General features: G+C 54.8%; 2 protein-coding genes across 3 annotated transcripts; both read right to left on the bottom strand.

Annotated features, from left to right (window-relative positions):
• Nucleotides 1–36,447: 36,447 nt before the first annotated feature.
• Nucleotides 36,448–112,841, bottom strand: LINGO1 (leucine rich repeat and Ig domain containing 1). 2 transcript variants are annotated; one of them, XM_039238247.1, is made up of 3 exons: nucleotides 112,739–112,841; nucleotides 99,579–99,664; nucleotides 36,448–39,347 (listed from the first exon to the last, which is right to left on the bottom strand). In XM_039238247.1, exon 3 carries the CDS (start codon nucleotides 39,333–39,335, stop codon nucleotides 37,491–37,493), a length of 1,845 nt encoding a protein of 614 aa, XP_039094178.1. In that variant the 5' UTR covers nucleotides 39,336–39,347; nucleotides 99,579–99,664; nucleotides 112,739–112,841; the 3' UTR covers nucleotides 36,448–37,490. The 2 variants fall into 2 exon arrangements, with proteins under 2 accessions (XP_039094178.1, XP_039094177.1); XM_039238246.1 differs by lacking the exons at nucleotides 99,579–99,664; nucleotides 112,739–112,841 and adding an exon at nucleotides 54,010–54,474.
• A 4-nt stretch (nucleotides 112,842–112,845) lies between these two features.
• On the bottom strand, nucleotides 112,846–238,119 carry LOC120235733 (collagen alpha-1(III) chain-like). Its single transcript, XM_039238169.1, has 6 exons — nucleotides 238,114–238,119; nucleotides 230,573–230,685; nucleotides 230,334–230,472; nucleotides 229,518–230,037; nucleotides 208,058–208,172; nucleotides 112,846–112,913 (listed from the first exon to the last, which is right to left on the bottom strand). The coding sequence occupies exons 1-5, from the start codon at nucleotides 238,117–238,119 to the stop codon at nucleotides 208,150–208,152; spliced, it is 801 nt and encodes a 266-aa protein (XP_039094100.1). The 3' UTR covers nucleotides 112,846–112,913; nucleotides 208,058–208,149.
• Nucleotides 238,120–261,140: the final 23,021 nt, after the last annotated feature.

Below are 261,140 nucleotides of genomic sequence, written 5' to 3' on the forward strand. Positions count from 1 at the left end.
ATAGGATCCTACTCGATACATCTTGTTCTGGAATTTACTTTTTCCCCCATAAGCTTTGGGGGTCTTTCCATGTTATTATATGTGGATCTGCCTTCCTCCTTCCAGCTGCTTCTAGATATTTCTTATAAAGGATGGGCCTTAGTTCTGTTAACATTCCTCTTCTGCTGTGTATTCAGGCTATTTCTGGGTTTTATTATCACGAACAGCGGTGCTGGGAATGCCCTTGATGATCCTGTTCTTTTGGCCTCACCCAGACCTCCCCTTGGGTCTAGGTGTGGAGGGCCCCCCTGCTGAGAGGAAGTGTCTGATCCACAGCCCCCTGGGTAGGAAGGGCAGAGGGCTTGCTGCCTTCCTTGGAAGAAGACAAATGCTGAGCCCGAGGGCAGATACACATATGGTGGCATTTCGGGCCATGGGGTGACTGTGGGTCCGAGGCCATGTTTAGGATCACAGAGGAGCAAGCAGAGTGGCCAGGGCCCTGTGAGCTGGATGTGAAGAGCCAGGCCCTGCCTTACTTGTCCCTTCATCCCTTTGTGTTAGGACAAGGTTTGGGATTATCTTCAGATTCTCAAAAGCACCTGTGATCCCCAAAGAAGTACCAACTCTGGACTAAAGCACAATCTTCAGAGGGATCCTGGTACAGGGGAAGAAAGGCGGGGGTCCCAGTTAGAATCACACCTCTACCCAGACTCAGTATCCCCATCTGCACTATCGGGGGCTGGACTTGAGCATCCCTAAGGGCTTGCCAGCACCTCCAGCTGGACTCCCCTTCCCATCCTGGGGGAAAGCAAAGCATCTTGGGAGGCCTAGGTAGGGGTGCTCTTTGAGGGTCCCTGGGCTCCAGGAAGCAGAGAACAGAGGACCAACCCTTGCCTTGGGGAGCACGAAGGGCTGAAAGAAGTGGAGGGTGGAACAAGGAAAAGTCTCTCTCTTTTTCTTTCCTCCAACAGAACTTGGCCAGGAGGGAAGATGCAACGTGGAAAACGGGGGCTCCATGTTTTGGGTGCTGGAGAAATTGTTCAGCAGCTCCTCTGCTGCCCAGGTGATATGGTGCCCAGCTCTGTGCTGGTCCCCAGTGGGGATGCGTTTTGGTGGGGGAGAAATGAAGGCCCCCCCTCTCCCCCCCAGAGAGCTCTTGCCAGGCCTGGTGGACAAATTCCAAACCAAGCCACAGCATTTGGACTCTGGGGCTGCAGGAGTTCAGGGAAGGGAGCAGCTCAAGGCCTAGATCCATCAATAAATGAGGCCCTGACATTGGCAGATGGCTTTAGCAGCACACAGGCAGGCAAGACAGGCTTCCTGGAGGAGGAGGAGGGAGCCTGCACTGAGTGGACCTCTTACACATGTGCCCTGGGGCCAGACACACCTGGTAACCCTCCCACTTCATCTTTATTGGATGTGCAGCCAGCAACAGCTGGCTTTGCCTCTCTGCGCCCCAGCCCCCTTGTCCATGAGATAGGAATAATAATAGATTCTAACCCAGAGGGCTGTTGTGAGGATCCCGATTGTTTATAATGGTGCCTGGCATAAAGCAACTGCTCAACAAAGATGAGTCATTTCTGTGATTCTTTTCATCGATGTGATTAGAGGATGGAAAGAGTATGAAAAAATGAAGGAGCAGCGTGCAGTCCACGTGGCTGGCGACATGGGGCCAAGAGCCCCCATGGCTGGAATAATCGCAGAGGCTTCACCTCTGCAGGAACAAGGGAGCCCAGCACAGATTTGCAAGCAGCTAGATGGTCCAGTCCCCACTCTGGCACCCCCACCCTGGGGACCAAACTTTGCCAGCTTTTACCCCCAAGCTGCATGACGGCTGACTCCATCCTAAAAATCCAGTGCGTGAACGGTGACTCTAGGTACAGTGATGGCTAGGAGAGATATTTGGGGCCTGCAGTGTGGCAGGAAGTAAGTGGATGGCCACCTACTTTGACCATGCACAAGGTCAGCCCTTCTGGGAGGGAGCGGGTAGGTGGATCAATCAACAACTCTCAAGGGACAAGCATGTGCCTTTCCTGGTCTGGGGCTCGTTTCCTCATCTGTACAATGGGAAGGTGGTGGCGGGACCAGGTGACCAGAAGGGCCCAGCTGTCAGTGGCTGTCTCTGAGCTAGCAGTCCATGACAGAAGAAAGATGCGGAAGGTGGAGTAGAAGGTCCGACCTTGGAGAACGCCCCAGGGGAAAGGCTGGCAGGAAGCTGAGATAGGGCAGACCTGACTCTCCCTTCTTCCTGCCCCACAGGTGCCGGCTCCTCCACTCCCTGAATGAGGCTGAGGCTGACTGACAAGAAGGCTCCAGAGCCGGGCTGTCAGCAAATGCCCCCTGCCACCTTTGTGTGGCTAATTTGCATAACATTTGCACAAATCTGCATAATTTAGGAAGCAGCCAGTGTTCATCTCAGGCAGTCCAATTCACTGTGATTTTATAAGCTTTGAAGTAGCCCTTTCTTTTCCTGCCCACCCCCCACCCCCACCCCTTGCTTCTTTTTCCCTGAGTCTGGCCTGTCAGACCCTACTGCCCCTGCTCACCTTTCCCAGGCTGGAGGCTGGCCCTCCCAGGCTTGCTGCGGTCCCCAAAGAGACCCCTCTGAAGCTGCTGAGTGTAGTTACCTATGAGCTTGACATAGGTCCCGGACCCTCCAAGGAGGCCTTCACAAAGGAGATTTGGAGATCCTGAGAAAGCTCTAGGTGGTTCACCAGGAATGAGTCAGGTCAAAGTGACCAACTCCTTTTTTCCGACAAGGCACAGAAGTGCAGAGTGTGGGTTCCTTCGAGGACTTTGCGCCTCATGTTGGTGAGGCCAGGAGGGTACCCCGAGGCTCAGTGACAGGCCAAGGACGATGACTGACTTATCAAACAGCAGTCCCCAAGGGAACTGATTCGTTGATTACCGGCACTCCAGTTGGATGTCCCTACAGCTATGCCACGGGCCTCTGTCCCTGCCCTTTCAACATGTTTATTCTTGGATTAGTCAAGATTCCTTTGGGTACAAGTGATACCAATTCAACTCCACTTGGCTTGAGCCAAAGAAAAAAAAAGAGAAGGAGTAGTTATTGGCTGTTATAACTGAGAAATCCAGGGATATATGGACTTCAGGCACAGCTGGATCTAGAGGCTCAGTTGCTATCATGAAAACATTGCCTCTGTGCTCTGCTTTCCTTGGTGTTGATGAAAACTGACTCCTTCACTGTCATTTGTGCCGGAAGCTCCAGTGTTATATCCTGTCAGCTCCAATCCCAGCAGAATCAGAGCTGCTTCCCACCAGTTCCAGTAAAGTCCAGAACACAGTCTTACTGGGTTACCTTGGTTTGCATACCCAAAGCTGAAGCCATCATGGTACCAGAAGTGTGTGGCCCTCTCTTTGGCCAGGCACAGAATACACAGCCACCTGGGGGTGGGGAAGAGTTAGCCCTACGGCAAGGACTGAGAGTAGGAAGGGGAAGCTTCCTCGAGGGAAAATTCGGGGACCCTTCCCTGTAGACAGGGGGATGAGGTGTCGTGCAGGTTGCCTCTAGCTGGGCACACAGTGCTTTCTGTGAATGAATATACAGAGCCAAACTGAAGTGCAGAAAGCCAGAGGGAAAGGGGAGGCCTGGAGGAAGCGTGCATGGTGGGGGCCTGGTGAATTGACTTCCCCTTCTTCTGTGAGCTAAGACAGGACCTGGACAGGATTTGAACCCAGTCCCTCTGGTACCTGGGCACTTGGCGGGGAAGCCTTGATACCCACTGACTGCAGAGCCCTGCACCACCTGGCCTCCTCAAAACAAAGACAATAGCGTCCAGCAGCCATCTGGAGAAGGAACGGGAGGCACTGTCATTTAGCTCTGACAGAGGGGAGGCAGGGAAGACCCTGCATTTCTTTCCAAAAAATGCTGACTGAGCTCTGGCCCTTTAAAGCTAGACAGGCAGAGAGAAGGAGTAATTACAGACGCGAGAAGCCTCCGTTTTAACACACTCCTTTATCAATTGCAGGTCCTCCGCCCCGTCGGAGGCCAGAATTGCTGAGTCTGCCCTCCTGCCTCAGACAAGCTCAGCACTTGTCCTCCACACTCAGGTCCCCGGGCTGCCCAATCCGGGACGGAAGCTGGAGCTTAGGCCTGGGGCTCCCGGGCCCGCACACCCCCTGCCAGTGCAGGGGGGCAGACCCTGCTAGCTCAGCCCAGGGGCTGGCACAGCTCAGACCCTTCCTCATGCAGACGCTGCCCCCGAGAAAGGCTTACACTTGCCAGCACTTCTGACGAGCCGGGCACTGGGCTAAGTGCCGTTACTCACCAGATCCTCCACAACCCACGAGAAAGACACGGCTATCACTACCAACTTTCTCCCCGCTTTATGAATGCGGAGCCATGAGACCCAGAGAAATTAAGCAACTTATTTAAGGTGGCACAGCAAATAGCAGTGAGGTTGGCACCTTGAAGTTCTTTATATTGGACTGTGTCCCTTTCTCTCCCTGTGCCTCAGTCTCACCACCTACACAATGGGCAGAATACGTCTGGGTGCCCTGCTGCCAGATCACACAGGACTGTAAAAGACAGAGCTTGAGCAAGTGTCCTGTGACCCAGAGCCCTTGTCCTCACTGCTAGGGAGCAGCAAGGGGAGGCAGGAGGCCACAGCCCCAGGAGACTTGGGCGGACAGGATGTGTGGAGGAAGATGGTCAGCCATGTCTCCCACAGCAGACAAGAGGAGGAGGAGGAGGGGAGAAAAGGGAGGAGGAGGGGAGTAGGAGGGGAGGAGGGGGAGAGGAGGGGGAGAGTGGCCTTTAGGAGTAGAGACTGGGGCCTTAGCTGAGCAGTAAAGGTGGGTGGAGGGCATCTGTTCAGGTCTGAGGGTGGAGGATTTTAGCTGGAAGGGGAGGAGGGAAGAATCCGGGAGGGTGGGAAGAGACCCAGGAGAGGGCTTTCTGATGCTGAGGAAATGGGGCGTGCTTGGGGCAGAGCAAGGGCTGTCTGCAGGGGGAAGGACACAAACACTTCATCTCCTGGTTCCAGAGCCCCTGCCAGGGGCAGTATGGCCATTACCCATCGCCTCTTCACCACAGTCCCCTGCAATGTTGGGGTCACACCCATTTTACAGGGGAGGAAATAGAGACTCAGAGAAGCAAAGTTGTGGATGGGTCTCCCAGCTGGGGTGTGCGGGGGCTGGAGTTCCCATAGGGCAGGGCTAGACTCCCCTCCCTGCCTGCCCACCTGCCGTCTGTGGTTTGGAATATACTGACAGATCCTTACTTCTGTGCGCTGTCAGACTGTTCTACTGCCTGAGCACTCAGCCCTGCTTTGGAGTCCTCAGAATTCCCAGGGCCAGAGGGAAGCCCATCTGGGGTGATCACAGCCTTACATGCGACCAGTGGTCTCTCCCTTAGCCCCTGCCTTCCCCCAGAGGAAGGCTCAGGAAGGTTCAGAGGAAGGGGTTCAGCATCAGGAACTTTCTACTAGTCACTGCGCTCACCAAGATGACAAACTGCTTCCTGAGACAGTGAGCCTCCCATTCCTCAGGATATGCAAGCAGAGGCTAGAGTCAGTCCGGTCTGGGCCGCTGCCCTGCATGTAAGTCATCCCGTCTGCCTCTGATGTCCCTCCAGATTCTTAGGGAAGCTTCATACTTGATGGTGGAATTTCTGGCATTCCCAAGAGTTGGGGAGGGCCTTCCCGGAGCCCTTCCAAGCTCACTTACACGTAGGGGCTGCCTTCTCTACTTCTGTGTATGCCTGTCCCTGTCTCAGGATGTCCCGTGACACAGGCCGGGCGGACTCTCCGGGAGATAGCATACCCCCCTTGTGTGTGCCTGCGACAGCTGTCCAGAGCCAGAGGGCAGAGAGAGGATAGGGCCTGTGGGCCCAGAGCAGTGAGCAGGCCGGAGTCGCAAGAGCTCATCTGTGAGCTTCCTCAGGCTGCACGGGTATCCCTGGGAAGCCACGAATGCCATCTCAAGCCTCCAGTTCTCCTGGGGGCTGGGGGGCCGCTTCCGGGGATCAGCACGCCCCACGCAGGAGACCGACTGTTTCTGATTCCAAGCCCTGAGCGGCTGTGTGAATTTCCTTCCAAGTCCTCAGCTCCACAGATGCCAGCTTTTTAGGGCCGACTGGTGGTTACCCGGCAACGCAGGAAATATTTGGGCCGGCCAGGCTGCTCTGTGCCCCCCAGCCCGGGTTTAGTGAGACCCTAGAAGGCATGCAACCCCGTGGGCTCTGCCTTTTTTTCAAAATATCTGAGCACTAAGTAAAAATAACTCCATTTGCAAACACCTTCCTGCTGACCCCTTCTCCAGGGCTTTCTATTTAGGGATTTGGCTGGATAACGGGGTTGGGGGGGGGACTGGCAGAGATAAGGAGGGGGTGGGGTGAGAAGGTAGCATGCAGCTGTGGAAAGGGGAAGCACAGGCTTGGGGGTTGAAGCCTGGCTCCCCAACCTTTGGCAGGTGGGAAGGCATGGGCCCCTCCCCTTGAGATCTGCTCTGCCCCCAGAGCTCCCCCCTCAGTCCCTGGCCTGCTGCATCCCCACCTGCTCAACCCCCTAAATGTGGCTCCTTCTCGTGACTCTCACCCTGTGCCCCCATTCCCACCCCATTCAGACACCCCCTCTGTTTCCTGGTCCTCCAGGGAGTCAGAGACAGGGCACTGATATGCACATCAGATTCCCCCTTTAGATCCCGATTAGCCCCTTAGCTCTTACCTTGCCCTGCCCAGTCTCTCTGCCTCCTCTCAGCACTCTTCTGCAAACTTCCCTCTGCTCTGCCACTTGCTATTATCAAAACCATGCTTTCTCCGCGCCCTCGCAGGGGGCTGTTCCCCAGGTACCACCCTCCCATACCCTTCCCCACCTTCCCAGTGTCCACCTGGCTACTCCCGGCACCTGCCTGAGGATGCTCGGATTGGGCATTCCCGGCCTGATGCCTGTCAGTGCACCTGGAGCAGTGAGTTCTTCTTTACTGACCTGTCTGACACCATGCCCCTGCCCCCCCTGTCCTCCTCTGGTCCGTCCCTGCCGCATTTGGAGCACCGTGAGGTGCTAACCCACACAGTCTCTTTGAGCGAATTAGTAAGAGATGTCCTCTGCCTCCCCCGCCCGGGTGGATCCAGCTCGACACCAGCCCAGTGCACAGGGCTTGATGCACAGGCTGGACTCCAGCCCCTCCTCCGCTCCCAGCCAAGCACTGCGACCCTGAACTTGGCTTGTCTTAGCTGCCCCCCTCCAGGGCTGGTGCTCCACCTCCACAGCGTGGGGACTCAGAGGAAGTCTGTGTGTCCCTCACAGGGGCCTCATGTTTCCAGCCTTTTGTCCTGAAGCGGTCACATCTCCTGCAGGGGGGTTAAGTTTCCTGCTTGGCTGTGGGGGCTTTCTGCTGTGTCTGCTGCAGCGGGTGGGGGTGGGGTGGGTGGCCTCCGCACTCGGGTATTCAGCCAGCATCTGTCTGGCACTCTGTCCATCTTTGTAGATGTTTGTTCTCATCAATTGAATTGATTTCATTCCTGTTCTTGTTGAGATTGTACAAACAAAACCATGGTTGGAATTGACAGGCTGGGTGTCCAGGGTGTGGAGGGCACTGGGAACGTGAGGCAGGAGGGGTAGCTGGAACCCACGGCGGGAGAGGCAGAGCCCAGGACCCAGCCACCGTGGCACAGGGACGTCCCGAGGCAAAGGGGCCTGCAGAGGGGCCTGCAGAGGTGCTGAGCCCGGTGTCTGCAGGGGCCGCTGAGCCTCCCGCACCCCCATCCTTTCCTGTTACAGGCTGCCTCTGGAAGATTTTCTGAGAAGAGTCAAGGACTCTGGCCTATCTATTCTGCCTTTGGGGAGCAGGCACAGAAAGGGATGACAAGCCCCTCAATCACTCCTCAAGCATCTGATGGGGAGGATAACCCTGCAATGGCTCCTGTCACACTCAGAATAAAGCCAAGGCCCTCAGAGTGGCCTACAAGGTCTTATTGATTTAGCCCTGTCTCCTCTCCGCCCTCCCATTTTCTAGTCTCCTCCTCCCTACTCACTCTGCTTCCACCCTGCTGGCCTCTTTGATGATCCACCTACACAGCAGACACACCCCTACCTCAGGGCCTTTGAATTTACTGTTCTCTCGATCTCAGATTCTGTTAACTCAGACCCACAGGAGTCATTGGCTCACCCCCTTTGCACCTGTTCTCAAAGGCCACCTTCTCAGTGAGGCTTTCCTGGACCATTTGTTTAAACTGGGGGCTTCCCAGAGCCCCCAAGTTCCTGCTGATTTTTTTTCCACAGCACCAACCACCATCAAAAATAAAATTTATTCTACTTTCCCACTTTGTTTGGTGTTGGTCTCCTCTCTAGAATGCAAGCCCCACGAGGTCAGGCGCTTTTCACCGCTCTATCCCAGTGCCTGGCAGGGGGCAGGCAGACGAATGAAAGTTTGTAGAACGAATGAAAGAATGAATAAATTACCATAGTGATAAAACAAAATAGCAGCCCCCAGCCATGCCAGCCCATTGCACCTCTCATCTCCTCAAATCCTCCCAACACCTGCTGCCTCATACAGTGAGAAAACTGAGGCTCAAGTGACTTCCTCAAGGCCACTCAGCCAGTGGGTGACTGAGCCAGGTTAGTTGGCACCCAGGTCTCCGCATGTACCCACAGTGTGGCCACTACAGCAGAAGGGGCCTGGGCCTGCCCTTGGCTATTGCCACCTGGAGGCTCCCTTGGCTCTGGCCTTGGCGTCCCAATGGGTCTTCAGACCCTGACATTCCCAACCCAGCAATGGGCCAGAGACTTGGGCTGGGGAGGGCGGGGAGAGGGGATATGCAGGCATCTGTCCTCTGTTCCTGTACCTGTGGAACCCTCCTCTCTGTCCCCTGCAAGGCCCCTTCATGGTCCCAGGCCTCCGACATCCTCCCGCAGCTGGCCTCCATCAGTGTTCTAGTTGCAGCTTCCCCAGAGCAGGACTTAAAAGGCACAGCTTTTAACCTCCCTTCTGCTGGGCCAGCCCCCCGCCGGCCATTTCAGCAGCCCATGAAATATTCTCCCACTCAACCTTTCTAAATCTACTTGTCGCTCCCTCTTCTCATATCAGCCCTCCTAGTCCCCATTCCCCGCCATCCTCTGCCATCGCCTCCTCCAGCAGGGCCCCCAGGGAATGTTGTATATGAAATTATTTTGTGAAATCCAATAAAAATTTTAATCAGGTCGACATCATTACAGGAAAAGGAAATGATGGATCTTCCCAGTGCAGAAAAAATGTGAAGAAGAAAATCGCCCCTGGTGCCTGTGGTTACATACACTTGTGCCTATGTGTGCACATACCCGTGTTGGTGCCCATGGTACCCTGCATCTGCACACACGTGTGCATGCTCCCAGGGTTTGTCTACATCAGTGGCAAGGCTCTGGAACCCTCTAGGCCTCAGTTTTGCCATCTGTATGATGGGGAGTTTAATGGCTGAATTCAAATCCCTACCAGCTGGGAGACTTCCTAGTGCTTGCTCACAGATGCCCGTGGTCACCTTACCTGGTGGAGGAAACTGCCTTGTCCCACACTGCTGACAGTTACCATCTCAGAGCATAGATAATTGAGTCTAATGCCCCAGCCCCCCTCTCCAGGCTTAGTCCTAACATTTGTGGGGTCTGGGGCAATGGTACGAATGAAGGTCTATATGCCCTATGTCTAGATATTTAAATTACAAATCAAGCTACCTAATTGTTAAACATGTTACAGGCCCCTCCTTTGATAAATATACCTCCGTAACAGCATGAAAGGCCAGGTTCAAATATAGAATTCTTGGGAAGAGCCAGCCCCCAGACTCCAGCCCTGGGCCCTGGCCAGCCCCTTCTCCTTTCCATCTACCCCTGGCTCCGTCCAACCCTGAAAAAGCCTCACATACATGGGGACAGACACACTAGCCTGCAAGGCCAGGCTCTGCACACAGCACATGCACACAGCCCCTTGGATGCCCCTCAGGCCTTGAGTGCCGACATCAGAGGCATGGCGCCCTCTTAGAAGGCGGTGCTCAGGGACAACGTCCCTTATGGCAGAGTTCTAGGTCCAGAGCAGGGAGTCTGAAGTACATGGAACAGGAGCCTCTCTTATGAGGACTTAGGGTGATGCTGATGGCTCTCCCCACCATAGGGAAGAATGGAAGGAGCAGCAGGGGTCACTCCCTGGCTCTGACAAGCCTTATGGTGTTGGCTCAGCAGTCTGCCCCTAAGCCCCTCTTTTTCCACACTTCTCTCCAGAGGCTCCCTCCATGGCTGGAACACAGCATTTAAGGGGTGCATGCCAGGAACACCCTGGGCACACGGATATGCCCCAAAGTGGTGAGGAAGCTTTTCTGCATGGGCCCGGTGTGGCGGGTATCCTCACTCAGGGATGTGGGTGGAAGCTGGCCCTGGGGATCCATACAGAGAGGGACCCCCGGCCATGCTCTCATGTGGGGAGAGGTTGGGTTTTCTAAGAGGCTCAGGGCAGATGTGCATGTGGGAGGAGCTGTCATGCCCGGTGGGTGCTTTGTGGGTACCCCGGGCTGCCAGAAACACTCGGTGTCTGCGATTCTGGAAGATGAACCCATTAACCCGTTGGTGCCCACTGCCCCCCTGCAGGGAGGAGAGTCTCTAATGTAACCAAGGGGAGACAGAGCTTCCCTCTGACCCATTTCCCCAGGGACAGTGGCCACTCTGGGGTCCCTGGGACAGTTATAGGGGGTACATCTCTGATGTGAGTAGAGTAGGGACAGAGGAGATCCCCCCTTCCTTCCTTCCTTCACTCCTGCCTCCACTCCTCCTGACATGTACAGGAGCCTGTCTCTCATCTCCTTCCGATGACATGTGAGCCTCCATCTGGGCCAGCAGGGCAGTCTTGAGGGCAGGGCTGGGAAGCTGCTTAGCTTGACTCGGTCCTGGGGCAGGGAGGGCAGGGACAAGCGTCCAGAGCCCCGGGTTGATGGAGAGTGGAGGGATGGGTGAGGGGAAGTAAAATAGAGCCAGAAGGACCAGGAGGAGGCCCTCACTGCAGACACAGGGCCTCTCTTCTCACTTGTCACCTTCTCCCAGGACTCCTCCATCGCCCTCCAGGATGGAGAGGCCTTGACCCCCAGGGTGATGTCCTCAGGACACCAGATGTTCATTCTGTAACTGGGACCTGAGATTGCTCAGTGTCCTGCGCAGCCCATCTCCTTCCTCCTTGGCCTTCCTGGGCCTGGCCCGGTGGCCTCCCCGACATTTAGGGTCTGGGATGAAGAGGGGGCAGGGCTTGCTCTGTGTGGGTCCCCAGGCCCCTGCACAGTGCCCTGCAGGCCTCCCTGCCCCAGAATGTCCAGTGGCACCAGGCTAATCGCACCCCTGGTGCACAGAGGCATAGGCGGGGCCACACCTCCGGAGGCTGTCAGCCCTAGTGGCTTTGACCACTTGAAGAATAATCAATTACTCATGCTTCTGTTTATGGGCCTGGGGCTCTACTAGGGACTATGCTCTGGGCAGTCATGAAGGACCCCGCAGCTCAAAAAAAAGGCCTTAGGATAGTCAACAATGTTGCCAAAGAAGGAAGTAAATATTGAGTGTCTACTATGTGATAAGCACTGAGCTACTATTATCTCATTTAAAGTTCAAAAAACCCTTGTAGGGGAGTTGGTACTATCCCCATTTTATAGATGAGCAGATTAAGGCTCAGAAGTGACATGACTTTCCAAAACGCTCTGTGTGGCGGATGCCATTAGGCCCTGCCCGTGGCCCCTTCATCCCATGCCCACTGACGACCCCATAGCTTCCCCTGCAAACATCCGCGAGTCTTTGCCAAGAGGTTTCTCTGGCCTAGGAGCTAGCCCAGCCCATGGGAGGGACCCCAGCAACGTCAGGTGCTCTCTCCTGGGAATGCCTCAACCAAGGGACAGGGTGGGGTGGGAGGCAGATACCTATGCCAGCTCCTCATCCCACATTAAAACAGTTCTGAGGGTGCGGTCCACCCGGGCAGACTGGACCCCAGTTGCCCACAGCAGCGCCCTTTATTGGCTTCCTTCCTTTCCCTGCCCTTCCCTTCTCCGCTCGTAGTGCTTCCTGGGCTCACTTCCCAATTCAACTACTGCATCCAAATCCTCGTTTCAGTGTCTGCTTCTGGGGAATCCAGCCTGAGGCCGTCATGCGTGGTGAGCACCAGCCCCTGCGGGATAGTGAACACTGGCAATCCCACAAAAGCCAAGCCAGAGTTCTGATCTCACCCCTTCCCGAAGGGCTCCCCATTTCCCTCAGGACTCAGTCTACTCAGTCTGTATCCCTGGGTGGGGCCTCCTTGGGCTCCCACACCCTCCCCGGCTGTTGGTTCCCTCCTCTGTCCCCGGACTGCTAGAGCATTGGCACCACTGCCCTTTGCAATTTCAGGGAAATTTCTGCCAGAAGGAAGCGATCTGGTCTTGGGCTCCCCCTCCAGGTGGCAGGGGCCTTGGCCTTGGGGAGGGGGTCCAGCCAGGTGTGCAGGATGTCAGGAGCAGGCTGGGAGAGAGAGTGGGGTCTGCCTGAAGAAGGGGCTGAGGGGAACGGGGAAGAGCGGTAAGGGGAGCCCCCGTGAGTGCTGAGCAGTGGGGGACTAGGCTATCCCCCATGAGGCGGTACCATGTGGAGTCTGCGAATTCTCCCAGGTGGAGAACTGGAAGTTCAAGTCCCTCCTCCAAGCCTGTCCTATCATTAAGTCTGGTGTGACTCTGGGCGGGGGACTTGCTCACTCTCAGTACCACAGGAGGGGCCTGAACAAAATGCCGTTTTGGAAAGCGCAGTTAGAAGTCTGTCTTCAAATCCTGACTCTGCTACTTGCTGACTTGTGACCTCAGTTTTCTTACCTGCAAAATGGAGGAGATGGGGCGCCTGCGTGGCTCAGTCGGTTGAACGTCCGACTTGGACTCAGGTCATGATCTCATGGTTTGTGAGTTGGAGCCCTGCATTGGGCTCGCTGCTGTCAGCACGGAGCCTGCCTCAGATTCTCTGTCCCCTTTTTCTCGCTGCCCCTCCCTCTCTCACGCTTTCTCTCCAAAATAAATAAACAAGCATAAATAAAATAAAATAAAATAAAATAAAATAAAATAAAATAAAATAATAAAATAAAATAAAATAAATAAGTAAAAATGTAAGTTGGCTTAATGAGTATTAGGAAAAGAATGCAGGTAGTAAAGGCTCACTGAAGGCTGTGTGGTGGGACCTGAAAGCTGCAGCTTGGGAGTCTCCGAGCTGAGGTGGAAAGCCTGTTTTCAGCTGTGCACCACCCCAGACATAGAATAGACACGGATGTGCCAAGGCCCTGTGGCCCTGAGCAATGCTTTGTGCTTCCTGGTGTCTCTCTGACTCTGCTGGCCCCCAGATCTGGACAGCGCCTCCCCTGACCCACCCTGCTCTCTCTGGCCCTTCCCTCTCCTGCTCTGGAAAGGGCAGGTGGGCCAAGGCTACGTGGTTAAGAGCTGGAAGATAGGGTGCCACACAGGGTAGGGCTGGCACGGGAAACGGAGACCCACTCCTCTAGCTGCCCCTTGGCAGCAGGAGACAATAGCCTTTGCCACCCCCTCAAGGGAGTGTCCTGAGAGTGGGGGGAGAAGGCATTGGTGTGAGGCTCCCTGGGCCAGGGGCAAACGCTGGGGATGACCTTAATCACCATGAGTATCACGACCTTGTGCCAGCCTCCCGTGCTCACCCGTCCCTTGGGAGCTGAACCACCGTCACATTTTCTTAGCCTTCTCTTCAATCTCAACTAGCCCTTTCTCCACACGCGGCCTGTACATCATCCTTGAAGTTTGGCACAAACCAGAAGGGAGGGAGGCAAGGAGGGGAGAGGCCTGTGGCTATGTCCCCAGGAAAGATGTTTGCTTTGGTCCCGGTGCAGCTGCCTTGAGGCTCTATTCAAGAAGGATGGGCCTGGACATTTTGATAAGTGTCATTGCGACAGCTTCTGACCCCATGCATGGTCCCACCCTTCCATTCTGCACACAGTGCTGCTGGGCTCCCATTCTGGCCACTCTCCTGCTCATGCATTGGCTTCCAAAGGCCTACAGAGTTGGATGCTATGCTCCAAGCAAGAATCTGGGTGCTTCCATAGATATCACCCCTTTTGAAAAACTGCCAGGATTCCAAGGCTGTTTGGGCATCTCCTTTGAAGTTTTGGCTGGAGATCCAAGTGGCCTGGTCAGACCTCTGCTGTCTGCCTACCCTTGCTATTCTGGCTGTTGTCCCTGGGCCCAGTCCCTAGCCTCTCTCATGGTCAAAGTCCCAGTGCAGAGTTCAGGTTCTGGTCATGCATTCCCTGACTTTTCCCACCTGGGTTGCCCATATCCAAGAATGACCATGAAGACAGAGGACCTCCAGCCTTATGCCCAGATTCATCCCCTTCGGCTCTTCTTCAACCTTTCTCTCCAGCCAGGACCCATTCTAGCCTGGCTCTGCCACTGACTCACTGCTACATTAACTGGGGACATAGGGAGTGCGGATGGCCACTGAACAGACAGGCCAACTTTAAACCCCAGGGTTGGCTGGCATGGCCTTGCCTGCCTTGTTCTTTTTTCTGGACTCTCCCCTGGCCTCAGTAGCCCCAGCCTCTCCAAACCCTCCTCCGATGCCTCCTAGAGTCTTTAGCACCTGTTACACAGGGGCTGGGGCCATCTCTGCTGCTTATTGAGGCCAGATGTTTCCCTGGAGGGCTTTTTATCCAGATTTTGTCAGATAGGTTGGGAGGAGGGCACTAGTCCTTCATGGACCCAGAACTTGACCTAGCAGCCTGGGTTAGTGAGGAGCAAAGAGGCAGACATGCTGTCCTGACAGCTATGCCCCTTCTCTTTTGGAAAGCGAGGTGCCTGGGTTGCCAGTTTCTTCTGGGGTCCGGCTGAAAAGCCCCACTGATCTCAAGCCTTCCTTCTCTGAGATAGCTAGGAGATAGTCTGTCACATTCCTAGGGTGTTCTGGAGCAGCCATGCCTAGGTATCAGGAATCACAAGGAGAATTCCCAAAAGCCTTGCTGCCCTAAAGAATGCCCAAGGATCCAAGACCCCAGGTCAAGAAGATAGGCAGTAGGGTTATGGGATAGTGGTGGGGAGACATCACAGCAAGCCTGAGAAGAGGAAAGCATGGGGGTGAGGGTATGAGCAACAGCAGAGTTTTATTACCAGAACATTCCAAATCACCAGGGTCAAGTATTTAGAAATTCATAGATGTGTATGTCCAGGTCATGCAAAGGAAACAGGTCTCAACTAGAGTGCGTCTGGGAGGAAACTCCTGGGATGAACTTAGGTCAAGGCAAATCAGTTCAGACTGTGTTCTACCCACGGCAGGAGCAGGGGAGAGGGGGTAGGCAAGGCAGTTAAAAAGTCTTCATATGAGACATTTCTAAGAGACCGATGTTCTTCTACACTTCCGTTGCATCTTTGCAACATCTGCACTGGAAGAATCTAAGATGTGACAAAGCTCTAAGGAGTGAAAGGTTCCAAGGATCCATGAGGTGGGCATGAACCTTCCTAACTCTTGAAGCCCCAGTATACCTACCTTGCTGGCATGTGTCTGGGGACCCATTCTTCCTGAGCTTGAGAGAGAGAATGAGGAGTCACCATAAGGTGTCTATAGTGTTGGTTCTGATCTTCCAATGTTTCTGAAGGCCAAGCACTGATTTGTTTGGACAATACAGCCTCTGCCCTTTCAAGGGACAGGGCTAATTTCCCTCTTGGCTGCTGCGCCAGCCTTGTGGGCAGTTGTCTCCAAGGGAGACTATGGCATCATGGCAGCAGCATGCTTGCCAGGAGGAATGGGGAACAGCTCTGCTCATCAATCCAGGGAAAGGGAAGGGGCTGCCTCTGGGGAACCACTACTCGCTGCCCACCTGGGCCTAGGGTTCTCCATTCTTCTAGGGAGACAGGGTGGCCTCTGGTTTGACTCTCTCTTTTCCGTCCCCCAGAAGGCCCCCAAGTTCAGAGCAGCAGCTGCTAGGGGTGGGGGGAGAGGACTTAGCAAAGGATAGGTTTGGAGCTGGAGTCTGGCTTCTCCTGTCTAGCAGTGCTCCCCCACTCCTCTTACCTGTCTAGACCCCGAAGATCCAGTTTCCCAGAGTCTGGCTCCTCTCCTCCCCACTCCCCAGAGAACACTTAGAGTGGGGGGTGCACCTGTTACTTTATTTTTTTTTAATATTTTATTTATTCTTGAGAGAGAGATAGAGACAGCATGAGCAGGGGAGAATCAGAGAGAGAGGGAGACACAGAATCTGAAACAGGCTCCAGGCTCTGAGCTGTCAGCACAGAGCCTGATGTGGGGCTCGAACCCACAAACCCTGAGATCATGACCTGAGCCAAAGTCGGACGCTCAACCAACTGAGCCACCCAGGTGCCCCGCACCTGTTACTTTATATTCCTCCCTGTGATTTTCCTCTGCAGGTCCCCTTGCTTGAGTGAGCTCAGAGCAACCTTGAAGCAGGAGTCTCATCTTCCTCTTTCTCATGGCATTTTAACAGGACACAGGGTGTGGCTGTCCAAAACTGCACCACCCAACACGGAGCCACCGGCCATGTGTGGTCACTGAGCACCTGAGATGTGGCTCATCTGGAATGAGATGTGCTGTAAGTGGAAAATACACACCAGATTTGAGAGACTGTAGAATGCAAAGCAGCACAATAATTTTTAATACTGACTATATGTAGAAATGATCATATGTTAGACACATGGTGTTAAATATAGATTTAAATTCATTACACCTGTTTCTTTTTTTGTAAGTGGCTACCAGAAGTTTTACTTTGCATGTGTGCTTTGCAGTTGGGCTTCATGTTATATCTCATCTGGCCAATGTTGGTTTAAGAGCAGGGTTTCAGACCTCCCTGAACACAGAGCTGTCCATGCAGGAAAGCTCGGGACTTGGAGGTGTTGACGGTGTGAGCCCTGGAGGAGTTTTAGCCTCTCACCTGAAAGCCAGTTCTGGGTTTGTGAGGAGGTATGTGAGGAGCTGTTGTGGCAGGTGTGGGTCCTACCAGGACGAGGACTGAGGTCTCCGGTGGCTCCTGGTGATGGAGGTCACAGAGTCTTTGCCCTCCCAGGCAGCCCTTAGCAGCAGGGTCCCAATGCCAGGGCTCTTAGTGCTTAAGGACTCTGGAACAAGCACTGCCGGGTTTAAATCCTAGCTCCATCATCACCTATCTGAGGACACTAGGGGCTCTGTGCCTCAGTTTCTTCCTCTTAAAATGGAGTGAATGTTAATACCTCCCTCACGGTCTGTTTTGAAGATTCCGTGGGTTAATGTATGTAAAGGAGTCAGAATAGTGTATGGAGCACGGTGAGTTCTCAGCACGCAGCAGCTGCCAGTGGTGCCAGAGCCCCGGTCTGGGTCACTCAGAGGAGAGAGGAGACGGGAGGTGGGCGGATGGGGCAGGACAGCTTGAGTCCCATTTCTGCCATGGCCTCCCTCTCCTCAGTTTCCTCCCTGTCACATGAGGGCAACCAGACCCCTGATGGCCCAGGGTGGTAATGGTGGCCCAGGGAGCACGCACTTTCCTTCTGCTCCTCTTGGCTCTCTGATGCCCCACCATCTCCCCCAGAAAGCCTGTGTGGAAGACTAGAGTCCCACTCTGGCCTGGCTGGCTGGAGAAGGTGACCTTGAAGCCTGGTTGGGTGGGGGCAGACCAGGCTGGAGAGGGGCTAATAGCTAGAGGACCCAGGAGCCTCACCTCCGCCAGCCCCTTGGAAAGCCTGGTCTTAACACCGCTGGAAATTCTTAAGCTGGGATTTCAGTTTAATTACATATTGATTAAATGGAACAAAGGCACAGGGGCTCTAGGGAGCAGGCTCAGTGAGTGCCTGATGGAATTTCAATCCTGCTTTTTTCCTGCCTCCTACTCTCTTTGAGGTTTAGAGCTCTCCCCGCTGAGGAGGCCTGGCTCTACATGAACTCTGCAGGCATCACAGACCCTGCCTTGAACAGAGGAGCAGCACATGGCCCTTGGCCACACAGCACTGGGCTAACATCCCTGCCCCAGCTCCCAGCTTTCCCATCTACCCACCATCCCCAAACCCTGGTCGGGCCAGGGAAGTCCTGCTCAAGGTTACACCCAAAGTCAGAGGGAGAACTAGCACTTGAACTTGGGTCTCCTGATCTGGCTTTTCCCTGTGTAGGGCACTCCTCTCTAGAAGGCCTGGTGGCATGGGGGCCTGCTCTGTCTGCCAGGCTCATCACAACTCTGCATTGAGAAGTACTCAAAGATGGTCCTATTCAACAAGTATTTACTGAACATCTACTCCGTGTAGGTTCTGTGCTAGGCACTGGGAAGTGCATCTGCTGTGGTCTCTGTCCTTTGTGGAACTTTCAATGTGATCTGAGGGACAAGGTGTGGTCTTCCTGTGAAGATGGCGTCTGGTCTGAAGCTTAGAGGACAAGATGTGACAATAGAGGCAAAGAATGGGAAAAACATTCCAAGGAGAAGGAACTGCATGTATGAAGTCTTAGAGGCAAAGGGGGGGAGGTACCTTGGTGGGCTAGAGGAGGCTAGATCATAGAGTGTGAGGCAGGGTGTGGTAGGGATAAGCTGGAGGTATGAGCTGAACCCATCACAAGTGAGCTGTGGTGGACCGTGAAGCATTACAACATCCTCCTCACCCTTCCCCAATGCAGTAGAGAAACTGACCTCAGCTCAAGGTAATGGAGTGGCCATACTCTATCTTTACCAGTACATGATTGGCTCAGGGATGGGCATGTGACCCAGCTGTGGCCAATGGGAAGTGAGAGGAGGCCCACCTTCTTTATGGTTTAAGCCAGTACTAGTTTGACATTTTGTTATTTGCAGCAAAAAGCATCTTGACATATATCCATGTAGACCACGATAAGGACTTTGGACTTCACTTTAAGAGCAATGGGAAGCCACTGAAGAATCCTAACATGAAAATATTATGGATATATTGGCTTAAATAAACTATGTTATTAAAATGAATTTCACCTGTTTTGTTATACTTTTTTTTAAATAAAGCTACTAAAAGTTTCAAATAACCCGTGTGACTTACATTATTTTTCTATTAGATAGGTTGCACTAGACCAGGGATTGAGAAACTATGGCCCATGGGCCAAATTCAGCCAGCAATCTATTTTTTGTGCAGCCCATGAACTAAGAATCACTAGTGCATTCTTAAAGGGTTGTAAGAAAACAAATAAAGACGAGTATGCAACAAAGGCTGTAGGTGGCCCATGAAGCATAAAATATTTACTTCCAGCCTTTACAGAAAATGTTTACACTAGACTATAAGACTGACAAAGGCAGGGACTTTTCTCAGTTGTGTTCTTCACTGTGTCCCCAGTGTCTGCAACAGTAGGGGCACCGCCTGGCACAGCTGAACAGAAGGCCCATGGGTTGGGCTGGGGGTGGTGCAGGAACAATACACGCAGGGCAGTGTGCTGCCTCCTCCCACCCTCTCAGAGGCCAAAGTCACCACTATCATTCCTGCTGCCCAAAACCCTGGGGGCAGGGGGAGTGGACAGAATTCACCCATCCCTTCAATCAGAGAAACCCAGATCCTTATAAGGGACAAATCTCTTGACAGAAAGAGGGAATCAGCCTTGGCCTGGGAAGCAGGGTCTGGATTATTTCTTCCTCAGGGTTAGTTCTTCTCTGAGGAGTCTGTCGGTGGAAGGCAAGGTGGCCCAGAGGCACAGAACCAGGCCCAGCAGACACAAGGCTCTGTCTGCCGAGCACAAGACACTGTGGTCTTGACTGATTAGAAACTAGGGCTTGGCCATCGTGTTTTTGTGCTCAAAGAAAAAAAAAAGTGTGTCTTGGTGGTTTGTTTGGCTCCTTTGGGCTTCGCTTTTACATTCCTTGCAACGAAATTGCTTCTGACTATCTCCACCCATCCAGTATGTGCAGTGAGAAAGCACAATGGATTTTGGTGGCTTTCCATGTCCACGCCCAGCCCGGAGGGAAAGAGAGAGAGAGAGAGCTGTGGCCCCGGCTGGGATGGCAGAGACAATGGTGTGACAGTGCCAGGGATGCTCTGAGCGCCCCTCAGAGGGGGTAGGCTTGCTCACATGAGGGGCAGCATGGTTTCATGAAAAGTGCAGACTTTGAAATCAGATCCATTTCCTTGTGGGGAGTCCCTTTATCTTTCTGGGCCTCAGTTTCCCCCTCTCTAGAATGGCTTATGGTAAGTGTGGCTATCATGATCAGAGCAGTGGTTGAGCCAAGTGCCTGGCACACCGAAGGCCCTCAATAAATGGCAGTTGTAATTGATTATCTTCATTTAATGAGACAGTTCCCTCACCAGGGGCCAGAGAGGAAGGGTCTAGAGCACTCCTACCTGCTTGGTGTAGCCAAGAAGGTCTCTGGCCCGGAGAGGCCCCAGTACAGCTCATCTTGGAGCCAGAGATGAGGAGGAGGTCACTGAATGCCACTGCAAGAACCATTCTGCGGTCTGAAAGCCTCCCTTTTACCGCCTTTGTCCTGGCTCAGAGCTCACAGGATGTGGCCGCAAGAGATTGGCAGCTTCTTTGTTTTTCTTCTTTCTCCCCCCCACCCCTGGTTTATTTGTTATTTGTTACATGGGCTGTAATTAAGGAGAAAAAATCTGTAAAAATTAAGTGATTCTGAAGGTGCTGAGCAGGGACCAGGGAGGGAGTGGGAAAGGGATGGGAGGGAGGCTATGTTCTTCCTTCTTGCCAAGGACCCTTTGGAGATATGTGCTGGAGGAAGCTCCTAGAACTATTCCCTTCTTGCTTCTTCTAGAAATCCAACTGAGGAGCACGCCTACTATGTGCCAAGCCCTGCATGAGACAGACCTGGACTCTGGTCTCTCAAGTAGATGTAGTTGGTAGGGGAAACAAACCCCTAAATAGACAGCAGCCACACTGTAGATGAGAGGGGAGCTGGGCCCCTGTCCAGACCTCTCCTTTCTTCCTGCTTAAAAACAAGCCTTTCAGGGCAATTCCCCCTGGGGAGACTGGGATTTCTTTTAAATTCATTCAACACATAACCTTCCTTTGGGGTGGTTCCCTTAGGTGGCCCCAGAGAGAGAGATCACACAACCCAGCTTGGGGTGGGGGGTGGTTAGGGAAGCCTTCCCAGAGGAGGTAACATTGGCACAAGGTTTTGAAGGCTGCTCAGGAGCCTTTGCAAGCTGGGGCATGGCTAGGCTTAAAGCAGAGTTGAGTTTCTAGACTGAGGAAATAGTATATGCAAAGCATGAATCTGTATGGTACAGGAGGAGGGGGGTGGAGGAGTAACTAGAGAGGTGGAAAGAGCTAGGCTAGGAGGCCTTGAATGCCAACCTTAGTCACTTAGAAATCTTGGCCTGTAGGAGATGGAAACTATGGTGCTATGCTGTTTGTGTGTGTTGCAGGGAGGGGGACATTCATGCCCCAATTTATAAGTGAGAGCCCTGAGATGTGAAGGCCTTGCCCAAGTTCCCCAGACTGTGGGCTAGGCCTAGAGGGCAGGCGCCAGCCTCTGCCTGCCTCTGATAACAGTATTAATGACTCTAATTCACTTAAGTCCATTAACGAGTCTTTATTGAGCAGAAGCAGGCGCCAGTAGTGAGTGGGTGTGAGTTGCCATGTGGTGCTCCAGAGCTCTGCCCCCAGAGAAGGTGGCTGCATTGTACATTGTTTCTGGACAGCATTCTGGGAGGTCAAGAGATCTTCTCCTGCTCCCTGTCACCACCCCTGGGCTGCAGTGCCCCACATGTCCCTCCATGCGAGTGAAGACCTTATTTAGGAAGTAGATGGCAGACAAGGACGTGGGCTTTCACTGTAGCCCACCTAGCCTCAGCCTGGTCCCTCTTGGGGTCCAACCCGGGCCTTGGGGAAGAGGTAGGATGTGTGGCAGAACTGGCCCAGCTGATGCAAGTGTTCCTTCCCACCAGGTGGAAGGGTGCAGAAGGGGCTGTGGCAGCAGCTGAAGGAAAAAGGGAGGCATCCCAGCACACCTAGAAGGATCTCTCTGCCCAGCTTCCCCTCTTCAGCTCCCAGCGTGTATTGGTGTGGAGTAAGATGGGTCTATCGGTGGGCTCCCTGAAAGAGACCTAGAACTACGGCTGACAGAGTGTCCTAAAGCATAGGAGGACGCTAGCCGGAAAGTAACACCTCAGCTTAGCTTCTAATAAGAATAATTATACATATGCCATGAGACTTCATAACTATGCATGTCAGGAAGAAGCCTAAATGCTCCAAGGGGCTGGCTCAGCTGGGCTTGGGACAAGGCAGGGGTCTGTGGCCCCACCTTCCCTGTGGCCCCAGGACTCTGGCTTATGTGGCTGACAGCTGTCAAAGCAGCTGGATCTGGGAGCCAGAGCCCCAGTCCCTGCCTTGGTTCTACTCCTGTCTCCTGCTTCGGCACAGAGAAAACTACTGCCCTGCATAGGCCTTGGCCACCCCATCTGCAAAACTGGGATAAGTTTCTGCTCAAATACTTCCGGGGATTGTGCTGAAGGTCAAAGCTAGACAATAGCCATCATTTGCATTGGATTCCCCTGGGAAGTTCGAGAAGAGTTTTAGAGTCAGGGGTTGTCCAGGACTCTCAGTCAAGGTCCCAAAGAAGCAATGCTACAAAATTATTTCTCCACAGAAAGGTAGAGAGACTTGACCAAGGTTACACTAGTGGATTCTAAGCCCTGTGGCCCGGTCCGTGCCCTGGTCAACTTCAGGACCGTGGACAGGGCCGCGTCTCCCCAGTCTAGGCACCCACGCTGTTCACTGTCATTTCACCAGGGCTTTCTGAGCCATTTGTTTTTATGTCTGTATGTCGGGCAGCCCGCGAGCAGGGCTGGCGTCCGCCTGTGAGTATAAAACTGACAAGAGGCGCTGGCGGAGTGTGGAAACTGTCAGCAGAGCAGCCGCCTGTGAAATTAACATGATATCGAAAGCGTCAATGTTTATTTACTGGAAATATCTGGACAGGATGCAAAGCAGGCCTGCAGCTGCTGCCTCAGGGGTGAGGGTGAGGGTCACCCCTGCCCGTCCCTCCTTGGCAGCTACTAGGCCCTGCTAGCAGAATCAGCCGACCCCCTTGTTAAGACTTCCTCTTTCTTCTTGACTTGCTGAGGAACAAGCTCTCATGGAAAGTGTGTGGCATCATTTAAGTTTCTCCAAAAGTAATCACCCTCATGTTGCAGGAGTTCCAAGGATGGTGTCCAGGAGCTGGTGAACAATGGTGGAACCTTATCCTCCATGGCAGCCTTCCCCCAGGCCCAGCTGATTGGACCAGGCTGAGGTCACCTGACTAAAACTCAGCCAATCAGAGTGTGTCTCATGGGAATTTGAAACCAGGGCCAATGATTAGGTTAGCTGCGGGGAACTGAGATTTCAGGTTGTGGTGGCTCCTAGCAGGGGCTGCTGTCTTGGGGTGGTCAAGCTCAGCTAAGTGTGCGTTCATAAGTAAACGAAAAGCTTGATTTCAGAGATGAGGAGAATGGAGCAGATATGCAGAGATGAGAGAACTTCTAGTTCTTGATACAGACACAGATAGTTTTCAGTTTGGGGCAGGAAAACCTGGTGGTTTCATTGTACACTGTGTTTCTTTCAGTTCCTCTGTAACCTTACATTTAAAGGGCATTTTTCTGGAAAAGAAAAAAAGTCCATTGAAACCGCCCCTAAGAGAGGGACTGGCACAGGACTCAGATGACAAGAAACAGACCCTCAGATAAAATGTAGATTTAGCCGGGAAGGGGGCAGTCAGTGGCAGTCAGTACATGGTAGCAAAGCGGCTTTACTATGCTGTGCCCACAGGTGTTGGGACTCAGACCTGGGGCCACCAGGAGAAGAATCGGGGACACTCCTCACAGCTTGCCTCTGCTTCTACCTACAGCCTCTGTGAACTGGAAACTTGGCTCTTGGTAGCTCCCAGGTTCACTTTCCCAGACTGAACTTCAGAGAAAACCCAATATTGGTATTCTCTGGTTCCAAGTTCAAATATCCTAAGGAAGGTTTCTGATTAGCTACACTTGGGATCGGTGCCTTTTTTTTTTTTTTCATGTCTACTCTCACACCAACAATGAGATGTGGGTATGGGTTGGCCCTGCTGAGGTTGGCTACTCTCTCCTAGAATGGAGCCATGCCTGGTAGGGGTGAGGGGGAGCGGCGTCCATAAGAAGACAGCAGCTCTTAGTCTCACCACCCGGTTGGAGGGCAGGCACTTCACACAAGGCAGACAGAACAATGGGTGTCCACCCTGTTCTTTGAGCAGGGAGATCTGCGGGGTGTCAGCCCTGCTCCCATCACTGACGGGATGGCCCCTACTGATGACAACTGTGCAGTGCCGGTCTGAAAGCTTTTTTCTACTCCCCACCTTGCTACATGGAAGTGTTCATTGCACTTTCCCCCATGACCACATATCAGTGGGTAATGTTATCATTTAGCCCAGTATCCCCAACTTGTTTGGTGATAAGAATCAGTAGAGCTCCTCTCCAGACATTTGGATTCAGTCAGGCTGGACCAGACCAGGGAATCAGGATTCTGACCTTATCTTATTTGGGGGATGTCTTGGGAATCACTGACTTAAACCACAGAGGGTAGGGGCGCCTGGGTGGCTTAGTCGGTTAAGTGTCTGACTTTCGCTTAGGTCATGATCTCGCGGTTCGTGGGTTCGAGCCCCGCATCGGGCTCTGTGCTGACTGCCGGCTCAGAGCCTGGAGCCTGTTTCAGTCTGTGACTCCCTCTCTCTCTGACCCTCCCCTGCTCACGCTGTCTCTCTCTGTCTCCTAGAAATAAATAAACATTAAAAAAATTTAAAAAAAAAAAACCACAGAGGGTAAACCTCTCATCCCGCCTGAAGTGAGACCAAACCAGGGGGATGGATGACACCAGCAGTGTGGACTCAGCCAGCAGGAAGTCTTTAAAGTAGTGGTCTGTACCTTGGCTGTGCTTTAGAATCACCTGGGGAAGTCTTGAAAATTTTATTACCTGGGCATCACCCCAGGCCAATGAAATCAGAATCTCTGGAAGTGGGAGTTAGGTAGCAGTATTTTTTAAAGCTCCCCTGGTGATTTCGATGTGCAGCCAGCATTACGAACCACTGGTCTGGAGAAAGCCACCATTTTCACTCCACTCACACTCCTACTTAAAGACCCCACCCCTGGGGAGTCTGGGTGGCTCAGTCGGTTGAGCGTCCGACTTCAGCTCAGGTCATGATCTCATGCTTGTGCTGACAGCTCAGAGCCTGGAGTCTGCTTCAGATTCTGTCTCCTTCTCTCTCTGCCCCTCCACTGTTCTTGCTCTGTCTCTCTCTCTCTGTCTCAAAAATAAATAAACATTAAAAATTAAAAAAAAATAAAAAGACCCCACTCTTCCCCAAACCTGGAAGAGGTAACCTTCTCTACCATCTGTCCTGCTTTAGCTGATTGGACAAAGGGTAGACACCTGACCCACCACGGTTTCTCTTGGGAATTTTTTTTAATATTTATTTATTTCTAGGAAAGAGAGAGAGACGGCGTGAGCAGGGGAGGGTCATAGAGAGAGGGAGACACAGACTCTGAAATAGGCTCCAGACTCTGAGCCGGCAGTCAGCACAGAGCCCGACGCGGGGCTCGAACCCACGAACCGTGAGATCATGACCTAAGCGAAAGTCGGACGCTCAACCGACTAAGCCACCCAGGCGCCCCTCTCTTGGGAATTTAGAATTGAACACAGAGGCCATAGGGACCTGGGGCTGCCCTCCTAGGATAGCTGTGCTCAGTCAGACACCCCTTGATGGTCTCTGCAGAGACAGACAGGTAACCTGAGCCTCTGTGCGGCCAGAAGCTAAGCCCCCAAGAAAGAGGGCTTCTCTGAGACTACCTGCTTATAGAAAAATCCCTGTTAGAGTACATCTTTAAGTGGATTTCTCTTCCTTGTAGTCTAATCCTTTTGGAGACAGACAGCACTGAAATCTAAAATGCACCCCAGCCTGGAGCCCCACAGCCCTGGAGGGCCCAGCAAAGGACTTTGGCTGGCACCTACTGGCCACATCCCACAAGCCAGACGCTTTCCATGGACATTGTGGCCAAGGTTCCCAACCAACTATAAGGTGGGAATGATTATCCCTGTTTTTAGGGGGAAGTGCAGTATTACACCCCAGGGCGCCTGGCTGCTGATCAGCGTAGAGCAAAGACATAAACCAGGATGTGCCAAATCACTTCCAGTGGATCTCACAGGAAGCCAATTATGCAAAGCAGGGCAGAGTGGAGGTCCTGCTGCAGTAGGGGAGTGGGGGGCTGCTGCTTACCCACCCCCCCAGAGTGGGGACAGGTTATGAGAGGGTGAGGGCTGTCCATCTGAAAACAGCCCCACCTGGTGCAGGCCCTGAGAGAGCCGGCAGGAGAACTGGAGACTGGGGCCGCACACAGGGCATGCTCACAAGTGGGGCACTGCGCTTACTCTCTCAATTACTATGGCTGTTGTGCCGGAGGGCTTTGTGATCCTCTCCTCAGCTACCTCCACTCTGTGTGAGTTCCCACGGTGTGCACTACTCACGTCTCTGATTATAATTTTTATTTTATTTTAATTCCAGTATAGTTCTCTGATTGCAATTTTTAAAAATTTGTATTATATGAGGGATTGGCAGGTTGGAATTCATCCCCTTCCCCCCTAGACTCTAAGCTCTCCAGGAGCAGAAGCTTTGCCAGTCTTGCCCCTCATGATATCCCCAGTGCCTAGCCCAGTGTCTGGTGAGAGTAGATGCTCAATTGAATACGTGGGAAGGAGGGAGGGAGGGGCAAGGAGGGTGCTCAAAAGTGAGAATGATCACTCCATCTAGTAGAAGGGGGAAGTGAAACCCAGGGAGGGGAAACCAATTGGCCAGGGCCAGACATAACAGGTGCTCTGAGCTGGAACCTGACCCAGAGGAAGGAGGGAGGCCCAAGAAGTCAATGCAACAGTGAGATCGCAGGCATAAGTAATCCTGGGGAAAGGTATAACTACACATTGAGTGTGCAAAGCCCCTTCCTGTGACTGAGACTCTTCTCAGGTGGGGAATAACCTCCCTTCCACCAGGAGCAGGTGACATGAACAGCGGCAGCTCTCTCCAAGGCTGAGAACCACAGGCCAACCCTGAATGAGCAGTAGTCTCCTATGAGCTGGAGAATGTGAAAAGCCTACAGAATCTCCTTAGGGCCTATTCAAAATCATGTTTGCTTCTAATGTTGGGGAGAGAAGGGGGAGAGAGGATCAAGGATCGACTTGTCCATTCAATAGGATAAAAGACAATGAAAATTGCTTGTTGCCACGGGCTCTTAATTTCTGCCCACAGTCTCCCTCTTGGACCTGGTGTCAGAACAAGTGTGTCTGTGTATCAGGGGCAAACCCTCCATTGCTCACCACCTTTGAGCCTTCCGGTCCAGAGCCCCATGTTCTGAATGAGGCCGGGTTCTGGAAGCTGCGTGGGGAAGGTGGCATTATTTATAACGAGGAGTCCATAAGAATAATAATAGGAGAAGCAAACGTTTACTGGCCAGTTGCTCTGTACCAGACACTGTTCTAAGTGCTTTGCGGGCGTGATCTAATTTAATCCTCACAAGTCCCATGGGCAACTTGCCCGAAGTTGCACAGCTGGTACGTGGTGGAGCCAGGATTTAGACCCAGGTTGTCTGACTCCAGATTCTATATGACCCTACCCTTGGCCCCTTTGACCAGCCTACACCTCTTGGCATCCCTTGTGTTTCTATGTGATTCAAACGCTCAAGGTGTGTTCTTGTCTCGGTGATGGCAGCCCTAACCCAGGGGATTGACTTAGAATGGGAGGCAGAGATGGTGGTGGCAAGGAAGGGGCTGCTTGGGGAAGGGGCCTATACCATGAGCAGAAGGTTGCCAGAATAAAAGAAAGGAGCGTGTGAAGTGGTAATGGGGCAGGTAGAGGTGAGTAAGGGACATCCCAGGCAGAGGGAAGAACATGTGGGGAAGCCCTGAGGGAATAGAGCTTGGGTATGGAGGAAAAGCAAGGAGGCAAGTGCAAGCTGTTCAGATTCCTCTGGAGAGGGGAGACGAGGAAGGGTCACAGAGTCCCTCTGGAGCCTTTGAGCAAGGCCCTCTCATAGACCTCATGGGATTGGCCACACAAGGCATCTTTGGCCGGGGTGCTCACCTACCCGGGGCCTATCCAGCGGGACCAGCGGCACTGGGATTCACTTTGGGCTCTACATCTGGGAGCCTCTGAGGTGCCCTCAGCCTAGCTCCGGCCTTCAAACCTTCCAAGCCCTAGGGCGGCAAGCACAGGGGTGGGGAGTGAGGGGCGTCCCCATGGCCACGCCCTTTCCCCCCCCCACAGCCGAACAGCTGAGCTGCTCGCCTAGGAGACAGCATCCAGCGAGCTCTAATTGGCCAGCCGCAGCCCCGAGGGCGGAGTGAGGGTCGAGCAGCCAGCAGCAGGGGCAGGAGCGGCGGCAGCCTGTGCACGTGTGTGCGCAGGCTCACGTGTGCATTGCTGGGTGTGTGAGCACTGAGCAGGGGCCGGCCTGGCCGCTCTATGATCCCAGGAAGAAGGGAGGTGGCAGCTGGGAGGCAGGGCGTGGACCTCTGAGAGGGTGCACCGGGTACGCTTGTGGCGTGCTCTTGTGTGCTCCGCAAAGGGGGCTGTGCTGTGGGTCTGTGCTTTGGTGTGAATGCATCCAGGAATGTCCAGCATGGTGTACCCGTGTACGCAGGTACCAGTGTGTATACTGAGAATATTTGCTTGCGTGTGTGAAAGGTTTGTGTGTGAACACATAAATTGCTATGTGTGTGGGAGAATGTGTGAGGCTCTATAAATCCATTTACACGTGTGCTGCTGCAGTAGGTGTGTGCGGGCCTGAGTGTGCGTGAGCAAAGAGGTGTGTACACTCATGTGTGCATTCTCTGCCTCTGCTTCCTCTGCTCCCACACCTCATATCTTTCCTCCTTAGACTCTGAGATGGGTCCCTCTCATGTTCAAGCGCCCACCATAGCTCCCCATGGCCAAGATTTGGTTCTCTACAGAACACCGGGCCTCAGCTTCTGCAGTCCCCCGTACCCCTCCCCCCACATCTGCCCTCTCTTTCACAGCAGCACTGACAGCTCAGAAGAAGGATTCGGGGGGCCTGGGTGGCTCAGTCAGTTAAGCATCAGAGTCTTGATCTCAGCTCATGATCTCACTGGTTTGTGACTTGGAGTCCCACATCGGGCTCGGCATTGTTAGCGTGGAACCTGCATGGAATTCTCTCTCTCCCTCTCTGCTCCTCCCCTGCTTGCGTGTGTGTGTGTGTGTGTGCTTTCTCTCTCATAAACAAACAAACAAACAAATAAATAAACTTTTAAAAAGAGAGGGGAGGCTTCAAGGGCAGAAATGAAGCGTTCAAAGCATTTTCTCTCATCCTAAGCTGGGGGAATTGGCACTGAAGGCCTGTGGACCATTGAAAAGCTCGTGCCTGCATTTGCTCTCCCCTGTCTGCAGTCTCTACAGGAATATGGTGACCTTCCCTGAGCCCCCCACTGCCTGTGGGACACTGTATTCCACCACTATGGGGTGTTTACCAGATGTTACCCCCTTATCTACCTCCCCGCCCCATCCTCCCCTTCCTACACCTGTGTTTGGAAAGCCTTCTCTTGTTAATTTTTTGATGGGGAAGGGCACTTGCTGGGATGAGCACTGGGTGTTACATGTAAACCAACTTGACAATAAACTATTTAAGAAAAAAATGAGCAACTGTAAAATAAATAAATAAATGTTAAAAATTAAGGGGAAAAAAAAGGAGAGCCTTCTCTTGCGGGGAAGGGCTGGAGGTCGGCTGGGAGGTGCTGGGACCTAGAAACCATCATGGGCGTCTCCAGCTCTCTGCCTTCTCATGAAACAACCCTCCCACATACCCACACTTCCAGCAGTCCCTTCTGCCTATGGGCAGCTGCAGGGGCCATCAACCTTGCCGTGTCCCTTTCCCCTCCAGCTGCCCCACAGGAGAAAGAGACAGCTGGCCCCCTGGCTCTGGGCTGGCCAGCCGCCAGCCAGCGGTCAGGCAGTCTTGCTCGGCACATCCGGCTGCAGGGCCACCCGCCAGTCTTACTTCCCCGCTGGTGGCCCCACCTGGACTCGCCCTGGAGTGGAGGAGTTTTTCCCACTCTCCATAGTCATCTTCCCTGGCTGAGCTCTTGAGGCCCATCTGCTCCGACTTCAGCTGTAAGAGAGAATGTAAGGCAGAGGGGGCAGGGATTCACCCCAAGTGGCAGAAGATAGGCAGCTCCCTGGGGTTACAGGAAGACTCCAGAAAGGTGATATCCAGGGTGCACTTGCAGAGACGGGGCTGCTTGGATGGCTATGCCTCTGGAGACTTTGTCTGTCTTGGTTCCAGACTGAGAGGCACCTGAGGAAGGCCAGCGAGAATGGGTGCGAGACGACCTGAGGGGGCCAAGGCCAGGTGGATGGGCTGGCAGACCCCTTGGGGCTCCGTTCCAGGTGACCGCATGGTCGGTAGCCAGCACAGTGAGGGCGATTTATGGGCTCAGGCACAGGGCCGGGCAGTAAATGTCGTTTTACTAGAGAGGCTATAATTCCTGTTTGGCTTCAGCGGTGTGGGGGCAGGGACGTGGGATGAGGGACACCACTGAGGTCTGGGGTGAACCCTGAAACCAGAAGGGACTGGGGAGTCCCCGTTGGTACAACCTTCCCTCAGGCCCTTGGGAAGGGTCAGCCTAGAAGTGCTCAGGGATTGGAGCAAGGTCACACAGTGAAGTGCCTCACCTCACAGCACCCAGCTCAGGACAGAGCCCAGGAGAGACAGACACCCCATTCCAGCTCTGGGGGCTGCCAAAGGGCAACCACATGCCCCCCTCCCACCCAGATCTGCATCCTGTGCCCTTGGAGTGTCCTGTAAGAGGCTCGGGCTGGCAGGAGACTGGAGATGGGCTTTACCGTGCCCGCGTCTCTCCTCTTTACGATGCCATATTTTTTAACGAGGTATGTAAATGCCTGCTAGTCAGACAGCAAAGTCAGGGCCTCCAGCTGCTCTCCTCCTCCAGGGCTGGGTGCCCCTCCCCCCCCCCCCCCCCCCCCCCCCCCCCCCCCACCGCCGGGGCCAGCCTAACCTTGTGTTTCCTATGGGAGAGCTTTCTGGATGCCACAGCTATTGCCTCCCTGTCTCCACCCCCCTTTCACTGAGTCAGAACTGGTGCTACTAGTGACTCGTTCATTTTGTGACCTTGGGCCTATCAATTCCCCTCTCTGAATCTCAGTTACCTCATCTGCAAAATGGGAGCACAACAAACATGTGTGTGTGTGTGTGTGTGTGTGTGTGTGTGTGTGCGTGCGCGCGCGCGCGCTTTCCAAGTTGCTACTGCTCAGCTGCGCAATCTTGGGTAGTGGCTCAGCCTCTCTGAGAGGCAGGTTTCTCATCATCAAAACGGAGACAGGCATGCTAGTCACTGCCTTTGGGCTGAGCTCTGGATGCTGGGCACCGGGTGTGGTGGCCATTCCGCCCACCCTCTCTCCTGCCTGGCTTTTTCTTGCCTCTGCCTTCAGCTTCCTCCTCCTCTGTTCCTCTGGAACTCCTTGCTGCTCCCTCCCCAGGACTAGCCTTCTGCAGGGCGCTGTGTCACAGCCCAGCCAAGAGTGAAGGGATGGGGGGATCTAGCTGGAGGAGCAGAGAAGAGCCAGGCCCTGGTCCCTGCAGGGTCCCCTCCAGGACAGGGGTTGGCATGGGGGCCGGGGTGTGACAGAACTGGGAGAAGAGGGAGGACTTGGGCCGAAGCACTGGGGCATGCTTGGTCTCCACGGAGGGACCACCCTAGCCTTCCCGGACACCAGCAGTCCCCTGGCACAATGACAGGGCCTGGGACAGGGACACAGGATGAGCCATAATAGGTTTACAGGGAGGTTGTAAATCCCTTTACAGGCTGAGCAATCTACTCCCTCAGGCAGAGTGCCCAGGGGAAGGCCCGCCCGCCACTACTCTCAGACCCCTGCCCAGCAGTGTCCAGTCACCGGCGGGTACCAGGGCCAGACCGCGGGTCTTCAGAACAGGCTGCCCGGCCTCGTGTTGTGCTCTGATCTCAGAGCCCTAGAGAGATGCCAGGTGGACTCAGGGCTGGGAGGGGAAACTGACTGGTAGCAGCCTTGATTGTGACCCCCATGCCTGCACACACCCACCTGTACCACAGCAGAGTGTCTACCATCCCGGCCCCCAAAGGAAGGAGGCCACAGGAAGAGATATGGCTGTGCCCAGCTCCACAGATGAGAAACCCGAGTCGGGGGTGGTTTAATGGACTGATCTGGTGCTTTTTCTGCCGTGAAGTACCGTCGCCCTAAGTGTGAATCCTGGCTTTGTCACCTATCTGGTGGCGGGCCCCTCCCTGGCAGTCCCTTCTCCTCCCTGAGCCTGTGTTCTCATCTGAAAGGGAGCATATCAGAGCCTCCTGATGGTAGGACCAAATAAGACAACGTGGGTAAAGTGTCCGGCCTGGGGCCTGGCCAAACAGTGGCTATTATTATTACCATTGCTATTACCCCTGCGACCCCCTGCCTCCTGCTTCTCCCCAAAAGGACACTGGACCAGGGGTGGCAAACTTGGTTCAAGTCCTGACTCTTTACTTACCAGCCAGAGATCCATCTGTAGGCCAGTCACCATTGCTCTCTAATTCCCCTTACTCCTGGGTACACCGTGGAGGCCTGTGCACTGATGAATGGTTCCTAGAGGACAGAGGCACCTCCGAGGTCCCTGTGGAGGTCCCCAGGGGTGGCTGCAACAACCCTTGCCTCCGGCATGCCCTTGTGTTATGTGACTTTGCAGCTCTTCCCACCAAGAGCTGGGGTCTGTCCTTCCTCCCTGTGAATCTAGGCAGACCTGTGACTCGCCTTGATCCCTGGCGAAGGCCTCAGGAGACTGGGCGGTTTCCCTTTTGCCATCTCGGGAGTGCTAAGCCACCATAAAAAGGTCCAGCTAGGCTGCTGGCCAGACCACGTGGAAATAAAGAAGCAGGCTGGCCTCCCACCCTTCCAGCCTCCCCAGCTGACACAGACATGGCCGGAAGCCACCTCGGATCTTTCGGCCCCAGGCAAGTCTCCCTGATCAACACCACGCAGAACGGACATGAGCTGTCCTTACCAAGCCCTGCCCAGGTTGCAAATTGGAGCAAATAAATGGCTGTCGTTTTGAACCACTAAGATTTGGGGTGGCTGTCATGCAGGAATAAATAATTAATATGTCCCTTAGTTCTTTCTGCATCGTCTTTACCCAACTTGGCTTAGATCAGGTTGAGCTGATTGGACAAGGGGACAAGCATCTGACTTAGAGGCAGCCAGTCCATTGGTTGGCAGATGGCCAATAAGATTTTTTTCTCTGGAGCATATGAATGAGGAGATCAGAGATCCTAGCAAGTCAGACTCCGAAGGAGGCTGGAGTTGGGGTTTGGGAATGGGAGCTGAGGTGACTTTTAACCCTGTATTATCAGAGGACATCAAATTGGGGAGAGAAGCAGGAAAGCTGACAGACCACGGAACCAAGTTCTGTGAGGTTCCCAACTTAACTCCAGATGATCTGCGCTGCCTCTGCTCCTTGTACCTCATGAACTTTGCCCTCAGGTCCCAAAAGGCTCAAGGTAACCCAGGGCTCCTAATACCCGCTAGGGTCTACACTGCTCCTCTGACCCCTTCTCCCCTGCCCCCTGTGACCTCTGTCCCTGCAAATGCATGCAGGTGGTGGCCTTGTCCCCCAGGGCCCCAGGGCATGGCCGTTCTCTCTGTCCTTGTCAAATGGCCGTGGTGGCCCGAGGTCTGCCTCCATCCTCCCACACAGCCCTGAGCCTTCAGTGGCAAATTGGAGCGCATCACCAGGCTTGGCTTCTACCCCAGTCTCATTTGAAGGTTCAGCTCCTTTTGTTACTCACTGTCCCCCATACAGTCCCTTTCCTCCCCAGTTCCTGAGTTCAACTACCACTCCCCTGCTTGTCCACAAGGATGCCATGCTAATAAGGTGGTAATTATGGCACAGCAAACAGCTGTCACACCTGAGATGGGATTTAAACCAAGGTCTGCCTGACTCTAAAGCTCACGCCCAGCCGTCACTCTGCTGTGTGACTCTGAGCGGGTTACTTCCCCTCTCTGAGCCCGAGATTCTCACTTGTGAAGGGTAAAGCAGGGGTGGAGCAGGGGTGGTGGTGATCCGGGTGCTTGCCACTAAGACTCACCCTGCTGGGTGCCATCTTTGTCCGCATTCACGCGCCTGCCCAGGGTAGGCTCCCAGTCTTACCTCCCTTTTCTTTAAGGCATACCTGCCTCATGGAGGAGCAGACCTGGAGGCTGCCTCGAGTCTTGGTCTCCTGGCCAGCAGGCTGGACTCACAGGATTCAGGATCTTGCCTTCTCCCCAGTTGCTTGGACCCAGAGCAGCCAGCTTCCTGTCAGGCAGGACGTGCAGACCCCACAACCCCATCGGGTCTGAGGCAGGCCTGCCTAGCTAGGACTGTGTGCGAACAGGGGCCACCCAGACCACCTCCGGCTTCAGGCTCCCAGTGGGTGGGGTGCCCCACACACAGGTGGAGCTGAGGATATCTGCTCCTCCTCTTTCCCCACCAGAGGCTCGCAGGCCATGGACAAAGTAACCTCTTCAGCCTGACTTTCCAGCCTATTCCCCCCTTAAATCTGGCCAGGGCTCTTAGCAGGTGAGCCCATTCTTCTTTGCTATGGATGGAGGTTCCACAGCTAAGAAGGGGCTGTACTAAAGCCCAGGCTGCCTTTGCTTGGGCCAACCCAGCCTCCTGCTCTGGGCATTCACATTCCCCCAAAATGACTCCCTCCCTGATCTGAAAACAGCCCCACAATTTTCTTGGGTCCTTGAGCTTCCTCAGAGGTCTGGCTGCCTCACAAGTAGCCAGGAGTAAACTGGTTGATCTTTTGCTTTTCCCACACATTATGAAGCCCCAGGCATCCCATTGTTACTCACTGGCTCATTGGCTCCTGAGGGAGAACAGTGCCCACCAAGGTATCCAGAGCTGGGGCCATGGAGAGTCGTGCTCTGGTCTCTCTGAAGGTGAGCAGGCCTATCAGAGTCTTGGGGCCTCTTGTGGTGTACAAGCCAGCCCCTTGCTCAAGGACTCCCCTCACTGCTCCTGTACCCCCAGGGGTCTCCTGCCAGATGGGGGTCCCCAGGCCTGGCTCTGAGAAGTCCCAAGCCAGGCTGAGAAGGCTATGGCTCTGGGAGTCTGGAACTGCCAGGCTCTGGTCCTGTCACCTAGAAGCTGTGTGGCTTTCACTAAGCTACCACTCTCTCTGATCCTCAGTCTCTATATCTGTACCAGAGCTGTCCTTGATAGTAATCACCACCAGCACTGGGAGAGGGCTCACAGTGCCAGGCACCACATCGATTCAACATACCTATGCTTCTTCATTTAACGTCCTAACAACCAAAAGTAGTAAGATCATCTTTATGTTTTGGATAAGCAGACTGAGGTTCGGAGGAGTTAAGTAACAATCCCCAACAGCTGTGACAGGATCATAACCCAGATTGGACTTCAAACCTCAGAGCCTGTAATCACTAGTCTAGGCTGCTCCGCAGGACCTTCAACCTTTTCCACACCAACCTTCCTGAAGCCTATGGAGAGAGGCTCCTGTTTCTTCCAAGGGGGGAAACGATCGTTCTGAGGGCTTGAGGTTTCCCCAGAATCAGGGACAGTCCTGGGGTTGTTGCTGGGAGAGGGGAGCTGGGGAAGTCTGGCCCAGCTGTTGGCTGTAAGTTGCATCAGCTAGGAACTGAGAGCAGAGCATGTTCTCAGGTCCATCTGTAGATCGAATGAATGAATGAATGAATGCATGCGTGAATGAATGAATGAATGTGAGTGCCAACTCCCTGCAAGACTCTGCTCCCCCCTGCAAGACTCTGCTCCCCGGGCCACTCCACCGGAGGCTTGGTTTAGAAGGTGCTAGGCACGCAGGTACCTAGCCCATGCCAGGTTGGGTTGTGGGTGTGAGCCCCAGGAAGAGCCCTGATCAGAGGGGCTACATTCTGAAGTCGTGTTGCCAAGTGCTGACCTCCCCATCGCTTCCCCTTCCCATTCGGCTAAGCCTGTGCCCGTCGGTTCCTGCAGCGCCGGATTCCCCCACAACCTGAGGACCAACAGGGAGCAGATCATCCTGGGCTCGCCATGGGGCGGAATGGAGTAGTCCCCGAAGAGAAAGAGGAGACGGAGGGGAGAAGCCAGGCCTCCCTAACCCTGGGGCCCTCCCTGCCTGACGGAGGTTGGGGTGAGCACATGGGCTGCTGGCCCAGCTTCTTGAGCCAGGGCCCACGGAGTCAGGGGAAGTTACAAGGTGACCTGACTGGCTCTTCGTACTTCCGCCACCCGGGACATGCCTTTCCAGGGCGGAGTCTGGTGTGGCTAGGTTTGGTGTGAGTTGGCGGGGCCGCTTCTGACCCTCCAGGGGAGCTTGAAAGCATAGACCCCCAACCCCATGGCTCTTCAGAGCCCAGGCTAGGCTCAGAGTATGGCGGTGGCCTGGACCGCTGTCCTGGGAGGAGCTTTTGAAAGCCCCTGGAGCGGCCCTCCCCAGGTACGCCCCCAACCCTGACCCGACGGAGACCCCATCCCCGACAGTGAGATAATAAGGACCATAATGAGAACAGTCACCCACACATGTGCACAGCGCTTTACAGGTTACAAAGTGTTTCACATACATCATCTCATCAATTCCTCACAACAGCCCTGTGAGGTAGGCAGGGCGGGGAGTAACGTTTCCATTTGTACAGATGTGGAGACTGAGGCCCAGAAAGGGTCAACGACCTGTTGGAAGCCACATGATAAGTCAGCAGCAGAGCTGGAACCAGAAGCTAGGCCTCGGTCCCGCCCCCCAGCCCCTGGCTCTCTCCACTGACCGTGCCGTCCTCCGGAGGACCCCAGCCCCTGTCCAGAGTCTCGGCCACACCCGAGCCAGGCCTCCCCCCCAGCCCCTGGCAGTAGCGCTTCCTGGCAGCTTGGCAGACAGCCCCCACCCCCATCAGGCAGCCCTGTCTCCTCCACCTGCTCCCTGCAAACATCAGCCCAGAGCTGGGCCCACACCTGCCCCGCTGCCCGCTCATGTCGGCCGCCCAGGCAGGCGGGGCTCAAACCTCCTTTCCTGTTTTCCTGAGTGATCCCTCCCCATAGGGGAAGAGAAGAGAAAGGAGGAAGAGAAGGAGGAGGAGGAAGAGAAAAACAAGAAACTGAGTTGGAAGAGGGCCCTGGAGCAATCAGGACGTCAAAAGTTTGCATTCCGACTAGCTATAGGAAATAGCGTTTTTTTTCTCTTTTTATTATTTCAAGTTTTCATAAAAATCCATAATTATTGAAACCCAAGTTACAGAGGAAGTTCGTAACTTTTTTTTTTATTGAATTATTGACTGTGCTGCATGTCGGTCTGTCAGCTTCCGACTCCAGTCTGTCAACGAGTGCCCCTGTGCAGGTGGGGTCCCCAGGACTGGGCTGTTGAGGTCCTGCTAGGAAGGGGGCAGGTGGTGAGGGCCGGTGGAGGGGGGTTGGGGGGCAGCAGGGAGCGGGGCTGGGAGGAAGAAAAAGAGTGTGTGTGGAGGGGCAGGGAGGAGGCGGGAAGACTGAGGAGCGAGCGTATGGCGGCCAGGCCCCTTCCCCTGCCCAGCTCGCCCCGGGGGTCCCTGCCCCCCCCGCCCCGCCCTCATATCATCTTCATATTGAACTTGCGGGGCGCGTCGGCAGAGCTGATGCCTGCGTCCGACTTGCGGGGCACGTACTCGATCTCGATGTTGTGCTTCGTGTTGCCCTTGCCCCGGCTCCAGAGAAAGAGGAGCACCAGGCAGAAGAGGACGACGCCCAGGAAAGAGATGAAGCCCATGGTGGTGGCAATGATGAGGGTCTTGATGTCGAAGGGGAAAGGCACGGTGGCTCGGGTGCTGTTGGCCTCTCCCTCGCCCGGCTGGTTGGAGATGAAGGCGAAGGTCTTGTTGGGCTGATGGGGCCAGTCGGGCGAGTAGCTGCGCACATGCAGGTGGGCTGGCATGGAGTCGTTGCCGCCCGCGTTGGCCGCGATGCACAGGTATGTGCCATTGTCCTGGACCTGGGCGTAGCGCACCTCCAGCGTGCCGTCGGGGAAGACCGTGAGCCGCCCGTTGCTCTTGGCCGAGACCAGGTGCTTGCGGGGCGAGAGCCAGAGGATGGCGGGCGGCGGGTCGCCGTCGGCCCGGCACACAAATTGCACCGTGTGGCCCTCGTCCACAAACACCTGCTGGGCTTTGCGGTCCCGGATGCGGGCGCGGCGGCAGGTGAAGTAGTTGGGCAGGAGCACGTCGGGGAAGTCCTTGAACTCCTTGCCCTGGACGAATTCGGGGGTGGCGCACGTGGGCTGCTGCCGGTTGAAGTTAAGCCGCCAGCGGCGCCGGAACACCCACAGGAGCCGGCAGTCGCAGGCCAGCGGGTTGGAGTCCAGGATGAGCGTCTCCAGGTTGCCCACCGAGTGGAAGGCCGACTCCTCCAGGGTGGTCAGCTGGTTGCCCGAGACGTTGAGCACACGCAGGTAGTTGAGGCCGCGGAAGGCGTAGGGCTCCACCACAGCCAGCTGCCCGCCTACCAGCTGAATCTCCTGCAGCCGCAGCAGCTCATGCAGCATGGCACCCTCGATGGTGCTGATGGGGTTGTAGGAGAGGTTGAGGAAGCGGAGATAGACCAGGTGGCGCACGGCCAGGTAGGGCACGGCGGTCAGATTGCAGTGCGTGATGGACAGGGATGTCAGGTTGAGGCCATAGAGGCAGTTGGGTGTCATGGTGTCCAAGTAGGGCCAGTGGGAGATCTCCAAGACCTTGAGCCGGTACAACCTCTTGAAGGAATAGTCCCGGATGGCGTTGATGTTGAGGTGCCGGAGCCGCAGGACAATGAGACTGTGCAGGTGGGACAGCGCCTCGGTGGGGATGGAGGTCAGGTTGCATTTCTCGAGCGTCAGCTGCTCCAGGCTGTTGAGGCCGCTGAAGGCGCGGTGGGAGATGTAGACGAGGTCGTTGTCGCCGACCTCCAGCGACTTGAGGTTGTACAGGTCCTGGAACATGTAGTCCAGCAGGATGACGATCTTGTTCTCGCTGATGTCCAGCTTGGTCAGGTTGCTGAGGCCGGTGAAGACGCCCAGGGGGATGAGCTTCAGGCGGTTGCTGCGCAGCCCCAGCGTCCGGAGGCTGAAGAGGTTGTTGAAGGCGCCGGGCTCCACGGCGCTCACGATGTTCTCGTTGAGCTCCAGCTCTTCCAGGTGTGGGAAGCTGGCGAACTCGTCCTGGTTGAGCGTTTTGATGCGGTTCTTGCCCAGGTCCAGCAGGCGGGTCTCGGTGGGGATGCCCTCGGGGACCGCCACGAAGCGCCTGCGGTGGCAGAGCACGGCGCGGTCCTGGGCGGAGCACTCACAGCGGGGCGGGCAGCCGGTGGCCGAGCCTGACAGCACCGAGCCCAGCACCAGCAGGAGGATGGGCTGCCAGCAGGCCAGGAGGGGGCTGGGCATGCTCCTCGCGCCCCCCGCCAGCATCCTCTCGCTCACCTGCAGCCAGGAGCAAGCACAGGACAGAGGGGGCAATTAGAGGAAAGCGTCTGGCTGGACCCCAGTCTGTGCCCTCCTGCCCATCAGGATGTCCCTGACACAGAGAGCTGGGGGTCTGCAGTGGCATATGCTCCTGGGACCTCAGAATGAGGTCCCGGTGCCCAGGCCAGAGAGCCTCCTGCCACCTGCTGCTTCCTTCTTGCTCCCTATCCTGCCCAGAGCCCTCCCAAAGGAATTGCCCAGCATCCCTAGGATTGAGGGAGTTCACCAAAAGGACAGGGTCACCTCTGAGGAGACTGGTATTGGCATCCCAGCATCCACCTCCTTTACATCTCAAGTTTTACAGGCAATGTGATCCAGGCACGCACATCGTACCCCACCCCATCCCCTGAGCCTCAGCTTCCCCTGGGCTCATCAGGGAGAAAGCCGGACCTGCTGAGTGGCCCTTGGGGCTCATGGAGGGAATCAAAGGGGCTCAAAGGCTGCAGCCTCTGAAAACAGCCTGCAGAGGAGCCTGTCTGCTCCCCAGTCTGTCAGGCAAGGGCTTCCAAGGCTGCTGGGGGCCACCCTCACGGCCTTTAGCCTGAACTCCCTCAGGCACAGACAGCACAGCGCCCTCCTCGCTGGCCACTGCAGCTGAGCCCCCAGCCCGCGTCCTGGGACATCAGCAAACACAGTGGCACCTGTCAGTGGCCATGAATCTGCTCCCCAACGGGGTTTCTGGATCAGTGGAGGGCACCCCAGCCAGAAGGCCAGGACCCTACCCTGATGCCTCCTGCCTGTCTTTCGGGGTTCTGATCACGCTCCTCCTCGAGCCGGGGTTCTGTGAGGCTGTGAGTCTGAGGTGGAGATGTTCAGATTCCCACAGCCCAGGACGGCACCGGCAGCTGGAGGTGCCTGTCCAAACCGCAGCACTGAGGACACGAGGCTCGTCACAGCTGGGCACTGGGGAACATGGTGGGCTTGGGTGGCAGTGACAGGAGTAGTGGCACTAGGAGGGGGGCCCGGCTTGAGTACAGGCTGCAGGCGGGGTAAGCAAGGGCTACGTGGGAGTGAGTCTCCCCCCCACCCCCGTCACTCTCTACCAGCCGTGTTGAGAGGCTACCTGCTCCCACCTGTGCCCAGACTGCCTCCCCACCTCCTCCTTCCCTCCTCTGTTCCATCCCATGGAATAGCAGGGTCAGGAGGGAGCTAGGAGGGCTAGTCTGGACTTCTCCAAACCCCAGGGGGTGGGCCAAGGGGGGCCAAACCGTAGCCCAGTTGCTACTGGTGGGGTGAAATCCATCCCGCCCCAGCCTGCCACCCTTAGGCCTCTGCTGTCTGTTCCCACACCCCACACCCATGATGCCAAGGGGGGTTCCCTGCAGGAAGGGGAAGTCCAGGCTGGGCGGGCCCCACAGCTCTGCCCCTGATCAGGCCCTTCTCCCACCTCTTCCAGCACCCCCCCCAAACCTGTACCGAGCCTCTGCTTTCAAGGCCACAGATCTTTTCACCTGCACGTCTACCATTCAGGCAAGGGGGCTCAAAGAACTTGTGGCTGCCTAAGGAAACACAGCCTGTAGAAGGGGGTGGATCCGGGACCAGAGCTCTAGTCTGCGAAACATGCCACACACCTTCCGGTGCTCCAGCAGTCTCCCGGGACTGACAGTGCTCCCTGGTTGTTGATCGACCAAGTGACTGATTAACCAGAGAGGGCTCTGGGTGTCATGGACATGTTATGGAATCCGCGAGGTTTTGTTATCCCCGATGGCTTTGCCTGCCCCCCTCCCCTCGGCCCCTCTCATCCTCTCTCCAGACTCCTGTGGTTCAGCCTCCCCCCTCCCCGCCCCCACTGGGCCATTTTCCACAGTCACACACACTCCAGTCACCCACCAGAAAAGCAAACATCCTGACAGGCGATCAATAAGTAATTGGGCCTGCAGCTGGGGCCGGCGCGGGTGTGGGGCTGGGGACCTGGACAGGTAAACAGGACTTTTAGCACCCAGCTCAGGGCTAGGCTGATGGGCGAAGTGGGGGCAGCTGGAGAGGGTGCTGAGGACTGACAGGGGGGACAGCAAGGACACAGATGCTGGTAAGTCCTTCACATACACGAGAATAAGGCGTTCAAAGCCACCACCACCCTGCCTCAACCTACCCAGGTACTCCTCTCCCAGCAGTCTGCCCTGTGAAGCCACCCGGGTGTCCCAACCTGGTCCTGGCTCTCAACTATCTCCTTTTGGAGGACCCTCCCAGCCTCCTGCCCTAGCAGCCTTTGTGACCTCCCTTCCCAAAGGCCACCTCCTCCACGAAGCCATCCAGAACCTATGCAGTCAGAAATCATCTCTTTCCCACAACACTGAGGCACCTTATGCTTATTCGTAGTGACGTTATGTAACCGCTGTATAGCACACCTCATTCTAAAAATAACTTGAGCCAACTGACAGAAAACATTATGCAACGAGATGATAAAAAGATAACACCAGCCAGTGAGGAAAGAATACCACGAAGTCACGCCTAACGATGAAAGGTGAGAGCTTCCTGGGAACCTGAACAAAGAGAGGAATATGTTCCAGATCCTCCACACCCGGCTCTGCGCCCATGATATATGCTTAATCCGTGGTCAAACAGTCACGGGCGCATCTGTCTCACGGAGCAGCACCCAGGAGTGTCCTCTGAAAGGGTATATGCAAGACTTTGTGCAGGGGTTGAGAGCCTGATGAGTGGCTGTCCTGAAAGGTGGGGAAACTGAGGCCTGGAGAGGTTAAGATGCCTGCCCGCGCTGACACGGCAGGAGCACAGCACACGGGGCCTCGCCTCCCAGCCTGACACCCCCAGGGGGCCCATGTCATCTAGGGGTGCTGCCAGAGCTGTGTCGGAGGGGGTCGCCAGAACTGCTGAGCGGGCAATGTGTTGCTCCTGCCTTCCTGGCACTGCGGATCCCGCTAGTTACTCCTGCCATTGCAGAGAAGTGTTTTATGCATTTTAATCAGCGTTTTATTTTGGATCCCTGGCCCCTGAAGGGCTTCCCACAAGGGCAAGAGTTTAAAAATTGGACCAATAAATACAAAGGGGATAAACATGGAAAGCAGGCAGGTGGGCAGGCTAAGGGAGAGCAATACCCAGCCTACGGCAGCCTGAGCCCTCGCGATCCCAGAGCGGTGGGGGAAGCTGATCAGACCCGCAAAGGGTGGCCTCCACCATCACACTTTCACTCCTAGCCCTGGGCGTATATGCCTCGCTCAGTGGCTCCCCACACCAGCCCCATATGGTTCCTCAGCCACTCCGCTGTGTGACCTTGGGCAAGGCCTGCCCTCTCTGGTCTATTTCCTCCACTGTACAGTGAGAGGCTGGATTCCCGGCTCCCTGAGGGAGCCCACAACAGAAAATGACCTGCACCAGCTAGAAAGTCACACTGTCAAACCTGGTTCGGGGTGAAGAGGAGTGGGGGCTCAGGTTCCAAACTGCAGCACCACCAGGGCCGGAAGGATCTATCTGAAAGGCCTCCCAGTGGGGCTGTCCCCTGTGGTGCTCAGGATGGGAAAGGAGACTGGTGGGGACAGAAGGGCATGGTGGGATCACCCGTGAGTAGACTTGGGGAGAGAGAGCAAGGGTCATTCCATCTCTTAAGGTAGCATTCAAAAGAGGTTATTTTGGGGGCGCCTGGGTGGCTCAGTTGGTTAAGTGTCCGACTTTGCCTCAGGTTGTGATCTCACAGTAAGTGGGTTCGAGCCCCACGTCGGGCTCTGTACTGACAGCTCAGAGCATGGAGCCTGCTTCGGATTCTCTGTCTCCCTCTCTCTCTGCCCCTCCCCCGTTCTCTCTCTCTCTCTCTCTCTCTCTCTCTCTCTCAAAACTAAACAAAAACATTAAGAGATTTTTTTAAAAAGAGGTTATTTTGTAGCCATTTTACAGATGGAGACTGAGGCTTCTGGAAGGGAATTCATGTGCCCTCAGGCCTAGGCACAAAGTTAGGGGGCAGCAGAGCTCTGTTCCCCCTGGTCACTTTGCCTGGTATGAAGCAGGAATTCTTCTGGAAACACAGCCAGAGCAGGAGGGGCAGGCCTGTCAGGGGGAGGCCCCAGGGCACAAAGGGGGCTCGGCCCTTAGAGAGCTCAGGCAGGCGCTCTGTCCCCCAGACCCAACATCAGCCGTTCCCCGACTGTGTACGTTGAACACACTGAACTTCTCCTCCTGTGCCTGCTGCCATTGTCTGTGCTAGAAACTCACCTCATTTGGGGGCGGGGTGGGGGAGAGGCGGGGCTGCAGCACAGAATGGAAGGCTTCGCTATTTTAGGCTTATGGTATCAATATTTCATGGTGTTCCCACTCACCATTCCCCAGGGAGCGTGGGGCTCCCCTCCACATACAGGCATGGGGTCCTGGGCATGGACGTGCCCGCTGCCATTGCTGGGGGCTTGGCACCTCTGCCTGGCCGTGTGACCTGAGCAATCTCAGCAGGCTGTTGCCCATGTGCAAAACGAGGCGGGCGTGCCCCTTCACGTCCTGTCCTGACACCCTACAGTCTACATTTCTACCGCCGGCTCTGCAGCAGGAGGGAGTGAGGAGGGACGTGGCGGGCCTGGGAAGGGGGCTGAGGGTCAGCAGAACGTCTGCTGACGGCTCCGTCCAGCTCTGCCACCAAGAGGTGCGCGGAAGAGCAGCAGAGGAAGGGTGAGGGCAACAGAGAAGACACACAGGGGGCGAAACAGGAAAAAAAGGGAGGAGGAGAGAGGGGCAGAGAGCACGCAGGAGAAAGACGGGCTCCCCGGACAGCGGGCGGGAGCATTGGCACGGGTCGGGGGGAGGCGGAACGAGAGTTGTCCCACAGGCTCAGCTCCTGTTTCCTTCACTCCTGGGCGCCCACTGCAGGTCACAAGCCCCTGGCCTGTCACACACCCTGTCCTCACCATCACCTGGTGAGGTAGCTTGGATTACTCTGAAAAGTGAAGGCACGCACGCAGGGTGACCAAAGAACAGAGGCAGATTCCCGGTGACCTGCCCTGTCCCCAGACCCACTTCATGAAAGGATAACGTGTGTTAGCGGGAAGTGTATCTGTCCAGAGGCAGCCATGGCTGTGTGGCCGGCAGAGGGGTGGGGGGGGGGTAGGGGTGAGGCCTGGCTACAAAGCCCTCAACGGTCACCCTAGGTCAGGGTCTCTCTCCCCCAGCAATGGCTGGCTGTCCACCACATGCCCAGAGCTCTCACACTCAGCTTTCAGAATCCAGCTGGAGAAGGGCTCACCCTGCCGGGAACCCCTCTGGGTCCCGGGTCTGAGGAGCGCCTGCCACTGCTGTTTGCGCTCTCCCTTCCTCCCTGTCGGAGCTTCTGCAGCCCCCCAGAGATTGAGAGCCCCCAGGGCAGGGCCAGGGCTGACAGAACCTCACCCCTCCCCTCAAAGGGGCAGAGAGAGCAGGAGAACAGCCCCTCCTCGGGCCTCCCTGGAGGAGGAGGTGTCAGGAGAGCTCAGGCTGGAACGCAAATACATTTCCACAGGCCAAGAAGGGAGCAGGGGGAAGGCACTTCCCAGGGAGGGAATAGTGAGAGCAAAGGTGTGCAGGGGTGGAGAGCACCTGGGGACTCCTAATTGCTTCTCTCCTACCCCAAATCCAGATGGGGTCCCCCAGGCTCCCTCTAAAGCCACTCCATTCTGGCTTGCTACAGCTAATCCCTGCTGAGGTGTGAACGGCTGATAATGCTTTAAGGTGTGAGCTGCTAATGGGGGAAACTCAGTCCCTGGCCAGCCTAAATGGGCAGGGGCTGCCCCCTGGCACAGGGAGTATGTGCGGACCGGGAGCCCTGAGGGGAAGGCTCTGGTGGTGCCCGGGCTGGCCTCCGGCAGGAGAAACCCAGTCTATGCGGTCAGCGGGCGGGTAGCATGGCGGCCTCTGTCTGTCTCCTCTGGGGCGCCCGTCCTCTCCCTCTCCCTTCTCCTCCTGCAGCCACCCCCCACAGGGAGAGAAAAATCAACCTGGAAGAAAATTGAGGTCATGTCCTTTGTCATGTATAATTCTTTATTTTCCTCTTGCTCTTGGTTTTGGCAGAGTCGCTGGGCCCCTGAGGCGTGTGTGTGTGTGTGTGTGTGTGTGTGTGTGTGTGTGTGTACAGGGTGGCCTGCCTGCTGTCCCTCCTCCTGCCACTCCACACCTTCTCTGGCCCAGTGCCGCCAGCCCCATCTCTTCGGTGCATTTGGAAACTCCAGCCGCTCCCAAAGGCGCTCACCTGCACCAGCAGCCAGGCTGGAGGGTGCTGACTGGGCACAGTGGGCCCGCCTGCCTGTTTGCGAGGGCAGCCGCCCCTGTGTGTGGCCCCGGGCGAGCACCTGCCCCCCTGCATCTGAGAGAGGGGTGCCCCTGCCCACCCCACCAGAGCACAGCTGATCATAGGAGCTGCTAGCCTTCCGGCCAGCCCACAGCTCCAGGCCGTTTTCAGGATAAATTATGAATTTTAATTGTCAAAGCATCTTAGTGTTTAAAGGTTTCTATATATAGGCTCTGCCGTCCAGGAGTGGCCGGCTTGGTGGGGAGGAGCAGGGGTGGGCCAAGGTCTAGAAGAGCCCACTTCTGGGTGAGCAAGGGGCCTGGGGCTCATGGGTCCCAGGTCTGGGCTCCAGTCAGCCCCGCCGTATGACCTTGGGTGAGCCCTGGACCACTCTGGGCCCTGCCTGCCTCTTCATAGGCTTGTTGTTAGGTGAGAGTCTGGGGGCAGTGGGAGGGGGCCATTCGTTCTAGGAGGCTTCCTTGTGGTCTGTGCTGAGCCCACCTGAATGGACGGCACCCCTGCTTGGATTGGAGCTGTCCCAGAATTGAGGAGGCGCTGGCAGGCACCCATGTGGTGACCTGAGGGGGCTCAAGGAAAACCCAGGTCCCCGTACCCCTACATCCCCTACATCTCCCTTCCCACCTCCTCTCTGGGTCTAAGATACCAACATAGGCTCCAAGGGGCAAGAAGCTGCCCCTGAAGGCCTCTGGCTCCTCCCTCCACCCAGGTTCATCTTGGAGGTGCCCGGCAGACCCCCTCATGCATACAGGTTTCCCCAGTCCTCAGGGCTCCTCTTCCTTGGGAACAGCTCAGATTGGCCCGTCTCAGGCTTTGGAAGCCTGGATGCCAGCCAATCCCTACCTGGGAGGGCATCAGCCTTGAGCTTGAAGAGGAGGAGCTCACAGCCTCAGAGGCCCAGGGCAGGAAGCAGCTTGCTGAGGGCAATCCGCAGGGCAATGAAGGCCAGAGACGTAAAACGTATAATGATGATAATGAGGGCCTTCGTGTGCCCGGAATTATTCTAAGCACTTTCTGTATAAAAATTCATTTCTCAGGGCGCCTGGATGGCTCAGTTGGTTGCGTGTCTGACTCTTGGTTTCATCTCAGGTCATGATCTCGTGGTTTGTGAGATCGAGCCCTGTGTCGGCCTCTATGATGTCAGTGTGAAACTTCCTTGGGATTCTCTCTCTCCCTTTCTCCCTCTCTGACCCTCCCTCTCTCATGCTCACTTTCTCTCTCTCTCAAAATAAATAAACTTAAAAAAAAAACATGTCTACCACCACAACTTGTTGAAGTAGGCCATGGTATTATCCCCATTTTACAGATGGGAAAAACAGAAGCAGAAACAGGTTCTGTAACTTGCTCAAAGGCGAACAGCTAGCATGATATGAACTCAAATATGAACTTGTTCAATCTTCATGGCAATCTTATTAGGTTGGTATTGTTATCCCGAATTTACAGATTAGAGAACCAAGGCACAGAGAAGTGACGCAGTTTGCCACAAATCACACAGCAATAAACGGTGGAGCTGGGATCAGGCCTGAGGCAGTTGGACCCAAGGCTGCCCTGACCATGCTTGCATACTGCCCTTCCTGGATGTAGGTTCAAGGGCCTGCTGAGCTGTATGATTGTGGCCAAGTGGCTTTATATCTCAGGGCTCTAAACTCCTCATTCAGAAGAGGGGACAGCAGACCTTGCACTGTTCTCTCAGGGCCGGGGACACAGAATTCAAAGAAGGAGAAGGAAAGAGACATTTATATCGAACATATACACTGAGTGCTTTGCGAACGACCCCACCAACCCTCACCACATACCCGGTGAGGGAGGAACCATTAACCCCACTTCGCTGATGAGGAAACCGAGGTTCCAAGACACCTGCCCAAGGTTACTGAACTTGTCTGACTCCAGAGGCATGGTGACCCTTGAGGCACCCATGGGTGAGGGAAATGAGGGGTCTGTCCTAGGTCCCACAGCACCTCTCCCCAGCACCGTGCCAGGACACCACAGCGGGGCTAGATCAAGACGAGTGAAGGTCTGAGTTACTTCTGCCTCAAAAAGGGTAAAAGACTTAAAAACAACCCTCAAGACATCTAAACCAAGGCCCAGTGAGGTTTTGTTTTTATACATAACACGGTTTTGTAAATAAAAACACTTGCCCTTCTATCACCGCTGACTGCTCAAAGCCCCCTCTGCTCAAGCGAGTCTTGTCCAACCGCTTGCCAAAACCCATTCTTCCAATCCGGTACACTGAGCTCCAAATGGAGAGGCAGCGTGCCCTCTGGTCAGGCGCATGTGGGTTCCATGTTCTGCTCAGGCACGAGTGATGCCATCACGCAGCTGCCTGTTCGTGAGGAGCCCAGGCTTGCGGGGAGGAGTCTGCACATCTCTAAGGGGAAGGTAGAGGGTGCAAAGAGTCCAATGCAAGCCAAGGGGAGGGAGTCAAAATCCATGGGCAGAGTCCTAGGGGAGGCCCATTCAGCTCAGTGTGAGGAATCAACTGAAAGACCAGCTGGCTCAGGACAGAAGATGTGCCTTAGTAGTAGTGAGTGAGTAGCCTGCCATCAGGGCTATGCAAGCAGAGCATTACGGATCACGGACGTGGGAGGGAAACCCCTCTGCAGCAGCCCCTCTTTGCTCTGAGCTATACTCCCATCGTGCACCTAAGTAAAGGGATGTGAGATGGCCAGTCCCTCCCAACTGCATCTCCAGCCCTGTGCTGGGTTGGGCAGAGGACGCATGCTGGCCAGGGCCCCACCCCCTCTCAGCAACACGAGCAGGTTCTCCAGAGAGGGAAGCAGAGGAGGTGGCAGAAAGAGATTAATTCCCTGAAATGGGAAAAAATAGAAAAACACACACACACCACACACCCTAATAACATGTAATAAGAGGTTGGAGACAAGGAACAATGCCCTGGTAATGTCACCCTGGCGGCAATCAATTTGGGTGTCACATGAAATAGGCATAATTATTCTGCCAGCCCCGTCGCTCGTCTCTAACCAGCTCCAGGGGCCCAGGTCCGGGCGGGGAAAGCGGCCTGGAATCAATCGTTGGTGCACCAGGCTGGCAGAGGGAGCAGCCTCAAATTACCTTGCCAGCACCAAGCTTCTCAGCCTTTGTGGGTATGCAGAGGGCTTCCTGGGGTGACCTCGCTAACACCCAGGAGCCACCGTACTCAGACACCCCTCATTCACACAACGGGCAAGAGCAATCGGGGAGGACTCCCCAAGGAGGTGAGAATGAAGGAAGAACAACTATACGTTTGTTCCATCCAGTATTCGTTCCCCAGGTCGCCGATGCCAAGCCCCATGCCAGGTGCCAGGGTGTGGAGATGAGTTTTTCAGGGGGCTGTGTGTTATTAAAATAACGAAGCATAGGCTCTCTCCCTCTCAAAGCTAGGATCACCCTGTGCCCATCCTAGGGGTGAACACAAACCACTGGGGTTCCTTTGGCTCTAACTGCGCAGGACTTATCTCTCCTTGCTGCCTCCTCTGTCATCCTCACTTCCCTGGGGGGTCCTCCTGACTGCTCCTGCCCATCCCTGAGCTCAGGGCTTGTACAGACAGCACCCCATGACTGGAGGTGCTGAGGTACGAAAGGGACAATCACTTCCTAAGCATCTGTTACACACTGGCTGCTGCCCATCTCAACCCCCATGTCATACACCACAAACCTTGAATTCTGGAAATGCAAATCAAAGCTGTAACGTAACACCATTTTACACCCAATCATTTGGTAAAAACCAAGACAGCCAGCCATACGGAGTGTTGGCAAGGGTGCAGGGCAATGTGGACACTCCTCTCCTGCTGGGGGGAAGCATAAATGGTCCAACCAATTTGGAAAACACTTTGGCACATTTTCGAGTAAAGCTGAATAAGAACATGCCCTTCGGCCCAGCAATTCCGCTCCTAGCTGTGTGCCCCAAACACTCTGCATGTTGCCTCAGGAGACAGGACAAGAAGGTTCACAGCAGCATTGTTTGTAAGAACAAAAAGGGAAACAACCCACATGCCCATCAATAAAAGATAAACACACTGTGTTATGTTCGCATCACAGAACATTACGCATCAATGGAAATAAATGAACCACGTTTACCATTATCTGCAACAATATAGAAGAAGCTTTACAAATATGATGTTGAAGAAAAAAAGCAAATTCTAAAGGGCTGCATACAGTTTCAGGTTCTTTTTACAAAGTTCAAAAGTAACACAAATGGAACCATTTCTATCCATTAAAATGCATGACTTTAAAAAGGCAAGGGAATGCGAAACAGACAATTAGGACAGTGGCTGCCTCAGAGAGTGGCCAGGAATAAAGCGAGGAGGAGCATATGGAAAATGTACATCGTTATTAAAATGCTACTGTCCAGGTTGGGGAATGGGGCTGCCATGTTGTTATATTATTGTTATCACTAATGCTAAATCCATTCATTAATCACCAGGCCATGCCCAGACCAGTGAGCCCTGAGCATTTCCTCTAGAATGAGGAAAGCATTCTAGACTGAGCTTGTGGGCTGGGGACTTTGGGCAAGTCATTCCACCTCTCTGGCTCTCGGTTTCCTCAGATATAAAATCAAATCTTTGCACCAGTTACAAGAAAAAGATTGCGAACACATCACTGATATAAACTATGAGTAGTGAGCACTTCTTGAGAGCTTACTGTATACTAGGCATTGTTCTATTTTTTTTTTTAATGCTTATTTATTTTTGAAGGAGAGAGAGAGAGAGAGAGAGAGAGAGACAGAGCATGAGCTGGAGAGGGCCAGAGAGAGAGGAAGACACAGAATCTGAAGCAGGCTCTGGGCTCTGAGCTGTCAGCAGAGAGCCTGACATGGGGCTTGAACACACGAGCTGTGAGATCACGATCTGAGCTGATGTCAGATGCTTAACCACTTAACTGACTGAGCCCCCCAGGCGCCCCTACCAGGCCTTGTTCTAAAAGCTCGGTGTCAGAGCTCCTGGGTGGCTCAGTCCGGCTAAGCATCTAACTTCGGCTCAGGTCATGATCTCATGGCTTGTGGGTTCGAGCCCCACGTCGGGCTCTGTGCTGACAGCTAGTTCAGAGCCCGGAGACTGCTTCTGATTCTGTGTCTCCCTCTCTCCCTGACCCCTCCCCTGCTCACACTGCCTCTCTCTCTCTCTCTCTCTCTCTCTCTCTCTCTCAGAAATAAATAAAACATTAAAAATGTTTTAAATAAAAATAAAAATAAATGCACAGTGTGCTAGCATACTTAATCCTCCTGCCACTCCTAGAGGTAAATGCCTTTGTTACCCTCGCTTTGTGGATAAGGAGACTGAAGCCCATGAGATGAAGTAACTAGGCAGAGGTGGGGCTGAGATCTGGCCCCAGGGTCCACACTCCACAAGTTCACCATAAAGTGACATCAAAGGAACCAAGCACACATGAGGATGAGATTGTTGGCAGCACAGCTCTACTGGCTCCACAGCACCCAAGGATATTCATTCATTCATTCATTCATTCATTCACCCAAGGATATTCATCCATCCATCTATTCATCCATTCATTCAATGCATAAACAGAGGTGAGTATCAAGAATGCCTCAAATGCACTTGGAAATGAGCCTGCCTTACCACACTCTTTCTACAAAGAACCGTCCCCAGTCTGGAATCCTCTGGTTTTTATGTCTCTGCAAAGTCTGCTGCCACCTCAGCCTCTCTCTTTCTGGTGGACCCCTGACTACCTCAGCCCCCACAAGCAAATCCCATCCTTCTCTGAGTGCCTGTGTGTGCTACTAAGTACCCCACCTGGGGCACCCTTGATGTCACCTAGCTCTGTGCATCCATACAGGCTGAAGACACCGTGTCCCCTCCAGGTAGTCCTTGCCACCAGCCATAGCTGCTCCCTGGTGCCTCCCAGTGTCTTCCCCATCCCAGGGGCCAATCAGGGGAGCCCAGGGGACGGGGACAGGATTGCCCAGGGTGTTCAAGGCAATCCATGGGAGCCATAAGAGGGCCTACTCCAGAACCAAAGAGCTCAGCCAGGATGTGTAAAATAAACACAGGAACTAATTTGGCTGGTACAGTATTGAGTGCAAACCAGCGTGGTTCTTCACTGTGGGTGCCTGGAGGAGGAGGATCAGTAACTTAGAGCCTCAAGGAGGCTCCCTCGAGGAGGGGCCAGGAGAAGAAGAGAGGAGGGCCTTGGGTAGGGATGCTGGACCAAGACAGGTCATGGGGGATGTGTAGAGGAACTGGTGGGAAAAGAACAGAGAGCCATCAACGGGTAACCACTGGGAAGGTGGGGGGGTGGGGGTGGGGGGCGGCCTTGGGGCTGGAAGCTACCATCTTTCCATAGGTGCCACACAGAACAGCTAGACCAGGAGACCCTGGCCAGCAAGCAGCAAGGCAAGGCTCTGACTGAAGTCACTGTCATCTACCGCCTCCCCTCCCTGGCCTTTCACTAGCCCCACAGGACACGATGCCTCCAGGGGACCCTGTGTAAATCACTGCACAGGTTCACTTCTCCCCAGGAACGTGCCCTCAGCCCCGGCCGTGACCCCCCAGCCATCTGCTTTGGTGGGCACCCGGGGGGCAGCGCCAGCTGAGCATCACTGGTTCTAGGGGTCCCACCTGGCTTTATGAGAACAGCAACCCCCCACACAGGAGGTTTGGGTCATTTGAGATTTGGGGTTTTTTGGTGTCCCTCTGGAATTCCGAGTTTTACAAAACAATATCTAGTAAAGGAAAACCCGGGTGCTCAGAGGCAGGGATGGAGCACCTGACTACTAGGATCAAAAAGGACTCCTGCAAGGGGCAGGGCAGTCTCTCCTTGGTCAACACGGGGGCCCTCAGCCCACAAGCCAAGATTCCTGGGCTTTGAGCATACACCCAGCCCAGCCCCCCCCCAAATCTGGCCCCTGGGATGACCAAGGCCCTGGGGAGCACTGCAGACTTGACCAAGGCACATCTCACACTTCACTGGCAGGGGATGGGGGAGGAGACAGAGACAAAGAGCACATCACAGGGGGGCTACCCTCACCTTTGCTAAGCCCCCCTCCAGTAGGGGCATAGGGGTGCTGCCAGGAGTCCCTATCTGGGTTCTGGGGAGTTCTTGGCCTCTCCCTTCTGGCGCCTCATTGCCTCTCTCCTGCCTCAGGCAGTGGAGAGAAAGCAGGCAAGCTGTCCTGGCAGACCAGGTCCCACATAAGGACAAAGGGGCTGGGAACCGCTGACCCTCTCTTCCCTCATCGGCACTCCTCGCTGGATGTGAGTAAGCCCCAGGCGCTTTGCCGCCTGGGTGCCCGGCTCACTGCTCCCTAGGCACGGGAGGCGCCAGTGCCCGAGCTGTTGCCGGGATGACCGGCAGGGCTGAGCCCGGAGCAGCGGGCCAGGCTGGGCTCGAACTCTCTGGCTGCCCAAACCACGAAGACGTAGGACCGATGGTGGGCTGGGCTGGCAGGGAAGGGGCTGGCCCAGATGGCACTGCCCCCCACCTCAGGGCCTCCTGCACCCCCCCAGTACCTCCCTCACGCCCCTTCTCCCCCCCCCCGAACCCCCAGAGCCCAGGACCTCGGAGAACAAAGGGGATGCCTCCAGCACAAGGAGGGATGGAGGGCACTGGGGCTGGGCTGCGGCCCGGCCAGGAGCAGGCAGGGCACTGTCCACTGGACCTCGCCCCACCCCTCCTCCAAGCGGAAGCCACCCGGAGGGACACATCTTCTGGGGGCGCCTTGGCCACCTCATCGAGAGTGGGGAGGCAGAACAGGACACTCCCTCCTCACCTCCCTTTTCTCAGCTGGTTCCCACCTCCCACTGGCTGCCTCAGAATGAAAAGTGGGGCAGGAGGAGGTGAGAAGCTGGGGCTGAAGACAGACAAAGGGAGGCCCCTAAAGGGTTCCTGGGTCCTCCACAATCCCAACTGCCTCTCCTGCACTCTCCCCACGCCCGATTTCCCCTTTCCTCCCCCTCTTTGGGCTCGAGCTGGAAGGGGGTTGCTCCTGGTCGGGGACGGAGCTGGTGCCCAGGCTGGAGCCCGTGGAGAAAACTGGTCCCTCGCCTGCACCCTCCAGCTAGCCAGTGCCCAGCGCTGGCCAGGGCTGCCAGGGGTATCTGGGATCTAAGGAGAGGGGTAGCCGCCCCGCTGAGCAAGGGACTTACCCTCCAGGATGAATGGTGCTCAGAAGGGGAGGAGGACGGTGGACAAGCCCGACTAGGAGCCCGCGGGGGCCCCTCCACAGCTCTGGGGTTCCAGCTAGCCAACAAGGAATTTGTTGGGCTGGGAGGAAAGGGAAAGGACTCTCCATTTCTGAGGCTCCAGGAGGGTCAGATCTGTGACCCCAAAGAAGAATCTGGGTGGTGCTGGGGTGTCCCGCGGCCCCAGGAGGGCGCAACCGGGCCAACGGCGGCCCGCACGGGAGCTCGCCGCGGGGCTGCCCGCTCGGGGCTGGGCCGCGGCCGCCGGGCTCACCTGCATCTCGGGCGCACCGTCCGTCCGCTCGGCTCGGTCGCCAATCGCATGTCTCCCCCGCCGGGCTTCAGCCCCTGCCCAGCCCCCTCCTCCGTCTCCTCCTCCTCCTCGTCCGACACCTCCGCCCGGCCGTCCACGCGGGGCTGTCTGTGCGTCTGTCTGTCCCACGCGGGCGGGAGCCGAGCCGGAGCCGGGGCCGGGGCAAGGGCGCGGGAGTGGGGAGGCGGGAGACCGCGGCCCCGGCGGGCGGAGGGGCGGGCGCGCTCAGGATGCGCGACGCGGACTCGGCGAGTCTGGTTCCGCGCCCCGGGCCGGCCTGGAGCCGCCGCCGCCGCCGCCGCCGCCTCTGCCGCTGGGGCCGGGGTCGAGGCCGGGCGCGCTCCGCAGCGGGGCCGGGGCCAGGGCTGAGGCCGGCAGGCAGCGGCCGCGCATGCTGCTCGGAGCCCCGCGGCGGGAGAGGGGCCGGAGCCGCGCGGGTGGGGACTCCGCGCGCTCCGGGGCCGGGGGCCGGGACCCGCCGCCGCTGCCGCCTGCGCTGTCGCCGGCCGCCCGCTCCGGCTCCCGCACCGGCTCCCGCCCGGGCTCCGCGCTCTGCCGCGGCGCGGGGAGGGAGCGCGAGGAGCGAGGAGCGAGCCGGGGAGGGAGGAGGGACCGAGGGAGGGAGGGAGGGAGCAAGCGAGCGGCGGGAGCCGGGCGGGGGAGGAGAAGGCGCGGCCGCAAAACCAAGGAGGGGGGAGGCGGGGTGGGGGGCTAGTGTTCTTTCGGCAGAGGGGGCGGAGAGCGAGGAGCGCCCCAACCGCTGCCCTGCGCGGATGGGGCAACGAAACTGGCAGGGGGGACGCAGGCGAGGGGCGCGCCAGGCTCGCGCCTCAGCCGGCGCCCGGGAGCGCCAGCCCCGCACCGGCCGCGCCCCTCCGAGTCCCGGGCCTGCCGGACTCAGGGAAGTCTGGGCTACGCTCCTCCCTGAGTGTGTGCACGTACCCTCTTGTGTGGCCACATACGTGTGCACGTGAGCACGTGAGTGTGTTCACACGTGTTAACCAGGGTCACTGCACACTGCCGTGTGGACGGACACATGCACGTGAACGGGCACGGCTCCCCACCCAGCCAGGGTTGTTTGGAGGACGGCGTGGGAAGGGCCAGGCCCCGAGCCTCTGTCCTGCCCCTCTTCTCCAAATGTCCTCGAATCTCTAAAGGGTCCACATCCTGGCGGCCTGGGGGCCAGGCAGGTAGAGAGCGGAGCTCCGGGGGAACGCGAGGGAGGCGCGCCAGCTCCCCGGCTTTACCCCAAGAGGGGTCTTGCCCCGCCCTTTGCAGCCCGGGTCCCCGCCCAACCTGGCTTCTCTTCCAGCAGAGGGCAGCAGGCGGCTTCGGCCGGCTCTGGCCACCGGCACTGCATCCAGAGACCAGCAGAGGGCAGCGCAGAGCCTCAGTCTGGGCACGGTTGTCTCTCTGATCCCAAAGATCCCGGGGATTCTGGGCTGGGGCCACAGACTTAGATAGGCCCAAAGAACCGGGCCTCTCCTCAGAGATCCAGATCCTTCTTGATCAGTGGATGCGGAGAATCAACTGGAGGCCGTGTCTTAGCAGCCTGCAGAGTAAACTAAGGCAACTCACCTCCTTCCATGTCCCTGCCACCTCCTTGAAAGCCATTTGCCCTTTCACACCAAGCTAGTTTGCTTAGACTAAGCATCAGTGCTGACACCACCGGGCACATCTGACCCTTCTCCCCTGTTAGTGCAGCCCATTAGCACATTAGTGCCGCTGACACTGCGGACCCCGCAGGAGTAAGGGTTTTGGCAGGCCTAGAAGGAAACTGGGTCTGGGGAAGAGGAGCCTGACCCGAGGCCTCTAAGTCTCTGACACAAACCCCAGGATCCTGCTCCCAGAATCCCCTCCCCCAACAGAGCCTGCCCAACATTCATTACCGATATCTGCCCGGCGCGGGGCTGGCAGTCTCCCCTTACCCCCGACACCATCTTGCGTCTCCACTGTCCAGCCTCACACACACAGCCCAAAGAGTTGCGCAAACCTTCCGTTCCAGCTAAACATCTCTGGGTACTTCTAGGCTCACTGCCACACCACGGGTCTGGACAGTCCCGCCTGGAAAACCATCCCCCGTCTTCTGTGCTGTGTCCATCCTCATCCTCGGTCTGGCGGGAGCCCGTCCTACCAAGTGCGGATGCGGTGGTGTGCACTCTACATTCACCCTCCAACAGCCCTCCAGGAGGCGCTCTTGTTCCCCCGGTGACGGAGAGAAGGAGCCCCAGGCTCAGAGCGATTACAGGACCCGCCCGAGGTCACACAGCTTGTAAAGCCTAGAATGGGAATTTGAATCGCCTTCCAGAGCTGAGTAAACCAGTAGGGGGCAGGCTTGGCAGAAGGACTTACAGGTGGGCGGGGAAGAGGGGAGGCGGCACAGGTGTCCTGTCCCTTCAAGAGCCCAGCGCAGGCGGTTCCCTGCCCCTCAACTCTCAGCTGCCTGGACCCCCTTCCCAGGCTCCCCGGCTCCCCCACCCCGGCTGCTGGTGAGTTACCCGTGAGCTCCCGCCCTCCCGCGCCGCCTCCTCCCACCAGCCCGACAGGAATAGACGCTCTCTAGCTCCTGCGTAAAGGCTCCGCCAGGCGCCCGGCGGGCGCGCAGACCCGCTGGGGGGCGGGGGCGGGGGCGGGGGCTATTCCTGGTGCGGCGACTGACGCAGGCACAGCGCGGCCACGGCATCTCCGCCCCCGACTCACCTGCTCTCTGCCTCAGTGATCTCGGGGGAGGAATGGGGGAGAGCCCACTGCCCCCACCCCCAAACCCCAGATGCTGGCTAAGGAAGTCAGCGTCTGGGGTGGGGTCCTCTGGGGCCCACACGTATCCCTTTGCGACTTGAGGCAGCAGGAGTGACCAAGAGCTTCGTCTGGGAAGAACTGACCCGGGGCCTTAGTTCTCCACGATGCACAGTACCCAGGCCATTCCCCCTTCCCTTCTTTCCAAGAGAAATGACCCCTTGCGGCCCTCCTTGCCTTATTTCACCACTGGAAACAATGGGGTGGGGGAGGGTTTAGGGGAAGAACTTGGAGAAAAGGCCTTTTTGACGGTCCAGCCTGGGCCTGGGGAGAGTGCAGGCCCCTGGCCTTGTCACTCAAAGACCCCATAAAAGGGTGAGGAGGTCTGTCCCTGGGTCCTCCCCCAATCAGAGGTCTCTTGGCATGAGCTGTTGGAATAGGCATCTCTCCGCTCCTACTGAGATCCCTCTCAGGGACCCCAGGACCATGGAAAACGTGACACACTGCAGTGGCCCGGTCCAAGGCTTAATGACACAACCAGGGGGTTAGACCCTGGAGCTACAGTGAAAGGATGTTCACCCACCCTTTCAGGCCTTTGTCCTTGCTGGTCCACCTGCTTGGCATGCCCTCTGCCTGGTTTCCACCTGTGCTTCAAGACCCAACTGAGCCCATTCTCTTCTGTCCTGTCTCCTCTCCCCAAACTGAAATGGCCTTAGAAGCAAGGCCCTAGTCCCCTCCCTCTCTGTCCCCACCAACAGGAGCTCCCAGGAGCAGGCCTGAAACTACCTGCCTCACGGGTGGGGATAGGTGCAGAGCAAATCCTAGCTCCAGGGTGAAAACTCAGCAGGTCACAAAAAAGCAGGAGCTGCTGGCTGGGAGGAGCAGTCAACCTGCAGTGGCCAGAGTGATCAGAGCAAAGTAGAGAAACTAGAATGGGTTCCCCAGGGGACTCAGGCAGAGGGGACAGGGCCCTCTAACGTTCACTCAGCTCCTACGGTAAGCCAGGCTCTGAGCTATACTTTACATGCTTCTCCCTTCAAGATTAGTATTGCTATTCCTATTGTACAGATGAAAAACTGAGGCTCTGGGAGGGCTGGTATCTTGCCCAAGCTCACTCTTCAAGAGGTAGAGCTGGGCTTCAAAGCCCAGCGTGTGTCTGATGTCACAGCCCAAAATCTGCTCTCCCCCCCACCCCTCCCCAGGAAGCTGAGGATGCAGGAGGAAGGGCCAGCTCCCCGAGGCACAGGAAGGAACAGGAAGGAACGGGTGGCACACACAGGCCTGCCTGTATGCCCGCTTGTATCTCGGCAGCTCGCGGGGTTTTACGATGATGATTATTTCTGAAGCCACTTGAAATTAATGACAGCTCTAAAATGGCTGGGACAGTGGAGTCATTGCTGAGACCTCTAATTAGCAAGAAAAATGGAGACCAGGAACGGGGGAGGCGGGTGGGGGCTGGGCATGCAGCACAGGGCATGGAGCAGGGCTGGGGAGTGGGATGGAGCCGGGACCCAGCAGGAGGTCCCTGTGGAGCTGCTGGACCCCATGTCCCGCTTAACGCCACAGATTTGATTCTGAGTGCCTTTAGTAACTTGCTGTGTGACCTTGAGGGGCCACTGCCCCTCCTTGGGTGATAACTTTCCCAGCTGGGCAATGAGGGGTTGGCAGGGGTGGGGTGGTGGTGTCCCTGAGCTCAGGGCTCTGTGGCCCCACCTAGATAGGGGGTGAACGGGATGTGACCTCAAGAGAGAGCTCCTTGAAGAACTCAGAGTTTCTCCAAGGCTGAATCCCAGGAGCTGGGGGCATTGTAGCCCTCCGGGAGCCACAGCGGAAGCCCCATGCTCCCCTCTGGCGATGGCAGTCCTCTCTGCTGGGGTTGCCGAGGCCACAGGTGTAATGAAGTCCTAAAGACTCAGGCTGCAGTGAAGTGGATCAGGAAGTGGCAGAAAATCCATAGGTCAGAGCCCTGCGCTGGTGCAGCCGCAGAGGGGGCAGGAGATGGGGGCCTGTAGGGTCAGCTGGCAAGAAAGTCCCCCTAGAATGTGGGCCTGGAGCTGCGTCCAGGGCTAGGACTTTCTTGCCCCCTCTTGTGCCCCTCCCCGAGCCAGAAGGGACTCAGGGATGCCAGGGTCCCACTTAGGCATGTTACAGAGGGTCAGGCCCGGGAACTTCCAAGGGAAAGGACACTCATCTGGATGCACCCCAGCTCCTGTCCTCTGTGTCCTCCATGGGGTACCTGGCTACAGGGAAGGGCACTGGGGCCCAGCTGAAGGGGACTCTACACAGTGATCAACGCGGAGGGATACCCACTGTGGCCAAGGCTGAGGCCAAGACTCCAAGGGCAGAGGTATGGAAAGCCCTCCATCACTTCCTTAGGGTGTCGTCTTCCATGGCAGTCCCCACCTCAGGCAGCCCTATCACTGACAGCCTTCTCAGACTCCCAGCCCATTTCCTCCAACCTCTCCCCTCTTCCCTTTCAACTCAGGGCTCGGTGTGGCCCCTTCCTTCCAGAAGCCTACTCTGAGCACCTCAGTCTCCTGCTCTGGATCCTTGGGCCTCAGTGTCCTCCTCTGGAAGATATCAGTAAAACTCATCTCATGGGGGGTGGTATGAAGATCTCATGACTTAATATATATCCAGTACTTGATGCTGGGACACAGTAGGTGCTTGATAAATGGTTATTGTGCTGTTATGGCTGCTCTCTGCTCCCTGACCCTGCAGGCCCCACTCTGTAAAGACAGGGGTCCACCATAAGGTTCCTTTCAGCATTCTCACTAAGAGAGGCCTCAACCAAGTTCTTTGTCCTTGGAGAATCAGGAACACCCTGAAGGCACGGATTGATCTTGTGTCTCCTCCAATTTCGGCAAAGAGCCGAGAGTCCTGATTCCAGAGGGGCTGATGTGTGCAAATTAAAGTCCATTAAAATCCACCCATCAGGAAGGACCAATGGGTTCTCCTGGAGGAGGCCAGGGCATGAGGGCAGGGGCATGCAAGTCCCCAATTCTCACTTCCCCTCATCTTGGGGCCTTGGTCACCCAGGCCTCCACTGGAAATGTCCCAGCACCTGTGACATTCACTTCTCTAGCAGCATGTAGGCACCAGCCTCCACTGGCTGGAATTGCCCTGCGAACTGGTGGAACCCAAAAGGCTTCTGGGAGACCCAAGGCAGAAGCCCAGCAAGGGGCTAAGGTCCGGGGACCGGCCCTCACTTAGTCTGGCCACACGGCCCTGCTGGGCTGGGTGCCTGCTTGCTGCACCCATAATAGCTGAGAAGCAGGAAATTTTTCCGGGGCCAGTGAAGGGGCTCATCCACCCTGGTGACTACCTGGTGTTCCCGACCTTGCAGTTAGGTCTCCTTAAAACCCAGGGAAATATGCACTCCACTAAAAACAAAACAAAACAAAACAAAACCCCAAACCACAAAGTCACCCAAATGATTAAATTGAGAGCAAAAACAAAAAAGCAAATACACAAGGCAGTTTATAAAAAGGGACTACTCCCTGGCTCATTGGGAATCAGGGCTCCAGGCCTGGCAGTGCAGCCTCTCCTGAGAGCCTGGGCTTGGCTGTCCCCACAGATCATGTCAGGGGGCACTTGAGCTAATGTGTGCAAACAGGTAGCACTATTAGCAAATCCATTCATTAAGCGCTTGTCTTGAGTTCGGTTGTGCAGCAGACTTGTTTATTAACTTAAGTCGGAACCTGTTATTAACTTAAGTCAAAGGCAGTGGGTGGTGGCTCGGATGTCTGGCCTTAGAGCCTTGAGTTCCAGTTCTGGCTTTATCTCTAACCTCTGTGTGACCCTGGGAAAGTCACTGTGCTTCTCTGCACCTCGGTCGCCCTGTGATAGGCAGCTCCCTAAGATGACTCCCAGTGACCCCTACCTTCTGGTATTTCCCCCACCTTATGCAATCCCCTCCCCTTGAGTGTGGGCTGGACTAATTGAGTTACTTCTTCTAATGAAGAGAATAAGATGGCATATCACTTCTGAGATTTGGTTATCAAAAGACCGGCTTTCATCTTGGGTACTTTCTTTCCATCACCTGCTTGTTTGCTATGACAGATCCCAGGTGCCATATTATTAGCTGCCCTGTTGAGAGACCCACATGGAAGAGAACTGAGGTCTCTAACCAGCACCCCATGATGCCCTGAGACCCACCAATACCCCCAACAAGGAAGCCTGGAAGCAGACCCCGCCCAAGTCGAGTCTTGAGATGATTGACACTCTAGCTAACAGCTGGACTGCAGCCTTGGGAGAGCCCTTGAACCAGAGGCCCTCCACTAAGCCTCACCTGGATCCCTGATCCACAGAAACTGTAAAATAATACAGGTTTGTTGTTTAAAGCCACTAAGTTTTGCGGTGATATGTTATGAGGCAATAGATAACTAACTAATACATACTTCATCCGTGAGATGGACAAAAAATTTCTTTCTTCCAATGTGGCTGGGGGCATTGAGATAATGCAGGGAAAGCATGTGCTGGTCAGGGTGAGAAATGGCACAGCTACCTGGTGGTTATCAAGAGAAACTGAAAAGATGCACGCTATATGGTATATACTATGGAAAAACATTCACAAGACGAGTGCAGGAATGTTCACTAGTTTGTACTAGTGAGGAACTAGAAGCACCCTAAGTGTCCACCGCTAGTGCCCATGAACAAAATGGTGTTTAACCCCACACTGGGATACTACACAGCACCAAAAACGGACAAGCTGGAGCTACACTCATCAGCGTGGGGATCTCACAAACACAATGTTAAGAAAAAACCCTCAAGATATGTACAAGATCGTACCATTGTTTAAAAACAAGCCCCAACCCCTATAAACTGTGTATGGATACTACATATATAGGCGAAGTCTAAGAACATGCATACATTCAATACTAATTCCAAGGGAGTGCACCTTCTGGAGAGAGAGGAAGGGAAGCGGTAGAGACATGCCAATCCCGAACCCCACACTCTGAGGCACTCAACTTGAGCAGACATGGTGGTTCTAAGCAACACATTTAACCCCCTTAACAGTGCCATAGGTCTATTCCATTATTGTCCCTTCTTACAGTGGAGGGTCTCCAGGGACACATTCTCGGGCTTTCAAGTCCAGTGGGAGGCCAGGGCGTGGCTCCTCACTCTGCCATCAACTTGGGGGAGGCCACATTACCTCCCTGGCCTCAGCTATTCCTCTCTGCCATGGGAGAGATTCGTAGGCACTGACTGAGGTGCTGGGAGTCTTGGTTGATCAATCTGGCATATTTGCAGGGCTCCCATGAGCCAAGCTTGGAGCCTGCTACCTGGCAGAGGAGACTAAAACAAACCAGGTGTGGACAAGAGAAGGTGTGACCAAGAGGATTCAATTCAACACAATTCAGTTTGAATCACAGACTCACTTTGCAGACAACAGCTAATTTTGAGGAATATTGCTTGAGTACCTACAGCATGGTTGGCCTTGTATTAGGTGCTTTTATAAATTATCTCATGTCAGCCTCAACCACAACCCAGCAAGGCAGGAACTGGTATTATCTCCATAAGCCCCCTTCCACGTACAATATGGCCAATGAGGAAATAGGACCAGCAACTTCCCCTGGGTCAGCAGCAGAGCTGTGACTGTGGGGATTTGCCCTCCCTCCATCCTCACCTGCCCTCTGTTTGGTGCTGGGGACAAGACAGAGGGCCCAGGCTTTGCTGTCCCTTGGGGGATTCCAACCCAGCCCAGGAAGATCTGGAGGAGACTCAAGGACAGGGAGATGTGTGGCGGGAGCAGCCAAGGCAGGTTTCCTGGAGGGGAGAGGATAGGTTTTCAGTGGGCCCACTGGTGGTGACGGAGGTGGGGGGTCCATCCATCCCTTTACCCATCCACTCACTCCTAAACTCAATAAACATTCGATACAGCATTCTCTGTGTCCCCAAGAGCCCACGGTCTAGTGTGCAAGACTTAATGTAGCATGATCCAGGTGGAGATGAGGAGAGTGCGAGGAGATACACACACACAGGGGAGGCAAGACAGATAACTGGCAGGTGATGATGGCTGAGCTGAAATCCAAAGGCTAAGTCAGAGTCAACCAGCTCTACGGAGGGTGGGGGGCAGTGTCTGAGCCAAGAGAACGGCAGGTGCAAAGGCCTGACCCTGGAATGGTGGGGAGAGACAGCTGGCCCTTGGGAAGGCCAGCACTGGCCAAGGCGGGTCCAGTTCAGCTGAGAGGGGGTGCAGAGCTGAGCTGCCAGTCTCTCTCCCAGGTGTGGTGTCTTTCTGCTGCATTCTCCAACCAGCTGGGTCCCTCTGCCAGCTCAGCCCCGTTGGGCAGGCTGGGCCCTTCTCCAGAGGGACTAAGAGCAGGGGAGTTCGAACCATCATGGTGCATGTAATTATGTGCAAAAATGAAGGCGAGCTCCTTAATAATTGATGGTGGGAGAGAGTAAATATCAGCAGAGGCACCCAGCTGCATCGCCCTGTCCCGTCTGGCTGGGACCCAGGGCAGCCGCCTGGCCACTAATATGCCCATAAATTATTGAAGTTATAAAAAAGAGAGCAGGTGTCATGTCGCACCCATAAACAGCTTGTTAGCTAAGATGAGCAAAGAGGCGGCTGGCCACCAGGCGTTGCAGGGCTCCCCAGCACCCCTTCCGATTGTAGAGGGAGGTGGATGAGGGTGGGTATGGAGAGAGCCCGAGAGGCCGGCTGGCCCCACTCCCCACCCCTAACCTCATCCTGGCCCACTGGGGAGTCAGGCGGGGCTGAGGAGGTCCACAGCCACAAAGAGCCAGAAACGGGTTGTGAGCTCTCCGTCACCACAGCGTGCAAGCAGGGGCTGGACGAACCTTCCGTGGAGGACATTACAGGAGGCTGAAGAGCCCTGAGGGCCTGCCCAGCCTGACGGGCTGAGGCCAGTGCTGGGAAGAACTGGATGCTGGGGCCAGATACACACGGCGCACACCCCAGGGAAGACACTTGCTGGTCTGTGACCTTGGGCAAGCCCCCTATCCTCTCTGAGCCACCCTCCATTCGTGCCACCTGGGGAGAGCCATGCCCACCTTGGAGGATGAGGACCAGGGTCCTAGGAGGATTGGTACATGATTTTCTGGGTGCAGAGGGCACTCCCTCATCTCACAGCCTCGCAGGAGCTCCTAATTAGATCAGGCTGAAGGAGGCTTCCCTGTGCTAGGCTCTCTGCATCCAGGACATTAGGAGAAGAAGGGGGTGTCCAGCCACCGGCACTTGGCCCACCCTAGGCCCTACCACACACGGGGCATCTGCACCCCCAAGGAGAAGAGGAGGAAGATGGAGGCAGAGCTCCGGACACAGAGGTGCCAACAGAGAGAGGCCTCACCTGGGGTCGGGGCAGGGGGGACGGAGGGATGGATGGGAATGCTGGTACTATGGCTCCTCAGTGATGACAGGCTTGGCACCCACTGTCTCTCAGGCCAGGGGTCTTCAGTCTCTGGGATACTTCCTTTAGGGAAATGGAACCACACAGCTTGGGTGCCCATGGTGTGCTCAGCTCTGCTGAGAGCCACACAGGACAAGGGGAGGCAGGCCAGGCTCAGGAAGGCGCCTCTCTCCCCAGCCTGGTCCTAATGAGGCAGCCAGGTCACCCATAATCTGTTGGAGACCATATAGGGAGCAGGGCTGAGCCCATCGCCCTGGCTTTGGGCAGCAGACAGGCTGCTCTCCCCAGTCCTGAACCATCCCCCAGGAGTACGGGACTAGTTCTGTGAGTGGGTTCCTTCTCCCAGAGGGAAGAAGGGATTCCCCAAAGTTCTTGTCAGCTATGCTTTGGGTGGGCCTCTCCTCTGGGGGCCCTTTCTGCGCCCCTTGCCTTATTTCGTGCAGCCTTGATCTGTCCCACAGCAGCCCGTTTTGCACATGGACAGAGAGGCATCAGAGCAGCCAAAGGGCACACAGCAAGTCACCGCAGAGGATGGCGCCTTGGCCTCCACCCTCTCCCCGGCCTCCTGCCTCTCCCCAGCCCCCTGCCTGCCTCTCCCCGGCCTCCTGCCTCTCCCCGGCCTCCAGCCTCTTCCCAGCCTCCTGCCTGCCTCTCCCCGGCCTCCTGCCTCTCCCCGGCCTCCTGCCTGCCTCTCCCCGGCCTCCTGCCTCTCCCCGGCCTCCTGCCTCTCCCCGGCCTCCTGCCTCTCCCCAGCCTCCAGCCTCTTCCCAGCCTCCTGCCTGCCTGTCCCCAGCCCTCTGCCTCTCCCCGGCCTCCTGCCTCTCCCCAGCCCCCTGCCTGCCTCTCCCCAGCCTCCTGCCTCTTCCCAGCCTCCTGCCTGCCTCTCCCCGGCCTCCTGCCTCTCCCCAGCATCCTGCCTCTCCTCAGCCTCCAGCCTCTTCCCAGCCTCCTGCCTGCCTCTCCCCGGCCTCCTGCCTCCTGCCTCTCCCCAGCCTCCAGCCTCTCCCCAGCATCCTGCCTCCTGCCTGCCTCTCCCCGGCCTCCTATCCCTGTATCAGCTGGACTCAGTCCCGGGAGGAGGTGGGGAGACACTCACACTCAGCGTCATGTTGTGACAAGTGGGACAAGCGCTCTGACAGCGCTGCGGTGTGGCATTCCCAGGAGCTCTCTTCCTGCCCAAGAATTCCCGGTCCTTGGCACCTGCCCGCCCCTCACCTGCCCCGTGGAGTAGAGGCAGACGGGGTGGAGGCCTGCAGTGCAGCAATGGTCTGGGCAGAGAGGGGCAGCTCTCGGGACTGGGCGCTCACTCTGAGCCTTGAGGGCACCTCCCTCCTCTGAGAGGGACACCGTGTGCCCAGGATTACACACACAGGTCATATGTGGGGAGCCGGAACTTGTCTTTCCGACTTCAGAGCCTGCACTGAATGGGTGGGGAGCGGGGAGCACACAGAAAGAGCAGGGATGAGTCCAGCAGCTGCTACAAACCACTGAGCAGGGGGTGTACGTTTGGGGATGGGCTGGTCAGGTCAGGCCACAGCCCCTCAGGGCCCCCAGAATTCAGCATCAGCCCTTCTCTGAGCTGTCAAGGATCCATCCCTTTTGGTCTCTCTCTCTCCCTCCATCTCTCTTGCTTACCTTCCTTCACTCAGAGGGCCAGCGGAGAGAAGGCAGGCTGGACCCCAGGGCAGGTAACAGGTGGTCCTGCTCAGGCCCCCTGGATGGTGCTGGAAGCTGAGAAGGAATGGGAAGCAAGAAGGCTTGTGTACTGGACCCAGTGGGAGGGCAAGGCTGGCCAGGGCTTCAGGGGAGAACCGAGGCCCTGGGGGGAGGACAACCTCAAAGGCACGAAGGGCCCTCGGTCCTCCCGTATCTGGGTCAGACCTTGATAAGAACTGCTGGAACTCTCCACAGTGGTCAGGTCACCCTGAAGGGTGAGAGGCTCTGGGGGCATGTGGAAGGTGGGCACACGGGGAGGAAGCCCCAGGAGCCTCAGGTCCCCGGGCTTCTGCAGGGCCGCTTCTGGAATATGGACCCCTCTGGGGAGAGCACTTAGGCAAGTCCCTTCACCTGCTCCAAAGGGTCATAGGATTATGGAGATAATGCATTCAGAGCCCTGGGAATTGGGCCCAGCATACATTCAGCCCTCAGGAACGCAAGCCATTATGACAGTGAGTCTCGTGCATACAGTGGGGTCTGCTTTGTGCGTGGATCCGATTCTTGTTGTGGTTTAAGTACCACTGTGTTGTGGGGTAGCTCCGTGCTGTGTGTGCCGCTGGTACACGCGACACGTCGCACGGCCGCATGCGTCAGGCAGGCTTCCGGGTCCTGAGTGGGACTCTTCTGCATCTCCCTCTGTTCCCCAAGGCTCAGCAGCCCAGGCGGAAAATCCAGGGCCTCATTCAGGGCTTCCCAGCTGTGCCGTGGCAGCAGCCTGGGTCTGTATGGAGGCAGTGCCCTCCCTCCCTGCCCCTTTGCTGCCCATGTTGTCCCAGGAGCCCAGGAGGCCAGGTTAGTGAGGAGGTACCCTGGTTCCTGGGGTCCCAAGGGCACATCTGAGCATATACTGTTCCTTCTAGGCCCACCTGTTTGTGGCATTTCTGTTACCTGGGAAATGAGGTTTGACACTGGTGAAAGTATGAGTAACACCAGGAGGGTGAGAGAAGCCAGCACACGCACCCCTGAGATGACAGGAAACGGGCCCCAGAGCAGGGCTGAGCCAGGGGCAGGCTGAGCCCTGGCCAACTTCTCACTGGCCATTCCTGAAGCTTATGGACACGGCGCTGGCTTGCTCAATCCCTCCAGCAACACACGCAGAAGGGGCTGCTGTGCCCATCTCACAGATGAGAAAACTGAGGCTCATATAGGTGAGGTGACTCCCCTTGTTGAAGCTAAAACCCACGGCCAGGTCTGACACTGGTGACACTCATAGAGGTTTGGGGTCAGATGAGGGGGACCCTCGGGTGAATCCTCTCCATGGGGTAAGTGACGTGAGGCTCAGGCTGGCAGCCCTAGGTGGATAGATCTGGAAGGCAGACAATGGGAGAGCCCCCACACTCTCAAACCAAAGCACATACATTCAGGCAGTGTGTTCACACCACCTGCTCGGGCGTGAAAACCAGCCATAAATACCTGTGCTGTGGTGGTGGCTCATCAGACAAGTAGGGAGAGAGGCCTGGTGTGCCCTCGGGAAACTTCCCAGTGACTCACAGCCTCGTGGACCTCTCTGTGCACACCCAGACACTCCTCCCCCATGCACGCACCCCTGGAACTCACTTGTTTGGGAGCCTCTGTCCTCCCCCCCAAAGAGAAGAGGGTGGAGAAGACCACCCACCCATTCTCCAAATCAGGGGGCTGAGGGGTCTGGAAGGAAGGAGCCCTGGCCAGGCACTTTGCAAAGACTTCCTGTAACAGCCTGGGGAGCAGGGACCAGGGAGAGTCCCCAGGGAGCACGATGGGGTGGGCAGGATGGGGTGGGATGCAGGGCTGACCCTGAGGCTGGTTGCTTCTCACCGCGTCCTTCTGTAGTCTGCCCCAGCAGTAGGCGGAAGGGCGGACCTCACGGCCACCGGTGCCCAGCACTCTCCCCACTCAAACTTGGCAGGAACATCGTCACATTTAGTTAACATGCTGGAGGCTGCGGGGTGGGAATGTTGTGTCCCTGCACATGTCATGGCTAAGGATAAATGCCAGCTAATGTCTGAGGTGCAGGAAGCATCATGAGCAAATGCAGGCCTCCGGGTGGCCCTTCCAACCCCAGGCGGTTAAACTGGCCCCCCACGCTTGCAGAGCTGCTGTCTTCACAAGCCCGCAGCCTATGCCTGCCCTCACTCTCTACCTGCACGTGTCGCCCTGGTCCCACTGGAGAGCTGGCTCCAGACCTACTTCAGAGAGGCTGGTGGCCTTTCTGTAAGCACGGAGTTAGCTCTCAGAACTAAAGAATAAAGAGAAGCAAAGTTTAACACCTTGCTGATAAGTCTCCCCTTGTGGTGGACATTCGCCAGCCTTACTCAGGTGTGGAAGCAGAGACAGCCCAGGAAAATAAGATCCCAAATAAGATCTCAGATACCTCTCCGGCCTAGGGGCACCAGTGAATGAGCTAATGCATGAGCAGGCCTCCATCTCCCTGTCTCTAAAGTGAGACAGCTCTGCCCAGCCTGCCTGCTTCCACAGGGGCCAGTGACGAGGATGACGAAGGGACTTCTGCATGAGCTTGGTGGCAGTGCGACAGGGCAGACACCTAGTTCCAGAGGGGAACACACCTCTGGCCCCCAGAGTCAGTAAAGGCACTGAGAGCTCCTGCCCGCACTCTGGCTGCATGTCCGGGAAGTGCGTGTGGACTGGGCCACCGCCCTGAAGGGACCCCACCCATATGCACAGCCCCCAGCCCACCCCACCATACACCCGCTCGCAGGAGGGCCCGGGAATGCACACAGAGGCACCACCCACCCTGGGCACACATGCTGGCATACTCCGGTTGGGTCCCCATAAGGAGTCTGTCCCCAGTGCCCTGCTGTCATGGCAACCAAGAGAGCTGACTCGGGGGTGGGGACAGGGAAGGAGGAGAGGGGTGAGGGAAATGGGCTGTGGCTCACAAATCGTGAAGAGGGTAAGCTCTCCTTCCCTCTTCTTCACGCTCCCAGTTTAGGTCACAAATCTATGAGCAGGGGGCGCGGGGCAGGAACCACTTCCAAGAGAGGCAGAGCAGATGTGGCAGAGTATAAACCGGACTGTCCCTCCCCCCCCCAAAGGAAGGGTGTGGACTTTGACGGCCTTAAGTGCCTGGCCTGGGATCAGCTGACCAGCCAGGGAGGGTCTGTTCCTCTGAAGTGGGCCCTGAAGGGAGCCACAGACCCTGGGGGAAAATTTAAATGCCTCACACAGAAGCAATTACTCTACACCAGGCACCAGGGCCCTTCAATATTTGAGGCATTAACATATTTCATACTCTCAATAGCAAAATGGGGAAAGCTCTGGAAGTGTTCCCATTTTACAGATGAGGCCTCTCTCCCAGAGAGGCCCAGTAACTCACCCAAGGTCATAGGGAAGGAGGCGGCAAAGCTGGGACGGGCACTCTGGGCACACTTGAGCTGAAGAGTGCGGAGCTGCGGGGAGGGCCTTTGGCTGGCTGCATGGATGGCAGGGGACTTCAAGCCCATACAGTCTCGCGGTCTATTTTCCAGGCACTGATGCTGAAGCCAGGGGGCAGTTTCCCTGGTGACCTCCCTAGAGGGAGTCTAGGGATGGGCAAGGCCCTGTTATGGTCCCCAGGCTGTCTTGCCCCTGGTAGAAGGCACTAGAAAGCCAGAGCTGAAAGGGTTCTGGTCCACGTGCCAGAGCACAGGCCAGAGGAGAGGCAGGCCCAGCTCACAAGCAGGGCTGACACAAGGTGAGTGGTGATCAGAACAGGAAGGGACAAGAGATGAACCCTGGGAAGCGGGAATCCCAGGGGTCTCCCTGGAGCAGCCAGTCTTGCAGGAAAGTCCTGACATGCAGAGAGGGGAATAGACGTTCTAGGAGGAAGAAATAGAAGGTGCAAGGTACAGAGGTTGCACAGAGTGGGGTCCGTACAAGGCCCACAGAGTCCCTACCATTGCCCAGCATGGGGTCAGAGTCAGTATATCTCAAAGGCCTAGCTGGAGTCTGGAAATTCCTCTCCAGAGTCTCCCTCCCCAGTCCTGAGGCCAGTGTTTAACTCATTGCTGAGATGCCTCCATTTCTAAAAGGCCCAGGGGCCTAAGGGTCTCCCTCATGTTGAGCCGGGAAGATGCAGAAACACACCCATTGTTAAGACCACAGATGGCTTCTTTCATTAGCACTGCCTTTGAACCCAGGTTCTGGTGGACATGCAGTGGCTGGTGGCTCAGAGCTGGCGCTGGGTCAATGGCGGTCTTGCTGAATATTGTCCCAGGCAGCCCAAGAAAGGCCCTGGTAAAACCTGGCAATCCTCCCTGCTGCCATGCCCCATGCCCTTCTCTTTCCTGTCTGTTTTGCCCTTCCCTCCCTGCATCCCACCCTTCTTTCCTTGTGTCTTTCTATCATTCTTCCTTTATTTTATTCTCAGACCTCAGCAGTTTTCCTGAAAGGGAACAGCTGGGCTGCTGGAGTCAGGGAGGAAATAGTTTTTTGACTACTTTGCAGAATCCCCTTCTCTATGAAAACTGACACCACCATTGCTAACTGATGGACGGACAGCGAGAGATTTATCTCTTTGCTTCCTTCTTCCCTCCCTCTCTCTGTTCTAGGATATCTAGGAAAGACAGGACCGGTGGACAGCGAGGGGAGAGGGGACAGTAAGTTGTGAGGACTTTGGTATCAGATGGCAGCTTGGGCCCCCACTAGCATCATCAACCCCATTTTACAGATGAGGAGACTGAGCCCCAAGATCACCTAGACACAATAATAATTACAATATAAACATTAGCCATAGAGCTAGCATCTGAGGAGCACTTGCTGTGTGCCAGGCACTGTGCTGGACACTTCAGGTACAACGAGCCTTATGAGGCAGGTATGTTACTGGCCCTGTTTTAGAGGGGGGACAACCCAGGCACACAGAAGGGAAGTCACTAGCCCAAGGCACCACAGCTGGGCCAGTAGAGCTGGAATCCCATGCATCCAACTATGCATGTGGCCATTCTGCCAGTTGTACCCCTCCCCCCACTGCCCCTGGCTAGAAAGTGGGAGAACCAAGACCTAAACTCACATTTGTCTACACTGTCGTTCCAAGGCTGGGTTCTACTCCCATGTTGACTGCTATTTCCGAGAGAACATTAAATAACAGTTCTAATCTTAGGAGGACCTGGCCTGATCCTGCCCCTGACATTGATTCCTCAGGCCAAGGGGTACAGAGCTCCTGGCCCCTAGGGCTCTGCCGTCAAGTGCAATAACCAGGAGGCCAATTTGATGTCTACACGGTGTGTAAGCGTGGGCACAGCGCGTGCACGTATGTGACATAAGACCCGAGGCTCTCAGGGACTCTGCCGCGAGGGCAGATGTGAGGTGGAAGAGGAGGAAGTGAGATTTCAGGATAATCTTAAAAGTGAAAAAAAAATTAGTATGTGTCAAAAGGAACCTGGAGTCTTAAATGGCTCCCAGGTGGGACACAGAATAAAACAGTCTTCCCCATTATTTTCATTTTTTCATTATATTCCGATGGTCTTCACTCAGGGAAGCCGGGCAGAGGGTCGCCATAGCAACCTGGGGCATCCGGCAGGGGGCTGCCCGGGCCGCAGCTCTGTCTGGTTCCAGCAGGCGAGTCAGCCCAGCAGGCTCCAGGGGCTCTTGTCCTGGGCAAGCAGTTCCTCCCCCTCAAAAGCCATCACAAGGGCGGGGAGGACAGACCGGAGTTGCCCAGCGGCGGGGCAGGCCAGCTTGGGAGCCGCACCTGGAGACTGACGTCTTCAGGACAGGATTGGGGTGAAGTGAAGGGCTGAAGGGTTGTTGGAGGCAGTAAGGGAGTCCCGCAGGGTGGGCGCAGAGGTGAGAAGCCATGCATGGTCCCACAGATGGGGGGGGGGTAGGGGGTCCAGGGGCTGGAGTGGACAAGGCACGACACAGAAGCTGGTGGCTCTCTCAGGCGGCCCTGAGTCCGTGTTAATGGAGGGCAAGTAGACATTTTATTTTTTTTTTATTTTTTATTTTTTTTTATTTTTTATTTTTTTTTAATTTATTTATTTCTAGGAGAGAGAGAGAGAGAGAGAGAGAGCGTGAGCAGGGGAGAGTCAGAGAGAGAGAGGGAGTCACAGACTGAAACAGGCTCCAGGCTCCGAGCTGGCAGTCAGCACAGAGCCCGACGCGGGGCTCGAACCCGCGAACCGTGAGATCATGACCTAAGCGAAAGTCGGACGCTTAACCGACTAAGCCACCCAGGCGCCCCAACAAGTAGACATTTTAGAGGCTGAATGTAGAGTGAATCTGGCCTCACTGGTGGGCCTCAAAGACAGGGGTCAGGCAGGAGAGTTATGTGGAAAAGGTAAATACCACCTGTCAAAAAGTACCTACCGCAGACTCGTGCATCTGGGTACATGCACAGAGGCCGCTTTTGATGGAAAGCTGAGCTGGGAGGGAAGAGAGAGTCCTCCACTTGTGCAAAGGTGGTTGGAAGCTCACTGCCTCTTTCCCTGTGTAACCCTGGCGCCTGACACTCAAGACAGTCTTTTTGAATAAATGAATGAATGACGGGAGACAGAATGAATCGTGTTTAGAAAGCTACACAGAAGCTCTAAGGAGACACCATCTCTCTGATCATTTGCCGGCTGGTGTTGAAACAGCGAGGCAGCTAAAGAAACCGAACCGAATGGAGTGCCTGGCTGGCTCAGTCAGAAGAGCGTGTCACTCTTGATCTTCGGGTCGTGGGTTCAAGCCCCACGTTGGGTGTAGAGATTACTATAAAAAAAAAAAGAGAGAGAGAGAGAAAAAGAAACTAAACTAACCTAAAAGTGGAGATGAGGAAGTGACAGGCCCAGGAAGTCACAGCAACCTTAATACCACGGGGCCCAAGGCACTCGCAGAGTTTTTGCAACCCAAATCTGGAAAATATGCAAATCTGGAAAATGTTCCTTCTTAAGGCCAAATGACAAAAGCCCAAATTTGTATCAAGTAGTAACCAATGACAGTCAATTTCTACTAGGAAAGCACCACACTGCACCTAGGTGTTTAGATTTAAGTTGTGCTCCAACTTAATAAGCAAGGATTCCGAAGCACATGCTAGCCTCCCAGCTTGAAGCTATGCTTTCTAAACAGCTTCAGAGGGAGAATAAGCACAGACAAACTCAGGAGGCCCTAATGGAGGAGTAACTCCAGGAAGCGGATCTAGAGACTGTGGGGCAGGGCCGGGCTGACCCCCTGATCCGGCGAACTGCCCAGTCTTACTGGGGGAAAGAGGCCCCGCCATAATTTGGGCTTAAGGTCTGTGGGCCTCTGGGTTTGTCCAGGACCTTGGGGAGTCTGCATAGAAGGCTGAGCAAGAGTGGGCTCGGGAAACCTCTCAAACGTGAGAAGTCAAGGAAAGCCACAGGGCAGGATGTTTAGAATCTGCTCCCCCTTCATGCTAGAGCCCTGGCCCATCTCTCCGCCGAGGAGATGTCTCTTTAAGGAAGGTCCCTGTGATTCCTGAAAAGCGGCACGAATATACCATGGAGTCAAACGGCATGAGCGCACATCATGGATCCACCAGCTTTGGGCAAATCTCGCCTTCTCGGTGAATCAGGGAGTCAGTGGCACAGGGCAGCCCTCACAGGGCCGTGGTGAGGATCCAGTAAGATGACAGATACCAAAGTGTTTCATTAATGGTAAAGTGCCAGAAAGAGTTACGACTGTTCTTGTTGCCACTATTGATTCATCGGGGAGAGGGGTCCCTCTGCACAGTCCCTGAGGGCCTCAGAAGCCTCTCTGGGCCTTCCAGAAGCATCCCTTCCCTGCACTATGAAATCCTGGCTGACAGCTCTTGTGTCCTGAACAACCCCAACATCTCTTGCCTGTGGCTGCCGCCGTACAAAGAGAGAGATAGTGTGTGTGTGTGTGTGTGTGTGTGTGTGTGTGTGTGTGTGTTGCTAGAACACAGAAATCACATTTCCCCATGTCAGTATATGCCCCCAATAATGTCACTCATACCCACTCCAGACACACTCCACCTCCAAGCCGCTGCTTCTGGCATTCTCTACCTGGAAACTGCTCCCCTTCCTTCTTCACCAGGGAGTCCTCCTGGATTTCTCCAGCTCAGCGGTGGTCAATGGTGGGACCAAAGTGGGAAATTGGCCTCAACCTACAGCCTCTCTGGTTTGTGTCAATGACTGCTAACCAATGAGCCTCCCTGGAGGGAGTGTGCCTCTGTCACATCATCTGGTCTTTGCCTGTTTACTTGTCTGTCTCCTCTGACTAGGAGCTAGGGGAGGCTGGGGTCTAACAGGCCCACTGAGTGCAGAGCAAAGGATGGGGTGGATGGGTAAGGCTTGCCCCCCCACACCAGCCACCTAGCTTTGGGGAGGAGGAAAGGCTGGTTGGTAAAGAAGCTCTCAGAACCCTACATTAGATTTAGGGATGAGGACCTAGGCCACTCTCTTAGTTGGGGGAGCCTGAAAGCTAAAGAGGGAAAGGGACTTGCCCAAGGACACACAGCCTTAGGTTGCTCAAGTGGCCCAAGGCCCAAGTCACTGTCCCTGCCCACTGTCTCCTCTCCCCCTGCCGCCCACCTCCCCTGGCCTCCGTTACCCATCTTGGGTTTATCTTAGACTCCAGGACAGACTCAAAGTTCCAGCCAGAGAGGATGGCATCTTCCTGAGGGATGAGAGAAGGTGCTGAGGGAGAGGCGGGGTCAAAGCCTGGTGGGCTGCCCAGACCACCCCGGGCCCTCTCAGTGTAGAACAGAACATTTGTTGAACAGAATTGAATTTGCTGTTCGATTGTAGGAGATGTAATTTGATCTGGACCTTATGAAGCCCTTAATAAAGTCAAGGTATTACTGGTATCTGCTGCTTTTTTTCATTTGTTAAAAGAGGCCCTGGGAGGGGGGAGCCCAGCTGGGAGTGAGGGAGTCTGTCTGCCCATTCTTGGCTCTGCTGCCACCAAGCCACATACCCCTGGGAAAGGCACCAACCTCTCTGTCACAGAAGCAAAGGTCTTCACCCGCAAGGTAGGGGCTGTCCATCAACTTTGATGGCCCATTCGGGAAGACAGCCAGGAAAGAGAACAGGGTGTAGATCTCCTAGGAGCTGGGAGTGAAGGCTAAAAAAGAGCAGAGCATTTATTTGATGGCTTTCTGTGCGCCAGGGTCCCCATTCCCCTCAGCACACCGTATGCCCTGGGCGGCCCTGTGGGGCAGGCGCCTGTCGTCATCAGGAAGGGATGTCTGCTAAGATCCCAGTCTTCCTCCTTTAAGCAGGTGGGAAGGAACGTGCTTCCCTAGCCCCCCTGAGGCTGGCCATGGCCACGTGACTCACTTCGGCCGATGTGGTGAAAGTTACCTGCATCACTTAGAAGAGGGAGTTTAAGAGCCAGCGTGGCCTGGGCCAGGCCTCTTCCTGCTGTCTGGAATTTTGGGTGCTCATGCTGAGACGGGGCAGCTCATTTGGCCTAGGGTCTGATAGATGTCCCCCCCCTTCCCCCTATTGCAATCAGGGCAAAACAATGCACTTTAGCTGTTTTAAATCTCTGAGATTTTAAAAAATGTTTTATTTATTTCTGAGAGGGAGAGAGAGAGAGAGAGAGAGAGAGAGAGAGATTGACAGCCTGAGCAGGGAGGGTCAGAGAGAGAGGGAGACACAGAATCTGAAACAGGCTCCTGGCTCTGAGCTAGCTGTCAGCATAGAGCCTGACGCGGGGCTGGAACCCACGAACTGCAAGATCATGACCTGAGCCAAAGTCGGAACCTTAACCTACTGAGCCACCTAGGTGCCCCAAATCTCTGAGATTTTTAAGACTGATACAGTGCCGCTCTATTCCCCATTTCCTGGATGAGGAAAAGGAGGCTGAGAGAGGTTCAATTAATTTGCTGGGGAGGCAGAGTGAATTCAGAGCAAGACTGTGCTCTTCCTAAATCGGGGTCCTGGGATCACCCCAGGCGGGATAGGTGAGGTCAGACTCCAGCCAGTGGGGACTTGGGCTCAGCATCCATTTGTCCTCATCTCCCTGTCTTTGCTGTGTGCAGTGTCCCTGCAACCCCTCCTGGTGGCCCACTGGAGAGGCCAGAAGGGGTCATAGATAGGGTTCCAGAGCTAGGCAGGCCTGGGTTCTAATCCCTAGCTGGATGACTTAGGGCTAGTTACTCTCCTCTGAGCCTGGGTCTTCTCTGGAATCACCAACTTCCCTAGTTATTGGAAGGATGAAACAAGATGTAAAGACTTGGCACCTAGGACTGGATGCTTGGGCTCCACAAAGGCCAGGGGCAGCTCCCAGAGCCAAGGAGGCCCCCCACTGTCCCCGCTGCCCCTCCCCCACCCCCTGCTCAACGGGGATAAGCCAGACTCCCCTCCTCTGTCTTCTCTAGACACATCCTAAAGGAAGCTTGCTCGCTTGCCCTACTCAGCCCCTGGAGGAGGGAAGGAGAGCAGTCTGTAACCCCATTTATAGTCGGGAAAGGATGGCCCAGGGATCTGGAAGGGGCCTCCCCAGAAGGAAGGCTGGTGCCCCAGATGTGACAGGCAAGGCCTCCAGCAGAAGGAGCTGGGGGACAGCCAGAGACTCTGCACATGTGGCAGTTCTGCTGTAGAGTGGCCCACGTGGCCTGGGCCTGCCTGGGGCCTGGTTCTGCCCCTAGGCCCCAAGGCCCTGAGTTGTCACCCACAGCCATCTTCCTGCCATCCCACTCTTCTTCCCTGTCTGGACAGCTCCTCTCTACAAGGCCGCCTCCCCAGAACATGGCCATGGCCACACCTTTGCTCAGGGCGAGCACCCCTCCAGGCCCGGGACCACATTAACTCATCCCTGTGCCCCCAGCCAATGCCAGGGACCATGTCCTGAGTGATAAGGCCGGTGGCAGCTGCCACCTAACGAGGTCTGCTCTAGTCCCTCCACTGTGGTGAGCACCGCAGGAAACCTACGAGGCAGGGGCTAGCACCCCCATTGTAAAGAAGGAGGAAATAGAGGCTTGAGGAAGCTCATTTGCCAGAGATGCCACAGGTATGAAGAGATGGGGCCAGATTCACACCCAGATCTGTCTGCCCCCAAAGCCTGTATTCTTAGCATATCCACCCCCCCAATCCCTTACCAGATGGATGGGTGGAAACAGCCCTCTCTTTTCAGCTCTCTGCACCCTCCGAGCCCCACCCCTGCACGATTCCCTGCTCTCCACGCAGCCTTCCACGTCTGTCCACCCAGACATGTGGAATCCCATTGCCAAGCTACTCAAGCCTGAGGAGTCTGTGACACACTCGGGTTAGAACAGATGCCTGCTCTCTGGGTCTCCTGCCTCCTCTGCCCAGTGTCACTATCCACAGAGTGGGCACTCAGAGGATGAAGATAGGGAACCTATCTTCATAGGGGCCACGTAGTTGCCTTGAAACCAGGCAGGGCGTGGGGTTGCGTGTTGAAAGGAGAAGGTTTACCGAAGGCCTGGACAAGGGGTCAGAGGGGACACCAGCCCCCACTTTGGCCTTGGGCTCAGTTCTGGGGAACACGAGCCCCTGATCAACCCCTAAGAGCTCCAGAGAGCCCCCATTGTTCCCTCTGCCTCCCTCCATCTCCCTCCCTCCTTGTCTTTCCACCCCCTTCCCCTGCCCTTTTTCCCTTCCTAAAAAACACAGAGAAATGGGATTCATAAGCCTACACTGCCTGCAAAATACGGTTCAGCTTCCCCAAAAGAGGAAATGCCAGCGTGCGTGTTCTCATGGCAACCCCGGCTCCTCCCCCTGCACCCACCCCGCGCCCATATGGTGAGATTCAAATGGCACTGACTCAGCTGGGCCCTGGGGTCTGGGCCCTGGGCCGCAAAGGGGTGATGCTGGTTTACTTGGTCGCCATTTGCCCTGGCCTGAGCCCATGCCCCTGAGCTGCTGGGCCCATCTCCTGCAGGGACTCTCACGGGGGGGTTTTGGGGGGGGAGCTGGCCATCCAGCTGTCCCAGGCCCTACCCAAGGAGCAGACAGGTAGGGGCAACATTCAGGAGCTGCCTCAGCCCTGACTGTGGGGGACCTCTGTGGTCAGCAGTGATCTAGTGCAGTCTCGGATGGGGGGAGGAGGAACAGGGTCCACGGGACAGGTGATGACAACCCGCTCTGCCTTCTGTTCGCTCCCGCCCTTGCTCCCTGATACATGTGCTGGACTTGGGGAGTGCTGTGTTAGGTGTGCAGGGGTGTGGGTTACGGGATGGCGCGGGGCTGGTTTCTGTGCCCCTGGCGGCTACCTGAGCCGCGCCACCCCAGGCCACGGCACAGGCACCCAGCAGCCCCGGTCTCTGAGCTGCAGAAGGAGGACGTGAGGCTTGGGCCCTTGCCATGACCGTGCTGCCCCGGGCGCCACTCCTTCATGCTCCTGACAGTTCCCAGTGCCCAGGGCAGCCCCCACCAGCCTGTTGTGTGGACTCCTGGTTTTCCAGGCCAGTTGGCATGTCCGTGACTAATGAAATGGAAGCTAGTGCCAGGCAGGCTTGGGGACAGCAGGGCTGGCGGCTGAGAAGCAAATCTTCTAGGACCTGGCACTCACCCCGTTTCCTTTCCCGAGCCCTGCAGGACCCACCAGCACAGCAGGGCAGCAGAGAGGCGTCTGGGTTCCGGATACTCCTACCTGGCTCCTTCCCCCTCCCCAGCTCCGACCTGGGCAGCCCTGGATCCCCTTCGAAGAACCACCCCGAGTGGGCTAGGTGGGGGAGGGACTGAGGTTGTGAGGAACCCAAGCCTCCAACCGGATGGGAGTGAAGATTGGGATCTACTCAGTCTGGCTTCATGAATGTGTTCCCTCGGCCACCTTGGGCCCATCAGCTCTGGCTGCTCTGAACCCCAAATCTTCCCTGCCTTGATTCCTCCAGTATTCTCCCCATTTCTAATCCCTCTCCCCAGATGTTTCTAGGAGTGTCAGAGTCATGGAGCCCCAAAGGCAATGGGCCTGACCCTTTAGGAGCACATAGACAGGGCCTAGAGAGGGTCCAGAACTACACAAGATCACACAGCAAGTCTGGGGTCAAGCTTAAGGCCTGAAACAGGTCCCCTGCCTTCCTGCCGAGGGTCCTCTTGGGAGTATCAAGCTGCTTCCTGATTCTCTCTTCCCCTCAGCTGACAGGAAGGAAGGAAGGAAGGATGGAGGGATGGATGGAGAGATGGATGGAGGGATGGATGGGTGGATGGATGGATGGATGGATGGATGGATGGATGGATGGATGGATAGATGGATGGATGTGGGTGGGGGGAGCAGGGATTCAGGAACAGATGGGCTTTGAGGCTCCGCCGCGGGGGCCCAGGGGAGGGGGAGGAGGCCCAGAGAAACTGGAGCTGATACAAAGTTGCAAGTTAAAACATTCTCACACTCCCGCCTCCTTTACTGTTCTGATGCACCAAGACGTGACAAAAATGTGTCAGATTTTTAAAAAACCACACACATACACAAATGCCAGTCCCCGTCTTTGCCGCCCGCCCAAGCTTGGGCCATCTGTTCCCGGGGGTGGGAGGGGAGTGGGGCTTGGCAGTCGGAGCCATCACTCTGGACACCCCCAACCCCGGGTCTGGCCCAACAGCCTGGTCCAGAAATGGCCCTCAGGTGATGGTGGCACATCTAGGAAGGTGAGGGCTGGGACGCTTGGCCCTCTCTCAGCTGCACTGCCCCACCTTGCCACCCTTGCCCACCCGCGGGCCCTCACTGAGCTGGGTTCTGCCCTTCTTCTCCTACTTGCTGCTTGTGGGGGGCTCGGGGCCCGGAGCCCTTCCCGAGACACCCAGAGCCCACCTCCCTGGTGAGGACACTCAGGCCAGAGAGGAAAAGACATTTGTACACGTCCAAGTCCATGCCCCTCACTCATTCACCGAACAAACTAACTGAGCAGGGTCTGGTGGGGGCATACTTCTGGGTACACGGGCTTTAGTGCTGGACAGACATGCGAGCGCCCTTCTGCTCTCCAGCAGCTCAAGGCCAGCGGTGGGGACGGTGGCTGATCCATGGGAGGAAAAGCACATGGAAAGGCTGGTCTTCCAGAGGGAAAGTGGTAAGGAAATTCGAACTCAGGCAGCCCAGAAGGCAGGGGCTAGGGGTCAGTTAGCATGACTGACCACCCTGGGTGCCTGGCACTGTCCTGGTTTCAACAGTGAGTTTTCTGGAAGAGCCCTAGGCCTGGGCAAAGCGGGATACCTGTTACCCGGTGGGACTTCAGCTGTACTACTTTCAAGTAGTACTGTAAGCTAGGCATATTTGAGCTGAGCCCCAAACAGGAGGACTCGACTTGAGGGGCTGGGACCCTGAGAGAGGGGGCAGGCTGGGGGGGGCGGGAATGCATATCACATAATGCCTGGTGGCCCTGGAAGGGAGTGGGATGTTGTTTGATCAAAGAGTCCAATCAGGCGGCAGCTTGTACATCTATAGAGAAGGAAAAAGAAATTCACCAGGGCTGGAGGCTTGGGGCAAGGGCAGTGGCCTGCATGCCTGAAGCTGGCAGTGACTAGCTATTGCCAGGTCCCTGAGGCTTCCTGAGGGAGCATGGGTTTTAGCCCAAGGGCCTCAGGGAGCCACTGAAGGGTAGAAGCAGGGGCTTGATATGTTCAAGCAAGTAAGAAATGCCACTTAGGAACCCTAAGGCCCCAGGCTGGTCATGCCTCCTTGGGGGCCCCTCCTTGTCACCCCCAGTACACCATCCACCACTGTCCTCATCCCCAAATGTGGGGAGTCTGGTCATCTTTTCAGGGCCAAACCAAATGCCACTTCCTCTGAGAAGTCCTCCCTGACTTGATGAGAAGCAGGTACAATCATGCCCTATTCTGGGCTCCTCCACCCCGGGGATTCCCAAGGATGGGTCCCATGGGAACCTTCACCACAGAGCCAGCTCCCACACATTGTCACACTGGATCCTCAAGGCCACCTGACCTTGATCCATGTCCTGGGTGTGGACACAGAGGCTCAGAGAAGGGAAGTGGTTTGCTTGACACCACACAGCAGATGGTGGTTGAGTTCAGTTCACAACTATATTACTTTTGTCTGAGTTCAGAGTCCCCGGGGCCCTGCCCTCAGGAGTGTGGGGTGGGGAGAAGCAGAGGGGCCAGCCACCTTCCCACAGAGCATAGGTGACTGGTTACCATTAGGGTAGGCTGTGAGAAATGCGCCATGGGATGTGGCAGCCAGCTGCACTGGAAAAGCAGGCCATGCTGGGAGATTTACAGTAGAAGTCTCCCAAATCAGTTGCGGAATTCCAGGCAGCCTGACCTTGAAAGCTGGCAGGTGGGAGAGGCTGGGGTGAGGTGGGAGGGGTGGTCTAGGAGCAGTTACTCAGCCTCCTCCAACAGGGGGTGCCCAAAGGATCAAGGGAACAGCGTGGTGAAGACGCAATGGGACAGGGCTTAAAACGCCACCATTACCTCACATTCATTTGTTTGAAGTGGTGAGCGTCCCTGTTTAGGGTACAAGAGACTCTCCTCACCCCTCACTTCAGAAACAGTTTATTAGATCATCCTTCTGGATAGGAAGATTCAGCACAGTTACTTCTCTTCTCTGAGCCTTGGTCTTTCCACCTGCACAATGCGGACCCTCATCCCAGCTCCACTCACCCTGCAGGGTTTATTTGAGGCTCACATTAAACCAAACTTAGAGCTGGGCTCTAGGGCATGCCTAGCCTGGAGCAGAGTCGAGGGTACGGTCAGAAGGCCAGGCAGCTGCTCAGCCACATGAGGGCTGAAGGGGTTCAGAGACCACAGAGGATGCTGCCTTTGACTCCTCAGCGGCCTGTGTGATGACTCTTAGCACCAAGGGACTTTCTAAAGGGTGCTCAGAGATCGGTGGGAGCGGGGCAGGCTGCCTAGCCTGGGGTACCACCCTCCCAGCCATCTGATGGGAGAGCTGTGAGCCCCAGGGAGAAGCAGAGGCTCCCTTGCCCTGTCAAGGTGACCTCAAGCAAATGCCTTTCACGGTTTGCAGTGCAAGCAACTAGAATCTTCTCTACACTAAGTGGGAGCTGGGAGGGAGGTTGAGAGGAGATAGAGGTCTGCCTCCTGCTTCCTTATTCTCCTCCTGCCCCTCAATATTCTTTCCTTATCTTCTAACCAGTTTAGAAATGCATCTAGGCTAGTGGATCAATTAAATGACTTAATACATGTACAGTGTTAACAACACTGCCTGACACAAAGTAAAAACTACAGGTTAGTGGTTATTTTTGTTATTAACATTACTGCTAGAATGCTCCTCTGTTCAAATCCAAATACCATAGGTAGGATAAATTGCTATCAGTCACTCCCACCTTAGTATGCATTAGTTTAAAAAGCCACCTCGATGGGGCACAGTTGGTGGCTCAGTTGGTGAAATGTTCAACTTCGGCTCTGGTCACGATCTCATGGTTCATGGGTTCAAGCTCCGCTTTGGGGTCTGTGCTGACAGAGCTCTGCTTTGGATTCTGTGTCTCCTCTCTCTTTCTGCCCCTCCCCCATTTGTGCTCTGTATGTGTGTCTCTCTCAAAAATAAATAAACTTTAAAGAAAAAAAAGTAAAAAGCCACCTGCTTCCCTGCTCACCTTGATCAAAGGTCAGCTTCTTTTGGGATGAGGACAAAGTTAGAGCCTGGTGTGTGTGTGTGGTGGGGGGGGTGCATAAGAAGCAAGATCTGGGCCTCTGAGCATCACATTTCAGGGTGAACCCAGGTCTTCCTAGTCTGAGTGGATATGGTGGAGGGATGGGGGTGGGGAGAGCCTTAAAGGGCTTGAGAGTCTGCCCCTAGTTCTCAACCAAACCCCATGTTTGGTTTGGGAGCAGGGAAATCCACAGAGACAGGGATGTGGCACCTACCCCTTCCCAAGACAGGGGGGAGGGAGGGAGGAGAGGCCCTGAGCTGTACCTGAACCTGGCTGCCTGCTCACTGTGGTGCTGGGCACTGCAGGGAGAGACTGGGGAGATAAGGACAGGTTTAGGGGGGTGATTATGGGCAAAGAGAGTGGAAAAAGAGGCCCTTCAGATGCCAAAGAAGTTTAGTAGAAATGAGCCGGGCAGGGGCTGTGATGAAAACAGCAATGCTGGGCACAGGTGGACACTGGCAAATAGGCCTAGGGGGGCAGGCTGGGGTGGGCCGGTCTACCCGGCCCTCAGGAGCTGGCCAGGCTGCAGGGCCCGGTGCCCGAACCCCGAGACCTCCCCAGAACCAAGAAGAGAAGAGAACCCCAGTGGGGCCTCTGGATTGACAAGATCACACGAGAGTGGTGGAGTCTCAAAGCATGAGGGACTGTGGTCAGACTTACAGAAGACATTCTCGGCTAGCACAGGGAACAAACCAGGAAGTCTGGAGTCCAACAGACAAGTGTCCCGCCCTCCCCCAGGAGCTGGTCTCAGCTCTGCCTTCTGGTGGTGAGGAAAGCCTTGCCGAGAGTGTGCCCTTGTGGGAGACGCCCTCACCGGGAGCAGGTGTGCGTCCCCTTGGGGCAGGCGCTGTCCCTACCTATCCATATGCCCAGGAAGGCCTACCTTTGGGCCCCGGTTTGTGTATCTATGAAGTGGGGATAATAGCACCCATCTTGCCAGGCCCTGTGAGGATCCAAATGAGACACAGTGCAGGTCACAGTCCATTCTCAGTGAGGCCACCACTGCTGAGGGCAAGGCTGACACATGGCCTCTCTGGCCAATGGCTTAGACAACATTTGCTGGGTAAGCAGTGTCACATGCCTCACTACCCCAGATCCTGCCTCCCGTTTTCCTGACCTCCCCACCTCTGCTCTTTTCTCCTCTGCCCTTCCTAGAGGGCTGAGCAAGCTGCGACACAGAAGGAGAGGACCTCTCTATCCATGGGGCCTCGACTTCCCTGTCTGCACAATAGCTTAGCTGAACCAGAGGGCCTCAGAGACCCTCCAAGGGCCAATGTTGGGGAGAGATGACCTTGGGTCTGCCCCAAGCTTCGTGGGCCGTCCCTGCCAGGAACACTGCCCTCACCACACCCTGCCCTGCTCTCTTTCCAGTTCAGGACCCTGCATGGCCCTCCAAGTGGAGCCAAGAGGAGGTTAGGGCCGAGGCTGGAGCCCCCTCAAGCGCAATAACTAGTAACCAGGCTGGCAGTTTGAATCACACCTGTTCCAGTTCCTTACCCTACTGATCAGGGAGGACGCACGTGTGAGTGCGTAGCGCCCCTGGTCTGCGGCGTCCAGGGTCTCCGTGCAGGCCCTGGGTCCGTCAGGTCAGCAGAGGGACACCGTGCTGACAGCTCAGGTGCTCTGGTAGGAGCTGGACTTGCCTGAGACCCTGGAGCACAGGGCTGCAGCCTGGCCTGGCTGGGGCAAGGGGGCGGGGAGCTCCTTGCCCTGGGTTCTCAAGGAGGGGGACAGACAGTGCCAGAGCCTAGCTAGTGCCACAGGGACCCCAGACTGAGGCGGTAGACCCAGGTCTGCCCCGGGGCCCCATCTGTGGAGGCCATGACCCTGCCATCGCTCTATCTCTCAAACTCCAACACTCTCCACCCTCTCCTCCAGGCACCCCCCTTCCCCGACCCTCCTCAACTCCTCACCCCCAGGTCTCAAGGTCAGGGACTAGCACCCCTCTCCAGCGGTTCCCTGAACGCCTTGGCCTGGGAGTCGCCACTCCACAAGGGGCTAGTGAAGAAGGGGAGGTGAGCCGCCCTCTCCACGGCCTAAAAGGCAATCTCTTTAGCCCCTTCTAAAGCCGATGGCCTCTGGCTCCATACTCTAGAAGAGTTCTTAAGTCCCTGAAGTGACTCCCGAGCCATACTGTGCACATGTGCCCTCGCCTATCACACACGCGTACATACATGCAGGTGTTCTACATTTCAACAGCCAGCCTTCACACGGGCACATACCTCCTATACCTGAAAATAAAATGGGCGTCCCAGCTGGGGTGCACTGGAGCCCTGCGGGCAGGCAGGAACTGGCTTCTGGAGGAAGCTGGGAGGCCTGGGGTCCTCTCCCTCCACCTGTCGGCCCTTCTGAGGATCTGTCTCACCTCCATTAGCATCCAGCTGTCAGCTCAGCCTGCCCCAGGGGCATCAAGAAGTCCTTCCTTGTATCTAGCTTAAATCAAATCAGTTCTCTATCCCTTCACAGACATTCATAGGCAGGCACTGAGGACCCTGCAGCCACCCTGTAGAAGCATGAAGGGGTCTGCTGGGTCACCTGAGAACTGTGTGCCAGGGCCAGGAAGAAGGAACGGCTTCGGTCACTCCCAGGGGTGGGGGTGGGGAGGCTGCCTGGGTCCCTGGGTGACTTAAAGCATGGCGATTCCCCACATTCCAGTGTCCCCGGAGAAATGGGAGAGCCCACCACCTCTCTCTCCCATCGGGTCCAGTGAATGTCTCTCTTAAGTCACTGGGTGTGGCGGGGCCCGTCTCAGGCACTGACTTAACCCCTTGGGCTCTCATTTCGTCTCTACTCTAAGCTCCATCCTGAAATGGCAGTGATATCCTTAGCTGTTTCTCGGTCCACCTTCTCTCAGAAACTGCTTCCCTGAGGCATCCTATCCAGACCAGGGCCCTTGCCACCTGCTTGAAACTCCACCACTAGGGGGTCTCCCCTCCGGCTCGGGCACTCTGTGCACAGTGTTGCTATTACTCCAGAGAGAGGCTTCTTAAGACGAGTCCTTCCCCCCATCCCCCAGACCACAGAGGCTGAGGGCCCAGCAGGTTGAGAAACCTCGTCACCCTCCTTGTGATCAGCCGAGTGTGGCAAACAGCCCTATGAGTCCTGGTGCCTGGCGGAGGAAGACACTGAGGCTGCAGTGTGAGGGCACCTAGACAGGGAGGCCCAGGGAGGGCCCAGGAGGGGCAGGCCCGGGGACCTCCTGCAGGGCATCTCTGACAGGCTGGTGCAGGGCAGAGGCAGGCCTTGGCCGTCCGGTCACAGCCCAAGTGTGCAACACTGAGCATTTGCTGGGGAAGGTGGGGAGGTGCCACGGAGCCTTCCCTGGGAGACTGACCCAGATTTCTCTCCCTCTCACAGCCACACAGGAACACTGAGCGTGTGTGTGTGCCTGTGTGTGACTGTGTGTGTGTGTGTGTGTGTGTGTGTGTGTATTCTCAGCCCTGGCAGGCAGAAGGGTGGGAAGGGAGGAGGCTTGCTCAAACCTCTGGGAAATGAGAGAGAAATCCTCCCCAAATCCCTTGCTGTTGTCACTAATAGCTGGAATACGCTCTTGACAACAAGGTGAAAGGCCCTGAATCCTGGGGCCTGACCTTGCTGCCAGGAGCTGCAGCCCCAGGCCTGGCTGTTGGAGGAGAGTCCCAGGTCCTGAGCAGTCAGGGCTGAGCCACTACCCCACCCTCTGGCCTTCCTGACCTCTCCTTTCTGGGCTATATCCCATAGGTTCCCCTGGTCCTGCTCTGGGAGGCAGTGGACCTTCCATCACGAGGGCTATGCAAGTGATAGTAGTGGGGAACCTACCTGTCAGGATCCCATGGCAGGCACTTAGGGATGGGTGGGGGACACGATAAAGAGGTGGACAGCCTGAGCTGCCTCCTTGATGCCCACCTCCACCCACAGTGCCTGTCCCCAGAGGCAGATCTCAGGACCGAGGGGCAGGACTTATGAGTAAGGGGCAGGGCAGAGGTGGGCCCAGGCCTGGCAGCCATGGGTTCGGGAGCTTTCCAGTTCCAGTGGGAGGAAAAGGGTGTGTCCCTGGCCAAGGCCAGGGGCCCTCATGCACACGTACAGATGCAGGATTGTACTCCCAGGGACACCCTCCTTCACCCGTGTGGACACACAGCTATACGTGTATATAGAGTGTGTGGACACACGCATGACATGCACATAGAGACCTGCACGTACAAACAGAAGCGTGCCTGGACACGTGTACATGTGAGCTGTACACACAGGTGGACACGTGCCTGTGCACAGGTAAACCTGGGCTAGGCGGTGCTTGGCTCCCTACGGCCTACTCAGGGCCCAGGAGGCACAGGAGAGAAATTTCCCCCAGAACCTGGCCACTGGGTGCTCAAGTCAAATCCTGGAAAACCTTCTAGGGGTAAGTGTCCAGAGGGAAGCCTCGGCCTCTGCCAGCATTCCCGGCTCTGTGTCGGCCCTCTGCCCTTGGTGGGCCCGCCCCCACCTCCTCACCAGGCAGACCTTCTCTGTACCATGCACGGTAGCACCTGGCTCTGGCCTGGACCCCGAGAGCTGAGGGGCTTGTCCTTGCCGGGGACCCCAATGTCCCACCGAAGGGCAGGAGGTACCCCATCTCACCCACTGCTTGTGTGTGAGCCTGTGTGGGGCTCCGGCACTGTGGGGCCTCAGTCTCCCTCCTCCCACCTAGGCTGACCCCATTAAGGGGGCTGCATGGAGGGCTGGGAGCTCTGAGCACTGGGATGTGGGGCACAGGTGAATGCAGTCATGGTCCAGGTATGTCTTGTTCCTGAGCCCACGGCAGCCTGCCAGTATTCTGGTCAAGGCACCCTTGGTCCTCACCCTCTCCCTGGTCGGCTCAGTCACCATGCTGGGCAACACCACCCACTCACGGACACTGGCCTATCACACATCACCCTACACTGGGCACGAAAGGAGAAGCGCTGAGCTTCTCCGCAACAAGCCCTCGACGTTAGGGATTGTCCTCATGGGCCCCTCCAGGGGTCCCAACCATCTGCAGGAGGTGGGGGTGCCCCTATCTTTCCAATGGCTGCCACAGCCACCCCTGTCCCCTCTCTACAAGCAGGCCTACCCACCTGGGTATTTTGTAATTGAACTTGCCTCTTCCTGAGCCCCATCTTTGCAGAGGCTGCTCCCTTTGCCTGTGGTGCCCTTTCCTCTCCATCAGCCTGAAATAACCTCCTCCTCCGTGCTGCCTTCCTCCCCCGCCCTGCCCATCCCCACCTCATGCTCTGCTACTGCCTCCACTGGGCAAGCTTTATCCTGCACTGGTCAGGTGAGGTTTTGTTCTAGTCCTAAGAAGGCCACAAGCCCCCAGGGCAGGGCCAGGACCAGACCATCTCAGCTTAAGACCCTTCACAGGCCCGGCACCAGGCACGCAGCAGCCAGCAAGTGTTCGTTGGACAAATGAATAAATGATATGAATGCATGGACATCCTTGCCAAGACCCAGAATGAGCTGAGACACAGCTCTGAACGTCTGTTTCGAGGGTGAGCAGCTAAGCAGGCAGGGCTGCCTCACTGCATCGGGGAGCCCTGCAGTCTGATACGAGGCCCTCATCCAGAAACCACCACCAGCAGGGCACTCAACATGTGGGACCCCTGTCCTCTGAGAGTACACGGTGCTGCTGGGGCAGCACACACGCTCCAGACAGCCACGGAAAGGAAACTGTGGGCGCAGTTCAGTGCTCAGAGGAGCGTGTTGTTGCCAGTAATACCTTCACTTGCCGATTATGCCACCCACTGTGGGTGTGGGGGTTGGGGGGCCGAGGAAGATATGATGACCCCTGCCCGCCCTGGGGCGCTCAGGGAAGACTGATACAAGCAGAGGGAATGACTTGACGAGCTACAGCTGGAGGCAGAGGAGGGGCGGCTCAGCAGGAGGGCTTGGGTATGCTCAATTTCCTTGTATCTCAGTTTTCCTCATCCATAAAATGGGGGTGAAAAGTATACTTATCCCATAGCGTTTATGAGGATCAAATTCTTGTAAGATTTTTTTTAATGTTTATTTATTGAGACGGGGGGGGTCATGAACAGGGGAGGGGCAGACAGAGAAGGGGACAGAGGATCCGAAGCGGGTTCCACACTGACAGCAGAGAGCCCGAGGTGAGGCTCAGACTCACAAACTGCTGAGATCACAACCTGAGCCAGAGTCAGACGCTTAACTCACTGAGCCACCCAGGCGCCCCTCTTGTAAAAGGTTTTTAACAGAACCTACCATAGAATAAACACTCAAGAAACAGGAGTGGCTGCTGCTGCTTATTTTATCATTAGTTCAGAGCAGCCCTCCGCTAGGCGTGCAGCAAGCAGGCAAGCGTGCAGCAAGGGAGCTGAGAGATGTCAAGGGCCGAGTAACTTCTCCCTCGATAAGGACAGGCTTGGCTTCCTCTGCTCAAGGGCCAAAGGATCTAGGGGCGCCTGGGTGGAGGGACACTGAGGGGAGAAGTCCCTGGAGGGGGCGGGGAAGAGGGGAAGCCTGAAGTGGTGGGCAAGAGACTCCCAGGGATCTGAGTGCTCATTTTAGCCCTTGTGGAAACAGTGCACGGATGAGGGGGGCGTGCGCAGTGGCCTGCAGGAGGGGGCTGTGCTTGCCTTGCTGTGGAGCCGGGCACCTGGGGGGCTATGCGGAGCTGGATGCAGAAGGGCTGGGGATTCTCCAAGCTGGAGGAGGGCAGAGGGCTGAGGACCTGCTCTCCTACCTCTGGCCACCTGGGGGTGGGGGGAGGGTGGGGGGAGGCTTGCACAAAGTCTTCCGGGGCGGTGGGAGGTCCCAGGCTGATGCCTGCGGGCCTTACCCAGGGCTGTGGAGGCCACTCTTTAAAGGATGCCATCCTAACAGAACAGAGAGAGTGAGGGGCCATGGAGCAAAGGAGACAACCTGGGAAGTGAGCTCCCAGGGGAAGAACGGGGTGAAGGGTGCTCTCGAGGGTCTGTGCTCAAGGACAGCAAAGCTCCCAGGGAAAGACAGGGACTGCTGCCGACCTTCTGCTCGGCCCTCTGCTTCTCCTTCTCCCTACCGAAGGCCAGCCCCCCATCAGCCTTGTCAGTGTGACATTACCGGGTTGACATTAGTAAACCAGGGCTCCTCCACTTGTCTGCCAGATCGGGCCTCGGCCGTGGAGGAATTGCTAATTACAGCCACAATAAGGAAATATTGATGATGGACATCAATATTATTACCTCCTGTGTCCCTGCCTGTTGATTCAAAGATGAATGGAGTCCCAGGGCCATCTCTCCCTGTGGAGAAGGGGGCACCCTCCAGCTGGAGTCATTCATGGAGTAGGGCCTGTTTCCTCTGGGCAGGGTCCCCTCCACCAACAGCCCCAGTGCTGGGGCTGAGGGCAAAGGGTCCATGTTCAGGGAGGAGGGGCTGGTGCTCCCACTCAAAGCCCTGGCTCACCGAGTGACTTCAAGCATGCCTCTTTGCCTCTCTGGACCTCAGTTTCCTCATCTGCCAAATGGGTATGATAATTCCAGTCCTGCCTATCTCATGCAAAGTGGAGGAGAGAGTGAACTGCAAAAACAAGACTTAGCAGACCCTCAGTGCAAACGCAAGGCTTTTATGGGCTGGAGGAGACAGCTGGGAGAGCTAAGGGGCTGGGGGCACTGACAAAGGGACGGACACGTCCCCGCTCAATGAACTCTCAGAAGCACATGTCCCTCCCACCCTCCCAGCCCCACATCAAATGCTCATCAAAACTTGGTAGAAACCAAACACTAAAGTCAGAAGAGAAGCAAAGCCTGACTCAAATGTCCACACAGCAGGCTAGCTGCCACCTGGTGTCCCTCAGCCCTGAGCCTGTGGGGACTTCTGGGTTTTCAACCCACACCAAAACCCTGCATGCCAGGCTAGGCACAGGCAGAACTCACACACAGGGCAGCCCTTCCCCCATCGAGAGGGTGTCGTACCGTCTATTGTCCTGAGATTCAGAGAAATAGGATAAGCACCTTCAGAGGCAACCCGGGCAGCTGTATGAACTGCCCCGTAGTGTCACAGTCACAGGCACATATAAACATGCCCACTCGGAACACACACATGTGGCCAAGTTCACGAACCAATGTGCACAAGCCAGAAACAGGAAGCACGCACAGGTACGCGCAAGCGCGCAGGGTCTCGGCCTGGAGCCAATGCTCTTCCTAGCCCGTGGAAACCTCTCCCTGTGGAGAAGGAAATCAAAAGCCCCATGTGGCCTTCCAGGCACGTGTGGCCTCACACGCTGTGGCCAAGCCAAGCAGCAGCGATTAGGCGGCTGGGAAGTGAAGCCCAGCGTGGCCTGAATATTTCACGGGAGATTTTGCTTTACAGAAAATCCCTTCTTTGCCTCCGTGCATGTCAGGGTATAATTATCATTAGGTAGCGGAGCAGAAACTTGGGGGATGTGCATGCAGCTCCAGGTCGGGGCCCCTCGCTCTGCCTCTGCTGTCCACCTGATCCAGCCCAGTGGGGCCCATCCAGCCTCTCACCTGCCTCCAAGGGAGGGGCAAACAGATGGCATTTGGGGACACGAGGAGTCCTGGCCCAGGGTCACCTCTGCCCTAGCTCCTCAGACTCTGCTCCCAGCTAAGGAAGTGCCACAGCCTCTCACCCGTTTGCCCCCCTGCTTCTCAGGACCTGTCCGCAGGGGTGGCTGGTTTCTCTCACTCCCTCATCTTCCCCTTCTCTCAATGGCTGGCAGTTTCCTGAAAAAATGGCAGAGAAGAGCAAGACAGGGACAGAGAGAAGGGAGAGGATCTCTGGAGCCCCCTTTATCTCCCGGCCTTTGCCCACCAGGGTGGGGAAAGAGGGGAAGCCTCACCCCTCCCTGCTTTTGCCTCCCTGCAGGAGGACTCTCCCTCACGCTTTCTGCCCTAGAAAACATCCACTGGGCCCAAGTAAACATAGGTGGTATCTCCTCCTGGAAGCCCTCCAGGACCCCTCTCCAGTTCAGGAGCCTTCTCTGGCTCCTACAGCCCCCCTCTCCCCCATGTTTCCCTCCATCACTGTTCTGCAATCAAGGGCTCAAACCTTGGATGCTCACAGGGGCCAGAGAGGAGGTGACAGGGTGTGAATGGGCACCATGATGCTATCAGGAGTGGCAGGACCTGAGGAAGACGGCACAAGCCCTGACAGAGGCAGTGACGGCAAGTCACGTCACGGCCCGGCGATCCCCCTCCCCGGTAGAGACACAAGAGAACAGAAAACACATCCCCACAAAGACAGTTACACCAATGTTCACAGCGGCATTATTCATCACTGCCCAAAAGAGGGAATGATCCACATGTCCATGAATGAACGCATAAACAGCATGCGGCATATCCATAAAACGGAACATCACTGGGCCATGAAAAAGGGATACGGATACACATTACAACGTGGAAGAATTCTGAAAACATTATCGTCAGTGAAAGAAGCCAGGACTGACAGGCTACGTGGCGAATGATTCCATTTTATTTGAAACGTCCAAACTAGGCAAATCCAAAGAGAGGAAAGTAGATCAGTGGTTGCCAGGGCCTGAGGGATGGAGAGAGGAATAACCACTAATTGGTACAGGGTTTCCTTTTAGGGTGATGGGAGTGCTCTGAAATGGGAGCAATGACTTTTGTACACCCTTGTGAATATACCGAAGACTGAACTGTACACTTTCAAATGGTGAGTTTCATGGCATGTGAATTGTGTCTCAATTTAAAAACACCAAGTTGTTTGAAATGGAACAAGACAAATCCACAAGCCCCATCCAGTTCTTGTCCACTAGCGTACACACGTATCTCTCCCACAAGGATGGAGAGCCGGCCCTACTCCTCTGTGGTCCCCAGAGCTCGCACCTGCGAGCAGGCACTGGAGCCACAGCAGTGGCCAAAGCAGCACGTGAACCTAGGCCACACTTCATGCTTTGCAAAACCTTCCTCGTGGCCCCGGCCCAGAGTCACAGCCGTGTCTCAGGCAGGGCCCCTCAGGCCCAGAGTCAGGGTTGACGTCCTGAAGCCAGACAACAAGCTGGAGGCAGAAGTGGGCAGAGGAGCCCAGCCCCCACAGGGCAGCCAGCGGCAGCCCCGAGTGGGCACGGGAAGAGGGGCACAGCCGTGCAGGCAGCTCTGTTTGCTGTTTCCCGCCTCAAGGCCCCCCAGACTCCGCAGGCCTCAGAACTGAGTCTACCTGCTGGATCTGTTCCTAGTCTGCTTTGGGGCCCTGAAGGCAGCTCAGCCACAGCAGTGAGGCCCCTGCCGTCACTCCTTCGTCAGCACCCCCGGCCAGCCCTTCCCATGATCCCCAGGCACAGCCCACACCACCACCTAGATTCCCAGTTTCTCAGAGGCCCAGCAGACTGGACCAGACTGAACCAACCCTGGGTTGGCCGGGGGCAGAGGCCGAGCTTCTGGTGTAGAGTGGCCTTCCAGTGGGGTGATCAACCATCTTGGGATTGATATATATGCTAAAAGGGGGACAGTCCTGGGCAAAACAGGACAGCTGGCCACCGTACCTGGAAGGGCCTCATCCCCTTTCTCTGCCCTAGGGGGTGAGCCACGGGGGGGGGGAGGGGTCTCCTCTCCTGAGAGGTCCCTCTCTTTCTTCCTCTCCTGCTCACCTCCTCTGCTACTCTGCCTTCCTCCCTCCCAGAACCTTCCATCAGCAGAAAGGAATTGTCCCCGGCAGCATCTCCTTCAGGTCCCTTAAGGGCAGCAGGTTTCCAGAACCAGCCCTGGGATCCTAGGTGTTTGCGGAGATGCCGCAGGGAGGGGGCAGTAGAGGTAGGCCCTTCACCCCTCCTTCGGCCGCAGCTGCCCTGAGGCAGAACTGTTTTCCACTTGGTTCACAGCTGTGTCTCCAGAAGCCCAGGTACCCAGTAAACGTTTGCAGAATGAACAACTGAGTCTACTGTCCACTCCAAGCTTCCCTATGATAGGTCTGAAGTGCTAAAGAATAAAAGAGGGGAAACTCCCAGACGTGGGAGTAAATTCTGAAGTCTTTGCGTGGCCACGGAGGCCTCCTCCATCTGACCCCTCACACCTCTCAGCCACCCCCAATTCACAACAGGCCCCAGCCCAGGACCTGCAGAGACCCCCAGCCTCTGCTCCAGCAGGTGACCTTCCTGGAGGTGCTCTCAAACCTGCTCCCAGATACCGAGCTCAGCTCCTCTCCTCCTGGGAGTCTTCCTTCATTGCTACGTGCATTCCTCCCAAGGGGCTCCCTGCCCAGCTGAGCCCTTGCTGAACCCCCGGGTACAGGAGAGAGTGAGGGAAGAGCTAGGTGGGTGCCTGACTCAGGTTACCTGCGACCTGGGTGGGTCTCCAGCTGGAAGGGGGTCTGGGAGTCTCAGGGTCTGAGTGCCAGCAACTGATGCAAGGCCAGGGGAAGACTTGCAGAGGGGAGGAGGGGAGGGAAAAGACAGAGGGGAAGGGGGAAGATGAGGGAGGAGTTGCTCTCAGCCCTAGAATCCCAAGAAGGCTGTCCACATGGTGATTGAAGTTGGGTGGCCAGTCACCATTAGACACATGATATCCCCCAATGACATAGATCAGTGCCCTTGTGCAGAGTGAAGTTCAAGGGGGGAAGGAAGCCCTTATGGGAGAGAAAGGCCAGTCTTACACAGTCATATCTTTCTTTACCCCCTGCCCTCATGCTCCAGTGGGAGGGGAGGCTGTTGGTTACCTATCTGGGGCCTCACACTAAGTCCTGACCCTGCTCACACCAAGCCCTAATCCTGGTCACACACTGAGTCGTGACCCTGGTCACACGCCAAGCCTGGATCCTGGCAGGGCAGACTGGTTCTCAAAACACTAGAAGAGGTTCCAGACACCTCAGCCGAGACTACTACTATTCCTCAGGGCTTCGTGACAGATCCAGTCTATGGACGTCACAGACAAGTCCCAGCTCTGAGTGACTGCTGGCAGCTGGTGCCCAAGGTAGCTAATGGGTGTCTGATTTCCTGAGGTTCTCAAGACCAAGGCTGAGAATGTGACAACCCTCCTCTGATACCAGGACCCAGCAAGTATCTAATAGATGTCAGCCCCAGCCCCAGGTTTCCACACAATGGCTGCCACTCCCCTGCCCACCCCCCCAAGTCCCGCTTGGACCCAGCACCACCTCCCTCTCTTGCCCAAGGGCCCAGAAGAAAGCTGTGAATTGCTGGGTACTGGCCTCCCCCACCACCCCTCCCCTCTTCCCGGCCTTTCCCAGCCCAGATACACATCACACCCGGCCCCCATTCAGTGTCCTCAGCTGGCTGTCAGCTAATCCCTGCAGAGGTGTTAACTGATAATTAAGATGTTAGCTGTAAACTTAACGTGTGATTCCCTGCCAGGAGTATTCTGGTTTTAACAGGTTCCTCTTCAAAATGGGAAAACCTTCAAGACCTAGGCAAACAGCAGGCAGGGAAGCAGAGTTGGGCAGGGAGAGGGCGATATTTTGTGCAGGATCCCTTCTAGCCTTCCTGAAAACTGCTCCCCTTGGCCTCTCCCTTCACCTGGGTGGACGGAACACAGGCATGGGAGCAGAGAGGTGCCTCCCAGTCTCAGCCCCGCCTCCTATGTGATGAAAACCTGCCGGAGCCTCGGTTTCCTCATCTGCAAACGGGTGTGCAGAACACCAACCCGCAGAACTGTGCAGGCACGCAGGAGGCCCTCAATACTGAGAGCTCCCGTCCTCCCTAACTTCGCTTCGCTTTTTTCCTCACTGAAGGCAACTGTGTCAGCTCGCATTCCTGTCCCCGCACACTCCACCCTCGTCGATCACCAAGCCTCGACTTTCTCACAAAGATCAGTGGGATCAAGTGATGGCAACGGGGCTACAGAGCAGGGAGGAAAGCGTACTCAGTGAAGTCAAAGCTAACTGGCCAGTCACTTGGGGAAAACATGTCTATCCCTACCTCAAACCACACACCTAAAAACATTCCTGGTGAACTACAGACTTAAATATTTTCAACTAGCAAGAACAACTAGAAAACAATGTAAGACATGATTTTCAAAGCTTTGCAGTGGCCAAGGCCAGAAACTCTAACGGAAAAGAGTGGCAGACCCCTTACTACAGGACAGCTTTTGACATTTAAGGGGTTAAGAAAAGCTCTATACACTTAAATGACACACACACACCCCAAACTGTAAAAAGCATTTGCAACATACTACAGATAAGGGGTTAAATCCCTTAACCCGTTACAAAGCAATCTGCTCTTGGAAGTCAATAAGGTGCATTTCACACAACCACCACCACCCCCATCACTGAAACCAAGGTCATCTGTGATCTCCCACAGCTAATGCATGGTGGATGCTCCCCCTGCACCTTACTCAAACTTGGGCTTGAAATCTTGGCTTCCAGGACCTCATACCTGCCCGGTTCTCCTCCACATCACTGGCTGTTCCTTCTCACTTGCGTTTTCGGTTTCTCCTCAGCTCCCCAACTTTTAACTGAAGGAAGCCCCCTGGGCCAGGTCTTTGATCTTTCTTCTCTTTTCTCTTTATATTCACTCCCTTGATGCTCTTGACCAATGTCAAGGCTTGAAATACTACCTTTATGCTGATAATCCCAGATTGTGTCTCCAGCCCAGAACTCTCACCTGGACTCCAGCCTCACAACTCCAACTGTCAACTCCATACTTCTTGGACGTCTACTTCGAGTGTCCTCAGCCACGCCTCACAGGCGTGCAACCTGGGCAGTCACACATTGTCCCTGAGTGTGGTTTAATGCTCTATACTGTTAACCACTTTGCAATTCTTAATCATTTTTTTAAAACCAAGGACCACCTATTTTCATTTTGCTGCAGGCCCCACACATGACGTAGCCAGTCTGGTCCACAGGTGAGCTCTTCTCCTCCCCTACACCAAACTCACTCCTCCGCCTTACGGTCCAGCCTCTGTTGACAGCAGCCTCGCCCTTCTAGCTACTTGGGCCCAAATGCTTGGAGTCACTGCTATGGACTAAATGTGCCCCTCAAAATCCTGAATTCCTAATGGGATGGTACTTGGAGGTGGGGCCTTTAGGAGGAAATTAGGATTCGATGAGGTCATGAGGGTGGGGCCCTGGTGACGGGATTAGTGTCCTTATAAGGGAAGGAAGAGTGCACCAGGGCTCTCTATCTCTCTGCTGTGAACAAAGAAGAGGTCGTGTGAGCACACAGTGGGATGGCAGCTGTCCATAAGCCAAGCAGACTGTCCGCACCAAGAACTGAGTCTGCCAGCACCTTGATCATGGACTTCCAAGTCTCCAGAAGTGTGGGAAATAAATGTTGTTGTTGTTCAAGCCACCCTAGCCTATGGTATTTGGTTATGGCAGCCTGCGGTGAATAAGACAGTAATCCTTGGCTCTCTCTGTCTCACACACCACCTCCTCCAATGTGTCAGCAAATCCTCTTGGCTCTAGCTTTAACATGCAAGAACCTCTTCACTGCTTCCCACCTCAGCCAAGCCCCCACTGCTCTAAGCCCCCCTGTTTCTTCCCTGGATCACTACCACAGCCTACTGACTGATCTCTGCTTTCCTGGCCCCCTTCACAGCAGCCAGAGGGGATCTGGTTGAAATGAAATTCAGGTCACATCATGTCACTATTCAGAACGTCCCATGACTCCCTGCTTCATCCTGAGTAAAAGCCAAGTCCTCAGGGTGGCCCATGTGGCCCTGTGTGATGTGCTCTTGATCCTTCTCTGGCCATACCTCCTACTCCCCCTCACTCTCCATGTTCCAGCCACTCTGGCCTTCTCACTGAGCCCTGAACAGACCAGGCCTGCCTGGCACTGAGGAGCCCAAGCTGTCCACCTCATTCAGCCTCTCGCTTCCTGCCGGTGTCCGGAAGCGCCACCTCCCAGCAAAGTCTGACTACTGGATGCAGGCTCCCCAACACTCCCCACCCCTGCCCTGCTTTATTTTTTTCTCTTTCACACTTAACACTACCATGCACACACACTATATTTCACTCCTTTATCTGTTATAAGTTCCATGGAGCAGGTCTGTTTCGTCAGTTTTGTTCACTGTTAGGTCCCCAACCTAAACAGTGCCCAGCACATAGTAGGTGTTCAATAAACGCCTACTGAATGAACAGAGAAATAGAAAATAAGCTGAGAGCATGACATGAACAGGCAATCCACACATGAAGAAATTAAAATGGTCAATAAACATATACAAACATGCTCAACCTCATCAGTAATAGAAGAAATGTAAAATAAAAGCAGTTATTACCTAGCAGATCAGCAGAGATTTAAGTGGTTGCTAATTCCCATGGTTGGCAAGGATGAGGGGACATGGTAAGCTGGCACAACCTTCTGGAGGTTGACCTGGCTGTACAGATCAACTCCTGAAATGTGCGTGCCCTCTGACCCAAGCGGTCGCCTTTCTTCAGAGACACCCCTGAAGGGCCCATAACCCAAGCGCATGCACATGTACCAACTGGGAGGTTCCCCAAGGGAGATTTATAAACAGTCAAACACTGGAAATAGTCCAAATGGCCACTGACAGGATCAACAATTGATATATAATGTAAAGACCTCCCAAACAGTTGGGCATAAAAGGATTGGAAAGAACACTGGAATGTCCATACAGTATGTTGTTAGGTGAAAACTCAAATGACAGAGCAGTATAATTAGGATGATACTATGCTTTTGCTTTTAAAATATGTTTATAAGTGCACAGACAAAAAGTTTGGAGAGGTAAATATTGAACTAGTTAGCAGCAGTGTTTAGTCGTGGTGAGGAAGAGATTACAGAAAGGGCTTGAACTGCATGCTTTACATACTGCTGGATTGTTAGATGGATACATAGATAGATAGAAACATGGATGGACGGACGGATGGATGGATGGATGGATGGATGGATGGATGGATGGAGGACGGATGGATGGATGCATACATAGATGGGTAGGTGGATGGATGGATGGATGGATGGATGGATGGATGGACGGATGGATGGATGGATAGATGTATTCATAGATGGATGGATGGATGGATGGATACACAGATACATACATAGATACATAGATAACATATAGAGAACATACTATATTACTAATCAGAAAAATGACTCCACTTGTCAAGAAAAAACTTCTGTCGCCCCAGTGTTGAAGGATGCAGAAATAGGACATTCCAAGCCCTCCATTATTTAGTCCTGCCTCTTCCCAGTTACCCCACACCTCCAGCCCCACACCCCATGCACTCTGGGTTCCAAGCTCATGAGAAAATTTTCTATTCTTAGTTCTTTTCACAGCTCCAGGCCCTTCTAACAGCTCTGTTCACGGGTACAGAGGCCCAGCTGGCCCCACCTCATGGCCTCCTCAGCCTGGACTCTGCTATCAGAGAGCCAGAGAGGGGAAGATGGACACCCTGGGAGCCTGCTCAACAGCCTCCAGCAGGACCCCCCAGGGCTCTGTCCCAGGTCGCCTATGGGAACCCGGGGGATCAGGAGGTACCCACTGATAGTGACCTGATCAGGCTTGGCCACCCCTGGGTCCAGGACATCCATCACAGGCACTGCAGGCACCTGATCCGAGGGGGCCAAGGTGGGCCCAGCAGGGAGGATTCCACAGAAGAAGAGGGGGGCTGGGGCTTCAGCCCATTCAGCTGAAACCCCAACTCCCCACCTCCCAGGTTGTCAGATTTAGCAAAACGTGTCTGTCCAATGCGGTACTGGGGATATACTTATGCTAAAAACTGATTTGTTATTTGTCTGAAGCTCAAATTTAACCAGACGCCCTGTAAAGTTTTCTGGAAAGCCCAGCCCCAAACCCATCCCACCTTTGGGGCACTTGTGCCTGAGCAGAAAGCCTGCATCTGGGGCGCCCAGGAGCAGGAGAGGAATGCCCAGTGGCTTAAAAGCCAACTGGGCTGTTCCTGGTGCCTGGGGGGAGCACCTCTGCCCTGCATGGAGCTGGGACCTGTCAGAGTAAGAGCCGTCACTCATGGAAGCACACGCACAAGGCCAGCATGGCAACTGTGACAGAGAAAAGTCACAGCGACAGCAAAGGGAGCCCCACAGAGGCAGAAGCTACCACAGCCAAAGTGCTTAGCAAGTGTGAGCAGTGAAACAGCACTGAACAAACCGCTGAGAGTGAGCATGTCGGAAAAACCTGGGGCTGGTGGAATGAGATGTCCTAGAGCTTCTCCACGTCCCCAAGTCCCCCAGGAGGCCCTGCTATCGCCAGGGCCTTCAAACCACACCCGTGCCCCACACCACTGCCCCTGGCAGGGCTCATACCCGAGGACTGTCCAGCTCTTCACTCCCCGAGCCCTCCCACCCGAAGCAGAGGCGGGAGGCGATGTGAGCCCGCTTGCTCTTCCCCTACCTGGGTCAGACGGCGCCGGGAGGCAAACAGATCAGCTCCTGGGGGCCCACGGAGCAGCAGCCTATGGGTGGCGGTCCCAGCATGCACTGTAGTGGGAGAGCAGGAAGGTTAGTGCAGCTAAGATGGACGTCTGCTGCTCAACTCGGGATGCCTGGCCTCTGCCTCACCACCCCCCACAGCACCCCCAGCAAGGTCCCGAAGGCCCTCCACACCCCCTCTGCCCCTCCGTGCTGTTCCCCGGGCCCAGCCTCCCGGTCTCTCTGGCTGGCAGACCATGCCTCCCTGCAGGAGGCTCCCTGACCCCCCTCCTCATCAGGGCACCCCTGCATCACGTGGTCCTCCTCCTGCAGGTGGTCACAAGCTGCTGTTTCCTGCCACCTCCCCCCCCAGGCTGCCTGACCCACATCAGAGTCTCCATCACCCTCTATACGCCCCACAGTGGTGCCATCACACCCAGAGAGAGTGGAAGCCCTGCCCCTACCTCCTCCCTGGCACAGCGCCAGCCTCCCTCTGCCTGGTCCCCCCCTCCTCCTGATCTTCACTGGCCTGGCTCCTTCTCCCCTTCCAGGTGCCCAGGTTCAGCTCAAGGCACCTCCTCAGAAAGGCCCCCTGACCTCCGTATGATGGCGGCCCTCCTCACCCGGGTCACACTACTCTGATCTGTCACTCCGGTTTCCCTGTCTCAACAACCTCACAGCAAGCCTTTTTTCCAGGCAGGTTAATTGAGCTATAATTTACCTAGCGTAAAATCTACCCTTTCCAGTGCAGTTTTGTGAGCTCTGACAGCTGCATACAGCCACGTAACCACTACCACAATCAAGGTCTAGAACAATTCTACCACCCTAAAAGTCTCCACATGCTGTCTTTTTGTAGCCAACTCTTCCCCAAGCCCAGCCCTCAACAACCACAGATCTATTTTCTGTCTCCATAGTTTTGTCTTTTCCAGAATGTCACACCAATGGTTTCATCTCTATGTACCCTTTGGAGTATGGCTTTATTCATTTAGCATATAATGCATTGGACATTTACCTTCGTTGTTTCTCTGTTGTTCCAAAGTTCATTCTTTTTTATTGCTGAATAGTATTCAATTGTTTATCCATTCACTAGCTGAAAGACATTTGGGCTGTTTCCAGCTTTTGGTGACTATGAATAAAGCCACTATAAATATTCACATACAGGTTTTTATGTGAACATAAGTTGTTACTTCTCTTGGGTAAATCGCTAGCAGTAGGATTGCCGGGTTATATGGTAAACATATTTTTAACTTTATAAGAAACTGTCAAATGGTTTTCTTCTCTTCTCTTTTCTTTTCTTTCTTTCTTTATTTTTTTTGCCAAACTGTTTTCTAAAGTGGCTGTGCCCCATTCTGCATTCTTGCCAGCAACATATGAGAGTTCTGGAGGCTCAGTATCGTCACCAGCACTTGGGATTGTCAACTTCGTAAATGTCAGTGTAATAGACACGCGGTGGTATCTCATCATGGTTTCAATTTTTCACATGCCTGATTTATTGTTTCCGTACCATCTCTGTTTGAAATTAGCATCTAGTTTAATTATTTATCTGTTTATTTTCCATTCCTCCCACCCTATGTGACAGCAGGGAGCCTGATATCTACTCCCCCAACGCCTGGCACAGTATCCCATACTGGATGGTGATGATGGCGATGGTGCTGAACACTGACGGTGTCCTTATCATGTGCCCAGCTCTGTCCTGAGTACTTCACAAGTACTAACTCTTTAATGCTCACCGTTACCCTAAGTGACAGCTACACGTGCTATCCCAAGCCTCACTTTAAGAGGAGAGAGCTGAGGCTGAGGGAAGTACCCAGCCCGAGGTCACATCACTGATTAAGGAGCCAGGCCAACCTTCAATCCCAGGTGTCCTGGAACCCAGACCCCACAGTTGGAATCAGTACATTCCAAGGCCCCATAGCAGTCACATCTGTTGAAGGAATGAAATACTGGAAGAAAGGCAACACCTTCCAGCTCTCTCTCTCATGGTGAGGGTGTCCTCCATGGCTTGAGGCCATCAGAGCCTATGTGCCACCAATTGTTTGTGTCCCCCCCCCAACCCCCAAATTCCTATGTTGAAACTGAATCCCAATGTAATGGTATTTGGAGAGGCTTTGGGGAGGGGATTAAGTCATGATGGTCTCCTGAATTTGATGAATGGGGTTAACACCCTTCTAGAAGAGACCCCAGAGAGATCCGTCATTCTTTGCACCATATGAGGACACCATGAAAAGATGGCTGTCTATAAACCAGGAAGTGAGCCCTTACTAGACACCAAACCTTCCAGCACCTTGATCTTGGACTTCCCAGCCTCCAGAATTGTGAAAATAAACTTCTGTTGTTTAGAAGCCACCCGGTCTGTGGGTAGAACAGCCCAAAGGGATAAGACACAGTGACTTCTGGAGGTCTCCTCTTGGATTTTCTCACTCCAAAGCTGAACTCATCCTCACTCTCAATCCTGCTTCTCCTCTTGAGAAATTCATTTTATGGGATGATGTTGGTATTAAAAACAGTCAGTGGAGTAGGAGGGGAGAGGCTGAGTCAAAGCCAGAGCCTGATGGGTAGAGTTCATTTATCTGGAGGGACTCACAGGGCTCATTTATCTGGAGGGACTATTCCTCGAAGCTTTTCTCATCAGGCCCTCCCATGCGCTCTGGGCTTCCCTGGCCTCAGCCACCCCAAGTGGAAAGAATGAACCAAAGTCATGGCCTTGGCTCTTTTGGAGCCCTTGCTCTTAGTGGTCCCATTACACTGCTTGTACAGAGAATTTTACTGGTCGCTAATGTCTGGGTGCGTTTCCTCCATGCCAGCATAGTGTCCCCTACACTTCCTCAGCCCCCCTACAGTGAGTTAAGGCTATATGAGAAGTTTTGGCCAACGGGCTGTGATTAAAAGCGGTGTGTGTCACTGCTGGGCCAAAGCATTTAAGAGCAGAGCATGACTCGACCATTTTCTCTTCTTTGCTACAGTGACTGGAAGAGACCATGTTCCAGATGGGACAGCTAGAAGACAGTGGAGCTACGATCCGCCTGGGTCCCTGCGGGACGTATGGACCAGAGTCTGCCACCCTCCCCACTTGAACATATAATGGGAATAAAGGATATACTGTAGATAAAGGAAGAAAGAACATGGGAATCCTTGTTGCACTAAATCACCAAGAGTTGCCAAAGAACCTGTTGGTGTAGCACAGTCTTGCCTTTCTGACTACGTCACCACTGGCCACCTGGGGCACGACATTGCCGTGTCTGGTTTGAGGGCATGTTTGATGCCTTTCTGCATGGGAGAACTCAGCTATGTTGGGGAGCCCCTAAATAACTAGGATTTCAGTGGGGGGACAGAAATATGTCAATCCGCAGTTTGAAGGGTTCCCTATCCACAGGAAAAGGGGGACGTTTCAGGGCCTATGGCGGGACCCACCAGCAGGATAAGTCCCATCCGGAGAAGGGAGGTGAGAACAGAAGCAATTGGTAGCATCTCCAAGACAGTCTGGGCCTTGGCCTACCTCCAAGGGCTTGAAATGCACTTCACAACAAAGTCTGGGGCCTCCTCAGAGCTCTACCCCTGACTCAGGTCTGGGATCAGCTCTAGAAAGGCCCTGGGGCCCCCTACAGGTCTGCCCTGGATCGACAACGGGGGGTGGGGGGTGGGGTGGTTCCGACAGGGCCCTGGAGCCACGAAGGAATGACAGCAAGCTGCAAGCTGCAAGCGTAATTATACATTTATATTTTGAACTTATTGGCACTTTACTTTGGCAATTATCACCTTAAATGTTGTGCGCTCCTGTGGGACCACATGGGGAACAGGGAGAAGAGACAGCCCCTCAGGATAAAAACACCCTCTGGCAAGCGACCTGAGGGGAAAGCCCCTAATGTCCACAAATGCCCCTGTGACTTCCTCAATTTTTCCAAGAAGTAAGATCTGGCTGTGGTGGAATATACTCCCTCCCGTCCACCCCTCCTGAAAAAAAAAAAATGTACACAACACGGCTTCCTTGATGCCATTAGAAAGACCCTTCTATTGTAAGGGCAAACTTGAGAAGTTTCTTATGTATGAGCCCTGATGCTGGTGTCAATGTGTATCCAAAGGCTCCTCTGGCTTTGAACTTTGGCCAGGCTAGCTGGAAATCACAGCGCAACGCAGCACCTGGTAGAGGTGCTGGGGGAGGGGGGTTTGGGTTGGAGGTGGGGGGGAGGTGTTGAAGAAGCCCTTGGGACAATGCCAGGCTTGGTGGAACCTGGGGACAGGCTTGGTGGGATCCCGGGGACATGGGGACCAGGCTTCCCCAAAGCAGTCAAAAAGAATCCTCTGTCAGAGGCTTTGGGGTATTGGGGACATCTGCAGTCAGGTGTAACTGTCCCCTGGGAAGGACTGGAGTGAGTTCTGCCATCCTTTGAGTCAAAAATAAATAGATGTGGCAGATACCATGCCACTGAAAACAAAATCCTACAAGGAACAGACAATAACTGCTCCATTCTTAACCACAAGGATTTCTTTAGCTGGGAGTTTATTTTGATGATGAGAAAGCCATAATGGTGAATTTGGTGATTTCAGTGAGAAATTCTTAATTTGGTGCAGACCTGAGGTTTTACCCTGCTTTGAACACCTTGCATGCACCTTTCCCAGCCACAGGATTTGCTTACATATGCTCGTGGCTTCTGTCTCCTATGGGCAAGTTTCCTGGCCAACGTTTCTGAGAATGAGTCATCCTGGGGTCAGGGATCCATTGAAAGCTCGTGGCTAGCATGGAGAGTTGGCTGGCCTGGGGTCAGCTCAGACCCCCATCTTGAAAGTACACCTGAGCATCTCTACTCAGGGAGGATGGAGTTTTAGATCTGGATGTTATGGTCTGGTTCTCAGAGACCGGATAATGTTGGGATGAACGCATGGGCTTGCAGAAAATGCCTGACTAGGATTGCTTGGGGGGAATTCCCTGAATGCAACGTGAATCGTTTGCCCCTGAATAGTTTTTGCTGACTGATTGGGCTTTAATTCACTGTCTGCAGAGGGCTTAGGGGCTGAAAACAGAGGACAGGGCTTCAAAGGCAAATGTTGAAGGAAATTCCCATGGGGAAGAGCAGGCACAGGAGAGAGGTAGCAGGTGGAGGGAAGATGGAGGAGGAAGAAGATTGAAAAGAGGGACAGATGCAGGTGAAGGCGAACACCTTGCTATCGTCATCATCAGAGTGATTGCAGGGAGCGTGCAATGAGCCCCCAGGGGGCTGGGCACTTCATAGGCGCTAACACATCTAATCTCCACCAACACCCTGCAAGGTGGGTACTGTGCTCGTCTACATTTTCAGAATGGGGAAAACAAGGCCTGTAGAGGCAAAGTAACTTGCCTTGTAAGAAGTGGGGCTGCATTTCCCACCTAGGTAGTCTGGTTCCAGCACTCATCCTAAGAGTCCCAATAAAACTGGGTTGGTCAGGTTGGAAATGAATGAAAGGCTCCTCAGTGCTATTGGTGGGAATTCTGCCTGGGTGGTCAGATCTAAGTTGTTGAGAAAACCCCTTTCTGTCACTTACTAGCTCCGTGGCCTTGAGCAAGTTACTTAACCTCTCTGGGTCTGGTTCTTCATCTGTAAAACATACTTCACAGGGTAGCTGAGCTTACAGAGGACACGTGTGGTACTGCGTACAGTGCCTGGCAGAAAACAGATAATCCACAGAGTAGGGCCCACACTGCACCTCCTCCACAGAGCCACAGTCCAGATGGCCAGTCTCCAGAACTTGAAGCACGTACATGCGTGTGCATATATGTATTCATGTGTGTCGTGCCCCGGCCAAGATGAGCACTCATGTGCACCTGCATGCATTTCTCTCCCTAATCCTGTCCCCGATTCAGCCACACACCCAGGCATCACCCCAAAGTCCTTTCTCTCTCTCTCTCTCTCTCTCTCTCATCCTCACATCCTACCAGCATGGGCAGTTGATCCCTGAATATTTTTCAAACTCACCTCCTTCCCCGCTTCCCCTCCCCAACCCCAACACAAAGGTCTCAGCTGCTTCCAATCCTCTTGCTGTCTCCCCTCTGCCCACGCTCCTCACAGTGACCTTACCAGTCACCCATCTGACCTCCACTTAAAGCCCTTCCAGGAAGGCTGGCCAAGCAGGATGTGAGACTCAGAAGCCCTGAGGAGAAGTCTGACAGATTTGACTAAATAAAGATCGAAAGCTTCTATATGGCCAAAGAGACCATAAACAAAGTTAAAAAGACAAACAGCAGACTAGGGAAAATATTTCCCACACACACAATAGACAAGAAGTTTTAAAATTCCTAATATACTAAAAGCTCCTTTATATCAATAAGAAAAAGGAAAAAAAAAGAAAGAAAAATGGGCAAAGGATATGAACAGTCAATTCACAGAGGGGGAAATACAAATGGTCCCTAACCGCATGAAAAGATCGCTGGGGAAAAGGAAAGTGAGTGTTGAAACCACAGCAAGGCGATTTCCTGGATTAGCAACAATTAAAAAGCTTGATAATGTTCAGTGCAGAGGACGGCATGGGGACATGGCCACCCACAGAGACCAAGGGCGGAAGCGTAAGCTGGCCCGACCTTTTGGAAGAACACATGGCAGTCCTAGCAAAATTTAATAAACATACCCTTAGCCCGGGCAATTCCATGCCCAGAAATCAATCCTACACAAATGCTGACACATGTCAGCAGGATAGATATACAGGATTGAAGCACCATTCGCAAGACTGACAAACTGAAGACAACCTAAATATCCATCAACCCAGGACTAGTTACATAAATTACACTGTGTCCAAACAAGGGAATATTAGGCAACCATTAAAAAGAATACCACAGACGCGTATGCCGTGATGCTGACAGATGCCCACAACACACTGGAAAGTGGAAAATGGAAGTTATGGAATATGTGCATAATATTATTCCATTTCTTTTTTTAAAAAAGTAATATACAGGGGCGCCAGGCTGGCTCAGTCGGTGGAGCATGCAACTTTTGATCTTGGGGTTGAGTTTGAGCCCCGCATTGCATGTAGGGATTACTTAAAAATAAAATCTTTAAAAAAATTAACATACAATAAATAGGTTTATAAGGCACAGAAAAAGTTCTGGAAGGAGGTACACCAGACCTTGGCAGAATAAGATTTAAGGGCAAAGAGGAAACTTCCATATTTAACAGGACACACTTCTATACTGTTTCGATGTTTTTGCATGAGCCAATATTAAAAAAGAAAACAAGGCGGGAAACAAGGGCCTTCCGTGGCCCTTCACAGGCTGCAGGACTAAACTCCTCAGCGTGGCACCCAGGGTCCCTCAGGACACAGCCCTTGTGTACCACCAGCCTGAGATCGCCCCTGATCCATTCTACCCTCAAGTCTACACACAGCCAGGTCCCTCGTACGTCCCCCAAACTGCCTCTGGGTCTTCATCTGTGTGGTGCCCTCGCCTGGGTATGTCCTTCCCTGCCCCCGAGCCTCATCTTTCAAGTTGGTGCTCCTGTGTCACCATCTACCGGAAACCCTCCCTGCATGCTGGGCCCTCCTCAGCCTGCAGCCCCCTCCCGTGGTGATGGTGACAGCCAACAGCCAGGAAGCACACGCGGGTGTCTGCGTTGGGGCTGTGCTATGTGCTTTACACTCTATTGACTCATTTAATCCTCATAGCAACCTTAGGTAGGTTTGTCATCACCTCATTTGACAGATGAGGAAACTGAGGCACAGGGCAACTATACGACTTGTTGCCAAGTCGCCCAGCCAGTTGTCAGCAGAGCCAGTGAGTAGAGCCAGGCAGAGTGCCCGGGCAGCCGTTCACCCGCACTGGATGACCCTGGTATCTGTACGTGGTGGCCCCAAGCCTCTCCTGTGAGCCCCACGGTGGGGCTTGCCTTGTTCTTGCCCCCCAGGACCTGGGCACAGGGAGATCTGCTAGGGCCAGAAGCCTCATCCTCATCCTCACTAGCTGGGGCTACAGTGAGCAGGCCACGGGGCTGGTCTCCTCGGGGGGCTGGGCCCAGTGCTGTGAGGGGCCGGCTGACCCAGGACTGCCGAGGAAAGGGCTGAGTTTGTAGAGGTGCAGCCCCTCCCAAGACAAGGACCCTGCTACCTCCTGTGCAGCTTCTGTCTGCCAGGTCCCGAGGGTAACTGGCCTGGGAAGCCAGGGCGCTGCCTTCCACACAGGTGCAAAGCCGGACACAGGAAAGCCAAGAGCCTAAGATGGGCGGGGGCGGAGGGGGGCAGGAAAGAGCTGTAAGATGGTGCTGGGCGGGGGGGTGACTTCCGAATGGAGTGAGAGCAGACAGGGTGTCTCCATGAAAGAAGTAGCATCATTTGGGCCCAGCCTAGGAAGATGAAGGGGGTTGGGGCAGATGGAGCTGGCAGGGGTGTGGGGTGGGGGACTCCAGGGGGCTGGAACAGCTTGGAGGGCCTGGGTGAGGGAGTGTTGGGGAAGGAAGAGTCCTTGGTTCTGGCTGGAAGATGCAGCAAGGATGCAGAGGGGTTGGAGGGAGGGCTGGGGACAGAGGGAGGGAGGGGAACTGCCCAGAGGCGAGGTGGGGGTAATCTGGAGGGGTGGCTTGACCTAGGATCTGAGCGTGTTAGACAAGCGTCACCTATGCCCTTAGCCGTGTGACTGGGGCCTAGTTCCTGACCTCGCCTGGTCCCCTCACCTGTATAAATAACTTCGCGGACTGTTGAGAGGACTAAATGAGACCAGAATGCAGGGAGGCAAGATGAACACGTCTGGGGGAGTACGGTACCTGGGACAGAGGGGTGGCTCCCCGGGGAGCTCTGCCTGTGCAGCATAAACTTTCCTGTGCAGCATGGACTTCCTGGGGCCAGGAAAAGTAAGCAAATGCAATCCTTGCGTTTACATTCACGACAATGTGATTTCAGACCCTTTACCTTAAAGACCTATGAGAGGCAGAGCCCCACGGTCTTGAGCAGTCCTTCCCCCGCATGGGAGCTGCGGGCAGCTGGCCTACGCCTGGCTTTTCAGAAAGGAAAGAAGAAGAGAATTGGAAGAGGAATCTAGAGGGAGACATTAGCAGAGGAGGGAGTCGGGGTGAAGAAAGCAGAAGACCCTCCTCCCTGGGGCTAATCCCCTACCAGATGGGACCCTCATCTCTTCCCGCACTCCCTCCTCCTGCGCCAGCATATGCTGGTCTGACCAAACCCCCAGCCCCCACCAGTGCCGGGGCTGTATTTGCCCAGGGGCGAAGTCAGAAGATGACTCCTGCCCCCCAGGGCAAGTTCATTCCCCTGCAGACCCACAGAAAGGCCTGTGCAGGGCTGGGAGGAGGCGAGGGCTGGGAGCACACCCCACCCCGCTGCTACAGGCCAGTCCCTGCACACCTTGTTTCCTCTTCCATGCAAGAGATAAAAATGCTTTCCTTATAAGGTAATGTTATCAGCCCAGTGCCGGGCACCCCATCAACCCCCCCCAACACACACACATGAGTCCCTTGATCCACCCAGAGCTAAGGATGGCCTGGGGGCATCACAGCCAGTTCTCATGGGGAGAATCGCTCACCCTAGCACCCCTGCCGGCCCCCACTGACACCATCCTCTTCACCTCCTTTGGACCAGTGTCAGCCTCCCCACTGCGGGCCTCCAGCACCTCCCCCTCCCACCTGCCTTCAGAGGAAGCTCTTAGTGCAGATCCGAGGCCCCCAGCCCTCTGGGCCTCCCCCACCTCAGCTCTGATCACTCAGTGCCTGTTTGCCTGTCACCTCCCCCACCGGCCCTGTGGGCAGGGACCACGTCTGACTCATCTTGGCCATTGCAGAGACTAGTGAGGGGCCTGGCACAGGACTCCTGCCCACAGGCAGGGGGGCTGGCAGTGAGGATGGACAAATACGGCCCCTCACCCCTCCCATCCCAGCACCTGTTACTCAGCTGGTGTATCCATGGCGACGCTGGGCTAAGTGTGGGGCTGGGGTCAGGGTTCAGTCTAGGACTGGGATCAAGGTTCAATGTAGATGTAGGGTCAGGGCTCAATAAAGGAAGTTCTCTGCCTCCCCACCATGAAGGGCTCAGGACTCCCTCCAGCCTCACTGCTTGGAAACAAAATATTCTGCCCCTGGGGTGCTGGTGCTGTCTCCTCGGTCCTCATTATGCCCACCCTCTACCCTGGTGAGGCCCCTCCTGTGCTCCACCCCAGACAGCTATGCTGGGATTCCCATATTCCCGTTACCCCAGCCACCACCTGACCCCCCCTCCCCCGCAGAAGCTGCCCGGGGCGGGGGTGGGGGGAATACTTCCTTACATCCCTAACTGGCCTTCAGAAACACACCAAGGATGGTCAGCCTTCTTCTGGCATCGCTGCATTCCTGAGTCAAGGAGAAGAGGTTTGTGGGTTATCTCAGATTTCTCGATTATCCACCCCACTGCCCTCACTCCATTAGCCCTGATAAAGCCAACAGAGGTCAACCCAGGTCTGACAACACGCAGGTGAAGCTGTCCACTGGCCCATGCATTGAAATGTGATCCCAAAATGCCATCTGTCACAGTCTCTGAAATCCCTCTATGCTCCTTGCTTTGAGCCGCCCTTGCCGATCCCCCTCTGAAACCTCCGTTCTGGGTCCACTTTCAGCTGCCTGAGCACGCAGACTGTTGGATCCCTTGGCCCTGGGAGACTCGGGCCTGGCCCAGTCCTGGCGGTCGCAGGGCTCGGGGATGGGAGCTGGGTCCGAGACTGGCCTGGGTGGGAATCCAAGCCAGGCTCCCCTCTGAGAGCAACAGTGCCGGGGCAGGGGGCTGCACCAGCCTGCAGCCCCTGGCCACGCCGCCAAGCCCCATTCCTGGCTGCGACTCTTCCAGCACAGGGTCAAGTTGGTTTGCTGGCAAGACACATGGTTCTCATTTTAATTAATTAAAGAAAAATCTAATCACTGCATTAAACTTCTCATTACTCCACTTGAATACCCGTTAAGTAAATTTAATTACCAGAGGATTGGGTTTCCCAGCCTCTTTCATTAGCTTCTGATAAGATGAAAGGGGGAGGGAAAAGGGTAGGAAGCAGAACAATGTCATTCCCGATGCACGGAGGGCAGGGTGGGCACCATGCCGGGGCTGCCGTGGTCAGGCTTCGGTGTCTCCCTGGGGACAGGCTCAGCCCTAGGCCTGGGGAGACCCTCCCACCCAAGCTGCCCTTACGAAGAGGAAAGTCTAGTATTTGGATGAATGCTTTAACCAAGGCTGCTCTTGTTTTTCTTATACCCCACCACCTTCTAGAAGAATTTGAGGCTGCTGAGAAAGCGCAAGCTGAAAAATAAGAAATCAGAAAAAGGAAAAAAATGAGAAGTCAGAGGGAAGGCGACTGAGCAACTGTATGTATTCCAACATTGTCAGCACTTATCAGAAATGGCCAACAAACCAGCTGTGAGCTTCCTAGCAGCCAAGGCAAAGAGAGCAACACACTCGGGCACTGCCACAGGAGCCCACAGTGTATTCATGAGGAAGTGTGCGCTGAGCCTTGGCCTTTCCATCCATAAAAAGGGTGGAGCTGGAGGAAGGACTAAAGGAGATAAACACTGGCTGGAGCAGCGAGCAGGGGCTTTCTGGAGGGGAAGGGACTCACACAGGCCCTGAAAAAGAAGATGGAGTAGAGAGCAAGGAAGGGCATAGTAGGTAGGGGAACTGTGTGACTGAAATTGAAGGGAGGAAAGAAGAATGATTAGAGAAGAGGAAGGGGGCACAGAGAGGACACGGAGGCCTGGAGTAGAAAAAGTGTCTCGAAAGAAGATGACGAAGGGCCACCCTATCACCAGGCCCCAGGCTGGGCAGCCCAGCTCCCCAGGCTGGAAGGGACTGGCATTGCTGTCTGGGGCCAGAGGAGCAAAAGCCAGAGGAGGCAGCAGAGCAGGGCACCTGGACTGGCCAGGCCAAGGACACGGGTCCTGCCTTCCTGTACTAAGTGGTGCCTGCCCAGAGCCCCTCCCCAGCTCACTGCGCCCCCTTCTCCAGAGAACTGCCCTCTGCAAATGAGGGCCAGCCACAGACACCGCAGGCATGGCCCACAGGGGTACAAAAGCCTGGCCACCTTGTCTAGGGGACAATTCTGTTGTGTCAACTCTACACCAGGGCCCCCTGGACCAGCCCAAGGCGAGACTTGCCCTGAGACCAAGACCTCGCTCACAGGGCTCTCGTTCCTGCCCCACCTTCTTCTCTTCTTCCCGAGAGCCCGCCCTCAATGAGTCTCACATTCACAAATCCCAGTCTCAGACTTTGCTTCTAGGGATCCTGACTTACAATACTCCCTCTGTAGCTCCTTCCAAGTTTGAAGGGAAGCAGGGTGTTCTAAACTCCCCAGGAGGGAAAAGGAAGGGGAAGAGGAAAGGATTTCCTGAGCACCTGCTAGACGCCAGTGCTTCCCACACATCATTTCAGGCAGTTCTCATAGCATGCCTGCCAGGTGAGGCTCAACATCAGATACGGAAACTGAGCTCAGAGAGGCATAGGGATCTGCCCAAGGACACACAGCATATCTGTATCTATCTGCAGCTGGCTTTAAGCTGTCCAAGCTGGGGAGACCCCACCCATCACTTGTTATTTGCCTCCCGCAGCCGGGGGTGACTCCTTCCACCAGCAGGACCCCCAAGCTTCCTTTGGGAAACACCCTCCCCTCATTCATGGTCACATGGCTGGGGAAGGACAGACCCTCATCCCCAGTCCCTTTATGTTTCCAAGACGTGTGGACCCAGCTAAAGGGGTCAGGATGTTCCAAATCCTGCCAGTAGAGCCCAAGAGATCAACCCCAGGGCTTTTATTTGTTTTATCAAGAAAACAAAGTTTGTCTCCACCCCTGACACCAGATTGAAAGCTGGAAGCACACTGCCCCAGAAACCATGGGCAGGCATGTTGTGACGTCACGGGAAATGCTCGTAAAGCTGGCGCCACCACCAAGGACGAGGAGCAGGGAAATGCAGGCAGACAAAAGGTCCTGGTCACATTGCTTGAACTGCTGGATTAGGCCCTGCCTGCAGTCCCATCTACCTCTGGATACTTCAGTCACATAAGCTGATAATTTTATTTTATTGAAATAAGTTTTTTTGCTACTTGCAACCGAAGGGATTCTGACAGATTCGGTGTTCAGAAAGGTATCCTTCCTATTCCAGAGACCAAGAAGGCTGAGCTAAGTATCCCCAGGAGTCCAGGAGTGAGCAGAGTGGGGTCGCCACCTACCGTGACTGCCACTGTGCCCCACTGAGTCCTGAAGCTTGAGGCGTCCCTGGGCAGGGGTGAGGAGTAGGCTCAGAAGCTGGTCGGGAGGCTGGACAGGGACAGAGCCCCGGAGATGCAGGTGGGAGGCTGTGTGGCCTCACAGACTCAAAACAGCCAGGACATGGCCATGGGATCCCTGGAAAACAGAAGAAACAAGAGTGAGCAGTAGGGTTCGTATGGGGACACAGGGGCATTGGGCACGGGGGTAGCACAGAAGGCAGCCACACGTCGGCAAAGGCGAGACCAAAGCCAGCCAGGTTTCTCGTCACTCATTTCCCCTATTTACTGTCCCCTGCACTGGCACCTCTCCCTCCCCCTGTGCTACCTCCAGGGGTAGCTGAAGGTGTTCCCTCTGGCAGGAGGGGGAGACGTGGGGGCAGGTGTGGCTGGAGCGTGTGTGCCCTGTGTGCCCGGTGGAGGTGGGGAGGGAAGTAGCTTCTTCTGGTGCTGTGGGTTCACTTCTCACAGCTCCTCTCCCAGTGAGTGCCCAGAACCCGGCTTAGGGCCCGAGGCAGCCAGCGCGGGGCAAGATGGGTGAGGCGGCCATCTTTGCTCTCTAGTCTAGACTTCTGTAAGAATCCAGAGAGGACAGTGCTTCACCCCAGGGAACCGGAGAGCAGTGCCACCTGTCTACCCACTGCCCTCCCGGCTGAGGAATCAGGAGACCACCTACTCTGTCTTCATGCCGGCCTCCCTGGGGCACTGTCCCTGGCTGGGGCCACCCTCTCGGGGCCCACACTCTCACCCAGCTTCTCTCTTGGAAAGAAAGACAGGACATGGATATTTCAGACTCTAGTCACTACCGGGTCCCGGACTGTGGAAAGTCACTAAGTCTTGTTAGGCCCTTAATGAGTCCTCTGAGCTAAGGGCTGTTTGCCCTCTTCTTGGTTCCAGAAGAAGGTATGATGACCGGCACCATCCCACAGAGCTTTCCGCAACAATGGGCACATTCTATACCTGTGCTGCCCAATACGGTAGCCACCAGCCACAAATGGATGGTGAAACATGGAGAGTATGACTAAGAAATTGATTTTTAAGTTGTATTTAATTAATGTCTATATATGTGTGTTTGTGTGTATGTATATTTATATTTAAAGTTTATTTTTTATTTATTTTGAGAGAGAGAAAGGGAGAGAGAGCTCGAGCACGTGTGAGCCGGGGAGGAACAGAGAGAGAGGGAGAGAGAGAGGATTCCAAGCAGGCTCCGTGCTGACAGCATGGAGCCTGTCACGGCGCCTAAACTCAGGAACTGTGAGATCATGACCTGAGCCAAAATCAAGAGCCGACACCCAAATGACTAAGCCCCCCAGGCTCCCCTTAATTACTTTATATTTAAATAAAAATAGCCACAGATGACTAGCGGTCACCACCAGGGACGGCACAGCTCTGGGGCAAGCCTTTTTCAGCCCCTGGCCACCGCACATGATGAAAATTAAGGTCCAGAGAAAGGAAGGGACTGGCTCAAGGTCCTACAGAGAGAGTGCGTGAGAGTGACAGGGAGACAAAGGAAAAACCAGAAGCTCCTAGTCCCACTGTCAGCCCCATGGCGGCCTCCTGTTCTGCCGTCATGCTCATCGCTGCCACACTGAGTGTCTCGCTGCCCTGATACCCTTGCTGCCACTCCTGGAGCAGGAGATCTGGCTTTGAGGGGACCTACCTCTCCAAGCACCACCACCCCATCCCTCAGTCCTCCTGATGAAGCAGCCTCAGTGAATGTCACTGGAGTTGCCTGGGGACATCATCCATCAGAGGGGAAGTGCTCCAGGCACAGCGATGTTCACGGAAAGGTTATTTATAGCAGCAGGATGCTGGAAGCTGCCTAAACACCCCAAAATAGAGATGACAAAGTGCATCACGACACCTCTGCTCAATGGAATATCACATAGCCATTAAAAATGATAAACATAGAGGCTGGTAGCAACACGGAGCTATAACAATATTGAGCAAGAAAACTGAGAAGATGGATGAGGGTGGGGGCTGGGTTGCAGCAGCCTGCGGGGCCCCATGCTCACTGAGCCCACATGCATCCGTTACTCCCCACCCCGGGTCGCAGCATCATAGGGTGCAGATTATATACCCATTTTACAGATGGAGGAGCTGAGTCTTAAAGAAGCCATAGGTGCTCCTGCTTACATGGGGAGTAAGGGCAGAGTCTGGGCTTGAGCTCTTGACTTCGGACCCTAAGGACAGACGTCCACAGCTGCTCTTCATGCCGTGACAGCAGCATTATGGGAGTCCCTTTCTTTCCATTTATTTACTCCTCTTATTTAACAAACACATGCCAAGTGCCAGGCACCTTTCTAAGTGCTTTATAAATGTTGACTCATGTAATCTGCATAAGAACTGTAAGGGGGAGCAACAATGGTGCCCTTACCTTTTCTACACAAGGAACTAAGGCACAGAGAGATGAAGTACCTTGTCTAAGGTCAAAAGCCCCTTCTACTCTCCACAGGTTCTGCAAGGTTCCAGTGTGGGCAAGAAGGAGGGGAGGGAGAGCCATTGTCTTGGGTTGGTGAAAATACAGATGCGTGTGTGTGTGTGTGTGTGTGTGTGTGTGTGTTCCCTTTTAAATTTCACAAAAATTCTTTCTGTGGCAATTGAAAGAAAAAAATTTCAAGAAACAAAATAAATATATTGAAATATTTTTTTAAAAGCAAGCACGCACATGAAAATGAAAACGTATCAAAGTCAAGCTACCGGTCCATCCAAGAGACCCGGCCTGTGCACGTAACCTAACCTCCCGGCAGCAGAGCTCGTGGCCCCGGGCCTCTCCTGCCTACTGCCCCGCCCCCCCCCCCCAGCCAGCCGCTCCCTCCTGCTTGGCCGAGGTCCTCACCTCAGGGGTGAGCGGGAAGCAGCCCCGTGCGGAGGCAGCCTCACTCATCCCTCCCGGCACAGCGTGGCAGGCCAGCGGGCACACTGCCCATGGCGGCCCTCTACAGGCAAGGGCTGGCCTCCAGAGGCCACGGCGCACGGGTCTCCGCCTCCAGCCCCAGGCAGCCCCGTTCCACAGGTGCAGTGACTGAGGCCTAAGAGGTGAAATACTGCACCAGAGGTTATGCTGCTGCTCAGCAGGGAAACACATATGTGTGCACGTGCATGCATGTGTGTGTCTGTGTGTCTGCGTGACAAGTATGTACATGCATGTAGTGCTTCAGGCTCAGGCCCAGCCTCTCATTAAAAGAGTAGATGATTCCAAGCCTACACACACACACACACACACACACACACACACACACACACACATTATTAACTGCTCCTATAACCCAACTGTATCTATTTCTCCTTTAGGTGTTTCTGTTATTTTTCTTTTTTTTTTTCACCAAATACTAGTGAGCACTTACTATCTTCTAGGTGTACAGGAGGCAGGACAGGAGGGGGAGGGGTGCTGGTCCTGAGGATTGAGTGGGGTACAAAACAGGCAAGTCTGGGGGCACCTGGGTGACTCAGTCGGTTAAGCATCTGGCTTTGGCTCAGGTCATGATCTCATGGTTCGTGGGTTCGAGCCCCGTGTCGGGCTCTGTGCTGACAGCTAGTTCAAAGCCTGGAGCCTGCTTCTGATTCTGTATCTCCCTCTCTCTCTGACCCTCCCCTGCTCACACTCTCTGTCTCTCTCTCTCTGTCTCTCAGAAATAAATTTTTAAAAAAAATTTTAAAAAACCAGGCAAGTCTGATACTCTCATGGGGATGGAGGTACAGATGATGAGCAAATAAATAAGCAAGATCTTTCCAAAGAGCAACAAGGAAAATAAGATAATCAAACCAAGTTACGTGAGAGAGGCCCTGGGGTGGGGCTAGGGGTTATTCCAGCTGGTGGGTCAGGGATGGTCAGACCTGAATTCATATATTCATATCCTACAGGGGAAGAAATCAGTTTCACCTTGAACAGGAGGAGGAGGAGAGCAGAGGCGGGCAGGGGTCTGGTGTTTCTGAGGAGAAGCAGGCAGGCCAGGGGCCTGGCGTGAGGCAGGCAGAGGTGTGGGAAACTGTGAGAAGTGAGGCGGAGAAGGCTGGGTCCTTGGCGCGGGGGTAAGGGCTTTAGGCTTCCTCTCCAGCATGATGAAAAGCAATGTGACGTTTCCCTCATTGTGAAAAGGTCCTGGGGCTGCTGAGTGGGCACTGAGTGGTGATGGGCATGGAGGAGAGCGCTTGTTGGGATGAGCACTGGGCCAATTTGACAATAAAGTATATTTAAAAAAAATAATGGAGCAGGAGGGGGAGCGAGGGCCCAGTGGGCTGGCTGTGGCAGCTGCCGGACAGGTGGTGCCTGGGCCGGGTGAGGGCGGGCTGGCCAGATTCAGGGAGCGTGCGGTAGCAGAGCCAGCCCCGCCACAGATAGCTGCTGAGCTGGATGTGAGGGAGTGGGCAAGGGAAGGAAGCAAGGATGACTCCTATCTTCCACCACACATGTCCTGCTTTTACAGCCGCCTCCCTGTAACACTTCAACCATTAGAAACTGACACAGCAGATGAGCAAGGGCCATGCAAACTGGCCCCCCCCCCCATACTGAGCCTCACGTTTCTCTGCAGTTTCCAGCGAGAGCCCCTGCTCTGTTCCCTGGTCCTGTGTGTGCTACGCGGGGAGGAGCAGAGATTGGGTCCCGCCCTCAGGCTGACAAGACTGTCCAAGAAAGAAGACGGGAGCAGGCAGGATAGAGGGGGGACAACAGAGCAGACTCCCAGCTGGCTGGGCCTGTGAGCACGGAGGCTGGGGGAAACCAGGCTTTGGAGCCCTAGCTCTGCCTCTCTCTAGCTGCGGGACCCTGGGTAAGTTCTGCCTCTTCCCAAGGCTCAGCTCCCTCTTCTTCCGAGTGGCGTGAAATGATATATGTCAAGAACTGGCATTTATAAATATTACCATCCTAATTTAAAACAAAAGGGGGCTAAAAAAGCCAATTTGGGCTCAGTCCAGTCGGTCTCACATCCATTCTAATAGAAACTCTAGAAGTGCTGCACAGAACCCAAGAAAGACAATGGCAAGTTGGAGTTCACTTATCCACAGAATCTCGCGGGATAACCGCATGTCCCCTCTTGGCTGTTCAAAAGGATGGCAGGCGTTCCAGCCAGCCATGAGCAAGGCTCTCGTGACATCCTTGTGGAGGAGGCTGAAAGCTGCGGGCTGGGTCACTCCATGGTTAGCTAAATAACCATGTCCAGGAGTGTGGGAGTCGGGGTCACACGGGCTCCTGGGGAGGCTTCTCACCGGCACTTGGTGGGGCTGGTCCTTGGCCAGAGACTAGGATGGAACCTTGAAGGTAGGTCCGGCCTGAGAGGGGCCAATTAGGGAGGCGGGGTCTCCTATCCAAAGCCTTCCATGTGCCCTAGGAATAGACAACAGTATGTAAGAGAGAGTGACCAGAACCTGGGTAAGCTCCGTGACGAGCTCCAGGAACCAGTGCTACACAGAGCCTCGTGTACACAGAGGCTGGGTAAGTGCACAGTGCAGCTACTTCCGGAAAGCCATGCCCAGGCATCTATGTACCTGTCTAGAAGGTCTTTGATAATGTGAAGTCTGCTCACAGGAAGAGGCAGAGCTGGAACCCATGCTTCCTGGGGAAGCCTCAAGGGCCTGGTCAGGACTTTAAGTCTCTGACAAAGATACTTAGCATTTATGTGCCCGAGAGCAGAACTAAGCCCAGGGGAAAAAAAGATTCTAGGGAGACAGATTTCTGCCCATCATGAAGGTAGTGAGCTCCCTGTCCCTGGGGGCATGCAAGTGCAGGTCTGGGGACCATTGTATGTTGGGTGGAGGTTTTGCACTAAATGGGGAGGTTGTTTTCAGCCATATGTTTCTTTAATTCTACCAGCATATGAATCAGGGCTACTGCATGGATCAAAGTGGGTGTCACACAGAGTGAAAGGAAAGCAAGGTAATGACCGGAATGATAGTTATTATTAGTACTACATTATAGATCACTGAACATTCCCATATATTCTCTAACTGGATCTGGCCATCCCCTGAGGCACACAGGGCAGGATGATCAACCCCATTTATAGGATGAGGAAACTGAGGCCCAGAGAAGAAACAGGGCCAACCCAAGTTCCCACAGCACACCAGCCCCAGATTGCCTCTGTGGCCAAACACCTGAGAGGGACTTCCTCTCCCGCACCCCCAGTGCTCATCCTGCCACCCCTGCTCCAGAAGGAGCAGAAATCTCTCCTCCACCTGGGGTTTCATCCAGCTGCCAACACTCTTCATCCCTGGTGGCCAGAGGTTCTTTCTGCCCACCCCTGGGCCACCTGGGAGGGCGAGTCCCAGCCCAGACGGCTTCCCCCCAGGCTACACAGGCCCTGCTCCTACATCGCCCCCGTCTTCCCCTGGTAGTCCAGCCACAGCCCCTTAAGTTGATTCTGTCAAATCAGACCTGTGCCCAGACACTAGGCTTTGCCCAGGAAATGAACTCAAGAAGGATCCCTCCAAGCCGGCCTCATTCTTCCCTTCATACCTACACAGGCAGCTTGTGAGTGGGAGAACCAGAGCCCATCTTGCCAGGCCCCCCTCCTGACCACCTTCCCTTTTTCTAGCCAAGACGGACCGAGAGAGGGACAGAGGGCATCTGGGCAGGAGAGGTGGGAGCGCCTGGGGGGCTGCCGGACCTGAGCCCTCAGGGTACTCCTACTTTACAGGTGAGGGAATGAAGCCTCAAATAGATTAAGGAACTTGTCCGAATTCAAAATATTAAATGGAACAGAAACAGCTTGTATATCCTGGAGTCCGGGTCTGAACCCAGGACCAGCTTGAATCTAGATACCTGGTGCTTTCACATGCCCCCTGCTGCCTGTACTGAAGCACAAGGGAGCTCAAAAAGGCAGCCTGGTGAGCAGATGACAGGGGGCAAGGGCAGCGGAGGGAGGGATGACAAGGTAAGACAAAGGAAAGACAGGGGGCAGCAGGGATGGATGAATTGACAAGTGGGTCCCACGGCGGCCAGACGAGACAGCTCCAGAAGCCACCCTCTTGATCAATGAGAGGCTGACAGGCACCACTTCTGCTGCCATCTGCCCCTCAAATCCAGCCACTAATGCTCCCTGGATCCTTCCCCAGATGTACAGGCCCAAGGATCGGATGAAACCTCCTGCCCTAAGAATTTCCCATTCATTGAAGGTACTGGGCCAGGCCCCCGGGAGCCAGCCCAGGGCAGGGGCTGGGGGTGGGCAGAAGGGGGAGGGGAGCAGTTCCAGTCCAGGGAAGACCATCTGCCCGGCTTCCACAGGCCCACGCCCAGCTATAGGGTCGAGCATCCACTGCCCACCAGGCCCAGCACACCCGCTGGCCCCAGGTAGCTGAGCGAGTGTTCTGGGCCAGCCAGGTGTTCCCGCGCCCTGCTGGCAGCCAGGCACAATCTGCCTGTCCCCAGAGCATGCAGGGTTTAAGCAACAGCCTCTCAACTGAATATTTAAGAAGGAAAATACCTTTTTTTTTTTTCCCAAGAAGACGAGAAAAGGGAGGGAGGAGGAAGCCAGCGAAGAAGGAGGAGGGAAGAGGGAGGGAGAAACCTACCCCATCACTGCAGTCAAGGTCACAGGCATCGTTGTGGGGCGGCGGGCAAGGAGCCTTTAATCTGAGAGTTCAGGCCGAGGAAACTAAACGCTTGAAGCCGGAGTACATTACTGCCCTGAATGATCTGTCGGCTTCTATTAGGCTAAATATCTCTGTATAATGGGGAATTATCCTCTGAAAAGGCAAACTGCCGGCCTCTCCAGGGAGGGGGCGCGGCGGGAACCTCTCATCGTGAGGGTTCTCCCACGGGAGGGGGAGGGAGGGAGGAACAGGACCAACTCAGAAAGCCACCCCCCATCCACACCCCCTCCCCGGAAAGTCACAGTCAGCAGCTGTTTGATGCTTGTGGCGGGCGCCAGCCTCTCTTCCTCAGACTCTCCCTCACTCCCTCCACTTAGGAGCCTGAAAAGACGCCAGACCTGGCGTAGAGGCCTGACAATGCCTTGGTGACAGCAGGTCACCCTGGGGGAGCCCCTGAGCCTCTTTGAACCTGTTTCCCCGTCTTGTCGATGGAGCTAATCATAGTCACCCGAAGGCTGTACAGGGCAGGGTACAAAGCTGGCACAGAGCCCAGCAGAGTAGGCACCCAGGACAACTTCACTCATGCTGTTCTACCCACTGGTGAGGACCGCCCCCTCCAAGTCGCCTCCTCCACATCCTCACTGGCCCCCACTGGGCACCAGCACCTCCTCCAGGAAACACTCCCTCCAGGAACCCCACTCATGGGTATCTCCAAGAGCCAGAAGCCCACCTTCTGGGCTCTCCTAGTTTCCGGTGGTGGTGTGCATGTGGACACTCTGGTCTTAGGGGTTCCCTCTGAACAGGACAACATTTCCTCCTTCCCATCTCCCCCAGGCCCCCTTCTAGGATAGGGCACCTAGGACTCTGGCTAGATTTGCAGTCTGGGAAGCCAGGGCTGGATCCACTGAAAGGTGACACTCCTGGGAAGGCAGGCTCACAAGGGAAGCCAAGCCAGCAAACCAGAAACCCCAGGACATGAGTCTGCGGGAGCAAAGTGGTGGCCAGACCACATGCAGGACTGTCGGGACATAAGGCAGGGCTAGGACCAGGTCAGAGCAGCACAGAAGTAGGACCCAGTGCTAGGTTCCCTGCACAGTGCTCACATGCTGGAGACTCAGGCCAGCAAGAGTTTGAGGGATCAAGCGGGACAGGGCTGATGGGGGGGGCGGGCAAGGGTCCAATGGCTCTAGCTGGGTAGGGACCAGGGAACAGGGAGGACAGCCAGGTGGGGAGAGTCTGCAGACCCCAGCTCCTCAGGATCCCGATGCCAACCAGTCTGTAGTAAACCCCTGGGGCAGTTCAGGACCCCTCCCTACAGATACAGCTACTGCTGTTGTGAGGCACAAGGTTGGGCCGGGAAGGCCATCCTGAGGGCGATTCCTGGACAAGAGACTCCAGCCCAGTGAGACCTCAGAAAGGAAGGCCACCCTTAGGGCAGGTAGAGGCTGCTGGACGGCCCACCTCTTACCGCAGACCCAAAGGTCCAGCCCAGAGTCTCCACAGCAAGGCGGGGCAACTTATTCATTGACTGATAGATTCACTGATTCATTCATTGATTCATTCATTCAGCAAATGCTCTCTAATGCTTTCTGTGAACTCAAGTACAAAAATTCTCAAGATCTTGCATCAAACAGCTCACAGGCTAATGGGACAGGTGGGTAGGGGGAGCCCGCAGGGAGATAAGAGACAATGACTCAGGGACTATGGGAGAGTAAGAGCCCAAGTTGCTGGGGGAACAGGCTAGGGGAGCCTCCAATCCAGGGCTGGGGTTCAAGGAAGGCTTCCAGGGGAAGGGTCTTTGAGAAGGCCTTGAGGGAAAAGGAATTGGGTTTGGAAGCAGTGGGGAAGAGTCCTGAAGGCAGAGGCATGGCCTGCGCCAATGCCCAGGGGCATGAATGATGTGTGGAGAGGGAAACCGCTCTTCTCCCCCAGGGAGGGCTTCGTACGTATAACAGAGTGGGTTAGCTCTTATCCCGAGAGCCAAGGGCAGCTTGAAGGGTTTTAAGTGGGGGGTGACAGGGCCCAATTTTTGCTTCAGAAACCTCACTCCACCTGCGTACAGGATGGATTACAAAGGGGAAGAGAGGAAGCAGAGAAAAGTTAGGGTTGAGGCAGTGACCAAGGAGAGAAGGTGGGGCCCTGAGGCAGGCACAGGGATGGAGCGGGGTGGGGGTGGGGTGGGGGGGAGGAGGCAAGAGGTGTCTGGGAGGCCGAATCTGCAGAGCGGAGGCAGTGGTTATAACACTGTGTAAGACGGCAGCAATATCCCACTGAGCACGACGGACGCTCATGCCCAAATAACACTGTCAAACTTTGCAAAGCCCTTTTAAATCTAGTAGTTGCTTTGATCACACAACATTCAGGTGAGTCAGATGAGCCAGGGATTAGTTACTTAGTTCACTAATTCAACAAGAATTTGTCGAGCACCCACTATGTTCCAGGCATTGTTCTGACCTACGCAAGAGAATGGAAACCTGAGACCCAGGGGTGCTGCCCAGGTGGCTGCACAGCCACAGGGGGTGGGCACAAGTCCAGGGTCTCTGCCAGTCTCCAGGAGTGAGAGGTGGTGCAGGGCTTCTGCTGCAGCCCAAGAGACTGTGGGGCCGACTGAGAATGACCACTGGCTTGGGGGACCCAGGTATCCACCAGAGCTGGGGAATACATGGGAGCAAAGCCAGATAGGAGCTATGGAACAGAAAGGCTGGGTTGTGGGCTGGGGCAGGAACGAGGCTCGGTCTGGAGCAGAAGCTTCTCTTCTTCCAAGACGTGGTGGGAAGCCAGAGAGAAAGTGTTAGTGAAAAGAGGCAAGTTCATGGTGGAAGGGACTGATCTTCTCTTTGGGCAGGAGGCTGGAAAGGGCAGGAGGGGCACAAATAGGGAATGGCACCTGAGTGGGAGGGTAAGGGGGTAAGAAGGGTCAGGGTGGGAACATCAGGAGGACCCAGAGCTGAGTTGGGCCCCCTGAGGTAGCCTCAGGGAGAGGGGAGCGGCAAGGCCGAGCTTCAAGAGGGCAGGGAGCTCCACCAGCAAGGAGCAGGCCCCATGACTGCCCTAGCAGGTGTCCCATGCAGCGGCCTCAGGCTGCCCTGAGAATCTCCTCGGAGCCTGGGCTCCCAAGGGCCCAGCCAGGTGCCTGGAAAAGCCAAAATCAGCCTAACTAAGTGCCTCCAGATTCCTGGGAGCCACCTGGGTCAGTGCAGGAGCGGCTCCTCCCCCTGGTTCCTCCTACTGCGGGCCTCGAGGTCAAGCATTTGCCAACAGGCTCCTCAATTCCCTGGGCCCTACTCTCCTCCACAGTGAACCCTGGGCAGCCCCCACCTCTCAGGCAGTCAGGTAGGGAAAGCACTGTCCAGTGCCCGGGGTTGCACACAGACAATTGTCCCCTGTCCCTTCCTGGTGGAGGGGTCTCTTACAGTCTAGTCCTCACAGCATCCCTGGTGCCTTAGACACACTTTTGCTCAATTAACTTTTACCCAGTTGAACCGCTGCCCAGCTGGTAGTAATGTGAGGTGATCACAATTCTGGCCACAGGGGAAGGGGCTGAGAGGAAGACAGACATTGAAGGAGGACCCAGCAGATGCCCCCGGGAGCGGGCATGTGGATGTAGCAGAGGCACTGCTCTCACCGCACACAGTAGGACTCCCCAACAATTAGACAAGCCAGCACGGAAGCCAGTGGGGGGGAATTAGAGCTGGGGGCAGGGTGCACATCCCCGGGCAGCTGGGCCTCCTGGCTGCAGGCCCCCCGACAGCACCCACAGCCTTGCTGGCTGCTCCTCCACCCGACCCCTTCCCCACCTCGGAATCCACCCCACTGTGTGCCTGGCCCTGCCCAAGCAAGAGCACTGGAAAGCAACTGAAATAAGTCAAAAAGAAGAAGAAGCCACTTCTGGGAGAAGGGGCAGAGCCTGGAAGGCTTCACAGAGGTGGTGGCTTTTCAACTGTTCTGGGCCTCACCTTGCTCTTCTATGAAATGGGACTGTTAACCTCCTCCTCTTACTACTAGTACTACTACTACTAACAATAATAATAGCTAAAGCATTTGGGGCACTAATTCTGTGCTGGGCTCTGTGTAAGCACTTGGTTCCCAGAGAGACTGAGTAGAGATGAGGCTGAGCCTACCTCTCCCCCCCACCCCACCCCCAAGACTCCCTTTTGCTGGACTGGCTTGTGGAGGATTGGCTGTGGTCTAGGTACTGGGTGGCAGGCAAGGTGGGTGTTGCTGGTGGCCAAGGTCTGCGAGTTGCCTAATGTCTTCAGCATCACTCTATGTGGCTCTCCTGAGCCTGAGTAAGTGGAATGGGAGAGGAAACTTCCAGAGCCAGGTCAGAGGCAGCAAGGTCAGGGACTAACTAGTGTCTGCGGTGGCAGCTCAGTTTGGCCCTCGCAGTGTTTAGAATGTTGGTGCTGAGTGTAGTCGATACCTGCAGCTTCCCCCTTCCTGTCTTCCCAGGACCAACCTCACCCATGTACCAGGTTCCAGAAGCTCTCGGTCTCTAAGCAGACAGGGGTGGAGGAAGAGGGAAGAGAAGAACAGCAGCAGTGGTCGTCATCATGTGTCCATGCTGGACGCTCACAACAACACTGGGTGTAGGTATTATTATTCCCAATGGATAAGGAAACGGGCTCCAGGAGGTAATGCCCCTTGCCCAAGGTCACAGATGAGGATGGCTGAGCTAGAACTCACACCTAGGACTGTCTGTTTCTAATGGACCAGAGACACCAAAGGCCAAAAGGGCTCACAGAGCTGAAGGTGGAGGACATGTGAAGCATAATCAGCAGGCCCGGGGCGGGGGGGTCTTTAGGGGCAAACTCTTCCTGATACCCTTCCTGGTGACTGCAAAGTGTCCCCCACCCAGGGCTGGTGGGGCAGTTCGAGAAGATGAGGCAGGAGGTGAGAGAGGTCTCTCCTTTCAATTCCAGTGGCTCTCTGCCCCACTCACCCCTGCCTGAAAGTATCCCATCTCCCTAGTGAGACAAGGCAGCCAGGAGGCCATAAGCTGCCAAAGGGCTTGGGAAGGACCTTTGCATGGGGCCGGGGGGCAAGGGGGCGGGTGAGGATGTGGTTAAAGGGAGATGAAAGCTCAGCCCAGAGCTATGACACGGCCACCTGTGGGCTGAGGCTACTTGCAGGGAGGGGGTCAGGAAGGCCCAAGAGAACAGATGTCACAGCGCCTGGACTCCCACTGTTAGGGCATTATCCCTGTGAGTCCTCAAGCGTGTTCAGTTTCCACAAGGCATCTAAGCCTGGGAGAGACACCATCTAGGAATATGGCAGTGGGAGATAGGACCCCAAGTGCGGCCCCTTCCTCACTAACACACTATGTTTCTTGCCATAAGTGCCTTCCTCTCTCTGGTCCCCAGCTGCCCCACCTGCAACATGAGGTACCCAGGCCTAAAGGCTGGCAAGACACCTAAGGGGTGTGGCAAGGCCCCCAAACAAGCCACTCCGCCCTATGCCTGTATCAGCAACAGGCTGCAAGCTCAGCATGATCTTCCTTTATCCTCTCAACAAGGCTATGATGCAGACGTCAGCACCCAATTTGCTGGGAGAGCAAACTGAGGCACGGGCATGAGAAGGGACACTCCAAAGTGTCCAGGAAGAATGGACAGATTTGTACAGCACCGCGGATAGCTCCTGGGGGCAGCCTTCCTGACCGGACCCCACACAGAGCCTTAACGATCTTGCTTTCTGGATCCCTCTTCCTTCCACAGCTCACCCAGCCTTTCCTACTGCTCCAGCTACACCGATCTCTCCCGTGCTCCCGGCACGGGCTGTGATCTGGGCACACAGCACTAATGTAGTTCTTGCTCCTTTCTTCAGCTTCTTGAGTGCAGGGAACTGTCTCCCTCTCTCCTTTCTGTGCCACAGTCTGGGAACATAGAGGGCACTGGTGCAAACCCACTGGCTTTGGATCACGCAGATGTGGGTTGGAAAACCCTAGGCCCACCACTTTACTTCGCTGAGCTTCGGATTCCCCAGCTGGGAAACAAGATGGCCCTGTCCGTCTCACAGACCTGTGTGGGTTTATATGACAGAGTGCGCATAAGCCATACGAGGTGCTGCTGAGGACCCTCCCCCTCCCTCTCCCTCCTGGTACTTCACTCAAATTCTGGACCACTTCTCCCCATGAAATTTTCTGCATGGCTTACAAATGGGCAGACTCTTACCACTGAGAAGTGTCTGAGGCTAACGGAAGGGTCAGGAAGCCCCAGAGAACAGTGAGTACGATGGGCAGAATCCCACTATTAGAAGATGGTTCCTTTGTGTGCTCATAGGCGTTCAGTTTCCACAATGGTCTTTTTAAAATGTTTATTTATTTTTGAGAGAGAGAGCGTGTGCAAGTGGGGAGAGGGGCAGAGAAAGAGGGAGACACAGAAGCCGAAGCTTAGGCTCCAGGCACTAAGCTGTCGGCACAGAGCGTGATGAGGGGCTCGAACCCATGCACTGTTAGATCATGACCTGAGCTGAAGTTGGATGCTTAACCAACTGAGCCACCCAGGTGCCCCCCCCACCACCACCACGATGGTTTTGGGCCTGGGAGAGGGAACATCTAAGAAGAGTGGCAGTGAGGGAGGGGGCCCTGGTATTATGGTCCCTCTTCTCTACTGACATACTGTGTGTCTTGGCACAAGTGTCTTCGCCTCTCTAGCCCTTAGTCATGGCCTCTGTAGTATGAGGTGTCCAGGCCTACAGGAGGCAAGGGAGCCCTCTTCACACTGCTTCCTGGAAGCAAAAAAGGGAAATGCCTGCAGGGGTGATGTCAGGGGTGTGGGGAAGGACCCCCAAAGCTCTCAAATCCAGGACCATGATAGCCAAATGCCTCCACTCAGACTGCATCTTCCCTTACCCTCTAAGGGCAAATTCAAACTCCTGGGATTTATGGGCCTATGGACAAGCCCTACCCATTCCCAGCCCCTGTGAGGACAGGACCTGCCTGTATGACTTTGACCTTGGAGCGGGGTCTCCTAGTCCATCTTTGGGCCCAGTTGGTCTACCCAGGGAGATTCAGCCTGAGGAAGGATGAAGTGACAGCCCCCAGCATATATGGAAAAAGGAGTAAGATTCCATGGGGGAAGGGGGCCTGGGCAGGAAGAGCTCTGCTGAGAGCCCCTCTCTGTCCCAGGGAGGCACACTGAGGGAGATTGCAAAGGGGGAAAGGGGCAGAGAGCTTTATCCCAGGTCCACCATGTAACTAGCTGGCTGACTTCAGAATGTCACTACCTCTTTGAATTCCAGTTCCCTAATCTATAAAATGGAGAGAGTAAAACACACACACAGTGTCTGGTACATGGCAAGTTCTGGAGAAGCTACAGATATTATTACCAGATTCTTGGCCAGGAAATAGCTGATGGCCTTTTCACATCAAGGCCCAGAGTAAGTGATGCTAGCCTTGGGCACTTAAATAATAAGCCCCATGGGGGAGATGAACGCCAAGAGCTCAGAGGGAGTGTGGATGAGGAGGGTACTCACTGGACCTGCCCCAATGGGACTCCACCTAGAGAGCCAGGCTGAGCCCTGATCCTACACACATATCGAGCCTCAACCCTGCTCACATACTGACCCCTGATCCTGGTCACACACTTGAGCCCTGACCCAGGCACCAGCTACCATGGCCAGTCCATACCAGAGGCCAATGCCATAGTTGGTCCTAAGGGGGGCAGCTGGGCTCCCATCTGCTTGTAGAAAACCTGCTGTGTTAATCTTCCAACATGTGAACTGGCTCATTCCTATGTGCCCCTAGTCCCTTGTCCCTCCTGTCCACACCCTCTCTATTCCTTCCCCACACCAGTGGCTTCTGCCTTGAAGGTGCCCTACCTCTACCCCACTTCCACTTCCATCACCCTGGCCATGTTTTCTGAGTCCCCTGACCAGTTCTGTCCCCTGACCACAACTCCACAGCCCAAGCCTTTGGTGTATTTTTTCCTCTCTGACCTCAGAAGGTGGAAATCCTGGAATGCCTGAGGGGAAAAGCCACGGGCCTCACTCATTCACTGGGCTCGCTGTCAGGGTGGGGACACTGTGGTCATCAGGGGTGAATGGCAGCCCAAGGACTCTCATCCTGCTCCAGTGCTTTTTCTGCCTAGCCCTCTGACTGCCCCAGCCAGCTGGCGGGGGGGGGGGGGCCCAGAAGAGGGGATCTGGCAATCCCTCAGCCCCCTCCCACGTTCAGGAAGGGAGTGGGAGGTGGTAGACCCCCAGGGAGCCATCCTGTCCTGGGATCCTCTCCCCCATCTCAGGGCTAATTTTAGACCTCTTCTCAGGCTGAACAACTGAAAGACTTCTAGATCCTCCTTGGCATAATGGGGCCACAGTGCTGAGCTGCCCCCACTCTCCCCAGGGCAGCTGAGGCCTCCTGGCGAAGGGCACCATAGTGTGATACTAGAGGGAGAGTCTGAAACAGAACCCAGATGTGGCCCTGGCTGAAGGCCAAGGTGGTAACACTGGCGTTGCCCGCCCACCCACTGCTGAAATCCCATCACTCACAACCCATCCTTCCGGGTAAAGCACTGCTCTCCACAAACATAAGACTAGATGAGGGTGGTGTCACCTGAAAGATGACAACTCTGGGTTCATATCCTAACTCAGCAACACCAGCTGTGCAGCCTTTCTGAGCTTCAGAGCCATCATCCGTAAAGTGGCAATGAGAGTACATCAGTCACCTGGTTGTCAGCACGAAGATCCTGACACCCCTGTCGTCTCCCCCGGGATATCCCACAAACACCTCATCCAGCTTCATCTCCCTCCGCCCACGTTCCTGTCTCTGTAAATGTCTCCGCCATCGGCCCAGCTGTGTGCAAGAAACCTGGAGCCCTTAGGACTCCTTCCCAACTCCCTCCCCCCAACCCAACCTCCTCTCTGCACCCCAATCCTGGGCAGGGTGCACTGCCACCCTCTGGATACACCCTTTGTCCTGTGCCTTTCCACTCTGTTCCCCACATGGCAGCCCAGTGTCACTGAGCCCTGAATCAGAGGAGGCCCCTTCCCTGCTTAAAACCCTCCATCAAGTTCCTCTTAGAACAAAATGCACCCACCCTCCCCGCGATGGTCCACAGATTGTGCCCGACCCAGCCCTGCCACCGGCCTGACCCCACCTCCTCTGGCCCTTTTCCTCCCACTGCATGAGTTTTCTACCAGCTCTTCAACACACCAAGGTTCCTCCAGACGTCAAATGCTCTTCCCCCTCCTCCCGCACCACTTCCTCTTCCTCATCCATCCGATTCTGGGATGAAACACTGCCTCTGAGAAGCCCTCCCAGACTGTGCTGTTTCAGCAGGCCACCCCCACCTCTGCATTCTCTATCATTCCCTTGCACCACTTGCACTATACATCTATTTGTTTGTGTATTTGCTTATTATCTGTCTCCACCTCCACCCCAACAAAATCTGTGAACTTTGCCAGAGAAGGGGCCACAGCTACCTCGCCCCAGTGCCTGGAACATGGTAGGTGCTCGATGAACAGGAATCCCCCCTGCAGTTCATCACTCAGGAGCAGACCGGAGAGTCTTCCCTCCCTGCTTCCCTAGCCGGTCCCAGAAGCCACATATGGAGTCCCAGAAGAGGGTGTTGGCAGGCGCAGACACTCAAATGGGCATGGCTTTGCCTCCTTGGCTGTGGCTGTGCCAGGATGCCACACAGATCCCCGCAGGAGATGGTGCGGCTAGGGGCTGAGCACAGCAGGACCTACATACAGCAAACCACGGAGGGGGGTGTTGTGAGAGCCCGGCATCTCCCGCTCCATCCCTGGGCAGGCCTGAGGGACAGACTTCCAGGGGAGGCGGGGAGGTGACACCTGCCTGCAGATGAGCCTCGGTGTCAGAGGCAATGCAGGGGCCTCCCCTAGGTTTCACTGGTCTGGCCAAGGAGACTTAGCCAAGAGGTCCATCCCCCCTATCACACAATCACTGAATAAATCTGTACCAGGCACCAGGCACTGCCCGGGCACTGGGGATGCCAGAGTGAATAAACCTGAGTGACTACTGGGAGACACGACCACACAAATGTAACTCCTTCTGGCCCGCCCACGCAGGGCCTCCAAGCTCCTGAATGGTGACTAGGAGAGGGGACATACACTCTGTGGTGGCAGTCGAGGGCTGAGGGGCCACAGCAGGGGCACCTAGTCCAGACTGGGAGGGGGTGTGGGGATCCTGGAGACAGATGTCTCCCCAGGAAGGTGTCTACACTGACATGCAGTGCGTTGACAGAGGCTGGGGAGGGGGGTGGTGACAGGGAGGGTCTGGGACAGACTGGTACTAAACCCCAAGTGCCCCATCCTCCCTCCCAGGACCCCCCCCCCCACAGCCCCCTCCAACTCTGGACCACCAGGCCTGTGGTATGGGGAACTAGGTCTCTCTCCAGAGCTGTCCTGTCACACGCATAGCAGCCCCCCACCCCCAAGGGAGCCACTTTGCCAGGCTCCGCAAACGTCACTGACATTTCCACATGCCATCATCCCCTCGCCATGGCCCACCTAACTAGTCAGCGGGGACCAAAGTAGTCCCGGCAGCCTATCAGAATGCCAAAAACTGAAAAGGTCAGGACAGCACAAAAGCCCCATAGGAGGGTGTCTCGCGTGATGGGCACCCTGAGGCCCTCCCTTTTCCCTCAGCGGTTCCCCTGATACATGCTGGCAACATCAGGGGAGGATGAGGCTTGAGAGGTGGCCCCAGCTGTACCCACAGCTCTGGCCTGGGCACAGTGGCATGGGGATCAAGGAAAAGGGAGCAGTCATCCTGGTAGCCACCCCCTAAAACACACACACATAACACCCTAGGTAGGGGAGGGGGGCAGGCTACAGGAGAGGAGAGCCGCAACTGCCCAGGGCCCCTGAGGGCCCCAGAGCCATTCTCAGCCTCTCCTGGGGACAGGGAAGCAGCAGAGATTCACTTCACACTCCGTGCCCAACACCAGGCATTCCACACTCGCGGCCCAAACTCACCACAACCCTTGAAGCAGAAACAATCTCGATCATTGTGAAACAGCTCAGAAAGATGATTGGACTTGCCCAAGATCACACAGTCAGGAAGAGAGGGGCCTACAGCGAAGTCAGCAATGGGGCAGCAGGAGTTTTAGGCAGAGCCAAAGGGAAATTCCGCAAACAGGTCAGTCAGAAACCTTTGTTCCAGGAAGATGACCCCCGGAAGATGGACTGGGGTTCCTTCTCAGGGGGCTGCTGGGGAGGAGGACTGGGCAAGGGGCTGAGGGCAGGGGCTGGACCTATTGACCTCTGGGGTCTCACCCAGCTGCAGATTCCTGGGACCACCGGGCAAGCTCCACCAGGCTCCAGGAGAGCTGGCTTGGGAAGAGGCTGGACAGTCCCTAAGAACAGCTGAGGGAGGCTGAGCGAGGCTCTGACCATCATGACATGAGCACCAATCCAAGGCTGCCGCCCCCAGCCCAGGCCCTCTGCAGCTCTGTGGGAGGCTCTGACTTCCTGGAGCCACCAAAAGAGATGAGAATGCCTGGGTCCCAGGAGACAAGGGCCAGAGAGGATTAAATGGGGGAGAGGAGGAGCTCAGTCTGGTGGCCAAACCAGCCAGTAACGAACGAACCCTGTCATGCAGTTTTGACAGCGCTAGGCACCAGCTCGTCTAGAACCGCCATCTTGAGCAAGGTAATTACAGTTCTTCTTGTGTAATGAGATGGTTGTTAAAGGCCATTCAAAAGAAATTTCCCATAATGAAGTGAAGGGGTTTATAGTATTACACATCAAGGCAGCTGGTAATTGGTGGGACCGGGGCTCAGTCCCGGAGAGCAGCCATGGGAGTTCTGTGTCTAAAAGGTGAGAAGAACAGGAGAGACTCCAAACCCTGGGAGGTAAGACAGACCAGATGAGCCAGATGAGCATCTCCAACACCAGCAAGTTGGTGTGCCCTGAAGAGCAGACAAGGGCACGGGGGAGACTGGGAGCCCGTTGGGGCAGGGGAGGCCGACTGAGCTGGAGCTGGGCAGAAGCAGGGCAGAACCTGCAGCGGGGTTTTTGAGAGGGGCAGAGAGAGAAGGAGACACAGAATCTGAAGCAGGCTCCAGGCTCTGAGCTGTCAGCACAGAGCCCGACGCGGGGCTTGAACCCACGAACCACGAGATCATGACCTGGGCCAAAGTCGGACACTTAACCGACTGAGTCACCCAGGCGCCCATGGATTAGGGTGGATTCTAATCCAACAACTTTATAAAAAGCGGTAAATTTGGACACACACACACGGAAGAATGTCATGTGAAGATGAAGGCAGAGATTGGCATGATGCACTTATGAGCCAAGGAACACCAAAGATTGCTGGCAACCATTGGAAGCTGGAAAAGGCAGGAAGGTTCCTCTTCTGGAGGCTTCAGAGGGAGCATGACCTGCCAAAACCTGGACTTCAGATGTTCAGCCTCCAGAGCCACGAGAGAGTATATTCCTGTTGTTTCAGGGTAGCAAGTCTGCAGTGATGTGCGGCAGCAGCCCCAGGAAGTTAGCACAATGACCGTTCCAGCGAGTGCAACTATCCATCAATGGAAGAGGCAGCCTTCAAAAGTGGTGATCGCCCCACCTCCAGGGGTGTGCAAGCACAGCCAGGAGTGCCTCCAGCCCACCCACTCCCACCCCAGTATGCTCTGAACAGCTGCTGGGGTAGGTTCACACTTAGTCCTCCATTTGACCTCACTGTAAGAAGTCCAAGAAACTGGACAAGACAGAGCTGCCATTCCCATCCCACAGATTTGGAAACTGAGGCCCACAGAAGACAGATAACCTGCATGAGGTGGCCAATCAATGGTAACAACAGCAGGCCAAGAATCCTGGAATCTCGACTGCCCATGGGGGCTCTTTCAGGCTCACCGCCCTGAGCCTTCTGTACCCTCCCTGTCTCTGGCCTCAACTGTAGTTAGTTTGCCGTCCTGGAAGGCAGAGAAAAATCCAGTCTCCCTGTCCCCAGCTGTTCCAGACTGAAAGCGCCGTCAATGCTAAAAGCTTTGCCCAACTCCAACTGGACACTTCCAAGGGGCACTATTGGCCTACTGCCTCTGATGTGGGTGTTGGGACACAGTCATCAGATGAGACAGATGCTACGCTGGCTGACAGGCCCTTCCTTAGCACCTGTTGTGGGCAAGGCCCCGGGTACAGTGGGGAATGGGGGCAAAAATGAGGGGAAGACAGCACCCTGTATCTCCTTGGGACCCAGAGTCCATGCAGATCAGACCACCCAGCGAGACCCCACAGGCCGTCCCAAGCCCAAATGTGACGTCTGGCTGGGCATCCAAGGCCTCCTTCTAGGGCTTTCTCGGGATGAGCCGACCTGGAAGGAGAAGGAAGGGAGGAGAGTGTGGCCAAGAGAGAACAATGGCTCTTGAGCCCTGTCTGGCTCCTTCCAGGCCTTTGGGCCCCGTGAGGCAGGGCTGTCCCTCACCCCCACCTGTGCCTGGCACTCCTGTCTGCCCCGGGAGCTGGAGAACTGAGCGGAGGCGCCCAGCTCTGGCACCAAATGAGCATGAACACAGCCAAGCTCGCCAGCCAGGGCAGCCCAGCTCTAAATGCTGGTTAATTGGTGCTATGCGACAGAGGGACGCAGAGAGGCGGGCTTTGAAGTCACCTAGTGTGACTTGTCCAGGGGGAACAATGGGCCACCCAGCCGGTGGAGAGTCACGGCTCCTTCTAATTAGGTGCCGCTTTGAACACGGAGGCATCAGATTAATGAGGCTGACAGCGCTCAGTTTCACTGTGTGGCGGGCTGCCTCTGTTCTCTTGTCGCAGTTTGATGCCAAAACCTTGTTCCCTAAATCAAAGCTTCTCCTGAAACTCTGCTTTCCGACGCACCTTGCATTTCTGCCGTTTCTGCCGGGCGTCTCTGCCAGGGAGCTGAAAGCCTTCACCTCCATTCCACAGCTCCCAGAGCCAGCTTTTGTTACGCTGAAGAAGACTTCACAGGGCTGTGACACCCCACCAGCCCCCCTGGGAGGGAGAGAGGGGCACTGAGATAGCCCCAGTGCAGAGCTGCTGGCTCAAGGTCACACAGCAGCTGGCCGGTGGCACCCTGGGGCCCACACCCCTCTGCCTGCAGGCCCCCTGTTGCACCTCCTGGCGGCGGCAGCCATGCTGGGCCACGGAGGATCCACTGGCCACTTGCCCACTGTTGGCATCTGTTCGCAAGCCTCCGGGGCATCTGGTTCACCCGACTCCGGAGATTGAGATGTCTCAGGAGCCAGCCCGCACAGCCTTGTCTTCCCTCCCATTCTGCTCTAGCGGGACACCCTGGCTCTGCAAAGCCGTTGCTCACGTAGCTCCCCTCCCCCGGCCCGACAAGTGAGTTTGCTAAGCTCACACCCCTGCCCTTTAAACCCCAGCTCCTTCACCGCTACAGGCAGACTTTTCTTTCCTTCTCGGAGACGCTGTAGTCCTCAAATCTGTCTCCTTGAGCAACTGTTTCTTGACCTGTATTCCATTTGTTTAATGTTACTACCTTTGCTCTCATTATTTTGTCCTGCCTCCCCTGTGAGGCTGTGGCACAAGGACGGGAAGAGCCTCTGTGTCATTTCTGTGTGCCCCACACTGAGGACTGGCTGATAATAAGGATGCTACCACCCTCAGCACTCTGGGAGACACGGGGTGAGAAGACGCCATCCTGCCTTGGTTTACCCATCTGCCAAGTGGGAACGAGGCTCTCATCCTGCTTCTTCCACGGGGCTGCTGGGGCATCCAGGATGACGATGCACAGAAACATGCATTCCGGGGAGCGATGGCAGTGTGGTGGGTGGGGTACCCCTGGACAGGGAGACGGGCCCTGGCATGGAGGACCACTGGGGCTTGAACCAGTCACTTCCTCTCTCTGAGCCTCGATTTCCCTATATGTAAAACGGCTGGCCCCACGAGTCACAAGATGCCTCCACATTGTCGGCCGCGGTGGCATCATTGGCGTCTCCATCTTGCCCAGCCTCACGGCATCACCGAGCACAGCTGACTTCCCCTTTCCTTCTGGAACCCCTTTTGGCCTCGGAGATGTCACACCGCCCTGGCTTTCCTCGCTCTCCCTGGGCTTGCCCCGTCAGCCTCTTGTGCTCCTCCTCTCCCTCCAGGCTCTCCACGCTGGCGGGGCCAGGGGCCAGGCCTTGGCCCTCTCCCTCCACCACCCGCACCTCTTCCTAAGCTCTCTGCACTACATCTATATACACCACCTGTAGCTGCTGACTCCCACATCTCTGTCCCCCCAACCCTCTCCCGGAGCTCCAGGCTTATGAATCCAACTGCCAGTGGGCATCTCGGCTTCAGGAAGTTGTCACAAATGAGCTCCTGCCTGATTCCCAATCCCAAACCTCCACTGGTCCTCCCCTTCTCAGAAAATGGCCATGGTGGCTCAAGTCAGGAACCAAGGGGGCCTTCTTACCTCCCTCCTGACCCTACCCCTCCCTGCAGGTCTGCCTCCAACATGGGTCTAGAATCCTCTGCCTCTGTCACTATGGCTACCATACTGGCCCCAGCCTCTATCACTTCTGCCTTACCCCATTACCCCTCTTGGCCCCTCCAGCAGCCAGAGGCAGCTTTTGTTTTTTTTTAGTGTTTATTTATTCATATTGAGAGAGAGAAAAAAGAGCATAAGCAGAGGAGGGGCAGAGAGAGAGGGAGAGAGAGAATCCCAAGCAGGCTCCACACTGTCAGCACAGAGCCCAATGTGGGGCTTGATCCCATGCATCATGAGATCAAGACCTGGGCTGACATCAAGAGTCAGATGTTGAGGCAACGGAGCCATCCAGGCACCCCTAGAGAGAGCTTTTAGGAGCATAAATCAGATCCATCGCCCTGGGTGACCACCTGCTTAACCCATCACTAGTTGATCACTGGCCTTTGGAAAGCATCTCTGCTTCTCTTCCAAGGCCCCAGAGTCCCATGCAAACACCCTCATTCGGGGCCCCTCCCCCACCACACAACCTCCTCTTCCCCACTTAGCGCCCTTGCTCAGGTGCCTCCTCACCTGCCAGAGGGCTGGGCCTCATCTCACAGGTGTCCCATTCATCCCATCACTGCACCACCAGCCAACTTTGAATTCCCTGTTTGCCTTCATTGTCTTGGAGTCGGCCTTGCCCCCCTAGCCTGAAGGAGCCTGCGCAGTCAGCGCCGGGCACACAGTAGGTGTTCAATAATGCTTGCCGAGCGGATGGATGGGAGCTCCCCAGTCTCTCCCACCCCCCTCCCCAGCAGCACCCTCTCTCCCCACCGCCGAGGCTGGCTCGCCTGTGCACGGGGGAGGGTGTGCGTGTCTATAAATACCCACACACTCCACTCTCCCCCAAACAGTAACTGATACCCAGATGACTCGACGACATGAGAGTTTCCCACGTCTCGCTGGGAGCTGCTTCCAGTGATAAAAGTTTGCTGTTTTATGGACTCAAGAAGGCATCAGACATAATGTGCTAAAATTATAACCTAGCGGAGTCATCCGCTTCAATACTCTGGAAATCAAATACTCGGCGCTGAGCTCTTTTCTGGATTGCCCTGGATACCTCCGGCGGGCCTGGCTGCCTGAGACACTGAAGTCCCAGGGCTGGGCACTGAGCCGGGCTCAGCCCACTCGCAGGGTGACTGTGTCACGTGTGGGACGTGGCAACACCGTGCATCGTGTCCAGCGTGCTGGGGGCGCTCCATACGGGGCACCTTCCATTCCTGTCGCACATCCGTGGGGCATTGGGAGGAACTGATGCAGCCCACTCCGCGTGGGCCGTCGGGCAGCATCGGGACCGGGCAGGGAGTGGAGGAGCGGCGTGAGGGTGGGAGAGGGCTGTGTTTTGGTGACCAGATTTTGGCTTAGCCTGAATATCACTGTCAGAAGGAGTGGGACTTTGTAAGGGGTTTGGACTGACTGCCCGTCTCCAGGCTCACAGGGCTGGGACTTGGGTGACAGTCGAGTACAACTTCAGGGCCACACAGACACGAGTTCAAACCTCATCTCTGCCACTGACAGCTTGGATGACCCTGGGCAAGTCATGTAGTAGTGCTCAGATACAGTTTCTTCATCTCCACAGAGTTAACATATACAAAGTGTCTGCATACAGTAGGTGCCTACTCAGTGTCACTCTGTGCCCTCCCTGCTTCCCTCTGAATCAATGTAAACACCTCCATCTGGGCCTTGGCATTCTTCAGATATCCTTCCTGCGCTTCCCCAACTGGTGCCCAGGTCTACCCTCCTATTTATCTGAGGCCTAGTGCTGGTGCAATCTCCTCCAGGAAGCCACCCAGGCTGCTCTGATAGACACTGGCCTACTCTCACTTGCAGGCTGTGCACACACCAGGTGCTGGAGGCTGGTGGGTCTCAGCATGTGCTACTACAGTACCTCTGGTGTCTTATGGTCAGTAGGTTTGGGGAGGGGAGGATGCTGTGTGTGTGTGTGCACACGTGTGTGTTACAATAACAACAGCTCTTACATTGCACTTACAATGTACCAAGCACCTTACAGGCAACTAACTCATTTAATCTGCACAAGAAAGTTATGAAGGAAGCACTGTTCTTATCTCTGTTTTACAGATGGAGAAACTGAGGCCCAGATAGGTTAAGTGACTTATCCAAGGACACACGGCAATAAATGGCAAAGCCAGATTTGCACCCAGGCAGTGCGGTCCCAGAGTCCGTGCTCCTAACCTGGACCTGTAGCACTCAGCCTGTCACTTCAGACTCGGCTCTCCGCTTCCGGCCCCTTAGCAAGCCCTGCAGAGGTCAGGAGTCATCCTAGGTGGACAGCGGTGGCAGCTCCCTGACCCTGGAGATCAAAACACACACACACACACACACACACACACACACACACGCATGCTCAAGCAAACATTAGCAGACACAGGCAGACTCACGCGCATGAAAGGAATGAAGAGCCATCCCTCCCAGTCCTGTTGCCTGAGAGCCTGTTACCTCTCCTCTCCTCTCCTCTCCTCAGGCCACCACGGGCAGGGCAGTAAAAGGCACCGCAGGCGCTGCTCACCCCCGCTGGTGTGCCCGTGTGGTAGGCTCCCTTTGCGTAGATGGTGACCTGATGGCACAGGAACGGCTGGACCCTCCTTGGGTCACATAGCAAGTCCAGGCCTGGGAAGTTCCCAACAAATGCCTTCTCACACCATCCCAGGGTCCCCTCCCCCATAATCCCCAACTCCAGACATCTCCTTTATTCCAGTTTGCTCTGAGCAGGACCGGAATACACAGAGGAGAGAAAGAGGGGAGAGAGGGCAAGGAGGAAAGAGACCCAGGAGAAGTGGCAGAGGGGGAAGCGGCTGGGGCATGTGGTGGCACTCAGCACCCCCTCTCCTGCTCACCAGCCCCCCCCCCCACCTGCCAACCCCCCTTGCTGCCACAGAAGCAGCCTCAGGAGGACTGCAGCGAGGCGGGGGTTAACTCTCTGCCGTGGAGCAGAAAATGAGGTTCCAGTTATTAGTTGATTTATTGCTCTGTCCTCAATCTACGCTCAGGTCCTGGAAGGAAATGTTCCACTCGAAAGCATTAAGCGTCTTCAAAGAGCAGAGGCATTAAAAATTGAAATCATAAAACAGACACGTAAATACGGTGGAGGTGAAAGGGGGGCAGCCCCCCAGCCAGGCTGAGGTGGGAGTGGCAGGTCCGGATCCCAGCTGGCCTGGGGGGCCTATGCCCACAAGCAGGGGCCAACCCTGTCTACTGAGGTGAGGGGGTGTTCCCGCCCAGAAGTGGCACCCCAGGTCCGTGTGAGCCCCCCTCTTAGCACACCATGTCTTAGGGGTCGAAATTGCTCTGTCTTTGAAATCACTTTCCTCCTGGCAGAGGGTCCCAAGCTCAGCCCCCCAAGCTGGTCAGATAATGGGGGCAGAGAGGTGGGGAAGGGAGGCAGGCGGGCCAGAGAGCTCAGCTGACTTCTACCTTGGCCTGTGTGTGTTGGCCAGAAGGGGGAGTGGCAGCCCTGGGGCCCTGGCATGGGGGCAGCTCCTTCTGCGCCAGGGCCCAGGGTGCTCTGCAGAGGAGGGGGCCCCAGGTCCCCACTGCACACCTGGGCTTGGTTCAGCCATAGGGGCAAGAGCCTGCCCCACCCCACAACAGCCCAGAGGGTCCCCACTCTGTCCTCAGCACATCTGGGTGGCAGAGTCACGGAACAAGTCACACAGCCCATGATCTCTCCATACAAGGGCTTGGGGCCTGGTGAACTGGGAGTGGGATCCGGGGCCCACCCAGAAGCCAACCCTCAAGGGGACACTCACAGGCACCTAGAGAGCTGGGGCCATCTTTCCTAAGTGGGCCAGCTCCCAGCACGAACCAGAGCTCACACCTCCGACTTGTCACCACCTGCCTAGGGAGCCACCCTCTTTCAGGGCCCAAGTTGGGGGTGGGGGGCTGGCTACATCCCTCAACTGCCCACACAGACCGACATGGAAGACAATGCGTGTAAAGGTGTAGGGGCAGAACCGCAAGGGCGCTGCACCCCAGACACACACACGATAAACAGCCACACGGACACACGCTCGTGAGCCTGGGTGCGTGTACAGGAACGCTACACATGCGCATGTGCAACCACACGCCCACATGTGCTGGTGTGTGCACACAGGCAAATGTCGACACGTGCACACACGCAGACACGGGCGCACACCTGTGTGAGTGCGCACACCCACGTATACAGGCCTCTGCACCCCGGTATTAGGTCTCCAAGATGCTAGCCAGGAGCCAGTCAGCAGGGTTCTCATGAGAAAGGCCTAGGGTCTAGGGAGCCATCAGCATCACTTCCTCTGGCAGTGGGGACACCTCAGCCGCAGCCCCTTGGCCTTGGCCACCTTTATAACCCCCTGGGGTGAGGGTTCTGGACCTTCCCCAGTCCCTGGCCCCAGGCTGTGTGACCTTGGACAAGCCCCCGCCCCTCTTAGCCCACATCCTCTGTGGGCTACAGGGCCCCCCTGACTGCAATCAGGCCACATATTCGAGGAGAAGCCCCTTGGCCTACTTCCTCATTAGCGGCAGCAAGAGAGGCGAAGACTGAGCTGGGCATGGAGGGGAGAGGGGAGAGGGACAAGGCCCCAGCCTGTCTGGGATGTGACCTGGGTTGGCATGAGTGGACCAGGAGCCAAAACCCTCAGTAAGGAGCATGGCCAAGAGGGGGGCAGTGACAAAGGCCTGGGGAGAGGAGTCCGGCAGAGAGCTGGGGCCCCGGGGTGGGGACAGGCTGCCCCCGTAACCCCTCCTCACTGCCTCCCTGAGACAGCTGGCCCCCAGCTTTGTCTGAGCCCCTCGGGGCTGGCACTCCAGACTGAGCAGCAACTAGGCTGGGTGGTTGGATGTGGGACCATAGTGGGAAGCCCACACTGTCTCCGTCCAGCACCTAGGCCGCCCCCACTCAGGGCCTTTGTGACCCCACCTGCACGCAGTCCTTCTGGGAGAAGGGGACGGTGGGCAGCTGAGACGTCCCCTGCCCTCTCTGGGGCCACACAAGACCATCCCACCAGTCCTCATGGGCCTTGGCAGGCCACAGAGTCAAAGCACACGTCTCTGAGACGGGGGTTGGAAACTCAGATGCCCCCAGGTGAGGCTACAAGGAAAATGGGGAGGGGGTCGGGGGTAAGATCCATGGGAGCAGCCACTGCTCTATCCCACCCAGAGCTCCGTGTGGGGCACACGGTCTGGGCTTCTGACTTTTCCAGAGTCACCAAAAGTCTGGTGTTCATGGGAAACCGCCCAGTCTTTCCAAAATCTGGACAGTGGATTTCAACACAGTCTGCGGCTGGAATACACCCTTTCTCACACACAGGTGTCCAGACGTTCACACTTGTACACAGACATACTTAGACACCTAAACAGACACTCCCATATCCTCACACTTACACAGTCACAGATACACACTTATACACATACATGTGCACACACATGCTCTCATGCATACACACATTCTCACACACACCCCATGTGCCCGCATCTCTGAGCCAGCATTCGGGACCTCTGACCTGGGCAGAGACGAGGAATCAAGGCTGAGAGGCAGGGAGGCTCAGAGTCGGTGGAGAAGTCAGGCCCAGAACTCAAATTTCTGCCTTCAAGGCCCCAGCTCTCATCCCGTAGCTCGGCTTTCCGAGGTGTCATCCCTTCCTCCCCCTTCCTAACTGCCCTCCCTCCCTCCCTCGGCCCCTCCTACCCTGCTCGTCCACAGCCACCCCCATGTCAGTAAGGACTCCCCTCCTGCTTACCCCAGCGGCCCGCCTCCTCCCCCACTGTCCCGACCCTCCACTCCCCTCCACCCCCCAAGCCCAGGGCCCTGGCTGGTGGGTGGTGAGCATCCCCCCAGCTCACCCTCAACTCTAGAATCACTTCCGGCCTGGGCACCCTCTTTACCTCAGGTAATTTTTCCTAATTGGGAGCTCATTAATTATCCCCGTGCTTTCCAGAGCAAATAAACAGCAATTAGAGAAATAAGTGATATTTTTATTCTCCAGCAGACTCGGCAGTGCGGTGCCCCATCCCCTCCCCGCCCGCGCCGGCCAGTCCAGCCGCCTGCCCCCTCTCCCCGCATCCATCCCCACGTATGTGTGAGCGAATTGCCTGCCACCAGGCCACCCCGGCAGCAGGTCGCCTCTTGGAATCTGCATGAAGAGCCATAAATTGCTGAGAAAGGACCTCCTTCCCGGTGCAACAGAAGGTTAGAGTGTTTAAAGAGAGCAGTGGAACTGTTTTTATTAATCAGAACTGCTATAAAGAAAGCATTTTAATTAACATAATTATCCCGATTGAGAAAAGCAGTCCTTACCCCATAGATACTTTTCAGACTAAAGATGCAAGCTGTCACAATCAGTCATAATTAAGTAGAGCGAGCCTTTTTTTTTTTTTTTCCTCTCGCTCCCTTCCCCTCTCGGGCACCCGCTCCTCCCCGGGTTAGATCTCCGAATGGAGACAAGGCAGATGTTACACCCTCAGCAGCTCCTGCTCTCACACTCCAGCTGCTTCCGGAGCTGCACTTCTGAGAGGGAGCTCCGCCCCGCCCCGGCCGGAGGGCCCCGCACCACCACCCCTCCCACACCCTGCCTCAGCGTGGCCTCCCCACCTCGGAGAGAAGGAAGGGAACCCCTCAGAACAGCTCCCACCTCATGCCCCGGGCCCTCCTCCCAGCTCCGGAACACCTGCAGGGACTTTCCTGGGTCAGCAGGCCTGGGAAGAGTAACGGGGAAGACAGGTAGCCAGAACAGAACTGGTCCCAACTGCCAGTCCCTCCTACCAGGATGCACACATTTACCCCCTATCCACCTCCCAGGTCCGCTCTTGACTCACCTTCAGGCTGTTTTCCTAAATAACAGTCAGATATCTGTGTACACCGCAGATCCAAGTATATCACCATCCCCAAACCAACCTAAAGCCCTCACGGCTCTCAGGGAGGCGTGGTCCGGTCCCCTTCAGCCACACCTCCCAGAGCTTGCTCCACACCCGCCACACTGGCCTTTCCTCATCCCCTTGAGCTTCTACCACAGGGCCTTTGTACATGCTATTCCCTCTGCCCTCTTGGCTCATCCATTCACCCCACAGCACTCAGCTCAGGGGTTACCTCCTCAGGGAAACCCTCCTCAGCCTCCCTCACATGGCTGGTCCCGTCTTAAGTCCTCTCATGGCACCGCATACCCACCCCTTGCTAGTATAGACACAGCAGACTTCTGACATTGCTGTGGCTCTTTATTTAGCTTTAGCCTCCTGCGCGCAATCACTAGCTCCACGAACCAGCCAGAGATCTTATTTTTGTTAGTGTGTTTGGGTGTCTGGTTGCACTTTTTGTTTGTCCACTGCTGTATCCCCAGCGCCCATCACAGTGCTTGCCTTGTGGCAAGCACTTAAACAGTCATGGAAAGAAAGAAGGAAGAGGGGGAGGAGGGAGCCCAGGACACTTCACAGGAGTGAGTGTCCTCACCCCGCGTCTGCCAAGGGCTGGAGGAAGTGAGGATGTCCCACCAAGCTGGGAAACTCTCCACTCCCCTCATCCCACCAGGGCATCATTTGGCTCCCATTTTACAGATATGGTCCCCGAGAGAGGCAGGGCATGCCTAAGGTCACAGTGAACCTATGCAGAGTCCGGGCCTGCCCCCCACCCCGGCCTTGAGAATGTCTGTTTTTAATTGTTTTTTTTTAATGTTTATTTATTTTTGAGACAGAGAGAGAGAGAGCACGAGCTGGGGAGGGGCAGGGAGAGAGGGAGACATAATCTAAAACAGGCTCCAGGCTCTGAGCTGTCAGCACAGAGCCCAACGCAGGGCTCGAAACCCACAGACAGCGAGATCATGACCTGAGCCAAAGTCGGCCGCTTAACAGACTGAACCACTCAGGCACCTCGAGAATGTCTGTTTTGAGATGGGAGGAGAAGGGAGGAGAGAAATACAAGAAGACCCTTTGTGGGTTCAGTGTCCCCTTGGCCTTGGGAGCTGCTCTCAGGATACGTGACCTTGGACCTTGCATCCCCCACTCCAGGCCTCAGCTTTTCCATCTGCAAAGTGGGCCGCCTGGAACAGGTAACTCTCTCTGCCCTCCTCCCACGCCCCCCACTGTACCCCTCCCCGACATCTAACACCCCCCAAACTGCAGACCTCTCCCTCCTCCCCCTGCAGAGCTGGAGATGCTGACGAGCCAACCTGCTCATCAAGGAACTGCCACCCTCCAAGCCCACCCAGGGAGGCAAGGCTGAGCGCTGGCTGCTCCCCCCACCAGCACCTGCAGGGTGACATGTGCGTAGGTGACACCATGGACATATTTTAACCCGACATGCTGCAGTTTCCTCCCTGAAAAGGTGCTTATTTTTTAGTACATCTTAAATAGGAGCCACAAAGTGTGTTGTCAGCGCTTTTTAAATGGCTTGTTAATGCCCCTGTAAAGCTCAGTGCTGGCCAGAGGAGACGGCTCACTCCTGGCCCCAGTGAGGCCTGGACACCTTGTAGCCTGTACTCTGAGCACAAACTCAGGTTGAGCCTTTGACTGGACTCCACTGCTAGGAGGCCCAGGAACTAGACATGGCCAGAGCCCCCCACGGGGCCACAAGAGGTGGCAATGCTTTGGGAATGGCAAGGGAATAAAGAATGAGCATTGGCTTTGTAGTCAAGTGTCCCAATTCAAATCCCTTCTTAACCATTTATCGGCCGTGTGACCTCTGGCCAGTGACTAAATCTCTCTGTGCCCTAAGTTTCCTCATCTAGAAAATGGCAATGCTACCTACCTCAGGGCTATTCTGAAGAGTGAATCAGGTAACCAAGTACCAAGTACCTGGTTACGTTTTAAGGTATGGTAATGGCATTATGGTTACGTTTTTTAAAGGGTCCTTTCCTTTTAGAGCTGTACAATGCTAAAACATCAACGGATAACATTTTACAATGTCAAAATAACCCGGGGTGGTGGGGAGTGGGTGGGCATAGAGGAAATAGGCCCGGTCATGAGGTAATGCTTATGGATGAACGCCACACACAGACCCCCATGGGCGTTCATTAAACCCAGAGGTGCACGCCCCTAGCCACAGAGGCCTCAGGTGGTAAGATTCAGAGACGGGCCTCGGCAAGACAATGAAAAAGCACCAGTAAGAAATATTAGGGCACTGAGGGGCGCCTGGGTGGCTTAGTCGGTTAAGCGTCCGACTTTCGCTTAGGTCATGATCTCGCGGTTTGTGGGTTCGAGCCCCGCGTCGGGCTCTGTGCTGACTGCCAGCTCAGAGCCTGGAGCCTGTTTCAGTCTGTGACTCCCTCTCTCTCTGACCCTCCCCTGTTCACGCTGTCTCTCTCTCTCTCCTAGAAATAAATAAAAAACATTAAAAAAAAACATTATTAAAAAAAAAAAAAAGAAATATTAGGGCACCAAACCTTCACAGAAGCCCCCTGAAGGCTCCCGCAGTCCACAGAAGGGGGCCAGGCGGGTGGAGGCCCCTTATAACCTGGAAATTTGGGAACCCAGAGGAGTCAGGCAGCCTCTGTTTCAGAACCATGGCCTCAACTATGTGACCCTTGGACCACGGCTTTCCTTCTCTGAGCTCCAGGTTCTTGTCAAAACGAGAATGGCAACACACCACCCCATTCCACCCCACATGGCTCTTATAGAGGGAGTCTGGCCTCAGGCAGGTGCTTAATCACCCTTAGACTCACCCCACCTTCCTCAGCAAATTTAAATCTAACCTAAATATGACCACTGTCATCCACTAGCACTTTATGGGCCGGCAGACCCCTGTGCTGGGCACTGATAAGACGCCTCCTTGCCCTCAGGAAGGTCCCAGAGCAAAGACCTTTGTTAAACTACCCTGTACCTAGCAAAGCCACAGGAGACAGGGCTGAGAAGCCTCAAGGTCTTGGGAAAAGAGGGACTCACAGCCTAGATGAAGGTGAGGCTACTAATGATGACAATGACGAGGTGATGGGGGCTGATTACTGAGTGTTTTTGCCGTGCCTGGAAGGTGTCACAGGCTTTACCTGTACTTTTCCTCGGTTCTCACCACCGCCTACTGGGGAAGTGGCATCTCTATCCCCTGCGTAGTTGAGGAAACTGAGGCTCAGAGAGAAGATGCTACAGCAAGTGAGTGCAGAACCGAGTCCTGAACTCAGCATCTCCCTCCTCGAACTTCCCCCAAAGGCCCAGCAAGGTGTGGAGATGCTGGGCTGTGCCTGCGAACCCTGCTGAAGCAAGCCCTCTTCAGGCCTCAGTTTCTTCACCTGTGAAATGGGGGCAGCGAGACCCTAGCCCCACCCGGTGTGCGCCAGAGAAAGGTGGCACGGGTAGCGGAGGAGGCAACATCCCGAAGGTTCCAAATGGAGCCGAGGCGGCTGTGAGGTAAGTTGGGGCGCGGGGGCGGGAGGCGAGAGAACGAGACAGATCTCTGAGGCTCAGGCTCAGGCACTGTGATATTTTCCCTGGGTTATATTTATAGATGGACTACTTTCTCTCCCCTCCCCCTGCCTCAGTAGGAGGAAGAACACCGAAATAGCTGGGTGTGCGTGTCTGCGCAGCTATATATAGTGGGCACAAACCCTGTTACCCCGGGCTTCTCCCACTCCCTGCCCCCTGGAGCAGGAGCTGAGAGGGAATGGGGGGGCCCTTGCTCTTGCCCAATTGCCACAGGGTCAGTTCAGCTCCAGTGGCTTCCTCCAGGCATCCCCTCACCCTAGCATAGGTATGTGTGCACACATGTATACCAGACACACATCACCGATGGTGGCCTGCGTGGACCCAAGTCTCAGGGGCTGTTGGAGGAGGCCCAGAGCTACCGACAAGTCCCGCCCCAAAAAGTCCCATCTTTCTGAGCTCAGTTTCCTCGTCTGTAAAGAAGGGAGAAGGTCTGCACCCACTTCATGGGTGATTGTGAAGACGAGGTGACATGAAGCACGTGAAGTCCCCCATTCCATAATAAGGAAGAGATCCACGTGCTCCCAGGACAGGAAGTACCCCAGAGTCTCCTACCACCTCCCTTGGCCAGAGCGCTCACAGCAAGGGGCTCATCCATCTCCCCCAGCATCCCACCCTGGCGTGGCTCCACACCCAGCCCGCACAGCAAGTGGCTGTTTCCCAGGTGGCAGGCGGACCCTGTTACCACGCACCCTGGAGAGCGTGAGAATAAGGCCCGGCCTCCACTCCACCCTCACACAAGGTGTGGCAGGAGTACTGAACCCCATACTCCACCCTCTCCTGACATGGTGGCCCATCCTCCTGAGTGTCTGAAGCTGGTTTGGATATGCCCAATCTGGAGGCAGGGCTAAATGAGATTTGTTGGGGGCACCTGGGTGGCTAAGTAGGTTAAGCATCCGACTTCAGCTCAGGTCATGATCTTGCGGTTCGTGGGCTCAAGACCTGTGGTGGGCTCTGGGCCAACAGCTCAGAGCCTGGAGCCTGCTTCAGATTCTGTGTCTCCCTCTCTCTCTGCTCCTCCCCCACTCACACTCTATCTCTCTCTCAAAAATAAACATTTTTTAAAAAGGTTTAAATGAGATTGACTGGTTTTATACCCTAGGACCTAAGTAGGACCAAGAGCGCTGGATGGGAAATTGCAGCAACTGGAGTCTGAGACCCAAATCAGCCTTTCAGTTTCACACTATAGGATGCAATGTTCTCTGGGACCCTTCAGGCGCCCACTCCACGACTCTGAGTGACTGACGCCCCGCAGAAGGATGTACATAGATCATCTTTTTTAACCTTCAAAACTCCCCTTTCAGAAGGAAACAATGGTCATTTTACAGATGGAGAAACTGAGGCACAGGAAGGGATAAAGCTCTGTCCAGGTCGCATAGAGAGCTAGCGGCAGAGCCTGTCAGCCCTCGGGCTCTACACGCAGCCCCCGTCAGAGGTGCAGCCTGCATGTGCCGGGCCTGGGAAAGCCAGAACATCTGGGAAGCCTGTGTGGAACAAGTGGCCCATGACATCCCTGAACAAGTGATGAGCGGGCTGGTGAGGTAGGTGTGCGAGCCGGCCGCGGGACAGCTCTGTGGCTGAGTGCAGGTGGGAGCGGCCACCTGGTCCCCATGCCACCGGTGCCCGTTCCTTGGCCATTCATTGAGTCTTTGTGCCCAAGGGCAGGACTTCCTTTCTCTAGCTCTCAAATTCCATTTGGTGTAGTGGGTGTTAGCCCAGAGCTTCCATCAGCTGAGCCCCCAAGGCGAGAATGGCCTCTTGCCACTGAAAGTGGGACTCTGTACCTTCATCTGAGCCATGAGAAGATTGCGACACGATGGGCCAGGGCCTTCAGGTACCCTGCGGGTGACCTTCCTCCCACAGGCCAGTGTTGGTGTTGACTCCTTGGGCATGGAGTCCTTCTGAATGGACAGCCACTGGGTAGCCAAGTCTGCCCCCATCACAGGACTCCTGATCCCACTCAGAGGCCCCGGCAGCCCTGAGATGGATGGAGAGGCCCGCATCCCTGTGGTGGCTCACAGCCCTCCAGTGGAACTGCGGGCCCCTGCCCTGGGGCAGCCAGCCTTGCCCAACCTGGCCTGGGTGCAGCAGTGCCCAGAGAAGGGAGGAGGAGGAGGAACTCGGATGGCAACAGCCATCCCCCAGGAGAAAAGTACGTGGGCCCCATTCTCAGTGGGTTCAGATACACAGATAGACATGAGAAAAACTGAACTTGCAGTTGCTCTGACCTATGTTCAGTTTCTGGATAACTCATGCAAAAAACGAAGTTGGACCCTTCCCTTACAGCACACACAAACATTAACTCAAAATGGATTAAAGATCTAAACTAAGACCTAAAACTATGCAACTCGTAGAAGAGACACAGAGGGAAAGCTTCATGACTTTGCATTTGGCAATGCTTTCTTGCATAGAACACCAAATACACATGCAGTAATATCAAAGTTAGGCAAATGGAACTATGTCATACTTAAAAACTCCCACACATCAGGGTGCTGGGTGGGTCAGTCAGTTGAGTGTCCAGCTCTTGGTTTCAGCTCAGGTCATGAACTCATGGGTCATGGGTTCGAGCCCTGCATTGGGCTCCATGCTGACAGCATGCAGCCTGCTTTGCATTCTCTTTCTCCCTCTCTCTGCCACTCCCCCACTCTCTCTTTCTGTGTCTCTCTCTCTCTCTCAAAATAAATAAATAAACTTAAAACTTTTTTTAATTAAAAAGAAAAATAAAACTTCCACACATCAAAGGAAACAGCCAGCAGAGTGAAAAGACAACCTTGGAAGGGGAGAAAGTATCTGCAAACCCCATATTGAAAAAGGCTTAATATCCAAATATACAAAGAATTCCTGGGACTTAGCACCAAAAACTGAATAATCTGATCAAAAGTGGGCAAAGGACTGCAATACACATTTCTCCAAAGAAAACATACAAATGGGAGCAAAGGAGGAGGCCCCTCAAACTAGTCTCTTCAGAAAGGACCCCCAGGCGAGGGCTGTGTCTTTCCCCTCAGACCCGGCCCCCTCCCTGATGGACTTGCTAGCAGAGATGGCCTCTGGCTAGTCCCTTACCCTCCCATCCCACAGATTCTGCCCCGCCCCATGCAGACATTTCAGGTGGCTCCTCTCCCGCTGCCCTGCAATGCGATTAGTAGTCAGCCTGCCAGGAGCCCATTCATCACGGCCACGCCACATGGCCACCAGCCCAGGGCAGGGGGGCGGCGCCTAGACCTAAGTCCCAGCCCCCACAGCCTGCCCAGTTCCCAGCCAGACTTCTTCTGCAGCCCTGACTGCCTCATTCCTGTCGGTCCTTTCAGCCTCCAGGGAGGGGGCCTCCAGGGGCAGCTCCAGCTTCAGGATCAGATGGGACCCCACCTCATCCTCTCCCTCCCAGCTGGGCGACCTCGGGCAGGCCTCATCCTCTCTGAGCCCCTATTCCTCCATCTGTAATATGGGTTTCACATTTCTCCCTCGCCAGTCCTGGGGAGAAGCCAAGGAGACAGCAGGTGCCAGATGCTTGGAATGTAATGGAAGCATCATAAAAGGTGGGCCCCTTTCCTTTCTATTGAATCTGGCTGTGTGGGTTCAAATCTCCTCTTGGCCACTTAAGGGCTGTGTTACCTTGGGCACCTTACTTAACCACTTTGTTTCAGTGTCTTCTTTAGCCTCAGGAGTTGTGGTGAGGATTCAATAAATAAAGGTTTGTAACATGCCTGGAACGGCGCCTGGCACGCAGTGGGCACTATGAGGGCATTAACTGGGCTTGCCGTTGGTACGCTGTTGGTGTCCTATTTCATGGGGCTGTTCTGAGGTCAGACTTGGCCGAATATATGCACAGATTCTGCACACCGCCGAAACCCATGACCTGTGGTTCCTGAAAGTACATTCTTTTTAACCCTCCCTAGCTCGCTGCAAGGCTTTATAGAGCCCCCGCTCTTCTGGGAATCCAGGCAGCACTGAGGGAACGGGAAAGACTCCATCCTGTCTTTCAGTAGCTCAGGGGCCAGTGGGGAGGAGAAGAGGGTTAGCACCTCCAGCAAGTACCTGCCGCCTGGACCACAGCAGGCTGTGCAGAAAAGCCCCAACGGCAGAGCCGGGCTCAGGGCTGAGGGTCGGGAGGCCAGGCACAGGGAGCTGTGGCCCAGGCAATAGAGACACACTGAGCATTCTTGAGGAGAGGAACAGAGCGGCAGAGCTGGCCTCGGGCTCTGCCCTGCAGATGTACGGGGGCAGCTGGACAGGAGACTCTGGAACTGGGGGGTGGGGCGCCGAAGAGCCAGCAGGGGTACAAGCATCAGGGGCTGTGGCTGGGTGCTGACTCTACACAGTCCTCGCCCTGTGCCCCAGAATCACCCTAGCGCAGAGAGGGGTCTTCCTGCCTGGCCAGCCCCCCTGACCCAGACCCAGTCTCTGACCCCCAGTCCCTAAATCCTGAGCTTCTGTGGAATGCAGGGATGCCTGCAGGGAAGCAGTCCCCACCTCACCGGCCAAGACCTTGAGGAAAGAGCACTATACATCTTGCCTGGGTTCAAAGCTGGCTCCTCCCAGCTATGGGAGTGTTCAGTATACAGTGTACAGTGGCCCTGGGCAAGCTGTCCAATCTCAGGGAGCCCCAGCTTCTCTGCGCACACCCACAGGACACAGTTAAGGAGGAAGTGCCAGAGTTAGAACACCTGGTACACGGCAAGTCCTTGAAACTCCTCTCTGGGCCTCAGTTTCCACATCTGTAAAATGAACGCTGGAAGAGATGGTCTGTGAGAGCCCTTTTGCACCAGACTACGTCTCTGGGTCCGGCTCAGCAGTGCCGTTGGGGGTGGGGGATCGCAACATCAGGCCTGCCTCACTACTCACCAGATTCGGCCTCCCTCAGCCCAGGTGCCAAGTGCAAGTGACACGATGACACTGTGCCCACCTGGTTGGTGCCCCCCTCCACCGGCTCCCACCCAGCACTTCCAGGGTCTCTGTCCCTCCCTCAAGCTTCCATGGGAGCTTCGAATCTCAGGACCCCTGTAGTCAGGAGGGCAGTGGCTGCTCTGACCCAGCCTGACAAGCATGGGGGAGCCTCCTGGAAACCCACTCTGTCTCAGAGACCCCAAGCTGCTTTGCTTTGTACAGGACAGGACTGGACGGCATGAATCTCTCCACTGACGTTTCCCTTTTCACTCTGATCACCAGGAAGCTCGGGACTAAATATGCAGCCCGGCGCCAGGCCCTATGTGTCCATCCTACTTTCCCCGCCCTGGATTACATCTATCTTAGTATCATATGTGCGCTCAAAAGCTCTCACAAATACCTGCTGGGGCAGGCATCCATATATATATGGTTACTATGTAAAACGGCACCCCCCCACACACACACAGAGCTGCTCCCCAGGTAATAGGGGACTCAGTGCCTGAGGACTGGAGAGGGGAAATGGGGCCAGGGGGAGGCTGAGGCAGGCTTCAGCCCTGTCCCTCCTGGCTCTGGCCTCTCTGGTTGCACATAGGAACTGGGAGGGCCCTGCTCTCATCCTAGAACATTCCATAGCCCTGCTAATAACAACACTGACAACTACGACTGGAATATACTGAGTGCATAGGATGTAAAAGGCACCACTGCTAATGCAGGGAGCACTGCAGCCAATCCTCTGGCCACCCTGGGAGGTGGGTTCTACTATCGTTCTCCCTTTTCCAGATGAGACAACTGAGGCACAGAGAGCTTAAGTAACACGTTGAAGGTCACCCCGCTGGGACTCACACCAGGCTGTCTGAGGCCACAGTGAAGGTTCCTAACAAGGACTCGTACTGCCTCAGGCCATCGAAAGGATCTCAGGCTAAAGGGCGGGGGGGGGGGGGGGGTTGCTCAACATGACATCCCAGCCTGCCACAAGAGCCCAGGCCCTGCCCCACACCCCGCTGTGCAGTGGCCCACCCTGCCCCTCCGTCCTGTGTACTTAGACTGGCCCAGGCTCTCCCTTTCCCTCCAGTTACATAGGTGGGCATCAGGCTTAGGGGAAGGCTTAGGGGAAGGTGCATTTACTCCACAGGTAGCAACGGGGGGGACAAACAGGCAAGGGGGATCACCAGGTACTCTGGGGCAGCAGGACAGAAGGACAAAGGCCACACTTTGATATCAGAGTGGCCTGAGCCCCGTCTGAGCCTCAGCTTCCACACCCGTAACATGGTGACCATAAGAACGTGCCTGGACCGTATCCTGGCTCCTTGGGGGCACTGAGGGGCTCTCTTGGGATTGCTCACTGAGCAAACCAGAGCTGGGCCCCTCCCCACAACATGGGTTGGAAGCGTGCCACTGTGTGACCTCAGGCAAGTCACCACACCCCTCTGGCCTCCATTTCTTCAGGAGCAGAATGAGGCTAACAGAAGCATTATCACTTAGCCATGCTTGGCATACAAGGTCTTAGCTACTGATTGTTTGTATTATCCCTGAGCACCCCTCCTTCCTGACAGGATGGCTGGCTGAGGGGCTGGACAGAGCCATGTGAGGGAGAACCCAGGCTCCAGGGCGAAAGCCGCTCCCAGATACCCACCCAGTGGGAAGTGGCGCCGAGCCCCCCACTCCCCCAGGGTCCCAGAAGGCTTTCTGCTGAAGGGGTGGGAGAGCTTCTATAAGGGGACCAGCTCTGAGCAGAGGGGCTGTCAGGGTGCAGGCATGGAGGAGAGGCAATGGGCCACGTCCGGGAAGGATGCAGACGCCCCAGCGAGGGAGCCTAAGAGGCCAGGCCAGTGACTCCATTGCGCAGCCCTGCCGACTGTGGCTTCCTGGTCCTGACAGGTGTCCCCCCTGACTAGGTGCTATCTCCAGCTCCCACCCATGCTCCAGTTCCTCCCTGTGAGAATGGCAGCAGGTCCGTCCTGGCCTTTCTGCAGCTTCTGTGCAGCCAAGGGCCGTACTTCTCTGTCCCCCAGAGTCCTACATACAGTCTCTTCCCCACAGCCAGGCCCACCCGCTGCCCAGCACATGCAGAAGTCAGTCCAGGCCACAAGACAACTGATGTGTGTTTTAACATTTATCGAGGGGGGGCGCCTGGGTGGCTTAGTCGGTTAAGCGTCCGACTTTCGCTTAGGTCATGATCTCGCGGTTTGTGGGGTCGAGCCCCGCGTCGGGCTCTGTGCTGACTGCCAGCTCAGAGCCTGGAGCCTGTTTCAGTCTGTGACTCCTTCTCTCTCTGACCCTCCCCTGCTCACGCTGTCTCTCTCTCTCTCTCCTAGAAATAAATAAAAATATTAAAAAATTCTTTTAAAAAAAAAAAAAAAAACATTTATCAAGGGCCACCAGCACCAGACTCTCTACTGGACCTTCCCCAGACACGAGAACCTGGAAGGATGCACCACGAGGTGCTCCTTTCAGTAGATGAAGAAATGCAGGGGAGTAGGTCCCACAGGCAGGGGCAAAGCCAGAACTTGAAGCCACTCTCTCAGTCGACCCCCACTCTGTGCCTTGCAGCGGGGCAGGGCCAGACGACGTGGGGGACCAGGCAGCCCCACCAGTTAGGCCTCCGCTGCTTCCCACTGGCGGCGGCTGCCGCTGGCGGCTTGGGGGGAATGGTGCCAGCTCCCCCACTTCACACCCCTCTGCTCCCTCTGTGGAGGCGAGCCTGACTCAGCAGACGCACCGAGGCCCCCTGACACCAAATTAAAGCTAGGAGCCCTCCCAGAAATCATCCACTCAGCAAAGCCTCCTTGGAATGAAGTCCGAGGAGACACAGGAAGTCGGGGTGGGGAGGGGGGAGGGGGAGCCAGGCAGAGGATGCTCCCTGAGGCGGCTGGGGCTGCCCTTCCAGCCCCTCATCAAGCCACAGTCTCCAGGCACAGGAGGCAGGTCCCCAGAATGCTTACTCATCACAGCGGCCAACCAGGCCTCCGCGGCCGGAGCCCGACCACCCAGAGCACCCACAGCCTCAACTCACGCCCTGGCCCACCCCCCACAGCCAGGCCCACCTCACCTGAGGGGCCTACAGCTCTGCACCGTGCCTAGTAAGGGGACTCCAGGGCCTCATTCCTGACTGGCGCCTGGGCCAAGCACCCCCAGAATCCTAACAGCTGCCCCCAGGGGCCCCTCAGCACCCATAACCCTACTCCCATCAGAAGGAGGAGCTACCCTCTTCCTTTCCTCCTGACAGCTCATCCCCAAACCACCTCACCCTCTTCTTCACCCTGTACCTCAATAGCCCCAGGACCATGGCTGGAGGAGGGAAAAGATGGCTCCAGAAGGTGGAAGAGGAGAGAGCTTGACAGAGAGAGGGACGAGAAGGCAGCCGTGGAACCAGTCCTGCATGCACACCCTCAGCTCCCGCCTCATCCACCAACCCAGGCAGGGGCCGCTGACCTCACGGGCACCAGCAGGCTCAGGGACACGCAGGACATCTGCAGAGCGACAGGGGGGAAGGAGCAAGACAACATTTGGATGGGGGGGGCCCGCAGACTCCCTGACTACAGGCCGCATCCTGCCATCAAGGCCACCCCAGCCTCCACCCAAAGCCCTGGAGCAGACAGAGCCAGAGGAGACCCGCACACCACGCACAGCACCTGCTGCACCCGCCCGCGTGTGCCCATGGGAGGGGTGCCGGTGCTGCGGCCCCTGGACACACAGCACTCAGCCTCACCTCCTCCCTCCTGGCCAGGCCCTCACCTTCACCCCCGACTGAGACTCTGACCTCCGTGGCTGTGACCCTTGTCTCTGGGCCAGCCCTTTCCCGTCACTGTGCTCTGATTTCCCGCAACAGTACTGGCAGGTACACCAGAGTCACCTGGAGGGCTTATGAAAACACAAGTTCAGGGGGCTGGGCCCCAAGCCCCAGAATTTCTGCTTCAGCAGGTCAGGGTGGGGCCTGGGAATCCACATTTCCAACAAGCTCCCAGGTGGTGCTGATGCTGCCATTTGGGGACCACACTTTGAGAACCGCTGGTCTAGATATGTCCAGACTGCAAAGGGCATAGCACACACCCTCAAGGAGTTTGTAGGCTTGTAGGAGACCACACACAGGCACACATATGCACACGCACTGATGCAAAGCAGCCACGTCAGGAAATGTGGCTTCTACCCACTAAGGAGATGTGGTAAGGAGTGAGATACAGGCTGGTGTAGTCACGGAAGACTTCCTGCAGGAGGCAAAGACCTAATTGACCACTTTTACATACTGCAGTCCTAGTATTATATAAGCAACACATGAAGCTTTCTCTTGGTAAGAGCTTCAACTACACACATCTGTAGACACACTCACCTCCGGAAGCCTCTCCAGAGGTCCTGACTGCCAGTCCCCTTTGGTGTGCATCTTTCACTGCATACTTGCTCACTCATACAGGCAGGGAGGTACCACGGACATATATGTAGAAAGGAATACCACGGAGGGTGGAGGGTGGTTATACGCCAGGGAACAGAGCCTATGTGCTGTGTATAACTACGTTCCTCATTTAACAACAGATTCTGGAGATTTTCCCTGTCTGTGCATAAAGATAAGAATAGTCACCATTTGGGAGCGCCTGGGTGGCTCAGTCGGTTGAGTCAGAAGTTCACCTTAGGTCATGATCTCATGGCTCGTGGGTTCGAGCTCCATGTCAGGCTCTGTACTGACAGCTCAGAACGTGGAGCCTGCTTCAGACTCTGTGTCTCCCTCTCTCTCTACCCCTCCCCTACTCATGCTGCCTCTCTCTCTCTCTCTCTCTCTCTCTCTGTCTAATATAAATAAACATTAAAAAATAAAATAAAATAAAAAAGAATTAACACTTTCTATTCCTCTTTGTTAAAAAAAAAAATAGTCACTGCTTGCATTCACTGAGTACCTACTATGTGCCAGATACTGCATTGAACACCTTATATATTAATCTGCTTAATTATCATAACAACCCCTTAAGACGGGTGCTGACATTGGCTTAGTTCTGCAGATGAGCAGATCAAAGTGCAAAGCGCAGAGCAGCGGTCAGTAGCTTTTCCAAGAACAGCCAGCCAGGGAGTGGCGGAGCCAAGAAGCCACCAGCGTCTGCACTCCTAACAGCACCTGCTGAGTTCTCTGCAGTGCTACATTAGGGAACCCCACATTGGGGGCACACCTTCGCCTGTCTAACCAGATCCCTGAGCAACAGTGCTTAGGCGGTTCCAATTTTTACTTCAAACACTGCTAGAAAGTCATCCTGTCTCTTGGTGCAAGTATTTCTTAAGGGCAGGTCAAAGGGTGTACACGTTTTGAATTTTTGTACTCACACGGGGTGCCTGGGTGGCTCAGTCCTTTGAGCACCCACTTCGGCTCAGGTCATGATCTCACGTGCCATGAGTTCGAGCCCCATGTTGGGCTCTGTGCTGACAGCTCAGACCCTGGAGCCTGCTTTGGATTCCGTGTCTCCTCTCTCTGCCCCGCCCCTGCTCGCATTTTGTCTGTCTCTCTCTCTCTCTCAAAGATAAATAAACATTGATAAAATAAAAAATAAATTTTTGTGCTCGTTGCCAAACAGTCCTCCAAGAACAGTACACCAATGCCTGGCAAACACTAACTTAAGAATAGTCCGCATTTACTGAGCACCTACTATGCATCCGATCCAGTAACATCCCCATTTCGTGGATGTAGAACCGAGGCTCAGAGAGTAGAGGCTACTTGCCCAGGGTCCGAAAGCTAGGAAAGAGCATGTCAACGTGCCTCAATAACGTGAAGGGTGAGAGGGAGGTGTGGGAGAAGGAAGGGAGGGATGGAGGGAGGAGGGAAGGAGAGAGGGAGATTCCTTGATCCCACATACTCGTCATTTTTCTGCTCCGCTTTGTAGCAGAACTCAAGAGCTATCTCTACTGAGTGTCCCAGCCTCCACATCCCCTCCCGTGTCCCTCTCTCCCTTGCCAGTTGGGCTTCCAACCCCACCACTCCACAACACTCCTCTTATCAAAGTTCCCAGAAACCTCAGTTTTGCCAGACCCGGTGGTCATTCTCCAACACGGCTGACTGCTTTCTCCTCTGGGAAACACATTATCTCTGGGCTCCCAGGACTCAGCCTTTCCTGGGCGTCCTTCCACGCTGTCCTCCCTCCAAGCATCCGAGGCCCCGGGGCTCACCAGGGCTCCATTCTCTCTCCTGTCTATACATCTCTTGGCCAATCTCCCCAGGCCGCGTGGTTTTCCACCCCAGCCGTGCCCCAGACCTCCCTCCAGCCCCGGCCCCCTGCAAATGCCAGCTGCCACGTCCAGAGGCCTCCGTGCCCTCTCCACTCGCTCATCTGACAGACGTGTCCAGGACAGAATCCTTCATCCTGATCCCCCAAATTACACCTCCCTCCGCCTTGACTGCTCTTTCTCTCTCACCCCACACCCAAGCCAGCAGCACACACCCTGTCAGCACGACCCCCCAGCACATCCAGAGCCTGCCTGCCACCCCAGCTCGTGCCCTCCCGCCCTCTCCAGCCCTTGCTTGGATTATTGCTGCAGCAGCTTCCCGCCTCCCTGGGCTCCCTGCTCCTGCCCTGGCACCGAACCAGCACAGCACCCAGATAACGCTACAAACTGGATCCCGTCCCTACCCTGCCATAACAAGGGGGTCCCATGGCAGAGAGAATCGAGACTCCATAGCCTGTCCACCGCCTGAAACGCACCGTCTAACACATTCCCACGCCCCACCCCCACCCCATGCCGGCCAGGCTCAGGGTCTGTCCTCGCTGCTCCTTCTGTCTGGGAAGCTCTTCACCCAGTCTTTCCTTTCATTCTGGTTTGGATGGGCCCTCCTTTATCTTCCTTGGTCACCCTAGGACAAATGTCCCCATGCATCCCAATCTGTCCCATCTTTCACTATACCTATGTCCACCTGACATTATCTTGCTTATTTGTGTCCTCGCTTCTTAGGTGTCTCCTCATCATAACCTAAACTCTGTAAGGCAGGAGACGGACCGTGTCCACCTTGTCTGGCTCTACCGCCACCTCCGTACTATGTGCAGTGCTTGGCACATAGTAGATGCTCAGAAAACATTTGTTGAATGAATGAATGAACAGCTAGGCAGAGCCAGCTCTATCTGGCTCCAAATCCTGTGTCTTTATTTCCCCACACAAACTGCCTCTCCTATGAAGAAAAGGGGAGGGGCCAGAGGGCACACCCAGCCGGGCAGGACCCTGTGAGTAAAGGCAGGCTGGTGGGCACGAGGCTGAGCCAAGGCCAGCTGGCCCAGCAGCTGCACTGCGGACAGCAGGGATGCCAGCCCCAGCAGCCCCAGCCCCACAGGGGCCTGGGGCCCTCACACCTGCCAACCTGTCCCACTCAGGAGAGAGCCTTGGGGGGCCAGCCGGCAACTGTGTGCAACTGGCAGGGGGCCAGGATGCCAGCCAACAGCTGGCACTGCGGCCAGGCAGCCAAGTAATCGTGTTAGCCGGCAGAAATGGGTCCAGGGAGGTTTTTTTCCCTCTGCCTCCCGTTTCCTTTCTCTTCCCTTCCCTCTCCCTTGAAGCTACAAGACTGGGAAGATTGATCTTTGCCTGAAACGGAGGAGATAACTCGATATAATGAACTCCACCGTCCCTCTTGCTGTTCGGAGCTTTTAAAAAATTTAAAAGGACCAGGGACAAAACAGCTTGTCCTCAGGGCTCTCCCTCCCATGGAAGCCCCTGCCCCTGCTCCTGCCCCTCTTCAAACTCTCCACCTGCCTCCTTCCCCCTTCTTTTCCCCTTGGGATGTCATGATGGAACAAAGGTTAAAAATATCCCCTTTCTCTTGCAGGTTTTAAAAATAATTTTGTTGAGGTCAGGGCTGGATCCACCAATCACCCTGCCTCCCACAGTCCCCGCCCCAGTGGCTGCCCCCACTCCCCAGAGTCTCCAGCCAGCCTGGGGGTGACAAGTTGGCTCAGTCCACCTGTTCTCAAAGCATTTCCAAAGGGACCAGGCAAGGTCTGGCCCGCCCACTGAGGTGCTGCCAGAGGTGGCTTTTGCTCCAGCAAGCAGCTCTTTAAGGAGCCACCTAATGACACACAAAGGGAGCGGGTTCCGGCTGGGACCCAGGCGTTGCCCCACACCTCACTGGAGGCCTGTGCCTACCCACCCTCCGCCCCACTCTCCCCCAGCCTGGCAGCCCCTCTGGCCCGGAGCTCGTGGGCTCCATGCCCCTGCAGGCATTCACATAGTCAATCAGCATTTATTGAGCACCTACTCTGAGCCAGGCATTGAGCTGGAAGCCGGGGACCCAGGGGACAACCAAATCCTTCTGATTCCTGCCTTCAGTGGTCTTAAATCAACGGTCCCACTGGAGTGGGGGGGGTGCACGCTAGAATGAGGGCTTTCAAGGAAAAGTCAGGGGACTCTGAGTATGGTCAGGGAGGACTTCACTGAGGAAGGATCCTTGGAGCAGAGATCTGTAGGACAAGTAGGGGACCACCAGGCAGGAGGCGTAGGTAGGGGGCTCCAGGCGTCATGGGGAGGGTCTACTCTAAGGAACACGCCACCCAGTCTATGGCTTCTTGCCAGTGCTCTCTGCCTGCAGAGGGAGGTCAGATCCCAGATTCCTTACGTGGAATTCAAGGCCCTTCCTAGTCTGACCTCTGTCCCTAAGAACCTCTCATCCCTAGGCTCTCTCTTCAAGATGCAGCTCCAATATTGCCTCATGGGCCCCAGCGCAGGAGCTATTACTCCCTCTGGGTTCCCACACTGGCCTACCACTGGATGTGACAGGCCCCCTCCCCCACACGGGCCATGCTGAGCAGTCTCTGTGTGCCCAGAGCCCCACACAGAGCCAGGAGTGAGCACCAAGGAGAAGGAAGCGGCTGGGGACACCATCAGGATATTCGAACTCAGATCAGTGAGGACTGGATGCCTCAGGGAGAGCTTCCTGAAGAGGCAGGTCAGGGCTGGAATAAATAACAAACTGGACAGTGGAGTCAGAGCAGCAGAGACAGAGGCTCAGGTAAGGCCTGGGCGGGGGGTGGGGGGTGGGGTTTCCAAAGGCTGAGGCCTGCTTAGGCTCATCTGGAGCCTGCAGCCCCTGCGGAGCCATGAAGGAGAGGGGGAAACAGGCTCAGAGGGAACAGCCGCCTGGTAACAGTGACAGGTGGATTCCATCCACAGGTGGCAGCAGTCTTGCCCACCCGCCTCCTCCCAAGTCTCCAGAAGACCTCACGAACCAGAAGTTGGGCAGCTATCGCACCATGTGGCTAATGGAAGGGGGACAGGAGTCCAGAGAAGGAGCCCGAACGGGGTTAGGAAAGCAAGAGATCCCTGAAATGGGTCCCCAAGGAGATGTTTGTGGGACTGGCAATGCACGTGGACGTCCTGGGTGAAGCCCTAGACATGCCCCCTGCAGACTTGCTTCCTTGCACCTCAGGGATTCGGGCCTGGCTGGGCTCCTGGGAACACGGGTCTCCCCACCCAAGCCTGAGCCCTGAAGGAAACGACGTCCTCTGTCTCCACTACACCATCCCAAGAGGCTGCTCTGGGAAATTCCTGGAATGTTCCCTGGCCGGTCTCAGGTTTTCCGTCATCCACCTTTCAGTCTTGAGGAGCCACCCCCTCCCAGCCCCCTTGGGTCGAGGACATGGCAGAAGCTAAGGGCCCTTGCCTAGGAAGGCCCCTGCCTAACCCTTCCCTGGGTCCTTACCTTGGGCCCCAGCAGCCGCCAGGGAAGCCCGGGAAACAGGCCCCGGAAACAGGCTACACTGTGGCCGGCCACTCTCCCCAGGGCCTACCACTGCCGGTGAGAAACGGAAAGATGCAGCCTGAGCTTGTGGTTTTATAAGTAAGCTTCCCTTCCCCAAAGCAGCCCCCAGGGGCTTCAGGCTTAGTGGGCACCAGGGATGGCTGGGGATACAGGAAGCTCCATGCACCCAGTCCCGCCCTGCACTAAAGGTCCGCATGCAGACCAGGGAAGCCTTGCCAAGACCGTCCAAACACGAGGCTTCACAAGACCTCGGCTGTACCCAGAGAAGAGGGGGTCTTAGAGGTAATCGGGGTTCAGATGGAGGGGGGAGAGTCCGGTAGGGGAGAGGGGCAGAGAGGGGCTAGGGCCATACCCAGCAGGAAGACCTTGAATATCAGGCAGATAGAAATGCTGGGCACACACCTCCATGTCCAGAGCTCCACAGGATGATCTGAACAAAGGAATAGAACTCTTGGGAAGTTACTGGCAAAATAGGAGGTTGTACAGAGGGGCTGCTCTGGCTCAGGCCCAGCCAGAGATGCTGCCCTGGGCATGTGTGCAGCTGAACATTCTTTCCTAAGCCTCTGAGCAGGGAGAAGGCAGCAGCCCCATGGGCTTCCCCACCAAGCCAGCCAGGGCCTCCGCAGCCTCTCTGCACCGGCTCCCCGAAGCCTCTGCAGGGCAGTTGTGGCAGACAGAGCCTCACAGAGCCACCTCCTACCTGGCACAGCAGCCCCCCCCCCAAGCCCCCAGCAGTTCTCTGAGGGGGCATCAGCATACCCCCATGCAGAAGGGGAAGCCAAGGCCAGAGAGAAGCCACAGAGAACATCGCTTCCAGCATAACAAAGAGAATCTGCAAAATCCTAACTTTTATCCCGCCCATCAGAGTTGAGGTCACGAGGCACTCAGGGGAACCACGCTGCACCGGGTGACAACCACACATGGTCTCACCCGTGGCAGAGACTGCAGGAGACGGTGCTGGAGGAGAGGGTAATGCAGGCGGAAGAAGCCTTAGGAGCAGAGTGTGGGCTCCAGATGCCCTCAGGAAAGCATGAGGCACGGCGGGAGAATGGAGAAAGACCCCTCAGCGGTGTGCAGGCGGGACACCCAGCCCACCACTCACCTGCCTGGTGGAGAAGCTGGCATTGCTGGGCTTGACTGGAAGGGCAGGGGGGATGGGGGAGCGGAGGTCTCCTGGCCTCACTGCTGCCTTGGCTCTCTTGACTACCTCCCTTTCCACAGCCCCCCCTCCAAACTCTCTGCCAGGAAGAGTCTCCAAAAATGATTTGGGCAACCTCCTTCTCCTCTCTGGGCTCCTTCCCTCCTCCCCTCCATCAGTCCTGTCCATCCCTAACACACCTCCACCCACAGTGCCAGGGGGCTGTGGGGAGCCCTGGGGCTGGGGGAGGGGACAGGAGTATGAACGTCGTCTCCCCCTCCTCTATAAAAGGATGAGTGTGACCCGATGGCCCAAGGTGGAGTTGAGAGGCTGAGAGGGTACAGATTCCCGCAGGCAGGGGCAGAGCGCAGGCTTCCTGGCCGCAGGTCTGCACCCTATGTCCTGGCTAAGGAGCCCCAGTCTGAAGGGGGCTGGCGGGGTTTGCCCCATCCCCTCTGCAGATAGAACCTCCCCTGGGCACAGAGTGGAGGGCGATCTCCTTTTCTCTCTCCCCTAAAAACCTTTAGACAGTCAAATTATAGTTCGATATAAAAGCAGAGGCAAAAACATCAAGTTCAAGAGTTATTCGCATCTTAAAGAGCAAGTGGGGAGGACAGAAGGCAACACAGAAGCTGAAGATGTGCGGGGCCTGGGGGTGGGGCAGGAGCAGAGTGGAATCCAAAGCCTTCAGGCCCAGAGGGAGAAGAGCAGCAAGGCGGGCAGCTGGAGGGTACTGCAAGGGCCAAGGGGGTGCCCCTGGGGCCGGAGGGGGGCTCTTCCAATCAGGGGCCAAACACGGAGGTCTGAGGAGCTGGTGAAGTAAGCACCGGGACGCCCACCCTGCCTTGACTTAGCCAACCAGCCAATTACAAGTCACTATTGAGCACCTACTACACAGGCCGGGCGCCGGGGTTCCTCAGTGAGTGAGACAGGCACGGTCCTGTCCACAGAGGGCCTCGGAGGACACACCACAGGCACGTCCTCAGGGGAGGCCCGCACACTGGTTGCACACTGGGCACTTCTGGCAGACACCAGGAGGGCTAGGCGTAGAGGAAAGAGAAGAGGCTTGGAATTAAATGTGCTCTAGCCTAGATCCTGAACCCTCATCACAAGCTATGTACCCATGGGCAAGTCCCTTAGTCTCTCCTCAGTAAGAATAACAATAGCAAACTTCTATTTTTTTTTTATTTTTACAAATAGTTTATTGTCAAATCAGTTTCCACATAACACTCAGTGCTCATCCCCACAAGTGTCCTCCTCCATGCCCATCCCCCCTCCCCCCCACAACCATCAGTCCTCAGTTTTTGTCAGCATTCAAGAGTATCTCATGGTTTGCCTCTCTCCCTTTCCCCCACCATTTCCGCCCTTCTTCTCCCCCTTGTTCCTCAGTCAAGTTCCTCCTAATCCTCCTATACGTGCAAACATATGATATTTGTCCTTCTCAATAGCAAACTTCTATTAAACGGTTACTATGTAGCAGCATTCTTCTAGATCTTTACACGTATACCCATTTACTCAATACGACACCATGAGATAAGGACTATCTGCAGCCCCCTTTTCTTGGTGGAAACCAAGACACAGAGAGGGTTAGTGCCTTGCCCAAGGTCACACAGCTAGTAAGTGATGCAGCCAGGATCTACAGACCAACAACCTGTCTCCAGAGCCTGCGTCCTTAATCACTACACCCTGGGTAAGAACAGGTGTTCTAAGCCTGGGTGGCTCAGCCGGTTGAGCATCCAACCTCGGCTCATGGTCTCACAGTTCGTGAGTTCAAGCCCCACAGTGGGCTCTGCTATCAGCACAGAGCCCACTTCAGATCCTCTGTCCCCCTTTCTCTCTGTCCCATTTCCACTCATGTTCTGTCTCTCACAAAACAAAACAAAACAAAAACAAAAACAAAAAAACAATCTAGAATCACTGCCACCCCAACCTGTCTTTTGCCCATAGAACTCCTATTCTCTCTCTGGAGCCCACCTCAAATGTTCTCTCTGCAATGAAATCTAATGATCCCTCTCAGGAATAAGGAGGATTAAGGCTCAAAAAGGTGAACTGGCTTGTCTAAGGTCACATAGCCGGTTGGGGGCAGAACTTCCCATAGGCCACATGCCCCTAGCAGTGACGGATGTGGGAGTAACCGTGTGAATAGGGGCCAATGTGGGAGCCACCAGATGTTTCCTGAGGAGGACGTAGAGCACCGGAGCCTGAAAGAACAGAAGATTACAAGAACTGGGGACAGGATCAGTCAGTTGGTCAACAAGCCCTGTCTGGGTGGCCTTCATAGGGACAGGGATGAGTGAGGGACCTCCTCCACTGTGTCCCACACTCCTCCAGTCCTCTCCCAACCCCATTCTGAAAGCACCTACTCTTCTCTCCACCTGTCCAGTCCTGCTCAGCTAGTTTTAAAGGTCTAGAACCAGTAATGCGGCCTCCTCCAAGAAGCCAGCCCTGACTGTCCCAGCAGCCCTTAGCACACCTTGAACCTACAGTCAGCTGGGGGCTGGAGCAGACTGGAGGGCAGAATTTTCCCATGCCACCTGGTAAAGGGCATCCAGGTGGGCATGAGGGGAGCCCTGCCTGGAGGAGAACAAGGCACCCTACCCCGCAGGAAGCTCAGGCCAGAGCCGGCCACACCCTCGGACAGCAAAGCTAACATGACGAGTGACACCATTCAGGGAAACATAAATCCCAAGGCTCATGCACCAGGTGAACTAGGTCGGGGGGGGGGGGTATCCATGTTGGAGATGCTTAAGGGATGTGAGGGCCACAGCGGAGGGCAGCACATACCTCGGCCTCCCCCTTTCTCCAGTTTCTTATGCTCCGGGCCCACCTCCACCCCCACATGCAGCCCCTTCCCCATGCTCTCTTAGAATCAGGGATAAGAGCAAAAAGATATCCAGACCAAAACTCCCAGTGCACAGATGGGGAAAATTGAGGCCCAGAGTGAGCAGAGATGTATCCAAGGTCACAGAGAGAACCAACTTCAAAACTTGGACTAGAACTCAGGCCTCCAATAGCAGACCCTGTGGCCCCTCCATCAAGGCTGCACACTCTCCAGGGGTATCTCCAAACCCTCCTCCCTTCAAGCTCCACTGAGTCCTCAAAGAAGATTTCTCAACTTCTCCCATCCCCAGGCCCAGGCTCCCCCAGAGCACCAATGCTGGACCCCTCTGTCCCTCTGTGCCCCTCCACTACTCCTACACCACGGCCATGTCACAGTGGGCACCCTGGGTACTGGGACACTTCTGGTAGGACCGTGTGGGTGAGGAGCCACTAGTCAGGGCAGGTGCACAAGCAGGCTCTGGGGGTCTGTGGTCATGACCAGAGAAGGCCCACACCTGGAGACTCTTCCCAAGAGCCACATCCCCAGGCTCCCTCCCCCGAGTTAACCACGCCCCCTATGCACCTGTTAATTATCCTCTGGCCAGTAACCGCTCACTCCTAGAAGAGCAGAGGTCAGCCTGGCCGGCCTGCATCGGAACACCCACCAATTCCCAGGCCAGGCTTCCTCGGAGCTGAGGAGGAAGCAGCTCGGAACAAATCCCTCAATCAAATTAACGAGACACTGACCTGCCTGTGAACAGAGCAAAGGGAGCCGTGCAGGAGGGGTGGGAGAAGGGCCAGAGAAGGAGGCTGCACATGACACAGGGAAGCCCCCACCCCAGCATCTCGCTACAGCTGCCATCACGCCTGAAATGTCACTATTAAAGGGAAACATCGCTCCATTGGGGTTCAGAGCCATTAACGTCTTCTGTTAAAGTGAAAATATCCCAGAGAGAAATTGTACCCTCAGTCATTACCCATCTCCACAAGTCACAGAAGAACTGGGAGTGGGGAGGGCGAGCACCCAGCACCTACTATGTGCCACGCACTGGTGGCAGCATTGAAGCTTAGAGGTCAAGTACCTGGATAGAGCTCACTTAGCCTGAGAGTGGCAGAGCCAGGATTTGAACTCAGGTGGGGACAGGTCCAGAGCCAAGCTCTCTGCTTCCACACAGTCCAGACAGGGGCTGTGGCTGCCTCCCTGAGCCTTGCTCTGGCAGGATGAGCTGCTGGCCACCACCATCAGCCTTGCAGGGCCTTGAGGCAGAGATTCACTGGGCCCCCAGGTGTGTGCAAACCTGAAATCCTCCTCAGACAGCCACTCTGAGCTCTCCTAATGAGGCAGCACTTTTCCCATTACCCCACCCTCTGGACATGCCACCCCTCACCCCCACCCCAGGGCCACCAGAGTTAACCCCTGAGGAAAAGGAACTGTCTTTGGAATCAGGTGACCCAAATTCTAATCATGACCTTTAACTTCTGTGGGCCTCGGTTTCCCATTCTGTGAAATGGTAAGAGCAACAGCCACCTTGTAACTTCAGTTCAGGGATTCCATTAGATCTGGAAGGAGCCCAGCACACAGCCTGGCTCAAAGGTCAGCCCTCAAGGGAGCCCACTCTGCCTCTGGGTGCAACTCACCTTGACTTCCTGCAAGAGCTCAGGTAGAAGCAGTGGGTGAAGAAAGGCTAGGTCCCTACCCTGTCCTGCCAGGACAAGGTCATGGCCCTGGCCCCAGCCCCAGCCCAACTACCTCTAGGGCTCTTGGAGGTGATTGGAAAATCACCTGCATGGCCCACTCCAGGGCTCCTGTGAGACCCCTGCCTTGACCTTGACCGCAGGCAGCACTGCCAGACATAAGCACAATGCCATCCCCAGTGAGCACAGCTCCACAACCCGGTCTCTGAGCCAAAGTCTCCCCGAAGCTCTTCCTTGGTCCTCTCCCTCTGTCCTCCCACCCCCTACCCCAATCAGCCCAGAGAAGACAGACTCAGCGGGGCTGCTGGCCCGAGTAGAGCGAGGCTTGGAGCAGGAACCTCTAACTCCTGACCCTGTTTCTCCAAAGCTATCCTTTACAAGCTGCTGTGCCCAGGCCAGCCAGGTCTGGGGTCTCTCCTTAGGCATGTCTCTTCTCCCCTCCTGCAGCCACTGTGCAGACGTCCGCCTTGCCACCCAGTGAGGCCGCTCCAGTGCATCTGAGGTCCTGCCAGAAGACCACCTTCAACCCACCTCATGCCTCCAGGCCCTCGACCCCACCCCACCCCCTGCCGTCACCAAGGGGACATCTGAAGAAAGGGGCAGGACTCCCACCATTCATGGGCCATCAGGTTAGTCAATCACTTTCTATCTGCCGGTGAGCTGAGGGCTGTCTGGGAATGTCAAGAGAGGCGAAACCCAGAGAAGTAGCCCGCTTGGGGGGTTGGTGAAAGGAGTAAGGAGATACAGAAACAAGCACTTAGTAAGCACCAGCTACGGAGCAGGCCTGCTCTTTCTAACTCAATCCTCCCAACAGCTCTGGGGAGGGTTATACTGTGCTCACTTCACAGATGGGGAAAAGTGAGGCTGAGGCACGTGGCTTAGCTTGGATGTGAACCTGGGTCTGCCCAGCTCTGAGGCTGGGCTCTCCCTATCGCTCTCCCCACCCACACCCCAGGTGCTGAGTAAACACAAGCATGTGAGGAGACAGAGCTGGGGCCATTTCCCAGATTCCCCTTGGGATGACTTTGCCAATGACCCCTTCCCCCGCTGCCCTCAGGGTCAACAGCTGGCTGGGCCGACCCCAGGGTGGGAAGATCCCTGCTGCCTTCCTGTGGGGCTGTTTCCCTCTGCCTCTCTCTTCATTCTCACTAGCAAATGAGTAAGAAGAATAGAATTACAGTTTGGCTACACAAGACACAAAATTAGCAGGATTAAATATAAATAGCTATTAAAAGTGCCTTATAATTAAATTCATTTTCCAGTTATTTGTTTTACACACACACACCCGCCTACACGTGTGCACATACACGCGCGCTCCCATCCTCAGCTCCACACAGAGTGGGTGTCAGGGCCCCAGCTGCTAACCAGCCTCCTCCCTGCTGTCGTCTCTTCTTCAGAGTTCCGGTACCTTCCTTTCCCTGGCTTCTCTCTCCCTCCTCCCCGGCCCTGCTTCCGGTCCATCCACCCAGCCCTTTCGACGCCTGGAAACCACTGAGACTGCCTTTCCCATGTGCTGAGCCTACAACGGGCCAGACACTTCACCATCACCTCCTTCATTCCACCCGACAATATTTTTTCATTCAATAAATACTTGTTGAGCGCCAAGTACTTAACACGTACAGTCTGGCTTAATCCACACACAGGCACTCGTTCCTTCATTAAACCACTACATGCCAGGGCCTGGTAAATGCTACCAATACTTCCGCCAACCAGCTCTGAGCCTCTGCCCTTGTGAAACCCACCCCAAAGAAAGCCCAGAGCCAGAGGCCAGGGCCAGGTGATGGGAGAGACACAGATGCCACTTGAGTCGGAAAAGGAGGCGGTCAGGAGGGACAGGGAAAGCCTGGGGCAGGGGGGATCCATCCCACTGTGAGCTCCTTGGGGGCCTAAGAGTGTCCCATCCTCTCTCTGAATCCAGAGGAAGCAGTGGAGATACAGTAGACACATCACCCATGACTGTCAGCCTAATGTGACCTGAGCCAGGTGTGAGCCTCATGCCATGCCCCCAAGAGGCCCCTTCACCCCCTCAGGCCTCATGTTCCTTCTCTGTAAAATGGGAGTAAACCTGACCCTGCCTTCCTAAAGTAAAGCAGTGATTACATGTAGAGAGGTTTGAACTGTGCCCGCATGTAGTAAGTTCAACAAGAGTGAGCTGCTTTTAGGATTACCATTCTTACTATGACGATTACTATTACTATTATCTACCTCACCTATGCAATCAATGAATCCTGGGTAGGAGAGAACTTAGAAAAGGCCTCGTAGAAATGGGAAGGATCATAAGATCTGTAAGAGATGGGGGAGGATACGCCCTAGGAGGAGCACCGTGGAAGTCTACGACATAGGGAAGGAATACCTCCAGCTGGTCCCCAGAGAGCTTCCAGGAGCAGCTCAGGCCTCTCCACCTCAGTCCCCTCTTCTCTGCTCTCTGCTCTCTGGCCTGCACTTCAGCTCCTTCCCAAACCATGGGAACACCTCCAACCCCAGAGCCTAGACTGGGAGGGGCACTTCAAGAGCTTTAGCCTCTGAATCCAGCCATTCAACTGGCCTCCACTTTTACTGCCTTCTGAGCCCTGGGACAGGCATGAGAAGAAGACTCCATCCTTCTAAGGGGTCAGGTGACTCAGAGGTAGAACACATGTGCCCAAGATGAACAAGGTCTGAGACAACACCAAGGTAAGGGCATGACCCCAAGAGGTGAACCATAAGCCCACCGACATTTTCTAAGTCTCTGCTGTGTCTTAGGCACTCTGCTCCATTATCCTACACAAGGCAAATCATCCCCTTTCACATGGTGGGTACTACCATGGCCCCATTCCTCAGAGAAAGTGAAACCCAGAGAGTTCAACTGCAACTCGCCCAAAGTCACAAGACCTGCAAGGGGCGGAGCTGGGACAGAACCCATATCTGTCAGATTCAAGGCTTTTCCTTACCCCTTGCTACCTCTAACCCAGGTAGGACCTGCTACAGGACACAGGGCCAAGGAGACAACATTCCTGGAAAGCTCTACCTATGCATCCTGCTTCCCCGGCCCCTCTCGTCTCCTCGCTATTGCCCTCAGGCTGGATGCTCACCCCAGTGGCTCCCCACAGAGCCCACACTCAACAAGCCCTGGAAACACAGCAGCAAAGACTTTCTGTCCTCAAAGTAGGCAGCTGAGCTAATTAGCAGAGACTCCATCCTTTCCTCAGCAAAGACATTATTTCATTATCCGAAGGCAAACATAGCCCCACGGTGTCCAGCAAACACACTCAGGCAGCTCGCAGGAGCAGCGCAAATCGATGGGCAGCAAGAGGCCTGCTCTGGCCTGGCCTCCCCCCAGGGCCTGGGGCCGTGTCCCATCTTTCTGACAAATGCCAGGGAAGAGAAAGAAGATAGTGTTGGATGGGAACGATTACAGGCTGAGCAATAAGGCACAAAGGCCCCATAGACAACTCAGGCCTATTGTCACTCCTAGATGAAATCAGCCATCTCCAGGTAAAGGAGGGAAGGCAGGGGAGGTGGGGGTGGCCTTCTGGTAGCAGGCCAGGTTGCAGCACTAGACAGCGAAAGAGAAATCCCAGCGAGTCCATGGTGACGGACAGCCTTGCCTTGTGCCCACAGGACAGAGATCAGCCCCTCAGCAGGGGTGCTGCCTACCTTCCCACACCTGTCACTGCCAACTGCCCTGAGCCCATTGGAAGGGCTTCTCGCCATCCCCCACACGCCCAAGTGGCCTCACGCCAGCCTCCTCTGCAGTGACCATGTTGTTTCCCCCTCCTTTCTGCCTCTCAAGACTTGGTGCCACCTCTTTCAAGGAGCCTTCCTGACTGTTCCATCCTGTTCTGCCTCATGTCTCTGGAGGAGAGCTTCTCACAGGCCCAATAGCATCAAACACATAATTCTGTGGTTCCTGCCATGGCCAGCTCTCATTATTGTAGCTGTGGTTGTTGATTTGTAGGTCCTGTTGTGGAGGGAAAAGACATCTGGCCTCTATGCCTCCCCATCATTGAGCTTCATATAGAGACAGGCACACAGTAGGTGCTTGATAAGAACATTCTGGGGAGTGCAGAGACCAGGGTTGTAGTCGGCCCTAAAGCTAAGATTCTGTGTGCTCTTGGATAAGTCACTCATATTCTCTCAGCCTTAGTGTCCCCATCTGTCAAAGCGGGGTTTGAGTCAAAATGACCTCTGAGGCTCTGTTCAACTGGGAGAAGACATCTGAGCCCCAGGTGGAGCCAGATGCTGTTCGCTGTTCGTGGTCCTGAATTTGGCAGTGGCCCTCTCTGGGGCTGGTGGGCACAAAGGCGAACAAAGCCATGGAGACAGGACTGGAGGATAGTGGGAGGGAAGGAATGTACAACCGAGAGAGACAATTTATTTGGAGCGCTGGTTCTGGGCACTGCCAGGGGTGTCGGCATGGGGCCTCATGCTCAGGCTAGTAGAGGAGGTTCAGCCTTAGCCGCCCGGGAACCAACAGTCTAGCCATTGAGACACACTGAGAACAGTCTGATGGCGGGGCTGGCCGGAAGCAGGCACATATCACTTGTGCACACACAAATACACACACAGCAATATTTATGTAAATAATGAGTGACCAAGGCTCAGAGGCATCAAGCTTCCCAACCCAGAGTGCCTTCCCAGGCATTGCCACACCTGATTGGCCCCACACCCAAGGAGGGGAGGAGGAACGGGGAACCCCTCTAAAAGAGGAGGAAAGTGAGCCTTGGTTCCTGGATCCTTCTCACTTCCAGAGTGTGAGAAGCTATTGCCCAATCCCCTTCTTCCCCAAACTGTGCCAGGTGCTTGTCTTCATGAGAGATGAGACAAAGAAGGCATTTGCTATGGAAGAGCAGGCAACATGCCCAGAGCTGAGAGAAAAAGTGGGAGTGGGGAGGGATGGGGGAAGGGAAGGAGGAAGGGAAAGAGGGAAGGAAGAGAGGAAACAAGCATGGGAGGAAGGAAAGGAGGAGGAGGGAAGGGGGAGGGAGGGACAGGAGAGGGAAGGAGGGAGTGGGGGAGGTAGGGGAGTGGAGGGGACAGGAGAGAGAAGGAGGGAGGGGGAGGAGAGGAGGGGGAGAGAGGAAGCTCGGTTCCACTGCTACTGAGGAGCAGATCTTGGCAGGGCCCTGTGCTGGCCCAGCCACCGTCCGCTTCTGAATAATTTCTCCAGCAGAAACTCCATAATTATGGGTAATAACAATCACTCTGATTTGCATGTATTGAGCACCTTTCAGCCCCAGATCTCCAAGAGCTTTGCCAACATTAATTAATTCATTAGGCACACCCGCCTCCCTGGGACAGGGCGACATGACACTCCACCCAGAGCACAGCTGGCTTCAGAGTACTCAGTGGGTGGCAGTCCCAGCACGGGTATGTGTTGGGTGTCCTGGGGTGAGGAGCTCTGAGGAGGAAAAGCACCCTCCCTGGCACTGAACCCTGCCTCTGGCTGCCCCCTCAGAGGTCAGAGCTGCCCTCTGTGCCCCAAGGTGTAGCCTTCCTGTCCCGGCCTGTTAGAGGGCCAGGTGGCAGGCAGTCAGGTGCACAGAGACAGCCCAGCCCCAGCTCTGCCCTCAGTGAGACCTTGGGAAACTCACAAGCTTCCAAGAAACAGTATCTTCACCTCTAAAAAGGGTGTGGGGCCCAGCTCCCAAGGAGGGTGTGAAGCTCGAGGCAGGCAGGATGGGTAGGAAGGATTCAGACCTGAGCAGGGATGTGCATGAGGAGGGTGTACCTTCCCCTCTGCTTGCCAAGCCCGGGAGAAAGAAGGCCAGAAGGCCACAGACAAATGCACAGACTCTCCCTTGAGGGCCAGGACCCTCCTCAGTCCCCTTCAGGAGCATGGAGATGCCCCTCCTTCCAAACAGCTCTGTCCTGCCCCTAATGCCCGCCCCAGGCCAGGGCCCACACTGGCCTCACTACCAGAGGCCCTAGGGATCTGACCTGGAAGGAGGAGGTATCCCTGCAGGCCAGGTTCAGAATCAGGGCCAAGAAGGAGCACTGGGGTCTGCAGACTCTAGCCCCAAAGCAAGGCGCTCCCAGAGAGCAGCCAAATCCAAGGTCATCTCCTCCCAGCCCTGACAGTGCAGATGGGCAAACTGAGGCACAGGCAGAGGGGCCTCAGGGTCTGAGTCGAATTGTAGTATGGCCATTTATTTGTGTTCTCACCTTGAGCAAATCACTGCCTCCCTGAGCCTCCATTTCCCGATCTGGAAAATGAAACAGTGCTACCCTTGGCTAACAGTGCTGCTCACACTGTAGGCGCTCAACAAATAGAGCTGCTGTCTTCAATTACGCTATAGTTACACTTTCTCCTTAACACCTTCCCTAAGGTCACATTGAAAACTCCATAATTAGACCCTTGGTTTCATGGCACAAATATTTACTGAGGTTCTACTATGTGCCAGGCGTTCTGCTGCCCACCTCCCCCACTCTTCTCTTTTGTAAGTACCCCATCCCCAGCTGGCTGGCTTCCCCCCGTCTCCTAAACACTCTTGCCTCCTTCCCGACGCCAAGAATTTGCTCTTGCTGTTTCTTCCACCTAGATGGCCCTCTTGCCGTCCCTCTGCACAGCTAATCCCTTTCAATCTGCCAAGGCCTACTCCAGCCCTGTCCCCTCCAGGGAGCCCTCTCTGATTGTCCCACTGTGGTTTAACATTTAATTGCTCCCAAGTTCCTCCTCCTCCTGTCTCTTGGGTGGGACCAGGGCTCCTCTAGGGCCAGAACAGGTCCTAGGCTACACCCTGCCCTGCCGGGCCCACCTTCTTTCCTGAAGGGTCCTGATTTCTGCGTGGAGATCTCCTCATGCGGTGATAGCAGATGACCCCCTTGTGTGCGGGCAGACAGCACTTTACAGTTATGGAGCCCGCAGTCTGACAGGGGTCCCTGAGCAACACAGGCCGCAAGGGGCTCAGGCATCCTCACTCACAGTCATACATACGGCACTAACACACGACGACAGCCATGCACACATTCTTACACACATTTTCATATGAAACACACACTGACACACAATAACAATACACACCTATGAACACATACACACACCATCAAGGGAAGGCCAGTCTGGGATGACGGCACCTCTGGTCGATGAGGCAGAGAACACATGGCCATTTCTATCCATCTGTGTACCTGTCTGGCTTTCACCTACTTCTGTACATTCTTAAGTCTTAAGAATACTTAGGTCAACATGCTAACTTGAAAGGTGACTGCAAAGGTGCCACTTTCGGGGACTGTGCTCAGGGCATGACCCTGCCCCCTTCATTCTCGCCTACATTCTCCCCATAGGGCACGGAATGCCTAGCGCTCAGTACCCACACACACTCACATGCACTACCTCTCACATACACTCACCTGTGATCAGGCATGCAGTTCTCAGGGAGGCCTTGGGGGCCCAGCCCTGGGGCATGGCCCCCACCTCTGCTATGCAGGTCCCATCTATACCTACAGCTGGGGGGTGGGGGTGGGAACCCAAGCCTGGGCATGAACCTCCCACCCCCCTCCCATCCTTGGGCAAGGTTAGATGCTCAGGGCCTTGCTGCCTCTCTCCTTGGCCAAGCTACCCTCCCTTCCTCACTCCCACCAGTGTCCCTGTCTCAGGGTCACCTTCTCCAGGATGCCTCTGGGGCTCCCACTAACCATCTTGGTTCAATGTTTGACACTGTCTTTTTTTTTTTAATTTTTTTTTTATTATTTCTAGGAGAGAGAGAGAGAGAGAGCGTGAGCAGGGGAGGGTCAGAGAGAGGGAGTCACAGACTGAAACAGGATCCAGGCTCTGAGCTGGCAGTCAGCACAGAGCCCGACATGGGGCTCAAACCCACAAACCGCGAGATCATGACTTAAGCGAAAGTCGGACGCTTAACCGACTAAGCCACCCAGGCGCCCCTTGACACTCTCTTCAAGACGATTTTCTTCAGTAGTCTGTCTCTGGGTCCTGACTCTGGTCTGAGCCCCCAAAACAAGAGTGGCCAGGCTGGGCTCAGCATACACTGACCGTACCTGGGCTCAGTCCTGAAGCATCACAGGAAAGGAGTGTCCACTCCACCAAATAACAGTGAGGTGGGGAGGAAGTACCACTAGGCAGAGGCTGGGCACCGTCTGGGAGCCCTTTCCATCTTTGTGCCTCGGCTTCCTCGACAGCCAAAGGGGATATTGTGCAGACCAAGTCAAGGTGCTTTTTGATCTAAAACTGCCATGTAGGTAGGTAACAGGGTCTTGTTATGTTTTCCAGCATGGTGTCCTCAGGGAAGTCTTCTATTTCCCCACAACAAGGGTCCTCAGTGGACCCTGAGCAGCAGAGATGCCACATCAAGTCCCCAGGGGGAAGGACAGAGGATATGGAGATGGGATAAAGAGGAGGAGCAAGCTTCCCTAGAGGCAGAGAGAAGGACAGAGAGAAAAAAGACAGCCACAGGCCTCCTCTAAGCAAGGGCTGGTTAGAACCGCCCAGAACCTGGGGCTCAGCCCCCCACCCTGGCACAGACTCCAGGGCACAGGAGCCCTCCAGCTCGTTAGCCAAGACCCACTCATTAATCACCGTGGGCTGCCTCTCCCTGCCTTGGCTGTGTCAGGCCACAATAATATATGAATAACATTCATTTATTCACCAACTTCCCACTCAGGAAAAGATATATGGCATTGTAGGAATGGATTTATCCTGACACCCAGCTTTCAGCAAAGTGAGGCTAATTTAAACATTTATGTCAAAAGCTTGCCCCTCCCTTCGCCTCCCTTTTTTTTTTTTTTTTTAATGGTGGGAAGGTGAAGGATGGGAGGAAAGTTGAAAATACATAAGCCCACAGGGTTTGAGGGGTAGAGGCAATGGAGAGGAGAGGGGATCTTGGCTGGCTTTCCCTTTCGGCTCACCCCCACCTTGCATCCTGGCCGTGTCTAAGATGAAAGCAACAGGGCGGTGGGGGGAGGGTGCAGGAGCAACAGCACTGAACGGAGGTGTCCCACTGGGCCACTCTCTGGCCGCACCCCTGACAAACCTGTCCCCTCCCCGGCCTCCATTCCCTTATCCGTGGAGCAGAGGGCTAAGCAAACGAGGCACTACCAGGTCCTCTCTGGCTACTGTAGCTGGGTTCTGCTGTCCGCTCCTGGGCGCCTGTGAGCAGGCGCTGGGGAGACGGAGAAGCCACAGATAGTCCCCAGGTACGCTCAAGACAGCCAGCCCTCAGAGGAGAGACCGCTGAACTGGGGGGAGTTAGAGCGGGCAGGGCAGTCAGCGGACAGCCAGGCTCTGTGCCCTCCAAGAGCACAACCTCTGGGGGCTGGACTCACGTCCCTGTTTCCCATCTACTCTGTGGACTCGGCTGATTGCTTACCCTCTCTGTGCCTAAGTTTCCTCATCTGAAAAATGACGATGAGAGTGCTTACCCCACAGGGTCCTTGAGAGGATCAGGTGGGGCCACCACCTGCTGGCACCATACTTGGCACAGAGAAGGAGGGCAGGGATGCCAGCATCAGGAACGGATGAGGAGGAATGAAGGGAAACATGGGAAGTCAGCCTGACCTGAGTCTCCCCACAGCTTATCTCTACTTCAGCTCAGGCCCAGGCCTGTCCACAGTGTCCCAGGGTGGGTTCAGCTGAGGTCCAGGCCTGTCCACGGTGCCCCAGGGTGGGATCTGCTCCACTCAACCCATAGGAGCCCGCCAAGACCCTGACCGAGGCAGCGAGACTTCTCTTTGCTACAGCTAAGACCAAACCACTACACCTTCCATGAGTAAGATGTAAAAGTCAGGGCCTTCTCTGAAGCCTTGGAAAACACTTAAATGGCAGAGCAGGTGAGAAAGTAGCAGCCAAAGGCAGGGGGCAGGGTGGGGCGGGACACTCAGACAATGGAAATACACCACCGTCGTGTGCACACTCACATACACACACTGGCACACACCACCTTTCCCAAGGCTTCCTCTCCCCCTGCTGGCCTCTGGCCTGAGTTTCCAAGCCCCTGGCTGCCCCCAGGACCCTCGCGCTCCAGAGCGGGTGGGTATGGAGGAGATGTACACACTGGAAAGGCCCTGCTTAGATCAAAGGCTGGAAGGCAGCAAGGAGGGAGGCCTGCTAGCCCAGTACTGCCAGAGCCAACTTGGCCTGAGCCAGGCCATGGCTGATCTACCTTCAGAGCCTCAAGTTTCCCTCCTGAAAACAATGGAGCCAATTACACCAACTTCACAAGGCCCCGGTGCCTGGCACACAGTAGATACTCACCAAGCATCCCCTTGCCACCAATGCCCTCCCCTGATTTCACAAATGCAGGGCAGCCCTAAGGCAGCTTTCATCTCATGCCCCGGTAGAACAGGAGACCCCATCAGACAGTGATGGACTGGAGCGAGCGACTGGGGGAAAAGAGACCAGCTTATATGGGGGAGCCAGCTTCTTGGAAATCTTGCTCTAATTGAGTGTTCTATTAAAACACGTTGATTGGTAATGCAGGCATTTTAATAAAGGAGTTCCTGTGTTATTTATGAAAGTCATAGGGGCACCTGGGTGGCTCAGTTGGTTAAGCATCAGACTCGGTTTCAGCTCAGGTTATCTCACAGTTGTGAGATCGAGCCCCACATCGGGCTCTGTGCTGACAGCACGGAGCCTGCTTGGGATTCCCTCTCTCCCCCTCTCTCTGCCCCTGCCCTGCTCGTGCTCCTACTCTCCCCCTCTCTCTCTCAAAATAAACATAAAAAAATATATAAAAGTCATAACTGAACAAACACGCGGAACCCTCTTCCCTGGCCCCACCCTCGGGGAACCCACCATCGGACCCACAGTCTACAACCAGGGCACCACTACTCACCAGGCGCTGGCCAGCGCCCATCCCTGAAGGGACCCAGGGGGTGGCTACACCCCAGAAAGTGACTGCCAGGTCTCAGAAGCCCCGTCCTTCCCCAAGCATAGGTGACAATTCTGAGGCAGTTTCTTTTCCTCCTCAAAAGGAAGCTTGGCAGTAACTCACGCCTGTTAACCTGAGCAGCCTGCACCGGTCCATGCTGTCACTCAGGCACACATCTTAGGACTCCTTCACCCCATGGTGGGTGGAGGACACCCTCTGGGGTTGAGGAAGGGAACGTTTGTTTTTTTTTTTTTTATTTTTTTTTTTATGTCTTTATTTTGAGAGACAGAGACAGACAGAGAGCGAGCGGGGGAGGGGCAGAGAGAGAGGGAGACACAGGATCTGAAGCAGGCTCCAGGCCCTGAGCTGTCAGCACAGAGCCTGATGTGGGGCTCAAACCCACAGACTGTGAGATCATGACCTGAGCCAAAGTCAGACACTCAACCAACTGAGCCACCCAGGCGCCCCAAGGAGGGGAACATTTGACAGCCCAGGCTGGATATGTAGAGGGTTGAGGCCGGTAGTGTGAGCCCAGCCACTGAAGGTGTCCCAAGCCCGTCCCCCAGCCCCCACCCAGCAACCTCACTCATGGAGCCTGTCTTTAAAAGCAGAGGTTGGACCACATACAGGGGCTGCAAATCTGGCAACAAAACGGTTAATTTGGCCTGCTCCGCAGTTTTAAAAAGATCTGAATCTGTTGCCAATTTTTACGAATCACACAGAAATCTGGATTTCTGGTTCTCTTGGAAAAATCTGATCTGGCCACACAAGGCCTGCATTTCCACATGGCAAAAACCAGCCAGGAACAGAGATTTTGGCTGCCCACAGTCCCTACCCCGCCTGCTTCTCCAGCCTGATGCCTGGGAGTTGGAGGCCCCCAGGCACCTAGTTCTGGGGTTCCAAATCCCTAAACCTCTATCCAGCCTCCTGTGTTCAGCCTGGGTCTGGGGAAAATGAGGCACAGGAGAAAGAGCAAGTGATTACACCCCAGGGAGGGTGATGAGGGTGTGATGGGCTCACAGCTGGACCCAAATACAATCCAGAAACATACAAACCACAGAATCTATCGTAAAAGGTTTTATTTTGTTGTTGTCGTTAACAAGGATCCATGTTTAATTCACGCCATTCCTATTAAACCAAACATTTGCTCCCACGTATGGGGTGGCACAGTGCTGGGACCCGAGGCCACGGCAGGCTGGGGCAGACACAGGGCTGCATGCAATCCCAGATGGTCCTAGCGGTCTTGCTGACCATGCAGGAGGCAGGACGGACATTCTCTGCTTTCCTATTTGGGGATATAATAACCAGTTTAAAGGGGTGAAGTTGTAATTGTGCAAATACACATAATGAGCTAAAAGCTTTTTTTCTGCTATGATTGTGCTCTTTCCAGGTCAGATATTTACACTCTAGAAATACCATTAATCTGATCCAGGTCAGGTACAAGACACTGGAGGCAAATAATCTTCCACTGTAATTAAGTGCTAGAAAGAGAGATTCCAACTGGAGTTCTCAGAAGGAAGGGCGCCAAGGGCTGAGGAGCCCAGGCAGTTTCCTGGCCTCGGGGCATGGGGCCAAGTCCCCTCACTAGCTGCCTATAGCCCCTTTGCCCAAGAAGTCTCCCCAGGACAGAGGTCCCCGAGGAGATGAGCGGAAGGAGCTCACTGAGGCCCTGCCACGTGCCTGGCCCCTAGAGCTTCCCTCCCTGGCACATGGCCTCTCTGAGCCTAGGTTTTCCCATCTGCAAAGTGAACATGACTGATGGAGTAAGGCCTGCCCGTGCAGCAGTGATCAGGGGCCCCGGCTTCCATTTCCCTCATTCCCCCAGGAAACAGCCCACAGGCCCTGAGACCCTGTTCTAGGCTATGCTGTGTGACCCTGGGCCGGGCCCTGACCCTCTCTGGCTTCACGCCCTCCCTCTATAAAGCGAGGCTTTACATCCTTGTGGGTCTCTGGAGCCCTAGACCTTGATGCTCCAGCCCTGAAACCACGTGGGCACACTTGGCAGTAGCCACAACAGCCTGAGGCTTCCTGGTACCTCGGGGTGGAAGGAAACAAGGAGAGGGCTGAGGCGGCGCTGGGTGGCCTTGCCAGGTGAAGGCAGGCAGAGGGGGCGGAGGAGTAGGCAGAGGGCAGTAACATGAGGATGGGGAGAGCAGGCCCTTGTTTGAGGTCTTTGTGGTGATGGCCAAGCCCAGGTGGGACATGGGGCTATGGCCCACACCAATCACATCTCCTGTTCAAAGACTCAGGTGCAAGGGCAAGACATAGTCTCAAAGCTCTAGAGGAATAGGCCTTGGGCAAGCCTCCTCCAGGATGCCTATCTTGACCACCTTCCTCTCTGGGTGGGGACCCCACTCTCCACAAGACCTCAGGTTAAGGAAGATGGAGACATAAGATGGAGCAAGTAAGGCCAACAGAGGAACAGATACCTGTCAAATACCTTCCCGAGATATGGAGAATCCAAGCCTCCTGTGCTAAGGAATCTGGAGTGGACATTGCCAAAGCACAACCAGAGCAGGAAAGCACTTTGGGGAAGGTGTGCAAAGTCAAGCCATCGACCATGAGGTCTTTTTGTCCAAGCAGGAACCGCCACCAAACCCAGGTCTCTTATCTACCTGGCCAACACCTTTCTACCTCCAGCAGGGGGCCCCTCCTCCACAAAGGCTTCCAGGACCCATCACCCCAAGAGACACACCACCTCCTCCACTGGACCACTGTCTGGCCAAGCAGCCCAGTAGGCCTCTAAGTTGGCCTCAGGCATCTTCACTGCTACCTCCACTTACAAAGCTGCCTCCTCATGGGGCTGGGAGCTTCCTGAGGGAGGCACTGGGCCTGACTGCTCTCCGTCACCCCAGTACCCACTCCAGGACTGTGTCTGGTACACAGTAGGTGCTTAGCAGGTGTCTCAGGGAGGAATGGAAGACCAAAAGTGAGGAAGACTGGGAGAACCGCCCAGAAAGGGAGGTGCCCGCCCCACCCCGCCCTCGCTGGGTCCGCGAAAGCTGCAGAATTAAGCACAAGTTATAATTAAGACGGGATGTTTGAAGAGAAACATAATCTCCGTTTCCGTGGGATCCGCGGGCACAACAGTAATTAACGTCTCATTAACATTCGCCTAATTAAGCAGTTTATGAAAGTGTATGGATTTGCATACCGCCACACCACACTCGCTCAGGCGGCAAAATTAACCCCTCAGGCCCTGGAGGGCCCTGAGGCGGGAAGCCTGGGGAGGCCTGTGGAAAGGGAGGGGCGGGGTGGTGACAACAGTCAGCAGAAGGGGGGGCTGGGGAGGGCAGGGACCCTGGCCACCCTCTCGGGATAGCACCTTCCAGGCCCCACCTCCCCAGCTCCTGGCTGGGTGGACAGTTTACTCCCCTCGAGCCTCTGCCCATTCACTGGGCCAAGGTCGGAGTTTCTCAAAAAGGCCCTTTTACAAAGGAAAGGAAGGTAGCTGATCCCACCCCCTCCACCAGCCCAGGCTGTGCCTGCCCTCACTGATCAACTGACCAACCCCTGAGCGGCTCCTCATGCAGACCACTCCTCTACGAGGCTGTTGGCTGCCCACCCCCCTCTGCAGGGAAAAGACATTCCACCTAAGATTTTTTTTTTTTTTTAATTTTTTTGAGAGACAGAGAGCACTAGCAAGTGAGGGGCAGAGAGAGGGAGACACAGAATCCGAAGCAGGCTCCGGGCTCCCAACTGTCAGCACACAGCCTGATGAAGGGCTCAAACCCACAAACCGGAAGATCATGACCTGAAGCCTAAGTCAGTCGGTTAAGCGTCTGAACCACCCAGGCGCTCCTCAGCTTCTGGTACTTTTACCTACTTCATCTCACTCAGCCCTCCCTGCTCCTTTAGGTCTGTGTTAGCATCTTTCCCATTCCTTCCAGGGGGGAGGCTCAGAGAGGTCCAAAACCTGCCCAACCTCCCAGAGCTGGTCACGGCAGAACCCCAGGCTCTGCGGCCCCAAAGCCCCTCCCATTTGCCCAGACAGCAAGATTTTTGGAGGCACAAACACTCCTCTGCAGCAACAACACTATATGTGGCCGGGGCCACAGAAAAGGTGGGCTGGCCCTTCTCACCTCCCCTGAAAGCTAATTGACCACCCCCCCTCAGAGCCCCCTTGACTCCCAGCCTGGCAGCCCCTGCTGGAATCAGAGTCACCAGTGCCAGGAGCCACTGAGGAGGCCTCAGTTCTCCAAAGGAGACAGGGGGCCTTTTAGGATGGTGTCAAGACACAAATAAAGCATTTCCGTCCACAGCACTTCGAAGCCTTGAGCACTGTACGCATTTTAGCTGCTCCTTACTTATGTTACTCCTTGATGCCACGCCCACTGCCATCCTGCCCACCACTCTGGCACCTAAGGTACCCATCTACTCTCTGCCCATTCCAAGGGCAAATTAGGACAACCTTCCTCAGTGATGATGTAGCAATATATATCAAGAGCCTGAAAAATGCTCATTCCCAACAAGCTATAAAAAGCCTATGCCAAAAAGGCGAGACATTTGACTTTGTTACAACTTAAATCAGCTGTGTAACAAAAGACATCACAAAGGGAAAAGACAAGCCATAGACAGACCAGAAGAACATACCTGCAGTACATAGAGCTGACAAAAAAAAATTGTTTCCAGGCTATATAAAGAACTCGACAAACCAATAAAAAAAATAAAAAAAGACAAATTGCCCACTTTTTGTAAAAGGCAAAGAACAAGAATAGGCACTGGGCAGATGAGGAGACCCGAAGGGCCAACAAACATGACGAGACTTGCCTCGGCACAGCAGAGGTCCGGGAAACGCCAAGTAAAACTACCAGGTAAAATATGTCCCAGTAACTTGGAGGGAACTTAAAAAGGCACAGAGTGCGGAGTGTTTCCTGGGCTCGTGGAGCTGGGGGACCTTCCCTGCCTCGCTGGGGACAGTGGAAGTTGCCATAAGCCTTCGGAGAAGCAATCTGGCCCTATCTTGTAGAGCTGAAGATGCGTATTTCCCACCACCAAGCCATTTCAGGCCAAGAGAAACTCCCCCATGCACGCAAGGAGGAGATACAATCACACCGCAGCCTTGCTTGTAAGAGTGAAAAGGGGAGATGCTCTCAATGGTCCCCAGCAGAAGGATGGATCAATCGGGGGGACATACAGATTCACAGCAGCAGATAGAAGACATGCACTTACCCTCACTCCTTTCCAAAACCCCACTACGACAATAAAGGCACTCTTCTGTACATAAATCCACAAGGACAAAGAACAGAAGAGGAAACAGCAACATAATTTTTGGAAGTTGGAAAGCAAATGAGTGAATGGTGATTGGTTTGGCAGACAAGTCATGGTCCTATTACTGGCAGAACCCACCAGAGGCTTGGTAGCCAGTGGCACCAGGTAGCACTGCGGACACAGGAATGAAGGACTGGCTGGAAGGCTATGCAAGAAGCAGCCAGGCTCCCAAGAGCTTCCATCCTCTGCTCTACCCAGAGAAGACTGGGAAATGCCAGGCCAGGTGGAGGGTGATGGCCCACACAGGAAACCGAAGGAGAAGCGTGAGAGTTTATATGCTGGATTTCAGGGCTCAGCCTCAGCCTCCCTTTCCCACAAAGCTCCAAGAGGCTCTGCCACCAGGGCTCCCCGGCTCAGGCAGGCCAGCCACCGGGAAGCACAGTTGTCCAGTCTGCCCACACACCAGGGGCGCCAACCAGCCAGAGGTGCTGCTCCTAAGTAGAAGCTACTGACTGGGCAGACCTTTGACCGTCAGCTCCACCAGCTCAGGGACTTTTGACCATTTTGTTCAAGGTTGCAGAAGGGGTCTAGCACAGAGCAGGCCCTCTATAAATTTCTGCCGAGTGAATCACCCGAGGCCAAACAAGTAAGCCAACAGGGAGACAGGCCATGCAGACAGAAGGAAGCCTAAACAGAAAAAGAGAGGCAGCTATCATCGTCTTCGCAGAAATAAACTCCAGTATCCACAAAACAGGAGGAACTCGGTACAACATATTTTAAAGAGAACACTCAGCAAATAAAAAGGAATCTTGGAAATTTGAAGCTTATAAACCACTCTGTCAGAAGGGTGGAATGGTAACCTAGAGGAGGCCTCCTAGAAACAGGGACAGGAAGGCACAGAGGGGAGACAAAGGAGGAAAAAGATAGGGAAGTTGGGGGTGCCTCCGGGAAGCATAACATCTGGTTAACTGGGGTTCCAGAAGGAGAGAACAGAGAAAATGGAGTCAGGAAATCATAAAGGAGCCAACCAAAAACGTTTCCAGGGCTGAAGAAAATGAATTTCCGATTCGAAAGGGCAGGCCCTGAGCAAGGTCCAGCATAGTGAATTATCACCTCTAGCCTTCCAGAAAGACAAATCCCAGGTAGCATACACAGAATCGATGTTCCAGCAGTGGTGGAGCCCCCCCCACCCCACATCAGTCCTGTGAGCAACAGCAGAGTAACGGCTTTCAAGGGAGGGCCCCCAGTACTGGGGAAGAGATCTCCATCTGGAGTTCTATACCCAGCTAGACTATCACTCAGGGTGACAAAGAGTCTTCAGAGAGGTCTCACAACACCTCTCCCATGAATCTTTTCCAGAAGGTGCTGGAGGCAGGTTCTGCCAAAGCGAGAGTGTAAACTAAGAAGGGGAAGATGTGGGATCCAGGAAACAAGAGTCCCAAGCCCAGAGAGCTGAGTAATGGACCTCTGAGCAATGGAGGTGAGCCACCCCTTTGTGCCCAATAGCACAGCCTGCATCCAAATAAACCAAGTTGGAGCAGGTCAGAAGGCTCAGGGAGAGATTTGTCTAAGATAAAATTGATAGAATTTATATGTTTACTTATGTTGAGAGGAGATTTACCCAACTGGGAGAGAGTGGGGAATTGCATTAGTGATAAGCACAAAAAGCAAACCCTAAGTCCCCTCCCCACTCGAAGAAAAGGACAATTATTAACACCAGGGAAAACAGCTACTCAAGAAAGGAAAAGTAATCAGAGTATTCTAGATGGCTCAGCTGGGAAGCTCAGCCAACCAAAAATGTGGTGGAGGGGGTGGGTGGTCAAATGGAGCTAAACCCCTCGCTTCTATAGTAAAAGTCACTCAGTAATGCCTGAAACTGGAAAATCATGGAGCAGCCATACACGCCAGTTATTTAGAATGAGGGAAGTAAACACACAAATAATCCACAAAAAGAACTGAAAGAATTTGCTCCAGAGGGGTGGCAAATGGCCCAGGGAAGGGTTTTGTAAGGTTTGTCATGAAACAATACAGCTGGCCTCCTCCCATCTCAGTGGGGCCATGTCTGGCCCTAAACGCCCCCATCCCCTGCCCTCACTTGTAAGTGCTCATGGTCCAGAGCACCCCCACCCACCAGCACCCCACCCTCCTGGTCAGCCTCCCCCCTCACCCCTGCTGGGTTTCAACATCTGGGCCCCTCCCTGTCCTTAAAGGGGCAGAAGAAGCAGGTCCTCAGGGCCAGACAGGGAAGCCCTCAACTCGCTCTTCCTCCTCTGCTACTTCCTAATTTGGGGGCTGCCTCCTGAGGATGGGGGTCTGCCCAAGCCAGTAGCCTACTGAGTTTTTCTTTCCTTTAACAAATAGTTACTGAGCACCTGGGCACTGGGGACAAGGCTGGGGACAAGGCAGCTGCACATTAAGCAAATAAAGCAATAAACAAATTGAGGAAAGAGCCATGAGGGAAGACAACAGGCCTGTGGAAGGAGATTTCTTCAGAAATAGTGACACCGAGGGGCAGGCGGGGACAGGGACACCATGTCCAGGCTTTGAGAGGGGAGGAAGGCAGCAGCTGGTAGGGAGAAGGGACATGAGAGTTTGTTCCCTGGCCCCCAACTCTGTCTTGCCTCCCCTCTTTTGCTCCCCACCCATCACCCCGGCCAAGCCCAGAGCCAGGCTCATCAGAGGACAGCATCGGAGAGAGCATCATGACCCAACCTGTTAATGGAAACTGATGCCCACCTCACCAATGTGATCTACACCCTGAATTCATTCCTCACTCAGGTCACAGGCTTCCTCTCTCAGGGAGTTCTCTCTGCTTGCAGCAGCCATTACTGCATGCGCTTCCTGCCCTGTCCTTCCTCCTAAGCTCGGCTTTCACTCTGGCCTCCCCTGCTCAAGATCCTTCCATGGCTCCTACTGCTCTGAGGAACAATTTATGGATCTTGGCATATAGCCCTGGTCAGGCTTACAGCTACTGAGCTGAATCAGGGCTAAGGACCACTTAGCAGCATCCTTCTGGAACAGAGGAGGCTATCCATGGCAGGGCGGGGCCCGGGGCAGGAAGCCTCTACCAGCTGCAACAAAGTCGGCAAAAGTCTCCAGAGGGACCATGCTGAGGCCCGGCCTCGGGATGAGTGGAAGTCTGCCACGAGCTAACAAGGAGGAAGGAACCCCACCACTGCCAAGGCCGTGGCTCTTACTGGGCCACCTGCCTAAAGGGTCCTCCCTTCTCCTGCCCAGCTAACCTACTCCAAGCCCTCCTGAGGTTGCTCTTGCAACCAGCCTCCCATGACCTCTCAGAGTCTTGCCCGTGACTTTGCATGGGCCTCTTTCTCTCTTCCCCCAGCACACAGTGGGTACTCAGGGAGATCTCTGGCCAACAGTGTCCAAGGTCAGCAAGGGGGCAAGGAAGGGACCTCCTTCCAATACTCCACCTGGCCATACTCCAATGGAGGGTTGAGCAATGTCAATACCAATTAGAGACAAGGATGGAGGCGGGGGGATTGCCATGGTGACAGGAGGAGGGAAGAGAGCCAGCCCCTCAGCACCCCACCTACCCCTGGTGGACAGCCTCCCTACCTGACGGTGCTGGACAGTTACTGTCCACTCGCCTTGAGCCCCACCCACACCCACACCATGATCAGAGATGGTACTGGGAAGAAGGGCCATGGGAGGCCTGAAATAGCCACCACCACCAAGCACATCCGAGGTGCCTCAGAACACCCATTAAGACCCGTCTTTCCATATGTGCTTGCGCAGTGCTAGATGGGCAACACACAGGTACTTCTTTCATTCTGAGACCCCAGTCTGCCCCATTCTCCCCAAGTGGAGAAGCTGAGGCCCCGACAGGTATGGAGAACTGCTCATAGTCACACTGTGGTAAGAAATGGGGTTGGGATCTGGGCTCAAATATGGCAGCCTGGAAAGCTTGGTCCTCAGGAAGGGGGGACATACTACTTGGGGCCTGAGTCCCAGGAAGCATAACAGCCCTTGGTCCTCTGAGCTGGAGTGGAGGACTCCATGGTGCCTCTTTCCAGGCTCACCTCCAGAGAGGCAGGCCCTGACACCAATGTCTTCTTCCCAGGGAAAGAGCCTAAGTGCTGAGTGAATCTTCAGGACTACCCAGAGGATTAGATCATTGCTGCACTTATAGAGGAGGAAACTGAGGTTCTGAGGAGCTAAGGGCCTCAGGCAGGTAATATATTAGGAAAGGTGGATTCAGGCCCAAGCCTGACTCCGCACCCAGGGACCCTTCCCCAGGAATAACGCATCCTCCTCGACTTGGCGGGAGTCCACAAGCCCTTCCTGGCCCCTGGACTGGCCAGGACAGGGCTTAGCCATTCAGGGCCAGGACACAGGAGACTGGCACTCCCAGCCTGGCCTGGCAGGCTGCCTCCCAGGACCCGAGGGAGCATCTAGACCCCCACCACGCACCATCTCTGCCCAGACAGTCAGAGGGATGGGCCCCAAAGGAGTGGGCTAGTCCCCATCCCCAGGCCCCTACACTCAGAAAGGTGAATCCTACCCCACCCTGACACAACACAGGTACCTGGATGGGTAAGACAGGGTCAGAGAAAGGATGAGGCCAGAGGTGGGATGCCAGCACCACAGCCCTGAGGGGAGGGGCAAGCCCCCTCCAGAGTCAGGGTTGAACCAGGGGCTCAGAGGGTTTCTTCCAAACTCCTTGATGTTTGAGGACCCTGGACTTCTAAAGGTCTGGGATGCTAAAATCTCATGCTTCTGGGAATTTAATATCTGCTACCAACATCACACGCCATCCTATTTATGCCCTCCACCACCGCAGCAAGAGGCGGGTTTTAACCCACTTTTCTCCCAGAGAACAGAGATCTGCCCAAAGTCCCCAGTGGCGAGAGGCAGGCTGGGGTCTGACTGGTGCATGGACCAGAGCCTCTGTGCACTGAGCCCACAGCCCGTGTGTCCTCATGTTTCACGGGGTCCCAGGGTGGGGAGGGAAAGAAGGGGCAGGAGTCTACAACAGTTCCTTTGATCTAGAAAACCCAGGGTCTGACAGCCATTATTTCTCAGTCCTAGGATTCTCCACAGAGAGTTCCCATAGGGTAGGAAAAAGCCCCCACCCCCAGCCCTGCTCTCCGAGACCCTCTCCAAACTATACAGACAAGAGCTCCCAGTTGCCCAGGGGGACCCTTGAGGAGGAACAAGTGCAGGTTGGCCTCCGGCCCCTAAAAGCCAGCGAAGAGGCTGAGGGGTGGGGGGAGGGGAGCCAAGAAGTACAGGGGACTGGCAGGGACCCCAGAAGCCACTGCTAGCCTACTGCCTACGTGTGAATAGGGGGTGATCGGGCCCATTCCACAGACACAGTCACTCAGGAAGGAAGGTTCCGGGCTTAGCTCCACATCCTGGTCCAAAGCACCTGTTCCCATCCCAGGTCTGGCCCTGAGAAGCTGTTTGGGACTGGGCTGCTGTCTGTCCTCTTTGACCTTGAGTTTCTCTCTCTTCAGTGGGCAGGATCGTCCCCCTCCAGCCAGGTTTCTGGGTCTGATGTTAACATCCTCTGTACAGCCCATCTCCTGGTCAGTGTGACCACAGGTGTTCCAGGGCCAGGGCTGGCCAGCCTTCTCTAACCTGTACTCCCTGTCCCCGTCCCTGGGAGTGACCTGGCTGGACTCCCACACCCCCTGGGTGGGTCAGACAGGAAGACAGAGCGTGGTGTCGGCCTGATTCAAGTGTCACACGACAGCTCCTAAAATTCCAAAGTGGTTTGGGGCAAGTCTTTGCACATCTCTTGACCTCAGTTTCCTCTTCCATAAATGGAGGCCATAAGCACTCCCTGAAAAATAAGAGACGGGTACGTGAATAGCTGAAGCATGAGGCCCTGGAGGGGACCTCTTCCCTGTGTAGCCAGTCCGCCCCCAGGCCCTCTGCACCCAACACCTCGGCTTCTACTTTCAATCCCCCACATCCACAGACAACTGGGGGAAATCTGTAGTTTAAAGTAAAGTGGAATTTGCCTCTCATTAAAATGAAGTTTGTCACCTCTATCATAAATTGTCCCTCTCAGCTGCAGAAAAAGGTCCATTAACACTTTTTTTCCTGCTCCAAATGAGGCAAGAGTGGGTAGGTTTGAAAATCCCTGTGGGCAGTAAAAAAGCCAGAAAAGCCCTCTCCCCCAACACCTCCAGCTACCCCCCCCCCAACACCCAGAAGCCAAAAAATCATTGTAATTATCTGTCTGGGAGCAGGCTTGGGGAGAGTGCCTTAGCATGGTTCGTTAAGGCGCTAATTAGCAGGAACCAGCTCGGCTACAGGAGCTGGGGGACCTGGGAGCGGGCTTCCGTCTCTCCCTCCCTTCCTACCATCACCCAGCCTTCTACAACTCAGCCTTACCTGGTTCTCCAGCATTTGCTCATAGGGCCCAGGTTCCCCGCGGTGGCACTCTCCCTTGAGGCCTCCGTCTCCACATCTGAGGTAGGGAGGCTGCCCTACATGACTGCTGGGACCCACGGAGCCCTGGATACTCTGTTCCCAGGAGGCTCTGGCACAGACAGAAAGAGCACAGAGGAAGCAGGCTGGCGTCGTAGTCGGACGCCAGGCTGGGCAGGGAGTCGCCTTGAGCTCTGAGCGCGTTCAATCCTTACAGTATAAAGATGATGACAAACATTTAAGGAGCACCTACTGTGTGCCAGGCTTGACTAAATGGTACAAGAGCCTCGTGAGGTTCACCCTCTCAAAGTCCTTAACAGATGAGGTGAATCTCCGCCGAGTGAGTGGTAGCTGACAGGTGAGATCTGCACAGGGGCAGGCAGACTGAGCCACAGCCATCCTGGAAGTGCACGCGTCCCAGCCCGACTCCAGACCCAGCCTCACGCAGGAAGGAGCACAGGATTCTCCAGCTCTCAGCACCTTCCAGCACAAGGAACTAGCATTACACAGTGATACATAGGAATAAGGGCACTCACTTGGGGTCGCACAGCCCGAAAGAATGAGGAGTCTAAGCATAGGGCTTTTTTTTTTTTTTTAACATTTATTTATTTTTGAGAGACAGAGAGAGACAGAGCTTGAGTGGGGGAGATGCAGAGAGAGAGGGAGACACAGAATCCAAAGCAGGTTCCAGGCTCTGAGCTGTCAGCACAGAACCCGACGCGGGACTCAAACCCATGAACTGCAAGATCAGGACCTGAGCCAAAGTCGGACACTTGCCTGACTAAGTCAGCCAGGTGCCCTGAGAATAGGACTCTTAATCCCACTTCACAGCCCTGGAAACTCATTGGAGGCCAACCCGCCTCCCTCCTGGGGCCCTGCCCAGAGCAGAACTCTCCAGTGCCCTCAGCCTGGGAACCTGTCCAAGGAGCAGAGATCTCCCTGTGCTCAGAAGCCCCCCCCCCCCCCGTCCCATTTACTCAGGGGTCCCCAGCCACTCATGTCAGCAAGGAGAGCAGCAGGCCAGTGTGTCGAGGCACCGTTTTCCTCAGCAGTGGCAGATGGAAAGCAGCTTGCTGCCCCCAGGCTGAGCCCTGAGCCAGGTCACAGAGGCCATCAATCAGGGCTCCTGGATTTCTGGCCTCACCCTCTACCCAGGTCCAACCGTCTACACAGGGAAGTGGCCAAGAGGGGTCCAGAGTCAGTGCCTTGTGGTCAGGCCCTAAGGTTCCTCCACTGCAGCTCCCGGCCCACAGCCCCAGTGCTCCTTGCTACTGCCCCAGAGAGGCCAAGGGCTCCACCTGAAGTCACACAGCAAGGCAGGGCCACACTGGCGCCAGAACATAGGTCTCCCACAGCATGGCCCTGGGCTTCAGATGCAACGCATGTTGTGAGCATAGCCACAAGTCCAGTGCTCATGCCATGGGCCGGCTTACCTCCTAGAACCAGTGTGGCCATCCCCCAGACCTGCCCCTCTCTCCATCAGGAATTCCCTCCCCAGTCTCTTGGGCCATGCCCATCAAGCCTCTGCTTGCATACTTCTGATGACAGCAAACTCACCACTACCAAAAGCAGCCTGTCCCTCTGGAACTCTAATGGGAATGCCCCTCCCCAGATTGGGCCCTGCCCTTGGGCAGCCGGTCCCCATTGCAGGCCAGGGTTTGGGGGAAGGGTTCTGGCCCCTCAGAGATTGCTGGACAGGAAGAGCTGCCCCCAAGCCTGCCATTCTCCAGCCTGCAGGGCCCAGTCCCTCATTGCCTTCCACTTCCTACCAGTGTTCCTTTGGGCCTAGGTAGGGTCCAGACTGGAACATCGACTGGCTGGGTGGCTAAAGGCTAGTTCCCCACTCTCTCTGAAATGAGACAACTTGGGTAAAGCCCTGGCCCCAGGGGCTCTGGCCGTGTGGACCCACCACACTCAGCCATGAACAGGGCAGTGCGTTCCAGGCATATCTGGGCCTTCTAGTCATCAACTCCTTCACACCAGATTCGCTGTGCCTTGTGATACAGCCACTCATAGCCTGAACCAAGGCTCTCCGCCCTATGTCCGTGCCTCTAGGCCTAGAACAACATTGTACAAGTGGGTCCCATGTGCCCATCACTAGAGAGCTAGGGAAGGCCTGTAACTGACAATGTCTCCCTAACGGCTTGGTTTATCTCTGAGATTGGCCTTGTACCAGAGGCAGGAGGGTCTTCCCCAAAACCTAGCCAGCAGCAGGCACCCCAGTGTCCCCTGGATACCCAGTTCCAGGACCCCATCTCTCCATCAGCATCCCCACCATGCTCTCAATGTAGCCGGCTGTCCCCGAGCCCCAGGCCTGGTGAGTTACAGCCCATCCATCCCTCCTAACGTCCCCGCCGCCACCACCATGGGCCCATATTACGGAGTGCACATCTGTCAGCCTGTGGCCGCCACCGCCACTGCTGTTTCCAGGGAGACAGACTCCGTTTATGACATTATCAGAAAGTCCAGCCCCTCCCTCCCTCTCCCAACCCCTACCACCGCCTCCCTTTATGAGGACAGAGATTTGGGCTGTAAATATCACCACATGTCTTCCCTGCAGATTCTAACAGGGCCTGAATACATTGCTGCTGCTGAGGCCGCTGAATCACAAACACCCAGTCATAGCAAGCTAACGGATGCATTAAGGCTTTGCTCTGGCTGCCCCGCCACCGCCTTGCCACACCCAGGGCCACTGCAGAGTGCCTGCCCCCCCCCGACCCCAACCACGCACCCCTTGCTGCCCTCAGAGAGAATCTGCTCATGATACAGGTGGGCTGGGGGATGGGTCACTTGCCCAGGACTTTGGTGGGAAGGAGGGATGGGAGCCAACCCTGGCTGAGCCCCCAATTTGGAAGCCCCGACCTAACATTACATATCAGCCACCAAGTTCTTCTCCGAGTGGCCCTGCAGGCAACCGGCGCTAAGAGAAAACAGAGCCTCTAAGGTCATGCAGCTGGCCTGTAAGGGAGCTGGGGATTCGAACCCAAAACCACGGACTGCAAAGCTGCCCCCTCCCCGGGCCTAAGGGTTAAAATCTGACATGTTCTAAGCATTTTACATGTTTACATGTAATCATTTAAGAGGCCGGCACTACGAACACACCCAATGTCCAGACAGGACACTGAGGCACAGCCAAGGCTACCCAGCCTGCAGGGAGAGGAGCCAGGATTCAACGCCAAGTAGGCTGGTCTCAGAGCCCAGTTTGCAGGCTTTCAGAGCAGCCTTGTAGCCTGGCCCGGTGAGGCATGCCCACACCCACCCCAGGGAGACTCAGCCCTTTCCTCAGAGCCCACCTGCAGAGATGTCCCTGCCACTGAGATACAGTAGAGGTAAGTAGTCCAGGCGCTGGCCTTGACACACCGCAGGTGTTCACTGCAGCCTCACAACCACCCCGCCCCAGGATTCAGTCAGCACTGGGCAGGCGCGCTGTTACTACCAGTGTTGCTGCCCTGCTGGGGGAGGTGTGATACCACAGGGGTGGCATTCTGACCCCACAGCCCGCAGGAGGGCACGCACCCCTCTCTTCGTGGGCCAGGACCCTGGGGAGCACGTCACCCTCTCTCCAGGCGGGTTATAGCTTTACTGTTCCTACAGCTGCAGGTACCAGTTACCACAGGCTGGGTGACTTGAAAAGCACAGGAACCTACTCTCTCACGGTTCTGGAGACCACAACTCTGAAACTGGTATCAGGGGGCCCAAATCAAGCCATCAGCCAGAGCCCGTTCCCTTCAGAAGCCCCAGAGGAGAATCCGTTCCTTCCTTCTTCCAGTTTCCGGTGACCCTCAGGACTCCTTGGCCTGGGGTCACATCACACTGATCTCTGCCTCTGTGGCCACACGGCCTTCTCTCTGTAGTCAGCCTCCTTCTGCCTCCCCTTATGAGGACACGAATGACTGCAGACAATCCAGAATAATCTTCCCATCGCCAGGTCCTTAATCACACCTGCGGAGACTTTTTCCATACAGGGGAATGTGCACAGGTTTCGAGGGTTAGGACATGGACTTGCTTGGAGGAGTTATTTAGCCTGCCACAGTCATCACCTACCTACTCAACACCCTCCTAGACAGCTTACAGGTGCACCAAACTTCCCTGATCACAGCTGAGTGCCTCATTTTACCCCACCCCCACCCCCAGCCTGGTCCTGATCCAGGTAGTAGAATCACCAGCTACCCAAGCCCAAAACCATGGGGTCAGCACCGAGCTCCCCTCTTTCCCTCACCCCCACAGTTGACCCACCACGAGCGAGTCTCGTTGGTTTGACCTTCAAAGTCTATCCAGAATCCGAGCACTTTTCACCACCCCCGCAGCCACAGCCCCGGTCCAGGCCACCGCCCCTCCCTCCCAGATTATTGTGATAGCCTCTTCCTTGGGCACCTGCCTCCCCCATGGTGTCCTCGACACAGCAGCCAGAGGGAATTGAAAACCCAAGTCGCAAAACCCTCAGTGACCCCTGTCTCACTCAGAGCTAGCGCCCAAGTCCTTACGACCGTCTGCAAGTTCTGGCCCCATTTGCTTTCTGATAGCAATTCCCAGCCCCTTCTCCCCTCCCCTTTCTCCTGCCACTACAGCCTCCTCCCTGCTCTGCACACAGGCCAGGCCTGCTCCCACCTGAGGGTCCTTGTCCCCTTGGCCTTGCAGGCTCTCCCCAGGTATCCACTTGGCTTCTTTTCCTCCTTCAGGTCTTTACCTAAAAGTCACCTTCTCAATGGGGGCACCCCCACCTCCCACGTTTCCTTTCCCCCTTCCCTGATTTATCTTTTTCTACATGACATTATCACTAACTCCACACATACGCTGCTTATGCATCTCGTTGAGCATTTTTTAATAAACATTAAAAAAAGAGAGACAGCAGAAATACCTCTTTATCTCTGTCTCTCTCTGTCATGTGAGCCCACAAGGCAGCCATCCTCAAGTCAGGGAGGGTGCTCACCAGGACCTAACGGTGCCAGCACCCTGATCTCAGCCCTCCAGCCTTCAGAGCTGTGAGAGAATTAATTTCTCTTGTTCAAGCCACCCAGTCTATGGTATTTCATTATAGTAACCAAGCACGCTACAACAATGGTGAAATCAAGGGAAGCTTCCTGGAGGAGACATGATTTGGGGCTGTCATACGGCTCAGAGACAGGCCAGATTCTGACCAGCTAGCGCTGCAGACTCCAGCCAAGGCTCATCCCTCACCGGACCTGAGAAGCCTCAGCAGTTTCTTTGGAGTTTAACTCCTCCGCTGAGGATCACAGAGACAGGTGTGGGATTGATGGAACTGTGCACCTTCTACAAAGCACAGTCACACTCTACAAGCCGGGGTGGGAGGTTGGAATTTTATGGCTCCAGAGCACAGGACCTTCCCTTTCTGCCACCGTGAAAGGTAACTCAGCCTGACCCAAGCCAGCCAGGAGTCGGCATGCAGGGCCCCCCAACCCAGGTTCTCACCCCTAAGGGGGCTGCCTGCCTGGGCTGGGCTCTGACGGACAGAAATGGCTAGGCTAGGGGCACCTGGGTGGCTTAGTCGGTTAAGCGTCCGACTTTCGCTTAGGTCATGATCTCGCGGTTCGTGGGTTTGAGCCCCGCGTCGGGCTCTGTGCTGACTGCCAGCTCAGAGCCTGGAGCCTGTTTCGGAGTCTGTGTCTCCCTCTCTCTCTGACCCTCCCCTGTTCACACTGTCTCTCTCTATCCTAGAAATAAAAAAAAAAAAAAAAGAAAAAAAATGGCTAGGCTATGTAGAGAGAGAGAAGGTCTATACATACATACACATTTTTATAAGACACATTTAGGAGCGCCTGGGTGGCTCAGTCGGTCAGGTCATGATCTCACGGTTCGTGGGTTCGAGCCCCACGTCGGGCTCTGTGCTGACAGCCAGCTCAGAGCCTGGAACCTGTCTTTGGATTCTGTGTCTCCCTCTCTCTCTGACCCTCCTCTGCTCATGCTCTTTCTCTCAGAAATAAATAAAACATTAAAAAAGTTTTTTAAAAAAGACACATTTAATTAAAGTGGATTCAAATTTCTTTGCTTTAAGAAATTAGAAGTCCCCCAGAGGGCTTCAGAAGCAGGGCAAGGCTCCAGAGGAGGGCCCGGGAATAGGGTATGGGGAGCAGTCACTAAATATTGCGTCCTAAGAAGGAGCCGGTTCAATTTACAGAGCACTCTGTGTACCACAAGGTGTGTTCTCTTGGGTTGGCAGCTGTGTTCTGGAAAATAAAGCCCAGAAAGGGCAGTGACGTGCCCAGGGTCGCACAGCATGTCTATGGCAGGGCTCAGGAGGAAGATACTGGTCCTTCTGTCAGCCCTGGGTGTTTCATTCAAGTTCAGCACACCCAATGTCGTAGTCCCTCACCCTCTATACCCCCGGGGCTGAGCTGCTGTCCACTCCCTCCCCCCCCCCCGCCCCCCACGTCAGGTTCCTCCTATCAGTGGGGCGGGGCCTCTTATTCTGTGGCAATCTGGCTTCTCTGAGGCCCTGCATGGGGAAGGCAGAGGGAAGCAGCCTGGGGGTTGGAGACAGGAGGCAGAAAGGGAGAGGACCCGAAAATCAACAAGCATTCCAGAATTTTAAGCAGTTTTTGGAGGAAAATGAGGAGCAGGTTCAGCTGTAGCAATTTGCTCCAGGGGAAAATTATGTTCCCATGCTCTATTATACAGAAGGAACATTTGGTGGGTTGAATACTTGTTAATTTATTTCTCTGTTTGTTAATGGGCCTGACGCACGCGCATGCTCGTGGGCGCGCACGTGTGTGCACGCACACACGCGCCAGGCATCCGCAGGTGATGGTGCCGGGCTCCCCGAATTTCCCTGCCACCCTCCTGTCCATGCTGGACGTCTGCAGGAAGGCCGTGGGGGGAGGACTGAGATGAGCCTCTCAACCTGAAAAACAGACTTGGCAATGAGATGACCCCGTGTATAGAGCAAAGCCCTTGACCTTGAAAGAAGTGTGACGAGCCGCGAGAAGCCGTTTTGAGGGCAGCTACAGAGATGTGGTAGGTCCTGATACGGGGACTGCCCAGCGGCCGCCCCCCGCTCAGACCCCAGGGCTCTCCTCCAGACCCTGCCTCCCCACCAGGCCCCCAGCTTTCCCTGCCACCAACTCTACTCCGTTTTCTCCCCACGGTGGCTAGATTTGAAAAGCGCAAATCAGATCCCGTCACTCCTGCTTAGCGCTCTCCAGAGCTTCCCACTGTACTCTGAACAAAACCTGCTCCTCAGGAAGGCCTCTGGGCACCCCTCCCGTCCGCCACTCCCTCTCCTCCCTCTCTCCCTCATTCCCCAACCGCCAGCCACACTATCTGCCTCCTGGATTCCAAACACACCCAGCTCCTTCCACCGTCAGGCCTCTGCCTTGTTCAGCCCGCCTGCAATGCCATTTCTTCTCAGACATGGGGTCTTGGCTTCAGTGCCGCCTCTTCAGAAAGGCTCTGCCTGGACGCCTCCTGCTCCAAAGCCACCAGCCTACCCCGGCCATTCCCTGTCACAGCGTCCTGTTTCCTCCCCTCCCGATCTCATTGCCATCTGACGCTCTCTGATGTGGTCTGGCTCACTCACTCTCACAAGAAAAGAAACCACCCGAGAGCAGAATCAGCGTGTGTCACGTTCTGTGTGCCGTGTCCCCAGGACCTGGAACAGCATCTAGCATTTAGTAGGTGTTTTGTAAACGCTTGATAAGGGAATGGATGAATAAAAGGACAGGTCAGCTCTAAGCCAGAAGGGGTTGGCCAGAAGGGGGCCAGGGCTCCCAGTGCCCAGTGTCTCCCGCCCCAGCCTCAGCGCCTCTCCAGCAGAGGAAAGGGAGCAGGTGGAGACGAGGTCTACAGAGCGGCACCCAAGATCCGGGCCCCTTTCTCTAAACAACTTTATGAAGCAGTGATAGGGACTCAGAGACCCAGGTCTGAGTCTGTGCAACTCACTCGACCTCTCTGGGCCTCAGTGTCTGCAGCTGCATAATGGGGATGATAACAGGACCCACTCCCGAGGACTGCTGTGTGGCTGAATGAGATCGTGCTCTCAGAACCATGAGCCAATGGTGAGGATAAAAAGAATCCTGTCTTACAGGTGAGGAAGCCGGGAAAGACTGCAGGTGCCTGGGTGCCACAGCTGGGAAGTGGGGAGCTAGGGCCCAAATTCAGGCTTGTCTGGCTCAGAAACCAGTGCTGCTGTCGCTGTGCAGGCCACACCCCAGCAAGAGGTGGGAGTGGACACAGGAGGCCTTTCTCCAGCATTCACACCTTAGAGGTGATGTTTCACAGTGAGAACCAGCTTAGCCTCCTTTTCCCCAGGTGCCCCACAAAGACTAAGGAAGAGGCTGGAGGGCTGGCTGGGGAGAAGTGCGCGCCCCCACCCCCTCCTGTGCCTGAGCCAGGGAGCTGGGGAGGAAGCACTTGCCCAAGCTCGGACGGGTAAACTGAGGCACATCTGTGCAGAGATGCCCAGAGTGATCTGAGGTGGAGGAACGGGCAGGCCTGAGTCTCAGGAGGTCCTAGAAGAAGAGAAGTCCGCTTAGCAGAGGAGGAAGAAATACTCCTCAGCAAGCACCGCCAAGGGCACAGAGCAGGGGGAGAAAGCAGGATTCCAAAGGCCCTGAGGCAGGTGCTCTAAAGACAGATTTGGGGCCCACTCACTCCTGCTCAACTGGCTTATGGGGTTGGAAGGTCATCATGGAAGGCCCAGAGGCCTAGAGGTAAGGCTGCCCTAGCAGAGACCCTGCTCAGGGCCCGCTAATGAGGGATTGTGGCTGCCAGCAGCCAAGGTGCCTTCCGCTTGCGGCCGGTGCACATTAAGAATTATTCCTCTTGTGAGCAAACAATTTGTTACACTCTCCATCGCACGCTTTTCCCAGCTGGGTGCCCTCCCATACATCCTGGATTAATCCCGGAAGTCACTCCATTCATTTAGGACATGCCTGAGTGTGCCTCCTCTTTTATTAGGGAAATTTTTCATTGTTTTGAAGCACTCATAGGTTTTAATTTGGGGCTGAGATTTTAAAGCCTCCCTCAGTGACTAAGAGACCTGAGTCGGCTTGTGGATGGAAAGACTCCCCTGTCCATAGACCTGGGGGAAGGGGGCCTGACAGGGGCCACCAAACTCCATGGAGGTGAGGAGCACTCATCCCCTCTCCAGGAAGCCAGGCACTGCAGACCCCAGAGGGTGGGACACTGGGGCCCACCCTCAACCTCTGAGACCCCCAAGAGAGAGAAAACCAAGGAAGACCACATATATGGATGTCCCTTTACTGAGCTCACCCAGGGAAGCCTGAAGTCATGGCCTCTGAAAACCACAGCCCTGGGGAGTCCTGAGGGGCCACTGAGAAGGCAGGAAGTTTGGAGTTCAGACTTGAAATATGACCCAGGCAGGTGAGTCACCAGCCGATCTGAGCCTAGTTTCTAACACCTGAGGATAAGGCTAAGTGCCAGCCCCCTGTCCGAGCTGTCGTGCAAGCCCAAGTTCAGAGCAAGTCTGACCCAGCCTGGCACACAGTTGGTGCTCAGTAAGGGTGAGTCTTCCAGCCCTCCCAACCTGCCAGAGACCCTCCCATTTCTCCATCTCTTGGTCTCTTGGCCTCGAGAGGTCAGACGCCCTGGTTCCTCGATCCTGGCTTGACACTGCCCTCACGCTGACCCCCAGCTTCAGTGAGAGCGTCCCCACGGGCCTGCCCTGCCAGTCTGGGCAGCTGCCACCAGCCCCCTCTCAAGCCTCACACGAGGCCTTCATCCCTCCCACCGGAGGCCCTGCAGCCTGGGGAGTCCTGTCTGTGCATGCACCCTACACTGAATCCCACCCTCCCCCCAGGCCTCATGCCAAGCTCCATGCTGGGATGGGGGCTGCACATTTGTTGCCCCCTGTCTCCCTCTCTCCCAGCTCCCCCTCCCTCACCAGGGCTCCAGGGCTGGGACCTCTCTGGGCTTTGACCTATACCCCCTCCCACTCACTGCCTGCTCTCAGGAGCTCACAAGCTGCCCTGTGCTTGCTCTCCTGCTTAGTCTTTGCTCACACTAGTCCCAACCAGGTGTACCCTGTCTAATTCCTCCTTGCCCCACCTGCTTCCCAAATCCTCCTGAACACTAAAGTCTGGCCTCCTCCAGGAAGCCCTCCCTGACTTCCCCAGCTCCTGTCTCCCTTTCCTGGGGCCTCACAGCATATCTCCTCAGGCTCTCTAACTGCACGTTGCTAACTAAAAAGCAGGGACCATGTCACCTACTCATTTTGTGGCCACCAAGCCCAGACAAAGCCCATCAGGTACTCAGGAAGGATGGGCTCATTAAATAATTCAGGGGGAAGGTCAAAGAGGACACACGTTGATGGAGTACACACCCCTGTGAGAAAGGTATCATATGCCTATTATGCAGATGGAGAAAGTGAGGTTAAGAGAAGCGAAGCCCCTCCCAAGCGGCAGGGCTGCAACGTGAACAGTCCACAAATCCACATTGCGCACACACGGCCCGCCAGCCCTCCACTTCACACACACTATCCTCCGTTACCCTCACCACCTCAGCTCCACTGTCACCTGTGCCACATAGGAGGAAATTGAGGTCCAGAGAGGCAAGTCATTTGCTCAAGAACGCACAGACAGGGGGCGCCTGGGTGGCTCAGTCGGTTGAGCGTCTGACTTAGGCTCAGGTCAAGGATCTTGCGGTTCGTGAGTCCGAGTCATCACAGAGCCCACTTCATACCTTCTGTTCCCCTCTCTCTGCCCCTCCTCTGCTAACGCTCTCCCCCAAATAAAGATATAAAAAAAAAAAAAAAAAAACCACAGGCAGTAAGTGTCAGGGCTGGAACTTAAGCAGCTCCCAGCCTGGTCAGAATGCCGGGGGGTCACCCCCCCAGGTCTGGACCATCCACCCCATTCTCCCTGATGGCCCACACTCGCCCTGGCTGCTGGGTGGCCCCCTCCCTGCCCCCACCCAGTACATCATACTCTCCTAGTTCCTGGCTCTGGGGAGCGACTACATGGTCGGCTGACCTTTCAGAGGGGCCCGGCTCTCCCAGTTCTGGGTATTTACACAGACAGCCCCGCTGCGGTGGCTACCAGAAAGTAGGACATGCTGGGGTAGGGGACAGCAGGTGTAGGTTGAAAACACTCCCGACACCCTCCACGTCGCCTGGGCGGCGGAGCCCCCCGTGGCAGGTCTCCTCAGACGACCTTGGCAGCTCCAGGGGGCAGACCCTGTGGGGCCTGGGGTAAAGGCCCAGCCTGTCCACCAAGGGAAGGGCTCTGGTCAGCATCCCCTCCAGCTCCTTTCTGCTTGGTGACCCGAAGGCCTTGGGGGACAGAGGAAGAGAAAGAAGCCCCTTTCAGCAAGAGGCCCCCTCTGTGTCAAGGGCTCACCACACTTCCCTGAGCCTCTGCCTCCTCATCTGGAAGGAGGGCTCAGGCGACAGCTGCCTCCCCATCCTAGGCCTCAGGTAAGCCAGGCTGGTTTGCTCCGTCAGGATCTGACCACGGGCCCCTCCTGGGACAGCCAGCAAACAGCCCAATCCAGGGCAGATCTGGCCTCCCAGGAGACAGTGGGTAGTAGTGTGGGGTGGGGGTGCCAGGCCGAGAGGCAGGTGGACACATGCACCAAACAGCAAAGAGCCGCAGCCAGATGTCACCAGGCGGGCCTGCATGGCACAAGGGCACCAGTCTCAGAGGCCAAGACAATGTTGCCCCCAACCTGAGTGCCCCGAAGCACAAGGTCCAGGCCACATCCACCGTTACAGACTGTCGTGCACTGTCCCCCCCCCACCTCCTCCCAGCTCCACTGGGCCTGAGTGCAAGAGCACAGGTGGGGGGCACCGGGGGCCCAGAGGGGCTTAAGGGCCGAGGGGTTCGAGTGGGGACAGTTCCCCTTCTCTACCCTCCCGATGCCATCCCCCACCCCCCACCCCGGGCGAACAGAAAGAACTACAGCTTCACCTGACCCCATCACAGGAGCCAAGGCTCCCAAGGCCAAGACCAGGACGCGTTCCACATCACCCACCCTTCTGACTGCAGCCCAGGCTCCGCCCTGCCTCTCCAACCCCAGCTCAAGCCCTTTTCTTCCTCAGAAGAGCCTCTTGATTGAAAAGGCCTCCAAGGCATCTCACAAATAAGAATCCTTTAATTGGGAAGTTGTTCACTTCTCGAAGAGGAATTTTAATTTGGCTTCCCCACCATCTCCTCTCCCCGAAACCTGTGAACTAAACACAAAGGCTAACAAAAGCCAAGCACCCCAGGCCCCGTTCCATAACTGCAGAGCACCCCAGAGGCAGAGGCAGGAGTGGCAGCGGCTGCCACACAGACCCCCAGACCCTCATCCATGACTGTCAGAAGGCCTCGAACCTTCTGGGCCCACCTTTGGGCCCACCTGCCCCACATCCCTCTCACCATCCCACACTCAGAGCAAAAGGTGGCAAATGGCTAAAGGGTTAACGGGATGATGGGGCACCCACACAAGGCAGGGGCTGCGTCTGCTGGGTTCCCGGAGCCTAACGATGCATAGCTTCCCATAAGGCCCTCTACCAGCCTCTATCACGCTGTCCTGTATTGATCACTTAGAACCATGCTTATTGAGCATTTACTACCAGACACTGTTCTAGGCCCTTATGTGCACCAGCTACTTAATCCACACAAAGCAGGTGCTGCTATTATTCCCAACTTACAGATGAAAAGACTAAGGCCCTGTTTAGTTAAGTAAACATACTGAATTCATACCTTCAGCAAGAGGCAGAGCTGGGACTGGGATCCCAGGCAGCCTGACTCCAAGAGGGGGCTTAACCTTCACCCGCCTGCCCCCCACCATGTCCTCCTTGAGGGCCAGGACCATGACCATCTCATCTGCGTCCCTGGGACAGCATAGAGCCTGGCAAACAGCCGCACTTAATAAAACGCCTACAGAGTCAGCAAATGAAAATGATCAAAAGAGAGGCGCCTGGGTGGCTCAGTAAGTTAAGCGCCAGTTTCAGCTCAGGTCATGATCTCACGGTTCGTGGTTTCAAGCCCCATGTCGGGCTCTGTACTGACAGCTGGGAGCCTAAAGCCTGCTTCTGATTCTGTGTGTGTGTCTCTCTCTGCCCCTCCCCCACTTGCATTCTCTCCCTCCCTCCCTCTCTTTCTCAAAAATGAAAATAAACTTTAAAATTTTTTTAAAAAAGAGAATGAACAAAGCAAAGCAACTTCCTGTTCATTCTCTCCTTCAAGCCTCACCAGGGACCTGTGACAACTCAATCAGGTAGACTGAGGCCCAGCAGGGAAAAGAAACACCGAGATCACCCAGCCAGCGGATGCAGCAGCCTGGGAGTTCCAGCCCTGACTGTGCGCACCTGCCTTCCACCCAGAGCACACAGGGACTGGCTTGTGGGGGACACACACCCCGTTAGTGTGCTTGTTCCTGGGCCCCCATTAACGTGCTGAGCTAAAACCAACCTCTGAGAAGCCCGGGTCCTGGTCCTGATGTAGGAGTCTCCTCTCTGTATCCCTGACGGCTCAGGGCAGCCTCGATGCTCCCCCCCGCACACCGCACGGCGCAAGATGCTCACCACCACCCTGGCTGCCTGGCCCACTGTGGGAAAGGTCACTGCCATGGAAATCCCAGGCTACTCGCATGTTCTCATGAGTTGAGTTGCGTCCCCCCAAATTTACACTTTGAACTTCTAAACCCCAGTGCCTCGGAATGAGCTTATCTGGAAATGGGGTCATGGCAGATGTAATTGATTAATTAGCATCAGCTCACAGCAGAGGAGGGTGGGCCCTTAATCTCATATCCTTAAAAGAAAGGGAAATCTGGACACAGACCACACTCAAGGAAGATGACAGGGCGAGACACAGGGAAGGCAGCCATCTCCAAGCCAAGGAGAGGTCCTGCCCTCAGAGCCCTACGACACGCCCATTTCTGACTTCCAGCCTGGGGAGCTGTGAGACAACTTTCTGTTTAAGCCCCGCCACATGCCGTACTTTGCCCACCAGCCCCGGCACGCTGCCACACCCGCCCACCGGGGCTTTCGTGCTGACTTGGGCCTTCTGCAGCGGGGTGGCACCAGATGAGTCCCCAGCCTTCTCTAAACCATGGCTTGTTCCCTTCATCTCAGTACACCGTTCGGCACCGAGTAGGTGCTCAGTGAGTGCTCGTTAGAGCAAACGGGATGCCAGCATCCCACCATCCACACGGCTGTGGTAAGGATGACATAAGGTGAGGAAGGGGACACACTCTCGAAACACCCATGGTGGCAGCTAGGTCAGCGGAGAGCACAGAGGGCTGGGGGTGTCAGCGGACAGGCACAGAGGGCTGGGGTGTCAGCAGACAGGCACAGAGGGCTGGGGTGTCAGCGGACAGGCACAGAGGGATGGGGTGTCAGCGGACAGGCACAGAGGGATGGGGTGCCAGCAGACGGGCACAGAGGGCTGGGGTGTCAGCAGACAGGTACAGAGGGCTGGGGGTGTGACGACAACCAGGGCCTCAACATGGGGGGAGCTGCCCAGGCAGGCAGAGGTGGCAGGAGGTGAGTCCTCCGTCAAGCCACAGCCATCACCCAAGTCCCCACCACACAGAAGTTCCCCCTCCTGAGAGGAGGAAAGGAGAGCTTCTGGGTGCCAAACGCAGCCCCTCCCCCATGTGGAGCCCAGACCCCTCCAGGGAGAGACTTCACAGGCGGGCGGGGGGCAGGTTCAGTTCAGTCGGCGCAGGGAAGAGCTCTGTCCACACGAGAGCTGCCTCCAAGGCCCGGGCTGGCCTGGAGACAGCGAGGTCGCCGTCCTGACAGGAGTGCACATAAAGGTCAGAGGCCACACTCCCAGGGACACCTGACCAGCCCACCCTGAGTCTGGGTTGGGGCAGCACATCGCGACCTGGCTGACCACCAGATGTGACTGTGGGGCTTGTAAAGCATCCGGGTTCCTGGGTCGCCTCCCTCCCCCCCAGCAACTCTGGGTCAGAAGGTTCTCGTGGGCCCCCCGAGGATCCCTCTTTGATAACATCCCTGGGGAGTCCCGATGCAGAGCCAGGCTTGGGACCCCAGCCCAGAGAGCCCCAGGGGTTGAGCAGGATTCCATTTGGGAAGAGCTTCGATGTAGGAGCACCGGGGCAGGGCAGCACTCAGGCAGGTGACGGAGGCAGGAGATGGTGAGGAGAACAAGGGTTAAGACAAGGAAGGGATGGTGACAGTGCAATGACAGCGTCACTCACTAGATGAAAGGTAACGACGGCCATTCAAAGGGGCCAAAGTGGGCATGAGAGTGGGGCAGGCATTCTGGAAGGGGTGGGAGTTGGCGCATGATGAGGAAAGCTTTCTAGACGGAGATAAGGGAAGGTGAGACTGAGCCTTGTGTGTGCAGGGATGGAGGACAAGGGTCACTTGTTGGAAAGAAGGAAGACAGGAGCCAAATCATGAAGGGCCCCGAATACCCAGGAGGAGGAGTCTGGAGCTCAACCACAGCCAGCAAGGAGCTGCTGAGCGTGGCATGAAGGCCGGCCTGCAGCAGTGACCACCAGTAGGGCTGAGAGGGGCCTGGGCTGCTCCAGACCCACCAGATGAGGCTCCCCTTATGGGGAAAGGGTGAGAGGCTTGGGCCCGCACCCCATTTCCTGCCCACAGCAGCCCTGAAGAACGTTACAAAATGACAGTGCCAACCATTAGGCCATTGGGAGGAGCAGCTGGGAGGGTGGCTGGAGGCAGCTCTCTGGGCTGGTAAATCCAGCTGCAAGGCACCCCCATGGGCAGGGAGCCTCCAGAGGCTAGGGTCACCCTAAGCAGGGAGGCCCAGATCCATGCCCTTGTCCAGACCCAGAAGCTTTAAAACACCCCCCACCAGATGCTGACACTTCCCTCATTCACACACCCAGCCCAGCCTCTGCCACAGCCACAGCCTCTCATGCCCATGGTCTGTGCAGCTGTGTGGATACTGGCATCTCAAACATACCACTTTCCAGCGGGACTCTTCACTGCCCTCCAGACCCATCCCCCGGCCCTCCCTCGCTCAGCTCAGTCAAGGGCTGCACCACCCAGCGTGTTCTCAGGCTCCCATCTCTCCTAGATTCCTCCTAGCCTGCAGCCCATCCTCACCCTGCCATAGTCAGCAACACCTCCTCCTCCCCCATCCCCAGGCCCAGCAGCCGTCTCTCTCTGCACTGATGCTGGGACCTCCTGACCACCTGTTAGCCTCTACTCTTGCCCCCACAGCTTTGTCCCCATGGGACAGGGGGAAGGAGCCTCTGAGCCACAAATCCCCTCCATCCATACTAACCCAAGGCCCTGTAAGCCCTCTCTCAGCCCCTCTTACCCAGCTCAGAGCCTGTGAGCTCTGCAGGCCTGTCCCCTCTCCTCAGTCTCTGCTCAAAGGGCACCCAACCTGAGATGCCTTTTCCTGACACCCTGCAGAGAATGGCTTCTGCTGCTCACCCGCTCCCTTCTCCTGCCTTGTTTCTCTCCATGGCCCTTATTACTTCCTAACCTTGTGCAATGAACTGACTTAATCTGGTTTTTTCCTGGGGTGCCTGGGTGGCTCAGTCAGTTAGGCGTCCAACTTTGGTTCAGGTCATGATCTCATGGTTCGTGGGTTCGAGCCCCACATCAGGTTCTGTGCTGACAGCTCAGAGCCTGGAGCCTGTTTCAGATTCTGTGTCTCCCTCTCTTTGACCCTCCCCTGCTCACATCCTCTCTCTCTCTCTCTCAGAAATAAATGTTAAAAAAACATTTTTAAAAATCTGTTTTTTTTTTCCTGTCTACTCTGTTAGAATTTAAGTGCTATGAGGGCAATGACCTGGTCTAGCTTATTCACACATGAATGCTAGGCACCCAGAACTGTGCCTGACACACAGCAGCTGTTTAATAAGTATGTGTCGGATGAACAATGAATGAGTCATTGAAAGAATGAACAACTTCCGCAAGCACTGGTGTAGTGCCTGGTATTCCTCACAAGGGATCCAAGGGGCAAATCAGGCTCGGCGGGCCCCAAGAGACCCACAGTCTTGGGGAGAAACAGACCCATGCCCATTAGTGAGTCCATCACTCAGCATGTGGGCCATGCTGGGTGGATAGGTGTGCAGAAGGGAGGGGCTCCTGGGGATGGGACAGGGCCATCAGCTGCATCCTACTTCAAGGCGGAGACGTGAGCAGGGCTCGCCAGAGACAGAAAGGCTAGATTTCAATGCCCTTGATCCCACCACTGAGAGAGAAGTCAAGGGCTGTGGCATCTGGGACCCTCAGCTTTGCCTGGCCTTCCCCCACTCTGCCATCCTCCCCCCTCCCCTCCTACCACAGGAGCACCAAGGGGGTTGGCAGGGGAGTGGGATGGGAGGTGGGAATCAGCCAAGCAGCCCCAGCTTCTTCCAGAGCTTTGCTGGGTCAGGTCTCAGCCCCCTCGGCACACCTCTGAGGTTCCCTCCTAGGCACATCACTCCTCAAATGCCCCAAAGCCCCCTTCCTCTATACCTTTGCTTCACCTGGTCCCCCCTCCCCTAAACCTTTTCTGCCCTTCATAACCCTACATCCGTCATCCTGTTCATGCAGGCACTATTTACAATGACACGCCATTGGAAACAATCAAAATATGTAATGGAATTGTTACACAAGCCCCACCACACACGGGCTGGAACATTATGCTGCCATTAAAAATCCCACTACGGAAGAGTATCTCATGATGGGAAAATGATCTTGGTATAGTATTAAGTACAAAAGGCAGGTTAGAAAACAGTAAGTACAGTCGGATCCCAATTATGTCATAAATACATATTTGGTAAAAGACTGACAGGCAAAACACCCAAATGCTCACATTTTCTATAAGAACGTGCTGTTGTGTGTGTGTATGTGTGTGTGTGTTTTTTAATAATCAGGAAAATAGAACATTTTAAAAGAACCCCTTAGCCTTCAAGGCTCAGCCCAGGCGTCCCCTCCTCCAAGCTCCCTGGCCGCGGAGAGAGCAGCCTGCACCCTGCGGGTCTCTGCCCGCCAAGCTTCTGGTGCCCGGTGCTGTCCCCTTGGGCAGGGGGGAGGACGCCACGGCCCCTGGCGAGGCTAGGGGCAGGGCCCAGCCTCCCTGCCGCCCCTGCCCACACGCCTTCCATTGCCCTTGGCAGGCCTGCAGATAACCCTGACCACAGCCTTCTCCCTGTCACCCAGCAGCAATTACAGGTTAAACCAGAGGGGCTAATTAGCTGCTCATTCCACCCAGAACTAACTGATTAGCAAGGATATTTTGATAGAGATAACTGGACTTCAAAGCAAGGCCTAGTATCTGGAAGGAAATCCAACTGTCCGCTCCTCGCCACACCCCGCCAGCTTCCTGGGTGGGAGGGCAGTGTTGGCTGAGCTTCAACCACACCACAACTTGGCTGAGCTTCAACCACACCACAACTGTCACCTAATCCTTCAGGAGAAGGGGTTCAAGGCCCACTGCCCTACAGAGCCTCTGGGTCTTCCTCCTCTGAAAATAGGGATAACGTTCCAGTCCGGCCTGTGGCGCCCAGCCTTCCCCTAGCATTCCTGGTGTTTAGCAAAGTCCCTCAGCAGCCTTCTCATGGGTCCCAGAAGCCTGTCAAGAGCAGCAGCAGATCAGCCCAGATAAAGGGGAGAAGTCACACGCGCAAGGTCGCAAGCAAGCCAGGAGTCAGGTCAGGCGGCAACCCAGGTCCCCTCCTTCCCTACCTACCATTTCTTCAGGACTTGCTGTGGTTTCTCCACATCGCCTCAATGGGACACAGTGGAAGGGCCTGTCACCTCCCACATTCTGAATGTCCTGCTCCTTGTGATACAGTCCAAGAGGCCACCCACTCTGCTCACACAAAGCCAAGGTCACCTGGCTGCCAGTACTTGTCACATGCACACAACTGAGACTGAGCCCCATCCTGCCTGAAGGTGTCTGGGTCTGTGGGCAGACTCTGGCTTGGAGCTCTGTTTAAACTCCATGTGTCGGGGTCAGTACCAGCCCCTCGTGACACTTTCCTGGACCCAGTCTCAAATCCACATGCTCCTGCTCCCTCCTGACCTGAAGTCACACACACACCTGGTCAACAATGTGACAGAACCAAGGATCGATCCCTTCCACTTACACTGGTGGCCTCCCACACCACACAGGAACCCATAAGCCAGTGGGTCCATGAAACCGTGTCACTCAGAACATCCCAGGCTTCTGAGCAGGCTGTCAGAGCCCTGTCATAGCAAGGCTAGCAGAAGGTGACACTGCCAGAGCAAACCTCCCAGACTGGACTTCACGTGGGGCCAGAGAGATGGGGACACCCCGAGAAAGACTACTCTTCCACGGCCTCCCTATAGCCTCTCCCTTGGGGACCCCACATCTGCCCCCATGGCCCAGGCCACCCCCACTCTGCCCTGTGGCCCACAGTGGCTTCTTACCTCAGGTCAGGCAGGCGTTTGGGGAATGCAAATAGGCTGGGGTCAGCCTGGGTTTGACTCAGTCGCCCTCTTTGCCTGTGGGCACCGGAGCCTCAGGGCCTGTGGGCACAGGAGGCTGTGGGAGAAAGAGGAGATGAGCTGTCAGCCAGAGCCAGGCAGCGGGGACCCTTCTAGGGGGCCGTGGGGGGCCACACACACACAATGGGTCTGATCCCACCTGACTGGGCAATAAACATACATCACACACACACACACACACACATAAGTGCTCTCACTCTCTGACACACTCGTACTCAGGCTTACATACATACATGCTCTCACGTGTGTACATACATACACTAACACATTTACACATCACTCACTGGCATTTACACACAAGTGTGAGCTCTCTCACACACACATACACACACACACACACTCATATGCCACCAGCTGGGGCAGGTGGGGCTCTGGGAATGATGGAGTTTCTGGCTCCAAGTGGGAGGGGGAGGGGCGCTGAGTATGCTTCCCTACCCACTGGCTCTATGACCTTGGACAGTCAAGTCTCTGAGCCTCACAACCCTCATCAGTAAAATGGGGACACCAGTCCTCCTGCCTGGTCCGCTGGGAAGACAGAGAGGGAGGCACCCGGCCTGGCACACAGTGGTGTCCAGCCAGCCCCAGAGCCTGCCGTCCTTCCGGGCTGCGGGGGAAGGCCTCCTGAGACAGGTGCAGACAAAGACAGGAGCCTCTCCTGGAGCCTCAGCCTCCTGCTTCCCAAGGACCCCCTGCAGCTCCCACCCACCCACCATGCTTTCCTTCCCCGGCCTCTCCTGCTTTATTCCCTCACCACTCTCCAAGGGCAACTTCTGTGAGTCGGGGAGGGCACCAGGGGGTTCCGTCTCCTTGGCAAGGCCCCCAGACACAGGCCTCAGGCTGCACATCCAAGGAGGCAGCCCTCCCTGTGCGGCCTGGGCTGAGTCTCCTCCCACACATCAGTTTCCTCGATGTCTCAGATGAGGCCCCAAATCCCTTTCTGAGCTGCGACCAAGAGGTTCCCATCTGATCAGTGCTTCTCAAGGTGTGGGACATCCACCACCGTGGGCGCAGGAGCAAAGGGACTCCAGGTGGCTCACAGACAAGTGTTTTTACTTTCACAGCTATGTGTTTATCCTTCCATACATTAATAATAATAATAATAATAATAATAACAATAACAGCACACCACACCTGTGACTTCATGGCTTGGGGAGCACTGGTAAACCCACCTTCAAACGTGAGTCAACACAAAGACAAGAATTAGGAAAACACGAGTGCAAGTAGCGCCCAGCAGTGGCTACACCTGCGACGGTGGAAGGGAAATGCAGAAAGCTGGCATCTAATGTGGCTTGGCTCCCAGAAGCTCTCACAAGGAGCAGCAGCTCCTTTCTTCCCGACAGGGCCAGGCTGCCCCCTCCTTTCCCTCTTGGTTCCTCATACGCCACTGTCCAGCATAGGCCTGGGTCCCCAGGAGGACTCACAAGTCCTTCCGGATGGACGGGGGCAGAGGTGGCTGCCATCCCGTGGGCAGAAGTCGGCAAAGGCCCCTGGGTCCCTCCCCAAGTCAATATTCCATCAAGTCTAGGCTGTGAATGGTGGAATTTCTCACCTTCCTGGTAGGTGAAGATGGAAGGACTTTTTGTAGCCAAGAGTCTTCCTGTTTCATGGGCTGCAAACTTCTCTAGAATGAGGCAGAGAAATGGGCACCGAGCTTGCTTCTGGGCCCACTGTGGCCTTCCTGACCTGACAACAGAGCTACAGGCACGTAGATCTGATAACAGGGGACCTGCCTAGCCCCACATTCAGCAGCCCCAAGCCATGCCCCCTGCTGCCAGTGAGCCCCAGCAGGGCCTTCTGAAGCCTGCCATTCCTAGAGGGCAAGGCAGGACACAGGGGTGCCAGCCAGGGCCAGACGGGGAACCAGAACCTCACGACTGGGCCCTCTGAGCCGGGCCTCGCCAGGCAGGGCTGCCCTCAGTGGCCACCCACGCTGGCTCCAGGCAGACTGGCACAGGCCAGCCGGGCCCAGGCCAAGCCGGGCATCCCTGCTCCTGGCAGGCCTTCAGACCACCTGGCTGGCGGCCCCGAGCCCAGGTCCACCTGAGCTGGCAGGCCGGGCCATCCCCACAGCGCCACCCCGAGCCCCCGGCTGCCACGCTGCACGATGACGAACGGGCCTCCTGTTCCTCCTCCCCACACCTTCCTGCAGCTCCCCCTCTCCTCAGTGGCATCATGAGGAGTTGCTATGGAAATGGGACCACAGGCAGAGCATGACAATGATTTGGGGCAGGGAGATGCCGTGGGAGCCACGAGCTCTCCAGGCCCCGAGCTTGTCTGTATGCCGACTTTCAGGAAGGACGTGAAATCCTGGCTGCGGGCCTCACAGCCGAGAGGGGCAAAGGAGACCACCCCAGGGGTGGGGCCTTCCCACCCGGCCTCCTGGCCTCCTGCCCATTCAGTGGAGCCCAGGGCGCCATGGGAACCAGAGATCTGCGTGTTCAACAGGATTGCTACGTGCCCTGGGGACGCAAGACTTCCACGGAAACCGCTACCCCAAGGTGCCGCCAAAGGGGGTTCCGTTCGGCAGGGTGGCACCTAGCAGGTACTGAGCAAACTGCCACCAAAGAGGGCGGTACTGGCCAGGGAGGGACAGAGACAGACACGGAGGCACGTGCCTACTCTGGCCAACACGTCACAGGGCCACAGAGCTTGAGAGTCCCACACTCCCTGAACAGATAAGGAGATGGAGGTCCAGTGAGGGTGGGGGTCATCCAGCAAGTCAGCCGAAAAGTCAAGCCCAGAACCCAGGTCTTCTCTTCCCCAGACTTGAACCGTCTACCCAACACACCCAGCTTTCCATTCATTCATTCATTCATTCATTCATTCATTCATTCTACTTTGGTAAGTGCCTACTTTCTGCTTGGGGATTTTGGATAAAGAGACATAAAATACACCACTCCCACCCACCAGGACAGGCCATCACCGGCAGAAGGCAGGTGCTGGACAGAAGTCCAGAGGGCTGCAGGAGCCCAGAGAAGGTGACCTCAGCGATTTCGGTGATGCGCTTCTGAGCCATGTTTCAAAGAGACTCCAGGTTTCCCTGACCTGTCTTCCAGCGGCAGCCTCCAGCCAGACCCTCCGTACAGCCCTATACAGAGGCCACCAGGGTGAAGGAATATTAAGCCCACCTGGGGCCCTCATCGCCAGGAGGTAATGGGGGTGTTCCCACAAGCACCCTCAGTCCCTAGGAATAAGGAATCATGAGGAAACTGCCTCATTACACGGAAGGTGCTCCCAGAATGCCATGCTCCTCTTGCCCTCCTCCTCCCCCAGGCTCAGCATCTCCTGCCCTGTCCCTGCTTTCCTGGGCCACTCCCCAAGCCAGGCCTAGCCCTAGGCAGAAAATAGGGAGCCCCAGCCATCAGTCATCACCCTTGTGGGACTAAGTCCCCATCTCTCTGTTAGAGACACAAAAATTCTCCCCTGTGCTGTCTGGGGTTTACTGGTGGAGGGCTAGTACTGAGAGGGCAAGAGGGGACACCTTCCAGAGCTTGGCTGGATCACACATGGGCCACGCCGCTCAGCAAGCTGGTACAGACTCCCAGGACCTATTTTACCCAGGAGGAAGCCGAGATCCTGAGAGGTGGCTCCAGGTAGCTCAGTGCTGAAAAGGCAGAATGCAGAAAGGCCAGTGAGGACAAAGAGAGGCCAGGTCTAAGACTGTGGAAGTGGAAGAAGGAGATATCTAGGAAGGCTTCCTGGTAGAGGAGGGACTCAGATCGGCTCAGAGATTGCCCTAAGGCTCCCAGCAGGAAATGAATGTCTCTGAAAGAGAGAACTGGGCCAGGGCCTGCTCCACCAGCCCACCAGACTTGGGGCTAGGCTGAGGGGCAGGGGCAGAGTACGTTCTCTGGAAGCCTCCCAAACTGCTGAGAACTGCCACAGCTGCTATCCCCTGTCCCTAATTACTGTTGTCCCTTGGGAAGCCAGCTGGGGATAGAAAAACAGTAGAGACACAGAAAGAAGGGGAAGATCACATTAGAGACAAAGGCCCAAGAGACACAGAGTGACCGTGACCCCAAAGCCAGACAGACAGAAGGAACAGCAGTAATGAACAAGAAAGGACACACAGGCTGTCCGTCCCTCCCCCAGAGCCAGTGCTGCAGCTGCCAGGAGAAGCCTACAAACTGGAGCTCTGCAAAGATTTTTCAGCAATAAAATTCTTATTTGAAATGAAATCTTATGCAGCAGGGGAAGCCTTTCTATGCCAGACATTAAATCCAGAAGCCATCAAGTGAAAACTTGATAAATCCAAGTACATAAACACGTAAAACATCTGTACAGCAAAAGACACCATAAACAAGTTAAAAGGCAAGTGAGACACTGAAAGAAAAGATCACTAATATACAAAGAGCCCCTACAAATCAATAAGAAAAAAGACAGAAAAAGAGAAAATTGGCAGTGAATTAGAAATCCACAGAGGAAAAAGTAAATTGGCCAATAAATGTATGAAAAGATGTTCTATCTCACTAGCAATCAGGGAAATGCAAATGAAAACGACATGATACCATTTTTTGCCCATCAGATTGGGAAAAATTAAAATGATTGATAACAACCAGTGCTGGCAAGGATGGAGGGAAATGAGCACTCACAGACCACTGGAAGGAGGGGAAATTGGCTCAACCTTTAGAAGGGTAATTTGGCAATACTGAATAACATTTTAAACCCGCACACCCTATAAGCTAGTAATCCCACTTCTAGCAGCTTCTCCAACAGAAACTATTGCACAGACAGTTACGTACAAACATTCAAGGACGCTCACAGTGGTATTGCTGGTAAGAGTAAAAAGAAACTGGAAATTATCTAAATGCTTATCAATAAGGGAATGTTCATATCAAATACAGCACATCTATACTACAGAATACTCAGCAGCCATTTGACAGAAAGAGGCATATCTATGGATAACAATATAAAAAAATCAAGCTGTACAATGCTATTTCAGAATGAGCCCGTTTTTATAAATAGCAATTTGTTGGTATATGCCTCAAGGCTGTAGGACAATATCCAGATGTTAACAGTGAACACCTCCTAGGCGGGGGGGGGGGGGGGGGGGGGGGGGGGGGGGGGGAAGGGGCTTTCAAGGGCTCTTATCCACAAACGTGCTGCTGGATTTTCTTTTGTAATCAGAAAAACAAAATCAATAAGGAGTTAATGGGTTCTTCCTTTAAATCCTGCCTGGACCCTAATATAAAATGCAGATCTAAGCAGCCCTGCTGTGGTCAAAAACGAAGGGACCTATCCAGCTCCACCCCTGCCCCCAAAGCCCCCAAGCACCTTCCTGAACACCAGGCTTCAGGACCCATTTGAGAACCTAGGCTGGAGAATGTGGAGCCCATATCCCCACTCCCCCAAACCAAGGCAGACAGAGCAGCAGGTTGCCCAAGGTCACACAGACAAGCTGAACCATGCAGGGCTAAAGCCAGACAGAGCCTCTGGCCCCTCGGCAGGGCTCTGGCCCTCCTGAGCTAGCACTGGAGGTTTCCCTTGGTGACCAGAAAACCCTGGGACATCACGGTCTCCAGAAAGCCTAGGCTGCAGCTCAAGGGAGCCCAGGGGGTGAGGGCAACATGGAAGAGACCTCTGCAAAAAACTCCAGGGGAGGGGTCTTTGAGGCTCAGCTCTGGGCTCTCACAGGGTTCTCCGTACAAACAGAAAGGATGGATGAGCCCGCGGGTACACGTAGAGGGGCCTGGTGTGTGCAGGTGTGCAGTGCTCACAGAGAGAGGGGGGCTCGAGTGCCCCGTGGAGGTGAATGGTGCAGGGCGTGTGTGTAATCATGTCTGCATTTAGAGTCAGTGAGCCCGTGTTTGTGTGTGTGTGTGTGCGCACACGTGTTTGTGTGTGCGTGTTAGGGCATGTGGCCAGCCAGCAGGCCTGCAGACCGGCCAGGAGCAGTTGGCGAGAACCAGAGACCCACCCCCGGCTGGCCCTTCGCTTCGTGCCTGCCCCAGTGTGTCCCAGTGCGCCCCTGCCCTCAGCAGACTGGGCCGTCTGTCACCCTGACAGAGACAGAACCCCAAGGCTTTGCACTTGCTTCCTTTGCAGGGATGCCTTCCCTCCCTGACCTGTTCCCAGTGTCCTCCAAGAAGCCTCTCGTGACAGGCTGGGGTGGGAGCACCTCTGTCCTGCCCTGACAGGTGTGAGTGCTGACACGTGTGACTTCCCAGGGGCAGGGGGTGGATCTTGCTCCTTTCTGCACCCAGAGCCCAGGCTTGCCGCAGACAAGGCATCAGGACTAACGTTTGCAGAAAGAATGAGAGGCTTGTCACAGCACTCGACCCCAGGCACCGAGTGGCACCTTGACAGGCTAGAACAGAAAGAATATGACCTCGTCTCCTGTCCTAGGTCAGCATGACAGATGACATTAAGTCGCATGGGGAGTGATTAAAGCAGGAGTTTCTAACTGGGGTCCCCAGGGAGCAGGGACTTAGGAGTCTGTGAGCCTTGAAACTGCATAAAACTCGATATGCATTTATGCCCATGGTAGGGGAGGGGGAACAAACCTCACTCGTGTACAGGGCAGGGCTGCCTTGCGAAGGGGTGAGCTCTTCATTACGGAGGAGTAAGAGCACACACTGGACCCTGAGAGGTCAGAGTGAGTGAATGGCAGCCCTGAGTCTCATTCTCGGACACTCTGGGCCTTGGCTTCTCCTACCTTACACCCCAGGGCTATACAAGGTGTCCCTCTGAGTCCCCTCTGAGCATGCGAAAGGAAGTGCCAAGGTCATGCAAGGGTGAGGCTCCAGGCTACAGAGCTGAGTGTACAGTCCCGAATTGAGGCAGTCCTCCCACCCGGTGGTATCCTGAGCCCCTCTTCCTTCCTCGGGTAGGGGACAGGCTGCCCTGACTGCCCCATACTGCTAACAGGGCCTGCAGGACCCTTCTTGGGTGCCCCAGTCACCATCTCCCACATGACGGTGACCCCAAAAAGGACAGAAATGAGAGGTTTTATTATGAGCCTGGCCTGAGGTCAAAGGAGCCCAGGGGCTGGATGGAAGCACTAAGAAAGAGCTGGCAGCCAGGCCAAGGCCACTAGCTCTGGGACCCCCTGCCAAACTCACTCTGACCCCTCCAGGGAGAAACTGAGGCACAGAGAAAGCCCTCTGCCTAGGTCACACAGGGAGTTGGTGGCAGATCTGGGCCTGGATCCCAGACTTCCTGCCTCTAGCGAGGCTCACTCTGCACATAAACCCACCTTGGGCCCCTCAGGCAACTCCGTGCACTCCTCAGCACCCCCTAATGCCGCCAGCAAGAGGCAGCTGGCACTGGGGCTCCAACAAACTGATTCAAATACAGGCCTAAAGTGTCCCCCTGGATCCAGCCACTCTGAGTCTCGGATTCCTCCTCTTAAACAAGGGAAAAAACCCCACCTTCCTCCTCCTGCTCTGAGGGTCATGTGAGTATGGATGCACAGTCTACTTAGAGCAGAACAGGAGGCCCTTCCTAACCACCCATCTCTGGGCCTCAGTTTCCCCATGCCTAAGTGAGAAGGCTGCCCTGAGTTATTTCCCAGGTCCCTAGGCCTCGGATGCTGTACGGGAAGCCAGCCTAGGTGCTCAGCCCACACCTGTGTCAGTAGGGAGACCAGGGCCTGCCCTCCCTACTGCTTGGTGGCTGAAAGCACCCAAACTCGCGACTCCTGTGCCTTCACATTGCCAGTCTCTGCCCCTCCCTACTGTGTCAGTCAGCATGTTCCCCTCACTACCTGCCAGTCCCCTTCAGGCCCTAGGTTTGTGACTGCTCCAGGGGCCACAAGAGGCTCAAAAATGGAAAACCCAGTGTGGGCTGGGCAGTGATCGAGGAAGGCTTCCTGGAGGAGACAGGACAAAGCCAGTCAAGTTCACACAGGGCCTTGAATACCCAGGTGAGGAATGCAGACCCAGAAGAGCTACTAGCAGTTTGATATGACCCCCCTTCTCTAGCCCAGGCATGGATGCCTGACCCCACCCCAGGCATGGCCTCAGAGCTGTGTCTCTAACAGAAAGACGCCCCCTCTGCCCCTCCCCTGCAGCAATGGACTGTGACTCTATCCCGGAGAAATCAGTCCTGGTTGGCGATGCCCCGCAGCCGCTGGGGCCTCATTGCAAACAGCTTTGCTGCTGGTGAGCGCCGTCTGGCCAGGGAGGGCTCCCCGACAGATTAAGAGCAATGCTGGCCCCGGACTCATTCATATTCTGGTCTGGCTGTTGGCTTCAATATGGCTGAGAAACGCGAGGGCAGAGGCGGCCCTCCGAGAATGCCCAGTGATGATTCCTCTCCGATTCCAATTTATTTTCTATCATTAATGCTTTTGAAAAGCCCCACATGCTCTGCAAACAGGGAAGGAGCACGGGGCTTGGAAGGGGAGGAGAGGAGGGCTGGGGGCAGAGGGGAGCTCCACAGAGGTGGTGGAGGCAGCCAGCCAGGGGCCCTGTGACCTGGGTTCAAACCCCCACCCCCTCTCCACCTGCCCACAGAACGCTGGGGCAAACCTGTCCCACGGCAGGCAGTGGGAATTGGCCACTGGGTCTGCCACCCCAGGGGACAGTCTCTAAGCTCTCCTGGGGGGGCCAGAGGGGAGTGGGTTCTCTCCACTGTCAAGGGCTGTAGGCCCTGAGGCACCGAGAGCAAAGCAAACCTGACGGACTATGGCGGCAGAGGACTAGCAACTGGACACCTGTTCGGGGGGACCCTGCCCCGGGCTCCAGGGAAGGCCTGGGGTGCCTCTCACCACAGCACAGGCAGAGGAGATGGGCGCCAGGATCCGGCTCCTCCATCTTGTCTGTCTCACAATCACATTGCCACCCTCCCTTTCCCCACCCGCTCACCGGGACCAGGCTCCCAGCCAGCCCTCCCGCCTCTCCCACGCCTGCCGCGGAGCCAAAGAGCTCATCCTCCCGTGTCCCCTGCGCAGAACCCTTCCAGGGCTCCCCCTTCCCCTTGGGGTCATGCCCAAACTCCCCACCTCCATGGAAAGCCCTTCCAGGCAACTCAGGCCCCCTGGGCAGCCTCGCCCCCTCCCGGGCCTGACCCCACCCTCAGCTCCAGGCTCACCACCCCTCATCTTGGCACACACGATTTCCTGTCTGGAACTCCATCCTTCTTGGCCTCAGGTCCCTGTCAAACACCTTTCCCCTCTTCAAGATGCGGCCCAGGGCCTCCTCTGGGCAGCTTTTCTGGACTCTGCTGGCCTGCCCTGTGTCGTGGTGCTCCCAAGTACTCAGTACCCACCTGTGTTAAGACTCCGGAATATAGTAAATATGCCCGTCTGGACGATTCTGTCCAATCGGTGAGCTCCTGTGGCCAGGGGTTGCATCCGATTCACCCCACCCCCACCCCCCGTGCACTCCCAGTGCTTGGCAAAGGGCCTGGCTCACAGTAGAGCTATGGATCCGGTCAACTGATCTTAACTGAGCACCTACTATGTGTCAGGCTCCATGCCAGGTGCAGGGATGCAGCCACAACAACAGAGCTGGTCCCTGCTCTCAAATTGCTTCCAGGGGCTGTACTCAGGAAATGTCTGTTGAATGAATGAATGAATGAATGAATGAATGGACATACAAGCACCTTCTAGTCAGGGAAACAGGACCAGCAAGGCAAAAGACCCTCTCCAAGGGTGCTTCCACTTCCCCGCCCATGTCTCTCTCTACTCCATTTCTCTCCCAGAACCTCAGCAGCCGTGAGGAAGAACTCAAAACGAAAGGTTAGGGGGAAAAAAAAGGAAGAAGAAAATGTGGTGGATTTTCCCCCTTTCTCCATAATGTAAAGAAAATTGCTTTTGCCAACTATCGCAGCTTAAAAGCAATTAGAGTTTTTGGAGGGGACTCTGGGCACAAGCAGAAGCGACAGAGTGAGCGCCCGGCACAGAATTTTTCCAGCATTCGTTTGTATCAAGCAAAAGGAAAAAAAGGTGTTAAAAGCAGCAATTTCCGCAGCAGAGATGGTGGAGATAAAATATTTACAGCCTCCAAGGGAGGGGCCTGGGAGGGGCGAAGGACCCCCAGCTCCCCACTCTCACTCCATGCTCTGGGAGGCAGGGGAAGGGAAAGCACAGAACGGAGACAGGGGAAGAGGAACCACCCCCTGGGCCTAAGTTGACAGATTCTCCGAGCAAGGAAGGGAGAAGCCTCCAGATGCCCTCTGCTCTCTCACCCCTGCCCATCGCCCATGGCCCATGGCCATAACCAGCCCCAGCCACCCGAGAGCCATCCCGCCAAGCCTCAGAGCTGGCCCCGCTCAAATTTTAGAGAACATTCTCTGCTCAAAGTGGGCACTGGAGGCCTACATAGCCTAGGCCCCCTCCAGCCTCGTCTCCAGATGCTCCAGGCATGGCACGCTGCCCTGTTTCTGAGGAGTCTTGCACAGTCCCAGCTCCAGGCCTTTGTCTGGTCAGGGACTATACGGAATGCGCACTGCTCCCCTGAGGGGGAGTTGAGGCAGGTTTGAGGATACACCTAGAGCCAAGGATTTACATCTCTAGGCAGGGCGCTGGACTCTCTCGCCAGGTCTGCACTCTGAACTACCCCTTCCTCACCCAGACCGTTCACCTGACCCTTGGCCTCCTCGCTCCAAACAGAACAGCCACCAGAGGCCCCACCTGAAATCTAACTGCCCTCCACGTGGCCGAAGTACAGACTTGGTTCATTCCTAGGTTCAAATGGCAGCTCCTCCACTCCCTTGCTGTGTGATCTTTGAGAGTCCCTCAACCTCTCTGAGCCTCAGCTCCCTTATCTGTTAAACGGGAACAGTAATAGCACATATCTCGTGGGGCTGCGTTTAGGATTAAGTGAGGTCATGTATGTAAAGCGCCCAGCACTGTGACTAATAGTAGGTATTCAATGAACTCACACCTGCCCTACTTCATGATCAATCCTCCAACATGGCTCCCAGGCCTCAGGATGGCCCACATATGTGGCCATGGGCTCCCCTGCCACCTTGCAGTCACCTGATAAACAGAAGGCACACGCTAGCTAGGAGCAAAGGGTGTGGGAGGCCCTGGAGGGCCTTGCATACGCCCAGAAGCCCAATCCCTCAGCATGGCACCAGCAAGCCTCTCACTCTGCTTGGTTTGGGAGGGATTCCGCCCCAGAACAGCGGCAAGCCTGATCAGGGACAAGGTGGCCAAAGGCTCAGCCTCCTCTCCAGCCTATGGCTACAGCCCAGCCCTCGGCCACCCTCCCAGCCCCACTGGACAAAGGCAAACACCCAGACCCAGGGAACAGCATTTGATGACAGAGCCAAGAGCCAAAGCCAAGTCCCAAAGGCAGTGTGGTCCAAAAAGCCAGGCAGTTCTGGTCTCAAATTCCAGTCCCATCACTGACCAATCAGGTGACTTCTCTGAGCCTCAGTTTCCTCATCTGTAAAATGACACCCATAATATGCACCTTGCAGGGCATCTGTGTGCACTAATAAAGGTAACGTTCTTCTGTGCCCTGCTTGGGTTCCAGCATATAGTTACTGGGAGAACATGTGATGGTTCTGTCCCACCTGCCCCCTAGACTCCAGGCACAGTGCTCACCCGACCCCTACAGAACCAAGAGAGCAAAGACCTGGCGATCGGGGGCGGTGAGGCCCTGCCCTCCTTCCTATTACCCTTCTCAACCCACTTTTCACCGGCAGGGGCAGAAGGTCAAGCAACAGACAGGCTAATGGCCCACACCCTGTCCTCCTCGCCTCACTCTTGGAGCAGAAGGGGCCTATTACCTGCCTCATTGAACCCGGAGGAGTTCAGGTGACGTGAGCCAGATCACACGGCCCCGATCTAGCCACTTGTTCAAGGTCGGCTTGTTTTCCTCTCCTTCCCCAACTGCAGAGAATACACAGGCTTGACGTAGGGTCTGGGAGCACCACAGGACCATAGACCAGGGATGGGAGCACCACAGGACTATAGACCAGGGAGGAGGAAGCATTTTGCTATCTCTGTCTCTTGCTTTCCCTCTGGTCACCTCTCTCCCAGAGGCCTCTTCTGCCCCACTTCTTGTCCCCAAGAAATAAGCCCAACAGTAGGCCTGGCATCAATCAGGGCTCTGTTCATTGTGGAGGCAAAGACACGAGAAGAGGAGGCCAGTCCCAGCTCCGGTGGCTGAGCCTCAGGACACCTCCGGTTAAAGCCTTCTTCCTGACCTGCACATCCATTCTCCCCACTGGTAAGTAACTGGGTGTGTGTGTGCATGTGCGAGTGCGAATGCACACACACAAGGAAGCAGGCCCTAAGATGGGAACCTGGGCCCACCCTAGGGATGACGGACAGCCCTTTCCCAGCTGGGCCCGCCTCCTCCCCTTTGCACACTGAGGAGTACTGGTCTATCTGAACCACAAGCCCAGGTGGCCCAGAAGCAGGGGATCCTGAGACTGAGAAGCCAGATACCTGACATAGGCTCTACAGTGCTTTTCACTATAAGCCCTGAGACAGGGATAACCACTCCCTGTGCCTCACTTTCCCTTCCTGAAACCTGTAACATAAATGAGATCATCTGTGAGGCTGCCTTCAAGTTCCAACTTTCTCCAATTCCACAGCGGAGACCTCGATGACCCTCGTAGAATCAAAAGATACAAAGTCACCAACGGCAGAATAAGGAGTTCTGGTGGGTGCTGGGGGCAGTATCACCTGACCCCAAGGAGACCTGCACCTCTCCTAGGTTGGCAGAAGACAAGCGTCCTGTACAAGTCTCCCCAGGGAAGAGACTGGGCCCAGGCTGGAGAGAAGGAGCGTGAAGGACAGCTCCTCAGTATGGCTAGAGGCAGCCAGGGCTCTCCCCCTTTTCGGCACACACCCCAGCAGCTCATCCCTCTGGTGCCTCACTTCCCATCTGTTCTGAAGCTTTGGCCCAGCCCAGATCTCAGGCTCAGCCCCAAGCCCGACATACACACCCCTGTCCCCTCGGATCCCCCTGAGAGTCGGGACTGGGATCCAAAACCCTCCTCCTGCCAGCCCTCCCCTCCCCCACTCCCACCCCCAAGGTGGGAGGGTGGGAGGGGGGCCCTGCTTCTTGTGCCAGCAAAGGCTCCCCTCGCCTGCATGGCCAGAGCCTGATAACATTCTCCTAAATTAAACAATAAACAAGAAGTTGTTTTAGATTTTCCTGACACTGCAGTTCTTGATTAATCCCCGCAGCAAACAAAAGGAAGAGAGCAGATTAACCTAAAAGACCGTCACTTCCTGTTTCCAGGCAGAACCCCCAGCCGGAGCCAGAGGAACCCCCGCAAAGAGGGGGATCCTGCTCCTACTCCAGCCACCTGCCTAGCTCCAGACCATCAATGCCCTCTCTTTCCCCCTCCCATCCCTGCCAGCCCTGGGCTGGTACCTGTAGCCACCTCCTAGGCCCCACCTCCCCTCCTCCTCTCCACTCTGTGACCTTGGACAGGACAGACCACCTCACAGGGCTCAGTCTCCCCATCTGTGGGCATCCTCATTTCTCAAAAATAAAAGGAAAAGAAATACATGGCCACTTAAGGTTAGATCGAAATTTTCTCTTATTTTTATAAGATGGATGCTGAAATATTTAGGGGTGAAACGGGATGATGTCTATGATTTACTTCAAAATACTTTCAGGGAAAACGATAAGGCAAAATGTGGCAAAATACCAACAACTGTTAAGTTTAAGTGAGGGTATATGAGGTTTCCTATACCATTGCCTTTACCTTTCTGTATATTTGGAAATGTTCCTAAGTGTTTAAAAAAAAAACAAACAAAAAAAAACCCTTGGTGACGGGAGCCAGGAGCCCAACGAACAAGGCCCCATGCTCCTGGCCAGCTGAAAGGCAGCTAGGTCTCTCAAGTAGGTTAAACATCCCCCTGCCAGCTCCTTTATGTGGTTTCCCTAGAAATTGCTTTCACACGAAATCCACCGAGTCCTAACTCCACATTTAGAAGCCTTAGCACATTCAGAAGCCAGACATAGCGCATTAGTGGGGCGACTGTTGCCTTCCGACCAACCCCACCCCCGGCTCCCTCCCACCATCTCTCTGTCCCTTCTGCAGAGCGGCCCTGGGGCTGGGCACTGCGATGCTACCTCCATCCTCAAGTGGACACCACCCTGTCCAAGCCTCAGATGCCCCCACCCATTAGCACCAATGAGGACGAGTCAGTGATGGCCTGGCCATCTCCCTCAAAGGCACCCTGTTACCCCACAAAGAGACTGAGATCCTCATTTAACAGATGGGAAAGCTGAGACCCAGGGCCAGGAGAAGCTGGAAGCAGAACACAGAAGGTGGGGACAGAGGCGGTGTGCGAAGCTCTTCACTCTTCCCAATCCCCCCTCCTACCCAGCCCTTCATCCCAACCCTGGGAGAGCAAACCAGAGACAGGGTGGCCTGTATCTCCTTTTCTCTGACTCTTGTTTATGGAGCTTCCTGGTCAGGAATAAATGGCCGTGATCGCAATCTCCCAGCCAGGCCCAGATGACCCACACCAACGCTGGCTAGGCCCGCCTCCGCCGATCGATAATGGAAGAGTTACCAGTACCCCAAATAATCAATCACTAATTGCTTAATGCCACGCAATTCATTGGGGAGAGTTATGTGTGGTCAGTGACTGGGTGCCCCCGCCCCAGCCTGGTGGGGCCTCCAGGGGCCAGAAAGGCCATGTCTGTGGTGAGCACCTCAGCAGAAAAGCCGCCCATAACTCGGGAGCTTTTCAAGCAAATGTTCTGGTCCTCGCCCGCATCCCCAGGCCCAAGAGGCAGGAGGAAGTGGCACTGGCCACAGAGGCCCCAAGAGATACACCACATTCCTCTGAGCCTATCTGGGCCCAGGAGCCTGCACGTGCCAGGTACCCAGGATGGATAAATCTGGTCCCTGCCACTGAGGCACTCCCAGGTCATGAAGAAAGAGAAGCCACCATATGTGACAGACCTCCCATACAGTAGGCCTTGCACACAATAGGTGCCCAGTTCTGATGGAGAAGCAAGTACTTCTAGCTAGGGCGATTGGAAGGGGGTTCCAAATACGGCACACGGGCTGAGTCTTGAAAAGTGGGTAGGAGCCACATGGGCAGAGGTGGAGGAAGGTACCAGGCAGAGGGGACAGCACAGCCAAACCACGGAGAAAGGAAAGCCACAGCATGTGTGAAGGGGACAGTGCGTGGTCTCTGGCTGGAGCCTGAGTGCACACAGGAGACCCGAGAGGGCTGGCTAGGGCAGAAGGTCAGACTCTGCGAGACACCAAGGGTCCGGATGCCAGCCTGAAGGCAACAGGGAGCCCTTGAAGGGTGCTGAGGCGGACGACAGCCAGCATGGGCTTGGGAGGATCGTTAAAAACTTCAGCGTGCACAGCTACAGGCAGGCTGCACACACCAAGAGGGCAGGGGCTGGATTTATTCATCTCGGTCCTCACAGCAGCTAGCATAGCCAGGCCCAGAAGACGCACCGACAAGTGAATCACTGATCACCAGCTGCAGGACCGGGGACTCCTGGACGCACAGCTGTGTGATATCATGTTTGTATAAAAATACGTATCGATAGTTGAGCCTCAAAAACAGCCTTGTGAGACGGGCAAGGAGACAATTATCTCCAGTTTATAAAAAGGGAAGCTGAGGTCAAAGAGAGACAGGCAGTGGACCTGACTGAGGTCACGCAGCTGGGCAGGGGCAGAGCCCAGTGCTCTCCCCACCCTCCCCAAAAGGCTGAGCCCTGCTGACCTTGGGTGGTCCAGGGCTGCCCAGGAGGTGAACGCCCACTCCTCCCTACTTCAGGTCCCCGCCCCTTCCCCACCAGCAGGGCAGGCGGAGGAATGCAATAAATGCTGTCCCACCGAGGGTCACCTGTACCAACCCCAGCTGGAGCCAGCTGCTTGTCACCATGACTGCCCGTCCCTGTACCTGTAATGAAGACAGAGCTGGGTGGGGAATCTCTAGAACTCCCAAACTTGGTCTAGATAGGCCTTGTAGAAGAGAGACCCACTTCTCCCCAGCCTCTACTCCCAAGATTTGGGAAGTGTCCTGGACCAGGAGTCCAGAAACAGGGCAAGCCCAACTCACTATGCAACTATGGAGAATCACTTCCCAGTTTCCTCATCTGTGAAATGGGGCAGTGCTCTCTGCCTACCTTACAGAACTGCCACGAGGTTCAAATGAGGGAAGGAGTATAAAAACTTAAGGAAAATTATAAAGCAAATTTTGTTCTGGAATATTAAAATGTTTCTCTCTACTTCAGTCTAGATTTCAATACTCTGATTGGGACTCACTTCCCTCTCCCAGCAGAGAACAAAAATGAACAAACATTTTCTGAGATTCTCGTATGTATCAGGCTAATCAATGCTTTACATGTATTATTTCAAAGCACACCAATGACACCCCTGCAAGGTAGGTGTCATTCTCCTGTGGTACAGATAAGGAAACTGAGGCTCAGAAAAGTGAAGGGACTCACCCGAGCTCACCCTGCTCAGAAGCAGCTGAGCCACGATTCAAACCCAGCTCGAGATGGCATCCAAGCCCAGGTCCTTTTTGATCCTACCAGGCTGATTCAAGGAACCCATTTCCATACCCCAAAATCTTAGAGCTACAGACCAGTGCTCAGGGTGAGGCTACGAATCTCACACATAGACTCCGAGGGGGCCTGAATCCCCAACATCAGATGTACTGTACCACCCCGCTGGCCGGTGGAGAGCACGGCCGTCAGAGCTGGGTGGGGCACGGAGGGTGGCTGGCACAGCTGGGCTTGAGCTAACTGGATCAGTCCTGGGCATGAAGCCGCCTGTCCAGCTGCCCTGGCAGATGCGTGCTAGAACTGGGCCACCTGCCAAGACACCCCCCCCCCCATGTCCAAACCAACCTGGACACTAAGGCTCCATTCTGGCTTCCTCCCGCTCTGACCCTGATGGCTGGCTGTGCCCACAGAGATCCAGAAGGCCCAGGGTGGCAGCCGCTAACCATCCTTCAGCGGCTGGCACCTCCCCTGATATGGCCATATGGCCCCATATGCCCCCTGACAGCTGGACTGCGGGAACAACTGCCTGAGGATGTCCTCTGCAGAGGCCCAAGGGCCTGGCCACACCACCCAGCCCTGCCCAGCAGGCCATAGGTGCCGCCAGGAAAACCCCAAGCCAGAACACCCCGCCCACAACGTGTTCTGTGACCTCATTATTCAAGTCACCACCCCTGCCTGGGCCTCAATGCTTCTTCTATCAAACAGCAGTGTGGAATCAAACTTCCACCCAGACTCACCCCAGGCCTCCATGGAGACAAACTTACCCATTTTACAGACATAGAAACAGAGGTCTGAGAGATCTCAGGGATTTGCTCAAGCGCACGCAGTAGGAGGGCCAGTACTATCAGCTGCATCTTGTGAGTCTAGGACACCTGTCACTTGGGTACACCCAGGTGATGGGAATGGTGATAGACAGGAGGTCCTGCCCCACTCTGGTTAGCTGCACTGCCCCACCCGGCTCTTTCCCCGGGCCGAACCTCTCCCTCCTTCACAGCGTGGGAAACCAGGCACATCCCCTTGGCCTGTCTCTGTCACTGCCCTCGCCACCCACCTGGATCCACAGCAGCCTCAGGATCACCTCACAGCCTGCGGCTGTCCCGGCCAGTCCAGGCCAACCCCACCCGCAACCACCAGAGGGAGTGGTTTAAATTGCAAATCTGCTCGCGTCCCTCCAGAACTTCAACCCTGCAACCCCTGAATACGGAAGCAGCCCACACTCCTCAGTCGGGCACTCAGGATCCTCCTGTGTCTGGTACCAACCTGCTCTGCGCCTGCTGTGCCCCAGCAGGAACTACTCCATTGCAAACACGTTCTACCCATGCCCAGTGTTTCCCACCGCCGTGCCTCTGCTAATGCTGTGCTATCGGCCTGGAAGGCCCTCACTTTGTTCATGGTCCCCATTCACTCATTTATTCACCATATTTCCTGAGTATCCACCAAGTGCCAGAAACATCTGAGCAGCTCAAAATGCACTGGCCTTCCAGTCCAGCCGAAATAACCCCTTGCCAACCACCGTCTCGCATACCTCTGCAGCTGCCCGGCCCATTCTGCCTCATACCCAGGGGTGTGGGTGGACATCCGTGTCCCCATTCAGAGCCCACCCAGGGAGGGGCCCAGGCCTGTCATCAGAATCCCCAGAACTCAGCCCAGGCCTCAAACCAGGAGATGTACCCAAATGTGGAGCGGGCCCCAACTGTACAATTGTAGGCAATGAGGAGCGTGGTTCTTGGGGCCAGATGTCTGGGCCCCAGAAGCCTATGTAGAGTGGCCCCAAGTTCCCCCTAAAAGAGGGTTCAGTGGTCAGGGCTAACTTTTATCCCCTCAAGTCACCCCAAGGCCCAGGCCACCCAACAACTTATCACTGAATTTGTTAGAATATCTTTATAATTTAAAACACACCCATGGCAGGGTCAGGGCCTGGCTGGAGAGGGAAAGGGAGGAGGGCACACTGGGCACTACCCCTTCTCAGTCAGGAGGTTTTGGGGGGGGGGGTGGCTGTCTTCCTAAAGGGGGCAGCAAGTTGGGGCTGGGAGCACCTGACTGGGATTCACACCCCTGACTGCACAGACCAGGGGCCAAAGAAGTACCCTGCTCTCTCCCCCTGCCTCCATGGCTTGCAACCCCAAATGGAGGGCTCAGCTTGCTAGAGTACTTGGGTGAGGAGGGGGCCAGAAGAACCAGGGCAGGGATTCAAGCAGACCTGGATGGCAGGGGTGGGACCAAGCAGGCACCTGGCCATGCTCAGAAAGCCACGACTGGGGCGGGGGGAGTTGGGAGAGGGGAGGGAGAGACAGCAAGAGAACAATGGCTAAGAAAGGCCACTGAGTGGGGCGCCTGGGTGGCTCAGTCGGTTGAACATCCGACTTTGGCTCAGGTCATGATCTCACAGTTCGTGGGTTCGAGCCCCGCATCAGACTCTTCTGACAGCTCAGAGCCTGGATCCTGCTTCTGATTCTGTGTCTCCCTCTCTCTCTGACCCGCCACTGCTCACTCTGTTTCTATCTCTCTCTCAAAAATAAATAAAACATTTAAAAACATTAAAAAAGAAACCTCAATCTCAGATATTAAAAAAAAGAAGAAAGGCCACTGAGCGAGAGCAGGGCAGGAAGAGATGAGGAGAGGCAGAGAGAAGCTACCTGAGCATGAAGCCAGCAAAAAGGCTGGAGGAGCACAGGATCCAGTAGCACCCCCAGCTCCCTCTGGGGAGCTTTGGTCACTCCTGGGCAACAGCTCTCCCCCCTCCTCACCCCTGCCCAGGAGGCCTCTAAGGACCAAGGCAGCGCTGGGGTCACTGGGGTCGGCAGCTGGAGGGGAGGAGGGGGCTTCACAGAAGCCTGACTGGGGCTGAGAGTTCTTCCAGCTTCTGTGCTTCAGGTGGGCCACCTGGGGAGGAAGTGGTCCCAACAGTAACCAGAATCCATCCCCCCTCCCCCATGCACATTTGGGCTCCTATGGGGAACCCATTTGCCTGAGGGTGAGCTCCTTGGCCCACATGAGGCTCCGGGATGGAGATCTCAGGAGACTGGGAAGGATTCCAGGGCCCAAGGAGGAGGACAATGCCAGGGTCTACCCTGCCATTCCAGGCTGGGGGTGGGGAACCCCTCTGATACCCAGGATGACACTGACGTCCCAGTGCTGAAGATTACAAGAACCAGGTTTGCAAACCATCAAGCAGAGCCCAGGTAGGCTCTGGCCCCAAATCTAGGAAGCAAAGCTTAATGAAGCTGGGGTCAAGAGGTGCCGGAAGTCAAGCCACGGAGAGCCAGGCTGACAGTGGCTGTACCCACCTTCCTGCCCATCTACAGAGGGTGTGTCACAGGCAGTAGAACAGCTGCCCTGGGGGGCCACCCCCCCATTAGCAGGCCACCGGAGCCTCCCTGCCAAGTCAACCAAGGGGGCATGAGTGCCCTCCCTGCCCCTCCCCACCTCACCAAAGACCAGAGTTAAAGGATACTTTCATAGTGGAAAGTTGCTGTCCTGACCCTGGACTTCTGGCTCCATCTCTGCCTCCCAATCCTCCTCTGTGAAATGGAGTGGAAGCGTGGCCACCGGCCTCTCACAAGGTGGCCGAGAGATTCCAGAGGGACGATGAAGTGGAAGTTAAGGTTTAGGCCTCAAAGCTGGTCAAACAAAATATTAACATCCCCCAGAGAGCCAGGTAGATACTATTCCAGCATCACACCCCTCCAGCTAACATGCAGGCTGAGACCATGACTTCTGACCCCCACAGGCTCACACACTGAGTGCCGGGAGAGAGCATAGGAATAAGGGCTGCTGGGGAATCCAGATGCTCCAATCCAGAAACCCAAGTTGGAAGGACAGACTGAGGAGCAATCAGAGAAGACTTCCTAGAGGAGGAAGAACTTGCCCTGGAAGCCGGGAGGATTTGTAAAGGGAAAGGCCTTGACCTCTGACCCTTCCTGGAGCCTCTCATTGGGGGGGGGTTCTGGGGGAGCACACGGTTCCCTCCTCTCAGGGGACCACAAGTCCTCATTGTATCTTCTGAAGGGCAGGGCTGCCATTTGGGGAGGGGGCCTAGGAAGTTCCCTGCCGCAGCCAGCACAGAGGTGTAGAAGGAGACTCAAGGAGGGTGGTGGGGGACACAGCACAAGCACAACCCTGACACATAGTAAGGCACGCAGGAGCCTGGCTCCAAGCAAAGAAGGCATGCGGGCAGTGGGATGGGCACCATGCCACGGACCTAGAGGTCCCCCCTCCAACGCCTGGCCTCTCGGGAGGGCCAGGGAGCCAGGTCTAATGTGATCACCTTTCCAGCACTCCCTTCTTCCAGCGGCCTGTCCCACGCGGCAGAAGGTGCGGGACCACACACACGTACACACAAGGCACGTCTCCCCACTCCCACCTCAAGCCCTGTTGTCCTCAGCCTGGCTGCAAAGACGACCTTGCGGCCCCCGGGCCTGGAAGCCGGCGCCGTGCGGTCCCGCCGGACCCTGCCGAAGGCACGGGAGTCCAGCGCCGGGAGCGGCTCCAGCACGGCGCCGCGGGGCCTGACTGGTGTCCCAGGGAGCCGGCGGCTGCGCCGAAGGGGTGGTGGATATGTACCCCTCTGCCCGCCGGGCGGCACAGCCCGCACCCCCATCCCATGCCTCCCTCGCATTCTCTCCTCTGGAAGCCAAGGCCGGAATTCCACCATTAAAACGCCCCCATCTCCTCTCCCCCACACACAAAGTTGCTCCAAGTCGCCGGGGTTCTGGCGGCAGGCGAGGGTTAGGCGGGGCCGCGCAGCGGGCGGGAGCGCGGTCACGGACTGGGGTGCCGAGCGCGCCCCATCCATCTCCGCGCGTGCACGCCCCCCACGGGCGCGCACCCAACACCCCACCCCCACCCGCTGCCCCCGAGGCTCCCGCCCAATCAGAGGCCGCGCACGCGGCGCTGCCGGCGGGCAGACACCCAGGCTCCTCGGCCTGCGCCCCCACGGCCCCGGCCCCGCCGCAGCGTCCCGGCCTGGCCACACTCACCGTCCCGGGCGCGCACTTCGCGCGCCGCTCCGTTCCGGGACCGCATTCCCCGGTTCGGCTCCGCTCGGCTGGGGTTCCCGCTCCGCAGGGCTCGGCTCTGAGATGGTGACAGCGGCAGCGAGCGAGGCAGGGAGGGCGTGTGCGTGTGTGTATGTGTGTGCGCGCGCGCGCGGCGTGTGCGTGTGCGCGGGAGGGCCCCGCGCTCCCCTGCGCGCCCCACTCCTGCCTCCTGCTCTCCACGCTGCGATGCCAGCAGAATCCCTAACGCGCGTTCCCACCCGCCTGGGCGCTCACACTCGCGCACACCCGCGCACACATCCCCGCGGCCGCACACCCGGCTGCGCACTCCTGGGGCGCTCACAAAGGCCCCCTTGCCCCGGCCAGCCGGAGCCTCCGGAGCACGGCCCTCGGGGCCTGTGGAGTGGGTCCTGCGCCTCTGCCCTGGCTGGCCCTGCCTCAGGTCCCCCGCTGTTCCCAGAGGGGGCCCCTCGGGCGTCCCCTCTCCCCCACCATGCCCGGCCTGGCCGCGGCAGCGCTCGCAGCCCGAACCCCGGCCGGGGCGCCTAACTCTGGCTTCCGGCGCTCGCACCCAGAGGCGCCGGCCTCCTCCTCCTCGCCTGCGCCGCCGCCCTCGCCGCGTGTTCTCTCGCTCCTTTCTGTCCCCCTTTCCTGTCCCTGACACTCCTTTTTTCTCCTCTTCTTTCTCCCACCTGCTCCCTGTTCCCTGCCCTCTGTCTCTCCCGCTGTCTCTCCGTCTATCTTGCCGCCGCCCTCTCCCGCGCCCCCTCCTCCCCACCGCCCTGCGCTGCCTCTCACATTCTCCGCATTACACTGGGCTCCGCCCGCCTCGCCGGACCCAGGGTTCGAGAGCTCAGTGGGCGGCGAGGGGACCTGCCGCGCCCCGGCCCCGCCGCCACCTCCGCTCTCTGCTCGCTCCGCGGCTCCTTGCTCTGGCCTGACGGGCGGCGACGTCCCGCGCTAGCCTCGGCTGTCGCTGGCAGTTCCCATCTCGCCCGGGCTTAAAGGGATAGCGCACCGGGCTCGACCTGCCCCACCCGGGGGCGCCGAGGAGGGCAGCCTCGCCGCGCCGGAAGAGTCCCGGGCGGTGGCGCAGCCAGGCTGTGCGGGCGGCGTCCTGACCGCTGCCGTTGATCCCGGCCCTCCCGGGCTGGAGGTGAGTCAAGGAGGAGGATGGTCGGGAGCTGTCCGGACCCCGCCATCCACGGGGCGTTCAGTGCTTGTTAGCGCCTGTGCCTAAGGGCAGGCTGGGGTGTAGGGTAGTGCGGGCTGGGCCCTGGGGACTGCGGGGCCAGGAGGAGGGATCAGGGAAACGGCTGTCTGGATCTGAGCCCAGGATGAGGACACCTGTCATGCTGGGAGGACAGGGCTCCTAGGATGGCCTCCCACTCCTGCTGTGTGACCTTGGGCAAATGCCTGCCTCTCTCTGGGCTTCAGCTTACCCTTCTTTGGAAGGACATAGGCTTACATCATCTCTGGGGCCATACGGAACTTGGATAGATGTTAGATCCCATAGGAGAGGGAGTCCCAAGGCAGGCCTTCACCACCCAGGATCCCACCCACTCCTTGCCTCTGAGAGCCCCCACAGCTGGCTGAGGCTGCACTCCTTTCCATCAGCCCCACCCCCCACCAGGCCTGGTCTGCTTCCTCCCTCAGTCTGTGGCATTTCTCTCCAGCCTCTCATCCGGGGGGACAAGGCAAAGTTGAGAAGTAAAAGGACCTAGCAGGGACAGCACACTACAGTTTGCAGAACTCTTTCACATCCAAGATCTCCCTGGACCCTCATGATACCCCTGGGAAATAAAGTTTAAGTTCACCCCTAGGCTTCCATCAGGATGATCCTGAACAGGCCTGATGCATGAGCACTTCGTCTTCCGTGTCTCCCACACCTACTTCCCACCCCAGTTAGACCCTTGCTCCCTGACCTCCATAGAGGGATGGATTTTGCCCATTTGTCCACTAAGCACCTATTCTGTGCGGCATCCTGTGCTAGGTACCAGGGGCACACAGATGATTTAGACACAATCCTTCCCTTTAAAAATGAAATAATTCATGGTGGAGCTTTTGGGGATGGGGGAAATTCAGGAAAGCTGCAAGAGGTGGCATTGAGGACAGGTATTGAAGGATGAATAGGAGTTGGCCAGGCAGAAAGGAACAGAAAGGGCACCCATGCCAAGAGAAGAGTATTTGCAAAAACATGGTAGTGGAACATAGGAAGGATGGGTGTATTTGAGGGAGGAGAAGCTATGGGAGCCTTGAATTGACAAGTTTCAACTTTATTCTGGGGCAGCAGCAAGACTGCCGCTTAGCAAATCTAGGCAGAAGCCCTACCTATCTTTCAGCCATCACAGAGGCATGGCCAAGGGCTCCCAAATCCAGGAGCTTTTGAAAGAAGCCTCCCCTCCTGTCCTAGTAAACCCAGTCCCAACCTCTGCTCCCAATTCCTGCAAACCAGATGCAGCACAGCCTCCCCCTGCTGACCGGAGCTGGAAGTAGGAGAAGCCCAGGCTTCGCTGTGGCTATGAGTCCAGGGAAGGCCTGATTTTGGCACTCACCCATCAAGATGCCCTGTAAAGGCCCCACACTTTGGTGTCAGGCATACCCAGTGCCTCACTGCTCCTCTGTACAATGGAAATAAAAAATACCCGGCCAACAAGGAGGTTGGTGAAGAGTTCATAAAGAACAATGCACAGGAATGACCCAGCACACAGTAGGCGTCTGGCAAATGTCCTTTTCCTTCCCCACACCTGAGCTTGGCTTTATGACCTATCCCAAAGGCCCTTACTGTCTTCCTCTTGCTTCCTTCCCCAACCATGTCTCTTCTGCCTTTGTACCCGACTTCCTGGGGGCCTCAGGGGAGATGAGCTCACAGCTGTTGCCTGCTCTGGGTCAACACACCTCCTGAGGAGTCTTCCCAGGGCTTCCAGGTAGGCCCCAGGGAAGCCAAACAGAGACAAACAGCCTTTCCCGGGAGTGCCTGACATCCACGCAGAGCAACCATTCCAGTCTACTCCCCCTCCATTTCTCCCACTTTCCTGTTCTGAGAGCCACACAGCCTTTATGTCTATGCTTGGGAATTTATGCCCCCAGCTTTGCCATGCAACCTCGGATAAGTAGCACACCTTCTCTGAGCCTCAACTTCCTCCCTAAGTATGGGGGCAAGCAGGTATGCTGTACAGCTGCAAAAAACGTAACTCTAAGTCATTTATTTTCCCTCAGCAGCTCCAGGCCTTGGCCCTCTATCCAAGAGTTCTGCACAGAGGCAGGCAGGTACAGAGATGTCTTCGGGACACCCTTGTGTCCTGCCTTTGTTACTAGTGGCCAGGAGCCATTGCCACCTCTGCTTCCCAGCAGGCTTTACAGAGAAGCAAAGCATGAATAATGAACAGGCCCACATAGAGGAATCACTTCACTGCTGGAGCAGTGGCATCTGGGGGCCGGGGGCCAGAGGCTGGGGGCCAGACCAGTGTGGGCAGCTCCAGGAAGGAGCTTCTTCACCAGAAGCCGGGAGCTGGCCGCTTCCTGCCGCAAGGGCTGGGTCAGTGCCCCCGCAGATGCCTGCCCAGGGCCCCTCTGCTATTTTCAGCTTTCTCCGTAGGCTGGTTGGGGAGACCTTGGCAGTGTCCCAGACCCCATCACCACGCCAGGTCCGGCCCAGGGCTGAGTGGCCCACATGGAGTCCCAGGAGGCAGCAGGCATTTCCTGCCTGCCTTCTCAGCTAACCCCAGGCTTCCTGGGTCAGGCTGAAGCATAAATAGGGCCACTAGAGAATCAAAGAACTGCCCCACCCAGCCAGGCTGTCTCCTTGTCGTCTCCCATCCCATCTCCCCACTTCCAGTCTTCTCCCATCTGTTCCTAACACTTGTCTTACACAACCCACCCACCTGCAAGCCCTTCCACACCTCAACGGCCTTCCTCAACTACCCCCTGCCCACTCCAATCCCCTTCCTCCTCTTTACTCTTAATCAACTTTGTGTCAGGAGGCTTTATTCACTGGTTCACCCTCACACTGATCCTGGTGTTATCCTTCCCATTTCAAAGAAGAGAAAGCCAAGGTTTAGCATGAAGGTCCAGGATTTTAACTGAGAGCCATTGTTCTTCATCCTTTCCACAAACATTGATTGAGAGCCTACTCCATGTCAGGTGCTGTGCCAGGTGTGAGGGATACATATCAGAGAACTTAGAATCTGGAGGGAGAAACAATTCAAACCATCATGCAAAGAGATGTGGAATTACACCTCTAACAAGTGCTATGAAGAGTTGTGGGGCTGGTAGGTAGAGGCCCAGGCTGGTGTTGGGAGTCAGGAAAGGCTTCCTGTGGGATGTGACATTTGACCTAGAGCCAGAGGGCTGGATAGACATTAATTTTCAGGAGTAGGGGTGCCAGAGAGAGGGAATAGCATGTGCAAAGGCCCCACAGTGAGGGGAAGGAGAGAAAGTGCATGCGGTCAGAGCACAAGCAGAGAGGATTGAAGATGGCGCTGCAGGTGGCATGGGACCAGGACAGCAGTTTCTAGAGGGCTCTGTAAGGAGTTGGGAGTTTAGCCTGGTGGCTCTGGACTGTCTCTGGAGACATAAAGCAGAGGACAGCATCCTACAGCCTCTCCAGCTGCTTCCCAGCCCCGCACTCAGCACCCCTCACCCAGGGACCCTTTCTAACCCTATTTTTTTTTCTTTTTTTAATTATTTTTGAAGTTTATTCATTTTTGAGAGACAGAGTATGAGCAGGGGAGGGGCAGAGAGAGAGAGGGAGACAGAATCTGAAGCAGGCTTCAGGTTCCAAGCTGTCAACACAGAGCCTGACACAGGGCTCAAACTCACAAACTGTGAGATCATGACCTGAGCCAAAGTCGGACGCTTAACTGACTGAGCCACCCAGGTGCCCTCCTAACCCTGTTTTCTAAAGCCCAGACCCTAGCACAGGGAGGGGCATGTTGAGGATTCAGACTGGACAGTGAACTGGCAGCATGGTGAGGGGGACAGAAGACCTTGGCTCAGGCTCCACTAAATAATTCTGGGCAATGCCTGCCCCTCCTTGTCCCCCATACCTGTAAAGCAATGACAGGACTGGCCCTTTCTGCCATCTCTGGTTGATTCTGACCACAGCCTGTAACAAGGAGATGGAAAAACTAAAACAATGAAAATGATCCCACCAGAGCCAGATTCTAGGTCCTGGGGTCCCCGGGCCCAAGGATCTAATTCACCTCTTCTAGACCGACAGGCACTCCCGGACATCTGATGGGAGGAAGTGTGTGAGGGCCCAGGTAGGAGTTGGAGGAAGAGGAAAGCCCCTTGGAATGCTCCATCTGGAAGGTCTGGGGAAGGTAAGCTCAGGGATGCAGGAGGGATGCGAGGGCGCTAAGCCAGCAGCAGGCCCCGGGGTTGAATGGGATCCTTGAGCCTTTGGTTTTCCCATCCGTAGAAGGGTAGAATTCTTTACTCCTCATGTATCCCTATGTAAGAGAGAGGACAAGGGAAGCTGGAGGGTCCGACAATCTCTCAGGGGCACTGGCCCTCTGCCAAGCACCCTCCTAGGAGCCCGAGATCAACACCACTGGGAGACATAGACTCAAGCGGCAGGAGTGGTGGGCAGACAGGGGACCCTGCATGTTACTCAGAGATGGGATTAGATTGCAGTTTGGGAGGCCAGTGGGGTAGGGAGCGTTTAAGGACCAGGGGGTGGGGTACATGGCTATGGGTGGGGGGGGGGAATTTCAGACCTGCCATTCAGCTCCCACTCACAGAAGGTATACTCTGCAACAGGCCCATGGGGACCTGTCCTCAGGAAACTCACAGGCTGTGGGCAGACAAGCACGTGAACAGTCATACCCACAGAGGAAAGCCAAGGTTCCAAGTTCCGGTTAGTGCGGGGGCTTCAAGGCTGGCAGGGTCATAGGACCGAGAGTCAGGAGCCCCTGGAGCCTGGCCCTGAGCCTCAGAGGTGAGGAGGGGGCCCATTGCATTCACCTGGGCTGGCATCAGCCTGATCCGGCCCTCCCAAAATGGCCATGGAATGGCTGCCCTTGAAGGAGCATCGGAATTCGCAGGGGGGTGGGGGGCTAGAGAAGAAGAAACGTGGGGGCGGGGTGGAAGAGCACAACTGGGTCCGGGTCACCTCTGATTCCTCAGCACCCACCACACCCACCAGCCCAGGCCTGGCCACGGCAGGGGGTCGGGGAGTAGGAGCTGGCTACATGGATGGTGTTTGAATGCAGGGAGGGAGGGAGGACTGCAGAAACGTAAGAAAGCACCCACACTGTCAAGGGGGGTGCAATGCTGGGAGGCGGCAGGACAGGGGATCAAGGTCTGGTCACCAAGGTCCTTGAATGTCATGGGAGGATGATAGAACTTCGAAGGTTTCCTTTGCCTTCACATCCTGACACTCACCAAGTCCTGCGACAGGGCTGTGAGTGTCACGGTGTGAAGGCAAAAGGAAAGGAGTCCCCAAGGCCTTTTCAACAGAATGACAGCGGCTTACTATACGCTGACTCCTGCCAGGTTCACAACCTTGTTCCAGGGGACCCTCACCCCAACCTCCCCTGACTGTCTGCAGGGAGGGGTCACGCCAACGCCCTACCCAGACTCCCTTCTGGCTGAAACACTCTTCCCTGGGGCTGGCAGTGTCGAGGTTGGCCGGCCACAGATGAGTACCTTCCCCTCAGCTGAAGCGGGAGGCTCCTTGCCCAAGGCCTGTCCTTCCACAGACAGCTGCATCCAACACCTGGTCAAAGCTGGGAATAAAGGCCCGACACTCTCACCCCATTCAGGTCAACCCGTCAGACAGCTCAGGCCCGGAGCTGGCCATGGATCTGCACTCTGAAGGTGTCAAAGTCCCACTTCTCCCTCTGCCTACTCTGTTCCCTCACTCCCTCCCCACCACGGGTGTTGATCCCATTAAACTTGTATGCTCCTTTCCCTCCACGCACTGGTATTCTTGTCCGCATTTTACCCAGAAGGAAATGGAGGCTCAGAGATGTTAAGTGACTTGCCCAATATTGCCCAGTGATAAGTGGTAGATCAAGGCATAGCTGGGGAAGTCAGGGACCCTGGCTGGTTGGGGATTGGAGATAAGTCCGTCCCTAGGGAAGGCCAGTCCAGACCATAAGCCAGTGCAAGAACCAGGGGCGACTTATTCTATCTGTCTCTCTCTCTCCCCATTCCACAGATGGGGAAACTGAGATCAGTCGATGATGGCCACATGAATATTCCCTAGGGTCCTGCCTCCCAGCCCAATGTGAGTGTTTCCTCTAGACCAGAGTGATGCTCTTTTCCTACCTTCCCCCCATTGCAAGCCCAGCACCAGGTGTCAGGCTTGAGGACCTGGTTAGGTTGACCCCTACCAGATTTCCCAAGGTGAGAATGAGGTGCTTACAGCTCCTAAGCCCAACCCATCGATCTCTGCAACAGCCTGAGCTGCCCAGCCCTGGCCTGGAGTTGGGCTCAACTGCACCAGGAGGGCAGGCAGGCATCTGACTGGCACAACAGAACAAACAGACGGGAAGGAAATCAATTTGAGTGTTTGATTAATTTTAATTTTTAATTTGCACGGAGAGTAATGCACCCCATTTGACACTGCATATTCACTGCGAGCTGCTGGCACTTACCATTGCTGCCACCGCTACAGCTTGCTGTGCCCAGTGGCTCCCTGCCCTTCTGCCCGGCAAGCCAGACCCTCAAATGGCAGGCTGGCCTTCTGCAGAGCCAGGGGGAAAGGTCCCCCCAGGCACCTCCACCCCTTCTGCCCAGGAAAAAAGTGGCTGGTAAGTGCCCTCTGTGCCAAAGATGTGCTCCGTCTTTGGAAGGGCCAGTTGGGCAATGTCTATTCCAAGGTCAGGGTGCACTAATGGACTTTTGGGTGTAGTGACAGACTAGTTTGGGGGCCAGGGGAGATCCTGTGTGCACCTTAGCTCAAAGGTGCTAAGCAGGTATACATGCCTTCTACATTCAAGAGCAATCCTGTACCTAGGGTCAGATCTGTGTTAAAACTAGGACATTCCCAGTTCTTGTGTTCTGTGACTTCAAGGTACAGAACTCTGTTGTTTCATGTATCTGGAATTTGACCACATATGGGTTGCGGAAAATGTGTCTGAATTAAGAGGGACCAAGTCCATTGCCATTGTCTAGCTCCTGGCCCTCCCCTCTCCCCTGACCAGGTCTCATGCCCTGAGAGCAGAGGGTTAAGAACAGAGACCATGGAGTAAGTCATACCTGGTTGGAATCTTGGCTCTGTGACTATCTAGTGTGACTTCAACCAAGTCACATCATCTTCTTGAGCATGACCTTCAAGGACCCTTCTGACTATGCTTCTGTCCTGTTCCCCTTCAGACCTCACCCTCTCTTGGTATCTATAGAACATAACATTCAATTTCCTCCTCCAGGAGACCTTCCCTGATTAAGCCTTCTGTTCTCCCCTACCACCAATATTCCCAGCTGCTGGTCCTGCCCTGAACATAAGCCTTCTCTGACCCTTCCTTGGCCCTCAGTAGCTCAACTGTGCACTGCACACTCTGCCTGGGGTGATGTGCTAGACAGAACATGGCCCTTGATACAGATAAACCTGGTTCAAATCCCAACTCACCTCCATGTTGGCTTAGCTTAGGCCCATCCCTGAAATACCTCAAGTCCAATGGATCCAAACCTGAATTCATCATCCCTCCCCGAAGTACTCTTGCCTCTTTTTCTTCCCTATCTTGATAAACAACACCCCAATTGACCAATTGCTCAAGCCAGAGAGCTAGGAACCACTGAGACTTCTCCCTCTGATTCATTCCTCACATTTTATTCTACCCCAGGTCCTCTGTCCCCACCCTCTCCTACATATCCTCTGAAAGGCAGGCAAAGCGGGGAGAGGGATTCTCTGTGGTATTTACTTTACTGTGTGGAAGGGCTGGGAAAGCCTTCAGAGAACAGCCAGTCCTACCCTCCCATTTTACAGATGAGGACACCGAAGCCCAAAGAGGGACAAAGACCTGTCCTGAGTCCAATGGTGAGTTGCCTATAGCAGAGCCACATTGAGAAGCCAAGTCTCCTCTGCGACCCAGGTGGGTATCTCAGAGAGATCATAATCAAGGCCAGACTCTGTGATAGTGACAGAAGGGAACCTGAAGCCCTTGAAGTCCTGGCCCACTCCCCACCCCCACCCTAGTGCCAGAGAAACTGCAGGGGATGTGTTCAAATTCCCAGGCAGAATGAATAATCCACTAATAAGACATGACAATCAGACATCACTTCATGCTGACTCTGCAGAGAGGCCCCTGGAGGTCCCTCTTGGACATGACCACAAAAGCAAAAGAAAAGGAGCCTTAGCCATGAGTGGAGTCAGTGGCCATTTTCTGTGTCCCGTTCCCCCCACCCCGGCTCCGTTGGCCATCACCTCTACTCTACTCCACCATTGTGCCTAGCTGAAATGCAAACTAATGCATTCTTGACCCCTAGAAGAATTGGTAACAGGATGGGAGAGAGGGCATGAAGAGAGGTCATCTCAGTTAGGGGTTCTGGAGAGGGTACTTAGGATGGACTGGGCTGTCATCTTTTATTGGACCCCTTCAGCATGCTGGGCACTATGTGAAGTACTTTACAAGCTTCCTTTCTGCGGCTTCAAGGCCCCCCTCCATGTGACCCAAGCATCACTGAACCCAACCAGGGTTCAGTTTCCTCTCCTGTGAAATAAAATTAGTTATAATAGCTACCTCTAAAGGCAGTTGGGTGATTATATAAGAAAAGATGTGTAAAGTGCTTCCTACATTGCCAAACACAAAGTAGACGCTAATTAAAAGCTAATTATAAATGAGACAACCTATGCGATAAGACCTAGAACCCACCCAGTTCATACTTGTCAAATCTGAGCTGTTAATAGGATAAATGTTTCACCACTTGCTATTGGAAAGGGGGCAAAGCTGGAGGTGGAGGGTGGTGTCTGCCCAGTGCTACCGGACAAAGGAGCTATTTAGAAATCCAGGGCATTTCTGCTTAGGCAAAGTGTAGAGAAGAGGTGAGCTTACATGAAATGGGTCACCAGAGACCAGCACCTCTCTTATCTTTTAAAAGCCTCTGTCTGGGGCGCCTCGGTGTCTCAGTCAGTTAAGCATCTGACTTCGGTACAGGTCATGATCTCACAACCTATGGGTTTAAGCCCCACATCAGATTCTGTGCTGTCAGTGCAGAGCCAGCTTTGGATCCTCTGTCTCCCACTCTCTTTCTGCCCCTCCACCACTCATGCATGCACACATGCATGCTCTCTCTCTCTCTCAGAAATAAATATCAAAATAATAATAATAATAATAATAATAATAACAACAACAACAACAACAACAATAAAATAAAAGCCTCTCTCTGAGGTTTGGTCCTGGATGGGCTGATTCCAGAGATGCCCACATCCTCTGGATTGGACCAAGCCAGGAAGTCCAGAAGAAGTGAGAACTTCATCCATCAGGAGGGAGAGGGGAGTGGCAGAGACCCAAAATGAAAGAGACATCAGGAAGACAGCCATGTGACAGCCACCACTACAAAGCCTTTATAGCATCTGTGCTTGGCCTTTTACCTACACTTTCTCATTTCATCCTCTGAACAACCATGTCAGGGGTGTCGTTATAGCCAGACACAGATGAGTCTCAAACAGTCTAATAATGACTTGCCCAAGGTCATTTCCCATAAGCCCCAGAGCCAAGATTTGAGCCTGGACCTTGCTGGCTGCTCAAGACCATGCTTGGAACCTCTATGAAGAAGGCACAGGGAGGGAGCTGGTGCCAGGACCCAACCTCCCCTCAGGGTTCCGGAGCTCCTGGCCAGGGCACTCGGTCCTCCTAGTTCCCAAACCAGTGCTTCCGAGACACTCCAACAAATTACAAGCCCAGGAAATATTTGCCTCTTCCAAGTCTGACCCTGTAACCAAGTCTGGGGATACCATGGGTGGAACCTGGGCATGCATCAGAGCTGGGGCAGAAATGCTTAGGTTTTAAAATAATAACATTTTACTGTACTAACCACATGCCAAGCATTCCTTTCAGTGCTTTATATATTATAGTTAATTCTCACAACACCCTATGGTGTAGGTGCTTTATCATACCCCTTTCACAGATAAGGAAACTGAAGAATGGAGAAGTTAGGCAATGTGCCCAAATTTGCACAGCTTGGCAGAGGCAGAGCCAAGATTCAGTTTCAAACAGTGAGGTTGCAGAGGCCATGACTGTAACCACTCACCACATTGCCCATCAAAACAGCCATCTACTGCCCCCAAGCCCAGAGCCACCCAGGGTACTGGGGGTAGGATTTGACTTACAATATTGCTATTTGCACATACTTTTTAGAGTGCAGAAAGTGACACCTGTGTCTTTGCAGACTCAGCACAGAGAAGCAAACTAGACTGCCCCTCCTTTTGCTTGTGTTCTGAAGGACACAGTCCCAGGCAGTCAACCACACGGAAACATGAAACCACTGACTTACTAAATTACTTGGGTAAGTCATGTCCCTGCCCCTAGGCCCAGGTCCCATGCATATGATGACTTCCCAGGATGAACCTGTTCCAAAAGATCCAACTCCTCATTCCACGCACCTTCAGAGTTTGGGGTGCTCTCCAGGGTCCTGAAATACCTCTCCTGCCTACAGGAAGGGCATCTGTAGACCCAAAAGCTTAGTTCTCTGAACACGTTCTCTAAAACCAGACAGGTAAATCAACATTTTTAAAATTTTTTTAATGTTTTATTTATTTTTGAGAGAAATACAGAGACAGCATGAGCAGGGGAGGGTCAGAGAGAGAGGGAGACACAGAATCCGAAGACAGGCTCCGGGCTCTGAGCTGTCAGCACAGAACCTGATGCGGGGCTTGAACCCACAAACTGTGAGATCATGACCTGAGCTGAAGTCGGATGCTTAAGTGACTGAGCCACCCAGGAGCCCCTAAATCAACATTTTAGACATGGACTATTACCATAAACACACACATGGAGCGATTTCTTAGATTCATCATCACCACGACCACCACCACCAAGGAGAATCCTCTTGTGAGGTTCATGAAGTAGTGCACCTCTCCCTCTTCCCTATTGGTGGCTCTGAATTTTCATGTAAAGGCTATGCATCACTGCGGTGAGCTAAGCTATATAGCCCTGGAATTGGAGTAAGTGTGGCAGGAGGTATATAGCCCAGGTGCTCAGTAAATGTCATTAGCTGCCATTATCACTACCATTATCTTCCCTGAGCAGCCCCTCTCCTGTGGGACACCCAGATGTGCACCTCCGGCTTGTGGCTCCAGAAAGCACATCCAGTGAGAAGGCAGTCTCCATTACTATGCTTGAAAGATGGTAGCATTAAGGAGGAGAGAGGCCCTCCTTTCAAAGACTACTCGGATTCTCTCTCTCCTAAAGCGCCCCCACCGATGGACCTGGAACATCCCTGCCCTACCTGTTCTTTCAAGTTAAAAACTGCATACAGTATCTTTCTCAATACTCATAACCATCATCTGCAAGTTCTGTGGGGCAACCTCATGAGTTACCAGGCAGCAAGATTCTAGTGATTGAAGAAGTCAGGGACCCTCCCCATTCATGGAAGGGGCCCAACTCATGAGGAAAGAGATGTGTCCCAGCTACAAAGGTAGAGGATGGGAAAAGAGAAGGAACTATACCTTTTTCTTTTGCTTCCCCCTCCCACATTCTCCCAGTTATCCCAATTCAGAAGGGGCAAAGTCTCAAGACAGAAGCCCCTTACTCTTATCAGCACATCCAGCCCCAATCAGCCACAGTACCCTGTTACTCAGGCTCCCCTGCTAGGCCTGAGGACCCTCAACTCCTCCTTTTCACAAATACTTATTAAGAACCTCCTGTGTGCCTGCCCTCTGTCAGGAAATTCTCTTACACTTAATCCTATTTGATCCTTGTGATGGCCCATGGAAGTAGGTATTTTACAGGTGAGAAAACTGAGCCCAGAGAGGTTAAGTTATTTTCCCAAGGTCACACAGCTGAGGATGAGTAGATCAAGAACTCCCTTTTCCAGTCTGATGAGAGCAGCTCCTGGCCCTGCCTCAAATGGTTGATCCCCCATGACTGGCCACAGCACAAACCTCTGCCTGAGTACAAGGGAGTCTCGCTGAGGGATTAAGGAAGAAAGGAATGTCTGACCCAGCTTACCCCTGCTCTGGAAGAACCTTCCCAGCTGGCTCTCTGGGTCTTGAAAGGATATGCCACATGGGCAATGGCCAAGGCAAGGGAGGAGGAAAAGCAGTCGCAACAAGGCTGAACATCTTCCTTGCTCCCTGCCTGTCAGAAAATCAAGCTCCCAGAGCATAGCTGGGGCTGAGGGGTGGGGAACAGAGAGGAGGTGCACACTGCAGGGTCCAGGAGGAGGCAGCTGTGCTCCTTCCCTACCTGAATACAGGCCACTGATTTGTCTGGGTCACTGGAGAAGACCCCTTCTGACATGTCAGCCTTTACCCAGAGAACACAGGCAGGACTTCAATGAGGAGAACCCAGGCCAGATGGGACTAGCTTGAGCACAGAGGCGGATACCACGCTGCTCGGAGAAACAAGGCCAAGAGCCCAGGGCAGAAGGGGCAGTGGTTTTATTCACCCCTCTATCCTCTCTGGGCCCTTTTGATTGACATTCTTTGTGGGAGCAGCACCCTCCACCTAGGGCCCAGAAGAAGTAAAACTAGGTGGCATGTGGGCTGCTGGCACATGTTCTGGTAGTGGGAACAGATGACGGATTGAGTTGGATTTTCTTCACTTGGAGGTGATGCTGGCTCTGCTGTGTGTTAATCTCATCAATATTTTCATCAAGAAGTCTCTGCATTGGATAATGCAGGACCTGGGTGGGGATAGGGCTCAGGGGAATTAGAGCCCAGGACCCAAGACACCAGGCTTCTCGTGGGAAGACTGCAGGGAGGTGAGAACTCACAAGTCCGAGACAAGGAGGCACCAACCAATATCCTTTCATGGCATGTAACACACATGCACATGTGTGCTCGAGACATGTGCATGGAAGCACCAGCACATGCACACATGGTGGGTTTACAGGCAGATATACACGCTTACATTCTCATACACAGCCCCAGACCTTTGCTCACACAATGCTCCCCACCTAGGACACCCTCCCCTTCTCTCTGAACTCCCCGTGTCATTTTTTGGGGGTCCCTTCCAACCCTAGCCTACGGAGCCAGAGAGCAGCATCTGGACCATTACTCAGGCGGGGGCGGGGGGGCGGGGTGGGGAGGTAATACAGATTCCCAACACCCTGCATGGTCCTGAGTATGTGTGAGCGAGAGAAGAAAGGGGTCCTAGAGCAAGGTGGCTCCTAGGGACCAGGACAGTGCCAGGACTGGCAGAGGGGCAGGGAGGTGTCCCAACGCTGCCAGAACGGTAGTGCTGAGGCTGCCAGCAGGAGACAGGAGGGCACCCCCTCCGGAGAAAAGGACACCAAAACTGGGTCTGAAAACCCCGCCTTCGGCGCCCCCTCCTGGAAGTTCTCCAGGACTGCCCCGGCAGGGTGCTCTTTCCTTCTCCTGAGTTCCAGCAGCTCTGATGGTGGGCAGAACCCACTGGACACTGCGCTCAGGAAATCTTAAATCCATCTTCCCTCGGCACCCAACCTCCTGGATGAGCTCCAGACCCAGGATTGGACTTTTAAAACCCAAACCCTTCTGCGGTGGGAAGGTAGCCTTCAGCTCCTAGCAACGGAGAAACTAAATCAAGTGTGATTGGTCAGTTCCAGCGCAGAGGAGGGAAGGCGTGAGCTGATTGGCTGGCGATGTTTATAAAGGGGAGAAACCAGCGACCTCGAGGTAGCAGTCCCTGCAAAGTCCCTGCAAAGGGAGGTAGTAGGGCTTTGCTGCACTCCCTTCGCAAGCTCAGAATTGCCCCTCCTGCCCAGACTAGCCAGAGAAGACCACTTCCTGTGGAGGTGTCCAGTTTCAGCCGTCCCAGCAGACCTCAACCTTGTTGTTCCCAGGCAGAGGGGGTCAGCTTACTAACGCAGAAATACTTGCAATAAGGTAAATGCTTTCGGCACCCAGAGGGTTAAGCCTGGATTAACCAGAACAAACCTATACGCATTCCGCAGAGGGTCCCAGCTCCTGTATACCCGGACAAGTTCCTGGAAGGTTCTCTGAACGTTTCCACGCTGGATGGGCTTTGAGGATGAAGTCGCCCAGTTCCCATTACACAGATGAGGAAACTGAGGCCCAAAGGAAGCAAGGAAGGGAAGGCGGGAAGGATTTGTCCTTGGTCACACACATTCTTAGAAGCAGAGCTGAGACTGGGACTCTGTCCTCCTGACAGCAAGTCTGCTGCGTGCTCTTCCTTCTGCCCCAGACAAGCCTGAAGCTTCACGAGGCTGGGCTCTTATGCATCACTATGCCTTTGCATTCACACCTGGAATGCTTTCTACCAGACAAACTGCATCCATCCTTCAGTTTTCAACTCAGGGCTCCCCTTGCCTAGGGAACCTTCTCAGATGCCCCCCTCTCCATCCTGGGACTCCCGTGACTTCCTGCATGCCATCTCTCACAGTGCCAGCTGTGTTGGAGTCTCACTGTTTACATGTTTGTCCCCCCACAAAGCTATGACCCCTCAATGGCAGGGTCGGTCTGCTCCATCCTCAAGCCTTCACCACCCAGGTGGGGCTCAGGGTGCAGCTGGAGGCTGAGAAGGAAACGTCTCTTCAATAGATGAATGAAAGACTTTCTAATCTCATAGTTTGCCTCCAGCATGATTTTTATTTTCCATGTTCCCAGCCCTGTGCTTGGTAGGCGAGAAGGGAGAGTGGAGTGCCAGGCCCTGACCTTGAGAGCTCCCAGACTGCTGCCGGCTTCAGGTATGGTGTGCTCGGGGCTATTACTTAGAGGCCTGGGTGCCAATAGGGGCGGTAGCCCCAGGCAGGGCTAGGACAGCTTTTGCCCTCGCCTCAGTGCCTTGCAGCAGGCAGATCTGGGCAAGGGGCTGTCCGCTTCCTAGGTCTTCCCAACAGTTATGGGGCTGTGAGACTGTTATCGTGAGGTTCTCAAGCCACAGCTGCACACCTCCACGTTGTTTTCTGTGTCAGCGCTGCCCCCTTGGAGCCCAACTCCATAGACTGTAATGTGGATACTTCCCTGTGATCTGGGTAATGTACTGGCTCTGGGCGCTCAGGGTCCCAGCAGGAGTCCTTACTGTCACCTTTGCACTCTCCCTAGAGGGCGTCATGCTGGGGCTGGCTAAAGACCCAGGCCCCTGGATGGCATCTTGCAGCCCCCTGGTGACAGCCAGGCAGTTGTGAACCAAAGACACCCATTTACTGCAGGGCGATATTTACACTTTCCAATGCCAAGGAGGTAGCCATGTAACGAAGATGAGGGCATGAGAACCTCTCCACATAGCGTGGCACCCTCTGTGTGCCAGACACCATGTAGCACTGCTAATTCTCACAAATATCTTGGGAAATAACTATAGCTAGTCCCATTTTGCATATGAGGAAACTGAGGCCCAAAGAGGCTCAGGGACTTGTGTCCTGCCTGACACGGGAGCTTTCCACCTGCCCCTCACTAGCCCCACCCCCAAGAACCCTCTCTCCACCGGCGCTATAGGAGCAGCCACAACTTACTTCTGAAGTAGCCTTGGCTGGGCCAACGTGACAAGAGGGCTACACAACGGGGGCCCCTCCCCAAGGTTGTGCGCTATCCTGTCCTGCAGCAGACAAGAGCTGTCACCCTGGTGCTGCATGCATGCAAATGTGGCTGCATGTACAGGCAACTATGTGTGCTTTTGCTTCGCAAAGCAGTAATGCGGCCAGGCCTCAAATAGACTGGCCTCAAATCTCAGTTGTTAGCACAGGAGCTAAGAGCATGGATCCTGGGGAGTCACGTCTCAGCTCTGACGCTCACCATCTGTGTGACCTTGGGTGAGCTACTGAACCTCTTTGTGACTCTGAGTCTTCATCTGTGTAATAATAAGGATAGTAGTGGCACCTTCCTTGGAGTTGACTTGATATAGAGCACCTCGTGCATGGTGTGCGCCACATGAGTGTTAGTGGGTGGCTTTTCAGCAAAGACTTATTGAGTGCCTACTGTGTGCCAGGGAGCATGATAGGTGCTCAGACCACAGTGCTAATCAAGACACTCACGGGTCCCAGAAGGGAAATCAGTCTATCAAGACTCCTCATGGCTGCCTCTTTCCACAAAGATGTACTGACAGAGGGGACAGATAATGATTGAGAGAGACAGAGGACAGGAGACGGAGCATCAGGGATTCCACTCCTTATGGCTTTCTTCCTGCTTCTGTCCTCTGCCGGCCCCAGTCGTGAGCGACTGTGCCTTGCATTTTCTGTGCCCACAGCCCGCCCACACTGACCCACCTGCCCTCTTCCATCCCCACACAGACAGTGCCCACATCTCAGCTTCAACCTGACACACCCAGTTGCCTGCTCAACATCTCCGTCTGAATGTCCACCATGTCCAGATAACAAATCACTCTCCCCTCAGCACCAGGTCCACCCTTCTTGTGGGTGCCCATCTTAGCATCTGGTACCCGGAGCCACCTAGTCATCCAAACTGGGAGCCTGGAAGTCCCCTGTCACCTCGCCCTCATCACCCCCTCATTCAATGATTGAGTTCTGTCCATTCTACCTCCCAAATGACCATAAACCCATCCGTTCCTCCCCACTCTTATTGGGCTCCCCACTCCAGTCCATTCTCTTGGTGCCCCGCCCAGATCCTTTTTACCAGGCCGGTGCATTTGTCCCCCAGACGCTGTGAGTGCTGGCTGCTAACTCACAGCTGCCCACAGCGAATGGCGAAGGGCGTTGGCTGGAGTTACGCCCACAGCTTATGGCTGACAGCTCCAGGCACAAAATGCTGCCTCTGCCTGTTCCCCCACCCCCACCCCACCCCCGCTTCAAGCTCTGATGGGCTGAGAGCAGACCCCTAGTCTTTGCCTAGCTTCCTTCCCCTCCTATCCTGCCACTCTCACTGCTCTGTGGATATCACTCATTTAATAAATCTCTAACACTCAGACCTCCTTTTCTGGCTGCTTCCCAAGTACCCTAAGACATCACCTCCCATGCTGGGTCAATCAGAGCTACACATCCTGGGACACACCTGGGGGACAGGTGGGGGCCGGGTTGGGGTGGGGGATGCTGGGAGCTCTGAGGAGGGAATGCCAGAAATGAGCTCCGATCCTCCCTGCCCATCTCACCTGAGAGAGCCAGGCCGGGACCCACCTGGCCTCCCAGACACTGTGATTAAGTTTTGTGCCAGAAGGAGAATTGGGAGCTGGTGCTTTCCCTCCTCCCCCCCCCCCAACTTTTTTTTCTGTTTTACTTCCCTTTTGCTTTTTTTTTTTTCAAAGGCTGAGCCCAAGTTAATCAGATGACTTCCTCGCCAGTCACACCAACAATTTTTCTAAGGTTCAGTCTCCCCAGAGCAACTCATAATTACTCCAGACTGAGACATTAAAGCAAAGGGGAAAGAAGAGAGTGAGAAAAAGATGTTTTTAATTAAAAAATTAATTTTTCCAACAGACCCACTGACAGCTGCCCAGCTGTGGTGCTGCACTACCCCTGAGACAATCCCTCTCTATCCCTTTCTTCCTCATTAAACCTTGAGAAAGGAGCTGGGGCTGAAGAGCGAGCCCCTCCCCTCAGCAAAGCTTTCCCTCCCTCCAGCAGAGGCCTCCAACTCTCTGGCCTTCTATAAAGTAAGTGGTTGATTGTAGAATTCTTGGTGGGAACAGTAGACATAGCAGGCTTTGGAGTCATGGCAGGTGCTGATTCCTATTCAGTCACTTAGGATGTGTGTGACTTGGCCAAGCTCCCCGGTACCTCCCTGTTCAAGTGAGATCCTCAGGTGGGCAGCATCGACATCACCCATTAGAAACTAGAATCTTGGACCCCACTCCCCAGATCACCTGAACCCGAATCTGTGTTTTAATAAGAGCCCTGGTGATTCATGTGTGCGTTACATTTTAAGAGGCACTGCCTTGGTGGCTGAGGCTCAGCCACCACCTCTGGAAAATCAGGATAATAACAGCCTCTGTCTTGCAGCTTAGTTTGCAGAGATTATGAAGATACATAAGAAAACAGTCTTGCAAACTGTAAAAATGGAACCACAAAAAACACTTCTTACTCGGAACTGTTCTTTTGTTTTGTGTCAAACCTCACATTGTCAGGCAGGATGGTTCTCAAACGCACGCCCTGTGGACCTACCACTAACCCCTCCACATGTCTGCAAACCTTTACCAGTGATGGAGAAAAATTTTTAAGAAGAAAAAATGAACAAGGTATAACCTAGGGAGGCCAGAGGAGACTGGCCCACCAAAGCCACATGCTGGCTTAGGGGCTGGATTTGCAAGGCCCACAAAGTCACCAAGGGATAAGAGCCCTGAGCAGAGTATTTTTAAAAAGGAAAAAACCAAACTTTTAGACAACAGAAAAAAATGGTAAGACTCGATTTTGCACTGGAGACTTCATGGGACTAAGGGAGCAACTGTAAAACAATAGTTGTAGGGACGAAAGAGGAAATCCCCTCCATCAAGATGAGGTTACAAGCACAATTTCAAAAATGTAAGGAAGATACTAAGTTAAAATCAACAGAATTTATTGCAGACAAAATAAATAATAGAGTAATCTCAAAACGATTTGCCATAAGCCCACTGAGAACTCAAAAATAAAAACCAAAAGCAAAAGGAAAGTTGATGTCTGCAAAAAGAAACAAAAACATAAGAAACAAAAGTAAACATAAAATGCAACAAGAAGATAGACATGAAAAAATAACCCACTGGAAATCTTAAGAATGAAATAATATAGTCACTGGGTGGCGGGGGGCGGGGGGGATCTTCAGTAATCAAATGAAGTCTAGACTACACAGGGCCAAAGAGAAACCTGGTGAATTACAAGTCAATGCTACGAAATTTACATAGAACACACATCAACCGTAAAGTTATAAAAGATCCATCAAGAAGAATAGAGGGTAAGAAGAATTGAGAGGTTCTAATAAACACTTAATAGGAATTCCAAAAGGGAATCAAGGGATAGAAAAGAAGCAGTAGTCAAAATTAGAAAACCCGGGGCACCTGGGTGGCTCAGTTGATAAAGTGTCTGACCCTTGGTTTGGGCTCAGGTCCATGATCTCACAGGTTTGTGAGATTGAGCCCTGCATCAGGCTCTGCACTCTGCACTGACAGTGCCCACTTGGGATTCTCTCTCCTTCTCTCTGCCCCTCCCTGTATATATATATATATATATATATATATATATATATATATAGCGCCAGATTATTTCCTAAAATCAGAGGAAGGGGTAGATTCTCAGAGAGAAAGCGAAGTAAAGATTGAGTGCCCAACCCCATAGATGTCATTACATCGCACCCAGGCACATGGCAATACAGCTACAGAACATCAAAAGTGATAACGTAAAGGCTGCCAGAGAGAAAAGACACCTCAGTCACCAAAGAACTGACAGCAGGACAGGCAGACATCTCACCAACAAGAGGCCGGAAAACCAGGGAGCAAATGCTTAAGCACTGAGTGAAAAAATATGAGGGGTAAAGTTCCATCTGCAATTAAATAATCACTCAAGACTAAAACAAAATAAAACCTTTTACAAACATATAAATACAGGAGAGTTTATACCTAAGAGACCTTTATTGAAAGAAGTACTGGGGCACCTGTGTGGCTTAGTCAGTTACGTGTCTGACTTCAACTCAGGTCATGATCTCACAGTCCTTGGGTTCGAGTCCCGCATCAGTCTCTGTGCTGAGAGCTCAGAGCCTGGAGCCTGCTTCGGATTCTATGTCTCCTTCTCTCTCTCTGCCCCTCCCCTGCTCATGCTCTGTTTCTCTCAAAAATAAAATAAAAACATTAAAAAATTTTTTAAAAAAAGAAAAGTACTAAGAAATGTACTTTAGCAAAATGTGAAGTAAACCTAAGGAAAGAAGTAGATCTAAGAAACAGTGCAGCAAATTGGTTAAAAAATATATATATATATGCACACACACAATATATATATGTATACACACACTATACACACATACGCTGTATACATATGTATACATACACATACTTATATACATATATAAACACATATACATATATATATAACTGAACGATTGGCCATAAAATAATAGTAATAATGACAATAACAACTGCAATTATATTTTTCAAAAAAGGCATAGATTTAAGACAATTTTAAAAATTCCTTGCTTGTCTAGAAGAACGATAGAGATACTAAATAACCTTGAACTTTGTTAGAAAAACTTACAAGCAAATATGTATATTAAAATGTAAGAGTGGGGGACACCTGGGTGGCTCAATCTGTTAAGCGTCCAACTTTGGCTCAGGTTTCGGCTCTCGAAGTTTGTGAGCTCAAGCCCGCATCAGGCTGTCTGCTGTCAGCACAAAGCCCACTGCAGATTCTCTGTCCCCCTCTCCCTCTGCCTCTCCCTCACTCATGTGTGTGTTCTCTCTCTCTGTCTCTCTCTCTCAAAAATAAACATTAAAAAATAAAATGTAAAAGTAGGGGTGCCTGGCTGGCTCAGTCAGTGAAGCATGGGACTCTTGATTTCAGGATTTGTGGGTTCAAGCCCCCACTTTGGGTGTAGAGATTACGTAAAGATAAAATATTTTAAAATAAATAAATAACGGTACCTGGGTGGCTCAGTCCATTAAGCATCCAACTCTTGGTCTCGGCTTAGGCCATGATCTCACGGTTCATGAGTTTGAGCCCCACATAGGGCTCTGGGCTGACAACATGGAGCCCGCTTGGGGTTCTCTCTCTCCCTCCTCTGTCCCTCCCCTGATCACGCTCTCTTTTTTTCTCTATCTCGCTCTCAAAATAAATAAATAAAGTTAATGCTAACTTTATCAATAAAAACAATATAACTTTAATATACTATAACTTCAAAACTAAAAACAAAAATAAATAAATAAAATGTAAGGGTAACCATCCACTATAAATACAACTTAATAGCTTGTGAGATGCAGCTAAAGTAATATTTAGAAGTAAATGTATAGCCTTAAATAAATTCATTAAAATATAGAAAAATTTTAAATAAACACACTCAATTATTTAATTCAAAAGGGGACAAAATGACTGATGGTTGCCAGAAGGGAGGTGGGTGGCGGATGGGTGAAATCGGTGACCAGGATTAAGGAGGGGTCTGGTTGTGATGGATGCCAGGTACTGTATGGAAGTGTTGAATCACTACATTGTACACCTGAAACTAATATTACACTGTATGTTAACTAAATAGAATTTAAATTTAAGGAAGGGGGGTGGGGGAATGAACAAAAAAGAATAAGCCCAAAGTAGAAGAAAATAGTAAAGATCGAAATTATTTAAAATAGGAAATGAAGGGTGCCCGGGTGGCTCAGTCGGTTAAATGTCTGACTCTTTTCTTTTTTACTGTTGTTTTTTTTTTTTAATTTCTGAGAGAGAGAGAGAGCATGAGCTGGGGAGGGTCAGAGCGAGAGGGAGATACAGAATCTGAAGCAGGCTCCAGGCACTGAGCTAGCTGTCAGCACAGAGCCTGACTGGGGCTCGAACCCACAAGCTGTGAGATCATGATCTGAGCCGAAGTCAGGCGCTTAACCAACTGAGCCACTCACGCACCCCTGTCTGACTCTTGATTTCAGTTCAGGTCACAATCTCATGGTTTGTGGGTTCAAGCCCCACATTGGGCTTGTGTGGAGCCTGCTTGGGATTCTTTCTCTCCCTCTTTCTCTCTGTCCTTCTTCTGCTTGCAATCTATCTCTCTGTCTCTCTCTCTCAAAATAAATAAATAATGTTAAAAAAATATTTTAGGGGCGCCTGGGTGGCTCAGTCAGTTCAGTGTCTGACTTCGGCTCAGGTCATGATCTCACAGTTCATGGGTTCTGTGCTGGGTCCTGCATTCAGTCTCTGTGCTGACAGCTCGGAGCCTGTAGCCCGCTTCAGATTCTGTGTGTCTCTCTCTTGGCCCCTTCCCTGCTCATGCTCTGTCTCTCAAAAATAAGTAAACAGTAAAAAATTATTTTTAATTTTTTTAAATAGGAAATGAAAAGCAACAGAGAGATACAGCAGTCAAATTATTTCATGGATCACATCCCCCTGCAGAATCGCATCCTTACCTGCTATAAAAATTTTCATTCTAACTTTGCCTACTTTTGAAAGTTAGAGCTTATTTGGGGAGTTTTTTCCTGGAGGTTTGATGATGGTCTTTAGATACAGGCTTGAATGTTTTGACCTGCAGGGCTGGGCGTAGAGCTCTGCCAGATACTTTTAGGATCCTACCTCATTTTTATCCTCTCCTACCCAGTGAGGTAGGGAGGGTGGGGCTGTCACCATGGGCCACAGGGGCAGAGACCTGCCCACTGTCATGCAGTGGTTAATGACACAGCTAGAAAAAGAACCCATATCTCTGTCCCCTACCCCAGTTTTTCCCACATCTCCCCTGGTCACCTTCAAGCTGCAGAGGAGTTATAAAGTATCTTTCCCTCAAATCTCCTTCCTGGGACCTATTCTGACCGATACCTCGCTGGAGATGCCAGAAGTGAGAAAACCCAGCATTGCTGGGGGGTCCCCTGCATGCCACGCTGGGGGTATGACGGATCTCGGAAGAGAGGGGCATGCTGGCCACACGCTGTCTTCAGCACCTGGCATGCAAAACTCACCTTTGCAGGCAGTTGGGACGGAGGAGTTATCTTACAAGACCAGAGATGGCCCTTTCCAGGTGAGCAGAGGAAAGCTTGTGTGAAGAAAACCATTGTTCTCTGGATCTGCTTAAAGCAAGGCCCAGCCATTCTCTCTCAGGTTTTTTGTTTGTGTTTTTTTTTTTTCATGTTTGTGTTTATTTTTGAGAGAAAGAGACAGTATGAGTGTGGGAGGGGCAGCGAGAGAGGGAGACACAGAATCTGAAGCAGGCTCCAGGCTCTGAGCTGTCAGTACAGAGCCTGATGTGGGGCTTGAACTCAAGAGCTTCGAGATCATGACCTGAGCCAAAGTCAGATGCTTAACCAACTGAGCCACCCAGGCACCCTTCTTCTTCTTTTTTTTTTTTTAAATGCTTATTTATATTTGAGAAAGAGAGAGAGAAGGCAGGGTAGGGGCAGAAAGAAAGGGGACAGAGGATCCCAAGTGGGCTTGGCACTGACAGCAGAGAGCCCCATGTGGGGCTCAAATTCACGAACTGTGAGATCATGACCTGAGCTGACGTCAGATGCTTAACCGACTGAGCCACCCAGGTGCCTCAAGCCATTCTTTAGCTAATATCACCTACCTAACAACCTCTCACTAGAATGACTTAGCCCAATATTGTGGCCATAAAAACCTAGACTGGTAAATTCCCTCATCTGGGAAATGCCCTCCCCCAGAGGACATCTAGAGCACGACGGATGTCCCATCATCTGAGACAGGCACAGCTAGAGCCTGGGGTGGAGGTGGCATCTGGGTTCTCTGCTGCGCCTGCTCTGTCCCCCCTCTCCCTGCCCCTACCCCGCTGCTCCCCATTTGTTGTGTCAGGATGGCATCTTATGTCCCACAAGTTCTGACCTATGGTTTGGACTCTAACGCAGCCTTGAGGACAGTCACCAGCCACTGGCCTGGGGATGGTAACATGCTTCCCTGGGGAAGAAAGAAGGATGCCCTCGTTGCCTGGCAGCATGTGATGGCTGCTTCTGTCCCACCCAACTCCCTCCCACTGTCACCATCTTGAAAGAAGATGCAATGCAATCTGCCTAAGTCATAAGTCACAGAGTTGTCAGAGCTGAAAAGAACCTCGGGGCACAACGGGTCCAACCTTCTTGTTGCTCTGAGGACGCCGCCGAGGCCCAAGGTCACACCATAAGGATGAAGCAGTCCCCGGGGCCAGCACAGCTTCCAGGGAGATGCACACAGCAGCAACAGGGACGGAATAGCCACTGCCCCGGGGGGAAGCCTGAGGAGGAGAAGAGTGAGGAAGAGGCAGGGAGAGCAGACACAGGGGCAGGAAGCGGCAGGAATTTGTTCAACCCAGTTGTAGCTTGATGGATCGCAAGGGGCGGCTGGAGCGGCTGCTGGATCCACAGTCCCCCTGAGCCCCATCGCTCAGCGATATGATAATAAAGTGGCCAGGGCTGGAAAAACGCTATGAGACTCCAGAGAGCTCAGTCTCATCCCGCCGGATTACAGCCCTGTTACCGGCCCCCCTGGGGCTCCTTCTGTCTCCTTCAACCTCAGCTCTGGAGATGAAAGCTGCCGGGGATGGGGGGGCGGGGAGGGGGGGATGCAGTCCCAGTCCGGGAGCTGGGAGAGGTGAAGGGAAGGTGGCCAGAGACGCTGATCCCCCCCAGGGCCACTCCCACCATAGATATCTAGGACGACTTTTCTCCCTGAGCCCCAACTCCAGTGTCCACTGAGGGGGACAGAAGAAGGAAACACCGGGGGCCACGCCTGGGGGTACAGGACTGTTTTAGGGCATAGTCCTCACTGGCCAAAAGGTTAGCAGATAGCAGGGATTGCGGGGCTCAGCCGTCAGTACTCAGAAGACAGAAAGAGCCCTGGGGTTTAAGAGGGGTAGAAGAGCTTCTTGGAGAGGGTGAGGCTACGGCAGCCTGGAAGGGTCATAATTCTTTTCCTAAACTATTGCCCCAGACTCCTGCATGCCCCCATCCCTCTCTCCGTCCTCCCACACGTGGATCAGAGAGCACCCTAAACGGTGCCGCTCTGTCGTTCCGTGTGAGACCCTGCCCGGCAGGCCAACACTTCCAGGAGAAAGTCCAAATCCCATCGCATCATAACGGTATTCAGCCATGAACAGACCATGAAATTCTGACGTGTGCTACCACATGGGTGAAACGTGAAATCGTTATGCCAAGGGAAAGAACCCAGACGCAAAAGGACAGATATCCCACTTCTATGCAGCACCTGGAATAGGCAAATTCACAGAGACGGAAAGGAGAATGGTGGTGGCCAGGGGCCGGGGCCTGGGGCAGGTGGGGGGAAGGGAAGTTACTGCCGGGTGTGTACAGAGTTTCTGTTTGGGAAGAGGAAGAAGTTCTTCAAATGCGTCGTGGTTTTGGTTATGTGCTGACTCGTACATTTTAAAATGGTTCAAATGGAAAACTTTGTGCCATACATATTTTGTGCTAGGATCCAAAAACTCCGTCAGGCGCTGCCATGCGATGCCTCTGCCCTCTCTAATTTCAAGAGAGCACACACCTAGAATAAGGGGTGGGGGGAGACGCAGAAGTCTTGCTGAGCACAGGTAACACCACCACAAGCACGTATCTCCTCCCTGAATGACCCTCTGTCCCAGCCACCATACACCGCTCTCTGCCCTCTGTGGGCACCATGCCTTGCCACGCCCCTGTGCCTTTGCCCATGCTATTTGTTTGGCCTGGGATTCCAGCTTCCCTTTGTCTTTCTGACTAACGCCACCTGGTTCTTCCAACTTGGCAGATGTTTCACCCTTTCTGGGAAATCTCCCTCCACCGTGCTCCCCACACAAACACAATTAGGTGCACCCTCCTCCTGGCACCCACGTTTCCAGTGGTACCTGCATCAAGATGCCCGTGCTAACATGTGCTGAATTTGTGGGTGGAAAGGGTGACGCACCCCCTTGAAGAAGGGCTGGAAGGGGCAGCCCAAGACAGCATGGCAAAAGCTCCATGTCCCTTCCTCTAGGTAAGCTTAGTTAAAGCAATGACAACAAGCCACATCGCTGATCAGAGGCAGAGTTTGGGTTTTCTCCCCGCCATCTTCTATTCAAACAAAAACCGTGGCTCAAAAGCAGCCCAGGCACCGCTGTACCCTTAGGGTCAAGCTTAATATCAACTTCCCAAGACAACGCAGTGATATTTTGGTCTACCAGCAACCGAGAAAAAAAAAGTCAGGAACTTGGAGACAATCAAAAGAACAGCTAAAAGCTAGAGCTGCCTCATCTCTCTAGGGGAATTTTTAAGTGGTTCCAGCTAGAATTTAAAACACGGATATTAGTTTAGGAACTTTATAATCTCTAAAAATGATAATCCACAAATCAAGTTCTGGTTTCCTGTTCTATTCCAGTATCGAGTATGCTGAATTTACACGAATAAGAACACAGTTACCACATCGCTAGATAGATAGACTCATAGAGATACGTACACATATATAGGACTAAAGATACTTAGATTTTTTGAATCCTTGTAAAATCATGATGCGATCTGCACACCTGAACATTGTATGTATTAGTCAGTGTAGTACCGTGCCTGTGTCCCCGTGTCCTCATCTACACTGTGTGCTCCTTGAAGGCAGGTGCCTTTGTTTGTCTCAGCCCAACAGAGTTTGGCAATAAAAGGAAGTAAATAAATGCCCACTTTGTAAGTTAGTGAGTCGGTATCTGTTTCTCTGGTACCCAGCACAGAACATGGTTCACAGCAGAAGCTAAGTACATGCTGGGAAAAGAAAGGACCTGACCACTGACATACTGCCTCCAACTGGAAAATGGCCCTGCTTCCTGATATAAGACAGGCACTTGGAAAAGCAGACGTTGCACATGGAATTGCTGCTGCATCCTGGCTCACTAGTCCGCCAGCTGGGGTGGAGAGCAGGAAGGTGAAGAGGCACAGCAGAGTCGCCTCCAAGGCTAAGAGGCCACACCGCCCGGGTCCTAGGGCCTTGAAAGACGAGGTAAGAGCTCACCAAACTCCCTGTGAGCTGCTAGTAGCTCAAAATCCACAGCGTGGGGTGATGAAATCCAAGCCAATTTTTTCCGGAAGAGACTGTTCATAGTAGCAGTATTCATAATGGTAAGAAAAGCCAGAGGCACCTGGGTGGCTCAGTCGGTTGAGTGTCGGACTTCGGTTCAGGTCATGATCTTGCACTTCATGAGTTCAAGCCCCACGTTGGCTCAGCTGGCTGCTGTCAACACGGAGCCCGCTTCAGGTCCTCTGTCCCCTCCCTCTCTGCACCTTCCCCACCCCTTCATCCTCTCTCAAAAATAAACATTAAAAAAAATAGTCAGACACCCCAAATGCGTTTTGAAAGAAGAACTGACACATGGGGTTAGAATCAGTCCATAAAATATTGGACTGAAATGAAATGCAAGAAACCACAGTCATGTACAACAGCACAGATGAATCTTAGCAACATACTTGTTGAGTAAAAAAGTAAATCTCAGAAGATCACTTATAAGAAAAGATCAATGAAACTAAGAGCTGGCTCTTCAGAAAGATAAACAAAATTGGCAAACCTTTCAGCCAGACCCATCAAGAAAAAAAAAAAGAGAGAAGACTCAAACAAATAAAATCAGAAATGAGAGAGAAGTTACAACTGAGACCACAGAAATACAAAGGACCATAAGAGACTGCTATGGACAATTATACATCAACAAATTGGACAACCGAAGAGAAATGGATAAATTCCTGGAAACACACAATCTTCCAAGACTGAGTCATGAAAAAGCAGAAAATCTGAATAGACTGATTACTAGTAAAGAGATTGAATCAGGACTCAAAAAAACTTTCTACACACAGAAGTCCAGGACCAGATGTCTTCCCTGGTGAGTTCTACCAAACATTCAGAGAGGATTTAATACCTGTCTTCTCAAACTATTCCAAAAAATTAAAGAGGAAGAAATGCCTCCAAACTCATTGTATGAGGCCAGCATTACCCTGATACCAAAACCACACAAAGACACCACAGAAAAAGAAAATTACAGGCCAATATCCCTGATAAACATCCTCAACAAGACAATAGCAAACCAAATTCAATATTGGTTAGACTTTAGAAGGCTCATACACCATGATCAAGGGGGAGTTTTTCCAGGGATGCAAGGAGGTTCAATATCCACAAATCAATTAACATGATACATTACATTTAAAAAATGAAGGATAGAAATTGTCAGTTAAGCGTCTGACTCTTGATTTCTGCTCAAGTCATGATCTCTTGGTTTGTGAGATGGAGCCCCTCATTGGGCTCTACAATGACAGTGTGGAGCCTTCTTGGGATTTTTCTCCTCCCTCTCTCTCTGCCTTGCTCTCTCTCTCTCAAAATAAATAAAATAAACTCTTTTTTAAAATGAAGGATAGAAATCACATAGTGATCTCAATAGATGCAGAAAAAGCATTTGACAAAATTCAACACCCACTTATGATAAAAAACTTACAACAAAGTAAGGATGGGTAGAACACACCTCAACACAGTAAAGGCCATATGTGACAAACCACAGCTGACATCATACCCAAAGGTGAAAAACGGAAAGCTTTTCCTCAGAGATCAGGTACAAACAAGGAGGCCCACTCTTGCCACTTGTATTCAACATAGTGTTGGAAGTCCTACCCAGAACAATTAGGCAAGAAGGAGAAATAAAGCATCTAAACTGGAAAGCAGGAAGAAAAACTCTCACTATTTGTGGATGACATCTAACTATATATATAAAACCCTAAAGATGTCACACACACACACACACACACACACACAGAGTGAGAACTAATAAATGAATTCAGTAAAGTCGAGGCATATAAAATTAATATACAGAAATCTGTCACATTTCTATATGCTTTCTATTTCTATATACTTTCTGCTATAATCTAATAGAACGAGAAATTAAGACAATCCCATTCAGAATGGCATCAAAAGAATAAAATACTTAGGAATAAATTTAACCAAGGAGGTGAAAGACCTGTACTCTGAAAATTATAAGATGTAGGGGCACCTGGCCAGCTTAGTCAGTGGAGCGTGTGACTCTTGATCTTGGGGTTGTGAGTTCGAGCTCCACATTGGGTGTAGAGATTACTTAAAAATAAAATCTTTAGGAGCACCTGGGTGGCTCAGTCGGTTAAGTGTCTAACTTCAGCTGAGGTCATGATCTCACAGTTCGTGCCTTCAAGCCCCACATCAGGCTCTGTGCTGACAGCTCAGAGCCTGGAGCCTGCTTCAGATTCTGTGTCTCCCTCTCTCTCTGCCCCTCCCCTGCTGTGTGCATGTGCACTCTCCCTCTTTTTCTCTTTCTCTCTTTCAAGAATAAATAAACATTAAGGGCACTTGGGTGGCTCAGTGGGTCAGATGTCTGACTTCAGCTCGGGTCATGATCTTGCAGTTTGTGGGTTCAAGTCCTGTGTCAGGTTGCTGGGTTCAAGTCCTGCAGCCTGCTACAGATTCTGTGAGTGTGTGTCTCTCTCCGCCCCTCTCCTGCTTGTGCTCTGTCTCTGTCTCTCAAAAATGAATAAACATTAAAAAAAATTTTAAGAATAAATAAACATTTAAAAAAAACTATGGGACGTCTGGGTGGCTCAGTTGGTTAAGTGTCTGACTCTTGATTATGGCTCAGGTCATGATCTCACAGTTTGTGGGTTTGAGCTCTGCATCAGGCTCCATGCTGATAGGAGCCTGCCTGGGATTCTCTCTCTCTCTCTCTCTCTCTCTCTCTCTCTCTCAAAAATAAATAAACTTAGGAAAAACTATAAGATATCAAAGAAATAAATTAAATAAGACATAAATAAATTAAAAAGATATATTGTACTCATGGATTAGAGGAATTAATATCATTAAAATGTCCATACTACCCAAAGCAATCTATAGATTCAATGTAAATCAAAACACTACCAGCATTTTTCACAGAGCTAGAATGAGTAATTTAAGAATTTGTCCAGAACCACACGAGACCCTAAATAGCCAAAGCAATCTTGAGAAAGAACAAAGTTGGAGGTATCATACACCCTGATTTCAAACGGTACTGCAAAACTGTAGTAATCAAAACAATATGATACTGACATAGAAGCAGAGACATAGATCAATGGAACAGAATAGAGAGTCCAGCAAGAAGCCCATGCATTTATGATCCAGCAATTAACCTACAGCAAAGGAGGCAACAATATACAACGGGAGAAGGACTGTCTTTTCAGTAAATGATGTTGGGAAAACTGGACAGCTACATGCAAAAATATGAAACTGGACCAGTTTCTTAAACCCTGTACAACAATTAACTCAAAGTAGATTAAAGACTTAAATGTAAGACCTGAAACCATAAACTCAAGGACGAAAGCATAGGCAGTAAGCTCTGTGACATCATCTTAATATTTTTTGGACCTTACTCCACAGGCAAGGGACAACCAAAAGTCAACAAGTGGGACTACATCAAACTAAAAAGCTTCTGCACAGGGGCGCCTGGGTGGCTCAGCTGGTTGAGTGTCTGACTTCGGCTGAGGTCATGATTTCACGGTTCGTGAGTTTGAGCCCCGCTGTCAGCACAGAGCCTGCTTCTCTGTTCCCTCTTTATCTGTATCTTCTCACTTGTGCTCTCTCTCAAAAATAAATTAAAAACATTGAAATAAAATAAAAACCTTCTGCATAGCAAAGGAAATTATTGAAAAGGCAGCCTACTGAACTGGAGAAAACACTTGCAAATTGTGTATCTACTAAGGGGTTAATATTCAAAACCTGTAAATAACTGGTATAACTCAATACCGAAGACTCAAACAATCTGACTTTAAATGGGCAGATAATCTGAATAGACACTTCTCCAAAGAAGATATCCAGGTGGCCAACAGACACATGGAAAGATGCTCAACATCATTCATCATCAGGGAAATGCAAATCAAAACCACACTGAGATACACCTGACACCTGTCAGAGTGGTTATTATTGAAAGGAAGGAAGGAAGGAAGGAAGGAAGGAAGGAAGGAAGGAAGGAAGGAAGGAAGGAAGGAAGGAAGGAAG

The sequence above is a fragment of the Hyaena hyaena genome, unplaced genomic scaffold, assembly GCF_003009895.1.
Source record: "Hyaena hyaena isolate Hyena2069 unplaced genomic scaffold, ASM300989v1 scaffold_137, whole genome shotgun sequence".
Lineage (NCBI taxonomy): Eukaryota > Metazoa > Chordata > Mammalia > Carnivora > Hyaenidae > Hyaena > Hyaena hyaena.

Coding starts and splice junctions, on each gene's coding strand:
- LOC120235733 (XM_039238169.1), bottom strand. Junction 230,473..230,572: donor GCCCTCCTCGGCGCCCCCGG/GTGGGGCAGGTC, acceptor GCCGCCCGTCAG/GCCAGAGCAAGGAGCCGCGG. Junction 208,173..229,517: donor CGAAGTGCGCGCCCGGGACG/GTGAGTGTGGCC, acceptor TTTCTCCCACAG/CCTCCTGTGCCCACAGGCCC.